At 40.3% G+C, this 245334-nt stretch overlaps 7 protein-coding genes across 17 annotated transcripts; 5 read left to right on the top strand and 2 right to left on the bottom strand.

Annotated features, from left to right (window-relative positions):
- Positions 1-17259: 17259 nt before the first annotated feature.
- Positions 17260-103855, top strand: epb41l4b (erythrocyte membrane protein band 4.1 like 4B). Of its 7 annotated transcripts, none has more exons than XM_061955191.1 (23): positions 17260-17985; positions 34120-34224; positions 34309-34351; positions 38778-38856; positions 39419-39463; positions 45066-45118; positions 58545-58665; positions 58980-59067; positions 59138-59226; positions 61647-61716; positions 62695-62864; positions 64025-64134; positions 69986-70022; positions 70938-70959; positions 71066-71175; positions 73461-73600; positions 86561-86682; positions 86771-86896; positions 86973-87025; positions 96162-96287; positions 96449-96569; positions 96681-96814; positions 102797-103855. In XM_061955191.1, exons 1-23 carry the CDS (start codon positions 17719-17721, stop codon positions 102858-102860), a joined length of 2295 nt encoding a protein of 764 aa, XP_061811175.1. In that variant the 5' UTR covers positions 17260-17718; the 3' UTR covers positions 102861-103855. The 7 variants fall into 7 exon arrangements, with proteins under 7 accessions (XP_061811175.1, XP_061811159.1, XP_061811168.1 ...); XM_061955175.1 differs by having other exon boundaries at positions 96449-96614; XM_061955184.1 differs by having other exon boundaries at positions 86970-87025.
- Positions 103856-111360: 7505 nt separating this feature from the next.
- Positions 111361-139218, bottom strand: esrp1 (epithelial splicing regulatory protein 1). Of its 2 annotated transcripts, none has more exons than XM_061955126.1 (15): positions 138920-139218; positions 137245-137412; positions 137052-137168; positions 136647-136758; positions 136270-136401; positions 134616-134670; positions 134421-134531; positions 132427-132559; positions 132301-132343; positions 128487-128806; positions 126824-127048; positions 126505-126757; positions 125294-125474; positions 116829-116961; positions 111361-113634 (listed from the first exon to the last, which is right to left on the bottom strand). In XM_061955126.1, the coding sequence occupies exons 1-15, from the start codon at positions 139049-139051 to the stop codon at positions 113500-113502; spliced, it is 2250 nt and encodes a 749-aa protein (XP_061811110.1). In that variant the 5' UTR covers positions 139052-139218; the 3' UTR covers positions 111361-113499. The 2 variants fall into 2 exon arrangements, with proteins under 2 accessions (XP_061811110.1, XP_061811117.1); XM_061955133.1 differs by having other exon boundaries at positions 126517-126757.
- Positions 139219-139624: 406 nt separating this feature from the next.
- Positions 139625-173444, top strand: virma (vir like m6A methyltransferase associated). Of its 2 annotated transcripts, none has more exons than XM_061955113.1 (27): positions 139625-139725; positions 140094-140206; positions 140645-140731; positions 145255-145303; positions 148288-148453; positions 148533-148661; positions 151112-151315; positions 151761-152476; positions 152574-152711; positions 152780-153006; positions 154316-154843; positions 154946-155100; positions 155280-155362; positions 157403-157496; positions 158093-158481; positions 158562-158717; positions 158789-159024; positions 159104-159353; positions 159421-159638; positions 159719-159851; positions 159921-160064; positions 166577-166731; positions 166808-166904; positions 169682-169848; positions 169924-170273; positions 172847-172996; positions 173064-173444. In XM_061955113.1, exons 1-27 carry the CDS (start codon positions 139663-139665, stop codon positions 173276-173278), a joined length of 5412 nt encoding a protein of 1803 aa, XP_061811097.1. In that variant the 5' UTR covers positions 139625-139662; the 3' UTR covers positions 173279-173444. The 2 variants fall into 2 exon arrangements, with proteins under 2 accessions (XP_061811097.1, XP_061811089.1); XM_061955105.1 differs by having other exon boundaries at positions 151112-151339.
- A 676-nt stretch (positions 173445-174120) lies between these two features.
- On the bottom strand, positions 174121-201308 carry rnf41l (ring finger protein 41, like). 2 transcript variants are annotated; one of them, XM_061955083.1, is made up of 7 exons: positions 201219-201308; positions 185465-185649; positions 185187-185393; positions 184970-185109; positions 180500-180662; positions 180306-180426; positions 174121-176118 (listed from the first exon to the last, which is right to left on the bottom strand). In XM_061955083.1, exons 3-7 carry the CDS (start codon positions 185390-185392, stop codon positions 175717-175719), a joined length of 1032 nt encoding a protein of 343 aa, XP_061811067.1. In that variant the 5' UTR covers position 185393; positions 185465-185649; positions 201219-201308; the 3' UTR covers positions 174121-175716. The 2 variants fall into 2 exon arrangements, with proteins under 2 accessions (XP_061811067.1, XP_072769120.1); XM_072913019.1 differs by lacking the exon at positions 201219-201308 and adding an exon at positions 185734-185748.
- Positions 190782-212535, top strand: rad54b (RAD54 homolog B). Of its 2 annotated transcripts, none has more exons than XM_061955071.1 (16): positions 190782-190921; positions 191101-191263; positions 192550-192736; positions 204955-205152; positions 205754-206053; positions 206923-207085; positions 207171-207396; positions 208752-208838; positions 208925-209045; positions 209118-209257; positions 209374-209664; positions 209748-209911; positions 209985-210246; positions 210328-210394; positions 211706-211903; positions 211972-212535. In XM_061955071.1, exons 2-16 carry the CDS (start codon positions 191114-191116, stop codon positions 212184-212186), a joined length of 2769 nt encoding a protein of 922 aa, XP_061811055.1. In that variant the 5' UTR covers positions 190782-190921; positions 191101-191113; the 3' UTR covers positions 212187-212535. The 2 variants fall into 2 exon arrangements, with proteins under 2 accessions (XP_061811055.1, XP_061811049.1); XM_061955065.1 differs by having other exon boundaries at positions 211706-211909.
- On the top strand, positions 201546-204853 carry LOC133601992 (fibrinogen silencer-binding protein). Its single transcript, XM_061955094.1, has 2 exons — positions 201546-202354; positions 203383-204853. The coding sequence occupies exons 1-2, from the start codon at positions 201948-201950 to the stop codon at positions 203930-203932; spliced, it is 957 nt and encodes a 318-aa protein (XP_061811078.1). The 5' UTR covers positions 201546-201947; the 3' UTR covers positions 203933-204853.
- A 22027-nt stretch (positions 212536-234562) lies between the features above and the next one.
- gem (GTP binding protein overexpressed in skeletal muscle) lies at positions 234563-238080 on the top strand. The gene is made up of 4 exons (XM_061945725.1): positions 234563-235113; positions 235517-235593; positions 236017-236221; positions 237536-238080. The coding sequence occupies exons 1-4, from the start codon at positions 234774-234776 to the stop codon at positions 237820-237822; spliced, it is 909 nt and encodes a 302-aa protein (XP_061801709.1). The 5' UTR covers positions 234563-234773; the 3' UTR covers positions 237823-238080.
- Positions 238081-245334: the final 7254 nt, after the last annotated feature.

Genomic DNA, 245334 nt, shown 5'->3' with positions numbered 1-245334 from the left:
AACTTTACAGCACAGATAAGAACAAAATTTCGTTACATAAGCTCATGGTAGTGCAGGATAAAAAAGCAATAAGGTGCATATATAAATAAATAAATATATATAAATTATATACATAATATATATATAAAATAAATAAATATATATATATATATATATATATATATAAATAAATAGATTACTGTACAGATAAATATATTGCACTTTTTCACATGCGTCCACGTTTATGGATGTATGTTATATTGTCTTTTTTTATTCCAGCGAGTTAATCCGTTTTGGGGGGAGTTGAGAGGATAATTTAATTATGATGCGTTCAAGAGTCTTACGGCCTGAGGGAAGAAGCTGTTACGGAACCTGGAGGTTCTGCTTCGGAGGCTGCGGAACCTCTTTCTAGAGTCCAGCAGTGAAAACAGTCCTTGGTGGGGGTGGGAGGAGTCTTTGCAGATTTTCTGAGCCCTGGTCAGGCAGCGGCTTTTTGCTGGCAAAAGTGGTCGAGCCTTTAAGACCCAAAGGGATTATTTCTATAAAAAAGGGTTTGTTCTTCAGGCGTGCTCAAAAAAAAATTGCTTTGCATCCAAATTGATATTTTAGTTTATTCAGACTCCAAATGTATTCATAATTTTCGTGAATCGGTTTTATTAAATAAATAAAATATTTTTTTTGCAAATTATATATATTTTTTAAGATTCAATTTCTGGATTAAAATTGTTAAATACTTATTCTTAATATTGATATTGTTGCTTTGATTTTTCTATGACTTTTCAATTCTTTGTCAATTTTCTATCTGAGTATTGTAAAGCTGAGATGGGTTTAGAGTTGAGGTTGACCTTTGTTTTTTTTTATCAGATTGATTAATATTCTGTAATTTTTGTCAAAGTTTTTGTAAATACATTTCTAAAAATTCGTTTTTTAGGCAACACTGCACATCTAATTCGTACGCCAGAAGCCAAGAGGAGCTTTGTAATGTTTTGAAATGTTTTTTGTTATAATTTACTGTATATACCAAATATGTTACGAGAATCAGGTTGAATAGATTTAAATCGTCACCCCAAGAATCAATATTGAATCGTGAGGTGCCCAAAAATACCCACTTCTATTGTTTATGTTGGCATGCGTTGCATTGTTTACTTATATCACGGTTTGGTGAGCGTTGCTTGCAGCATGACTGCAAGGATGCAGAGAATAGCAGGCGGAATGCAGGTAAAACTAATTTAGCTGTCACAGGATGCAGGGAACAATTAATACAGCACACAAAACAACAGCCTACAAACTAAAATGATCCAGCCCTGAAGGAGGGACCCAGGTGGAGCTAAATAAGAAGTAATTAATGAGAATCAGGTGTGCTGGCAGGACATGAAACAGAAAGTAAATGTGCTTACAAAACACAACGACCAAACAGGAAATATTGAGAATCCAAGAGCACTACGACGAGCAGTCATTCTAAACACATACAAACTAGAAATAAGCGCGCTGCACAGGAATTAAAATACCAAACACAGGAAAACACAAACATAACTAAACTGTCAGTAACAGGCCTGACAGTAGCCCCCTTTCCTATAACGGATGCCAAACGTTTTAAGTTCAACAGAAAGTCCAAAACCGAAGGAGGGTGGAGGGAAGAATGGTGGAGAGTCGCCAAACTGCGCCCCCGCCTCAAAGGGCGGTGGGTGGAACACTACTGCAGCTGGCCTAGGACCCAGGTGCTGCTGCTGTTGGCGCAGAGGATGTCCATGGACTGGCCACTGTTGCGTCCGACGAGGAGGAGGAAGACAAATGCCAGACATGCGCTTTTGTAGCAGAAGATGAGCGTCAGAAAGGGGGCTTCTGGGGAAGGCGAGGCCAGCGAGCGCCAGACGTGCGCTTCTGCAGCAGACCCGCTGGAGTAGCAGGTGGTGGCGACGGCAGACCCGCTGGAGTTGCGGGTGGCGGTGGCAGACCCGCTGGAGTTGCGGGTGGCGATGGCAGACCCGCTGGAGACGAGGCTGGTGGCAGCGGCAGAGCTGAAGCATCAGTCGTCTGGACTGGTGGCGTTTGCAGACTCACTGGTGACAAGGATGGCTGTGTCTGCAGACCCACTGGAGAGGACGGCGGCGTCTGCACACCCACTGTAGAAGATGGCGGCATCTCCAGGACAGGATGGAACGGGGTCGACATTGTGAATGAACTCACAAGGGAGCAGAAGGGAGTACTGGTCGTGCAGTCATTGAGGTCAGCCCAGCAGGAAGACATGGTAGGATCGTGGATGACCTTACCGAAGCGGAAAGGCTTGCTGTGCCTCCCCAGCTGCACAGCTACTCATAGCCTCTCCACCCCCCTCAAGGGACGGATCCCAGGCGACAGGGATGGGAGCTTCAGGAAAAGCTGGAGAACGCTTCAATGTGGCCATCAGGGCCAAAACCTTGTCAAGCCGCTGTGCCATAGAAATCTCTGCGGGATCTCTCACTGGCTGGATCATTTCTGTCACGGTTTGGTGAACGTTGCTTGCAGCGTGACCCCAAGGATGCAGAGAATAGCAGGCGTAAATGCTGGTAGAACTAATTTAATTGTCAGAGGAAGCAGGGAAGAAACAATCTAAAGTCTACAAAGTAAAATGATCCAGCCCTGAAGGAGGGACCCAGGTGGAAGTAAATAGAACTGCAAACCCCGTTTCCATATGAGTTGGGAAATTGTGTTAGATGTAAATATAAACGGAATACAATGATTTGCAAGTCCTTAACAACCCATATTCAATTGAATGCACTACAAAGACAAGATTTTTGATGTTCAAACTCATAAACTTTTTTTTTTTTTTTGCAAATAATAATTAACTTAGAATTTCATGGCTGCAACACGTGCCAAAGTAGTTGGGAAATGGCATGTTCACCACTGTGTTACATCACCTTTTCTTTTAACAACACTCAATAAACGATTGGGAACTGAGGAAACTAATTGTTGAAGCTTTGAAAGTGGAATTCTTTCCCATTCTTGTTTTATGTAGAGCTTCAGTCGTTCAACAGTCCGGGGTCTCCGCTGTCGTATTTTACGCTTCATAATGCGCCACACATTTTCGATGGGAGACAGGTCTGGACTGCAGGCGGACCACGAAAGTACCCACACTCTTTTTTTACAAAGCCACGCTGTTGTAACACATGCTGAATGTGGCTTGGCATTGTCTTGCTGAAATAAGCAGGGGCGTCCATGAAAAAGACGGCGCTTAGATGGCAGCATATGTTGTTCCAAAACCTGTATGTACCTTTCAGCATTAATGGTGCCTTCACAGATGTGTAAGTTACCCATGCCCTGGGCACTAATGCACCCCCATACCATCACAGATGCTGGCTTTTGAACTTTACGTCGATAACAGTCTGGATGGTTCGCGTCCCCTTTTGGTCCGGATGACACGATGTCGAATATTTCCCAAAACAATTTGAAATGTGGACTCGTCAGACCACAGAACACTTTTCCACTTTGCATGAGTCCATCTTCGATGATCTCGGGCCCAGAGAAGCCGGCGGCGTTTCTGGATGTTGTTGATAAATGGCTTTTGCTTTGCATAGTAGAGCTTTAACTTGCACTTACAGATGTAGCGACGAACTGTATTTAGTGACAGTGGTTTTCTGAAGTGTTCCTGAGCCCATGTGGTGATATCCTTTAGAGATTGATGTCGGTTTTTGATACAGTGCCGTCTGAGGGATCGAAGGTCACGGTCATTCAATGTTGGTTTCCGGCCATGCCGCTTTCGTGGAGTGATTTCTCCAGGTTCTCTGAACCATTTGCTGATATTATGGACCGTAGATGTTGAAATCCCTAAATTTCTTGCAATTGCACTTTGAGAAACGTTGTTCTTAAACTGTTTGACTATTTGCTCACGCAGTTGTGGACAAAGGGGTGTACCTCGCCCCATCCTTTCTTGTAAAAGACTGAGCATTTTTTTGGAAGCTGTTTTTATACCCAATCATGGCACCCACCTGTTCCCAATTAGCCTGCACACCTGTGGGACGTTCCAAATAAGTGTTTGATGAGCGTTCCTCAACTTTATCAGTATTTATTGCCACCTTTCCCAACTTCTTTGTGACGTGTTGCTGGCATCAAATTCTAATGTAGTTGATGATTATTTGCAAAAAAAAAAAAAGTTTATCAGTTTGAACATCAAATATGTTGTCTTTGTAGCATATTCAACTGAATATGGGTTGAAAATGATTAGCAAATCATTGTATTCCGTTTATATTTACATCTAACACAATTTCCCAACTCATATGGAAACGGGGTTTGTAATTAATAAGAATCAGGTTTGCTGGCAGGACATGGAACAGAAAGTAAAGGTGCTTCAAAACACAGAGACCAAACAGGAAACACTGACAAAACAAGAGCACCAGGAGGGGAAGTGATTCTAGACACAAGTAGAAACTAGAAATAAGACTATGACTAAACTGTCAGTAGCAGGCCTGACAACTTAAGTTAACCATTATTGCCATAGCGTAAAAACACACAGTAGCATAAGCGCCATAAAATGTGCACACAGTGACTTCCTGTTTGGTGCAAAGTAAGCTTCAAAATAAAGCATACAGTATTGACCCTGATTCTACTACAGCAACTAATAATTTGTATTTATTTATGTTTACATTATTAACCACTAGAAAAAACTAATGCACATAATTCACCGACAAGGCCAAATGTTCTAAAACTGGACATTAAACAATGAGAGAAGGATTTCAAGCTGTGGTTCCTTCTTGGCACGATTGCTGGCCGTGATTCCTGCTGACCAAAGACTGGACTGCGAGGTATTTGGTATATTTAATTTCTGTCCCTCACATAATACTGTATCTACCCTGTGGGAAATCAGTACGTATGTATGCCGGAAAATCTGATAACGAATACAACTTACACCCCTTGTGCAAAATACCTGTTTCAATACCAGGGGTCTCGTCTGAAACATGGGATTGTTCATCGTTACCACTAAGCAACGTGAATACAGCATTAAAACGTGCACACCGAGACTTTCTGTTGAGTGCAAAACAAGCTTCTGTTGACACCACTCAGCCAGTCGGAGAGGTGTTGACATAAGCGTGTTCCACTGCATGTATGTTAGGTACATTGTGGTGATTTACTGTACAATCAGTGCAATGTTTCTACTTCCCGTGTAGGATGACAGTGCACACTGAAGGGAGGATATTGCACTTTTGTGACCTTCGGTTGAGTTCCTTGGATGTTGGCATTGGATCAACTGAATATAAATTAACCACATCAGGCTGCTTTGACAAAGTGTTAGGAAGAGGCCATGATAATGCGTCATACAACACATTAAATGCAGTTGTGTGGATTTTGCGTTTACACTAAACACAACCAGGCCTACAGCAATATTTCATATTCAATTTGACAACAATAAAGTAGTATTTGATGCCATTGTGGATAGTTCCTTTGTAACTTTAATTCCAAATAACCTACTAAGTGGCCTAGTGGTTAGAGTGTCCGCCCTGAGATCGGTAGGTTGTGAGTTAAAACCCCGGCCGAGTCATACCAAAGACTATAAAAATGGGACCCATGACCTCCCTGCTTGGCACTCGGCATCAAGGGTTGGAATTGGGGGTTAAATCACCAAAAATGATTCCCGGGCGTGGCCACCGCTGCTGCTCACTGCTCCCCTCCCCTCCCAGGGGGTGATCAAGGGTGATGGGTCAAATGCAGAGAATAATTTCGCCACACCTAGTGTGTGTGTGACAATCATTGGTACTTTTTTTTTTTTTTTAAATAGCAGAACAACGAACTTCTCCCCGTACACAGAGACACAAATGGTTTGGTAGATAAAACATATTTTAAGAATCTGCTGCTTCCTTAAGAACTGTCAAACTTTCTTCGCCATTATCCTCATTGGCTTGTCAGTGAGAATGTCTCATCAAGTAAATTGTTATCAAATAAAAGCACATTATTTTCCAAATGGATATACGTTTACATTTGATTTGACGTAGTTATTTAACGAAACAAATTGTTTTTCTGTTCCGGCCCAAGAAATATCAGATCAGTCATACTGGAATTACGCAAAAATTAGAGAGAGATGTGCTGTCTATTCTTCACAATCCCTACGTAAGACATGAACACATGTTTTTCTTTTTTATGCATTCTAAGTCGTAAATGAATAAATACATAAAAAGTCTGCTAACAAGGGTGCTCTCTGATTCGCCCTCAAAACCCTCTATATCAGTGTTTTTCAACCACTGTGCCGCGGCACTAGTGTGCCGTGAGATACAGTCTGGTGTGCCGTGGGAGATTATGTAATTTCACCTATTTGGGGTTAAAAAAATATTTTTTGCAAACCAGTAACTATAGCCTGCAAATAATTTGCCGTTGTTGAGTGTCGGTGCTGTCTAGAGCTCGGCAGAGTAACCGTGTAATTCTCTTCCATATCAGTAGGTGGCAGCCGGTAACTAATTGCTTTGTAGATGTCAGGAACACGTCTTGTGAGACATTGAGGGTTTGTTGTCGTATCTAATGCTTAAACCAAAAATAAACAAAAGGTGAGTGCCCCTAAGAAAAGGCATTGAAGCTTAAGGATGGCTATGCAGAACAAAACTAAAACGTAACTAGCTACAAAGTAAACAAAAACAGAATGCTGGACGACAGCAAAGACTTACTGTGGAGCAAAGACGGCGTCCACAAAGTACATCCTAACATGACATGACAATCAACAATGTCCCCACAAAGAAGGATGAAAACAACTGAAATATTCTTGATTGCTAAAACAAAGTAGATGCGGGGAAATATCGCTCAAAAGGAAGACATGCAACTGCTACAGGAAAATACCAAAAAAAAGAGAAAAGCCACCAAAATAGGAGCACAAGACAAGAACTAAAACATTACACACAGGAAAACCCCAAAACACTCAAAAGAAGTCAGGGTGTGATGTGACAGGTGGTGACAGTACACCTACTTTGAGACAAGAGCTATAGTGATGCATGCTTGGTTATGGTTTAAAGTCATATCCATCAATTGCGACAACGACTTTTTATTGTCAACTGAGTTTAGTTTTTTAGTGATTTCTGCGGTGGTGTGCCTCCGGATTTTTTCAACGCAAAAAATGTGCCTTGGCTCAAAAAAGGTTGAAAAACACTGCTCTAAATAACCATCCAAAACCCGCTAACAATACTTTATGTACATATAGTGACCTGAATTTTAACCAAATATTAGCAATGTTATTATAAGCGCTAACACAGACAAACTATTTTTTAGCGGTGGATTGATAACACACAGCTCAGTAGCGCTCTGCTGCTTTACTGTGAGCCGGCAGCGAGGTCCTGCTGCTCCCGCATCATCACGTCTCGGCTCATCTAAAATATTCCAGGTTGTAAATCATGTCTCTCATCTGGGTATTAGGAGAATTTGGCCATAGATCTAGAAGTTGTTTAGTTCATTTTAATTTATTTCATTCATAAAAAAAATCAAACAAAGGAATAACATAAAAATAAAACAATCAACTTAACATTAAAATAAATTATGAATAAAAAGGAGCAGAAATAAGTTAAAAATGTTTAATATATGCCCCCTATTTTCAACAATTGACTTTCAATATTGGCGACTACAAAGTCATATTTTTTTGTTCACGAGTGAGGGAAGAGTGGATCGTGAGATCGACAGGCGGATCGGTGCGGCGTCTTCAGTAATGCGGACACTGTATCGATCCGTTGTGGTGAAGAAGGAGCTGAGCCGGAAGGCAAAGCTCTCGATTTACTGGTCGATCTGCGTTCCCATCCTCACCTATGGTCATGAGCTTTGGGTCATGACCGAAAGGACAAGATCACGGGTACAAGCGGCCGAAATGAGTTTCCTCCGCCGGGTGGTGGGGCTCTCCCTTAGAGATAGGGTGAGAAGCTCTGTCATTCGGGGGGAGCTCAAAGTAAAGCCGCTGCTCCTCCACATCGAGAGGAGCCAGATGAGGTGGTTCGGGCATCTGGTCAGGATGCCACCCGAACGCCTCCCTCGGGAGGTGTTTCGGGCACGTCCGACCGGTAGGAGGCCACGGGGAAGACCCAGGACACGTTGGGAAGACTATGTCTCCCGGCTGGCCTGGGAACGCCTCGGGATCCCCCGGGAGGAGCTGGACGAAGTGGCTGGGGAGAGGGAAGTCTGGGCTTCCCTGCTTAAGCTGCTGCCCCCGCGACCCGACCTCGGATAAGCGGAAGAAGATGGATGGATGGATGGATGGAAGTCATATTTTCATTTTACAATAAATAAAACAATGAAGAAAAATAATTTTACTCAGTCATATCTTTTCTTTATCATGTTTTTAAAAAAGAAATTAATACAGAAAGAGATTTATTTTATTTCACTGTCAAGATTGTTCCATAAACTAACACAGTGGTTCTTAACCTTGTTGGAGGTACCGAACCCCACCAGTTTCATATGCGCATGCACCGAACCCTTCTTTAGTGAAATTAAAAAAAAAGTTACGTTTTTTTATTGGTGCACAAAATTAACTGTGCATGAACATCACCGTGTTCAAAGAACAAAACCAACACAGTGCATGAACTCACAACAAATTACACACTTTACACACATTACCATGAATTGATTAAAGTGGACCCCGACTTAAACAAGTTGAAACACTTATTTGGGTGTTACCATTTAGTGGTCAATTGTACAGAATATGTACTGTACTGTGTAAACTGTACTGTTTCATATAATGTATTATCTTCCTTTGCAATCTGCTAGTAAAAGTTTCAATCGATCAATCAAACAACCTGTAAATCAGAGGGAACATTGTTTTGGGGTATCAATAATACGCTGATAGGGAGAAGTTTTTATTTACACGATAAGTCGGATGTGTCTTTACCTCCGTGGCGGAGGCTCCACCGAACCCCTGAGGCCGACTCACCGAACCCCTAGGGTTCGATCAAACCCAGGTTAAGAACCACTGAACTAACACCTCTGATTGAGATGCTTCTTTCCATTGTTATTGTTGTAAAACCAAATTTATTTAAGAACTCTATTCCTTTCAGATTATAATTACTTTCTCTTTTTACAAATCTGTTTTGAATGTTGTTAGGTAGAATTGTTGCATGTGCTTTGTACATGATTTTTAGGATATTATACTCTACCAGTTCATGACATTTTTATAAATGTAACTCTTTGAATATTGGGTTTGTAGGTTCCCTGTATGCATTTCCAGTCATGATTCTTACGGCTCTTTTCTGCAGATGGAAGATTGGATTTAAATATGTTTTACAAGCACTTCAATACAATATGTTAGATTTGGAACAATCAATGAGTGACACAAAATATATAATGCTTTTTGATTTAAAAATCCCTTCCCTTTGTGTAGAATAGCAATAGTTTTAGATACTTTAGTCTTTGTATCATTTATATGTGATTTCCATGACAAATGTTCAATCTTAACACCCAAAAACATGATTTCATTTGTTCTTTGAATCTCAACTCCTTCGACATATAATGAGCCCTCCCTACTTTTCCTACTACTGCAAAAAATAATACACTTAGTTTTTTCTAGTATTCAATGATTATCTATATACATCAAACCATCTTTTAATGTTGATGAATACATTTTCAACCACCTCTAACACATCTGTAATATTTTGTCCTGAATAAAATAAGGTTGTGTCGTCTGCAAATAAAATACACTTAAAAAATTTGGAAACCAACATTGACATACATGAAAACAGTATTGGTCCACGGACCAATCTTTGTGGAACTCCACAATTAATATTATGTAAGGCAAATTCCTATTGTTAACTTCTATTAACAGTTTTCTGTCCTTCAGGTAACTTTTGACGCCCTCCTGGGCCACTCCTCTTATTGCATATTTATACAATTTGTCCATTAACTTATTATCAAGCGTATCATATGCTTTTTGAAGGTCTACCAAGATACTTACTAAATATTGTTTTCTATCTATTGCAGTTGAAATTTCTTCCACCAAATCAATTATTGCTGTTTCAGTTGAGTGGTTAGGACGGAACCCAAAGTGACTATTGCTTAAAATATTGTATTTATTAATAAATGTATTTTACCTAACAGCTAACAATGTATCTAAGATATTTGAGGACTGTGGCAGCAGTGATATTATTCTGTAGTTCGAGTACTCGTGTTTGTTTCCTCCTTAGTAAAATAGTCTTACTTTAACCATTTTCCCATGATCTGGAACTATCCCTTTCACGCATGATAAATTACAAATGAGCAATGGTTCAATAACTAAATATATGATGCTCTTTATAAATGTCATATTTATGTCTACATAATCGTTTGAGGTCTTTTTTGGACACTGCTTCACAGTTTCTAATATTTCAATCTTGTCTATATTATAGTTTCTTTAATTTTATTATCAACTTTAATTTTTGGTATTTGTTTAGCCTAAGTAGGGCCGATGTTTACAAATAAACTATTAAAATCATCTATTACATCATCTTTGTCGTAAACATCTTTATTATCTTTCTTGAAATGATTTGGAATTTTAAGTTGAGCTTCTTTTTTTTTGGAAACTTGCTAATTATTCCCCATGTACCTTTTATGTTTTTTTTGTCTAGCAATTGATTGTAGTTGTCACGACCTATTGGTCAGGCCATTCTTTGTTTAGTGTTTGGCTTCACTTCATGGGGTTTGCACTTCCTGTTCTGTTTGTATTGTTCCTACAGTACTTTGACATTACTCCTACCTTCATAAGCCTGATGTTTGTTGGGTTGTTGGTTGTTCCGCTGCCATACCTCTGCCATACCTGTTCAAGTTGCTGTTTTCTTTGCCTGCTCTGGTTCCTTAGCCTGTGTAGATTTGTTTGCCTGACTTGTCAAGTGAGTTTTTGATTTTGCCCTTATACCAGTTTTTGTTCAGTGACTTAGCTCCCTTTTTTGTATCTTGTTTTTCACGTCGCTTTTTGTTAATCATTTGAACTTTGAGGTTTTTTTTAGTCTCCGCCTTGGGGTCCAAATACACGGCAATTATTTTTTATGTTTTGTCAAAAAAATCTATTTGGTTTTATATTTGTTTGTACATCTCTTCTGAGTCTTTTGTCTTTAATTTTAAAAATGTTTTATACAAATGATTTTTTCTCTTTTCAAGCATTTTGTATCCCATTTATCATCCAAGGTTCGTTAATTTTTTCTTCTTCTGCCATTGCCTCCAATATTGATTTTTTTACAGTTCTTGTCATACAGATTAATCAATATTTTCATGAATGAGTTGTATTCATAATTCACATCATCTTTGTACACTTAGTCCCATTTTTGTTTCTTTGGGTCTTCTCTCAAAGCGTTCAAGGCTTCTATTGATCTATTTCTTATAAATGTCTCTGGTGAGTCTTGCACTACAGTAACACATTGGTTCTCGTAAACACAAAATACAGGAAGATGATCACTCATATCAACTCAGTTGTTCATCTATGACATTCAATTTATACACGGAGAAGAAGACAAACACAAACGACCAAAGACAGTGTCTGCAGGGAGACTTTTCCTTGTTAACCTTTTGTGTGCATCATGATGAATTCTTCATATAAACGGGAAGTTATGGACAGCCTATCAGTCGTCATCAAAGTAAGAGCAGACATTGTACAGTAAGCTATCGTTTTATTATGTTTGTAGTTTGTATTTTTTTTGTTTAGCACTTAGCAATACTGAATTCATGAAGGAACTCTCCTGAAGGAATCAATAAAGTACTATCTATCTATCTATGATGCTTAGTGTTTCACTAAAGCTAGGTCTGTTTAGACTTAGACTTCGACTTCAACTTCCTTTTTATTGTCATTCAAATTTGAACTTTACAGCACAGATAAGAACAACATTTTGTTACATAAGCTCATGGTAGTGCAGGATAAAAAAGCAATAAGGTGCATATATAAATAAATAAATATACATAAATAATATATAAATATATATATAAAATAAATAAATATATATATAAATAAATAAATAGATTACTGTACAGATAAATATATTGCACTTTTTCACATGCGTCCACGTTTATGGATGTATGTTATATTGTCTTTTTTATTTCAGCAAGTTAATCCATTTTGGGGGGAGTTGAGGGGATTATTTAATTATGATGCGTTCAAGAGTCTTACGGCCTGAGGGAAGAAGCTGTTACAGAACCTGGAGGTTCTGCTTCGGAGGCTGTGGAACCTCTTTCTAGAGTCCAGCAGTGAAAACAGTCCTTGGTGGGGGTGGGAGGAGTCTTTGCAGATTTTCTGAGCCCTGGTCAGGCAGCGGCTTTTTGCGATCTCCTGGATAGGAGGAAGAAGAGTCCTGATGATCTTTTCCGTTGTCCTCACCACTCTCTGGAGAGACTTCCAGTCTGAGGCATTGCAGGCTCCAGTCCAGACAGAGATGCTGTTGGTCAGCAGGCTCTCTATAGTGCCTCTGTAGAATGTGGTGAGAACGGGGGGAGGGAGCTGTGCTCTTTTCATCCGACGCAAAAAGTGCATGCGCTACTGAGCTCTTTTTAGCATAGCTTCTAAAACGTGTAGCTCATTCTCCTTTTATTCAGGATCAACAATGAAAGTTTAGGGATCATCATTCTTCCCAAAGTGATCGTTGTTGGCTCTCACAAAGTCTGCATGATTTGCATTTTGTTGGTGATGAAGGGACCTGTGGTTCCTACCTCTATGTCATGCGATGATGTGTCTGGCTAGCTCATTATTTGTCAAAATGGCGTGAGATTGATACTATTTGGATCATATCTATTTACTCGAAAACTTTGTAAGTCTTTCAGTGTCATACATCCAATATATATGATAATAGCTTCAATATAGAGGCAACTTGTTTTTACACTCTACTGGTATTCTAAATTCTTTCAAGTTGTATTTTTGAGTGAAATTTGCCAGCTAGCACACCAGTCAGAGTCCCCTCGCTTATGTTTGTACTGACCTATGCATCGATCTGATCACTGACCATATAGCGGTTAAGGTAAGAGAGCTTGTACGGCTAAATAAATAGAATGATTATTTTAAGTGTGCACATGATTAATACCATAATTTTTGGTGATTTATCACATGAGTTACTGTAACTAGCTAATTTTGACATCTATAATGTATACATATAAAATACATATATATATAGTGAAGTGAAGTGATATTATATTTATAAAGCGCTTTTCTCTAGTGACACAAAGCGCTTTACATAGTGACACCCAATATCTATTTAAACCAGTGTGGGTGGCACTGGGAGCAGGTGGGTAAAGCGTCTTGCCCAAGGACACAACGGCAGTGACTAGGATGGCTGAAGCGGGGATCGAACCTGGAACCCTCAAGTTGCTGGCACGGCCACTCTACCAACCGAGCTATACCGCCCCTTAAATAATGTTTATTATTATTATAATATATACATATTAATATTACTATTATTTAACGTACGTATACAATATTTTATATATTTGCAATCATATATATTTAAAATACAGTATTGATAATATACAGGGTAATTCAAAATGAATACGCCAAAATTATCACTTGATATTTCAAAAATGAAAAACAATAGAAAACCTAAGTTGAATACAGGTGTTGTACATAACTGAGTATTTATTTTATGCTTTACAAGTGCTCAATATGGCTACCACCGGCAGCATGAACAACATATAATACATAAATATAATAATACAATTATGAATGAATAATTGTTACAAGTTCTGATCTTTTAAGCAAGAGGTTCCCACAGGATACTATGGTCAGAGTGCAGAAGGGCTACTGCAGTGATGTCAATACGTCAAGACATTCGTAGCGGAATATTCCAAATGGCTAACTGAATTTTGTGGCATTTTGTGATGTTTAGACAGTATTTTCACATACAGTACTTTGCAAATAGTAAATACAATTGGATATGTTTTAATGCAGTGTTTTTTCATTGAAAAAATCTGGAGGCACACCACCAGCAGAAAACATAAAAAAATGAAACTCAGCAGCATTGACAGTAAAAAGTTGTTCTTGCAATTGTTGTATATGAATTTAAACCATAACACACCATGCATCACTATAAGTCTTGTCTCAAAGTAGGTGTACTGTCACGACCTGTAACATCACGTTGTGACTTATTTGGAGTTTTTTGGTGTTTTCTTGTGTGTATTGTTTTGGTTCTTGTCTTGCGCTCCTTTTTTGGTGGCTTTTCCTGTAGCAGTTTCATGCCTTCCTTTAAGCGCTATTCCTCGCACCTGCTTTGTTTTAGCAATCAAGACCATTTAAGTTGTTGCTATCCTTCTTTGTTGACTGTCATGTCATGTACGGATGTACACACGCTGTAAGTTTTTGCTGTCGCCCAGCATTCTGATTTTATTTACTTTGGAGCCAGTTCAGTTCTAGTTTCATTTTGCATAGCCTTCCCTAAGCTTAAATGCATTTTCTTAGTGGCATTCCCCTTTTGTTTACTTTTGGTTTCAGCATTAGATACCTTTTTACCTGCACGCTGCCTCCCGCTGTCGTCTATATTGTGATCATGACAACAAACCATGTTCCCGACATCTACAAAGCAATAAGCTACCTGCTGCCACCTACAGAAATGGAAGAGTATAACATGGTTACTCTGCTGCACTCGAGACAGCACCGACACTCAACAACGGCACAATATTAGCGGATTATGATTACTGGTTTGCAAAAAATATTTTTAACCCAATTAGGTGAAATTACATAATCTCAAACGGCACACCAGACTGTATCTCACGGCACACTCGTGTGCCGCAGCACAGTGGTTGAAAAACACTGGTTTAATGGATACAATGAAACACAATTATGCATATAAAGTCAACTTGTTTTTCCACTCTACTGGTACTTCAGATAAAACTGTTTCTAAGTCGTGTGCTAATAAATTACATGAATTCACGTAAAACGTTTAAAAACGTTCCTGGGTGGCATTCTGATCAAAAAAAATTGCATTTGTGTACAAATATTTGGTTCTTTTTTAAAGCATGTGATTAATCATGAGTCATGACTAGTGTTGCCCCGATACCAATATCTTGGTACCGGTACCGATACCAACATTTATTTGATACTTTTCGGTACTTTTCTATACTTTTCTAAGTAAAGGGGATCACAGAAAAATTGCATTATTGGCTTTATTTTAACAAATAATCTTACGGTATATTAAACATATGTTTCTTATTGCAAGTTTGTCCTTAAATAAAATAGTGAACATACAACACAACTTGTCTTTTAGTAGTAAGTAAGCAAACAAAGGCTCCTAATTTAGTCTGCTAACATATGCAGTAACATATTGTGTCATTTTCCATTGCATTATTTTGTCAAAATTATTAAAGACAAGGGGTAGAAAATGAATTATTAATCTACTTGTTCATTTACTATTGATATCTGCTTACTTTCTCTTTTAACATGTTCTATCTACACTTCTGTTAAAATGTACAAACCCCGTTTCCATATGAGTTGGGAAATTGTGTTAGATGTAAATATAAACGGAATACAATGATTTGCAAATCATTTTTTTGCAAATAATCATTAACTTTAGAATTTGATGCCAGCAACACGTAACAAAGAAGTTGGGAAAGGTGGCAATAAATACTGATATAGTTGAGGAAGGCTCATCAAACACTTATTTGGAACATCCCACAGATGAACAGGCAAATTGGGAACAGGTGGGTGCCATGATTGGGTATAAAAGTAGATTCCATGAAATGCTCAATCATTCACAAACAAGGATGGGGCGAGGGTCACCACTTTGTCAACAAATGTGTGAGCAAATTGTTGAACAGTTTAAGAAAAACCTTTCTCAACCAGCTATTGCAAGGAATTTAGGGATTTCACCGTCTACGGTCCGTAATATCATCAAAGTGTTCAGAGAATCTGGAGAAATCACTGCACGTAAGCAGCTAAGCCTGTGACCTTTGATCCCTCAGGCTGTACTGCATCAACAAGCGACATCAGTGTGTAAAGGATATCACCACATGGGCTCAGGAACACTTCAGAAACCCACTGTCAGTAACTACAGTTGGTCGCTACATCTGTAAGTGCAAGTTAAAACTCTCCTATGCAAGGCGAAAACCATTTATCAACAACACCCAGAAACGCCGTCGGCTTCGCTGGGCCTGAGCTCATCTAAGATGGACTGATACAAAGTGGAAAAGTGTTCTGTGGTCTGACGAGTCCACATTTCAAATTGTTTTTGGAAACTGTGGACGTCGTGTCCTCCGGACCAAAGAGGAAAAGAACCATCTGGATTGTTATAGGCGCAAAGTTGAAACGCCAGCATCTGTGATGGTATGGGGGTGTATTAGTGCCCAATACATGGGTAACTTACACATCTGTGAAGGCGCCATTAATGCTGAAAGGTACATACAGGTTTTGGAGCAACATATGTTGCCATCCAAGCAACGTTACCATGGACGCCCCTGCTTATTTCAGCAAGACAATGCCAAGCCACGTGTTATCTCAACGTGGCTTCATAGTAAAAGAGTGCGGGTACTAGACTGGCCTGCCTGTAGTCCAGACCTGTCTCCCATTGAAAATGTGTGGCGCATTATGAAGCCTAAAATACCACAACGGAGACCCCCGGACTGTTGAACAACTTAAGCTGTACATCAAGCAAGAATGGGAAAGAATTCCACCTGAGAAGCTTAAAAATGTGTCTCCTCAGTTCCCAAACGTTTACTGAGTGTTGTTAAAAGGAAAGGCCATGTAAAACAGTGGTGAACATGCCCTTTCCCAACTACTTTGACACGTGTTGCAGCCATGAAATTCTAAGTTAATTATTATTTGCTAAAAAAATTTAAGTTTATGAGTTTGAACATCAAATATCTTGTCTTTGTAGTGCATTCAATTGAATATGGGTTGAAAAGGATTTGCAAATCATTGTATTCCGTTTATATTTACATCTAACACAATTTCCCAACTCATATGGAAACGGGGTTTGTAATAATCACTTTTTCTTCTGTTGTTTGGATGCTTTACATTAGTTTTGGATGACTTTTCAGAGGCGGTATAATACCGAATATGATTCATTAGTATCGCGGTACTATACTAATACCGGTATACTGTACAACCCTAGTCATGACTAATCCAAATTCAAAATTGTGATTAATCTGATTTAAAAAACAATATTAATTTGACAGGCCTAATAAAAATGTGTAATGATTTTAAACAAGTTTAAAGAAATACAGTACCTCAATCTTTTTAGGGCCCATTGTCATACATTGACCCCAATGTCCTCCCAGGTGTGCAGCAGGCGTCCTGTAGGGGGCGTTGCGCCTCCTACACACAAGACTCTGTAAACACGCGCACAAACACACGCACACGCACACGCATCCAGCAGCCAGCAGGAACAGAAGTTTGAAGTGTTGTGACGCATGCGCAGATCAGGCTGTTTGTCCTGTTTCGCTGGTTGACTTTTACCTGTCAGCTCGGAGCCGACTTTCTCTTTCCCATGTGGGGCTTTTAAAGCGTGTCGACCCGCTGCTTGGGGTTCCGATACCGGCCCAGATGCCGTGTGAGACTTTCCTCCACCCTCCCCGGAGCGTGTGACTCAGGGGTCCCCACTGCGGAGCGTCCAAGGCGGGATTGTACTCATTGGAGTATCGGTGCGGCAGGCAGGCAAGCAGGCAGCAGGTGCACCCGTGCGGAAGGAGAAGGAGGGCGGGCCACGGAGAGGAAATCAATTGGTTGGCTTCTTCCATTAGCATGCGTGTCGAGTCCGAGCGACCAGCCTGACAAGTCTCTCCTCGCCTGCCGACACACTCGCTCCTCGCTACGGGGAGAGGAGCTGGCGGGAGTCGGGACCACCCCCCTCTCCAGCTTCCAACGAAGAGAAAAAAATGATGGGCTTTTTGCGCCGGACGTTCAGCCGCCGCTCAAGAAGCCGTTTCCAGGTGAGAGAGGGGGACGAGCGGGACGGTAAAGGAGGCGGAGGGGCGGCCGGTGGGAACCCCCTGCTCATGGCCCACCAGCAGCAGGTAGTCCACGCACCGGCCGTGGTCACCGGGGGAGCGGCGGTTCATATCCCGGCTGGTGGGACGGCCAGGACGACTATCACCTGCCGGGTTTTGCTGCTGGACGGATCGGATGTCAGCGTGGATTTGCCCGTAAGTAGCTCCTGTGGGCCGGCTATGGTTGTGTGTGTGCGTGTGACATTATGGAGGTTTTACTGATGACAACTTCTTTACAATGTTTCTGTCTTTTTGGTTACTTTTAATCACTTTACAGTTACGTCAATACCAGGGGTGTCAAACTCATTTTATATCGGGGGTCACATGGAGAAAAATCTACTCCCAAGTGTGCCGGGCTGGTAAAATCACGGCACGATAACTTAAAAATAAAGACAACTTCAGATTGTTTTCTTTGTTTAAAAATACAACAAGCACATTCTGAAATTGTACAAATCATAATGTTGTCGGTGTGTGTTAACAATTAGCCGTCGTGGTTAATAGTATAAATACTTTATTTGTCGTTATTTATATTTTTGGAATAAATTATGTGACAATGTTCGTCAGTCAACTCATTAGTGTTAATTTTCAATCTATCAAGATAGAAAAATTATCCATCCATCCATCCATTTTCTACCGCTTATTCCCTTTGGGGTCGCGGGGGGCGCTGGAGCCTATCTCAGCTACAATCGGGCGGAAGGCGGGGTACACCCTGGACAAGTCGCCACCTCATCGCAGGGCCAACACAGATAGACAGACAACATTCACACTCACATCCACACACTAGGGCCAATTTAGTGTTGCCAATCAACTTATCCCCAGGTGCATGTCTTTGGAAGTGGGAGGAAGCCGGAGTACCCGGAGGGAACCCTATATCAAAATCAAATTACAGTATGTTATTTATGTAGTTTGATCATTTTCATCGACTGATGTACTAACATCATGTGGTTTATTTTGTACATATGTAGCATTATCTACAAAGATGCATATAATTGCTATTGCAACATCCAGTGGACGCATTTAGAACAGCTGTTTCTTTCATAAAAAAATGTCAGGTTCATTTTTATACTTAGCAATGTCATCCCGCAGGCCGGATAAAACCTTTTCCCAGGCCTGATCCGGCCCCCGGGCCGTACGTTTGACACCCCTGGTCTATACCATACCATACAGTAACAATAACATCTAGCTAAAATTACTATAGTTTTCAAAAATAAAATAAAAACATGCAAATGAAAATGATTTCCTTATTACTTTGCAGTTTAGTTCCAACATGAGGCTATTACTCCCAGGTGCTTGTGGTGTATAAGTTGACGTAAACATGAGTATTTCAGCAAAGGAAAACTCAATTTACATTCAATATCAACAAAATGTTGGTTAACTTTTTAAATTCCAGACCATGTTTTAAAAATGGCATAAGTTAAATAAATAATATTTCTCTTCACAGGGCTAAACTTGGTGTCAAAATATTGGGGAGACATAAATGTTACTATAAAATGTGTTCATGCACATACTGTATTTGTTCCACTGTGTAAATAGAAATGAAGATGGGGCATGCATTAAAACCTGAATGCTAGGGGTGTGACATGTATCGGTAATTAGATTATTTGGCCCGATTGTGGCTGAGATAGGCTCCAGCGCACCCCGCGACCCCGAAGCGGATAAGCGGTAGAAAATGGATTGATGGATGGGTTTGCAACATTTGGTACTTTACAGAGATGTACTTTTTTCCTTTTTATGTTATACATTAGGTCAGGGACAGGAACAAACACAGTGCAGTCTAGGCTTGGGTTAGCGTAGTGCTTCTCAAATATTTTCTGTTACGCACCCCCTAGGAAAAAGAAAATATTTTGCGCCCCTTCCACTCTTCACTGTGACTATAAATAGTATAATTTCTCTATAAAATTGTTACAACTTTACCTATGCGTAACATTGTAACCTTAATAACATTAAAGGAAATAACACACCGGTTTTTCCTCCTCTCCCACCGTAGTCACAGTGCGACAAAAAAACATGTTACCCGAGGTCACACGCTATTTGAGAAGGACTGGGTTAGCTGGAGTCATGGTTAGCAATAGTGCCAAGGAGAAGCCAGAGCTTGAAAATCATTTTCAGCCGCTAAACTTTATGGACTTTTGTACATTTACAAATCTCTCTTCCGGTGACTAACAATCCTAAAAAAAGAAATTGTTTAATTTTGTTGATTGCTGCGGTTGAATCCAGGTTTTCTTTGACTAATATTTTGCACTGAACAGGAAGTTACTGTGTGCTCATTTTATGTTGTGTTATAGTAGCTATGTTCTTGTTGTTTCGCGCTCCTTGAAGTTAACAATACTGCAGCACAACATCAACATACTCAATTTTCAAACAAATGACCCCTTTGGGGCTCTCATTTTATGTCAACAAAAGCGGTCAACCATGTATGTCGTAGTCGACATAAGCGGGCACTTTTTAGTAATAAGAAGAACATAGTGGCCCGGGACTTGATGAGTTGGTCAGAATAGACAATAGATATTGATTCTAGAAATAGCCGCTGTCAAGGTAATTTTTCCTGTTTTATCCACAATTGATTTGCTATCTGCAGCACTCATTTTTGTTTGTCTTCTCACTCCTTGCAAAGAATGACCATCAAGACGTTGATGCTGTTAACTGATTGGCTGTTAGTCACTCCCACTGATCAATGATCACTTCCTTTGTTGCTGGGTTACCAGAAAGCAAGTGCTTTTGTTCATGCTAGCATGTGGCTTTTGTTCGCAACTTCCAGCTTCTTCCCACCAAGAAGAAAAAATGATTAAACGTTTTGTCGAACACATTTTTTACTGATATTGATAACATGTCTATTGCAATATATATTGATATCGTTTTATCTTCTAGCCCTAATTGAAATAGATGGGCTGTTGACAAAAGCGGGGCCAATTTAAGCAGGATCCACTGCATTTTAGCTCAATAACTAATGTTAAAGGTGAAATTATAAACACTGAAGTGCCGCTCTGCGACAACAAGTGCTTTAAAACATGGCTAGCTAGCTAGCGACTAGCGTCCATCCGCAGTCTGCAGGGTTTTAGCTACTTCTAAATCACTAATCCTCGCCTCCATGGCGACAAATAAACTTTGTTTCCTAGAAGTATCAACCCTGTAAGATGAAGAACAGCTAAACATGCTTCACTACACACTGTAGGAAGATACAATAGCTAACAGCTAACAGCAAGGCAGTAACCTGATTGTAAACAAATGCTATGCGTCGATCCACACAGACATCGACTGGAACAAAACTAAGTACAAGAGCCGTATATAGTCGATACTACAATAATGACATCAATATTTTTTTTTTTCCACAACATTTTGTGTCATTTTTTATTGTTTATAAACCCAGCAAAAACGTCCTTGGACACAGGAGAACTTTTAAGTATGTCCAGAGTATTGCCCTGTAACTACTTGGTATTGGATTGATACCATAAATTGGAGTATCACCCAAAACTGATGTAAAGTATCAAACAAGAGAATAATAAGTGCTTAGTACATTTTAACATAAGTGTAGATATAAATGTTAAAACTAGGGCTGCCATGTGATTAATTTTTTTAAATCAGATTAATCACACTCTAAACCTGTGATTAATCATGATTAATCATAAGTTATTTGTTTGCCCATATAACATTTGCTACAGTTACTAATCGATAATGTAGTAAACACACTCATAAACAACTCAACATAGTGCACCATTTACTCGTCTTAAGTTTAAACAGTTATTGAAACAAACAAGTTTGTTTACCTTTTTCAGATGACAATGCTGATCTCTTTTTTTGGTACAATGCGATCCCAGCTTGTTGTGATTGCTTACAGATGTCCAACGTTCTCCAGGAAGCAAAATAATTTCACATTCAGTGTGTAGTTGCAAATTGATGCTTTTGTTTGTGTAGTACTGGCACAGTTGGTTTATCCTTGATGTAATTGTGCCTCTTCAAGGTACGACAGATCAGCTGTGGTAATATGAATGCCATCTTCTTGCAGGACTTGGTCTTCACAGATGTTAGCTGTCCTTTTAGCAAAGGTATATGTTTAACTTAACTGTAAATAGAACAAGCACATTCTGAAAATGTACACGTTACAAATAATCCTCTTGACACAATGGCGTTGCACAGGCAATCGTTAATTGATAGAGCCCACATAATTTGAGAATTGTGCCATTACCTTGGGCGGTAGGCCAGAAAGAGTCGTAGTTGTGACAGCAATAATGTTGCGGCTGCTAAAGCATTGGTTATTAGTAGCTTGTTGACAATGAGTCAGAACTTTATTACTTTATTGTACAGCAGTACCATAACTTTAAAGGTGGTGACACCCCGGACAAGGACCATTTATATACAGTAGCTCTAGTATATTTTTAATCTGTCATTCTATTATGTGCCATACACCACAATCACTTTATTATCTAATATCTGCCTACTTACACATAGCTTGTATGTATGCAGTGTTGGCGCTTGGAATTTTCAAAATAGGGTCCCAGGGACCCCATCAAGTCATAAAAATGGGGTCCCACAGTACATTTTTGGGGTCTCACTGTTTTGTAACCGTTTGGAAAACAAATGATAAATGTATGCATTATCCTGTTATATCTCACATTCTATATTGTGTTTTGAAAAAAGGTTGTCATAAACGTTACTTAATTCATTAAAAAAATAAAACACATTTTTATGCATATGTAAATGTATTCATGTAAGCATTCATTCACTTTCTTCTTTCCTTCATGGATCTAAACTCTACCGCTGCCGGTATTGTTTTCTATATTTTCATTTAATAAGTTGCAGGTGCATTTATTTCAGTATAAAAGTGTAAAACGTTTTTTGCTTCGGTCATGAAATTATGATAATGGTGTGCCAGGGCATACATACATATGACAAATTGAATTGATTATTCTAGATCATCAGTCGTTTAAAACCCGCCACATCTATACTTTCATGGCAAATAATTCCAACAAAGTTAGAAATTTGCAAGTTAGTTTCAATGTCATTTAATACAGTAACTCTCAATGCCTCTAGCATTTCATCTCTGGCTTCGTGATGGCCATAAACTGTGTGTTGCCCTTTAAGAATGGCAATATGTGGGGTGAGTGACGTGTGTAAGTGAGTGGGCAAGTTAGGAGAGGTAGCACTAGCATGTTCAGGAGTGTTAATAGCATGGTGCATGTCCAGTTGGCTTTGTGGAAAACATAAATAAAGAGTCGTAACAAATTGACGGCCTCGTCATTCCGACCAAAGAGCGTAACTGTAGAGACCCACTCCACTAAAGTGGAGGTTGCTACCCCCAACAATACATCGGCCTTGGAGGGAACGTCTCCCCTGCGCTCCTCGACCACGGTTCTGGGAGCAGACAAGCAGGATGTAACATGATGTTTCTTAGTGCCTGGTGAGGCTGGATCTTTGAAAATCAGTGCACCCGGTCGTCAAAGTGATGTTTTTCTTAGCCCGTTTACATGGCGTGCAAAACATCTTTCCATCTTCATAAGTGAGCCATTTGCTGAAAGCTTCGCTTTTTGGGTTTATTGCTCGCTATGACGAAAACAGTAACACGCGGGAGTCCTAATACCGAAAATGCAGTATTTGTGATGGATAAAACTTTCGGCGAATCAAAATTTAAGACATTGTACCGGAAAGTTAATTACTTTGAAGTCGACCAATAAAAACGCAATAAATGGGGACGGAAATTTGACTCTGCAAATATAAACAAAACACAACACCGCCGGAAAGCGATATTCGATAAAAGAAACAAGTAAACCGGAGTTTTGACCCGGAGAAGGCAGGGTCGGTAAAATAAATAAAATAAATCCGCGTCCCGGGGACACGCGGACTTCTGGAAATGCGCGTCCTTTCTGATTTCAATGCGTAAAAAGACACAAAAAGTGCGTTACCGCCAACAGTGTGTATGTACATGTATTTATTTAAATATCATTTTGTGTTTAACTTTAAATTGCCACTCATTTACTGCTCTGTGTGCCTCTTAATTGCCCCCAGGGACAATTAAAGTTGTTTGAATTGAATGTTAACTTAAGTCTTTGCATCTTGCCGTTTCGTTTTTTTAATATGTTGAGTAGATAATTTACATTAAAAGAAGGTATTGTGCGTCGCTACTGCATTAGCTTGTCGCAGCCACAACACGAACATCTGATTGCTTGCACCTAAGCTGATTGGAGTAGCCGCAGCCAATCCAGAGGGCGCTTAAAGTCGGCTGACACATCATATTTAAACAGTTAGATGTATGACGTGGGTTACACTTAAATTGACACATTTAGAACAGCAGTATCTTTTATTTAAAAAAAATTGCAACTCATTTTTGTACTTAGCAAACCCATTTTGCTGGATTAAACCTGTTTGCGGGTCCGATACCGCCCACGGGCCTTACGTTTGACACCCGGATCTAGACTGAGGAAAGAAAACTCTCCTGAAGGAATCAATAAAGTACAAACCCCGTTTCCATATGAGTTGGGAAATCGTGTTAGATGTAAATATAAACGGAATACAATGATTTGCAAATCCTTTTCAACCCATATTCAATTGAATACACTACAAAGACAAGATATTTGATGTTCAAACTCATAAACTTTATTTTTTTTTTTTTCAAATAATAATTAACTTAGAATTTCATGGCTGCAACACGTGCCAAAGTAGTTGGGAAAGGGCATGTTCACCACTGTGTTACATCGCCTTTTTTTTTAACAACACTCAATAAACGATTGGGAACTGAGGAAACTAATCGTTGCAGCTTTGAAAATGGAATTCTTTCCCATTCTTGTTTTATGTAGAGCTTCAGTCGTTCAACAGTCCGGGGTCTCCGCTGTCGTAATTTACGCTTCATAATGCGCCACACATTTTCGATGGGAGACAGGTCTGGACTGCAGACGGACCAGGAAAGTACCCGCACTCTTTTTTTTTTACGAAGCCAAGCTGTTGTAACACATGCTGAATGTGGCTGGGCATTGTATTGCTGAAATAAGCAGGGGCGTCCATGAAAAAGATGGCGCTTAGATGGCAGCATATGTTGTTCCAAAACCTGTATGTACCTTTCAGCATTAATGGTGCCTTCACAGATGTCTAAGTTACCCATGCCTTGGGCACTAATGCACCCCCATACCATCACAGATGCTGGCTTTTGAACTTTGCGTCAATAACAGTCTGGATGGTTCGCTTCCCCTTTGGTCCGGATGACACGATGTCGAATATTTCCAAAAACAATATGTGGACTCGTCAGACCACAGAACACTTTTCCATTTTGCATGAGTCCATCTTAGATGATCTCGGGCCCAGAGAAGCCGTCGGCGTTTCTGGATGTTGTTGATAAATGGCTTTCGCTTTGCATAGTAGAGCTTTAACTTGCACTTACAGATGTATTTAGTGACAGTGTTTTTCTGAAGTGTTCCTGAGCCCATGTGGTGATATCCTTTAGAGATTGATGTCGGTTTTTGATACAGGGAGGATGAGGGGTTCAAAGGTCACAGTCATTCAATGTTGGTTTACGGCCATGCCGCTTACGTGGAGTGATTTCTCCAGATTCTCTGAACCTTTTGATGATATTATGGACCGTAGATGTTGAAATCACTAAATTTCTTGCAATTGCACTTTGAGAAACGTTGTTCTTAAACTGTTTGACTATTTGCTCACGCAGTTGTGGACAAAGGGGTGTACCTCGCCCCATCCTTTCTTGTGAAAGACTGAGCATTTTTTGGGAAGCTGTTTTTATACCCCATCCTGGCACCCACCTGTTCCCAATTAGCCTGCACCCCTGTGAGATGTTCCAAATAAGTGTTTGATGAGCATTCCTCAACTTTATCAGTATGTATTGCCACCTTTCCCAACTTCTTTGTCGCGTGTTGCTCTGCATCAAATTCTAAAGTTGATGATTATTTGCAAAAAAAAAAAGTTTATCAGTTTGAACATCAAATATGTTGTCTTTGTAGCATATTCAACTGAATATGGGTTAAAAATTATTTGCAAATCGTATTCCGTTTACATTTACATCTAACACAATTTCCCAACTCATATGGAAACAGGGTTTGTACTATCTATATCTATCTATCTATCTATCTATCTATCTATCTATCTATCTATCTATCTATCTATCTATCTATCTATCTATCTATCTATCTATCTATCTATCTATCTATCCATCTATCCATCTATCCATCTATCTATCTAAATGTAAAGATCTTTGCATTTAATGCTCTGACTTTGTATTTATTACCCAAAAGGCACACACTCTATGGTGGTAAAATAAGTGAATAAGGTAAAAAAACAGAATTCTAAGAAACTGAATTTGGTAAAAAATAAAACGGAATTTAGAAAAAAATAAAACAGATTTCCTAGGATGTTAGAACAGGAGGTTTAAAAATGGTTGACTATTTTAAGACACTCCTATATTACACAAAGCTATGTTTTGATAATTATAATGATAATGGATTAGATTTATATAATGCTTTTCTATTAGATATTCAAAGCTCAAAGCTGCATTTGTTTCCCTTTTTAAACTGAAATTAAGGTACGCACAGAGCGGTGCGTACCGTTACTCCCCTTGTTTGTACAATTACTTCATGCATATTTCACAAAAACGGGTGAATCTCAAATTATTTTAATATTGTGCAAAGGTTCGTTCATTCCAGCAATTAGATTTACAAGGTGACACTAAACACTAAATTGGCCCTTGTGTGTGAATGTGAGTGTGAATGTTGTCTGTCTATCTGTGTTGGCCCTGTGACGAGGTGGCGACTTGTCTAGGGTGTACCCCTCCTTCCAAGCGGTAGAAAATGGATATATGGATTGATGGCTTACAGCTTAACCATGACCTGAAAATCACAGAAAATTTAACAAACAAATAAAGACTTGACATATCTCAATTTGAATGCAATGTGTTTATATCACTTATTAGTTTCACATTTGAAGTTGAATTGCTGACATCAATGTACTTTTGCAAGATATTCTATTTTTTTTAAGTTTCACCTGTATATTTCCCATATACAGTAGTATCTCAATTTACAAGCTTCACTGGTCCTGGTACATAACCTCAACTTTTGTATCGCAAATCAACGTCCATCCATTCATTTTCTACCGCTTGTCCAGGGTGTACCCCGCCTTCCGCCCGTGTGCAGCTGAGATAGGCTGCAGCACCCCCCGCAAATCAACATCTCCTTTTGAAATGATAGAAATCAATTTAATTGATGCTTGGTCCCTCCAAAACAACACAATATTAACATGTAACATGCCTTTTTTTTTAAATAAAAAACAACTTTTAGATAAGAAATATTGTATGAAAATCAAAACAATAGAATGTACTACAAACAACTAAGGTAGATTTAAGTAATGTAATGATAGTGTAAAGCCTGATCATTATATCTTGTATATCTTGGAGATAGGACTTCTACGCAGATGCTTCTCAATCAAACACACCATCAGCAGCTTGTCCATTTTTTCATGGAGAATGTCCGCTGCTTAGATATTATTTTAACCAAGTTAGCTACACGTCATGTTTTTGGTGATTTATTTTATTCAATCAATGAATATCATCTACTTCTTCTCAGTACTGTCCTTCACACTCACTTTTCTTCCTACCTATGGTTGGAAAAACAAAGTTATGTTTATGTTTTATTTATTTTATTTTTTTATTTTTTTATCGTGCTCTGTTTGTGTTGTGTTGTGTTTGCTCGGTTCTCTTATTATCTGTTAACCTGCCCATTGTACAGCACTTTGGCTACCCCTGTGGTAAATTTTAAATGTGCTTTATAAATAAAGTTGATTTGATTTGATTTGATTTGATTTGATCTACAGCAATAAGCTAATGTTAGCAAATAAGACCAGATGTTTTGGCGGATCTAACAGGGTTCACTGTGACATTTGCTACACCAACTAATGCCGGAGGTGCTTGTTACAACTTAAAGCATAACAGTTAGCCAAGATACCACTCTTATCTCAAATTACTGTTAAGTTGGGGCACTCTTAATGTGATGTACCATTGTGATTAACACATCTCTGGTGCAGATGAGCCTGTGTACCACCAGTGGTACTCTCCTATTAGTGGTTATAAGAGTTGCTTTGATAGAGCCAAACAAAAGTGCACTGACAGTGTGGTTATATCGACTATGCCATGCCAGATCACTTCCCTGTTTTGACTATGGGGAAATTCACCCTTACAACTTCAATCCAACTAATCTCCTCACCTACTTTCCCCTCAGAATTACCCTTGTCTTCCCTCCTAGTGCCATCTTAATCTTGTTGTACACTCTCTCGCCTCCTCCATTCTTTCTCAATTCCCCGACTCCCTGATCTGATTTGATGTGTCTCTCACGCGCGCACACGCACACACACACACACGAGTGGAGTGGATGATGAGCGAGTGTGTGGGTATGCATGCGTAAGTGGCTTTTTGTAAGATGTTTTTTGAAGGTTAAGTCTGCGTCACCTCACGCTTCTCCAGCATCATTTTGTGTGTGTATGTGTGTATGTTCAGGTAAGACTCAACAACAGTGGCTAGAACAACAACCATAACAGTGCGAGGGTTCTGCAGAGGTATCGCAGCGGCAACAAATAACGCAAAGTGACACAAGGCTCATCAGAGCGGCACGGATTAGTCACAGATGTGTGTTGCAACAAGTTTGCTCATGTCTTCATATTTCCCTGGTGGCCCAGACACAGGTGACTGCCCAGCCAGTAAAAGCTTATTAGTCGTTCACCATGTGGGACTGGGTCATTTTTGTCCTACTGTCGCCGCTTCATGGTCCCAAATAGGATCCAGGTCATGACTTCAATCAGAATACGCGCTTGCAGAATGAGCAAGGGTATTTCTACTTATGGCTGATTTTTTTTCTCTCTTTCTCCCTGCCCTCCCCTCTTGTCCCCAATCCTTTAATACTTCTCGATTTCCTCTCACACTCACCAGGAAGTTTGGACTTGTTATCAGGATCCAAAGTACAGAGCTGTCATCTTTTTTTATTTTATGCACACCCACTCTTTACTGTGTAAGTGAAACTGTTCAGTTCTGTTTTTCAAACGTACAGGCTCACATGAAGACTGGGCCATCGTGTGCTTTGTCATGGGGTTTTGACCTCCCGCTTATGTCGGTAACTCATCTATGACTACCAACTCATTAGATTTTACTAAAAAATAGCGCTGCGCCGATCGATCGGCCACTGATCGGTGTTAGCCGTTTTTTAAGAAAAAATATGTGATCACCAATGTCTTTTTTAGTCCCCGGCTGACCAGTGGCTAGCAGCTAATTGAGGGTTTTCATACACAGTGTGGAGCCGCTCGCCTAAGTTAATAATAATCACCTCCGTTATGGCAAATAAACTGCATTTCTTAGTGTCTTAAGTATCATTACCAGGTATTAGTATGACTGGAGGACGAGGCTAAACATGTTATATACTGAGAGAAAGCCAGGAGCAGGCATGCTAATCTAAGCTAACCTAGCATGAAACAGCAGAAGAAATACGTTCTCACTCAAGTTTAAAAAGTGTAGATTCAAAGTAACAGGAAATTATTAAGTAGATTAATAAGAGTTTAGACAGAGGATAATATAAGTCACTATGTTTCCATGCACTAAATTCATCTGATTTCTCAAATAATTACTTTTTTTGTAGTTTCACACCTACATGTGAAGTCCCACTATCCATGCACACTCTCTATTGCGACTATTGGTCATACGCCATGTGCCTCCCGTACACTGGGGGGGTGCTTATTTACTTTTAGTGTTAATTAATGTATTGCTTTTCCGGTTCAACTACAAACTCTGTTTCCATATCAGTTGGGAAATTGTGTTAGATGTAAATATAAACGGAATACAATGATTTGCAAATCATTTTCAACCCATATTCAGTTGAATATGCTACAAAGACAACATATTTGATGTTCAAACTGGTAAACGTTTTTTTTTTTTTGCAAATAATCATTAACTTTAGAATTTGTTGCCAGCAACACGTGACAAAGAAGTTGGGAAAGGTGGCAATAAATACTGATAAAGTTGAGGAATGCTCATCAAACACTTATTTGGAACACACCCCACAGGTGAACAGGCAAATTGGGAACAGGTAGGTGCCATGATTGGGTATAAAAGTAGATTCCATGAAATGCTCAGTCATTCACAAACAAGGATGGGGCGAGGGTCACCACTTTGTCAACAAATGCGTGAGCAAATTGTTGAACAGTTTAAGAAAAACCTTTCTCAAGCAGCTATTGCAAGGAATTTAGGGATTTCACCATCTACGGTCCGTAATATCATCAAAGGGTTCAGAGAATCTGGAGAAATCACTGCACGTAAGCAGCTAAGCCTGTGACCTTCCATCCCTCAGGCTGTACTGCATCAACAAGCGACATTAGTGTGTAAAGGATATCACCACATGGGCTCAGGAACACTTCAGAAACCCACTGTCAGTAACTACAGTTGGTCGCTACATCTGTAAGTGCAAGTTAAAACTCTCCTATGCAAGACGAAAACTGTTTATCAACAACACCCAAAAACGCCGTCGGCTTCGCTGGGCCTGAGCTCATTTAAGATGGACTGATACAAAGTGGAAAAGTGTTCTGTGGTCTGACGAGTCCACATTTCAAATTGTTTTTGGAAACTGTGGACGTCGTGTCCTCCGGACCAAAGAGGAAAAGAACCATCCGGATTGTCATAGGTGCAAAGTTGAAAAGCCAGCATCTGTGATGGTATGGGGGTGTATTAGTGCCCAAGACATGGGTAACTTACACATCTGTGAAGGCGCCATTAATGCTGAAAGGTACATACAGGTTTTGGAGCAACATAAGTTGCCATCCAAACAACGTTACCATGGACGCCCCTGCTTATTTCAGCAAGACAATGCCAAGCCACGTGTTCCATCAACGTGGCTTCATAGTAAAAGAGTGCGGGTACTAGACTGGCCTGCCTGTAGTCCAGACCTGTCTCCCATTGAAAATGTGTGGCGCATTATGAAGCCTAAAATACCACAATGGAGACACCCGGACTGTTGAACAACTTAAGCTGTACATCAAGCAAGAATGGGAAAGAATTCCACCTGAGAAGCTTAAAAAATGTGTCTTCTCAGTTCCCAAACGTTCACTGAGTGTTGTTAAAAGGAAAGGCCATGTAACACAGTGGTGAACATGCCCTTTCCCAACTACTTTGGCACGTGTTGCAGCCATGAAATTCTAAGTTAACTATTATTTGCAAAAAAAAAAAAAAGTTTATGAGTTTGAACATCAAATATCTTGTCTTTGTAGCATATTCAATTGAATATGAGTTGAAAAGGATTTGCAAATCATTGTATTCCGTTTATATTTACATCTAACACAATTTCCCAACTTATATGGAAACAGGGTTTGTATGATGTCACACCAGGCATCTCCGGTGTCAGCAGCCTAGCTCTGTTGTACCTGATATCTGCTGTAATATTGGCACAGATTACATCTCTAATTGCAATGCTGATGTTAAATAGCAAACCGCATCAATAAATGATTTTAGGTTGTACTACAAACATGATTACAAGAATGTCTTGGATCCGATGCAGATCCGAAATAAAGAAAGACAGATAATTCTTACAAAGTCATTTCGAACGGCTAATCGTGTAAACAAAACCTTCGAATGTCTCGGAGTTCATTTATAAGGCTCTGTAAATTGATGGAAGACATTTTAAATCCGAAGGAAAAGACAGTTTGTGCCATGGTCGATACTCTTCGATAAGTGAAAAGTTGCTATTGTCCTGGATTATATTGCAATTTGTGTGGAATACAGAGTTATTGCTAAGCAGTTTGGAGTGCAAAAATGCAGCATGAAGAGGTTTGTGTACGCTTTATTATTTACCTTAATATATTTGTTTCATTCTCTTCCATATCATTCGTATTTCAATTGTGAGTCTGAATTAAACTGGCTTTCTCCATTTCCTTAGCTACCTTCTTAAATAAATCTCAGGTTTTTTTTTTCTCCCATCGATGCACTTCATAATGTTCCGCTCTTTTAATTTGTGAATCAATTAAACAGTCTTCTCTTCATTACAAATGTTGCTATGTTTTTATTGAATGATATTTATTTCCGGGTTATATCCCGTGCGTTGAGCCAGGCGCACACGCGATGCAAAGAATCCCCTCCGGTGGCACACACCCACTCCAGGGATCAGATTTTAATTGTATAATCTAAGTGTGTTTTCAAAACCGAACACGATTGGATTAAAGTGTTTGCCTGGGTTGTAAGATGCTTTTTAGAGCCAAACTATTGGAGAAATCGGACTAATGTAGTGCATGGACACAAACTAATTGTCACAGTCAATACTTAATTTGCAAGAGGAGGGTGAATCCATAAATTGGTGGTGTCGATACCAAGGGTAGTATCAGTATATGCTTTATGCTAGAATGATCAGGTCAATATTTTTATTTTCACAATCTTTTTTTGTGAATCACGGTCAAAATGATGTCGTCCCCTCCTCCTCTCCCTGACTGAGGTTGCCAGATACGCAGCCGAATCCAGCTCGATCGACTGGGCTACTCCAAGGAACTTCAAACTTCCACTGACTCTTACTAGGGGTTGAGGTGCTGGGACCATAATAACTGAATATACAAGTGTTTTGTCAATAACAAATCTCTAACCAACACATTTTACACAGATATTAGGCTATTTTCAGGAAGAAGTACGTCATGCGTGCGTACAATATCACAACAAATGGCAATTAAATGGAACTTGCTATTGAAAATTGTATGAAATAAAAAAGAATAAGGAGCTAGTTCAAATACTGTGTTGATATTGTTTAACTGTCAATAGCACTCCCCTTAAATAAATAGAAAACTTTACAGTCCATACATTTGATCGATATCGATATCAGCCGATCTTACGCTTGGATAATAGTTATCAGAATCAGCAGCATAAAACCCTGATAGGAACACCCATCTAAAAAGTGCCTGTTTAAGTCAACATTTAACACACATTGTTGGCCGCTTTTGTCGACATAATATTTGAGAGCCAAAGAGGTCATTTATGTCAACAAGTATCGTCAATTTCATCGTTATCACTAAGCAGCATTAAACGAAAACAACATTTCTACCACCGACTAGTTACAGAGCATTAAAATGTAGTTACTTCTTTTTTCGTTCAAGAAAACCTGCATTCTACCACAGCAACTACCAAAATTGCCCCGTTGGGGGCAGTGTGGTGGGTTGAGCGGCCGTGCCAAGAAATTGATGGTTGCAGGTTCGCTCCCTGCCTCTTGCCATCCAAATCACTGCCGTTGTGTCCTGGGCCAGGACACTTCACCCAGTGCCTCTCACACTGGTGAATGAATGATGGGTGGTGGTCGGAGGGGCTGTAGTCGCAAATTGGCAGCCACGCTTCCGTCAGTCTACCCCAGGGCAGCTGTGGCTACAAATGTAGCTTACCACCACCTGGTGTGAATGTGGAGTGAATGAATGATGGGTTCTCACTTCTCTGTGAAGCGCATTGAGTGTCTAGAAAAGCGCTATATAAATCTAATCCATTATTATTATTATTGATTAGTATTGGATTTGTTTATGCACAACATTTTTATTGTAATTGACGCGCGACAAAATAAATGTAGCCGTGTACTCTTTCTCGGCGGCGTTTAGTTTTTTCCGCTAGCTCAAACCCAGGTCACCGCCGTTAGAGGTGAGCATTCCGACTGCCGACCTAAAAGCCTGGGCTATTAATTCGATAGCCAGCAGTACTCTTGTAGTTGTCAGGGAGTGAGCCAACATACACTTGGCCCAGCCATACTGGTTGGCCTCAACAAGTGCTCAAAAAAAACATTCACATACAAATCGCGATTCTTATTTAATCTTATTTTCAAAAATATTTTTTTTAATTAAATTTTTTTTAAAGAATACATTTTTAAGGCCATCTCTCTGCTTACTCGCTGCATGTATACGTCATACATCAGTAACCAAAGAGGAGGTTTTATAACATGTGACCTGTTTTGTTATATTAATATATTACTATACAAATTAATACATTAAGAGAATTGGTTTGAATCGCGAATTGTGTTGAATCGAGAATCAATTCTGAATTAAATTGTCACCCCAAAAATTAGAATCGGATCGAATGGTGCAGTACCCAAAGATTCACACCCCTAGTACACACCCATGTTAGAACACGACCTCCACATTTACGATATAAACACCACTGTCAAGTGATTGTGCTACAAAAATGTTGTAATTGTGCTGTTTTAGCCCTACCACCCAAAATAATCTCAGTGAAAGCGTGAAAGAAAAGACCAGGTTATTCAAAACTCAAAAAGCCCCTTTTTGGAAACAATTCACTTTTGTGTTTTTCTGTTGTAGAGCAAATGCAAAGGCCAGGACCTTTTTGACCAAATCATGTATCACATAGATCTGGTGGAGGCGGACTACTTTGGCCTACAATATATGGACACAGACCAAGTTTCGGTGAGTCCTTTATGGAAAACACACAATCTTATTTTGATCCACAATGTCAGGACACTCATTCTTCCCTTTCTGCTCTCCTAAAAGCACTGGCTGGATATGTCCAAGCAGATCAAGAAACAGATCAAGGGTAAGGTATTTTTTATGTTCTTTCCTGAGATGGCACATGTGCATTGCGGTAACAGGTGGCGCATTATCAAATGTTGACGTGGTGATTAGCATTAGGAGCCGTACCCTTGTTTGCTCTGCTGTGTGAACATGGAGAGGCTGGTGTAATACGAGGGAAACAGGACATGGTCACAGGCTGCACAATGGTGACGTGCAACAGCACAAACTACAACAGGGGTCCCCAACCTTTTTTTCTTGTGAGAGCTACTTTTACAAAATGAAAAATGGTCAAGACCTACTTATTTTTTGTAACCGTTACTTTCATAGCTTAACTCAACCCAAACAAACATGAACAAATTGTTGCTCCCCACAACTCAAATTTTGTATTAAAACTAGGGTTGTCAAAATGAACGAGTTAACTCACAAAAAAATATCACATTAATCATGTGCATTTATATTAACAATGCAATTTATTTTGACCGTACAAGCTCTTTTACCTTGACCGCTATACAGTCATTGGACAAATCAATGAAATGAGTGAGGAGACTCTGATTGGTGTGCTCGCTGGTTATGTTACCATTAATGGTTTAACATTGCACGTTTGTTTTATGATTGTTTTATTTTTTACATTTACTAAGTTAATGTAATGGTTATGGTTATGATTATGGATAAATGTATTTTGAATATGTAACAGATACAATATGATACATCATATAATAATTACATACACTATATTGCCAAAAGTATTTGGCCACCTGCCTTGACTCACATATGAACTTGAAGTGCCATCCCATTCCTAACCCATAGGGTTCAATTTGATGTCGGCCCACCTTATGCAGCTGTTACAGCTTCAACTCTTCTGGGAAGGCTGTCCACAAGGTTGCGGAGTGTGTTTATAGGAATTTTGACCATTCTTCCAAAAGCACATTGGTGAGGTCACACACTGATGTTGGTCAAGAAGGCCTGGCTCTCAATCTCTGATCAAATTCATCCCAAAGGTGTTCTATCGGGTTCAGTTCAGGACTCTCCAGGCCAGTCAAGTTCATCCACACCAGACTCTGTCATCCATGTCATTATGGACCTTGCTTTGTGCACTGGAAACAGGCATGTTTTGCCCCGCTGCCTTGTGGGTTAGTCTGGGAAGACAAAAGGCTAGGGGAGCACACCCTGAGAGAAAAGCAAGTGCTGGTAGACGCACCATAGGCGGTCCTCCGACAGACCGGAGCTCCGGCAGCCTCCTGCAGCTGTGAGGAGGTGCCGGTCGTCCTGGGTTTCCCTTGCCACTGGATACAGCTCCCCACAGCGAAGAAGTGACGTTGGAGTCTGCGCTTCTCCCTCGTCGAAAAAACCTCAACGGCAGAGTGGGCGGATGATGGTTGCATAGAAGCTCCACAACGATCACCAAGGCGGAAGAAGGTTGCAGCAAAGATGGGCCCCCAATCGTCTTGGTCTCCATGCCGTTGGACCCTGGCCTTCTCTTTGCCAAGGACAGTGTGGTGGCTGTCTGTGCACCAGTTTCCCCACTTTAAAAGATTTCACGCACAGGCGTTCTCCTGAAGGCAGTCCCACCAACAGGAGGACAATCATACTCGTTTCGAGTGATCGCCGCCGACGACAGTCATGTTGGAAGAGGAAGGGGCCCACTCCAAACTGTTACCACAAGGTTGGGAGCATGGAATTGTCCAACATGTTTTGGTATCCTGGAGCATTCAAAGTTCCTTTCACTGGAATTAAGGGGCCACGCCCAACTCCTGAAAAACAACCCCACACCATAATTCCTCCTCTTTCCTCCGCTTCAGCATCCGCTGACCCCTTTCTGTCAGTTTACGTGGCCTACCACTTCGTGGCTGAGTTGCTGTTGTTCCCATGTTCTTCCATTTTCTTATGATAAAGCCGACAGTTGACTTTGGAATATTTAGGAGCGAGGAATTTTCACGACTGGATTTGTTGCAGAGGTGGCATCTTACGACAGTTTCACGCTGGAAATCACTCAGCTCCTGAGAGCGGCACATTCCTTCACAAATGTTTGTAGAAACAGTCTCCATGCCTAAGTGCTTGATTGTATACACCTGTGGCCGGGCAAGGTGATTAGGACACCTGATTCAGATCATTTGGATGGGTGGCCAAATACTTTTGGTAATATAGTGTATGTTCATTTCTCTTTATGTGTTCAAAAAGGAGTAGGAAGAAGCAAATTTATTTAATACTACAACTTTTCCAATTCATAGCAATTACTAACACTTACTAACTCCTTCTTGTTCTGATTTTGTAATTGTAACACATTTTACACCAATTAATACAACAGTTAAGCCAATAGTTAAACACTTGTAGTTCGACCAGCCTCTTAAATTGGATCATATTTGTACATTGTTTGACATCTTTGCATAATCCATTCCATAGTGTAATTCAGTGTTTTTCAACCTTTTTTTGAGCCAAGGCACATTCTTTGCATTGAAAAAATCCTGAGGCACACCACCAGCAGAAACCATTAAAAAACGAAACTCAGTTGACAGTAAAAAGGCGTTGTCGCAATTGTTGGATATGACTTTAAACCATTACCAACCATGCATCACTATAGCTCTTGTCTCAAAAGTAGGTGTACTGTCGTGACTTATTTTGAGTTTTTTGCTCTTTTCCTGTGTGTAGTGCTTTAGTTCTTGTCTTGTGCTCCTATTTTGGTGGCTTTTTCTCTTTTTTTGGTATTTTCCTGTAGCAGTTACATGTCTTCCTTTGAGCGATATTTCCCGCATCTACTTTGTTTTAGCAATCAAGAATATTTCAGTTGTTTTTATCCTTCTTTGTGGGGACATTGTTGATTGTAATGTCATGTTCGGATGTACATTGTGGACGCCGTCTTTGCTCCACAGCATTCTGTTTTTGTTTACTTTGTAGCCAGTTCAGTTTTAGTTTCGTTCTGCATAGCCTTCCCTAAGCTTCAATGCCTTTTCTTAGGGGCACTCGCCTTTTGTCTATTTTTGGTTTAACACATAATTTGCAGACTATAATTACTGGTTTACAAAACATATTTTTAACCCAAATAGGTGAAATTAGATAATCTCCCACGGCACACCAGACTTTATCTCACGGCACACTAGTGTGCCGTGGCACAGTGGTTGAAAAACACTGGTGTAATTCCACATACTGATATGCTAAAGGCCTTAATAAAAATCTTTGCCCTTTACCTTCTGTTATTGTTATTAATGCCACAAGTGATGAAAAAGTGAGTACCACTACGGCCTATACGGACCACAGCTAAGAAACATATTTTTTGTCGGCCCAACAATGGTTGAGAAACACTGGTATAAAGGACGTTACGATAACTTTTGTTATGGTGTCATTCTACATTGTTTTCCAAAATCTGCAAAACTCTATCTCTATTATTTTGTATCCCGGTTCAATGACACCTCCAGAGTTTAACATATGTAAAGTGTTTTTTTATTCTTAATCGACTTGAAATACATTTTATTTACCATAATTAATGTAGTCTACTCATACAGATCAATACAGAACACACACAGATGGTCCTTTAATGTGGCAAACATGTCACCAGATGACAATAATCAGAATCAGAATCAGAAATACTTTATTAATCCCCAAGAGGAAATTAAAATTCCAGGTCAAAAATGGTATTTTGCATGCTCATATTTTGTTTAAATATCACATAAGCACTGATGAATAGATACTACTTAGCTTTATCCTTGTCGAATGTTGCGATACTTCTGTTTGAATTTGAGCTTCACTTCTTCCTATCACTAGGATTGAAGTTTGTACATAAGTTTGGGGAAAGTTTAACAAACATAACCAGTTTTTTAAAATACAAAATACATACAAGCAGCAATAAAACCTATTTTTTTCTACAGAAGCCCCTTCCAGAATGAGCTCACATAACAACACACAAACATACAGATCATAAAAAAATTCATCAATTGGGATTGCAACATACTGTTCACTTCTCATGCACAGTATATTTGTTTTTTTACATCGATTATGTTGAATAAGGCTCTGTGTAAGTACTTACTCTACATTCTGGAAAACACCAGATGTAACCCCAAATATCGCTCCCGCTGGCCAATGTTGCTTAGAGTTCATATGACCTGAAGTTCACAAAAGAACAACGTTTTGAACGGCTATGAAGTGAACCTTGAGAATAAAAATATTTGATCATTCAGCCAGCAATAGCAGCTGTGTTAAGCAGCTGTGTTAGATAGATGGGCATAATAACGCGTCATATTTCGAAAAACCTCTCGGAAAAATGTGGTGAGCTACTAGTAGCTCGCGAGCAATGTGTTGGAGATCCCTGAACGACATGTTTTTTCTGATGTTTTGGTTACTGTACATGAGAATGCAGCAGTGCATATTAATGTTTAATATTAATATCTGAATATAAGGAATCCTATATAAATAAAGGTAGTTTGTTTTGAATTCCACTCTAGTTTTCCTTCTTTTAGATGGTCCGCCATTCCGACTGTTCTTCCGAGTGAAATTTTACTCCTCCGAGCCAAATAACCTACGTGAGGAATTCACAAGGTAAGAACATTTTTTTTTCTATTGAACATGATGAGGAGGAGGTCCAGAGGGGATGTAAAGGCTAAATATGTTCCAGCAATGGGCAGACTGTTAAAAATAACAAATAGTCAAATGGATTTTATGGAACAAAGTGTGAGTCACATAGGAGATTATAATAAATCACCAAAAATATAAGTTATTTTGTTTTGTTGTTGGGCGATCCAATAAGTGCTGTCAAACCAATCATTTATGCCACCAAAGAACAACTACCAGATCTATTGGGAAGGTTAATAGGAAGTCTACAATTTTCAGCACCACATATTTAAATATTTTAGTTTTTAATCATTTCTCAATTTGTCAGGGACCATGCAAAATAAATATTTAAATAACACCACAGGATTTCTGGCTTAGCTAATTTGCACTACCTGTCCTTGGTTAGTCTTTTGTCAAATGATCTATTCTAATTAACAGTCTTGTTTAAAAAAATTTATGGAATGTATATTTTTGAGTGATTATAAATGATTTTTTGTGTGTGAAGTAGATTCAACTTGTGTTACATTTCATCTTCTATTTGTCACTGCAGGTATCTGTTTGTGCTGCAGCTTCGACAAGACATTCTGTCCGGCAAGTAAGTCTTGAATGGGTGCATAAAAGACACATTTTCATGTAAACCATGTTGTATAATGTTGACAAATACGAGGACAAATGTGTATGTATAGTTTATCCCTAGACAATGAATGAATTAATCTGTAGGCAAATGCTATTCATGTTCCATCTGGACATGTCAGAGGTCAAATAGGTGCGTTGTACTGTACATAGTACAGTATGTCATAAAAAAATCCCATCCCATTTGTACCCTGCATAGTACCTGCTCAGCTTTTCCATTGACAAAACACAGGTACTATATTTAGTAGGGGTGTGCCAATTGATCAGCCACCGATCCGCTTAAGTATGTGACTGGCAATTGTGGATTAATGTTTTTTAATCACATAAATCACAAGCGCCAATCCCGTCTTGACTACTTATTTTAGGTGCCCCGTATATGTCTTCATAACAGTGTGGAGCCGCTCCCCCAAATTAATAGTAATGACCTCCATTACGGCAAATAAAGTGCATTTTCTATTTTCACATGTAACATTATCACTGGAGGATGAGGCTAAACACAATACACACCAAGAGCAAGCCAGGAGCAGGTATGCTAATAGCTAAGCTAAACACTAAGATAGCTTGAAACAACAGAAGAAATAAGTGCTTAGTAAGTATCAATCAATCAATCAATCAATCAATGTTTATTTATATAGCCCTAAATCACAAGTGTCTCAAAGGGCTGCACAAGCCACAACGACATCCTCGGTTCAGAGCCCACATAAGGGCAAGGAAAAACTCACAACCCAGTGGGATGACAATGTGAATGACTATGAGAAACCTTGGAGAGGACCGCAGATGTGGGTGACCCCCCCCCCCCCCTCCCTCTAGGGAAGACCGGATGCAATGGACGTCGAGTGGGTCTAGCATAATGTTGTGAAAGTCCAGTCCATAGTAGATCTAACATAATAGTGAGAGTCCTGTCCATAGTGGGGCCAGCAGGAGACCATCCCGAGCGGAGACAGGTCAGCAGCGCAGAGATGTGCCCAACCGATGCACAGGCGAGCGATCCACAGGGTCCCGACTCTGGACAGCCAGCACTTCATCCATGGCCACCGTACCTGTGTCCCCCCTCCACAAGGGAGAGGGGGGCAGAGGAGAAAAGAAAAGAAACGGCAGATCAACTGGTCTAAAAAGAGGGTCTATTTAAAGGCTAGAGTATACAAATGAGTTTTAAGATGGGACTTAAATGCTTCTACTGAGGTAGCATCTCTAACTGTTACCAGGAGGACATTCCATAGTACTGGAGCCCGAATAGAAAACGCTTTATAGCACGCAGACTTTTTTGGGGCTCTGGGAATCACTAATAAGCCGGAGTTCTTTGAACGCAGATTTCTTGCCGGGACATATGGTACAATACAATCGGCAAGATAGGATGGAGCTAGACTGTGTAGTATTTTATACGTAAGTAGTAAAACCTTAAAGTCACATCTTCGGTGCACAGGAAGCCAGTGCAGGTGAGCCAGTTTAGGCGTAATATGATCAAACTTTCTTGTTCTTGTCAAAAGTCTAGCAGCCGCATTTTGTACAAGTAAGTTTAGAAGTGTAGATGGAAGCACGTTACAGCAGAAAGTAATTACATATTAACAGGAAATTAACAAATAGATTAGTAGGAGTTAGATAGCAGATAATATAACAGCTGTTGGTGTGTCAGCATTGTCACAGTTGGTACACGACACGGGAGCTACAGGCCACCTGCTCATCAACTGTCAGTCACCCTCTCACTCATATGAGTTCACTGTCTTTCGGTCACCGCCTGGCGGTTGGCTTACTGTTGGTTGTGAAAGTACTTGAATTGATATGCAGCGGAGCCTGCTTTTTAAATGTTAATATCGCCGGCGATCACCCTCCTTCAATCGTAGCAGCCAAAATCGTGATCATGATTAAAATTAGATGATTGGGTCCGGCACCGCGCCGCAACACAGAGAGGGACAAGGGGTAAAAAATGGATGGATGGATAATTGTGCAGCCCTAATTCTGTCAACAGTTAGCACTTGAAGTAGCTGTAATAGGGACGGCGTGGCGCAGTGGAAGAGTGGCCGTGTGCGACCCGAGGGTCCCTGGTTCAATCCCCACCTAGTACCAACCTCGTCATGTCCGTTGTGTCCTGAGCAAGACACTTCACCCTTGCTCCTGATGGGTGCTGGTAGCGCCTTGCATGGCAGCTCCCTCCATCAGTGTGTGAATGTGTGTGTGAATGGGTAAATGTGGAAGTAGTGTCAAAGCGCTTTGAGTACCTTGAAGGTAGAAAAGCGCTATACAAGTACAACCCATTTATCATTATTTTATTTAATGTCGTGAATAAAAGCTTGTTAAGACAACAATTGGATCCCTTCTTTTATTGTTAAATCGACACATGACACTCCAGACCAGACCTGGGCAAATTAAGGCCCGTGAGCCGCATGCAGCCCGTTAAGCTTTTCAATCTGGCCCGGCGGTCATTCCCAAATAGTTTTTTTAGATCTTTAAGATCGAAACTCTAGCTGCCATTATGATGTGCAGTGATGTTTTCAAATTACCGTAAGCCTTGAGCTACACAAAGCATTTCAATGGTTGGAGTCTGTGCTTTTGCATGATATACTAGTTACTATGGTAATCTAAATCACAGCAGCTCAGACGAGGCACCAAACAGAGTGGGTGGGGAGCTTTTCCAGAGCGGCCAGCCTGAAATGCGGGTGTCAGGGACAGACACCGAAGGAGATTGTTACAACAGAGTTCTAAAGCTTAGTGATATATCAGATCGTAGGTGGGGTTTTTTGTTTTATCGTTCATAGTTAATATTGTAAATCCCATATTTTATTTTCATGTACCGCAGTACCGTATTTTTCGGAGTATAAATCGCTCCGGAGTATAAGTCGCACTGGCCAAAAAAACATAATAAAGATGGTAAAAAACATATATAAGTCGCACTGGAGTATAAGTCGCATTTTTTGGGGAAATTTATTTGATAAAACCCAACACCAAGAACGGACATTTGAAAGGCAATTTAAAATAAATTCAAGAATAGTGAACAACAGGCTGAATAAGTGTACGTTATATGAAACATAAATAACCAACAGAGAACGTGCCTGGTATGTTAACGTAACATACCATTCAAATAACTATAACAAATAGAACATGCTATACGTTTACCAAACAATCTGTCACTCCTAATCGCTAAATCCAATGAAATCTTATACGTCTAGTCTCTTACGTGAATGAGCTAAATAATATTATTTGATATTTTACGGTAATGTGTTAATAATTTCACACATAAGTCGCTCCTGAGTATAAGTCGCACCCCCGGCCAAACTATGAAAAAAACACACAGCAGCAAGACAATCGCTTCATTCCGAGACAATTACATTTAGTCCCCCCTCGACCACCAAAGTATAGCTGACATCAAAGAGATCCACAGTAAGGATAATTCTAACCCGAATTTCGGAAGATGTGGTTTATTATTGCAGCAACATTTTAACTTAAACACCCATGCTAATGTTAGCTTACCGTACTAGGGATGTGATGATATCAAAATCTCACGGTACGGTATTATCACGGTATGATATTATTGTGGTATATGTCCACAAAAAAAAGACTTAAAAATGCCATAATGTATAAAATGAAGTGGCAGGAATGTTTAGGATAAACACATTAGCTGTAATTCATCAAAAACATAATGCTAAAATATTCTAATCATATTTATTAATACAAATAAGTAGTTTTACATGTGGGAACAACCACTGTCTAACTTTTCCTTTCAGAGAAGCAGTGTCCTTTACAGTGGACATTTTTCTATCACTTTTGAAAATGCAGGTTCTCAGAAAAATTAACTCAGATTTTAACTTTTGATAATGTAAATACCTCACAAATTGACGTTTAGCTTGGCTGACTTCATATTTTCTGGGTGATGGTAGCTTATCAAGTAACTTCTGTGTGTAGCAGTTGCTTTCCCTCAGCACCATGCGAGGGAAAGCATGGGGCTTTGGCTTGGAACACTCGAGACGAACGTGACACACTTTTTTTACCTTCGCCACAGAGTTATTGTTTTTGCCAGGGTGTGTTTGTCCGTTTGTTAGCAACATAACTTAAAAATATATTAACGGATTTTGGAAAAATAAAATTCCTCTTTCTATTACGAAGTGGAACAACTTCTTGCTTTCACTTTTTGCTCCACGCCCCCACATTGCAGACCCGTGCTGCTCAGAGGACTCTGGGATATGTCGTTTATTTTCAGACTCGCAAAATGCTAAAGAGCCAGCAAAAAACTACACACCAAGTTTTTGTTTGACACCGTCAGGCATCACAGCTTTATTGAGAAGATTTTGAAACTGTAATACCGCAGTATCTACAAAACCCTTACATCCCTATAGCTTACCCTATTGCCTTAGATTTGGACACTGAAGTATTTCACTCCACTTGGCTGCAGCTGCCCTCAGGCCCCTTGATTAAAATTAGTATAGACTATAAGAAGGGACAACAGAAGACTCTTTTGTGGTTGTTCGCAGTTTCTGCTGTCTTGTGCCGACTGTTGCGTTCTCTGGAGCATGGTTCTGTTGTAACGGGGGTCAAAGGTCAGATGGGACAGCACTCTGCTTGGCCTAATCTATTGTCGTTTATCCAAATAAAGAAATGACTAATAAAGGAGATATTTGGGTTTACAAACTAGTTCTGTTCCTACGACTTGTTGTAAGTCAAAAGGATGAAGGACATAAACGGTATTAAAAATGATAGCTACAAGAATTAAATTAAAGTCTAATGATAATAATTGCAAGTTATATAATATTTGTCCTTAATGATGGTCACAGCATTCGAGCGGCTGAGACCGAGCCATGCAGCCAATGTTGATTGGCGTTTTTTTTCTACTTTCTGAACATTTTTGCGATCTCTAATTTCCCTTCCATGTTGGTGTTTTTCCTTTTGTCCTAATCTCTTAATTCCGCCTCATGCTAGGGAAACATATGAAGGGTGAGACGTTGGCAAGGAAGCTCAGGGGCGATGTTGTTCTTCCCCATTATAGCTTTACGCAACGAGGTATTCCCCCATCGCTTGCACGGAACTCATTTTTGTTTTTTACACTTATGTATGGCAACTACATTTTTAAGTTGTTTATGGGACATAATGCTGTGAAAGGTGAGGTGAAAGGTCACATTTTCCCACCTATCAGAGGAATGATAACCAACCCCAGCTAGTAGCTGGGGATCAAAGGTTTTGCAGCCTGTGATGCACACCTGTGTGAGTGTACACAAGGGTGGACAGCAGACACACACATTCATTTCACCTAAACACACACAAGCAAGCCGTCTATTGCCCATCTCTATGTTCCGGCTCTATCTGGGCCACAGATCCCCTGAGTGTGGCTCTATTAAAACACTCAAGATCAGGAGCTGAAGAGAGGAAGAGGTTTGCTCCTCTCTTCCAACACACACACACACACACACACACACACACACACACACACACACACACACACACACACACACACACAGACACAGAGTGATGTGTAGATGATTGTATTTGACTTGGCCAGTGTGTTTGTATGCAGTAGTCCCATTGATAGCAGAGATCATCTCAACAGCTCATCTTGCCCCTTTTTCCTCTGTTCCCAGACTAAAATGTCCGTATGATGTCTCAGTAGAGCTGTCTGCATACTGTTTGCAAAGTAAGTGGATTTTTTTTGTTTGACCTATAACAGGACTTCTTTAAATGGGAACTGCACATTTTGGGGAATTTTACCAATTCGTAATAACGTGATGTTTTAGTATTTTGCTCATTTTAAGCAAACGGTGGCAATATAGTTTCATAGACATATCACAACGTTCACATTGACAAGAACTCATGTCAGACTTTGTGAGAGACAACGAACATAATACAACACACACTTACTGTACAATGTCTGCTCTCACTGGGATGGCATTCCTATTTAGATGAAGAATTAATCATAATTCTTGCAAAGAGTTTAAAAAAAGCTGGGTGCAAAGGTGTGTATTTTCTTGTCTTTCTCACTGGCTGTCATTGTTGACCAACTTCTCGGTTTATGTCCACATCATTCTACTATCCAGGTGAGAGGCAAGATTTATAATCTTGAATTAACTTTCACCAACTCAGAGGCGATGCAGAAGCTCACCTGCTTACAATGTCAGTAAAGCAGCATTAGTGGGATCTGATGTCGTTGTTGCTTTTGCAGCACTTTGAGACATTTGTGATTTATGGCTATATAAGTAAACTTTTATTCAATGATTGATTGATTAGCCACAGTAGATACCTCTCTGTGATCAAAGCCCTGCTAAAAGTAGGTCCTTAATGTTAGCGCTTATAATAACAATATTACTAATACTTGGTTGATTTTCAGGTCACGTGATGTAAATAGAGTATTGTTGGCGATTTTCTGATGTTTTTTTAGTAGGTTTTATGGGATAGACGCAATGACGTCATGACTCCCATTAGCTCAGTTGTTAGCTGACCTTGCTAACGTTTATTTATGATTTATAATGTATTTGAAAAAATAAAAACAAATGTGTTCTTGTCTTCCATAAGGATTGTGTTGATAGGCCATATTGCAAAAACGTGCAGTTCCCCTTTAAAACAACACGTAGAAATGATAGGAAAATATCAGTGATATGTAGCAGTCAAAGCTTTCCCAGATGTCAAATCATCATACAATAGTTTAATAACATTCTCTAGACAAGTAAATATTCACTGCCTACACACTCAAAGATCAAATACTTTACCTTTATTAAGTATGCCTAGAATATTAAGTCTTGTGAAAGGTTCACAATGCTTAATTTGCCTGGTAAGTAAAGAACTATAAAACATCTCTCAGCTTGTTACACTGCACTTATATGTAAGTACAACGAGAGGTGAGAATCTTTGGGCACCTCACGATTCCATTACGATTACAATTCAGGGTCTACAATGTGATTATGTATCAATTGTTAATGCATCATTAAATAATATATTTTATATTGTTAATATGTTGTCTACTGTTATTATATATTATAAATGTATTATATTGAATTATTAATCATATGTGTAAAAGGCCCCTCCTTTGACTAATGGCTACTGCGAAATTTACGGATTTTGGATGTTAGTATACACATCATTTATAGATATACATACAGTGCATCCAGAAAGTTTTCACAGTGCTTCCCTTTTTATGCATTTTATGTTACAGCCTTATTCCAAAATATAATGATTTTTATCCTCAAAATCCTACAAACAATACCTCATAAAGATAATGCAAAAAAAAATATATATATATTTTTTTCACATTTATTAAGAATAAAAGACAAAAAAAAAAAACATCTACGTATAAGTATTCACAGCATTTGCTCAATACTTTGTTGATGTTGGTAGCAATTACAGTAAGTCTTTTTGAATATGATGCCACAAGCTTGGCACACCTATCATTCCTCTTTGCAGAACCTCTCAAGCTCCATCAGGTTTCATGAAAAGTGTTGTTTTTTTTAATCCAGGATGTCTCTGTACATTGCTGCAATCATCTTTCCGCCTATCCTGACTAGTCTCACAGTTCCTGCCGCTGAAAAAAAAATCCCCACACAGGACTGTACGCTTAGCTTTTTCACTAGTAGCACCAGTGCTACTCAATCAATCAATCAATGTTTATTTATATAGCCCTAAATCACAAGTGTCTCAAAGGGCTACTAGTGAAAAAAACTAGTAGCACAGAAAAGTTTTTGTAGCACAGAAAAACATGTGTAGCAATGTGAAATGTCTTAAATATCACATTTTCATTATTGACCTTTAAATAACATACACATATGCACTCATACATATTAGCGCAATGCCATCATAAGGCCTACTACAACGCTCAATTAAACATAGAGAACATCCCTAAACTGTAGTAGCACTGTCGCTAACACGAGTGTAGGGCTGGGTGATATGGATCAAAATTCTATTCATCCATCCATTTTCTACCGCTTGTCCCTTTCGGGTTCGCGGGGGGTGCTGGAGCCCAGCACAGCTGCATTCAGGCGGTAGGCGGGGTACACCCTGGACCTCATCGCAGGGGCAACACAGATAGACAGACAAACATTCACACTCACATTCACACACTAGGACCAATTTAGTGTTCCCAATCAATCAACCTGTCCCCTGGTGCATGTCTTTGGAGGTGGTAGGAAGCCGGAGTACCCAGAGGGAATCCACACAGACGCGAGGAGAACATGCAAACTCCACACAGAAAGACCCCGAGCCTAGAGATCGGATCCAGGACGCTCGTATTGTGCTGCCCGGATCAAAACTCATATCCTGATATAGTTTGGACCATAAATTAACCCTCAAATGGTAATTACCGTTGACGTTACTAAATATCTTCACCATGCCTTGATTTTAAATTTTAGAGACTGATGAAGATCCCAAATACACAAAAATAAGTACCAACAAGTATGCAAGTAGGTTTTGCGTAATAGGACCCCAATTTAAGAGGTGTTTTGAGATATGGAAAAAGAAAAAGCCTTGAAAATAATATAAGAAAAGTCTAATATAATCTTCAATCTTCTTTAAAAAAAATACATTTAGCTATGTTCAATTCTTCCAGCTAACAAAAACATAAAAGAACAAAATGCGAAATAAAGTTCCTTGTTTTAAGAGGACATGTTTAAACGTTAAGCAGCAACATGAACATAATTTACCTTTAACAATGGAGTTTTTATGGGTAAACTAAATTAAACTAACTCAATTATTATAGTACATATACACAAATATTTTAGCCAAGAACACCAACCTGCCAACTGCTTCATGATGCTGTGTGACAGGCTGTGTTCTAAAAATTACTTTTAAAAAATCGTTCATTATAGTTATAATTAATTACTAAGGAAAGTAATTAATGCGTTCAAATATCTGGCATAATGCAGCAGATAAGTTTCATATAAAGTATATATATAAGAGCAGTGTGTGCGTCTGTGTGTGTACCTTTAAAAGACGGTGCCAGTTGCCTACAGATGCTCAGTCTGAGTCTCACAGGCATTTTAGCTTGAGATGTTTTGTTAGCTTATAGGGCCAGCGATGGCAGTTTGTCAGCTCTGATGGCAGCTGTTTTGAATCTTTCACTGGTTTGTGTTACCTCTGCTTAATAAATAGATTGAATGTGCTTCCATGGCTGTATGTTTTTGGCAACAAACGGGGTATTGTTTGGATGGCAAGTTTGTCACTTCAACCAGTGATTCATCCGACCCTTGTAGTTACTGGTGCGCAGTGCAGTTTGTGTCAAGTTTTAAGACGGTGAAAAAAACGTTGTCTTTTACTGACCAGTTCCTTCAACTAAGATGTTGTTTCTTTTGTGTTGGAAGACTGAGTGTGTGAGCTAGGAGGAGTGGTGCTGCAGCCCCGCTTCCCTCTATGCATGGTACAGGAGGGAGGGACAAACACAGAGTGTTCAGTAACACTTCGGCGTCTATTACTTGTCCATTTGGTTATGGTTATGGTTTAAGTTTATTTCAAACACGCTATACAAATGGGCGAAAATGTTACTCCAGAATGATTACATTTGGATGGATATATTTTTAAAATGCAATGAAAGAGTTTAAATCGAATTCTGGTTTGGGCAAGACGGAGTAGACACGTGTCGAGTCTCTCGCCCTCAATTGTTTACATTTCCATTCTTTAAAGGGGAACATTATCACAATTTCAGAAGAGTTAAAACCATTAAAAATCAGTTCCCAGTGGCTTATTTTATTTTTCGAAGTTTTTTTCAAAATTTTACCCATCACGCAATATCCCTAAAAAAAGTTTCAAAGTGCCTGATTTTAACCATCGTTATATACACTCGTCCATTTTCCTGTGACGTCACATAGTGATGCCGATACAAACAAACATGGCGGATAGAACAGCAAGTTTATAGCGATATTAGCTCGGATTCAGACTCAGATTTCAGCGGCTTAAGCAATTCAACAGAATACACATGTATTAAAACGGATGGTTGTAGTGTGGAGGCAGGTAGCGAAAACGAAATTGAAGAAGAAACTGAAGCTATTGAGCCATATCATTTTGAACCGTATGCAAGCGAAACCGACGAAAACGACACGACAGCCAGCGACACGGGAGAAAGCGAGGACGAATTCGGCGATCGCCTTCTAACCAACGATTGGTATGTGTTTGTTTGGCAACTAACAACTATGAACTAGGTTTACAGCATATGAAATACATTTGGCAACAACATGCACTTTGAGAGTGCAGACAGCCCAGTTTTCATCAATTAATATATTCTGTAGACATACCCTCATCCGCTCTCTTTTCCTGGGGGTCTGGCGGCAGATTTCTTTGACTTTATCGTTGGAAATGCATCTGCTTTGAGTGTCGCAGGATATCCACACATTCTTGTCATCTCTGTCGTAGCATAGCTTTCATCGGTAAAGTGTGCGGAACAAACGTCCAATTTCTTGCCACTTTTGCATCTTTGGGCCACTAGTGCAACTTGAATCCGTCCCTGTTCGTGTTGTTACACCCTCCGACAACACACCGGCGAGGCATGATGTCTCCAAGGTACGGAAAACAGTCGAAAAAAAACGGAAAATAACAGAGCTGATTTGACTGTGTGTTTGTAATGTGTTTGAAAAAATGGCGGATTGCTTCCCGATGTGACGTCACGTTGTGACATCATCGCTCCGAGAGCGAATAATAGAAAGGCGTTTAATTCGCCAAAATTCGCCCATTTAGAGTTCGGAAATCGGTTAAAAAAATATATGGTCTTTTTTCTGCAACATCAAGGTATATATTGACGCTTACATAGGTCTGGTGATAATGTTCCCCTTTAATACTCCATAAGTTACGCCAGTGAGCCGGCAAGCGGGTGATTATAGTGCTCCAAAGTTGCAACCAACAGGAAATGCCAATTTACTCGACAAAACGGAGCGCCAGGGACACAAGTGCCAGGCCTAACTCCTCCGATAGAGCTGACGGCGAGTTTAGCATGTCGGCTGTAGCTAGCCTCCTGGAAGAACACCGCAAGGCCCTCTCCGGCAACTATTTCTACACTCGAGACAAAGATTGATTGTGTGCACACTAAGGTTTCTGAACATTCTGGAATGTTCTCCTCTGTCCACAGAGGAATGGTGTAGCTCTGACAGTGACCATCGGGTTCTTAGTCACCTCCTTGACTAGACTAAGATGAATGCAGCAATGTACAGACATCCTGGATGAAAAACAACGCTTCCCATCGAACCTGATGGAGCTTGAAAGGTTCTGCAAAGAGGAAAGGGCGAAACTGCTCACAGATAGGTGTGCCAAGCTTGTGGCATCGTATTTAAAAAGACTTAAGGCTGTAATTGCCGCCAAAGGTGCATCGACAAAGTATTGAGCGAAGCCTGTGAATACTTTTTTTTATTTTTTTTATTTTCACATTGTCATTATGGAATATTGTGTGTAGAATTTGAAGGACATAAATGGATTCATTCCATTTTGGAATAAGGCTGTAACATAACAAAATGTAGAAAAAGTGAAGCGCTGTGAATACATTTCGGATGCACTTTACATGGAAGACTAGATCGTATAGTATAGTATCTGCTAAGTAAAAATAAAAATAAAAATCCCAACTTTGTGACCAGGTATCTTTGATTTAATATTCTTGCCTTCTAAAACTACAGAATGTTCAGACACTTTGCCCCCAGTCGCCATAAACTTGCGGCTCAAAGATGTGTGTCGTATTCATATCTATGGCTGACAGACATGTTGCTGGACTCTGTAGATATTATATCATCTCTCTTGACATATTAATCTACTTACTAATATCTTCTTCTTAGCTGGTTATTCTGCTATAACGCGGTTCCTATTTGTCTTCTGTTGAAATGTACAAAGCATTCCTTCTTTTCTTCTTTCATTACTACACATTTAAGCTAGCTTTGTATTACTTTATTTAACACACATAAATAACCGATGTTTGGAAATGTGTCCCTCGATCCAGCATCGTCCACATTCTAATCGTGATGCATCAGAGAATCTATAATTTTTTCCACCTCTAAGCACAACCATAATAGTAATCAATGTATTTTTACATTCATTATCAAGCACTGTCAATTACATTACCATTATTATCTATTCTAAAGGCGAAAAATAGATGCATTGATTAACTGATCATAAAGAATATTATCCATTGTGTAAAATAGATTATTGAGGCAATTTAGGCAAAATGGTGTGCACTGCTTGACTTAAACCAGCAGAGGCGCTGTGGCTTCAATCTCAACTTGTTTGCTTACAAAAAAGAACAACCTGACAACAGCTGCGCTATTTGATATTAGAGTTTATCTGGTAACACTATAGTTAAAAAAGACTCTCACCTTTTCACACAAAACGAATTTAAGAATAATTTTTAGAGCGAGGTTGTTAAAACTTATTCCGCCAATGGCCACATAGAGACAAATATCAGATGATGCGGGGGTCACTTTGACATTCCTCCCCATTTGTTGATTAAACACACTAAAACAAGTAATTGTAAGTCCAGATATGCAAAAAAATATATGAAAAAACATCTCAGCTAATTGTTATTGGTGAAATTGGTTTTGTGTAACACGTATGTTCTTATCTCCATCCATCCATTTTCTACCGCTTATCCCGTTCGGGGTCGCTGGGGTACTGGAGCCTATCTCAGTTGCATTCGGGTGGAAGGCGGGGTACACCCTGGACAAGTCGCCACCTCATCGCAGTAACTGTTAATTAGTTTAGAACATTCCTTTATGTTCTAACGCAAGCTGTGTTTAATTTTATTTTCGGACTGGAACTTGGACATCGCACATACTGTATTTGATCAGTGAATTTTAAAACAGATCTTGTACTGATGTCCATTAACATGTGCTGGGGTACCTCAGTAAGTGCACAGTAAGTGTAGTTATTGTAAAACAGTGGCGGTGTCATGACTGTTTATTAAAAAAAAAAGAAATTATCTATAATTTTGCTAAAAATATGATGCAATCGTCAAACTAGAAAAGCACTCAGAGAGCGCAGAGGGCCCTATCACTTTTTTCTTATCCCATTTCTGACATTTCCTTAAAGGTTAAATAAAATGTGCCCATACCCGTCTCGGTGGAACTGAGATTGGTTCAGCATCTTCTAGGACCTCGCACAGGACCACCGTGCGTGGACCGCCATGGTTTGGGATGTTCGTCAGTGTCAGAGAGGAAGCCGGCTCAACCCGCCCAGGGTGAATGCCGCCCCAAGACAAAAAGACATACCTCTTTTGAGCTATCTACAGCGGATGAAATGAACAGAGAAAAGCCTCTTGTCAGTGGCAGGAGGCGGGGCCACTCACATACACACCCACACACACACGAAAGTAGAGGCTCGTAAAGTAAACATAAGGTTGGTAGAAATGCTCCGGACCAACCCCAAAATGTAATCACGTGTTCCTTATCCCATTACTGACTTTTCCTGAAAGTTTAATCAAAATGTGCCCATAAATAAATGATAAATGGGTTGTACTTGTATAGCGCTTTTCTACCTTCAAGGTACTCAAAGCGCTTTGACACTACTTCCACATTTACCCATTCACACACACATTCACACACTGATGGAGGGAGCTGCCATGCAAGGCGCTAACCAGCACCCATCAGGAGCAAGGGTGAAGTGTCTTGCTCAGGACATGACGAGGACATGGGATTGAACCAGGGACCCTCGGGTCGCGCACGGCCATTCTTCCACTGCGCCACGCCGTCCCTGAAATCTTTTATCTATCTAAAAAAATAAATGAAATGTACCCTCTTGTCAGTCATTTCCGAGGGTCCGCTTGCACACACACACACACGCGCACGCACACGCACACACACACACACACACACACACACACACACACACACACACACACACACACACACACACACACACACACACACACACACACACACACACACACACACACACACACAGAAACTGAAGCTCGTAACATAAACGTAAGGGAGTAGAAATCATCCGAATAACCTCAAATTATAATCAATTGTTCTTTATCCGGGCTTCACGGTGGCAGAGGGGTTAGTGCATCTGCCTCACAATACGAAGGTCCTGAGTAGTCTTGGGTTCAATCCCGGGCTCGGGATCTTTCTGTGTGGAGTTTGCATGTTCTCCCCGTGACTGCGTGGGTTCCCTCCGGGTACTCTGGCTTCCTCCCACTTCCAAAGACATGCACCTGGGGATAAGTTGATTGGCAACACTAAATTGGCCCTAGTGTGTGAATGTGAGTGTGAATGTTGTCTGTCTATCTGTGTTGGCCCTGCGATGAGGTGGCGACTTGTCCAGGGTGTACCCCGCCTTCCGCCCGATTGTAGCTGAGATAGGCTCCAGCGCCCCCCGCGACCCCAAAGGGAATAAGCGGTAGAAAATGGATGGATGGATGGATGTTCTTTATCCTGAAAGTTTTACCTGGCGGAGGTAAAACACATTGATATGTATTATGAGCATTTGTTATTTCCAAATGTGTCAAACAAGACAATGCTGATTAGCAATGTTGTGGACCTTAATACATGGGGCAACCAAAAATGCTTCACTAAAGGTTGAGAGCCAGTACTCTTGAGCAGAGGTCTTTCAGCAGGGGGTCATGAAGTGTTTGCTTTATTAGACTTGAAAAAAAAAAAAAAAAATTACAAATTCAAATGTCTTTAAATGCACATTAATATTGATCCAATACATTGTTGTGTAGTTTATTAATAACAGTAAAAACATGAATGAATACATTATTGTATTCACGTTGGCATTTAAGATGGCCAGGGATCAGTTGTCTAGTTGCCAACTAACAATTAGGATGCAAGTTGTCAGCGAGCAGTTAGCGCGACAGTTGCTAGCCGGCGATTTGTGTGCTAGTTGCCAGCTAATGATTAAGGCGCTAATTGCCAGTTAGCAGTTAGCCTGCCAGTTGCCAGCTATCAGAGGTGTGTAGAGTAGCCAGAAATTGTACTCAAGTAAGAGTACTGTTACTTTAGAGTTTTATTACTCAAGTAAAAGTAAGGAGTAGTCACCCAAATATTTACTTGAGTAAAAGTAAAAAGTATGTTGTGAAAAAACTACTCAAGTACTGAGTAACTAGATGGTACTTTATTGATTCCTTCAGGAGAGTTCCCTCAGGAAAAACTGATGAGTAACCTGTTCGTTTAATGACGGCAACAAATAATGCACAAAAACATAAAAGTACCAATGAACAAATTCAAAGCCAGGAATATCTCTTAAGCAACTAAAACAATACCATATTCAGTAATAATACATTAAAATAAATAAAAAATTAAGGCAAATTGAGCCACAATAACTTAACGGCACAATAGGCTCAGTCGGCAAAGGAAAATAACAACTTCGCCTTTACGCAAACCATAAACTCTGATAGGTGTGGGCTGCACCTGAGAACACACTGTGCACTTCTGATTGGTGTTTGTATGCATTCCTGTGTGTGTGCGTGTGTGTGTGTGTGTGTGTGTGTGTGTGTGTGTGTGTGTGTGTGTCTGTCTGTCTGTCTGTCTGTCTGTCTGTCTGTCTGTCTGTCTGTCTGTCTGTCTGTCTGTCTGTGAGGCTGCAGTGCGTTAACAAATGTCCCCACACAATGTACTTTTGACAGTGATTCATAGCAGGGAAGCTAACATCAGCCTACGGTGACAGCCAAAATATCTACTAACGTTACTTACCGCGATGTGCTTCCTCAAATTTGACGTTGAGTTCATGTAAGCTGAAATGTCCACTTGTTTGGGGAGACACATATGACAACGCATTACATAACAGTTTTTTTGGTTGTCTGAAGCGTGAACATCGATTTTATGTGAGGCCAGGAGTGTTTGCGTTCGCTGTTGTCTCTGCCATTGTTGTTGTTTGCCGATGAAACTTTATGTGCAGTTAATCATGTGTTATGAGCAGTGTTGGGTTAGTTACTGAAAACCAGTAACTAGTTACAGTTACTAGTTACTTTATTTCAAAAGTAACTCAGTTACTAACTCAGTTACTTACACCAAAAAGTAATGCGTTACTGTGAAAAGTAACTATTTAGTTACTTATTTTTTTCTTCTTTTTTTTTTAAAGCTCCCATTAATGCCCTTTTTGCCTTCATTTCAGTACTGTTATTGCACTGGAGAATAATACAATCTGTTGATCAACTTGACATACATTTTTATTTTCCTTTTAACATAATTAATGAAAAACAGTGCAACATAAAAAGGCATTCCTCCTTTCTTTAAACTTGGACCAATGACCATGAATAAAAAACAAGTTAAAGTGCAACATAAGAAGGCACATCATCTTCCTTGAAACATAAAGCCTGACATCTGGAGTGATGCTGCTGTCTTCCACACTTGGAGCCATGGATTGTAGAATACTTGTTTTCAGTGGCAGGATCATTGACACAGATGGTGAAGTTTCAGTGCTCAGTAGAGATGGAACACTTTTGAGGGGTTTAAGCACCTGGAGGACCTCACCTGCCACTCTCACATCATCATCAGACAGGGTGACATTTGTCTTCAGGGTGTTGTGGGTCAATGCAGAGTATATAGCTGCCTGCTGCTCCAACATATCATAAGTGGAGTTCCACCTCGTTGGGACATCGTGTATGAGCAGGCAGCTTTAGCATTTCTTGCTTTGTCTTAAGCACATGAGCAGCTGTTGTGCTTGGGTGGAAGTAAGAAACCTTCCTGATCCTCCCAAAGAGGCGCTCCATCCTATTGACTGAGATTCCCTTCTGTGATGCCAAATTCACTACATGTGCAAAGCACCTATCTGTGGTCCCAGTCCTGCCTCATTCTCTGTAATTATTTGATTTTTGGCATTATAACGTGTGACTGGGATATCTTTATCTTCCAGTCCTTCACTGCTTGTGTCAGTACCTGCGCAAGGTGACTCTCGTAGAGGGGGCGTGTCTTCTCATCTCCCAGTCTGCTGTGATGAAGTGAGCGCTTATAGTTCCGCTGGACGTCCACCCGTCTGTCATGAGCGCAACAGATGATGCTCGGGATAGTTCATCCACAACTTTTTTCTTCTCCTGCTCATAAAGATCTGGCACAATCTTATTGCTGAAGTGGGTGCGCGACGGGATGTCGTAACGTGGTTCAAGCACGTTCAGCATGTGTTTAAAACCCTCGTTTTGCACAACCGAGTCTGCACTTATAAACACACCGATTCAATGGCGGGGGCGTTCAAGCTCCTCCGTTACTCCGCTCGCCATGACCACGCTGTGTGTGGACTGAACGTGCCAACAACTTTTTTTCCCCACACCCACACCCACACACACATAGACCGCGCCTCTTTTCTTCTCTCCGGCTTGTGACAGAGGAAGATTCAGAAGAACGACACCGCAGCGCTTCTGTTTCTAGCCGATACTACATCAAAAGTAACGTAAAATAACGCAGTAACGCATCATGTAGTAACGGTAACTAAATTACTGAATAAAAAAAAATAACGCATTAGATTACTAGTTACCGCCGAAACTAACGGCGTTACAGTAACGCGTTACTTTGTAACGCGTTAGTCCCAACACTGGTTTTGAGAGTAGCGTATGTGTGTGTGTGGCTCTTTAATATGTGACAGCATGTGAGGTGAGTGACGTCAGTGACGTCAGTGAGTGTGTGGGCGAGCGAGGTGAGGGAGCGGTAGCGTGAGTGCGGGGAGTGGCAACTGTTTTGTTGGACTGGCTGTGTGCAGACATCAATAAAGTTACGATTTGCAACTAATCGCCGGACTCCTCATTTAACCTGGAATCTTGAGCTGTGGAGACCCACTGCCGGGTAGAGTGAAGGGTGTTGCCCCCGAGATACATCGGTCTTGGAGGAGTGTCTCCCCTGCGCTACTCAACTACGGTCTGGGAACCGGAAGCAGGAAAGCTGCAACACATGTGACCGCCTGGCTCTGTTTGATTGGTGAAACAGAGTCCAACGTCACCACTGACTGCATTTGATTGGTGAAACAGAGTGAAACGTCACCAGTGACTGCATTTGATTGGTGAAACGCTGGCATGCAATAGATCCTACTTTGAAGGTCTGTCTGACAAACCAAAACAAACGAAGCGTTGCTTTAACAGATCGATAAAAATCAGTAGCGAGTAGGGAGCTGAATGTAGATAAATGGAGCAGAGTAAAAGTAGCGTTTCTTCTCTATAAATATACTCAAGTAAAAGTAAAAGTATGTTGCATTAAAATTACTCTTAGAAGTACAATTTATCCCAAAAGTTACTCAAGTAGATGTAACGGAGTAAATGTAGCGCGTTACTACTAGGGCCGTGAATCTTTGGGTGTCCCACGATTCGATTCAATATCGATTCTTGGGGTCACGATTCGATTCAAAATCGATTTTTTTTTTTTCAATTCAACACGATTCTCGATTCAAAAACGATTTCTTTCCAGATTCAAAAGGATTCTCTATTCATTCAATACATAGGATTTCAGCAGGATCTACCCCAGTCTGCTGACATGCAAGCAGAGTAGTAGATTTTTATTGTAAAGGACAATGTTTTATCAACTGATTGCAATAATGTAAATTTGTTTTAACTATTAAATGAACCAAAAATATGACTTATTTTATCTTTGTGAAAATATTGGACACAGTGTGTTGTCAAGCTTATGAGATGCGATGTAAGTGTAAGCCACTGTGATACTATTGTTCTTTTCTTCTTTTTTTTTTAAATGTCTAATGATAATGACAATGAGGGATTTTTAATCACTGCTATGTTGAAATTGTAACTAATATTGATACTGTTGTTGATAATATAAATTTTTGTTTCACTACTTTTAGTTTGTTCTGTGTCGTGTTTGTGTCTCCTCTCAATTGCTCTGTTTATTGCACTTCTGAGTGTTGCTTGGTCGGGTTTGGTTTTGGAATTGGGTTGCATTGTTATGGTATTGCTGTGTATTGTTTTGTTGGATTGATTAATTTAAAAAAATAAATAAATAAATAAATCTATTTTTTCAAAATGAGAATCGATTCTGAATCGCACAACGTGAGAATCGCGATTCAAATTTGAATCGATTTTCTCCCCACACTCCTAGTTACTACCCACTTCTGACAGCTAGCAATTAGCCAGCAGTTAGCGCATCCGTTGCCAGCTCGTGATTAGCTTGCTATATGCCAGCGTATTTTGCAATATTCCTCCAGGTTTTCCTAGTTTTTTTCTTTTGTGCTTGCAGGCGAGCTAGGAGACTGCGATGCCTTGGACCATTCTCCCGAGCTGGTGTCGGAATTCCGCTTCACTCCGAAACAAAGCGAGGCCATGGAGGCGGACATCTTCAGCAGGTGGTTGGATCTCAGGTGAGACTTTGGCGCCTCCATGTCAACGCACCGTTGTCTTAATGTCAGGGACGTTAAGCTAGAAGTCGTCATCTCCTCAACCAACCATTCTGGTTGGTCTGTGTAAAGGATTAAGGGATTAATCCCCGGCGGGTCTGGATTGATTCAGGGCAGTATTTAACCCAACAGCGGTCTGATCGCCCCCATCTGGGATTAGATTACATATGCTGTTCTTCAATGAGTCCGACTGGGCCACACAAGGACAAATTGAGCTGATACAGCACACAATAAGTAAATGCTAGTAACGTTGTTTTCTGTTTGCTGTCTCCTCGCAGGGGAAAAAGTCCCTCCCAAGCTGAAATCTCATTCCTCAACAAATGCAAGTGGCTGGAGCTTTATGGCGTAGATATGCACTTTGTAAAGGTGTGCATCCTTTATTTATTGAACCAAGGTGTGCATTCTTAAGTGCTTAATGTGCAAGTGTTGTCTTCAGGGTAGAGACGGCGGTGATTACGCACTTGGTCTCACTCCCACCGGCATCCTGGTGTTTGAAGGCTCCAACAAAATTGGCCTCTTCTTCTGGTGAGACATCTGTCCTGTGCTGCAAAAGTGGTTATGAGTCCTAAGTAAAAGGCCAAACGTTGTTTATGTTGTGTATACCCCTGCTGACGTTAATGATAACCCTTCCACTTTTCATAAAGTGGTACTTTGGTTTTTGTTAGTAGCTCATTCCAAAAGGTCAGACGAAAACTTAATTTTGTCTGAAAAATGTATTTCCCCATAAGAAATAATGTAAATCCAATTAATTTGTTTCAGACACCCAAAAAATATTAGCACAGAAAATATATTTGTATATGAATGCAGAAAACATTTAAAAAAAAAAAGTGAATTACGAATAAATTATGAATGAAATGGAAATGTGACTGTTTGACATCACTTGTACCTTCACTGAAGACTCTTTGGCGAAAACGACAATGAGCGCGGATGGAGGTGGGAAGGAAAGAGCCACCGTCATACTTTCTTGAATTCATTAGTGTTGCTCACTTTCTTGATGAAAATGTTGGCACGTGAAACTTTTTTTGTGCCCCAAGGTGGCTTATTTTGCAGTCATACTCAAAAAAAAACATAGACCGAATTATACGTTGATAAGTGGACTAGTTTGTTACACGCAGTGTTTGGCCGTGTAGATGGCATATAAAAAGCGCAGCCACATTTGGACAAATTTACAACGAAAATGTGTGGCGTGCGAAAACCGAGGTAGCACTGTACTACTACTCCCAATAATATTTGCTTCAACACTTATTTTCTTTCCTTCATCACTCTATAAGATATCATTCTATTGCTACACAATCTTGATGCCTTTCTCTATCTACAGTATAATGTCAACATTACATTTGTGTAATTGATTAAAATGTTGTACTATTGTTCTACTTAATATGGAAGTGCCGTATATGAGGTCGCTGTCATCATAATGCCCCTCCTCCTACAGTAAATCTCGGGTACAAGATTTCCATGAAGCCTTTCTCACATTACAACTTTAGGAAGTCCATGTATGACAACTACTGCTGCTCTGTACCGGTTGTTGCCTATTCTTGAAAATGGCTGCCAGAAAGTGTTTTTTGGGAAGTAAGAAATGTGTATTTAAACCCGAGTAAGGCAACAATGGGAAGATTATTTTAGTTTTTTTGGGGTGCTAAAGACCTACCTCACGGTCACTGCTCTCTGCTCTCAGCACTTCACAAAGCACAGTTTGATGCCAGATTCTCCAATTATCATCCAATCAAAACCAATATCCAAGTCTTCTTTACTCTTTGCTGATAACCATTGGCATGTAACTGATGTCTCTGTGCAGCTCAGAGCCGAGCCTCGCCCCCTGACCAGCCCCAACATAGTAGGCGCAGTTTGGCAGCAGGCTGCGAAATGCGAGCAGTCAATAATTAATTGTCTTTTGTCAGAGGAAATCATTGTCACTTTTTTCTTTTTGATTCACAACTCTACCGTTTCCCCATCCTAAATGTCTAAAATAGTACAAAAATGGTTATCTCGAGCCATTACCCAGGAAGTAGCCTGCGAGCTAACAACCAGATGAACGAACATACACAACAATTTATTTGTTGTAATTAGAGATGTCCGATAATATCGGCCTGCCGATATTATCGGCCGATAAATGCTTTAAAATGTAATATCGGAAATTATCTGTATCGTTTTTTTTATTATCGGTATCGTTTTTGTTTTGTTTTGTTTTTTTTACTAAATCAACATAAAAAACACAAGATACACTTACAATTAGTGCACCAACCCAAAAAACCTCCCTCCCCCATTCACACTCATTCACACAAAAGGGTTGTTTCTTTCTGTTATTAATATTCTGGTTCCTACATTATATATCAATATAGATCAATACAGTCTGCAAGAGATACAGTCCGTAAGCACACATGATTGTGCGTGCTGCTGGTCTACTAATAGTACTAACCTTTAACAGTTAATTTTACTCATTTTCAATAATTACTAGTTTCTATGTAACTGTTTTTATACTGTTTTACTTTATTTTTTATTCAAGAAAATGTTTTTAATTTATTTATCTTATTTTATTGTATTATTATTTTTAAAAAGGACCTAATCTTCACCATACCGGGTTGTCCAAATTAGGCATAATAATGTGTTAATTCCACGACTGTATATATTGGTATCGGTTGATATCGGTATCGGTTGATATCGGTATCGGTAATTAAAGAGTTGGACAATATCGGAATATCGGATATCAGCAAAAAGCCATTATCGGACATCCCTAGTTGTAATTCATTTTTTTTAATTAGCTGGGCCTTGGCAGAGGTCTTCGCTTTACTGATAGTGACATTGTAGTCATATTGTGTGTGCTCATTATAACTAATGATGGCTTGTTGTTGTTGATGTCCCTCTATATTTATTTTGCATCATAACTTTACCGTAAATATGTCTCTAACTAAAACATAAACTTTGTTTTGTTTACATTTCATATCCAGGCCCAAGATTACTCGTCTGGATTTCAAAAAGAGTCGACTCACATTGGTGGTGGTGGAGGATGACGATCAGGTTTGTGTCTACAAACAAACACTATAAGGTCACTGCGGGTTTTGGCTGTACTTGTGCTGGGCGATATGGCTGTTAAATGTATCACGATATAAGGGTTTTGTATCGGTGGATATCAACAATTCTTGATGTTTTCTATGACTTATGGAAACTAAGGACCAGGAGAAAATATATGAAATGTACACATTTTTATTTAAAATATAACGTTCCACTAATTATAATCTCCTCAACTATCAAGGGAAAAAAGGAAAGGAAATGTCAACACAGCCATGGAAAACAGTCAAACAATCAATGTAAACAAAATACTAAAATCCCGTAGTACACTTAACAAAGACCTCTTAATTGAAGGTGCAAAAATAAGGAATACGTAAGAAATGTCTAATAAAGTGTAGCACAATAGTGAAAATGTAAACATAGAGAAACCTGATTTTCTGCAGGTTTAGTGCCAGGAAGTTACGGCTGTGCTCTCAATGGTGAGCACAGCTAAGGTGGTGTGGTATTACCAGTCTTGGTGGGGACGAGCACCTTAAATCATTTGCAGGACAAATTGGTCTGACTACAGTCTGTTTGAAAAAAATCACTAAATAATTGTCATATTAGTTATTTTCCCTGTTTTATCCACAATTTCTTTGTTCTCTTTTCACTCCATGCAAAGAATCAATGGCAAAAAACAAGATAGCACAACCAAACATGATAATTTATACCAGGATCTGATTGGCTGTTAGCGTGACACTCCCACTGATCAGTGATCACTTCCTGCGTTGCTTGGTTACCAGAGAGGGGTGCTTTTGTTTATGCAACCAACCTTACTTCGCAGCTTACGGTTTCTTCCAACAAGGAAGAAAAACAATTATCGAACATTTTATTGAACACAGTTTTTATTTATGTGGATTACATGTCTGTGGCGATATCTATTGATATTGTTTTATCGCCCAGTCGTAGGCTGTACTGTATTATTGTTGTATTTTTTCCTCTCTGAAGGGCCGCGAGCAGGAGCACACCTTCGTGTTCCAGCTGGCCAGCGCCAAGAGTTGCAAACACGTGTGGAAGTGCGCCGTGGAGAGCCACGCCTTCTTCCGGCTACGCCAACCAGCCACAGGCAAGACCAGCCACAGTGACTTCACGCGACTTGGCTCCCGCTTTAGATTCAGGTAGAGCTCAATCACTCATTGACTATGTAGTAGGGAATGCTACAAAAAAATGTATGCGCAAAAACACAGATCATACATTCTGTCCTTCAAACTGGTGTTTGCCATTATCGCCTTTATTCTAAATGAAATAAGATAAAGCAAGTAACATTAAAATTCATGCATTACTCTTTCTATAAAATCCTACTTATTCCTTAATGACAACAGCCTCATCAAAGTATCTGAAGGCCCGGCAGCAACATGGAGCAATGATGTGTGCTTTGTATCTATGGTTACATGGATGTGTTCCTATGGCGACTGAGATATGCTCTTCATATTGTTTTCTTTCACACTTGATGGGCACTTTCTGTCGTCTACCAGAATGTGCTACACATGGTGCACTACTTGCTGCAAGACTTATATACCCACACAAATACATAAAGTGTGGCATAATTCAGTAACATTGTAAATATTTAAGGGGCCACATACTGCAAAATGCAGGGGACATTTAGATATTTTTAATTTTGTAAAAAATATGTTAAAAGTGTTACAATGGTAGGGTTGAAAAATTACCAAATAATTGATGAAGGTAATTGTTTAATTAATGCCACTGGCCAATTAAAAAAAGCTGCAGGCTAAACATTTAAAATAATAAAAGGTGGATACGCAAAAAAATTATATATGTTCAAATAAAAAATCAGACAGGTCAGCTTTGTTTTGTAAATAACACAGTATATTATCATGATCAATATTATTACTATTATTATCAATGTCATTATTTTGGGTAGTAGTATCAAGTTTTCTGCGCCACATAATCTTTCTGCTCATTTCTTTTTTTAATGGGCCGCAGGCCAACAAAAACAGGTTGCAAGCGGCAAATTTTTTTTTTTTTAATTGTTCAAGGTAGATATGCTAAGAAAACAGCCTGCATGTCAGCTAATGTTATAGGTAACCAACTGTATGATTATCAGTTTAAAATAATATTATTATCTTTGTTTTCTTTAACTTTAATTTTGACAATTTCTGGGAACTTTTTGTCAAAACAACACAATATGAACAGATGTTATTCAAGCTGTAGTCCACAATGTAATTTTATTGTGTAGAAATAATACTTTCGCTGCATCTGCTACATGATAGCAAAAACAAGAAGATAAGTCATGATTATTTTTGTTTTTGCTTCTTAGTGGGAAAACCGAGTACCAGGCCACTCACGGCAGCCGACTGAGGCGAGCCAGCACATTTGAAAGAAGGCCGAGCAAACGCTACCCCTCCCGCACGCAGTCACTGGGCAAAGGTGAGCCTTATCTGCACACACGCTGAGGACTGTAACTATATGTCTCATTCTTGACAATTAGCCTCTATACAGCAGTGACATGCAGTGAGGCTACTTTGATGTCACATAACACATACTCTTCCTTGGGGAGCGGCAAAGTACTGTTTGAATCACTATTACGACTTTTCTCTGCAGTATATTGTTCCATCAGCAAGATAACGATGTGACACACTTACAGTCAAGACATCAGACAGGCTGTAGGTCTTCTACAGGGGGTCTGTGGAGGTACTGCAGAGGGTGGTTGTAAAATATTTAGTTAATTGGATTTTTCATAGATATTATTTTTTCACAAATGGTTTAGAAATGATCTAACACACTAAAATGGTTTGCGCGCCATTTGTTAGCTAAAAATGAGTGCACCAGTTGCCAGCTTGTGATTAGCATTCTAGTTGCCAGCTAACGAATAACACTCTAGTTGCCAGCTAGCGATTAGCGCTCTAGTTGAACACTATTTTTGCGCACTAGCTGCCAGTTAAAAAATTGCGCTCTAGTTGCACGCTAGCGATTTGCACACTAGCTGCCAGCTAGCAATTAGCACACTAGTTGTCAGCTAGCGATTAGCATGCCATTTGACAGCTAGCCATTAGCGGCACTACTGCTATAATGTGAATATTTCAGTATTGCACAATAAAAAGGTACCAACATGACCAGTTTAATATAAAACACATTTTTATACAAGATATAAGTGCATGCGCCATCGGTATTTGGGTCCTTGGCCTGGACAACATTGAAGACCCCTGCTATAGTGTCACCCATTTATCCATCTATCTTCTTCCGCTTATCCGAAGTCGAGTTGCGGGGGCAGCAGCCTAAGCAGAGAAGCCCAGACTTTCCTCTCCCCAGCTATTTCGTCCACCTCTTCCCAGGGATCCCAAGGCGTTCTCAGGCCAAATGGGAGACATAGTCTCCCCACCGTGTCTTGGGTCTTCCCCGTGGGCTCCTACCGGTTGGACACGCCCTAAACACCTCTCCAAGGAGACGTCAGGGGGGCATTCTGACCAGATGCCCGAACCACCTTATCTGAATTCTCTCCATGTGGAGGAGCAGCGTCTTTATTCTGAGTTCCTACCGACTGACAGAGCTTCTCACCCTATCTCTAAAGGAGAGCCCCGCCACCCGTTGAAGGAAACTCACTTCAGCCGCTTGTACCTGTGATCTTATCCTTTCGGTCATAACCCCAAGTTCATGACCATAGGTGAGGAGAGTAACACAGTTTGACCGGTAAATTGAGAGCTTTGCCTTCCGGCTGAGCTCTTTTTTCACTACAACAGAACGATACAGGGTCCGCATCACTGCAAACGATGCACCGATCCGCCTGTCGATCTCACGACCCACTCATCCCTCACTCGTGAACAAGACCAAGTGTGAGGTACAGAGATGGCACTCCACCCAACCATGAACTCGGACTTGGAAGTGCTGATTTTTATCCCAGTTGCTTCACACTAAGCTGCAAACTGATCCAGAGAGAGCAGAAGATCCTGGCCAAATGAAGCCAGCAGGACCACATCATCTGCTAAAAGCAGTGACCTAATCTTGCAGCCACCACACCGAATGCCCTCAGTACCCTGACTGTGCCGAGAATTTTTGTCCATGAAAGTTGAAAACAGAATCGGTGACAAAGGGCAGCCCTGGCGGAGTCCAACCCTCACTGGAAACAGGTCCGACTTACTGCTGGCAATGCAACCTCTGCAACCGCCAAAGCCGAACTGCTTGGCCTGTTGGTACCTGTCAGCTGCCTCCGGAATCCCATGAGCCAAAAGGAACCCATAGGACTCCTTCTTTAGCTTGACGGCATCCCTAATCGCTGGTGGACACCAGCAGGTTCTGGGATTAGCACCGACCACCTTATAGCCACAGCTCCAATCGGCTGCCTCGACAATAGAGGCACGGAACATGGTTCACTCGGGCTCAATGTCCATCGCCTCCTTCCTAACATGTTTGAATTTCTTCTGGAGGTGGTATTTTAAATTCTCTCTGACAGGAGACTGTGTCAGACGTTCCCAGAAGACACTCACTTCGGCATCCTCCCCCACCATCGGACCTGACTTACCACCAGGTAATGATCGGTTGAAAGCTCTGCCCCTCTCTTGACCCGAGTGTCCAAAACATGAGATTGCAAATCCGATGATGTTACCACAAAGTCGACCATCAAACTGCGGCTTTGTGTGTCCTCGTGTCAAGTGCACATATGAACACCCTTATGTTTGAACATGGTGTTTGTTATGGACAATCTGTAACAAGCACAAAAGTCCAATCACAAAACACCATTCTGGTTCAGATCAGGGCGACCGTTTCTCCCAATCACGCCTCTCCAGGTCTCACTGTCAATGCCAATGTGAGCGTTGAAGTCCCCCAGTAAAACAAGGGAATCACCTGAGGGAGTACTCTCCAGTACTCCCTCTAGGGACCCCAAAAAGGGTGGGTACTGTTTCGTGCGTCAGCACAAACGACAGTCAGGACCCGCTTCCAGGCGAGGGAAACCTCGGTCCTTGATATTGTCTATTCATGGAAGTCTTTGAGCTGCTCTTTGTCTGGTCCCTCTCTCGCTGTAGAGTCAGAGACTTGGCTCAGCTGGTTGCTGCCTCATGTCTGTTTTTTTACTCTGAATGGGTTTGAGACACGCAAATTTAGAAGTTTTTACATAGGAAAATGTCATGCTAATGGGTTAATTTGTTTTTTACATGCTTCACAAGTTATGTTAAGGAACCTCATGTTCTACACACTTGTAAAATGCATTATAGCTGAAAAAGAGTTGGAATAAGTACATCATTTGTTCTCACCATGTGTTTAACGTGTTGACAATATTTCACATGTTTTACCTTTCATCTTTCAAAATGTGTTCACTTCCTGTGTTTATGTGTGGAGGAAAAGGAATGGAGAATGTGTTGGAATAGATATATAACATAGTGAGAAAATTATGCAATTATGAATAGAAAAAAAAGTAAAGAAGTCTCGAACACATTGGGTCCCAAAAAGGTCAATTTTGTAAGGTCATTAAAGCACTCAATTTAATGGCAAAATACATTTTTATTCATGTTTTGTTGCAATAGGTTCAGATCAGATCAGATCAGAAATACTTTATTAATGTCGGTTGTGCTGTTTTTCAGTCCTTCTGGGAATTAGCCATGTAGCGTTTACTCCAATTCATGCAAATGCAACCAATCCCCGCAAATTATGAGCGGCCTTGCAACTTTGTCCAATATCTGCAATTTCCATGCGTACTTGGCAAATCAGCACCATTTTTGCTAAAACGCCCACGTCAACTGTCTAATCCAGGGGTGTCAAACTAATTTTAGCTCAGGGGCTGTATGGCGGAAACATGTATTCCCACGTGGGCCGGACGGGCAAAATCATCGTTTAATAACTTAAAAATACAACAACGACTTCAGATTGTTTTCCTTGTTTTACTTCGGCCCAAAATAGAACACGCACATTCTGAAAATGTACATATTACAATTAATCCTCTTGACAAAACACTTCAAATTAGTTGAAAATTCTGAGGAAAAAATTGGTGCTGTTTTAAAAACACCATGAAGAACGTAATGAACATAGTCTTAGCTTCAGTGTATCTGCGAAGCAATTAAAATAAGTCACAACCCATCTAGGATTGAACAAAAAACTAAATAAAGCACAAATAAAAACTCATCTATGTATCAATTACCTCATTTGTCATTTCCGCGTATTAATCCTGTGCTAACTCAACAAACCATACAAACTGAGGTAGAAACTATTCAAGAGGGTTGAGTTACTCCCTGCCTTCTAGGCATCACTGTGTATTGATATAAAAATAAAAGCTGTCCAATGTGTAAACAATGTCAACAAACCAAAAATAAAAACTTAAAAGACTGACAGTATTGCAGTAAATCACACACTTTCCACTTTCTTTAAATTTGCACAGAAGTCAATCATTTTCCCAAAACTATGTCAATGTGCAGTGTCTCAAGCAGCATTTTAAGTGAGGTTAACCAATTGTTTATTTTACTCCTGTTTGTTTTACATTGGGTCGAGGGTGTGCCTCGTCAATCAATCAATCAATCAATCAATGTTTATTTATATAGCCCTAACTCACAAGTGTCTCAAAGGGCTGCACAAGCCACAACGACATCCTCGGTACAGAGCACACATAAGGGCAAGGGAAACTTACCCCAGTGGGACGTCGATGTGAATGACTATGAGAAACCCCCCCCTAGGGGAGACCGAAAGCAATGGATGTCGAGTGGGTCTGACATAGAACTGTGAAAGTCCAGTCCATAGTGGATCTAACATAATAGTGAGAGTCCAGTCCATAGTGGGGCTAGCAGGAAACCATTCCGAGCGGAGACGTGTCAGCAGCGTAGAGATGTCCCCAACCGATGCACAGGCGAGCGGTCCACCCCGGGTCCCGACTCTGGACAGCCGCACTTCATCCATGGCCACCGGACCTGTGTGTTCCCCCTCCTCCACAAGAGAGAGGGGGGCAGAGGAGAAAAGAAAAGAAACGGCAGATCAACTAGTCTAAAAAGGGGGTCTATTTAAAGACTAAAGTATACAAATGAGTTTTAAGATGGTACTTAAATGCTTCTAAGTCGTGCTTGGTATACTTGCTAAACTATTTGCTTGCCTAAGAGAATTACTAGTGCGACATCCAGTGGACACATTTAGAACAGCAGTTTCTTTAATTTGAAAAAATGTAGCTCAATTCTACACTTAGCAAACTCGTCTCGCAAGCCGCATTGAACGTGTTTGCGTCCCTGATCCGGCCCGCGGTCCACATGTTTGACACCCCTAGTCTAATCAAAGCTTATGTTATGTTTGTTTCTTGTGTATTCAAAGCAGAAGCAACGTGTAGAAATATATATTAACTCTTGCTCAAACAACACAATCGTTGTCCTTTTGCATACTTTAGCACTATATACGATTCCTATCTGCAGCCCTAAGCCTTCTGGGTAATGTAATGCATAAACATTTAGCAACACACTTATCTAGGGTAAGGGTATTAAGAGCTTATTTTAATTTGTAATGCTGACGTAGCAAAAAGGCAGCATTACACGACTGAGATGTTGAAGTCTGTTAATAATTACTAATTGTCTCTCATTTACCAACAAAAATGTGTGCTATACATCGCTTTCAACAGTTCACAATTGCTCTTACAATTCGAGGATAAATGTGTTGGAACAAAAGGAATGTTCAAGAAAGAAACGGTTTTGAAGCGTAAAATAAACATGGAGAATTTCTGCAACGTGTGAACAACAGGGCAGTAAGTATGTCCTTTTAATGCCATTTAATGTTTTGCTTTTAAGTCTACGCGATACAAAATAAGTAAAACATCAATACAGTATTTGTTTTTCATGTAATTTTTTAGGTTAAGGTTACAAGTAACGCTTAAAACGTTGATAGCAAATTCATAACATCAGAAACTGATTAAATGTTAGTGAAAGAAAATGCTTAACTTTTTCCGCAACTTTAGAAAAAACTGCCACAAATTTAGGCAGAAGGACTGATTAGTAAACTGTATGTACAGCATATGTTACTGTATGTACAGTTCATGATGTATTTGAATAATTTATATGTTTTGGCTCAAGAAATCATTCTCATGTCTCACAGTAACTAGTAATTGACTTTGTTTGCGTCAAGAAAGTGTTTTACATTCCCAAGTGAAGTGTTACTTTTCTATGCTGTCAAAAACACCTGCTGTCACTCTTCTTTTAATCCCTGCATGAACCTTTGAGTGAGCGCCGCGTCAGCTTCGTCAAACAAGCGTTTAGCACAGGACCTGCTTTGAGACGCATGAAAAAAGATGCATGAAACAATGTTGTGTTTGTTTCCTTTTTAGTTGCTGCAATCTCCCCTGCCAAGCCTCCTCACATCAGGTGAAATAGCCACACACACCGACATACTGTTACATTTAGAGATCGACCGATTATTGCCCAGGCCGATTATCGCCGTTGTTGCTTAGCATTTTGACGTAATTAGTGAAGTAAATAGTAATAACCACTGCTCCAGCACCAGCTTATTTGCACTGCTTAAGAAAAATCCCCTTCATTTTCAAGTCATTTATGAATAAAAAATACTCTTATTACTCTCATCACTCTCTTTTCTGCAAAGTTCTTCGGGTAAATTTCTACCATATATGTACCGGTATACATCCGCTGACGTTAAACTTGGGAAAAACGTCACAAATTGGGAAAATTCCACACGGCTCGTTCTAGTTTTTTTTTATATAAATATCTCCGCCATGCCTCCACGGTTTGATTTCACATTTTCGGGACTTATGCAGATCCCAAATACAAAAAAAACACATATCAATAAGTAAGAAAAGTTGTTTTTTTGGTAAAGGGCACTTTTTGTAGAAGTAAGAAAAACACGGTGGACCAGCACTTGATGAGTTGGTCAACCAAGACTCTTTGAAGGATTGTCAACATAAGCGGGACCGACTTATGTACGTTTTTGTAAATGGCCTCTAAGGTTATGTTGGAGCCTGATGAACTCTGCCTAGCAACAAATGGCTGGAAGGGAAAAATTGATCAATTATGTCATCTACTTTGCTACGTCTTCAAGGAAGTTAAGATTTGTATCATAAACTTTGTAGTTAATTAGTTAAATACTATTAAATACTAATAATTGATAAGTCAATATAATGGTTTACTTAGTCTTGGTGAGTGTTAATCTCTCAGCAGGCACTAAAATATGAATCTTTATGATTTGAGTGTAACTGTACTGTGTGTGCTGCTCTAAAGTATTAAAGTTCCCTGATTGTTGTCATTCATTCTCTGCCCTCACGCCAGCCCTGATCCCAGCCTACATGCAGTGAGTGACCTCTAAAGACCTTCTAACAAACACAAACACAGTCACGGCACGCACAGCTCTGGCTTGGTCTCAGTGACAACATTTCATTTTCTCCAACCCTCTCCAGTGCCAGCACAAAATCCCGATGGTGGGTCACGAGGCGTGGCACCCGACTGCCCACCCCTCCTTCGCACCCTCCGTTTACCTGCACCCCTCTGGGCACACAACGCCGTACAGGTAGGACGGTGAGACCTGTGTAGCAACAAGGGCGTGGCCTTTGTAGGGGGATGGCGTGACTAAATGTTTAGTTGCTTAATCACACGACAGGGCAGGTTTCTATTATTAGTGTTATCTTTTTCTTTCATCTCACTTTCACCTCACTCATACGCCTCATATGTACATGTATCCTGTTCTACCATTGTGCGTGTGTGTATATGTGTGTTCAGGGTTTCTGTTGGGGCCTCCTCCAGCCCCGTGTCCAGTCACCCTCCCATCCCGGAGAGAAGCACCAGCATCCTCACTGGACCTATAAGTGTGGTTCACAGGGACAAGGTCATGACTGCACTTTGACCCCTCATTTGACTTTTCAATCCAGACTCTTTGTCCCCAACATCCTCCTTTTCCTCCTCCATTCATCGCATCCCCACATTGTTAGTCTAATAAGACGAGCGGAATGAAACATGAGCCACAATAGCAGCTTGGTTTGCTTGTGCAAGGTTAGAAGCTTTAAATCAAGAACCTGCTCCACTTGTTGTTTGTCTCCTTTGTGCTGAAAATAGACGCACTAATGAAGTGATAAAAGTGCTAAAAAAATGTATTTTAAAAAAGATTAGATGGGCCCAATCCTTCATGCTGCTTAGGGATGCTGCTGCTTTATTAATTTGATATCTTGGATCAGGCATTTGTTTACATTTAATGTAATGTGGTTTTGCTTTGATACATTAGTGGGTTCAGATCTATTTGGAATCACATTGTGCCTTCATTCATTCATTCATTTATGGGTTTTGCTGTATTACTTGATAAAAATAAACAAATGCGAATTAATATAATTTAAGCATCTCTACTGTAATGTACTGTATAGTATGTATACTGTATTTTTACCTTTTTTTCACTGTACATTCATTGGGAATGTACAGTAATTACTGTGAATAAACAGGATCCAAATTTGGTCAAACTTAACAGTACTTGGCTACTGACGTATGTGCCGTAGTTGCTTGGGAAATTATTCAACCCTTGTTGTAAAGTGTCTTTATATTTAATGTACAATAAATGTTTAATATATGCCTAGTTAAAAAATAGTGATAGTTTAGTTTGTAAACTTTAAAATAACTCTGATACCTTAGTAATCTGTTCCAAAATGTCTGACGAAAACTGAATCATATGAAAGCTGAGTAAATGTTTTCTCATAAGTTATTGTGCAAATCCAAATAATCCATTTCAGGCACCCAAAATTGTTATTAAATATGGTGTATTTTCATTACATTTTTAAAGACATTAAGTATAGTTTCACATGCAGTAAGCAATATGAAATATAAATTACGAATGAAATGGATAAATTATTTTAAACTTTATTATTACTCATTTTTAGTTTTTCAGTGTGTTTTACATGTATGTAAAAATGGCGCTGCTGAAGTGGCAGGTGGTTGCAGCAACTAAGGGTTCTTTAATGTCCTCCTGTTGTGTTCTCTAATGTTTCTCTCCCGTTCATGTGTTTTTGATTTAAACCCCTTTGGGACTGCGCAACTGAGAATGGCACTTTTGTGACTTTTGCGCTACTTGTAATACTTTTTTGTGGATTTTTTTTAATCTGCTCTGCAACCACATAATTTTCCCATTGTGGGAAATAATACAAGTCTATCCTATCATATACTGTTTAACATCACTTTTACCTTTATTGAAGACTTGCTGACGAAGACGGCAAAAAGGGAGGATGGGATTCTCTGTTTGGACACTCGATTCCACACAATGACTCCACTAGTTTGTTAGGTACAATGTTTGGCCGTACAATAACTTAAATGGTATACTAAAAGTTTTAATATATCTTTGTGTAAACAGAATTTACAAGGGGGTTTGATTCATTTGAGTGCAACTGAATCTATGCAAAAGTTTTAGATTTTTAGTGATTTTATTTTATTTTTTTAAATCAATTTGAATGCATTGTTTTACTTATTAAAAATGTCCATTATGTAAAACAGTTTCTACAAATGATCCTACATTTTCCAGTTAATTCCCATTCCTGCTCCTGAGTTCGCTTGAAGAATGTCCATCTAAATGTTTTCAAAATACCTTAGCTAAGTTTAATTTTTGTGAGGCTGGCATATCAAAGAAAAACACATTTTTCACACTTGCTATGCTAAACTAGCTAGCGTGGGTTTTTTCGCCACACTTTGAAAACTCCTATCCAAGCTAAACTTTAATTGTTACACCTATTTTTGTTGTTGCTATAAAAGTATAAATTCAGTAGTGTTTTCAGTACTCAGGCAGTAGGGTTTGTATTTTGTTATGTCTTGTGTCCTCTTCAGCTTCCCTCTGAGTGGCCCCCACTCTGACCATCAACTAAACATGGAACAGAAAGAGACGTTGTATTCTGGAAAGGTCCATCACCGCCACCGTCGCCACACGCACAGCCAGGACACACTTTACCACACACACAACAAAATCAGTGAGTATTACTCTCATCCACAAATACTGTCTGATATATTTGACGCATTCAGAAACAGCAACCACTCTCATAATATGAGGTTGCAGCACAAGCTCTCTGGAGTATTCAAAGATACAGTACAGCATATTGCCAATATACTCTTTAAGCTCTTTCCCCAGTGTTGTATTGACAAGGCGTCAGCCAGAGTACATGTTTCTCTTCCCCTGTGACAATTTTCATTGTTCCTTGTAAATGAAACCATGCATGACAAGCCACAAGCCTTATTTTTTTGCCTTTTATAGACCCTCTATTCTGTGTTTTATTACTTACTTTCATAGAGTGTTTCCAGAAAGTATTCACAGCGCTTCACTTTTTCCACATAATGACAATGTAAAGTTTTTTTGTTTTTTTTAATTTTGCAAATTTAAATAAAATTAAAAAACACATGTACATAAGTATTCACAGCATTTACTCAATACTTTGTTGATGTACCTTTGAAGTGAAGTGAATTATATTTATATAGCGCTTTTCTCTCGTGACTCAAAGTGCTTTACATAGTGAAACCCAATATCTAAGTTACAATTAAACCAGTGTGGGTGGCACTGGGAGCATCTGGGTAAAGTGTCTTGCCCAAAGACAAAACGGCAGTGACTAGGACGGCAGAAGCGGGGATCGAACCTGGAACCCTCAAGTTGCTGGCAGGGCCGCTCTACCAACCGAGCTATACCGCCCTTTGGCAGCCTTTACAGCCTCAATTCTTTTTGAATACGATGCCATAAGCTTGGCACACCTATCTTTGGGCAGTTTCGCCCATTCCTCTTTTCCCATTCCTCTTTGCAGCACCTCTCGAGGGCCATCAGATTGGACGGTAAGCGTTGGTTTTAATCCAGGATGTCTCTGTACATTGCTGCATTCATTGTAGTCTAGTCAGGAAGTTGACTAGGAACCCGATGGTCACTCTGTCAGAGCTAAAGCATTCTTCTGTGGAGAGAAGAGAACCTTCCAGAAGGACAACCATCCCTGCAGCAATCCAAAAATCAGGCCTGTATGGTATAGTGGCCAGACGAAAGCCATTTCTTGGTAAAAAAAAAAAGTTTGCCAACATGCACCTGAAAGACTCAGAACATGAGAAACAAAATACTCTGGCCTGATGAGACAAAGATTGAACTCTTTGGTGTGAATACCGGGCATCATGTTTAAAAGAAACCAGGCACTGCTCATCACCAGGCCAATACCATCCCTAATGTGTAGCATGGTGGTGGCAGCATCATGCTAATGGGGATGTTTTTTTTTGTTTGTTTTTTTTTTTACTTTTGTTTTGGGGATTTTTGACAAATAGAGTCCAGCAATACAATTAAACAAATGTTCTTTTTTCTCCCCTAAACAAGTAACCCACAATAATTATATATGTATATAAAAAAACAAAAAACTAGAAAAATAAAAAACATGCGTCAGTCAAATAAGTACATGTAAATATTGACATGAACCCACAGACAACTGCACTCCTGAATGCTCCCAACACAGTGCAGCAATACCCAAAAACAGTCTTTCAATTTAGCACAATGAGTCTTTTAGCCACCAAAGTAGTAAATGCTACCACATTATTTTTAGATTTGCTAAGAGAAGATGAAAATGGGGCTACCCCAAATAGTCCGCTTAGGAGGGTTCAGTTCGATCTTTTCGCCAATTACCAAAAAATAAGTAATACAAATCTCAGTCCAATAACTGCCTAGGGATCTGCAAAACCAAAACATACGTATTAGGTTAACTGGAGACTGTTGGCACCGTTTAAATAAAAGATATTCCGTCATACATCTTAGCCAGCCGTACCTTGGTGTAATAGATATGATGTATTAGTTTGTATTGAATAAGGCTGTGTCCAGCACAAATAAAAGACTTATAAACTCTACTTAAAATCTCTGTCCAGCTCTCCTCAGACAGGGTCACTCCTATGTCACCCTCCTAAAGTGACTTAATTGAGTTTAGTTGTTTTTTTATTGTAAATTCATGTAATTGATCCTTTTATAGTCGGAAATGGTGTCAAAAAAGCATTTAAAATTGTCAGTTGGTAAGTTTGGAAACCTAGGAAAATTATTACAAACAAAACTGCGGATCTGCAGATATCTAAAAAATTGTTGATTAAGCAGTGAACATAAGTTGCTGGAAAAAGGCAAAAGTGTTGTCAATGTATACATCTTTAATGTTGTTGATCCTCAGACTTGACCATCTTAAAAAGGCACTATCGACAAAGTGTGAGAGAATGCATGATTAGCAGTGATGGTTGTTAGGTATGCAGATAGTCTGTAAACCAAAATAACGCTTGAACTGAACCTTTATTCTGAATTTGGTTTTTACGATTACATTTTTCGTAAAAGCGGATATAGAAGAGTGGATGAGAGCGTGAACCAGAGCCCTAAGAGATACTGGTGTCATAATGGCAGGGGATCAAATCTTTCATATTGCAGCCAATATTTAAGAATTCTAATGTTAGTGACCCAGTAGTAAAATCAAAAGTTTGGTTTTGCTAATACTCCTGAAGATTTGCGTCTCTGTAAATATTGTTTGCGTAACCTGTGAGTCATTTTATTCTAAATTAAGTCTAAAATCTAATTTAGAAAAGAAGGGCTGAGGGAGAAAAAGTGGTATACACTGGAACAAATAGATACATTGCACAAGTACATTCATTTTAACAGAGTTGACACAAGCCACTGTAGATTAATTAGTTAGACCAGCGATCAAAATTTCCCTGATTCTGAACAACAATGGAACAAAGTTGGCTTTATAAAGCTCTGCAAGCGTATGTGTGACCCAGACACCCAAGTATGTGAAACTTTGCGAGGCAATTTTAAAAGGAAAATTGTGCAAATTATATTTCTCAGCAGTATAATTTATAGGAAATATTTCACTTTTACCCAAGTACAATTATGTCCAAAAGCTTAGAGACTACTCTAGGCACCTGGGACCGAGACGGAGATGCCAGAGACATAAGGAGGTCATCTGCATAAAGAGACTTTCACCTGCATATTGTGTCGACATATGCCCGTAATAAGCGGGTTGGTAGGAAGCGCTATTGACCAAGGCTCAATGGCAAGAGTGAAAAGCAATGGGCTCAGGGGGCAGCCCTGCCACGTGGAACGGTAAAAGCAAAAATATTTAGAATAAATACAATTTTTCCGGACCTAGCCCCCAGGAGATTAATTTTGGAGCTTATCCATGAAATACAATTGTTACCAAAGCCGAATCTATATAGGACATAAAATATATTTTTTCCACTCCACTCGGTCAACTGCCTTCTCAGCATCCATAGATATCACTGCCTCTTCAGTGTTAAGAGCAGGCACATAATACAATATATTGAAAAGACGTCGAAGATCAGAAAAGGAGTGCCATTCCGAAAAAACACGATTTGATTTGCAATAATAATAGAATGGAGAATACTATCCAGACGTAAAGGCAGCAGTTTGGATAATAATTTAAAATACACATTTAATAGGCTAATAGGACGATATGAAGTGCACGACAGAGGGTCTTTTGTCTTTCTTCAAGAGGAGAGAAATTTAGCGTTTGTGGGAGGTGGCTAGATTCAATCGATTCATTGTACATGTCCAATAATAGTTTATTTCAAAACTTTTTGAAAAATTGGCGAGCATAGCCATTTGGTCCCAGGGATTTCCGTTTTGTGGTGATAACACTGCAACATTTATTTCTGCAACAGTAATTGGTCTCTCTAACTACCACAGCGGACTGATAAACCGAGAGGATGTCCAGATTGGCAAAAAAAATGATCAAACTCAAGAGTAGGACAATGAGAGGATGAGTAGAGGGACGCATAGAAATTCTTAAATAAATTATTAGTCTCAAGATCATTCGTAACTATACCTAAATCGCATTGAATCTGCGGAATATAATGGGATGCTGATATCTGGCGTAGTTGATGACTAGCTTAATCGGCATGTTCATAAAACAGATCTTGAACAGAATATTTGTTCAGTAGCACGGTCTGTCGCAAGGACATCAAGTTCAGCCTGTAGTGAAAGGCTTTCCTTATTAGTATCTGGGTTTTGACAGGTAGAGTACAAGTTATCTAACAGAGATATGCGCTGTGTCAAACAAGTCAATTTATTCTTTCTGAGTTTTTTCTCATAACTTATATAGGGTATTATATGCCTAATGTATGCCTTCAGCACCTCCAGCGTACAAAGGCCGACAACCCCGGGAGTCTTGTTCAAGAGTACAAAAAACCTATTTGACGTGAAACAAAATCCAAAAAGTTCTCATTTAAAAGTAATCATATATTTAGACACCATAGCGCACGTGTGGTTGTCAGGTTTCTAAAGAGTAAATCCATTGAAATTGGAGCATGATTGGAGATAACAATTGCATCATAATTGCACATAGACATAGAATAAAGTAATTTATTATCAGCTGGAATGTAGTAAATGTGGGTAAAAGTTTCAAGAACGTTAAAGAAAAAGGAGTATTTCCTTCTAGAGGGATTAAAAAACCCATAAAAGACTGAAATCATTTAGCTGACCTTGATGGTGGGCAAGTTTGGGTGATGAGCGATTGAGCTGGAGATCGAGCCAACAGTTAAAGTCTCCTAGTACATTGACAAGTCAGGGAAATTCAGAAATAGACGTTTGAAAAAGGTGTCATCGTCATAGTTGGGAGTTGGAGTTCGGGTGTTGGAAATCTGGCCAGTGACGGTAACATACCTCCAATTGGAATCGGAAATACTTTTCGAGTGTACAAAAGGTCTAGATGTATGTAGCAAAATAGCAACGGCGTTCGATTTGCCCGAACATGAAGAGTGGTAAGTCTGTCCTCTCCTCAGCCTCAAGCGATCAGAAGGTTTAAAATGAGGTTAGCTGGGCGCCCAGATGACGGAGATTATTTATTTACTTACCTAGTTTTCATAGGATAATTAAACCTGCTCTCGAATGGCTACATAACAGCCGCTATCTCACCTCTGACAACAAATTTAGGATTGTCAGGGATGTCGGCTCACACTTACGTTTATTTTGTGACTCATACTCTTAAAAAAGGCCGAGTCGACGACCGACTCCTCCATCATACCTTGGATCCGGAGACGCACAAGGCTTGGAGTGACCTGGCTATTCGGATTTCCCTTGACCAAACATCGCAGAACTCAGAGGCGCAATCTATAAAAAAGAAGCTGCGCAAGACAGGCCAGTAAAAAGTAGAGTAGCTGGAGGTCACATTTCCACAGAGCCCCCGCTAAGCACACCTTGCACCGACCATGCTCAGCCGGAAGTCTGTGTGGATTTTTTTTAGTGCAGGAACTGGTGTAACCCGCCTTCCGCCTGAATGCAGCTGGGATAGGCTCTACAGCCACCCCCACCTCCCTCACCTACCCCCCACCTCCCCCACCCCACCCCCGCCGCCCCCACCCCCGTCCCCCAGCTGTGCAAAACTGCCAAAGATATGTATGCCAAGCTTGTAGCATCATATTCAAAAAGACTAGAGGCTTTAAATGATGCCAAAGGTGCATCAACAAAGTAAAGCAAATGCTATCAATACTTATGTACATGTTATTTTTATTTTTTTCATTAGCAAAATGTTAAAGTATTGAGCAAAGGCTGTGAACACTTATATAAATTAGCAACATTTTCTAAAAAAAAAAAAAAAAAAAAAGGTCACATTATTATTATGGTGTATTGTCTGTAGAATTTGTGGCAGCTCCTCTCTGAGCTGCCACCTTACCGTGGTAGAGGAGTTTGCGTGTCCCAATGATCCTAGGAGCTATGTTGTCCGGGGGCTTTATGCCCCCTGGTAGGGTCTCCCAAGACAAACTGGTCCTAGGTGAGGGATCAGACAAAGAGCAGCTCGAAGACCTCCATGACGAATAAAAACAAAGGACCCAGATTTCCCTCGCCCGGACGCGGGTCACCGGGGCCCCCCTCTGGAGCCAGGCCCGGAGGTGGGGCACGATGGCGAGCGTCTGGTGGCCGGGCCTGTCCCCATGGGGCCCGGCCGGGCACAGCCCGAAGAGGCAACGTGGGTCCCCCCTCCAATGGGCTCACCACCCATAGCAGGGGCCATAGAGGTCGGGTGCATTGTGAGCTGGGCGGCAGGCGACGGCAGGGCACTTGGCGGTCCGATCCTCGGCTACAGAAGCTAGCTCTTGGGACGTGGAACGTCACCTCGCTGGGGGGGAAGGAGCCTGAGCTAGTGCGCGAGGTTGAGAAGTTCCGGCTAGATATAGTCGGACTCACTTCGACGCACAGCAAGGGCTCTGGAACCAGTTCTCTCGAGAGGGGCTGGACTCTCTTCCACTCTGGCGTTGCCGGCAATGAGAGGCGACGGGCTGGGGTGGCAATTCTTGTTGCCCCCCGGCTCAGAGCCTGCACGTTGGAGTTCAACCCGGTGGACGAGAGGGTAGTTTCCCTCCGCCTTCGGGTGGGGGGACGGGTCCTGACTGTGGTTTGCGCTTACGCGCCAAACCGCAGCTCAGAGTACCCACCCTTTTTGGATTCGCTCGAGGGAGTACTTGAGAGTGCTCCCCCGGGTGATTCCCTCGTTCTACTGGGGGACTTCAATGCTCATGTTGGCAGCGACAGTGAAACCTGGAGAGGCGTGATTGGGAAGAATGGCCGCCCGGATCTGAACCCGAGTGGTGTTCTGTTATTGGACTTTTGTGCCCGTCACAGATTGTCCATAATGAACACCATGTTCGAACATAAGGGTGTCCATATGTGCACTTGGCACCAGGACGCCCTAGGCCGCAGTTCCATGATCGACTTTGTAGTTGTGTCATCGGATTTGCGGCCTCATGTTTTGGACACTCGGGTGAAGAGAGGGGCGGAGCTTTCAACCGATTACCACCTGGTGGTGAGTTGGCTGCGATGGTGGGGGAGGATGCCGGACAGACCTGGCAGGCCCAAACGCATTGTGAGGGTTTGCTGGGAACGTCTGGCAGAGTCTCCTGTCAGAGAGAGTTTCAATTCCCACCTCCGGAAGAACTTTGAACATGTCACGAGGGAGGTGCTAGACATTGAGTCCGAGTGGACCATGTTCCGCACCTCTATTGTCGAGGCAGCTGATTGGAGCTGTGGCCGCAAGGTAGTTGGTGCCTGTCGTGGCGGTAATCCTAGAACCCGTTGGTGGACACCGGCGGTGAGGGATGCCGTCAAGCTGAAGAAGGAGTCCTATCGGGTTCTTTTGGCTCATAGGACTCCTGAGGCAGCGGACAGGTACCGACAGGCCAAGCGGTGTGCGGCTTCAGCGGTTGCGGAGGCAAAAACTCGGACATGGGAGGAGTTCGGGGAGGCCATGGAAAACGACTTCCGGCCGGCTTCGAAGCGATTCTGGACCACCATCCGCCGCCTCAGGAAGGGGAAGCAGTGCACTATCAACACCGTGTATGGTGAGGATGGTGTTCTGCTGACCTCGACTGCGGATGTTGTGGATCGGTGGAGGGAATACTTCGAAGACCTCCTCAATCCCACCAACACGTCTTCCTATGAGGAAGCAGTGCCTGGGGAATCTGTGGTGGGCTCTTCTATTTCTGGGGCTGAGGTTGCTGAGGTAGTTAAAAAGCTCCTCGGTGGCAAGGCCCCGGGGGTGGATGAGAGCCGCCCGGAGTTCCTTAAGGCTCTGGATGCTGTGGGGCTGTCTTGGTTGACAAGACTCTGCAGCATCGCGTGGACATCGGGGGCGGTACCTCTGGATTGGCAGACCGGGGTGGTGGTTCCTCTCTTTAAGAAGGGGAACCGGAGGGTGTGTTCTAACTATCGTGGGATCACACTCCTCAGCCTTCCCGGTAAGGTCTATTCAGGTGTACTGGAGAGGAGGCTACGCCGGATAGTCGAACCTCGGATTCAGGAGGAACAGTGTGGTTTTCGTCCTGGTCGTGGAACTGTGGACCAGCTCTTTACTCTCGGCAGGGTCCTTGAGGGTGCATGGGAGTTTGCCCAACCAGTCTACATGTGTTTTGTGGACTTGGAGAAGGCATTCGACCGTGTCCCTCGGGAAGTCCTGTGGGGAGTGCTCAGAGAGTATAGGGTATCGGACTGTCTGATTTTGGCGGTCCGCTCCCTGTATGATCAGTGTCAGAGCTTGGTCCGCATTTCCGGCAGTAAGTCGGACACGTTTCCAGTGAGGGTTGGACTCCGCCAAGGCTGCCCTTTGTCACCGATTCTGTTCATAACTTTTATGGACAGAATTTCTAGGCGCAGTCAAGGCGTTGAGGGGATCTGGTTTGGTGGCTGCAGGATTAGGTCTCTGCTTTTTGCAGATGATGTGGTCCTGATGGCTTCATCTGGCCAGGATCTTCAGCTCTCCCTGGATCGGTTCGCAGCCGAGTGTGAAGCGACTGGGATGAGAATCAGCACCTCCAAGTCCGAGTCCATGGTTCTCGCCCGGAAAAGGGTGGAATGCCATCTTCGGGTTGGGGAGGAGATCTTGCCCCAAGTGGAGGAGTTCAAGTACCTCGGGGTCTTGTTCACGAGTGAGGGAAGAGTGGATCGTGAGATCGACAGGCGGATCGGTGCGGCATCTTCAGTAATGCGGACGCTGTATCGATCCGTTGTGGTGAAGAAGGAGCTGAGCCGGAAGGCAAAGCTCTCAATTTACCGGTCGATCTACGTTCCCATCCTCACCTATGGTCATGAGCTTTGGGTTATGACCGAAAGGACAAGATCACGGGTACAAGCGGCCGAAATGAGTTTCCTCCGCCGGGTGGCAGGGCTCTCCCTTAGAGATAGGGTGAGAAGCTCTGTCATCCGGGGGGAGCTCAAAGTAAAGCCGCTGCTCCTCCACATTGAGAGGAGCCAGATGAGGTGGTTCGGGCATCTGGTCAGGATGCCACCCGATCGCCTCCCTCGGGAGGTGTTTGGGGCACGTCCGACCGGTAGGAGGCCACGGGGAAGACCCAGGACACGCTGGGAAGACTATGTCTCCCGGCTGGCCTGGGAACGCCTCGGGATCCCCCGGGAAGAGCTGGACGAAGTGGCTGGGGAGAGGGAAGTCTGGGCTTCCCTGCTTAGGCTGCTGCCCCCCCGACCCGACCTCGGATAAGCGGAAGAAGATGGATGGATGGATGTCTGTAGAATTTTAAGGACAAAAATTCATCTATTCCATTTTGGAATGAGGCTGTAACATAACAAAATATGGAAAAAGTGAAGGACTGTGAATACTTTCCGTTTGCACTGTAACTTTACTTCCCAGGCTTTGGCATCCTAGTGACGCAAAACATGAGAACCATATGATTTATAAAGTGTGATAACAACCATAAATTCTTCTGTGACTTAGAAAAGGGTTTGGCTGCTCAGTATTACAGTATATGAAGAACACAATAATTACTATCAATTGTACACAAATCCAGTTTTTGTAGATACTCCCTGTAAAACTGGTATTTTACAGAAGCAAACCAGAATAATGTTACGTTGTCATTACAGACAGTAATCAGGATTTGTTTAACAAATGCCAACTTGCATTTTTCCATGAATATCCAATGTAATATGCCATTAGTTGACCCGCAGAAGGCCGTTCAATGTTTCCAACAGGACTGCAGTCTATCTGTGGCACAGGGGTTTTGACGTAATCATCGACGCCGCATAATTGGCCCAAAAATTAGTAATTAGAAAAACATTTCTGTCATTTCTTTTTGCCGTTTTTGTAAATGTCACATAGACGGACGGAGTGAGTGAGGGAGAGGCACACAGCTGCACTCCCCAGGGGCGGAGCTGCAAGAGTGGCTGGGAGGGCAGTGCACAGGGGGACTAGGTCGCCGTGGGGACCTACCCGAGGACATGAGCTGGGCCCCTAACTCGGCTTTGGGCTGGGGACGATGGAAGGAGCTCAGATTATGAAAACAGTTGAACTCTGATCACCACTATTAAAAGTGCAGGACCTGTGTGGGCTTATAGTTTGCTTCATCCAGGATTAGTCATGGTTGCTAACAATTTAACAAGACTAACTTTAGTGATTTATTAGGTGTAAAAAATGTAATAAAATGTTGAGCTTTATCATTGGCTCTATTTTCACTCTCACATTTCACTTTGCAACATGCAAATTTACAAGTGGATCGAGCGCAAAAAAAGAAAAAAAAAAAGACCAATTGTGACAGTGGTGTACTATCTGTCTATCGACTGTGTTGAGTTCTTTCGACTGTCCGAAGGGGTTGCTAACCCAGGTTGCCGGCATGCGAGGCAAGCATGCTGACTACTGAGCTAAAAGGCCATACTTTATTGCTTGACACCGCAGGGTTTAAAGGGCATGTGCAAATCCCCACTGCTCGGCTCTAATTTGTTCCGCCACTGGCACTTGCTTTCATTTCTGTCTCCGAAAAACGTTGCTTGTTGCTTGTTTAAAAAAGATTGTCTCAAGGCAACAGTGCACTAACTTTTAGTAGGTGCGTTGCAGGTGACCTACTGAGACTGTTTGCACAATTGATAATAAGTGCAAAAGTGGTGCAGGCCGCCATATTTAAATTAGGTTTTTGCAACTACAAGAAAATTTAGTATTCCAAGAAGTTTTCCATTGGAGATGGAAATGGTTCCTTTTGGTGTCTAGCTCCAAATCAGACTTGGAAGGGGTCATTATTTAGATTTTTTTTTCTACATTTAAAACACTTGTGGTCTACATTAAATGTAATGGTGGTTCTGTGGTCCAAATGTTGCATAGATTTTGTTTTCCAAGCTGCTTTCTGACCGTGTCTTCAGGATGCGCCGTTTTGTGGGTGGTCTTATTTACGTGCCTCCACTTTGACTGCCTTTTTTCCCCACCCACTTCATTGTAGTTTGTAGGTAACAATAGGTAACAAAAGGTTGTTTTACATAATAGGTTCCATTTAAGCCATCGGGTAGATCAAAAAGGGAATTGCTGGATAGACGATATGTCTTTACTTCTGACAGTCCAAATATGTTGTCTGTCTCCTTCACGCCACAATGACTGCAGCCATTTGTGCTGTGCCAGTTTGCACGTACCTTCCAAACGTGCTAAAAAAAGACGCCAAAAAAAACAGCAGCCACAATGTGAAAAACTATTTGCGGCCGCTAAATGATTACAATTGGATCTCCTCATCCCGTATTTTGTGTCTTCTGGTATTATGCTTATATTCTGCATATACTGTTCATGCAACATGCTAAAAGCACACACTATTTTGCTCATTTGACAGATGCTCGTTGTCGCTTAGTCTACAACACTGATCTTTCCTGCTACGTCTTCTTTTTCTCTGGCAGACCAGTTCTAATGCATTGTTGAGAGAGGGGTGAACGGATTTTATTTGTGGCGATCCAAATAAATGTGTGGGAAACACTACAGTAGTGCTTATTTAAAGGGCAGGACTAGAGGCAGAGTTTCACAAACACAACTCAATCCAATCCAATCCACTTTATTTATATAGCACATTTAAACAACAAAATGTTTCCAAAGTGCTGCACAACAATATTAAAAACAATATAAAATAAATATGATTAAAAACGATTTTAAAGGGTAAAACCAATTAAAACAGTAAATAGAAATCAAAATTTTAAAAACACAGAGGACAACAGAGGACCACACAACTCACGTAGTGTTAAAAGCCAGAGAATAAAAGTGGGTCTTAAGACGAGACTTAAAACACTCTACTGTGGGAGCAGTTCGAACATGGAGGGGCAGAGTGTTCCAGAGCTTAGGGCCGACCACAGAGAAGGCCCTGTCTCCCCTAGTTTTCAGTCTCGTCTTGGGCACCACGAGCTGGAGCTGGCTCTCGGACCTCAGAGCGCGCGCAGGATTGTAAGTTTGGATGAGGTCCGAGATATAATGAGGTGCCAGTCCATGTAAAGCTTTAAAAACAAACAGCAAGGTTTTAAAAGCAATTCTAAAATGAACAGGGAGCCAGTGCAAACTCTCAAGGATTGGGGTTATATGCGGGCGTCTCCTGGCCCCTGTTAAAAGTCGTGCTGCCGCGTTCTGGACTAACTGCAACCGGGAGAGAGCTTTTTGGCTAATGCTAGCATAAAGTGCATTGCAGTAGTCTAGGCGACTTGAAATAAAAGCATGCACGACTTGTTCAAAAAGGTTAAAAGATAAAAACGGTTTTACCTTTGCTAAAAGACGAAGATGATAAAAACACGATTTTAAAACGCCATTGACTTGTTTGTCAAGTTTAAAATCGCTGTCTATAGTGACGCCAAGGCTGGTGACTTTGGGACGCACATCATTTTGCAATGGTCCCAAGTCAGTGAGGGCCGGACCAAAAACCAAAATTTCCGTTTTTCCCTCATTCATTATTTAAAAAATCTGGGCTAACCAAGCCTTGACGTCGCATAGACAGTTGAGAAGGGGTGTCAGGGGGTCGTGGCCTTTTGAAATCGGCATATAAATTTGGCAGTCGTCTGCATAAAAGTGATAAGACACTCCATGCCTCTTAAAAATCTCTCCAATCGGGAGGAGATATAAAGCGAACAGGATGGGGCCTAGAATAGATCCCTGGGGGACAACACAACCACAACTCAACCTCACATTTACCGTCCTGACTAACTCCACAAGACGGCAATAGTTGCATTACATCTAAAATTATAGCCATCATCCAGCATTCATGTTACACTTACTCCTACTGTTTACCATTAACTCATCAGTGCTTTTACTGCTGACTTGGTGGTTTGCTCCTTACAACATTAGTTGTGCTGTGCAATATACTTGTTCATGTGGTTAAAGTGAGATACCTTTTCCTTTACACTCATGCACTCCAAATCATTATTCATGTTTAAAAACAGAACTTGTTACCTAAAATATAAGGTGCTTCAATTGCCTGCTATATATATATGTATATATATATATATATATATGCTTATATATATATGCTTCAAATGCCTGCTATAATTAGAGCATTTACACTTACTAGACTATCAGTACTATAATAAGGATACAGTTAAATGAATACGTATTACAAATAGTACATACCTTGGTCAGGTTTTCATTTGTAGTTATCCTATTTTTTGTTAGTTTTTTAATTTAATTGTTTTTTAATTTTAGAGTGTCAAGTTTCGCCCTGCCCAGGAGAAGACTTGGACGTGTCTCCATGTCATCGCAAGGCTGTGGAGTCGGACAGCGAATGTCCTCCGTGGCCTTCACTGCGCATCAACATGGACGACAAAGTCAAACACGCTTCCTCGTATTGATTTTTACACTCCTTCTGCATCTAAGATGATCTTTTTGCTCTCTTCTTTCACTCTCCTTCGGCAGGGAGAAGAGAAGCGCCTCTCGGAAAAGTCTCTCCATCCTCCCGCCTCCTCCTCTTCCTCCCCGGCTTTGCTTCCTGACCAGCTGAAATGTAACATTCTCAAGGCTCAGATGGAGGCAGCGTTCAGGGTGGGTACCAGAGAAGATGTCCTTGTCAGACCGTTTGTCAAAATGCTTTCATGTGCATTCTTTTTGCACATAGAAGGAAGCTTCATCAAGTCTGAGAGGGAAGAACGCTAACCTGCCTCTCAAGGACAGGCGAGTTCTATTAATCTTTTCTTCTCTTTGTATGCCTACAAAAGTTCATTAAAACTGTATTGTCAACAATAAGTTTACTTAACTACAAACCCCGTTTCCATATGAGTTGGGAAATTGTGTTAGATGTAAATATAAACGGAATACAATGATTTGCAAATCCTTTTCAACCCATATTTAATTGAATGCACTACAAAGACAAGATATTTGATGTTCAAACTCATAAACTTTATTTATTTTTTTGCAAATAATAATTAACTTAGAATTTCATGGCTGCAACACGTGCCAAAGTAGTTGGGAAAGGGCATGTTCACCACTGTATTACATGGCCTTTCCTTTTAACAACACTCAGTAAATGTTTGGGAACTGAGGAGACACATTTTTTAAGCTTCTCAGGTGGAATTCTTTCCCATTCTTGCTTGATGTACGGTTTAAGTTGTTCAACAGTCTGGGGGTCTCCGTTGTGCTATTTTAGGCTACATAATGCGCCACACATTTTCAATGGGAGACAGGTCTGGACTACAGGCAGGCCAGTCTAGTACCCGCACTCTTTTACTATGAAGCCACGTTGATGTAACATGTGGCTTGGCATTGTCTTGCTGAAATAAGCAGGGGTATCCATGGTAACGTTGCTTGGATGGCAACATATGTTGCTCCAAAACCTGTATGTACCTTTCAGCATTAATGGTGCTTTAACAGATGTGAAAGTTACCCATGTCTTGGGCACTAATACACCTCCATACCATCACAGATGCTGGCTTTTCAACTTTGCGCTTATAACAATCCGGATGGTTCTTTTCCTCTTTGGTCCGAAGGACACGACGTCCACAGTTTCCAAAAACAATTTGAAATGTGGACTCGTCAGACCACAGAACACTTTTCCACTTTGTATCAGTCCATCTTAGATGAGCTCAAGCCCGACTGCATTTCTGGGTGTTGTTGATAAACGGTTTTCGCCTTGCATAGAAGAGTTTTAACTTGCATTAACAGATGTAGCGACCAACTGTAGTTACTGACAGTGGGTTTCTGAAGTGTTCCTGAGCCCACGTGGTGATATCCTTTACGCACTGATGTCGCTTGTTGATGCAGTACAGCCTGAGGGATCGAAGGTCACGGGCTTAGCTGCTTACGTGCAGTGATTTCTCTAGATTCTCTGAACCCTTTGATGATATTACGGACCGTAGATGGTGAAATCCCTAAATTCCTTGCAATAGCTGGTTGAGAAAGGTTTTTCTTAAACTGTTCAACAATTTGCTCACGCATTTGTTGACAAAGTGGTGACCCTCGCCCCATCCTTGTTTGTGAATGACTGAGCATTTCATGGAATCTACTTTTATACCCAATCATGGCACCCACCTGTTCCCAATTTGCCTGTTCACCTGTGGGATGTTCCAAATAAGTGTTTGATAAGCATTCCTCAACTTTATCAGTATTTATTGCCACCTTTCCCAACTTCTTTGTCACGTGTTGCTGGCATCAAATTCTAAAGTTAATAATTATTTGCAAAAAAATAAAAGGTTTATCAGTTTGAACATCAAATATCTTGTCTTTGTAGCATTTTCAACTGGATATGGGTTGGAAATTATTTGCAAATCATTGTATTCCGTTTATATTTACATCTAACACAATTTCCCAACTCATATGGAAACGGGGTTTGTACATGGGAATCTTTGGGCACCGCACGGTTTGATTTGTTTCCGATTGTTGGGGTAAGGATTCAATTCAGAATCGATTCTTGATTCAAAACGACTCTCAGTTCAAAACAATTCTCAAAATATATTATTTGGTTTGTAAATTATAATAAATGCCTTTTCAAAACATGTTGCAGGTTTCACAAGCTCGTCTTGGCGGCGGACGTACGATTTAAAAACGCAGTGTTGGCTTAAAAAAACTTATTTTTGAAAATTGTACTTTTACAATTTAATTTACAAAAATCACAGAATGTTAATCAATCTGGTAAAATAAAATGAAATAGAGCAACCCCAACTTCAACCCAATATCAGCTTAACAATACTTAGGATATGAATTTACAAAGCAACTGAGAAGACACACAAATACAATAATTGTTAAATACAATACTAGAAGAAGGAAAACCAAAGATTTATAAAAGCAACAGTATCAATAATATTTTTTAAAGTTTTAATTCAAAATTAGATTCTTAAAAAATAGCATATATATATATATATATATATATATATATATACACTGAACAAAAATATAAATGCAACACGTGTGTTTTTGCTCCCATTTTTAATGAGTTGAACTTAAATATCTAAAACTTTTACTAAATACACAAAAGACCCATACCTCTCAAATATTGTTCACAAATCTGTCTAAATCTGTGTTTGTGAGCACTTCTTCTTTGCCAAGATAATCCATTTCACAACATGATTATTGCACAGGTGTGTTTTAGGCTGCCCACAATAAAAGGCCACTCGAAAATGTGAAATTTTATCACACAGTATTGGGCCCCGTATTGTTTAAATTAAAACGTTGGTTTGATTTAAAAAAATTAATTGTTCCTAAACAAAACCAAATTAATGTTGTTCAGAAACTGTAAAGTACAAATAAATAGAACATTGGAAAAAGATAACACAGAAATTGAAAGAAAATATGGAACTAGAAGAGACAATTCCTGAAGGAATTGCGTGTGGATGCTCCAATGCTGAAGTTGAAGTGAAATGATGACAGAATGTAGTATGAATGTAAGAATAGTTTGAATGTTGGAATGGTTTGAATGTTGAAGAGCTGACGCTGAACTGGCCACTTTTGTGTTTTGTGGCCCAGCCAATTCAAAATAATCGTGAGCATGAAATATTTAACATCATCATATATAATGCAATTCCCTATAAAAAATATGTCAGGCAAAGAACTTCACTATTTGGAGTGTATTATCGGCCAGGAATAAAAAGCAAGGAGTAGAGAATGATGCAACGACTCCTACTTATGGAACTACAAAACCCCAAACCACGTTTGGCACGTTGTGTAATTCGTAAATAAAAACAGAATACAATGATTTGCAAATCCTTATACTCAATGGAATAGACTGCAAAGACAAGATATTTAATGTTTGAACTGAGAAACTTTTTTTTTTTGCAAATCATTAACTTACAATGTAATGGCAGCAACACATTGCAAAAAAGTTGGCACAAGGGCATTTTTACCACTGTGTTACATGGCCTTTCCTTTTAACAACACTCAGTAAACGTTTGAGAACTGAGGAGACCAATTTTTTAGGCTTTTCAGGTGGAATTCTTTCCCATTCTTGCTTGATGTACAGCTTAAGTTGTTCAACAGTCTGGGGTCTGCGTTGTCGTATTTTAGGCTTCATAATGCGCCACACATTTTCAATGGGAGACAGGTCTGGACTAAAGGCAGGCCAGTCTAGTACTTGCACTCTTTTACTATGAAGCCACGCTGTTGTAACACGTGGCTTGGCATAGTCTTGCTGAAATAAGCAGGGGCGTCCATGATAACGTTGCTTGGATGGCAACATATGTTGCTCCAAAACCTGTATGTACCTTTCAGCATGAATGATGCCTTCACAGATGTGTAAGTTACCCACGCCTTGGGCACTAATGCACCCCCATACCATCACAGATGCTGACTTTTTAACTTTGTGCCTAGAACAATCCGGATGGTTCTTTTCCTCTTTGGTCCGGAGGACACAACCTGCACAGTTTCCAAAAACAATTTGAAATGTGGACTCATCAGACCACAAAACACTTTTCCACTTTGCACCAGTCCATCTTAGATGAGCTTGGGCCAGCGAAGCCACTTACAGATGTAGCGACCAACTGTAGTTACTGACAGTGGTTTTCTGAAGTGTTCCTGAGCCCATGTGGTGATATCCTTTATACACTGATGTCGGTTTTTGATGTAGTACTGCCTGAGGGATCGAAGGTCACGGGCATGCAATGTTACGTGCAGTGATTTCTCCAGATTCTCTGAACCCTTTGATGATATTACGGACCTTAGATGGTGAAATCCCTAAATTCGTTGCAATAGATAAATAGATAGATAGTACTTTATTGATTCCTTCAGGAGAGTTCCCTCAGGAAAATTAAAATTGCAGCAGCAGTGTACAGAATTGAAATCGAATTTAAAAAGTAAAAAGTAAATAATGGGGGTATAAATGGTAACAAAATACAAAAATATTGCAATAAGAATAAAAATAAAAAGCAACAATGAAAATAAAAATATAACAGTAAAATAAGAATATAACAAGAGAAACTAGGCAGTAGTGACCATGTTATGAAAAAGTATTGCACTGTTATTGTTTTGCATCCCCTGTCATCCTAGTACCCCCCTACCCCCCAGAGAGGAGATGTTCAGTCTAATGGCGTGTGGGACAAATGAGTTTTTTAGTCGATTAGTCCTGCACTTGGGATGAAGCAGTCTAGCACTGAACAGGCTCCTCTGGCTACTGATAAAGGTATGCAGAGGGTGACTGGCATCATCCAGGATGCTCACTAGTTTTTCCACAGTCCTCTTCTCTGCCACCGTCACCAGTGAGTCCAGTTTTATTCCGATCGTAGAACCGGCCCGCCTGATCAGTTTCTCCAGTCTGGAGCAGTCCTTCTCAGATGTACTGCCCCCCCCCCCCCAGGCACACTACGATGTAGTACAGAACACTGGCAACCACAGACTGGTAGTTAGCTCGTTGAGAAATGCTGTTCTTAAACTGTTCGACAATTTGCTTACGCATTTGTTCACAAAGTGGTGACCCTCGCCCCATCCTTGTTTGTGAATGACTGAGCATTTCATGGAAGCTGCTTTTATACCCAATCATGGCACCCACCTGTTCCCAATTAGCCTGTTCACCTGTGGGAGTTTCCAAATAAGTGTTTGATGAGCATTCCTCAACTTACTCAGTCTGTTTTGCCACTTGTGCCAGCTTTTTTGAAACATGTTGCAGGCATCAAATTCCAAATGAGCTGATATTTGTAAAAAATAACAACATTTTCCAGTTCAAACGTTAAGTATCTTGCCTGTGAAGACTCAATTGAATATAGGTTGAAAAGGATTTGCAAATCATTGTATTCTGTTTTTATTTCCCATTTACCGTACACAACGTGCCAACTTCACTGGTTTTAGGGTTTGTAGTTCATCATTTTACAATTGTGATTTAGAGGTGTGTTGAGAGTATGGTGTCATTTCCTATAATGCTCAAAATGACTACACAAAGCACACATGTGGGTTATACTACATGTACTTAGTAAAATACACTTAAACAAGAATAGATTAAGGAAAAGAGACTTTTATATTTTGGTGTGTCTTTGGGCTTTCCCAACCATCAAGTGTGAAACTACACAACCAAGTAATTTTATTGTTTGATGCCCAACGTTCTATACCTACGACTTAGAAGCTCCCTGGGAGAAGATACAGTAAGTAACTAATTTAAAGGGGCGGGGTCAGCAGTGCCTCATTTGCATGAGACAGGACAGCCCCAAAACGGGCTGCTCTAAACCGGACTGGTAATAGAGGGATTTAGGTGTATTGTTATTATGGCCACAGATATCGGTTAGTTTGTTAAATTATTCCAGTATTCTGATAAACCCCACTTTAAAGCCTCAATGCGCATTTTAGGACAAATAGTGGAAATATAGAAATCTTTTTCTGCTTGCCATTACCTTTTTATAACACTGTCTGGGCACTCCATGCAGTCTGGATTTTAGCAATTTTTGTTAGTTGCACTCATTAAACGATTACTCAAAGCACGGGAATATAAAATAAAGTTTTTTTCTAATCGATTTAACCGAATAACCGTTGCAGCCCAAGTGGTTATTATCGATCTTTGGGATATTTACACTTAAGTATGTCACAGATAAGTTAGGACACGTAGAAACTATTTTTAGTCTGTGAACATATGTTATAATATGTGTCTTTATCCCACAGTTTGGATTTAGTTCTTTACTTTTCTGTGTTTAGTATAATTTCCTGTCCTGGTGCTCTTGTTTTAGTAGTACTTCCTGCTGGACTCCTTGTTGTGTTGCACCTTCACTTTCTGCTTAGTTTTTTTTGCCAGCGCACCTGTTTTCTATCGGTGATTAAGTGTATTTAGGTTCACATGTTTGCTCCTTGCCACCGCTGTGATTTAGATGACCATAGTAACTAGTATATCATGCAAAAGCGCAGATTCCAACCATTAAAATACTTTGTATAGTTTAAGACTTACGGTTATTTGAAAGCATCACTGCACATCATAATTGCAGCTAGATTATAAATAAATATTTATGAATGAAGTAATCATCTTTGTTGTTAGTAAGCACGTGCCTAAAATAACTTAAGCTGAATTTAGAAGTCGATGTAAGTACTAGTAATTAAATATGTGTACGCTTTATTATGTGATTAGTCGACTAATCGTTAAGATAATCGTTGAATAATTGACTATCAAAATAATTGTTAATTGCAGCCCTATTGTACATTGTGTTCATGACTAGTGATGAGTAGCTAATTCTGTATTTTTAGAGGTGCAAGCTTAATTCAAAGCAAGCATGTCTGATAGAAAGCCCTTGAAAGTAAGTCTCTAATTTTCAAAACGCGCTAGCTCGATGCTAATTTACATTTACATTGGATATGCCATAGACATGCTACTGATTAGCATCAGTGATTTTACATGGCGATTTCAACATCTCCAAATGTAATTTAATACTGTATAACTATAACTAAGAAGCATGTTACACTTAAACAGTTAGTGGGAGTAAGTACAATACTTACAGTACAAACACATTTGTAAGACTCAGCAAAAGACAATAATGGCACATTCAACCTAATGGCAAAGACTACTTCCTGACTACGACAACACACCGAGGACAAAATAAAGGGAATATAATTCTTGCAAATGACACTCAGAAATGTAAGAAAACAAGATTGTGTGTTAAACATACTTTAAAAAAGCTGATTCTGCAACTGTTCAGCACATTTATCATCCTCAGCTCACTGTATATGTTAAATGAAAAATGTTAGATTTGATTATTAAACAAATGAGCATTTACTTACACATGAACACACACAAAAGTGCCGAAAATCTGTACCGTATCGATTCAAATACAAAATGCACTCACTTAAACAGTTAGTGGAAGTAAGTACAATACTTTCAGTACAAACACTTTTGTAAGACTCAGCAAAAGACAATAATGGCGCATTCAACCTAATGGCAAAGACTACTTCCTGACTACGGCAACACACCGAGGAAAAAATGAAAGGAATATAATTCTTGCAAATGAGACTCAGAAATGTAAGAAAACAAGATTGTGTGTTAAACATTCTTTAAAAAAGCTGATTCTGCAACTGTTCAGCACATTTATCATCCTCAGCTCACTGTATATGTTAAATGAAAAATGTTAGATTTGATTATTAAACAAATGAGCATTTACTTACACATGAACTGACACAAAAGTGCCGAAAATCTGTACCGTATCGATTCAAATACAAAATGCACTCACTGCAAAAAGTCAGTGTTCAAAAACAAGAAAAAAGAAATACAAAAATTAAGGGTATTTTATTTGAACTAAGCAAAATTATCTGCCAATAGAACAAGAAAATGTGGCTTGTCAAGACTTTCCAAAACAAGTAAAATTAGCTAACCTCAATGAACCCAAAAATACCTTAAAATAAGTATATTCTCATTAATAACAAGTGCACTTTTCTTGGTAGAAAAAAAAAGAGAACTTTTTGCTCAATATGTTGAAAAATATTCTTAAATTAAGTAAATGCTAGTGCCATTATCTTGACATAATGATATGCGCTCGGCATTACATTTCTTGAAACCAGCAAACTTATACTAAAAACTAATTTATTGTTCCTGATGGAAAGGCAACAAGGCAACCGCTTGTTATTCTCGGGGTCTACTAGCCGCTCAGGCAAATCATAAGGTCTAAAAATGCATTTTCCCATCGATAACATGACATCATCGCGCCAAGTGCGTGCTCTTTCAGTCAATTAGTGCACATATATACAGTCCAGCCCCCGGCCAAAAAATGTTTTATTGTAATTTTGAAGAATTCATTGGAATGTGCATGAACTATTTCTGTTCAAAATTGTTTGAAATGTTAACTGTCAGTTTACTGTACTGTGCCAACTGTACTACTACATGAGTACGTATTTTCTATTGTTTCATTGAAAATAAAACAGCAAAGTCCATTTGGCTGTCATCCGTTTTAATTTTGAGACAAAATTGTGTCAAAGACATGATTTGTTTTTGCATGCTTGAAATAAGACATTATTACTTTAAAAAAGTAGTTTTATACTTGTGAGTGTTGATGACACAGCTTTGCATCAGTTGATATTCTAGTTTCAAGCATGTTTTACTCAATATAGGTCATAAAATCTCAGCTACAAGCTGTAATATCTTACTGAGATAATTTAGGACCAAATCTAAGGATATACGATAATATCGGCCGATAAATGCGTTAAAATGTAATATCGGAAATTAACGGTATGTTTTTTTTTATTATCGGTATCGTTTTTTTTTTGGTGTTTTTATTAAATCAACATAAAAAACACAAGATACACTTACAATTAGTGCACCAACCCAAAAAACCTCCCTCCCCCATTTACACTCCTTCACACAAAAGGGTTTTTTCTTTCTGTTATTAACATTCTGGTTCCTGCATTATGTATCAATATATATCAATACAGTCTGCAAGGGATACAGTCCGTAAGCACACATGATTGTGCGTGCTGCTGGTCCACTAATAGTACTAACCTTTAACAGTTAATTTTACTCATTTTCATTAATTACTAGTTTATATGTAACTGTTTTTATATTGTTCTACTTAATTTTTTATTCAAGAAAATGTTTTTAATTTATTTATCTTATTTTATTAGTTTAAAAAAAAATTAGGCATAATAATGTGTTAATTCCACGACTGCATGTATCTGTTGATATCGGTATCGGTTGATATCGGTAATTAAGGAGTTGGACAATATCGGAATATCGGATATCGGCAAAAAGCCATTATCGGACATCCCTGACCAAAACACTCTAACATAAATCTGCTTAGTGAGAAGAATTATCTTATCAGACAGAAAATAAGCAAATATCACCCTTATTTGAGATATTTAATCTTACTTAGATTTCAGTTTTTGCAGTGCTCTTCCCTTTTCATGGCTAAAGCGTCTCTTTGGTTTCCAGGTATCAGAATTCCTCTCAAGACTCGCTGGTATCCACTTTGCCTGCAGAGAAACTGTCCCTCAGACCAGATGCCCAATCCAGCACGGGCACCAACCGCAGGAAACGTCTAGTCAGACAGTTCAGCTTGTGAGTTTGCTGCCGCAGTGTCCTCAGTGTGCACTTTATGCCTTTTACTCACTGGAAGACTTCACTCCTCTAAAACAAGCGTGTCCCTCTTTCTCTCTCTCTCTCTCTCTCACTCTCTCTCTCTCTCTCTCTCTCTCTCTCTCTCTCTCCCTCTGGATTAGTAACCATGAAGATGAAGACGACCTTCCTGAAGCTCTTGCAGCCATGTCCTGTGAGAGCACAGCCAAGTCAGGCTCCAGCAGCTCGCTGGACAAACAAATACAGCCATCTATTTACCCACAGGTAATCACGGACGTCGCCTGGCAACAGCCGTCTATTTACCCACAGGTAATCACGGACGTCGCCTGGCAACAGTCATGACGACAAAGAATTCATCCTGTTTGTGTGCATCAGGTGGACACTGTGCCAACTGTGAAGGGTGGTAGTCCATGCTGTGTGTCCCCTTTGCCATCTCCCCACCTCTCTCCTTCCTGCTACTGTAGTCCCCTCCCTCACCTGGTCCCTTACCTTGCAGCCCATCACGCCAGGTAACACACACCTCCTCCACATCGCCATCATTCAGTCTACAACAATATACAATCTCCAATGTGTCTAAAATAACCTAACAATGAATAAAATATCATTCAAAAATATATTTTTTTAAATACATATGTTTTGAATGTCAAATTGACATAAAATATTATTAAATATATTTTATAATATATTAACAAAAGAGATTGTGAAAACTATGAAAAAATACTTCAATAAAATAAAGGTTGCCTTAATAGAATGAGGTTGAAGGTTCAAATCTATGTGTCGAGGCCATCTTTGTTGTAGTTTTTAGTACTTCCATGTGGAGTCTACTGACAGATATAAGTTAAAGCTGTACACTTAATTTGTATTCGAAATAGCAACAGCGAAGAATCCATGTGCATGTACGAGACAATCTGCCCCACAACAAGAGGATAGAGAAAAAGAAGGAACTTACTAACTACAAATGTGGACACCACCAAAGCTCTCCGGATAAAATTGTACTGTATTTGGAGATATCCGCTAATGTAACTTAGGCAAAATACATCACTAAAGCCTCAAATTCCAAACAGCTCGTTCGTTGTGTCCCTCGAATCATATATGCATCTACATGTAGATACATATACATGCACACGTATAATGTATACATGTACTATGTATACTTATACATATACATGCACATGTACAATGTATACATGTACATACATATACATGCACATATACAATGTATTTAAATACATACATATACATGCACACGTACAATGTATTTAAATACATACATATACATGCACACGTACAATGTATACATGTACAATGTATACATATACATGCACATGTACAATGTATACATGTACAATGTATACATATACATGCACATGTACAATGTATACATGTACATTCATACACATGCACACATACAATGTATATAAATACATACATATACATGCACATGTACAAAGTATATACATGTACATATATACATTGTGCATGCACATGTACAATGTATACATATACATACACACATACAATGTATATAAGTTAAAGTTAAAGTTAAAGTACCAATGATTGTCACACACACACACTCTAGGTGTGGCGAGATTATTCTCTGCATTTGACCCATCACCCTTGATCACCCCCTGGGAGGTGAGGGGAGCAGTGGGCAGCAGCGGTTGCCGCGCCCGGGAATCATTTTTGGTGATTTAACCCCCAATTCCAACCCTTGATGCTGAGTGCCAAGCAGGGAGGTAATGGGTCCCATTTTTATAGTCTTTGGTATGACTCGGCCGGGGTTTGAACTCACAACCTACCGATCTCAGGGCGGACACTCTAACCACTAGGCCACTGAGTAGGTTAATATGTATGTACATGTACAATATATACAAAACCAGTGAAGTTGGCACATTGTGTAAATGGTAAATGGAAACAATACAATGATTTGCAAATCCTTTTCAACCTATATTCAATTAAATACACTGCGAAGACAAGATATTTAATGTTTGAACTGGAAAACGTTATTTTTTGCAAATATTCGCTCATTTGGAATTTGATGCCTTCAACATGTTTCAAAAAAGCTGGCACAAGTGGCAAAAAAGACTGAGAAAGTTAAGGAATGCTCATCAAACATTATTTGGAACATCCCACGGATGAACAGGCTCATTGGGAACAGGTGGGTGCCATAATTGGGTATAAAAGTAGCTTCCATGAAATGCTCAGTCACTTTGTGAACAAATGTGTAAGCACATTGTTGAACAGTTTAAGAACAACATTTCTCAATGAGCTATTGCCAGAAATTTAGGGATTTCACCATCTACGGTCTGTAATATCATGAAAGGTTTCAGAGAGAATCTGGAGAAATTATTGCACGTAAGTGGCAAGGCTGAAACCAACATTGATTGCCTGTGACCTTCGTTTCCTGAGGCGGTACCGCATCAAAAACAGACATCAGTGTGTAAAGGATATCACCACATGGGCTCAGGAACACTTCAGAAAACAACTGTCAGTAACTAGTGTGTCGCTACGTCTGTAAGTGCAAGTTAAAACTCTACTATGCAAAGCAAAAGCCATTCATCAACAACACCCACAAATGTAACCGGCTTCGCTGGAGACCCCGGACTGTTGAACAACTTAAGCTGTACATCAAGCAAGAATGGGAAATACTTCCACCTGAAAAGCTTAAAAAATTGGTCTCTTCAGTTCCCAAACGTTTACTGAGTGTTGTTAAAAGGAAAGGCCATGTAACACAGTGGTAAAAATGCCCCTGTGCCAACTTTTTTGCCATATGTTGCTGCTATTAAATTCTAAGTTATTGATTATTTGCAAAAAAAAAAAAAGTTTCTCAGTTCGATCTTGTCTTTGCATCTATTCAATTGAATATGAATTGAAAAGGATTAGAAAATCATTGTATTCTGTTTTTATTTACGTGCCAACTTCACTGGTTTTGGGTTTTGTACATGTACATACATACTGTATACATGCACATGTACAATAAATACATATACATTCAGGGGCTTGCACCAAATTCTGCACTCCTAAAGGACCCCCCATGCAACTCTAAACCCAACGTCACACACTTGCTATGTGTACGTGCACTAAAATAATAATTAGTTCATGGATTTGGTGTAAACCATCTTTTTAAAACATATGTAAAAATCTTATTTAGATTTTTTACTTTTTAAAGATCGGATTAACATATTTAGATATACCTTCTAAATTATTGGGTTTTGTTTAAAAAAAAGTTTTCTCTTTTAACAAATTCTATACAAAATGGCCAAAATAAGAATTTAGATAATCATATAAAATGTCATTATTCATTTAAATATGAAAAATGTAATCTGTCAAGTTTCCCTTTACTTTACAGTGTAGAGATTACACACAGGATCATCATCAGTGGATAATATGAATCATAATAAGACATCATAATTATGATTATAATATACATATATGTTATACATATATATATTATATTATATTATCATTAGTACTGGGAGCTAAGTCTCTCTGTCTTTACAAACCAGTGACACATCTGTTTATAACTGTAAGCGAGGGCCCTTGAACGCACCACAAATATATGCAAAGCCATACAAAAGTGAAACATGTGCATAACTTTCTCCTATGCTGCTGATAGATATATTATATTTTGATCATTTATATTTATCTTCTATCGCCTCATCTTGCTGTGCTGTGTGGGAATTCTTCATGGTAAGATTTGATGGCTTTGATTGACTCTGGGTTGAGTCAAGTGGTCAAAGTTAGGTGTGCTGCTATACAGGTGGATCAAACCATTTTGTACTTTTGATAAGTTATATTGTGTGAGACATTCTTCATTTGATTCAAGCAACATTTAACTTTCATAGCTACATATTTTTTTAATTACATAAAAAAAAAACTTTCCACTTACCCACCTTTTAGATGCCCCTGCATACATATACATACATACATATACATACATACATACATATATATACTTACATACATACACATATATACATGCATACATACATACATATATTCATGCATACATACATACTGTACATATATACATACATACACATATTTACATACATACACATATATACATACATATATATATACATACATACATACATACACATATATATATATACATACATACATACATACACATATATACATGCATACATACATACAGTATATACATACATACATACACATATATACATACAAACCCCGTTTCTATGAGTTGGGAAATTGTGTTAGATGCAAATATAAACGGAATACAATGATTTGCAAATCATTTTCAACCCATATTCAGTTGAATATGCTACAAAGACAACATATTTGATGTTTTTTTTTTGTTGCAAATAATCATTAACTTTAGAATTTAATGCCAGCAACACGTGACAAAGAAGTTGGGAAAGGTGGCAATAAATACTGATAAAGTTGAGGAATGCTCATCAAACACTTATTTGGAACATCCCACAGGTGAACAGGCAAATTGGGAACAGGTGGGTGCCATGACTGGGTATAAAAGTAGATTCCATGAAATGCTCAGTCATTCACAAACAAGGATGGGGCGAGGGTCACCACTTTGTCAACAAATGCGTAAGCAAATTGTTGAACAGTTTAAGAAAAACCTTTCTCAACCAGCTATTGCAAGGAATTTAGGGATTTCACCATCTACGGTCCGTAATATCATCAAAGGGTTCAGAGAATCTGGAGAAATCACTGCACGTAAGCAGCTAAGCTTCGATCCCTCAGGCTGTACTGCATCAACAAGCGACATCAGTGTGTAAAGGATATCACCACATGGGCTCAGGAACACTTCAGAAACCCACTGTCAGTAACTACAGTTGGTCGCTACATCTGTAAGTGCAAGTTAAAACTCTCCTATGCAAGGCAAAAACCGTTTATCAACAACACCCAGATACGCCGTCGGCTTCGCTGGGCCTAAGCTCATCTAAGATGGACTGATACAAAGTGGAAAAGTGTTCTGTGGTCTGACGAGTCCACATTTCAAATTTTTTTGGGAAACTGTGGACGTCGTGTCCTCCGGACCAAAGAGGAAAAGAACCATCCGGATTGTTATAGGCGCAAAGTTGAAAAGCCAGCATCTGTGATGGTATGGGGGTGTATTAGTGCCCAAGACATAGGTAACTTACACATCTGTGAAGGTGCCATTAATGCTGAAAGGTACATACAGATTTTGGAGCAACATATGTTGCCATCCAAGCAACGTTACAATGGGTGCCCCTGCTTATTTCAGCAAGACAATGCCAAGTCACGTGTTACATCAACGTGGCTTCATAGTAAAAGAGTGCGGGTTCTAGACTGGCCTGCCTGTAGTCCAGACCTGTCTCCCATTGAAAATACCACAACGGAGACCCCCGGACTGTTGAACAACTTAAGCTGTACATCAAGCAAGAATGGGAAAGAATTCCACCTGAGAAGCTTAAAAAATGTGTCTCCTCAGTTCCCAAACATTTACTGAGTGTGAGTGTTGTTAAAAGGAAAGGCCATGTAACACAGTGGTGAACATGCCCTTTCCCAACTACTTTGGTACGTGTTGCAGCCATGAAATTCTAAGTTAATTATTATTTGCAAAAAAAAAAAAAGTTTATGAGTTTGAACATCAAATATCTTGTCTTTGTAGTGCATTCAATTGAATATGGGTTGAAAAGGATTTGCAAATCAGTGTATTCCTTTTATATTTACATCTAACACAATTTCCCAACTCATATGGAAACGGGGTTTGTACATACACGTACATACATATATACATACATACATCCACTTGTACAAGGTATACATACTCTCATGTACAGTGGAACCTCCAACAATAAAAGCCTCTAAGCTTGTACAATTTGTAGTTTGTGGAAAAAAAATATGCACCAAAAGTTGTTATTGAAGAACTTAGCAGGGATTTTTGTCCAGACTTATTGCAAAAGAGCAATCAGATGTGGATGAGTCGTGGAATTGATTGAAGTTATTCATTCTGATCTCAGACTGCTTGCTTTTCTACATTTGTTCATTGGAGTTCTTTCAAGTTATGTTTTTCTTTGCTTGAACTTTTGCAATTAAAATAACAAAACGTTCGTCCAATTACTTGCACACACATGTGTGTACTGGTACAAGCATTGTGCAGTTCTTGTCGCCATAGTAACAGTAAAGCCACCACACTGGTGCCAATAAAAAAAGGAGCAAATGGCCGCCGTGCTGCACTTCAGATCCTTTTGATGACGCATAGACTACTTTTATATTTGTCATAATTTCCTCGAGGAACAATTTATTTTTTTCAACTGATGGGCCACTTTATTAGGTTCACAGGTAGAATAATCTACACACCTGAAGATGACAATGCACACAACATGGATAGTGCTGCTTCTAGAAGGGTCAGAACATTAGGAACAGTTTAGTTGTTAATTCCAACCAGTATAGTGTCATTAATATTCATAATAACACACAAATTATGTCTACTGTGCTCTACGTTTGTGTACTAAATCTAACCGTGTGTGTGTGTGTAGTGGAGAAGAACTGCGTGTGGACAGAGAGAAGATACTGAGAGCCCTCCTGATCACCAAGCTCTGAGACCATGACCTTTGACCCCCGCCGGGAACGACCCCAAAAGCGTTGGCGGAGCTCAACATTTGTGAATATTTCTTTGCACAAATGATATTTGCTTCAAAGTGTTCCTTCTTCTCGGCGCTTTCTGTCCAAACTCACTGCAGGCGTGTCTAAAGTGTGGCCCCTGCCGCCATTCTCAGCCCGCAGCTGGTTTTCTATTGGCCTTAGGCATATTGTAATAATCAGATGACTTGGTTATTAATAAAGCGTTACAAATGACAGTATTTAGCTGTAAGAAAAAGTTCAGATGTTAGCATCGACGGATTGCTTTAAACATCTTTAATGTACAAAATGTATCAAAATGTTTTAACGTGTTAAAGGTTTGGACACTAATAAAATGGACTTCAAGCTGCAGATGCTGCATGCTTAATATTATTATATAATATAAATATATGTATTTATTCTTTATACTGCTGTATGCTGGTTGATTGTTGACTTATTTTCAGCTCTTCAGGAGTTACGACTTGAATGTATCAAACTTAAAAGATATTTTAAAAGAGACTGATCCACTTCTAACTAATGCAGTGTTTGTCCAAACATTGGGACGGCAGTACAATACAGGAAGTGAAAATGAAATAAAAACCAGGCGCTTTCTTTCACAGCTATAACAGCAAAATGTGAGCTTTCTGTCTTCACTTCAACTCATGGCTGGTGTTCCTCCGCACCGCACTCATCTGAGCATGCTTTTATGCACATTGCTTTGTGCACTGCTGCACCAAAACAATCATTTATAACTCTTTTCCAAATATACAATTCAGGGATTTAATGGTTGCTATTGTTGTTGTTGTTTGTACTCGTATGTGCATGCTTCTTTAGTCTTTCATTCATTTCACTGTCAAGTTTCTTTTTCTATTGGGGACATTTTATTCTGCCCTTAAATATATTGTAAACACATTATCGCCACTTTTTTTATTTTATTAAATGTTTATTGTTTTTATTGTATTGTTCAAGATTGTACAACCTGCAAAATAATACATTTACAATTGATTATACATGAAATATACTGGTATTCATTGATTGTATTCATTTAATATCATTACAGAAAAGGAAAAGTCACAATGTAAATAAAGACAGGTGGTTTTTAATAAGAACAAGTAAATATTGTTCTCTTAGTATTCCAATAAGTAAAAGTTTAAAAACAGAAATGCTTATTCAGATTCATTATAGGGGACTTGAAATATAAAGAATTATATGTTTTATTATACACACCCCGTTTCCATATGAGTTGGGAAATTGTGTTAGATGTAAATACAAACGGAATACAATGATTTGCAAATCCTTTTCAACCCATATTCAGTTGAATGCACTACAAAGACAAGATATTTGATGTTCAAACTCATAAACTTTATTTTATTTTTGCAAATAATAATTAACTTAGAATTTCATGGCTGCAACACGTGCCAAAGTAGTTGGGAAAGGTTATGTTCACCGTTGTGTTACATGGCCTTTCCTTTTAACAACACTCAGTAAACGTTTGGGAACTGAGGAGACACATTTTTTAAGCTTTTCAGGTGGAATTATTTCCCATTCTTGCTTGATGTACAGCTTAAGTTGTTAAGTTGTGGTATTTTAGGCTTCATAATGCGCCACACATTTTCAATGGGAGACAGGTCTGGACTACAGGCAGGCCAGTCTAGAACCCGCACTCTTTTACTATGAAACCACGTTGATGTAACACGTGGCTTGGCATTGTCTTGCTGAAATAAGCAGGGGCGTCCATGGTAACGTTGCTTGGATGGCAACATATGTTGCTCCAAAACCTGTATGTACCTTTCAGCATTAATGGCGCCTTCACAGATGTGTAAGTTACCCATGTCTTGGGCACTAATACACCCCCATACCATCACAGATGCTGGCTTTTCAACTTTGTGCCTATAACAATCCGGATGGTTCTTTTCCTCTTTGGTCCGGAGGACACGACGTCCACAGTTTCCAAAAACAATTTGAAATGTGGACTCGTCAGACCACAGAACACTTTTCCACTTTGTATCAGTCCATCTTAGATGAGCTCAGGCCCAGCGAAGCCGACGGCGTTTCTGGGTGTTGTTGATAAACGGTTTTCGCCTTGCATAGGAGAGTTTTAACTTGCACTTACAGATGTAGCGACCAACTGTAGTTACTGACAGTGGGTTTCTGAAGTGTTCCTGAGCCCATGTGGTGATATCCTTTACACACTGATGTCGCTTGTTGATGCAGTACAGCCTGAGGGATCGAAGGTCACGGGCTTAGCTTTCTACGTGCAGTGATTTCTCCAGATTCTCTGAACCCTTTGATGATATGCGTTTCTGGGTGTTGTTGATAAACGGTTTTCGCCTTGCGTAGAAGAGTTTTAACTTGCACTTATAGATGTAGCGACCAACTGTAGTTACTGACAGTGGGTTTCTGAAGTGTTCCTGAGCCCATGTGGTGATATCCTTTACACACTGATGTCGCTTGTTGATGCAGTACAGCCTGAGGGATCGAAGGTCACGGGCTTAGCTGCTTACGTGGAGTGATTTCTCCAGATTCTCTGAACCCTTTGATGATATTACGGACCGTAGATGCTGAAATCCCTAAATTCCTTGCAATAGCTGGTTGAGAAAAGTTTTTCTGAAACTGTTCAACAATTTGCTCAAGCATTTGTTGACAAAGTGGTGACCCTCGCCCCATCCTTGTTTGTGAATGACTGAGCATTTCATGGAATCTACTTTTATACCCAATCATGGCACCCACCTGTTCCCAATTTGCCTGTTCATCTGTGGGATGTTCCAAATAACTTCATCAGTATTTATTGCCACCTTTCCCAACTTCTTTGTCACGTGTTGCTGGCATAAAATTCTAAAGTTAATGATTATTTGCTAAAAAAAAAAAAAATGTTTATCAGTTTTAACATCAAATATGTTGTCTTTGTAGCATATTCAACTGAATATGGGTTGAAAATTATTTGCAAATGATTGTATTTCGTTTATATTTACATCTAACACAATTTCCCAACTCATATGGAAACGAGGGTTTGTAATATAAATGATTTGTTAAATTGTAATAAATGTTTTAGTTCAAAAAAGTATAAAAAACTGATATTTGATAGATTGCATTGAATTGATTGAATTATAAATATATTAATAGCATTATGGGTTTTTATGTACTACTAGAGCAAAAAGACTAAGCAAATAAAGCTTTTTTATAAATATATTACAATAAATTATAAATATATTAATTGTAAAATTATTGTTGTTGTAATTTTAATAAAAATAAAGCTTGTTTTATTGATACATTTCCAATAAATTATGAATAAATTGATTGTAAAATTGTTGTATTTTTATTTTATTGTAATGCATATATTAGCTCAAATGAGAAAATAAAGCATGTTTTATTGATATATTACAGTTAAATATGATTCTATAAATTGTACTGCTTTAATATTGTAGTTTGTTTTAAAAAATGTATTAGAGCAAAATAAGAAGTACATGAAATTTATGTTCCAAATACAGTATTTTCCAATATATTATAAATATATTAATTGTAGTTTTTATTTGAACAAATGTATAGAGCAAAAATAATAGGCAAATAATGCTTGTTTTATTCATATATTTCAAGAAGATAACAGTTATATAAATTGTACTGATTGTAATGATTTATTTTAATACATGTATTATAATTGCAGCAAAATTAAAAAGTTTATAAAACCTTAATAAATTCAAATACATTCTAAATACCGGTACATAGATCGTAAAATCCTTGTATTATTTTTTAAATTTGAATAAATGTATTATTAGAGCAAAATTCAAACTAAATAAAGCGTGTTTTCTTAATACATGCCAATAAATTATACATGTTATTGCATTAATTGTAGTTTTTAAATTATTCATTTCAATAAATATATTATTAGAGCAAATTAAAGTGTAAATAAAACTACCTCTCGGGGTGGTGGGGGTGCTGGAGCCTATCCCAGCTGCACTCGGGCAGAAGGCGGAGTACACCCTGGACAAGCCGCCAACACAGATAGACAACACGACTTCTTAATATATTCCAATGAATTAGAAATGTATTAATTGTACTGTTTTTATATCCATTTAATTTTAATAAATGTATTATAACAAAATAAAAAATAAATAAGGGTTATTTTCTTCATGTATTTCAAAACATATAATAAATATTGTTATATTAATTGTACTGTTTCCTGTTAGTGGTCATCCAATGTCTTACTGTCGATTCCATTTAATACATTATTTTAATTATCATGTTTTTAAGCTGCTGTCTAAAAGTGTCCACCAGATAGCGACAAATTGTGTGAATTGTGGCAGCAGACGATATTACATCACACAACACCTGCAAGTGAAGTCACGCTTATTGCACGTCCATCCATCCATTTCTACCGCTTGTCCCTTTTGGAGTCGCGGGGGGTGCTGGTGCCTATCTGTAGAGTTTAAAGCTGACTTTTGATTGATTGATTGAAACATTTATCAGTAGATTGCACAGTTCAGTACATATTTCGTACAATTGACCACTAAATGGTAACACTCGAATAAGTTTTCCAACTTGTTTAAGTCCGGGTCCACGTTAATCAATTCATGGTAGTGACATTTAATGTAAGTAAGAATGTGTTTGTTACCTTTAAATGTTGTCAGCGTGTCATTGAATTTTTAAGGTGTGTGAATGTGAGTGTGAATGTTGTCTGTCTATCTGTGTTGGCCCTGCGATGAGGTGGCGACTTGTCCAGGGTGTACCCCGCCTTCCGCCCGAGCTGAGATAGGCTCCAGCGCCCCCCGCGACCCCGAAGGGAATAAGCGGTAGAAAATGGATGGATGGATGGATGGATGTTTTGTACACTTGGCAACACCTTCGTCTGTTTCCCTCACATACACGATATCAGAAATAAAACATTATATCCCCGAACGGGACAAGCGGTAGAAAATGGATGTGATGGATCAAAAAACATTTGATAAAAAATAACCCAGTGTGAATGTTGTCTGTCTATCTGTGTTGGCCTTGTGATGAGGTGGCGACTTGTCCAGGGTGTACACCGCCTTCCGCCCGAATGCAGCTGACATAGGCTCCAGCACTCCCCCGCAACCCCGAAAGGGACAAGCGGTAGGAAAATGGATGGATGGAACCCAGTATTTAAATGTTGCCTTTCCCTTTCTCCACCTACTCAGTGGCCTAGTGGTTAGAGTGTCCGCCCTGAGATGGGTAGGTTGTGATTTTAGTCATACCAAAGACTATAAAAATGGGACCCATTACCTCCCTGTTTGGCACTCAGCATCAAGGCTTGGAATTGGGGGTTAAATCACCACCGCTGCTGCTCACTGCTCCCCTCACCTCCCAGGGGGTGATCAAGGGTGATGGGTCAAATGCAGAGAATAATTTCGCCACACCTAGTGTGTGTGTGTGTGTGTGAGACAATCATTGGTACTTTAACTTTAACTTTTAACTTTGTGGTCAATGTGTCAAGGCCACATCGTCAGTGTTGGAGCATCTTGTGTGTGTGTGTGTGTGTGCGTCTGCACTGACTGACGTGGGAATGTGGATGAGCCTCGCCCAGCTTGCTTGTGAGTGTGTGTGTGTGTGTGTGTGTGTTCCCCTCCCTGTGAGGGAATGTGGCCTTTCTAAAGAAGAATACAGGTGATGTGTCATCATCAGCCTGTACTGGCCTATCAGGTCCAGCCCGCAATGAGTCAGTTTCTTAATTGCTGTGTTGTTATACTTACTTAACTTGACTTCCGTACTGACAAGCACGGTACAGTACCACGTGACCTCACCCAGCCAATCACAGAAGGCAGGTAAAGACGAGAAAGACATTCAAAGTCAAATGCAATTATATATTTGTTTTATAAATGAATGGTTTGTATTCAAACAAAAAAAAATAGTGATGTTATTTAGTATAACAGCAAAAAGGGAAAACGTGAGGATTTTATTTGGAAGAAAATGTCACAATTTTATGCATTCATTGAAATTATTTTTTTGTAAGGATGAGGATGATGAACCAAGTTTATGATTAGGATTTTTAAAACATGGTAGCTGCATTAAAAAAAAAAATGAAAATCATAAAATAGAAAATTATTTTCAAAAGCATACTTTTCTACCTTTAATTATGAAGCAGTACCTCTAAAGCAGTGGTTCTTAACCTGGGTTCGATCGAACCCTAGGGGTTCGGTGAGTCGGCCTCAGGGGTTCGGCGGAGGTCAAAACACACCCGACTCATCGTGTAAATACAAACTTCTCCCTATCGGCGTATTAAGGATACGGAAACAGCTGACTGGTTTGCAGGTGTGTAATTTGTTGTGAGTTTTTGCACTGTGTTGGTTTTGTTCTTTGAACAAGGTGATGTTCATGCACGGTTCATTTTGTGCACCAGTAAAAAAACATGGTAACACTTTAGTATGGGGAACATATTCACCATTAATTAGTTGCTTATTAACATACAAATTAGTAACATATTGGGTCTTAACTAGTCATTATTAAGTACTTATTAATGCCTCATTCCGCATGGCCTTATTATAACCCTAACCCTCTAACCCTGACCCTGGCCCTAACCCTAACCAAATAACTCTAAATTAAGTCTTTATTACTTAGAATATGTTCCCCTAGTGTCCAAATAACTCTAAATTAAGTCTTTGTTACTTAGAATATGTTCCCCATACATATAAATGGGGAACATATTCTAAGTAACAAACATGATGAGTGTTACCAAAAACATATAACTTTGTCTTGAATATGAAAAAAAAAAAAACTTTATTTTTCACTAAAGAAGGTTTCGGTGAATGCGCATATGAAACTGGTGGGGTTCGCTACCTCCAACAAGGTTAAAAACCACTGCTCTAAAGGCTTAGTGGCCACATGCGTGGACAGCACCTTTTAGCTCTTATTTTCAAAATTGTGTACACTACTGAATTGGGGTCTTATGGCCCTTATGTGGACACTTATACTGCTATCTGGTGGTGTCAGAAGAGTATAACACAGTGGTTCTCAAGTGGGGGTACTTGAAGGTATGCCAAGGGGTACGTGAGATTTTTTTTTTAAATGTCTGTCAAAAAGAACTCTGAAAAGAAATGCAACAATGCAATATTCAGTGTTGACAGCTAGATTTTTTTTGTGGACATGTTCCATAAATATTGATGTTAAAGATTTATTTTTTTGTGAAGAAATGTTTAGGATTAAGTTCATGAATCCAGATGGATCTCTATTACAATCCCCAAAGAGGGCACTCTAAGTTGACGATTACTTCTACGTGTAGAAATCTTTATTTATAATTGAATCACTTGTTTATTTTTCAGAAAGTTTTTAGTTATTTTTATATCTTTTTTTCCAAACACTTCAAGAAAGACCACAACAAATGAGCAATATTTTGCACTGTTATACAATTTAATAAATCAGAAACTGATGACATAGTGCTGTATTTTACTTTTTTATCTCTTTTTTTTCAACCAAAAATGCTGTGCTCTGATTAGGGGGTACTTAAATTTAAAAAAATGTTCATAGGGGGTACATCAGGGGAAAAAAGTGTAAAAAATAAGAATTAGCATGTCACTAAACATGAAGTACACGTTTGTTACTTATGGACTAAGTACATCATATAAAAAGATGATTCTTAGTTTTTATTCTAATTAGGGTCCAATAAGCCCAAATAGCAAAGAGAAATAAAAAAATCATGTAAACAAACAGCTTGGGCCTTAAGAGGTTTTAATATACTGTAGTGTTTCTAATTGTTATTATTATTACTACAGACACAGTCCAGAAGTAAAACGTGGCTGCTTTACAATTTTAATATGAACAATTGAACTTTTTTGGGGGGGGAATTCTATTTTTTTTCAAATAAAATAATAACATTTTTATTTTTAATATACGTTAAACTATAGTGAAGATTATCAACCTTATTGTTTTTTGTTTGTTTTAAAGACAAATGTAAAAGTTGACTGCAGTCATGTGGAGTGCTGTTTGGAATATGTCACAGGGAATGAAATAAATCAAAAAAATAATCAAAAGTATTATTGACTGTTAATATCAAAGTTGTTAAAACAATAAAGAACTTCAGTGTTTGAAAGTGCTTTTTTAAATCATTTTATTAAAAGAAAATTTGTTTTTATTGTAGTGGTGTTAAGGAATGGTCTTTTTTCTCCTCCTGCATATTTGATGACGTGTTGTAGTGGTGTGTTTTAGCGAGTGTTTTAGTCGGGTGGGAGGACCAAGATTGAATTACACAATGTTAATTCTGCCCTGGGGGGGTCTGACATGTTTTTTGTGTGTGTCTGCTTTTCTTCTTTCTTCTGTTCTAGCTATTCTGCTCTCACATAATGTGTGTGCCTTTGCGTGTGCGTGTGTATGTGTGTGCGTGCGTGCGCGTGTGTGTGTGCGTGCGTGCGTGTGTGTGTAATCACTGTGGACAGTAAGGGACTTCCCACTTGAGCCTGCGGCCACTAAGTAGTCTTTGCTTGAGTGTTTGCACACACACACACATTCCATAATTGTTCTTCAATGCAGCAAAAAGTGATGCAATTGTCATGAAGGTTTATTTGGCTTGTAGTCATGATACTGATTATTACAAAAGGGTTCACTTTGTTTCTTAGCCTATTGCGGCATCACTTTCAATTGAAAGGAAAAAAACAAACTTTGTTGAACAATTCAGTGTAACATAAACTAGCATATAGTTATTTATATACAGTATATATGTATATGGTATATTGAGATGTATTGATAGCAGTGCATTGGTATTTGGCATTATGTAAACATTTGTAATATACATACTTCTTCATGCGCTAAAGCTTCCAATATAATAGGTGGATGTGGAAGAAAACACATGAAATGTGCTCCACAACACCTTGCTACTTAAGGGCCACACTCAAAAGATACGTTATGTTGAAATATTATGAGAACAAAGCAAATATTTTGTTTAATGCACGCTAATAAAGTTGTGACATTACTCAATATGTATATATTTTGTAAGAAGTAAGTACTATTAGGAGAAACAACTTTTCATTTTGTGGTATTTGTGACAATAAAAAACATGTATTAAAAACATATGTGTGTGTGTATGTGTATGTATATATATACGTATATATACTGTATATATATATATGAATATACACACACACACACTCACACACACACACACACGCTCACGCACACACACATGCAGAACTATATACTTTATTAGTGTATGTTATTATAAGGAAAAGTTTCATCGACCTAGACAAAATTGTAATATTCCATAAGAAAGTAGTTATTTTCTTATGTACATAAAGTTGTAACTCTAAAGAAATTAAGTTATAATCTTACCAGGATGAGAATTATCGTGAAATATTTTAGGAACATTTTCTGATTTTACAAGAATGGTCATATTACCAAAAAAAATGTATTTCAAGAGAAAAAAGTTGAAATTAATGTCTCTCAATAATATTGTAAAATATGAGAAAAACGTTTCACCCAAAAAATGTATACTGTGAGAATTTTTTTTTTTTTTTTTTTTTAACATAAGTTAAGATGTGATATTTTAAATGGATGAAATGGTAATAATAAAAGGTGGGAGGTCGTCATTTTAAGAGAAGAACATTGTTATATTAAAGTTAATATATTAAAATATGTCATTTCAAGAGAATAGAGTTGTCATATTAAAGGGAAATAGTTATAATTTTTTTTTATCTTAGGTGGATAACATTTTTGTTAATGGAAAAAAGCTGTTTCACCAGAAAAATATTGTACTATGAGAAAACAATATTTTGTGTGATGTGGTATTTTCATTAAAACATTTGACAAAATGGTTATATTAAGAAGGGGACAATTTGTATGTTCAAGAAAATAACATTGAAATTTTACAAAAATAATACTGGAAAATTATGAAAAAAATGTGTTTTAAAAGAATAAACAAAGCTGTAATTTCACGACAAAGTGGTAATAATTACTGTTCGTGATACCAGGACAAAAGGGTCATTATAAGAGAATATTTTTTGTTGTTTATGTTAAGAAAAAAGTACACCTTTGTGGTAATTAGGTAACATTGTATGTAAACATATTTTACCAGACAAACAACATACTGTTGGATAGGATTTGACAAAAATAAATACAAAATATTAAATTACTTGAATAAACATGAAATCTGCTTGTTGAAATGACAACTTTTCTTCATAATATTACAACTTTGTTCCCCAGGTCAATGAATTTTATTTTCTTCTTTTCAGTGTGGCCCTAAAAGTCTAATAAGTCCTATGTCGACGCACGCACGCACGCACGCACGCACGCACGCACGCACGCACGCACGCACGCACGCACGCACGCACGCACGCACGCACGCACGCACGCACGCACGCACACACGCACGCACACACACACACACACACACACACACACACACACACACACACACAAAAACAGGCACGCACACACACTTTCTCTCTTCACGGAGAAGCTTGAACAGTGTTTACTACAAGAACATTCGTGACTACTTTGGCTATCAAATATATAATAGTGATTATTATAATATTAATGTAACATGAAAAACATCTATAAAGCTTTTTGTGCAATAAAAGACAAATAATTGGTACAAAATATAGTAGTGTCTGTTTTTGCGAACATAAATAGGACTACTTTGAAAAGGCTAACGATACACAATATTTGGACCAGGTGTGAGTCTTTAGAGCAGACTCAGGTCCAGGTACTGTCCTGCAGGTTTGCTCACCAGGGCGGGGAGGGACACCACAGGTGGGTCGCCTCCGCCCGATTGGCCAATCAGGCTGCTACTCAGGAGGGAGACCGGCTCCACAGCAGTCTGGAAAAAAGGAAAGAGGATTAAGTTGGCGTAGAATTGAATAGTAATAATGTTTGGTTGAAGTACGCCTGCACGCATCTTCGCCATCTATCAGCGGCCAAAACTACACTCGGGACCTTTACGTTGCATTCAAGTCCTTAGTTTGACTCAAGACCCAACAAAGTTCTGTACTATTTGGAATTCAAGGGTAGTAGTAAAGAAAGTGCAAATTCCAAAATGTCACCACACAACTTTCTAACCAGACTTCAGCTCAATCAGCACCTAAAGCACAAGTGTCAAACCTAAGGCGGGGGCCACATCTGTCATTTTTTTCAATATAAAGTACTTGATCTTTTCTTACTAAAAGCATTCTTTAAGTACTGCCTGCATTTGCATATAGAGTACCGGGAGAGAGAAAACCCACGCAGAACATGCAAACTCCACACAGAAACACCCAAAGCCTGGGAACCCAACCCAGGACCTTCTCATTGTAAGGCACGAGCACTAAACACTGAACCACCGTGCTGGCCCCGTAAAAAACGTGGTACCATTTTCCTATTTACAGTAATATGCTGTAAAAAAAATTATACGAAGAAATTCTGGTGACTGAGCTGCCAGTCTACAGTTTGTTTTTAACAGGGTACGTAAGAAAATATATAATGATCAAATGCATAGGCAATTGTGTAATAAATGACATGAGGTCAATCCTTATGTATTTGTGGCAAAGTTGGGGTTACTGGTTCAATCCCCACCTTCTACCATCCTAGTCACGTCCGTTGTGTCCTTGAGCAAGACACTTCACCCTTGCTCCTGATGGGCCTGGTTAGTGCCGTGCATGGCAGCTCCCACCATCAGTGTGTGAATGTGTGTGTGTGAATGGGTGAATGTGGAAATAGTGTCAAAGCGCTTTGAGTTCCTTTAAAAAAAAAGGTAGAAAAGCGCTATACAAGTACAACCCATTTACCATTTACCATTTTATATTCATATATTAGTCACACTTACGAATAGCCCTCCGGGGGCATCCATAACTGCGATGTGGCCCTCAATGAAAACGAGTTTGTGTGTCTCTTGTCATGTTACAACAAAAATGTTGCATTTTTCAAAGCGGTGCACACGCGTTTGTCCTGGCTCTTGTACATTTTTGTCAAAAATCATTAAATGAGCCACATTCCCAGTTTGGATCATCATAATCCTCACTCTTCAAGTAAAACAAAAAAGGTGGAAGCAAATGACCATCTTGCTGAGAATTGAATTTCAAGTTGACCAAATTCTCGGCTTATGGCCACAATCTTTTACTGCACAAGTGAGATGCATGATTTGTAATTTAGCACAAACTTTTACCAACTCAGAGTTGACGCAGCAGCTCAGCAAGTCAGTAGCTACATAAGCTATATACCTCTCGGTGATCAAGGTGCCGTGTTACTAAAAGTAGTTCCGCGCTGTTAGCTCTTATAATAACAAATACTTGGTGAATATGCAGGTCACGACATGCAAATGAATAATTAGACGTTTTTGGATGTATTTAGAGGGCTTTTTAGGCAACATTAAGGACTACCATTAGCTGCATTGTTCGCCACCTCTTGCTAGCGTGTATTTACAATTTAGAATACATTAAAAAAATGAAAGATATAAGTGTTCTTGTCTCACATAAGGATTGTGAATGATGTGCAAAGTTCCCCTTCAAAGTCCTTATTACTACAACATGCCTGCTTAAGTCGACATCAACAAACATGGTGGATTGCTTGTGTCGAATTTAGTGAAGTAAATGAGCAAGCAAGGCTTGGGGATTATACCAATGAGACCCGCATGTGTCGACAACAGTCAGTCTGAGGGGCGTCGACATAAATGGTCGACTGTCCACTAAAAAGTAATTTAACTGAAACACTGGTTTTCATGGGAATTTATATGAATTTTCCAGTTCCAATTCCAGTTTCGATTTTGCCTAACGATTCAGTTCCTTATCGGTTCTCTTATCCTTCTCTGGATTAACATCAATTGTGTTTAGTTTAGAGGTAACATGACCTCACAAAGCGGCACAAACATAGAAAAAAAAAACTTTTGAAAATAATTCTGTAGAATGAGTTTCACCCACATAATGGAAATGACTCAGTGAAAATGTGGTTGCAGGAAAAGACGCAACTTTTCTTCCGCTACATCTGAACAATCACCTCTTGAAAATCAGGAGCACTGTGGCAAACGGGTTTAAGCTTTTGACCACAAACTTATTCACTGCTTGTCTATATGTACGTGTACTCGCCTGCCGCAGTGAAATGGAAGCCAGCGGCAGACATGAACTGGAGCGAACACTGCCCGCCTCTGAGCCAGAATCTGTCTCCCCTTTCGCTTATCTAAATGAGAAAGCATTCATTTCCATTTAAAAAATAACAGCGCGAACATGATGGGCGGTGAGTTAGTACCTGTTGTAGATGACATGCTAGCATTCCTGCTGCTAGGATGAGATCGGCGAAGTTCAAAAACGGCACATTCATTTATAGTTATTGTATACTGTATGCTCAAATGTTTCAGCATATTGTTTCTATGTCCTCCTCTTGATGAAATCACAATCTTGCAATTATTTCAAGTAGCACTGTTGCAATTTTTTCTTGTAAAATGTAGTCAACAGTGTCATTTTGCTGTCTGATATCACTACCGGTACACATGTTGTTAAATGACATAAAACCCATCTACTGGTATCGCTGAGGGAATTGTTTAAAAATAGGCAAGCGATTCCAAGGAACTGATACACTGGGAACCGGTTCTGAACAAGAACCGATTTTCGATTCCCATCTCTATCCCTATGGTGACCAATAGAAGCAGTCCCAGACGGTGACTAAACCCACCCCAACTCCAATCCTTAACCACACCTGCCTCAGAATTCTTTAGAGCACGGCCAAAATAAAGTTTTAGTCGAGTCAAGAACATGCCCATATGGCTGTGCAAGAGAGGGTGGTTAAAATAAACACAGGTACTACCCTAAAAGGACATATAGACTGCAACAAAGTTAGATGTGTTCTCATTGTGGGTGTCAACTTGGGCCCCTTCAACACAAGTTGAAGCAAGCAGAAGAGAGCGAGAGTCTCGCAGCAAGGGAGACTAGACAGGACCAACTAGTTTGAGAGCCTCCAAGGCAAACGCTGACAATACACGCCCTCAACACCAAAATACTTCTTTTGGCACACTTCTTGTGTGAAAACTGCACACATCCACAATCTCACCTGATATCCCTGCATTGCGTTAATGAGGTCCTTGCTGCTGTAGGTCAGACCCGGCATGCGCACCAACCCCCCAGGGGCTGGGAGGGCAGAGGGGGAGGGGAAGAAACCTACAGTTGTGGGAGAGCCAGGTGGGCTGGAGGAACAAAAACCAAACAAATCAAGACAGGTAGTTATGATGGAAATCTACAGTAGACTTAAAAGCGTACATGTTAATCAGCTCGTTAGCACACAAGGAATATTCTCAGTGAGAACATGGAAGTCAGCCAGGTGTGTGTGCTTCTAATACCATAAAGTTCTGTTATTAACAACCTTTGTCCCAGAGACTCACCTTGCAAAGACAAGTCAAGTCAGGCGACACCCCCTCTCTTTTGCTACACTATCTGGTTTCCACAGAGGTCATCTATAAAGCGAGAGCTAACTGAGTTGGCAGGACTTAAAGACTGGCTCAATTCTATCAAACTTGCAAGTGTACTCGTGCAATGACAATAAAGATCCATCCATCCACCGATCAATCCAAATGAGAAAGCGAATGCACTCAATCATGAAAATGATTAATAAATCCGTTCAAGTGTCGCTTAGCGGAGGAATGGCGCAATTCTTCAAATCGTGTCCAACTGCTTTTATGTACTCAATTGCAGAGAGGAAGCCTCCGTACAAATTATGGCAGTCAAAATAGCGAGTTAACTCATGTGATCAATCACAAAAAATGGTCACATTATGCATGATACAGGCAGATTAAAACACATTTTATTTTGCACCTTCACCTTAACCGTGGGTGGTTATCTGAAAGGCAGGGCAGGTTTTCATAATACATCTGACTTGTGTAATTTTGGCCTTCAAAATACATGCTCACTATGTTTCCATGCACTAAATTAGTCTGATTTCTCAAATTGTTTTTATTTTTTTTATCTACACACTTACGTGTCCAAATGCATGCACACTCTCAAATGCGACTATTGGTGATACGCCATGTGCCTCTCGTACACTGTGGGGGGGTTCGCTTATTTCATTTTAGTGCGGATAACTGAATTACTTTTCCAGTTGACCCATGACGAAACACTAGGATTTGCGGATCCTTACAACTTGTTTTAACTGATGGCCGTTGTAATATTGGCACAGATTTCAAATATTACAATAATAATACCTAATTAGAGATGTCCGATAATGACTTTTTTGCCGATATCCGATATTCCGATATTGTCCAACTCTTAATTACCGATTCCGATATCAACCGATACCGATATATACGGTCGTGGAATTAACACATTATTATGCCTAATTTTGTTGTGATGCCCCGCTGGATGTGCCAACATGGCACTGCCATATTTATTATTGAAGTCACAAAGTGCATTATTTTTTTTAAACATGCCTCAAAACAGCAGCTTGGAATTTAGGACATGCTCTCCCTGAGATAATCCTGATACCCACTACAACTATGGGAAATACTATACTTTGACTTTCACAAAGTGCATTATTTTTTATTTGGGACTGACTGGGAGACGCAACTGCTCTGTACTTCCCCCTACGTCCGTGTTTTGCTGGATATGTACCGCTCCGTACAGCGGCGTTTTAAAAAGTAATTAATTTTACTTTTTGAAACCGATACCGATAATTTCCGATATTACATTTTAAAGCATTTATCGGCCGATATTATCGGACATCTCTAATAATAATGAATTAGATTAGTCTCTAATGGCTATGCTGATGTTAAATAGCAGACAGCATCAAGAAATTATCTTTGATTGTGCAGCGGACGTGACACTTCTACCAAGAATGTATCGGGTCAGATGCAAAGAAAGGCAACGGAAGAGTTTTTTCGAAGGAATTTTCAGGAAAAAATCATGGAAACAAAACTTTTGAATGCCTCAAAGTTAATTCAAAAAGCTCTGTGGATTGATGGAAGGAGTTTTAAATCCGAAGGAAAAGACAGTTTGTGCCCCGACTGATAATGTTCCAGAGGAAGGTTGCTATTGTTCTGGACTATCTTGCCCGTTGTCCATCCATCCATCCATCCATCTTCTACCGCTTGTCACTCTCGGGGTTGCAGGGGTGGCTGGAGCCTATCCTAACTGCATTCAGGCGAAGGGCGGGGTACACCCTGGACAAGTCGCCACCTCCTCGCAGGGCCAACACAAATAGACAACATTCACACTCACATTCACTTTTCGCCTTTAATATACCTGCTTCATTTACTTTGATCTCATTCGTATTTTATCCGGGAGTCCGAATTAAGCTGGCATTTCACATTTCCTTAACTACCTTCTTGAATAAATCTCTGTTTCTTTTTTTCTACCATCGATGCACTTCAAAATGTTCTGTTCTTTTAATTTGTGAAGCAACCAAACAGTCTCCTCTTAATTACAATTGTTGCTGTTTTTATTGAATGGTATCTGCGTCCGGGTTGTATCCCGTGCGTTGATACTGGCGCATGCACAATACAAAGGGTCCTCTCCTGCCGCAAACCCCGCCTCGAGACATCTGTTTGTCCGACTTTTCAAAAACCGAACACGATCGAATTAAGGTGTTTCCATGGGCTGTAGGAGGCCAAACTGACACAATTTAGTGCATGGACACGTACTGAATCTTGAAACTTTAGATACACATGTTTAACACATTTAAAATAAATGAAGTGCATTCAATTAAAACATTTTAAACAAGTTCTTCTACGACAATCTTGACAATAAAATCGCATTTGTGTCCAAATAATAAATTGATTTAAAGGTAATTTAAATTATCCAAGCCGAATAACCTGAACAATCAAATTTAAAAGTATGATTAATCAGACTAAACATGTAATCTCCTGACAATTACTTGTGTTTGGGCGTAGCTCATCATTGTTAGGTGTATTCTTTCTGTGAATTTGCACTTGCCCCGCGTCTGTGAGACAATGCTGCTGTGCTTACTTCAATAAATGTTTTTCATACAGGAGATATGTTATTATGGTTATATGGTGTTACTTTATTTTAAACAATTACAATATCACACATCACATTTGTTCTGTTTCTCATTACAGCATGTCCAAAATGAATAGAAGGAAGCAAAGCTTATTTATTCCTACCCCTTTTTGTATCATAGCAATTACTAACACATTTGTTTGTATTCAATCAGTAACACATCATTGAATAAATAAATAAATAGACAAATAAGTAAGTCATTATTAAATACATAAATAACAATACTCAAAGTTCTCATATATAAATAGTTAAGTAATTTATTGTTCACTGTATGAGTTGAATAAGATTTTTTTTAATAAGGTTTAAGATGTTTATCAGGATTCTTCTTCTTTGTATTTGAGTTTGAACAGTTACTTAAATTGGATCAAATTAGAACATTGTTTGTAAATCCATTCCATAATTTAATCCCACACACTGATATGCTAAAGGTTTTAAGTGTTGCACGTGCATACAAATGTTTAAAATTACATTTTTCTCTAAGACTATATTTCTCTTCTTTTGTTGAGAAGAATTGTTGTACATTTTTGGGTAGCAGGTTATAGTTTGCTTTGTGCATAATTTTAGCTGTTTGTAAATGCACCAAATCATTGAATTTTAATATTTTTAATTCAATAGAGGGTTTGAATGTTCTCTATATCCAACTTTATGTATTAATTGAACTGATCTTTTTTGTAACACGGTTAGTGAATGAAGTGTATTTTTGTAATTATTTGTAATATTTCGACACAATAACTAAAATATGGTAACACAATATAGATTTCATAATATATATTCTACAGTATGTAAAAAAACAAACACCATTAAAAAAAAACGCCAACAGACATTAAAATGCATCAATTACATTTGTTTTAATCAACCCCTTAGGTCAACCAGCATGCAACTATAAAATTATAAAAGAGAATTGCTGAATAGACAAAATGTCTAATATTTTAATTTTTGACAGTCCAAATATGTTGATGCACACGGACAACGGAGGATTCTCTGTCCATTGTGTGTCTTTGCAGCACGAGCACCTACTTTTTCACAGCCGTGTGCGTAACTGTCATTTAGCACATACTTTTCAGACGTGCTAAATAAATCGCAAAATAGTGCTCGCAGTATTTATAAATCACATTGTGCGTGCTGTATAATACATTTGCATCTTCTCTTCCCACTATTTTGGGCGTTTTAATAAATAGCACATATTATGCATATTCATAAAGACAGAAACGCAAAACGGATTGCGCTCCTAGTCCTAAATCTGCTTAATTACCAGACGCAATCTGTTGCTCACATCTTCAGTAGATCAGCTTTGTAGGTACCATTAAATTTGCACGTGACCGACGGCGGGTCCTTGGGGCCCAACGGGGTTCGAACGCAGAAGTCTCAGGGCCTCGGGGCGGGCCGCGCGCGGCACAGGCGGGTCCCAACGGTGTCGCGCGGTGTGGGGGTTAACGCAGAAGTCTCAGGGCCTCGGTGCGGGTTTCGACCCACCCCATGGCGCTCGCCTTTCGGAACCATAACCGGCATCCGCTTCCGAGCGGTGGGTTTCTGGCACCCAACTCGCCTCCCTCCCATGGAGAGAGGTGGGGGGTTTAATGTAACCCAGATGCAACCCTTTAATAAATCAGGCCCTCTTTTCTTACTAAATGTATGCATTATTTCCATTTTGACAATAAAAATACAAGTAGTGTATGCAGTTGCATAACTTTTAAACTTTATTATCTAATAATGTAACAAATATCATATTATGATATTTTGCAAAAAATGTTTGTTAAAATAAAAATAAATACTTTATATCTGCTTGAATTTGTATTTCAAAGCAAGTTATCCATCAAATTGTACACAGCTCAGTTGCCAGAAGTTTGCTGTCAAAATACAAACAAACAGTGGTACCATTTTTTCATTTCAGTAATACAGCTTAAAAATAACCACTGATTTTACGGTGAAAGAACTGGCAGCTCAATTAACAAAAATTTACCACTAAAAACAGTGGTGCCATTTTCCGTTTAAAGCAGAGATGTCAAACTAATTTTCATTGGAGGGCCACATCGCAGGTATGGCTGCCCTCAGAGGTCCCCTTGTAACAGTAAATATATACGGTATATATATATAAATAAAATAGTATAATTGCCTCATGATATTACTACACAATTGTCCTATGCATTTATGGTATGTATTTATGTCATGACAGGTCAGACTTTGTACAGTGGTTTACCTGTGATAAGGGTCATTTTTGTTTCAGTGATCCTTCCTTGCTTTTTTTTGTTTTACCACTTCCTGCTGTGAGCACTAATTGAACAACCCGGGGTCACCATTTAAAGATGTTTTAGTGTTTAAAAAATTGAAAAATTATCAACAGAGTTTATATAAATACATACCCCATTCATCCAAATGAATCACTATGTCTGTTTCAGTCACTATGTTATTTAGTCACTACAGTAATTACACCTTGTGTTCACATCCACAGGAACCACATGGGTTAGCCTACTCTATACAATATTTACAACCTTACTAGTGTTCACTTCACAGCCACAGATGATTCATCGAGTTATTTACATTTACACATTACTTTGGTTTATTCACACTTTGGCATTTTTGCTTTTATGGCTCTGACATATAGCCTTCCTGGCAAATTTCTGAGCAGCTTGCATTTTCCTTTTTGTTTCTGCTTTCGTGGATTCTGCCTTGGATTTTACAGCCAATTTCTGTCTCTTTGACTCCCTCTCCATTTCTAACTTCTCCAAATTCAAAAATCATAAAGAGTACAAACAATGTTTATTCTATTATAGGGTTGTACGGTATACCGGTACTAATAATGCATCGCAGTACTAATCAATTGAAATCGGTACTATACCACCTTTGAAAAGTACCGGTACCGCTCTTTCATCTGAGTGCCGCTTTGCGGCGGGGACTACAGAGTTGAGGCGCATGATGTTGAGTGTGTCAAAACGCACACACAAAGTGCATACAAGTAATAACATCATGGAGAGGAAAAATGGCAAAAAACTACAATTCTACTGGTTAATAAAGAGGGTGCGTGAAGCGCAATAGGGAGGTTTTTCTGCTTCAAAACTAGCAATAAAGGTGACGCTTTAAACAGGGAGGCACCGTGTTGCAAGTACCGGTACTGTTTTACACCTTTCCTGCTTGTCGGCTCCCAGACTGTGGTCGAGGAGAGCAGGGGAGACCTTTCACTTCACAATGGGTCCGTAATTCTCCGCTCTTTGGTTGGAATGACGAGGCCGTCGATTAGTTACAAATTGGTGACTTTATTTATAATTTCAACAGGGCACAACCAGACACCCACCATGCTATTGACACTCCTGCACATGCTAGCGCTACCTCTCCTAACTTGCCCACTCACTTACTGAAGTCACTCACCCCTAATACTACCATTCTTAAAGGAGATCACACACACATACGCTACTCTCACAACAACTGCTTTAAAACACGCCTCGCCAAATGTGGCGATTAGTATTACCACTTTTGCTTCAAACTTAGGTAAACATTTAAATAATGAATATTCCGATCTGCACAAGGAGTTATAAAAAGCGACAGGTAATAATGTAGTTGTTACACCTGTCCTGCCGGACTCCAGACTGTAGTCGAGGAGCATAGGGAAGGCGTTCCCTTCAGGGACGATGCCATTTTGATGCCTTTTAATTTATATTTTGACCTTGTGAAATTGTTCTTTGACTGTGAGTGTTTAATGTAGTGTAAGATATTCTGTTAAAATAAAGCAAATATTGAAATTTTTCGTAGTTCCCTTTATTTGGAAAATTATCAAAAAGTATCGGTATACATTATGGTACCGGTACTAAATTATTGGTATCGGGACAACCCTATTCTATTAGCTAACTTCCTTTATCTGAATAGCCATTTGTGATTTATAACATGAAATAACAAATATTTTGCAGTCATGTTGTTTATGTTTCAAAATGATTCAACTATTCAATGTCTAAATATAAACAGTAGCAATAATGAACTAAATGTCAGCTACTGTCCTGTTCTAAAACAGCAATGATAATGAAATGTAGCATTTACACAGGCTATCCTGTAGCAAAAGTCATCACATGTCTGCCACAATCATGTGTGTTGTTAAATGTGTATTCCAAGTCTTCCATGTCGAGAGCAGTTTTGATTTGGGCTTACATGGTAAACAACTAAAATGAATGTTTTGGCCATAGTTTTACCCAGACGCATACATTTGCCCAAATGTGACCAAGTAGACGCATTGTGGGCTTCCTGGACGTCGTCTACATCGCTAAAAGAAAAATCTAAAGAAGAGAATCCCTTTTTTTTATATATATATATATATATAAATCGCCCGCTTGAATATTCCCTCTTCTCTTCTCCGACTCTCTCGTCGTCATTTAGGATGTGCGTGTCTGTTGTGATTTCCCTTCCTGGTTCGATGACCCGCCCCATCTTGCCTCTGATTGGCCAATCCGGAATGTTTTGCCCTAATCTTAACCAATCGTGACTCATCATAGTAAACCAACCAAGAAATCATGGATTTTCTTATACGTAAACCAACCAATAATCATTGATTTTTCCCGTATATGTTGTCCCCTGCCCGTGGAGTTGCGCTTATCTTTTTTCTCTTTCTCTTCTCCCTCTCTCTTCTTTTGTAGCATGTAGCTTAGCTAATCGTTACATGGGTCTAAAAAATAGCTAAACTCCGGAACTCGATACTTGTTTAAAAAGTAGCGAAGCTACTGGGAAATGTAGTTGAGCTACGTATTTAATAATTTTTAGTGGAAAACCGTAGTTTTTACCACTGCAGCCGTAAACCAGAATGGATTATCAAAAACCATACTCATCACGGGAAAACCGAAGTTGTTGGCAGGTATGGCAAAGAGACAGATTAAGATTTTCACACACATTGTCGGTCGGAAAAAACTAAGAAAAACAGAAAATATTTATTAATATCCTTGTTTCTGTAAAAAAAAAAAAATACATCTTTACCTGCACACCATCTCCTGTCTCAGCATCTCTAGGTACTAATACCACAACGATATGAGATTGTAACAATATGCAATTGCATCCAATATAATTGCATATTGTTGGGCGGCGTGGCTCGATTGGTAGGGCAGCCGTGCCAGCAACTTGAGGGTTCCAGGTTTGATCCCTGCTTTCGCCATCTTAGTCACTGCCATTGTGTCCTTGGGCAAGATATTTTACCCACCTGCTCCTAGTGCCACACTCACTGGTTTAAATGTAACTTAGATAATGGGTTTCACTATGTAAAAACCACTGTACATTTTATGGTAAAATTCTGGCAACGAAGCTGACAGTTTTTTTACTCGCATATTCTACAGATTTGGGTTTTTTTTTACAGTGTGTGAAAAGAAAAAAATCAAATGCGTGGGCAATTGTGTATTTATATTCATATATTATTTACTGTTACAAGGGGCAGCCATAACTGCAAAGTGGTCCTCAATGAAAAGGATTTTGACATCCCCATTATAGACGACGCACCCGGCAGTTCATGAATACACCTAATAGAGACACTTTGCGAGTGTTTACCTTGGATAATAGGCGGTGTAGTTCATGTAAAGCTGCGCTGACGAGGGGTAGTAGGCATGCCCTGGGTGTAGGGGGCGAGGGGCGAGCAACACCTGACCAAGGGGAGGGTAGAGGGCTGCAGCAGCTTCAGTAGGCAGCACAGGTGGCGTGGGGGTGAAGGAGTAGGACGGTGGAGATAGACCTGAAAACAAGGGAGAAAGAGACAAAAGACTTCAATGAACAGAGAGGCATGATTGTGCTCATAGATTAGAGAGGAGGCACTCGTGCATGTTTGCAAACAATGAGCACCATTTCTTTGCACCTGATGTACAATAAGTGCTGAATGCTTACAGAATGGGTAGCACATTGTGATGGTGATGATGATGATAAAGCCAGCTTGGTCTTTTCTCTACTTAGTGCAGTAGGTGATCATTGTTTGCATGTATGGACACCTGCTTTATTTGTGAGAGTTTTTTGTTGTTGATGTCAATGTCTTTCACAAATAAGGAATATGATTTTGTGTGATTATATAGAACAGCAACTCCCTACAGTATTTGGGATTTATTGCCTGTTATAAAAGTGAGGACTTGTCCCATCATGACCCCATTTTTCCTGCTCACTAGTGTAATAATTAACACACATTGTCATGTATATGATCAACTGTATATTTGGGCCAGTTGAGAATGAGTGTAAAAAAACAGCTCATTGTGTATGACACTAAGCTCCGCCCACCTTCCCTGAATTGATTAGACTCAGACAATAGGCACACGCCTAAGATGTGCCGCTCCACCAAAGCTGAACCCAAGACCAAGATTAACTGGTCAGACTGGAGCCAGTTTGCCACATTTTTAACTCCTACTCATTTCGATGGACACTTTAAACATAACTGTAAAAAGTGACAGTGAGTGTTAAAAACATGCTTCCTAACTGACAGATTAACATGAGAAAGACTGTGTCATGCATGCAAGACTAGCCAATGAATCACACTCATTTATCAAGAGGCACCACACAAAGACAAACGTACGGTTCTCTCACACACACACACACACACACACACACACACACACACACACACACACACACACACACACACACACACACACACACAGTTCTGAATTTCCTGGTTAGACCAGTGTGTCTAGATTGGTGAAAACCCAGCAACCCTGCCTCCAATGACAGGAGCCCACATACCCTGCAGGCCCGAAGCACCCCCAGCTCCCAGCAGCACTTACGTCTGGACTTACATGGCGGCGGGCTGAGCCCTGTCCCACTCCTGTTCCTGGTGTGTGTGTGTGTGTGCGTGTGTGAGAGCGAGCCTCCCATCAGCACTAGGCCCATCTCCTCGACGCTGCAGGGAAACACCTCCACATAGCGGCTGTTGGGCCCGCGTTGGCAGGACATGACGTGCTTGTGGAGATGATGAGAGGCCAAAAGTGCTCTTTCTGGGGATATCATCTGGATGAAGCAGTCACCTGATGGACGCCCCTGAAAACACGCACTCTTTTAAAAAACAACCAATCACACATTGGGCTGTGCAGTTTGTGCACATACCTGCTGATTAAGGACCATGTGCACGCCTTGCGGCCTGATGTCCTGGGTGAACTCGCCCAGGAAAGTGAGGATGTCCTCGATGCTCGCCGTGTAGGGCAACCCTCGCAGCCTCAGGCAGTCCCTCACGCTGACAGGAGGGGGCAGGAGAGACACGGGGGGCAACACTGATAGCAAGGGGGCAGGGGCTACGGGGATTAGGGGGGCAGACAAGTACCGGTTCAACACCTACAAAACAAAATGTTACAATTATGCCACTGTATGTCTCCCTTAAACTACAATGACATCTGCCAAGTACCCATTGGACTTACTGAGAAACTCCTTTTTATGACACTTTGCCAATGATATTGATCGCATAGCAATAAAATGACAATAACTATTAAAAAGATTTGGCGCAACATGTTTGTTCTTGCTCAATAAACATGTTAGAACACACCTAGTCTACCAGAGAATAAGAAGACACAACACAGCAATTCCTCATTATGCAGCAATCATGTTCACAATGTGAAACGTGCATTCACGAACCCCAGAATTGTGAGTATCAACATGACAACACAAGCAAGTTGTTGTTGTTTTTTTTACACATTCTGTGTTCTGTTGATAGTTGCCGGTTTTGTTGTAATAATTTGTTGTGGATTTGATTTCTTAGTCATTGTCACACAATTCCATAATAATAAAACTGCATTGTTTTAACAAAAAATTGTATACCTTCCATTTTTAAAATACCCTTTCGGGCACTGTTTAAGCATCGGCCCCATTTCAAAAGGTACATATTTAGTACAAGTATCGGTAAAATGTAAACAATACCCATTCCTAATTACATATGCGTTTGTCTGTATTTTAGCACTTCCTAGCTCACATAGGACGACGTTTGACAACTACGCCGTACCATTTTTTTTAATTTTTGGGGCAAGAGGGGTACAGTTTGATCATGACTCAACTGACTAAAAATGAAAACCACGTTAGTTAGCGAGCTACTTCTTTGTTCATGGAGAGTAAATATTAGTTTTAGACACACAGGACTCTACCATTTGCATATTGTGACTTAAAGAGCAAAAAGAGAAAATCCATTACTCTGATAAAAGTGGAAACTATTCCAACAATATAAAACACATTTATCTAGCTGCATTTTATCAAGATATGCACCAAGATGGGTAATTTCTTCATAAAATGTCAAGAAATTTGAGTAGTTTTTGCCTACACAAAACTTTTTTACTCTTATTGTAAGGGCTCAGGCGAGCATTGTGGTTCAAGAAAGTAGCTGGCTTGTGGCCAACAGGACATCAGTTTGTTTGCATTTGTAGAGGCCAGCAATTAAAGTGTACAGCCACAGAAGAAGGTGCCTACATACAATATATATGTACAGGTTGTAAGCTTATCAGTTTTTGGAAGTTGAATATCCTTGTTATCATTATGCAAGCAGGGAAGGTGCAAGAAATCCACAAAGAATGAAGAGAGTACAAAGGTGTAGCTACTACAATTACAGGGTGGCGGCACACTAAAGGTAAACCATCTCCACCCTTAATCTTACTTTCCAGCAAATGACTGAGGAGGAAAAAAATATCACACAATCGGCTGTGCACCCATGCAGTTCTCACTTGTCCCATCATTTATCCGTCTTTTGAATAAGAGAAAAAACTTAAGACTATAAGAAATAGTATTGTACCTGTTGGACCTCTGCTGCTGTACTCTTAAACAGCTCAATATATCTTCTCCCAAGGATCTCCTTGTGTTTCCTGAGTCCACACAGTGCATGTTCCTCACAGGCGAACAAGACAAAGGCGTCACCTGTGGGACGACCGTCTGGGTAGCGTACAAATAGGATGCCTTCCTTCCCTCCGCTGACAGGACACGTGTCTTTGAGTGCGTCTGGCGGCGAAAAGAAGGCGAGCACCTGCTCGTGCGTGGCCGTAAAAGGAAGCCCTCGCATCCTCACTATGATCTGGTCCTCCCGGGACAGGAACATGGCTACTTCGTTGGACGTACCTGGCACAGCAGACACAACATTTTTAATTTGACAATGATGTTATTCTGATCTAACATAGAGAAACGACACCCAAAAGCCATTTGGCTGAAAAACATTGTTAGCAATAATTATAAAAGAAAAGAAGAGTGGACTACATGGCTGCTACCATCAAAGACGCTCTTGATTTAGTCCAAGCTTATTTTCGGTAGAAAGATGAAAATGCAACCGCTATTGGAAATTAAGATACATCCTCGAGGGCAGGGATGTCCAAAGTGCTACTCAGGTACATTTTTGGACTGCAGCTCGGCATGGAACATTGTAAAAATCTAATTCATTCATTATTAATTAGATACATTATTAGATATCATACACAAATCTGCTTTGTCGCCTCAACACTAAACAAATATATGATTTTTTCTTTATATAGCTTAGCATATACAGGCAGTCCTCGTATTCCAACATTTCGTAATAATGTACGATCTCACATAAATGATTAATACTGGACAAAAAGAAAAACAAATAGTTACAGTGCATCTGGAAAGTAAAATGGTAAATTGATTATACTTGTGTAGCGCTTTTCTACCTGCAAAGTGCTCAAAGCGCTTTGACACTATTTTCACATTCACCCATTCATAGACAAAGTCACACATTGATGGCGGGAGCTGCCATGCAAGGCCCTAACCATGGCCCTCGGGAGCAAGGTTGAAGCCCAAGAACACAACAGACGTGACTAGAATGGCAGAAACTGGGATCAAACCAGGAACCCTGAAGTTGCTGGCACAGTTTTCACAGCTTTTTTTCCACATTTTGTTATGTTACAGCCTTAATCCAATATGGAATACTTTCATTGTTGTCCTCAAATCCACAATTTTGTCCACAGTACCCATAATGATAATGTGAAAAGTTATTATTTTTTATTTTGCAAATGTATTAAAATAAAAAATAAAAAGTCACATGTGCATACTGGTTAGTATTCAAAGTATTTGCTCAATACTTTGATGCACATTTGGCAGCATCTACAGTCTCAAGGCTTTTTGAATACAATACCACAAGCTTGGCACACCTATATTTGGGCAGTTTCGCTCATTCCTCTTTGCAGCCCCTCTAAAACTCCAGAAATTTTGGTCCATGATGTATCTGTGCATTGCTGAATTCATCTTTCATTCTATCCTGACCAGTCTACCAGTCTGCTGCTGAAAAACATCCCCACAGCATGATGCTGCCACCACAATGCTTCACTGTAGGCATGGTATTGGTCTGGAGATGAGCGGTCCCTGGTTTCATCCATACACGACACCTGGCATCAGACCAGAGAATGTTGTTTCTCACGGTCTCAGATTCTTTCAGGTGCATTTTGGCAAGCTTTTTTTTATTAAGAAATGGCTTTTGTCTGGCCACTATACTGATTGGTTGTCCTTCTGGAAGATTTTCCTCTCTCCACAGAGGAATGCTATAGCTTTGACTGAGTGATCATCGAGTTCTTGGTTACATTCCTGACTTGACTAAGATGAATGCAGCAATGTACAGAGATATCCTGGATGAAAACCAATGCTCCCCATCCAATCTGATGGATCTTGAGAGGGGCTGCAAAGAGGAATGGGCAAAATTGCCCATACATAGGTGTGCCAAGCTTGTGGCATCATATTTAAAAATACGTAAGGTTGTAATTGCTACCATAAGTACATCAACAAATTAGTGAGCAAAGGCTGTGAATAGTTATGGACATATATAATTAATTTGCAAATTAAAAAAACAACCCTTTTCACATTGTCATTATAGTGCATTGTGTGTAGAATATTGAGGACATAAATGAATGTATTACATTTTGGAATAAGGCTGTAACATAAAATGTGGAAAAAGTGAAGCACTGAATACTTTCAAGGTGCACTGTATGTGCACATGGCAGAAGAACACAGTCACTGGAGCGTTGCTACACTCAGGACGGACAAAACCACTGTTCTTTTAAATGCACTTTTTTACCATTAGTATGTCTCCTAAGCAAAAGGCAGACTCTTCTGGTTGCAGTGCATCAAAAAAAAGGAAAGTAAAATGAAATTAGACAACAAAAAGGCTCAGTAGGAGAAACAGACACAGGGCTGCAAATGTCGCAACCATCATCAAGGATAAAGGTGGTATCTTTGAATATGTGAAATTATCTGCCTTTTATGAAATGAACAGCGACAACTGAGCAGTGTAGCGATGTCATTGTTGGGACTCCATCCTCCAAATAAGCCTGTCGCTCACTCCCTTGCAACGACCCAACCATTGTGAAGGAGAATCACATGGGTAAAAGGAATTATATTATTTTTTATTATTTTATTTCATTTTTGTGTTCAATATCTTTATTACAATATTTGATGTCCTTTATGTATTCTGCATTGTGTAAGTGACTTAGGTGTTGATTCATGTATAAGTTACGACTTACACACCATCAGTTTTTCCTTGCCCTTATGTGGGCTCTGTACCTGATGCAAATGAAGTTTTTGCATGTACTTTCACCATGAAGGCACTAATTTACCCCACATTCATGTCATCATGAATGGCCTTTCTTCTGGGCATTTTAAAAGATGCTAGTAATAACTGCGAGTGTGCACTGGAATATTCCAGACGCAAGAAAATGCATATTGCAAGAAGCTTTGTATATAGGGGATAAAGCGTGTTAACAATATTTCTACTAAGTTTGGACACCCCTGGTCTATGGTAGAAGCAGCAGTTTTCTGCTTATTATGACACTGGCAGTTCAGAATAAGAACTGGTCAAAAAGTGTCCAGAATATGTACATTCCAAATTAACAAATCATAAAAAGGGTTGTCCTGATACCAATATGTTAGTACCGGTACCAAAATGTTTATCAATACTTTTTGATACTTTTCAAATTAAAGGGGACCACAAAAAATGTCATTATTGGCTTTATTTTAACAGAAAATCTTACAATACATTAAACACATGTTTTCTTATTGCACTCAAAGTCACCGCCGTAAGGCAGCATGTGGATGAAAAAAATGTACCAGTATTTTTGAAAGGCAGTTTAGTATCGTTGTTGATTCATTAGTACCGCGGAACTTTAATAGTACCGGTATACCGTACAACCCTATTCATCCATCCATCCATTTTCTACCGCTTATTCCCTTTGGGGTCACGGGGGGCGCTGGAGCCTATCTCAGCTACAATCGGGCGGAAGGCGGGGTACACCCTGGACAAGTCGCCACCTCATCGCAGGGCCAACACAGATAGACAGACAACATTCACACTCACATCCACACACTAGGGCCAATTTAGTGTTGCCAGTCAACCTATCCCCAGGTGCATGTCTTTGGAGGTGGGAGGAAGCCGGAGTACCCGGAGGGAACCCACGCAGTCACGGGGAGAACATGCAAACTATTCATGAATGATTTAATTCTTGACTTTCCTCACAAACAAATAAAAAAACAGTAAATTCAAACAGTGATAGGTCTTGGCATGCAAGTGCACACACAGAAAGACTTGTTCATCAGATTACGTAGCTAGTTCTTACCTCCGGCTATCTTCAGGAAGTCCTCTCCTGTTGCCTTGTAAACCTGCAATCAAAAGGCCGTGTTTTAGAATGACACTCAGCGGCATGGTTTTCTTGGGGTGTGTGGATCAAGTGACATATTGCTACCTCTATGTATCTGTTGCCCATATGATGCTTGTGTCTTTGCAGTGCCAGGTCTCGATGTTCTTCGCTGATGAAACGAACAAGAGCCTCGCCATTTCTCCTCCCCTGAGCGTTAAGACACAATGCCGCTCCTCCTCTATGACACACAAGTAAATACACAGTCAATACGCATTTTGACTAGCGGTGTCACGTCGATTGCCATCAACTAATTACAGACATATTTAGCATGTGATATTTTTTTATTTATTTAATCTAATGTTTAATCTCTAACATAGGCCTAGCGATAAATACTTTTTTTACTCCAGGAGCTTCTGTAGCTTCCGGCCTCCCCCTTAAAGTATTTTCCTTTGGGAAATTCACACAAACAGCACAACATGGCTAATGCTAGCGCCAACGAGAGCGAGACGTTTGTTCCAAAGAAAAGAAAAGTGTCGTCAGGGGTGTTGTTTTGTGGCAACAGGCGTGAAACAAATGACTGCACGCTGCAAAGTATTTTTTTTAAAGGAAGCAGCACAACAAACCTATTTGAATAGCATTAGAAACCAAAGCATCCAGCTGAGTGGGGGAAATGAAACTTTTTACAAGGCAAACAAAACTTAACAACAAACAGTTGTGTTAGTATGTGTTACATACTAAGCCAATAAAAAAGAAAAAGAAAAGAAAAAGAATATAGCTGATTTTGATTCTACAGGTCGCTAAAGATGTGGTGCCCAAACAGTGAAAAAGCCTGTTTTATCTACCAGTACTCATTAAAACTATAGAGACATCTCAATGCTACATTTTTATTTACAGAAATATTTTGTTCAAGACAGAAGTTTTGCCTCCGATAGGAAGCTCTAAATTAAATAACTGTCTTTGAATGTGAGTGTGAATGTTGTCTGTCTATCTGTGTTGGCCCTGCGATGAGGTGGCGACTTGTCCAGGGTGTACCCTGCCTTTCGCCCGAATGCACCCCCCGCGACCCCGAACGGGACAAGCGGTAGAAAATGGATGGATGGATGATTAGGACAATGCATATTAATCAACATATGAGCAAAAGCATCACAGTAAATATGCCAAAAATAGCTACAACAGCTAAATTTCATTAGTTTTTGTTTTTTTAAACAATTTCATACAAAGTTTAATTATACCTGTTCTAAAAAGAACTCTCTTTTAAAAAAATAATTTTGCTAACAGTAAATACTAGTTTAAAAAGTGAAGCTTGTTTTGTATTATCTCTACCATTTGTATTCATTGGTTTCTTTAAAAAATTGGGAAAATAAAAATCGGAGATTTTATTTTCAGGCCAACATTAATATTTCTGTATGCGAGTTGCCTTGCCATCATCTTGTGTTTGACGAGCAGTAGCAACACTGCTGCCATGCAGCACGCTGGATGAAATGAAAGCAAAACTCCTAAGTACATAATGAACAATAGGCTTTAAAACATGATTAATGTTGCACTTTGGTGTCCGTGTACGAGACAGCTGTGATTGACAGTCAATATCCGATCAAAGCCAACAATCCCTCCGATCCGTAGGAACATGTTTTACAAAGTTTACCTTGTAAATGTGACAAATATAGACCATTATTTGTTAAATGTTTTCTCTTAAACCACCATTGGTAAGATATGCTAACATTGAGGTTAATGTGTCTGCTTTATTTATTTTATGTTATTTGAAGCAGAGGAAAAGCAACAAGTTTAACATACAATCCACATCGCTCAGAAAAGAGTTCTTACTGTTTTTTGATGTGTTAACTTTAGGACTTCATATGGACATGTTTTATTTTAGTAAATGGCTAAGACAGCACATGTTCAAGTCTGTTAATAAAATTACTTTTTAATGTTACTTTTTTTGGTTATGTATTTATCTTTATAATGATGTAATATATGAAACACCTCAAGGGGAGAGCTTTTCTCCGCATATTTAAGTGACATTAAAAAAGACAGGACAGGACTTGACAGGACTAATTTTGACATGTAAAATGAACTCTTTGTGTTTATGGTCATGCACTAACTTGGCAATATTTAGTCCGCTGAAGAAGCGGGCGATGTCTTGGTCTGATGACTGCCACGGCAACCCTCTGGCTCTGATGACTGTGTTGTCGTTTACTTTCTCCATCTTACTGCTGCACACAAACAATAAAGTTCAGCTCTATGGGTGAATTTAGGGAGACAATAAAGAATATTGGACTGTACCAAACATGACTTACCAAGTACCTGTCTCAAACTTCTCATGAACTCTTTCCGGGTTAGAGAATGTATGACCTGCAATTACAAACTGCTTTTATAAATCTTACAATTACCAAAAACCAAGTACACCTACATTGAACACCTAATTAGCTAAACCAGCACAATATTATGACATCCAAACATTCTACTTTTATGAAGTTTTGAATGACACTGTCAGAAGGGTATTCAAGTAACAATATGTTTATCGATGTGCTTGCAGTTGAAGAACGTCACTGCGGGATTCTTAGAGGTCCTTCTTGGTTATTTATTGACATGAGCCAGACAAAATATTTAATTATATTAACGGCCATGCACTACACATTACCGACGGTAACAAATACATAGTTAAATAAATACTGATCTGACAGTGCTTATGAAATCCAAGCATTATCCTTTTTGTCAAGGCAACATTTTTATCATATACATAGTGTATTGTTTTTAAACAGACTGTACCTCATGTTGTAACCAGTCAGTGTCATTTAGATATGTGGACAGTGGACACAGACAATCCATATTTATTATCGTGATTAATTGGTTCTGAGCATGATTGTGGTAAATTAATATCCGTGAAGTAGGAATATTTATTGTACATTTTCATAGCTCGTGCATAGGAACACCTGTTAACGATCTTTTAACTATTTTTTTAACAATATGAAAGCCCTCTAGACATGAAGCAACACCCACATAGTCACCTTTGAACTTATTAGAGCCATTATAGGAGACATATATTGTAGTAACTTTAGGAGCCATTGTGCACATACAGCATTAGAGAGGCAACAGACTGAGTGCTTTCTGAGGCTGAGCCAATCAGTGGCCAAAATACTGAACAGCATACTCTGATTGGTTTGGGCTCATCTAGTGGCCAACACTGAAATTGATACCTAGTATCTCAAAAACATTTAGACCAGAGATACGCAAAATGCAGGCCACAAAAAGATGCAGAGAACTGAAAAACAGAGCAAAAAAACACAAAGTAAAGAGGAAAGGCTGAATGTTGATTCTAACAAGTTATAACAAAATGTTTTTGACTTGAAATGTTTATTTTCCCTTTTTACAAAAAACAACAACACAATTTATAATTATCATAGTGGCTCCACAGATGGTGATCAATCGCAGTAAATTACTTGCTTGCATAATTTACATTAACTTTAAAAAAATACCCAAATATTAGGACACAATAGCAACATCACTGTCAAAATGTCATACACAAACATTATTTTAAAATGTTTTACATCTATTTATTCATTTATATGCTCAAAACCAGGTAAGAGTATTATGACAGGGTCCTATCTCGGTGTATTTTGAAGCGAAATTTGCCAGCTAGCCCACCAGTTGGAGTTTCTTCACTCATCATTGCCTTTAATATGCATTGACCTGATCACTGATCGTACAGTAACTTGCACCGCCTTTCTGGTAACCATCCGCCGTTAAGGTAAAGGTGCGTTAAAAAAAATGGTGTGATTAATCGGCATTTATAATAATGCAATGATTTTCTTCATTTTTTTGTGAAAATGTCTATTGTGTCAATTGTTTAAAATACGTTGGCTCTAAATTTGACTGACAAATCCATTGTTCTCATAAAAGCTTGCAACTAGTTTGGTCTCATTGTGCACAATGAGGTGCAGCAATACTCACATAATGGCTCAGAAAGCAGAGTAAGTACGATGTTGCCCATAATCTGGACCTGTTGCACTCCTATTTCTGGAGGCAATGTGGCTGATGGCTCCATTGTAGCCGTTGGAGGTACTTCCACTGGTATACTTAAGGCTGAAGAGGATGCTCGGTCAAGGAAACGTAAGGATTAGGAAAAAATAAAAGTAAATAAACTGAAAAGGATAAGACAAAAGTGACGAAATGGTTTCCTTGTTCGAGTGGGTGTGTGCCATGTTAGTCAAACACTTTTACTGCTCAGCAAGGTGCTGATCCTTTGCATTTCAAAACTTTTAATTCATGACGCTCATTTTTAGCATGATGACAAGCGGTAGTGTCAGATCACAACATGTCAAGGATACACTCTGCCATGGTGTATACATCCAAAGCCTTCAGGTTGGATGAGGGAAAGTGCGTCTTGAATGCTTTCCGAAGGTCGAAGAAGGAGTAAAAGCATTCTGGGATCAGGACGTTCTAGAAGGGGGAAACATATTTTGAGACTGTGAACAAGCGTCTCATAAACTGCTTCTTTTATTTATGGCACATCGAAGCTGTGTTTTTTTCAAGACGTGGGAAAATGGCAGCGGTGTGTGCTCAGAATTTGGTATGTGCATGGGTGTGTTCTGCTCTGATCATCAAGTGTGCATGAGCAAATTCAACCAGGAACACACACGTGTAAGCAAGCAAGACGTTACTGCAGCAGTTAAAGTGAGCGAGTGCACATCCTGCCTAGCTGTGAGGGGCGTGCACACAACCAGCCTGCTCACCTTGCTTGCGGCCTCGGGGTGAATGACTTGACGGATGTGAAGCTGCCCGTCTGTACATAAACACACTGACGTGCCTGCACCTGCGCTGTTCACTTCGTTTGTCAGCTGGAGATGGAACTGCAAAGATGCACGTTTTAAAACGAAACAAGAAGACAGTTCAGATGCAAATAATATTGACTGCACTCATTATTACCATGTTTAGGGCAGTTTCCAGGCTCTTTGCGTTAGAGAGGCAATCCGCTCCGGAGTCATTTTCTTCTACTTCTTCCTCTGCGATTTCCGTCACCCCATCCTCGGGTTCTTTTGGCTCAGTCGAGTCTGACGCTTCAGGCTTAATCACCAGCTCATTCACCTTGCCCAACTTTAGAAAAAAAATAAAAATAAACACGTGTAGCTACAGATTTATTGCTAATTAGCTGTAACAAGGCCATTTATGGTGATGGTGTTAGTGTATTCCGGATATGCATACAATTACAAAATGACACATTACATATTTACAGTTTCTCATTAAAGCATGTCCAAAAAGGAGTAAGAAGAAGCATAGCTTATTTAATCCTACCCCTTTTCATATCATAGCAATTACTAACACATTTGATACAATTTATTATGCGACACAACAATGAATAAACAAATAAACCAGTAAATAAAGAAATAGATAAATGAGTAAGTAAATAATAAATAATAAACAGTTTCTTAAAGTGGATCATATAAATACTTTGTTTGACTTTTTGCATAATCCATTGAATGATGTAATTACACACACTGCTATGCTAAAGATCTTAAGTGTGGTACGTGTGTACAAATGTTTTAAATCTGCTTTTTCTCTAGGGTTATACATCTCCTCTATTGTTGGGAAGAAGTGTTGGACATTTTTGGGTAGCAGGATATAATTTGTTTTGTGCAAATGCACCAGATAATTAAATTTCAATATTTTTGATTCAATAAAAATAGGGATTTAATGTTCTTGAAAGCCAACGTTATGCATTATACTAACTGATCTTTTTTGCAACAAAGTTAGAGAATGAAGTGTAGTTTTGTAGCTATTTTCCCGTATTACTACACAATAACTCAGGTATGGTAACACTAGCGAGCAATAGAAAATATGCAATATTTATCATCAGGCAAATACGTACAGAAACTACAATTTGTGTAGCTGATCTGTGATAATTAATCTACTTAGTCTAATCTGAATCCTAATGGTTTTATTCATGGCAAATAACTGCAATATATACATGTGTTATAACATAGAAAAGGAAAATATTATACATTTTTCTCACTATAAAGCCCAAGTATACTGTATGTATACAGTAATATACTTGATACATCACCATTTGGAATATTTTTACAAGAGTTTATTAGTAGACTTTAAAAGGTTTTGACACATCATCTCATTCAAAGACATGAGAGAGTGGGTCATAACTTTTATCTGTGTATATTCATATAGACACAGTGTTCACAATTGTGGGCATCTCTTAACATAACATGCACAAAATGTAATGCTAGGACCTAAATACGTATTATCCCACAGAATTGATTGATTGATTGAAACGTGTATTAGTAGAGTGCACAGTAGTACATATTCCGTACAACTGACCACTAAATGGTAACACCCGAATAAGTTTTTCAACTTGTTTAAGTCGGGGTCCACGTTAATCAATTCATGGTAAGCGATTAAAACATGTATTTGAATAGAAAACAAAGCACATTTGGCATATTATCTCATGCTAATATATTACTTCGTCCACAAAACGAAGCCAAATTACTAGCTTAGTTACGAAGGCAATTTGAAAAGTTGACTTGTAATCATTAATTTACATTAACGTTGAATATTAATGTAAAAAGACGTGAATTGTTAAAAAATGCTCTACCTTTTTGTTATTTACATCCACCTGCTGCCACACCAAGCGCACCAGTTCCTTCTCGTCGGAGCCCAGCAGCTCTCCACTGGCGCCAGATGTGGCGACGCACAGCACCACCAGGTAGTCTACCTGCGCCGTCATTTGAGGAACACAGAAAGGTCTAAAATACTACACCAAACTCGACGGGAGCAGCTACGTCCGCACTTTAATGCTCGAGGAAACGAACACCTGTGGCACCTGGGCGCATAGGTGAGCTCCGTGGGCCCAGAAGTTGTCAACGTGGCGCTGTGTTTTATTTAGGTGAAGACTCGCGCAGCCACCATCGCGTAGTAATAATGGCTGAAGGTTGGTCGTTTTTGTTACCTGTGGGGTCACGTGACTCCCTACCTGCCGCCTCCTTGCCCTTTGTCAGGTGGCCTCATGTGCATGTTAGGACTAGGAAAAATACTTTTTAGAATATTATAATTCATGTATGACTTCATCTAATTTTAAATCAGCTAAAATGGGTTTTCTAATGGGCTTTTATTTGCGTAAACTTAAACAAGTTGACAGGATTATTTGAACCATTAAGTAAATTAATAATGAAAAATTAACGAGTAATGTATACTTATGCTTCATGAAACATACAAAATGCTAAAAGTACTGTAGTACAATTTGTTTTTGTTTGTTATTATCCCGTTGACGGTTGTGCCCCGGAAGTAGTTAGTCGCCGAAGGCGGAAGTTGACAATCGGCCGCTGATAGCTGAAAGCAATGGCGGGTGATTCTTCAACGGAGCTTCTCTTTCTAGATACGTTTAAACACCAAAGCGCAGAGGTAAAATATAGACGATTTAGCATCGAATAGAGAACGGTTCTCTTTTAACACTCGTATCGTTTCTAATATGGAGTTTTGGGACAACAAGCCGTTAGCCCGAAGCTAACAAGTTAGCATTGTCTCCATGGGAATCGTTGTCATTAACATAATGGGTCACATTGATTAATGAGACATTTATTGTGATTATTCTTGCATGGCATATATTATAGCTCATTGTATTCTATTATTTATCAGTTATACTGAAATGCTTAAGGGGAGTTTTGGATTTGATACTTCCCGAAATCAGCGCAAGTGACCGCGCCGGCCTGTGTTTTGATGGTGGGCGTACTTACACACCTTTACCGTAAAGTTTATTTATCCGATTACAGTTTACCAATGTGGATGTGGTGCGCTTCCCCGGCGCGGCAGTCGTCACAGAAATCCGTGTCATTCCTCCAGGAATCAAAGCCCATAGCAGCTTACCTGACGGCAGAGCATTCGGGTAAGACCTGTGGCTAGCCCATGATCCCTAACACATATAAGTGCTTTCTTGAATAAACATTACCTTTCCTGCATGATAATACAAACACTTTTTAGACACACATGCAATGTTTTAGATAACATAGTCACGCCTCTGGAAAAAACAAACAAGTCTTCAACTACCTAATTGTATAGTAATGCTCCAGAAGCAGAAGATAATCAGAAATACTTTATTTCTCCCAGAGGGGAAATTCTGATTTCTACAGTGGCATCACAAAAAATGCAAACAAGCCAAAGATTAGGCAAATATAATATAAGAGTTTAGATGCACATGTCAGTAGTGCAACTAAGGAATGTAAGAAAGTCACAAAATGAACATATAACATTATTTTTGAAGAGTGATGCCATGCCAAAGGTATTCATTCGTCTGTTCATCAAGTGTGTGTTTGTGTCTTTCTAGAAAGACCTCCCCTCATGCATTCCAGCTGGAGCTGTTCTTCAACAACCTCCCCAAACAGAACAGCTCCGCCTTCCACAGACTTGGCAGGTGAGGATAACATTCTCTCTGCTCCACCCTCTGTCCACCTTGTTTTGTTTCTGTGTCCTTATAGATACAGATATATAGACTCCTATTTATCCCACAATGGGGAAATTATATGGTTGCAGTGCAGGTTTTTACATAGAGTAACAGAAGTAAAATATAATTAAACAAAAATAAAACATTTTAATAAATAATACATATTGCACAGTAAAGATCGCACTATGCATAGATAAAAATAAAACAAAAACGCTATCCTAACATTGCACATCAACGGGAAAAAAGACCACAGTAATCACATAAGTGCGTTGTAACATCTTACGGTTGGGGATGGAAAGGACCTGTGGTAGCGCTCTTTTTTTGCACTGTGGACATCACAATTTAATGCTGGAGGAGCTACTCGGGGCCTCCACAGTGTCGTGCATGGGGTGAGAGGGATTGAACATTATGGATGTCAACTTCATCAACATCTTTCTGTCGGTCACCTCCTCAATGCTGTCTCGTCGACAAACGAGGACGTAGGGCTGGGCGGTATACCGGAAATATAGTTAATACATGTATATTTTAGAAAGCAGTATATATTTGAGACAATACCGCCATTACCCGTAGGACAGCGACTGCATTCTGCGATTGGTGAGTGACTACAGCTTTATTTACACATACAGACATTTGCTTGTAGCGACTTTACCACCATTCTCAATTTCTGTTAGCGACTTCGCACAGAAGCTACCAAAAGCTCCTCTCTGCTACTCACTCGGTGTGTCAAATGTTTAGCTACAACCCCGGTTTAATATAGCCCGTGCCGACTAACCCACCGTAGTAGCGGCTCGGGGGTTGAAAAATTGCTTTAACCTAACCGCAGTGAGAAAGTCATCGCTCCATCTATCTCACGCACACGCGTGAGGCTAAAAGCCTAACATTAATGAACAAAATGAACGAAAACTGCTTAGACATATTAATGGCCAATTAATTACTTTATTATAATGTTACGTTAATATTTACAACAAAAATAATCGGAGTATTCTCAATACTGGTTATCTACCCGTAAAACACTGAGGCAGATACCGGTATTTACCGCACACCGGTCGGTATTCGGACTAAAAATACTGCGGTATCCGTTTTGGTCCTTATCGCCTAGCACTACTGGACGGAGTAAGCTCCCTTAATCAGTTTATTCAGTGTAATATTTGACTCTTTCCCTTTTCCATATCTGTATGTCCTGGGCTGAAAAGTGCTGTCTGTCTGACCTGTAGAACCAGTCACGGTAGAATTTAAAGTTGGTTCTCAGAGGCTAGTGGGGTGTGTGTTTGTGTGCTCCTACCCATATTCTAGCTTCATTGTTCCTACTTTGGTTAACTGGTCTCACCAGAAACTCAACCCCACCCTTGCTGTAGCTGAAAGTGACATTGCTCATCAGTGGTCCCACTTTAAGTAATTAAAGTAATAAGAAGTTTTGGATTGTTTGAGTGAGCCATTACAATTTCAGCCTTATAATATATATTTACGTATATAGTAGCACTAGAGCATCAATAATATTTCTTGTTGATGACGTCTGGTCTTTCACCACTTTCAGTCTTTTCTTACAACTAAAAGGCAAGCAATGTGATATGAAACAAAATGTTATTGGATGAAAATTACATAGAAAACAGTTTTGTTTGCATTAAAATGGGAACTGCACTTTTTACATTTTGCCTATCAATCACAATTTCCAGGAAAGACAAAAACACCTATTTCTTTTTTATGCATTCTAACTTGTAAATAAACACTAGCAAAAGTTAGCTAACAAGGGAGGTAATAGGATTCATGTCTATTACGCCCATAAAGCCCTCTTAAAAAACATCAAAAAACCGCCAGTAATACTACATTTACATGTAGTGACTTGAATATTAACCAGGTATTTGGAATATTGTTATCATAACAATAAGGGATTACTTTTAGCGCTGCCGGGATCACACATAGCTAACTAGCTTGTGCAGCTACAGTATTGACATACTGAGCTGATGAGCTGTTGCATCGCCTCTGAGTTGGTGAATGCTTTTGCTAAATAATAAATCATGCCTCTCACAAATATTGTAGAAGTTTGTGGCCATAAACTGAGTTGTTGGTCAACTTCAACATCCAACTTATACCCGAAGATGGCGGGAAAGACACAAAAAGATACTCTTGTGGCACTTTTTTTTTTTAACTTGCATGAGGATTATGATTCATTCTTCATCAAATGGGGAATATACAGTCGTGGTCAAAAGTGTACATACACTTGTAAAGAACATAATGTCATGGCTGTCTTTTCAATAATTTCTACAGCTCTTATTTTTTGTGATAGAGTGATGGGAGCACATACTTCTTGGTCACAAAAAACTTTCATGAAGTTTGGTTCTTTTATAAATTTATTATGGGTCTACTGAAAATGTGACCAAATATGCTTTGTCAAAAGTATACATACAGCAATATTACCGTAATATTTGGTTACATTTCCCTTGGCAAGTTTTACTGCAATAGGGCGCCTTTGGTAGCCATCCACAAGCTTCTGGCAAGCTTCTTATGGAATTTTTGAGCACTCCTCTTGACAAAATGGTGCAGTTAAGCTGAATATGTTGGTTTTCTGACATGGACTTGTTTCTTCAGCATTGTCCACACGTTTAAGTCAGGACTTTGGGAAGGCCATTCTAAAACCTTAATTCTAGCCTGATTTAGCCATTCCTTTACCACTTTTTACGTGTGTTTGGGGTCATTGTCCTGTTGGAACACCCAACTACGTCCAAGACCCAACCTCCGGGCTGATGATTTTAGGTTGTCCTGAAGAATTTGGAGGTAATCCCCCTTTTTCATTGTCCCATTTCCTCTGTAAAGCACCAGTTCCATTGGCAGCAAAACAGCCCCGTAGCATAATACTACCATCCCCTTACTTGATGGTAGGAATGGTGTTCCTGTGATTAAAGGCCTCACCTTTTCTCCTCCAAACATATTGCTGGGTATTGTGGCCAAACAGCTCAATTTTTGTTTCATCTGACCACAGAACTTTCCTCCAGAAGGTCTTATCTTTGTCCATGTGATGTCAGATAAAACAAAAATTGAGCTGTTTGGCCACAATACCTAGCAATGTGTTTGGAGGAGAAAAGGTGAGGCCTTTAATCACAGGAACACAATGCCTACCATCAAGCATGGTGGTGGTAGTATTATGCTCTGGGCCTGTTTTGCTGCCAATGGAACTGGTGCTTTACAGAGAGTAAATGGACAATGAAAAAGGAGAATTACCTCCAAATTCTTCAGGACAACCTAAAATCATCAGCCCGGAGGTTGGGTCTTGGGCGCAGTTGGGTGTTCCAACAGGACAATGACCCCAAACACACGTCAAAAGTGGTAAAGGAATGGCTAAATCAGTCTAGAATTAATGTTTTAGAATGGCCTTCCCAAAGTCCTGACTTAAACATGTGGACAATGCTGAAGAAACAAGTCCATGTCAGAAAACCAACACCAATTTTGTCAAAAGGAGTGGTCAAAAATTCAACCAGAAGCTTGCCTGAAGCTTGTGGATAGCTACAAAAAGCGCCTTATTGCAGTGAAACTTGCCAAGGGACATATAACCAAATATTAACATTGCTGTATGTATACTTTTGACCCAGCAGATTTGGTCACATTTTCAGTAGACCCATAATAAATTCTTAAAAGAACCAAACTTCATGAATGTTTTTTGTGACCAACAAGTAAATAAGAGTTGTAGAAATTATTGGAAACTCAAGACAGCCATGACATTATGTTATTTACAAGTGTATGTAAACTTTTGACCACGACTGTATAAACATCCCATCAGTCGGCATCCTACTGATAGCAGACCCTGTACAGTATGTTATTTAAAGCTTGATCTGTTTAGCACACAGCTACTAAAACTTGCAGATGATCCTCCTTATACTCAGGATCAACAACAATATAAAGTCGTTGTTGGCTCTCATGAAGTGTGTCTTGAGTAGTAGTACTGTTGTTATCATTGTTGAAGAAGAAAATATTGAATATTGTGATGCGTCTGTTAAATTAATATGCCGCTCTATGCTTAAAATGAGCAGAATAAGTGAATATTACGTGTTTTGTCTGTTACTACATTACATACTGTATATACTTATAGTGTGGGTATATAAAACATTGATTGAGGCTTTTGGATTTTTTTAGAGCGCTTTATAAGCGAAATAAAGCGAATCCCATTAACTCCATTGTTAGCTGACTTTTGCTAGCGATTATTTACAAGTTAGAATACATCAAAAATAGAAAAACATGTGTTCTTGTCTTAAATAAGAATTGTGAATGATGGGCAAAATTCCAAAAGAATTGCAGTCCGCATTTAAAACAACTATTTTTTTAAATACATACATTACCGTATATATAAACCATTCTGGGAGCATTTATTTGTATCTTGTATATGTAATTAACTAAAATAAATGTGATTTAAATGACCCAACAAACTTTAGTCCAAACAAATATCCAAGTGTATAAACTATTGTGGATTGATGCATTTAGATTTATTCTCTTACTTTCTACAGTCTGGAGTATGATGAGAACAAGTCTATCGTTTTCAGACCCAATGGAAAGGTAAGCTGATATAATATCAGTAAACACACCCTGTTGAAATACTGTTTTTCTATGTCAAATAAATGAGTGTGACCTACAGTATATCCTGTACAATTCTATTGAAAATATGGGTTAACAAACGCATAATACGCTGGTACTTTGGACACTCTAAAACTACGACAGCTGGTGCTCATTTTGCGGAATTTTGTGTTGCTACTTTTTGTGATTACGACAACCCACCATATATTAATAGTACTGTACAATAAGAAGATGAGAACAAGTGACGTTTGCGTGGCGGAGGAGTAAGTAGTCACTCGTCACTACAACGAGGAACTCCCGACGTTGTTATTGTTCTATTTTGTTAACTTTTTGCCCTTCATTATGGCCCTGTTTCCACTGCACACCAAATCAGACTTTTTTTCCCCTCGAGTGACACAGATCTGGATTTTTTTGCCAGTCCAAACGTTCCAAAGTGCTTCAAATCTAATTTTTTGGCATTAGATTCAGGCCACATCAGATGTTAGTCCTGAATCCGAATGGAATCTGATCTTTTCAAATGTAACTTAAGTCTAAAAGCAATGCGACCCGTATGTGACTTCTTTGTCAGCTTTGGGCGAGCTACATCACTCGTGTGCGCCCGGAAAGACACAGTTGCCAGCAGAAGTGACTATTTCATCACAACTAGGGATGTCCGATAATGGCTTTTTGCTGATATCCGATATTACGATATTGTCCAACTCTTTAATTACCAATTCCGATATCAACCGATAAATACAGTCGTGGAATTAACACATTATTATGCCTAATTTGGACAACCAAGTAAGGTGAAGATAAGGTACTCTAAAAAAAATTAATAAAATAAGATAAATAAATTCAAAACATTTTCTTGAATAAAAAAGAAAGTAAAACAATATAAAAACAGTTACATAGAAACTAGTAATTAATGAAAATTAGGAAAATTAACTGTTAAAGGTTAGTACTATTAGTGGACCAGCAGCACGCACAATCATGTGTGCTTACGGACTGTATCCCTTGCAGACTGTATTGATATATATTGATATATAATGTAGGAACCAGAATATTAATAACAGAAAGAAACAACCCTTTTGTGTGAACGAGTGTAAATGGGGGAGGGAGGTTTTTTGGGTTGGTGCACTAATTGTAAGTGTACCTTGTGTTTTTTATGTTGATTTAATTAAAAAAAAAAAAAAAACGATACCGATAATTAAAAAAAACGATACCGATAATTTCCGATATTACATTTTAATGCATTTATCGTCCGATAATATCGGCAGGCCGATATTATCGGACATCTCTAATCACAACATTCGGTTTCGGTGAGCAAAGTCTATTTAAGACGCCCACATTTTCGGTGCATCACTTGTCAATAGTGCGCAAATAATAGGTTGTATGTATTATATGAATATATATTTTTATTCCGAATAAATAGCTATTGTTGAAGGACTGGAATTGACACTGTGGCGTATTTGCTTACATGTGAGTTGAAAAATAAAGCTCACGTAGATCCACGCTGATGTCCGTGTCTCCTCTACTTAACAGCAATTAAAAGATTAGAACCCTCCCAAATATATTACCGTATTTTTCGGAGTATAAGTCGCTCCGGAGTATAAGTCGCTCCGGCCGAAAATGCATAATGAAGAAGGGAAAAAACATATAAGTCGCACTGGAGTATAAGTCGCATTTTTTGGGGAAATTTATTTGATAAAACCCAACACCAAGAATAGACATTTGAAAGGCAATTTTAAATAAATAAAGAATAGTGAACAACAGGCTGAATAAGTGTACGTTATACGACGCATAAATAACCAACTGAGAACGTGCCTGGTATGTTAACGTAACATATTATGGTAAGAGTCATTCAAATAACTATAACATATAGAACATGCTGTACGTTTACCAAACAATCTGTCACTCCTAATTGCTAAATCCGATGAAATCTTATACGTCTAGTCTCTTACGTGAATGAGCTAAATAATATTATTTGATATTTTACGGTAATGTGTTAATAATTTCACACATAAGTTGCTCCTGAGTATAAGTCGCACCCCCGGCCAAACTATGAAAAAAAAACTGCGACTTATAGTCCGAAAAATACGGGTACACTATTTACATCCATTCATACATTATATTACTCTTAATTTATTTTCACGGAAAAAACAAACAACAAACGCTCATTTTTAAGGTGTGGTGACTTTTATTGTATTTTTGTAGCAGTAGCGACTTCCTCTCGATCAACTTCCTTTGTTTTCACTTTATCGCACTGCGAATGCAAGTGACGTCGAGGCAACATTGGGGCCACATTTGCGTTTGCACTGGAGTCTGATAAAAATTTAATTTTACTTGCAGTGTAAACAGTCAGCTGGAAAAAAAATCTGATTAAAACAAATCAGATTTCGGTCACTTAGACCTGCAGTGTAAACGTAGTCTGTCTCCCAAACATAAGGCACGCTCTTCTGCTGGCAGTGGTCAAATAAAAGGCAATGTGAAAGTCAAATTAAATTAGACATATCTGCGTTGGCCTGCGATGAGGTGGCGACTTATTCCAGTGGCATAAAATTTGTTTAATTTTATTCTTGTATTCAATCTTTTTATTACTGTATTCTGTATGTCCGTTGTGTGGTCTGTGTACAGTGTGAGTGAACTAAATCTTGATTTCGGTGTCATTTACTAAAACTCGACTTTCTACGCTGTCATGGGAATGAAACTTGTACGTAGACCAAGAACCTCCTAAGCAGCCTTTGCTTTAATTGCAGCCTCCATCTTAATTGAGCAATATTTGTCTGCACTTTCTTGCAAAGGTGCTCCAATTGTGTCAGACAGTGAGATAATGTCTTGTGCATAGCATAGACCCCCTTTGGATCACACCTTATATTTTTAGTTAAGTTTAAGTCTAGGTCCTGGCCAAGCTTTTCCAAAAAGCAATGTTTAAAAAAAAAAATACTTTTCTCACATGATTGTTAAAAACAATTTGTGTATATGTGAAGATCAACACTGATGGTTTGGTGCTACGTGGCTGGTACACCAATCTGACCTTGGCTGTGTATGGGACAGCGGAGCATTCGCATGGACATGACCAAGTCTCCTCCTCGCCTCCACCTCCCCCACCCCCGCAGCAACTTTGCGGCCCCAAAAGACTCATTAATAAACAAGGTGGGCATCATTCAAAGGATAATTAATAGAATGAAGTAGGACATCTCTTCTTACTTTTGCGCCTTGTTTTTGTTTGAAGAGTGGGAAAAAGACGACCAATACAATGGCAGTCCACCCAGACCAGCACCCAGAGGGCCTCGAACTCCGCCAGGTCCTCCACCCCCTGATGATGACGACGAGGAGCAGGTCCAAATGCCGGGATTGAACAGTTAGTAACATAACTTGCTTCTTTACCTGTAGAACTATTTTGAAGGTCTTACCATCAATTAGGGTTGTAAATTATTTAATGTTAATTAATAATTTAGCAATTATTGCCACATTTCATAAAGCAATATCTAAATACATTACACAATTATGGCCACATTTCATACAGCAATATCAAAAAATAGACTTACATTCAATATACTGGTACACAGTGTTGGGTTAGTTACTGAAAACCAGTAACTAGTTACAGTTACTAGTTACTTTATTTCAAAAGTAACTCAGTTACTAACTCAGTTACTTACACCAAAAAGTAATGCGTTACTGTAAAAAGTAACTATTTAGTTACATATTTTGTTCTTCTTTTTTTTTTTTAAGGCTCACATTAATGCCCTTTTAGCCTTCATTTCAGTACTGTTATTGCACTGGAGAATAATACAATCTGTTGATCAACTTGACATGCATTTGCATCACTGAACTTTGCTAAGCAATGTGGTCTACATACAACACACAAAGACAGATATGTTTCAAAGGGCCAATTTATTTCAGGCCAGAACAAATTGACAAAACAATTTTAAATAGCTGCAGCATAACATACATAAGTAACAAACAGCATAATAAGCTGTAAACCTGGCTTCACCCAATGAAGGCACACATGACATACACAAAGCCTAACCAGGCATTTTTCTCTCTCAAGGAATTCGGAAATAAAGTCATGTCTTTAGGAGATCAACACTGTACTGAAGCCCAGAACACTACGCATTTCCCCAGTTTTAGTTTAGAGATAAGGAAAGATTGGCCTGTCCCACTAGGATACCTCTTTATTTTTGTGAACTTTTTAGTCTATACATTTAGAGTGATGTGTACCTTCAGTGATGAATGATGAGCAGAGGCAGAGTTTGAAGTGTTTTCTTTAGCTCGTTTTCCATGTTTATGTACTCACTGTCCACTGTGTCCAGCTGCCTGAAAGCGGGTGACTCCACTGTAGAAATAGCCTGCATGTCTTCTAGCACATACGCTGCAATGGCACTGTCAATGTTGTCCTGGCTAGCAGTCCTTCCGTTAAAATCCAGCTGCTGTTGGAGGTAGAGGTGAAGTGTGTCTCTCTTTACTAGCTTCGTTGAAGCATGTTGCTTTTGTAGGTGTTTCAGCAGATTTGAATTGCTGTTTTGGGCAGTAGATAGGATCTTTGATCCAAGACACAGCTTACATTTAACTAAAATGTTCTTTACTTTGTGCTCGACAAAAGAAAAGTGGTGAGAATATCTCCATGTTAAGAAACTCGGCTTCTGGCTCCGCCATGATGTTTTGTTAGTAAACACAGACACGCCCCCGCCCCCACCCACACAGAGCGCGCCTCTTCTTTTCCTTGTGACACAGAAGGACGACACCGCTCCAATAAAACACACTCAGATCTTCTGTTTCTAACCGATACTACATAAAAAATACTTTGTAACGCGTTAGTCCCAACACTGCTGGTACACCACTTGACACAATTACATCTCATTAGATATTCAATGTAAATTCAACATTCTTAAACCAGAAATCAGGAGTCAGAAGTACACTTTATTCATCTATAAATTCAATTCAATTGGCATCAAAGCCATGGTTTAATCAAGTCAATTAATATCACTTTCATGTATAAGCAAGGGGTTTGTGTTTTAATTTGTTTAAAGACAATTCCAAACTACAATGCCAAATGGGCGTCATTTGCAGGGGACTATAACAATAAAATGGAAAAACTAAAAAGAGAACTTGGAGGTCCATTCAAAATTATATCTCCGGGTATAATGTTTGGCTACAACATAAACTGAAATCAGGCTGTCATTTAAGCTTTACAGATGAATTAAGTTATATTGTAAAACTTACAAATGTTGCTGGTAGTGGTGAATGAAGAATCCATGCGAGTAGAAACGCTATGGATGACTATTTGACAGAACGGCACTTCCGGTTGAAAGCACTAAACAGATGAAAATACTGTGACGTTCACACCGCAGCACCTAAAGTGAGCAAACTTGTCCAAAAGATGGCGCTATAGCACAAACAATAAAACACGCTTTTAATGTCGCTGCTTGTGTTTTATGAAAAATATTTGCATTTTGGCCCCTACAATAGGCAAAATTCAAATACAAATGTATTTCCCCTTTAATTCAACCCAGAGTGTTGGTTGCACTTTATTTATATAGGATGTGAATGCACTGCACATTAATTGTTGTTTATTTGCTTGTTTGTATCCATTATTAATTTATATCTAATTCCCATTACAAGAAATAAGAATATAGGAAACTTCACCTGTGTTATCTAATATCCAGTATATATTTTACAGTCACACTAATGAATTTAGTGAATTTTTTTTTTACAACAGAACTGTGAGATTCCGTTCCTGTCAATTATGCACCTTAGTTCAATAAAGTTTTATCGTGTCGCTAAATCTCATCTTGACCCTGACATCAACAGTGGGCGGGGTCAAAGAAGAGCCTTGCGAGGGCCGCGATGACTCCCTGGAGGCTGTATCACCAGAAAGATCCCTGGCTGCCGATGAAGCGTACTCCGATGCTGAGCGAGAAGAAGAAGGGGAAGAGGAGGAGCAAGAGGAGGAAGACGACGTGCGGACCGAGGGGAGTGCTCCGGAGGACGAGGATGAAGAAGAGGACGATGAGGGTGAGGACGAGGAAATGGAGGAAGGTAGGGGAGTTTGGTGAGGAGAAAAAATAGTCTCCAATCCCAAATGGAACCACAGCATCACGTTTCCCAGAGAGCAGGGTTCATTTGCGATTGGGTGAAAGTAACAGATTGTTTGCTCTGGCATGCTGCCCCATCTATAATGACTGGATGCTATCCTGACTTTTAGGCTTCTGATCATTAGAAGCTTATAAGTAAATGTGGACACCATGTCGTCACAGCCATACTTATGCTGTCATCGTGTCCTGCATGGTAAACTGACCCTGCATGCTTGGGAGTGAGGCTGTCATGTGTATGTATTCATAAACAAAGGAAATGTATATTGATCACCAGCGCTTGCTCTCTTCTTGTTTCTCAATTAATTGAGATGCTATCATTTACATTGCAGTAAATAAACTTTGTTTTATCCCTTCCACCCCCCTAGGTGATGACGGCTATGAGCAGATTTCCAGTGACGAAGACGATCTGGATAATGGCACCTTTAAGTTGCCCTCCTTTGACATGGACTACACTCCTGAGGACCTTGCATCTGTTCCCCCGGTCCAGTATGACCCTTATGAACGAGAACTCCGACCACTGGTCTTTTTTACCCCTCCGTACAAAACACTGTTTGATACCCAGCTTGAGAAGCCCAGTATGGAAGACCCTACCAATTCAGAAGGGGTAGCAGTTGGTGAGGAGACAGACCCAGTTGCACAGCTTAAAGAGCTGCTAGGAAGCATCAGAGAAGACAGAGACGTCCGTTGGGTCACTGCGCTCGAAGAAGCGTCGGGACTACTCCCCAAGGGCTTGGCGTGTCTCATTAAAGAGGGTGGGGGGGAAGACCATGTCAACCTTTTAGCACAGTGGGCTCTCCAAGCGTTAAGTATGGAGATTGCCCTCACGCAACCAATTGCTCTGAACCTCAGACAACTGAAAGCCGGTGCCAAGCTAGCGTCATACCTAGCAGAGAGTTCACAGGGCCTCACGGCGCTGCTGCATGGTGGGGCTCTGGACGTGCTGCTGGATCTGCTTCACAGGGACCATGTCTCTTCTACATTAAAACTGAGCCTAATCAGGGCACTTGATGCCCTGATTAGCTCACCTGTTGGGGTAGAGGCTTTTCTAAATGCCGGCAAGTCAGAGAAAAGTGGCTATCAGGTTAGCATCCCTGAAGTTACTGTTTTATCTTCTTGTTTTTAGCTTTTTATGAAGTCCTGAAATTGAAATTTTTGCATCATTGTCATATCCTTTACAGCGTTTAGTCCAGCTATTCCTGCGTGATGAGACAGTGAGAGTTATTACTGCTGGCAATGCCATTCTTCAGAAAAGCCACACATTTGAGGTACTGTTTGACCTCCAGCGTACAGCAGCGGCATGGAATGAACCACAGCAGGTGCACACTCATTGAGATACACACACATACGCGCACGCCTGCAACTTTCAACAGCAATCACTTTTCAGGAGGAAATGGAGGATGCTGACAATGCAATGGAAGAAGAGCCGGCCCTAACCGCCGCGCCTTTGAGCGAGGCAGAGCTCAATCGGTTGGTGGGTGTTTTGGAGGAATTGTACCAGCTGCTGGAGATGGCCCCTCACTGCATGGTGCAGCCCCCAGGGAAAGCGTTCCCAACTTCTGCAAGAATTACGGGACCACAGGAGAGGGACGATCCATACCCCACTCTGTACAGGTACACATTTACTAGGGATGTAACAATATTGTAGATACTGCGCACAGTATTGCATTTTCAAAATCATCACATGATGCCATGACGTGTGACGATAACAAATGAAAACTTGGTATGTATAGTTTCTTTCTTGCGCTTTTGCTTTGGCCATTCGGAAAACAAATTAGATCTCCCAAATCCTCTGTGTGGCGCGGGAGTAGCAAGGTGGGGGCCCGGTTAGCAATAAAGAGGAGACAAAGAGGAAGCATCCAGGTGTGTTCATAGTAGTAAAAGAGAAATTGGGTTTTTTGGACATTTCCTGCAAATGTCATCAAAACCCGTTGATGATTTTTTAAGTTATGTTGCTAACAGACAGACAAACAAACCTTGCCAAAAACATAACCTCTTTGGCGGCGGTAATAAAGTCTGCGTACGGCAAAGTAAAGAGTGACCTTCATCTCAAACATTTCCAAGCCGACACAGGCGGTCAGGGTGCACCACGTGGAGGGAAAACACCCACTGGGAGCGCGGATACTGCACACCCCGGGGAATACGAGTAATATGAGAAGATGGATGAGAAGCTACATGCTAAACCATCACCTGAAAATGATATTTGAACGAGGCCAAACATCAATTTGTGACTGTATCAAAAAGTAAATGGAACTTTTAATTGTCAACTAACTTTTTTTGAGAAACAACATTTTCCAAACTGATATAAAAATGTCCACTGCATAGGGCACTGCTTCTCAGAAAGTAAAAGTTGAAAGATACTAAACTGAGCATTATTATTTCACACTTGTTACACTGAGTGTTTACATTGTCAGTTTGTTCAATTACCGGTACAGTAAATGTCTTTATCCTAAAAATTCCTGCCACTGCATTTTACACACTATCACACTAAGGCAGTGGTCCCCAACCTTTTTGTAACTGTGGACCGGTCAACGCATGCGTGCTTACGAACTGTATCCCTGCAGACTGTATTGATCTATATTGATATATAATGTAGGAACCAGAAATATTAATAACAGAAAGAAACAACCCTTTTGTGCGAAGGGAGGTTTTATGGGTTAGTGTACTAATTGTAAGTGTATCTTGTGTTTTTTATGTTTATTTAATAAAATAAAAAATAAAATAAATGGTTATTTATTTTTTTTTAGTTGTTTTTTTATTTCTTGTGCGGCCCGGTACCAATCGATCCACGGACCGGTGGTTGGGGACCACTGCACTAAAGCATTTTTACCAAGTCTTTTTTTTCTGAAAATATTATCCCGCCGTGGCCTTAATATCGTGACTATATTGTACAGTGATATTTTGATATCTTTGATATCTGCAGGTACATGCATGTGTGCCATTTCCTGGAGAGCACATCCGTGGTGCTATCTGCAGCAGCAGCGGCCGGACACTTAGGCGTCACTCAAGCTGTGAGAGAAATCCTTCGCTTCCTGTCGCTCACACAGTCGGGTTTGCTCTTCCTTCTTGCCCAACCCTCTCCCGCCAACTTACTTTTGAGGCTTCTTGCATCCGTGGGTGAGACGGATGGGGAAGAGGCAACCTTTACGGGAGGAGAAGGAGGTCTCCATGGGCCTAGCTTTGGTGAAGAGGGCTTTGGCGTGTGGCTCATGCAGGCTCTACATGCTCTCCAGGGGGTCTCAGAGCTTATGAGCCATGTGACCTCAGGAGTAGACGGAGGAGTGGGCTTGGAAGAAGGCGACAACCCGGAGGTCCTGGCCACGCTCCATTCACTCTATCTGATAACCTTCACTGTGACTGGCCGCAGTGCCGTGGCTCATGTTTTCAGTTTGGACAACAACTTGTTCTGCCTGGTCGCTCTTCTGCAACACTACAGCAAGGAAGGACAAAGGTGAGGACATATCCTGCTTCTGTCTGTCTTCTGTCTGTTTTGGCAAAACCAAAAAAAGCTAGTTTACTTCATGTCTGAGTGTGTCTCACTTTTGTCTTTTAGTGAAGCCAAGACTCGCAAAGCAGTGACATATAACTATGCGTGTATGCTGTTGTTGTTGGTGGTGCAAAGCTCCAATGAGCTGCGGATGATGGAGCAACATGCTGCTCCATTGCTTACTATAGCGAAGGCTGATGAAACCAATGCTAAGCTACAAGGTAAACATGCGCAACGAAATTCATGGAAATTACTTTGTCATGCCGCCCGAAATGCAGCTGAGATAGGCACCAGCACCCCCCGTTACCCCGAAAGGGACAAAGCGGTAGAAAATGGATGGATGGATATTTCTTTTTGTAGTGCTCTTACATGATAATGCTGACTTTCTGTTGTTCCTCAGAGCTTAGTAAATGGCTGGAGCCTTTGGAGAAACTGCGTTTTGAGATCGGCAGCATCCCAACTGTATTAGAATACATCAAACAGGTATACATAAATTTACTCTTTGAGTATGTCAATTGTTTGTGAATAAATTCAGTACTATAATCTTTCAATCATGTTACTTAACAAAGGAAAGCATTCAACTAAACGATGTCATCTAATGACCAGGAACGTGCCAATCGACCGGCCGCCAATCGGTATCGGACGTTTTTTCTGAAAAGTATGTGATTGGCCATTACCAATATATGTTTTTTAATGCCGATCCCATCCTACTGACACTATTTATTTTTGGTCTCACAGCTAGTTATGTGTCTCCATACACAGTGTGGAGACAATCCACTAGATTAAAATTTAGTGGATTCTATTATGTCAAATAAACAGCTTTTTTTTTAGTTTAAGTATCTTTATCACTGAAGGATGGGGCTAAGAATGTTGCACACCGAGAGCAAGCCAGAAGCAAGGATGCTAATAGCTAAACTAACTGCTAGTCTAGCTTAAAACCACACCAAGAAATAAATGCTTATTGAAGTTTTAAGAAGTCCAGAGGGAAGCACATTACAGCAGAAAGTAAGCAGCGATTAATAGGAAATTAACGCAGGGTTTCCCCTTAATGTAATTGAATGTGGGGCGCCGCCACAACATTTTTATTACCGCCACACCTTGAAAATAAGGGTTGTTTTTTTAACTTGAAAACAAATTAAAGTAATTTAATATATTGTAGCACTCAGAAGAAATCACACAAAGTCTGATGCTAATTTTAAATTGTATTACCAATCTTATGATAACAGGTTTTACCTCCCGTGCAAACACTTTTGTCTCGTGAGTCCGCGCTTCCACAGACACACAACAACACTTCTGCATTTTTTGTCAATCACCTTTCAGACACGGACGGTGTGTTTGCAAACATGGGGAAAACTGACATCAAATCCAAACCACACGAACATAAAACATTAACATTAGCTGGTCGAATGAATGAATATATAGCCTATTATTTGCGCACTATTGACAAGTAATGTACCGAAAACTTGACCATCGAAAAAAGACTTTGATTACCGCAATCGGATGTAAACAAAACGCACACATTTGTCTGCATGTGGATGTGATTTTTATATATATTGCAGATATAGCCACGGACAGACAATATATATATATATATAATATATATTGACAATAATATCCACACAATGTGCAAATATTAAGAGGACAGTGGCGGCTTTTAAGAAGAGAAAGTCTAACTAGAACAACGGCGCCAAGCAAGTGTGACGTCATGCTTGCTGTAGCTCTCTTCTTTTGTCACGGACATCAAGGGACAGAAGTAGAGTCTCTAAACACGAGTAGATTTTATAATAACACCAGAAGAAGATGCTAGATTTGTTGCTAATTGTTTTTAATTAAAAAAAAGCTATTAAAAGTCTGTAAACACTTGAAAAAGATTGTACAAAAAGCAGCAACAATTAATATTATGGCAAAACGATAAAAAAATATGTTAATACTAATTAATAATGACTGATTTGTTTGAAATGTAAGTATGCATTTTTTGAGCATTAATTATCTTATCAAATTACTCTATGATGTCATGGTGACCACGCCCATAAACCCGCCCCCGCTGCCACTGGTATCTTGGCAGTTTAGAGGAAACCCTGTAACAAGTAGAGTGATAAGGGTTAAAGGAGAATATAACAACTGTTGGTGTGTCAGCAATGTCACAGTCAGTAGACAACCTGTAAGAGAAGGACAGATCCATCCATGAATTGGTGGTGTCGATACCAAAGGTAGTATCAGTATATGATCGATACTAGAGTAATTAAATTAATTTAATTAAATAAAGTTAATAAATGTGATCGGTATTGGTATCGACCGATCTCACTCATGGATAATCGGTAACAAAATCGACAGTTTAAAACCCTGATGGGAACATTCCTACTAATAATTAACCTTAGTGGCCACCTGATAGATGTCACTGTCGTATGCTGGGTTCTGCTGACATACCTGAACCGCTCAAACTACACTGTTGCATGTTTATGTCAAGGCTGCATAATAGGAATAACACTGTATATCATTATGTGTTTTTTCTTATAACTTCAGAATGTGGAAAATGTGTTGACTCCTGAGGGAACTGGATTGGTCACTGCTCTCAGGGTGCTCTGCCACATCGCCTGCCCCCCGCCTGCCGTTGAGGGTAAATGCTAGTAACTTGTGCGAAACAAAATTCTGCAACATTACGGTCACTGTATCATATAACTGGTGGCATTACACCTTTGTTTCAATGTTTATTTTCATATACTAGCTGTACAATGACACGTACATTATCTGAAAAAACAGCCTGCACTTACATAGAGCTCAGGGAACATTCAGATTTTTTTTTTAAACGCCTGAAGCGCGCATACGCGCCTGTGCTGCTGAAACCCAACACTCATGGAATTATAACATGCATACGCTCGAGCAAGAGTTTTGGAACTCTTTACCTTGGCCAACGTTTGCAAAAGTGTGTGTTTTAAGGACAAAATGATGCGTTTGCGTGTGGACAAGAGGCTTAAACGCAGAGAAACGTATGCGTTTATAAAGTTTTTGTGTTCACGTGGACATGGCCTCTCAAAATAATTGCTGGGTGCAGCCGTCTACAAAGTACATGTTATTATTAGAATTAAGTATACAATATACTCTTCTGATACAATTGAGTAGGTATAATTGAGTAAATAAATGACCACTATATGAGGAAATATTGTTAAATATATGTGGTGTACAGGGCTCACCTTGTCTGCCATGTTTCCCCAGGTCAGCAAAAGGACCTGAAGTGGAGTCTCGCCGGCGTCCAACTGTTCTCTGGGGAGGGTCTAGATACATGTGTGCGTGTCTTGCAGAAGCTTTGCGGCGTCCTGCTGCAGCCGTGGCGCTTGCACGGAAACATGGGCCCCACGCCGCAGCGCTGCACAATCCTCAGTATTTGCGTCAGCACGCTGCGGTTGTTGTGCACGATGCTGATGGAGCTGCTTCGCGGTGGGGCGTTCCAGTTCAGGGACACGCGTGTGGCCAGCGTGTTGGTGTCGCTACACATGATAGTTTGTTCCATCCCTGCGTCTGGACGACTGGATGGAGAGGAAGCCAAAGTGCAGGCTCTCATTGTTGATGTGCTGCTCACTTTTACGCAAGGTGTAAACGAGGAGGTGTGCGGAACTCAAAGAATAAGTCAGACAAATATATTATTTTTTATCAATAAAGTGAACCAGGTTCCTGTCTCACACAGGTGACGCATACAGAGGAAACTCTGGCCAGTAACACATGGTCTTTGATGTTGAAGGAGGTCTTGGTGTCTTTACTCAAGTCTCCTGAAGGGCTTTTCTCTGGTCTGACATTATTGTCAGAGCTCCTGCCTTTACCACTTCCGATGCAAAGCACTCAGGTATGTGACTCTTTATTTTCCTTCTGCTCCTTCCTTCTTTTGTTATTTTATCCATGTCACCCGTTCCTCAGGTGTTATCAGTACAAGACGTGGCAATAGCCTTAAACACAAGAAAGCTTTGGAGCATGCACATCCGGGCACAGTGGATAGTGTTCTATGAGACCTTGAGATGTGTGTGCACCACCAGCTGCCCTCCGCTCCTGGCTATTCTCAGGAGGGTGTGTGTTCAGCTAGCTGACCTCTCTTCACCTACCGCGACACTCATCATGAAGACCTTGCTGGAGCTGCTGCTGGAGGAGGTGCAGCCGTGAGTGAAATACACTCATACACACTCTGGTCACTTGTATCGCTATGAATTGACTGTGGACAAATTGTCCGAGCTGCAGGGTGGAGGGGAAAGTCCTGTGCTGGGGCCAAATCCTGCGCCTGCTTTCTATGACTGATGCACTAGTGTCACAGAGAGCGTGCAAGAGCGCCGTCTTGCACTTGCTGTCTGGATCAGTGTCTGGAGACGAACAGCTGGTGGATGTCTTCCCCTTGCTGCTGTCTCTAGTGGTGCCTCCCTCCGACCACTCTTTACAGCAGCAGCAGTGCAGTGAACTGATGGGAACAATATTACAGTCACTATGTGACCAGGTAGGACAAAAATCATGTATTCACAAGGAAAGCAAAGTATCTAAAGATGAAACGCTCTCTTCACTAGGATATTTCTCTGGTGACGTCTCAAGCTGGAGAAAGCTGCATGTCGGAGGTGGAGCTGCTGGCCAATGCGCTCCCAGGGCGAGAGATGATTTCATCAATTTGTATCGCCTTGATGGAGATTTTGGGAAACGCAGACAGCAGTGTCCCTCTTCTCCTCACCTGTATCAGGACTCTGACATTCCTCACAGAGCATGAATATGGACTTTACCATCTCAAATTGTAAATATTTAGTTTTAAAGACGCTTGTCTTCCAGCATTATTGTCACTTGTCTAAACCTTTGTTTAATATATTGTTTCAGAGCTTTAAAGAAACACAGTGCAGGGTTATTCTCACTTTTGAAGAGGTTAGTTTTTCCATTCAACAAGGACTGTGCAGACCTGCTCTCAGCTTTGATAGACTTCCTCCGACAGATTGTCAACACTGACCCAGTGGTAAGTTGAGCTAAAATGTCGTAATTTTCTCTTCTAAATTTACATTTGAGTTTTTGATTGCCATTCCAGTGTAATGAGGAGGGCCAAATATCTGCTGAGGAGCCGTCCTTCGTTCCTCCTCCTCGGTTGCTGAGCGGCTCTGAGATGAAATCTCTCCTGCGATGGGAAAAGTCTGAGTCACATCCGCTGCTTACTTTGGAGAGGCAGATTACGGTACAAATGACTCATTCTTATCTTGATCGAATTCCCACAACCCCAAAAACAACAAATGTTGCTTTTGTACTGTACAGAGGACCTTTAGTGATTTTACTCTACATTTAAAACACTTTATTGAGGTCTCGATCAGGTGTTCTTAACATTTTTGACTTTGGAGCCCAACTTTTCCACTACAGAGGGGCCCAGGACCTACTCAAATATTAACACTGAATTTGTAATCTTTAATCGTATTCAGTAGTTATATCTAACCTGCTTACAGTTTACAACCTTGTCAAATTATATGAAACCATATGTTAATCACAAAGATTATTTTTCATTTAACACATAAACTTTAGGTTAGGCTGATTAGAAAAATAGGTACTAACCAAATATACTGCATAAGAAGGGACTCATAAATAACTGACAAAAAAATAATTTTACATAAATTACATGCTAAAATAAATAAACTAAATTAATAATGAATATGTTTCCTATACAACCTGTCAATAAAATTATAGGTACAAATGACAATACAGCATCACCACTTTAGTCATATTTGTTGTGCTTAAGAAACTTCTCTATGACTTAAGTTCCAGACTTCTTCTGTTTGTTTGAGATTGTCATTACTGCCACAAGTTCTGGAAAAGTGTACTACAACTGACTACCGCTGCAGCCCATCGTACTACAGCTGAGAAACTAGAGCTGCACCAGCAATCGATTTTTATTGAAATCCAATTATTTAATTCAATTCAAACAACTTTATTAATCCCTCAAGGGGCAATTCAATTTGAGCAGCAGGTTGTCGTGGTTTGCAAAGCCTACATGGCTCACAATAAATAAATAAAAATAATAAAAAAGTCAATAAATACATGAACAATACAACACTCTGAAAAACGTAAAAGTTTAAGAGTCAAAGTGCAGAGGGGACAAACGATTTGGAAAAGCGATTTGTTTTACATAATGGAAGGGCATAGTGTCCCCCTGAAGGCAACAGAGAGAATTTCACCGCAAGGACATGGCTCGGAGAGGCTAAAATGCTCTTTGGATTTCGGAGGATTTGCTGGTTGCAGAAGAAGTTTAAGTCTCTTAGTTTTACTCCGGTAATCTTAGAGCAAGACTTAACAATACTAGTCAGGCTGTTTCGGTCTTTAACTGAAAGACAGTGAAACCAACAAATAAAATAAAAACACATAAGACTCTCAATAAATGTTTGATAAAGACATCTAAAATCTAAAAACAGAGAAATAATTTAATTTCCTGAGAAGATGAATTCTCTGTTGTGCTCGCTTCACTATAAAATCAGCGTTTATATCAAACTTGAACTGGTCGTCAAAAAAGATCCACAAATATTTATATGATGAAACAATGTCAACTTTTTTGTTATGTATGATGCACTCTGTAGAAATTTCCTTCTTACGTCTAAAATCAATAATTAATTATTTGGTTTTGGATACATTTAAATCCAAAAAGTTAACAGTCACACCAGGAGATCAATTATGATGAAGTTATTAACAAAAAGAACATCGTAAAATCTCTCTCTATCATGTCTTGAGCCTCCAAGGGTCCTACTTAATGTGAGAGCGCTCTGCATTCCAATCTCAGGCATGTGATTTTTCCGTTTATAGTCGGAAATCCGTCTTTTTTTATCACTAAAAATATAAAAAAATATTTTAAATTTTTTCCGACCTACAAGTGTGTTAAAATCTTAATGCGTCTCTTTGCCATATCTGCCAACAACTACGGTTTTACCGTTTTGAGTAAGTTTTTTGATAATCCATTCCGGTTTACAGCTGCAGTGGTAAAACTACGGTTTTCCATTAAAAATTATTAACTTAAAAATCGAAGCTACATAGTTTAACTACATTTCCCAGTAGCTTGGCAGTAGCTTTGCTACTTTTTAAACAAGTAGCGATTACCGTAGTTTAGCTATTTTTAGACCCATGTAGCGGTTAACTATACTACAAACCCCGTTTCCATATGAGTTGGGAAATTTTGTTAGATGTAAATATAAACGGAGTACAATGATTTGCAAATCATTTTCAACCCATATTCAGTTGAATATGCTACAAAGACAACATATTTGATGTTCAAACTGATAAACATTTTTTTTGCAAATAATCATTAACTTTAGAATTTGATGCCAGCAACACGTGACAAAGAAGTTGGGAAAGGTGGCAATAAATACTGATAAAGTTGAGGAATGTTCATCAAACACTTATTTGGAACATCCCACAGGTGAACGGGCAAATTGGGAACAGGTGGGTGCCATGATTGGGTATAAAAGTAGATTCCATGAAATGCTCAGTCATTCACAAACAAGGATGGGGCGAGGGTCACCACTTTGTCAACAAATGCGTGAGAAAATTGTTGAACAGTTTAAGAAAAACCTTTCTTAACCAGCTATTGCCAGGAATTTAGGGATTTCACCATCTACGGTTCGTAATATCATCAAAGGGTTCAGAATCTGGAAAAATCACTGCACGTAAGCAGCTAAGCCCGTGACCTTCGATCCCTCAGGCTGTACTGCATCAACAAGCAACATCAGTGTGTAAAGGATATCACCACATGGGCTCAGGAACACTTCAGAAACCCACTGTCAGTAACTACAGTTGGTCGCTACATCTGTAAGTGCAAGTTAAAACTCCTATGCAAGGCGAAAATCGTTTATCAACAACACCCAGAAACGCCGTCGACTTCGCTGGGCCTGAGCTCATCTAAGATGGACTGATACAAAGTGGAAAAGTGTTCTGTGGTCTGACGAGTCCACATTTCAAATGGTTTTTGGAAACTGTGGACGTTGTGTCCTCCGGACCAAAGAGGAAAAGAACCATCCGGATTGTTATAGGCGCAAAGTTGAAAAGCCAGCATCTGTAATGGTATGGGGGTGTACTAGTGCCCAAGACATGGGTAACTTACACATCTGTGAAGGCGCCATTAATGCTGAAAGGTACATACAGGTTTTGGAGCAACATATGTTGCCATCCAAGCAACGTTACCATGGACGCCCCTTCTTATTTCAGCAAGACAATGCCAAGCCACGTGTTACATCAACGTGGCTTCATAGTAATAGAGTGCGGGTACTAGACTGGCCTGCCTGTAGTCCAGACCTGTCTCCCATTGAAAATGTGTGGCGCATTATGAAGCCTAAAATACCACAACGGAGACCCCCGGACTGTTAAACAACTTAAGCTGTACATCAAGCAAGAATGGGAAAGAATTCTACCTTAGAAGCTTAAAAAATGTGTCTCCTCAGTTCCCAAACGTTTACTGAGTGTTTTTTTAAAAGGAAAGGCCATGTAACACAGTGGTGAACATGCCCTTTCCCAACTACTTTGGCACGTGTTGCAGCTATGAAATTCTAAGTTAATTATTATTTGCAAAAAAAAATTAAATTTATGAGTTTGAACATCAAATATCTTGTCTTTGTAGTGCATTCAATTGAATATGGGTTGAAAAGGATTTGCAAATAATTGTATTCCATTTATATTTACATCTAACACAGTTTCCCAACTCATATGGAAACGGGGTTTGTACATGCTGCAAAAGAAGAGAGAGGGAAAAGCGAAAGAGAGGAATGGACTAGTGCAACTCCACGGGCAGGGGACAACATATATGGGAAAAATCCAAAATGATTGGTTGGTTTACGTGTAAGAAAATCCATAATTGGTTGGTTGGTTTACTATGATGAGTCACGATTAGTTAAGATTAGGGCAAAACATTACGGACAGGCCAATCAAAGGCAAGATAGGGCAGGTCGTGGAACCAGGAAGGGAAATCACAACAGACACGTACATCCCAAATGACGACGAGAGAGTCGGAGAAGAGAAGAGGGAATATTCAAGCGGGCGATTTTTATATTTAAAAAAACTAGTGGAAGATGGAAGAGGGATTCTTCTTCTTTTTCTTTTAGTGATGGAGACAACGTCCAGGAAACCCACAATGTGTCTACTTGTCCACATTTGGACAAATGTATGGTCTGGATAAAACAATGCCCAAAACATTCATTTTAGTTGTTTACCATGTACCGGTAAGCTCAAATCAAAACTGCTCCCGACATGGAAGACGTGAAATACACATTTAAGAACACACATGGTTGTGGCAGACATGTGATGACTTTTGCTACAGTATAGTCTGTCTAAATGCTAAATTAAATCTAAATCAAACTAAATAATTTTTATTGGTGTTTTAAACAAGACATTAGCTGACATTTTGTTCATTATTTCTACTGTTTATATTTTGACATTGAATAGTTGAATCATTTTGAAACATAAACAACATACTGCAACGGTAACTGCAAGATATTTGTTATTTCATGATGTAAATCACAAATGGCTATTCAGATAAAGGAAGTTAGCTAATAGAATAAACATTGTTTGTACTCTTTATGATTTTTGCATTTGGAGCAGTTAGAAGTGGAGAGGGAGTCGAAAAGACAAAAATTGGCTATAAAATCCAAGACAGAATCCACTAAAGCAGAAACAAAAAGGAAAATGCAAGCTGCTCAGAAATTTGACAGGAAGCCTCATGTTAGAGCCATCAAAGCAAAAATGTCAAAGTAATGTGTGAATGAACCAAAGTAATGTGTAAATGATATAAATAACCAATTGGACCATCTGTGGCTGTGAAGTGAACACTAGTAAGGTTGTAAATACTGTATAGAGTAGGCTAACCCATGTGGTTCTTGTGGATTATTTATTTATTTACAGACAATTTTATATGACAATATTGTTTCTTTTGTTAATATCAGAGTTCGTTCCGCAATCTTACTTTCCGTCTTTTTCATTAAGTTCAAATTACATGCCTGAATCTGCACGGACATACTGCATGGCGCTCCTCACACACGCACGTACACACGTGAGTGTTTCCCATTTATTCGTGGGCACAAATAAATAAATAAATGCAGATTTGGTGATGCAGGTTCGCCCTTTTTAATGAACAAATTATCATGGAAGTGTGGCGGATGTTCACAAAACACCTACCGGTACTTTGTCAGAGAACAAGATGCAGCAGAAGGGTTTCATGGTGCTAATTAATGACTTTGATGCTGTGTTTAGCAAGCAGAGGGGTTAGTGCATCTGCCCCACAATACGAAGGTCCTGAGTAGTCTTGGGTTCAATCCCGGGCTCGGGATCTTTCTGTGTGGAGTTTGCATGTTCTCCCCGTGACTGCGTGGGTTCCCTCCGGGTACTCCGGCTTCCTCCCACCTCCAAAGACATGCACCTGGGGATAGGTTGATTGGCAACACTAAATTGGCCCTAGTGTGTGGATGTGAGTGTGAATGTTGTCTGTCTATCTGTGTTGGCCCTGCGATGAGGTGGCGACTTGTCCAGGGTGTACCCCGCCTTCCGCCCGATTGTAGCTGAGATAGGCTCCAGCGCCCCCCGCGACCCCAAAAGGGAATAAGCGGTAGAAAATGGATGGATGGATGGTATGCATTAATGTTAAATAGAGGAGTGTGTCTTTGTGCCGTGCATTTATTTAGTAATCAATTACAAACGGTCATGAAAGGTAAAGTATTTGCCGTGCGAAACGCCTGCAAAACATGCTGAATGTTTAATTTTTGCTTGTTTGAATACTGCAGGAACAGCAACATGGAAACTTATGTACAACTCTGCAGGATATTTGTAACTCGCTCCTGCAAATTTTTAGAACACCGCTTGAATGCCTTTAACATGCATTATAACAATCGTTGGCCAAATTGACATCATGTCATATTGTTTATATTGCGCAACCCTACTTAACGTGAGTTCACACATTGCCGAGGTGGTTCATAGCGGTTCTGCAATTTGCCGTGCTCCGCCAAAGACCGTGTTAACACTGAACAAAAATATCTTACCACCTGTCGCTCATAACCCATTAAGCCTGAGAACCACAGGGACCCGCCAAAAAAATGTTACATTTTAAATTTCTTGTGCCGGTCTTGGCAAGTCAAAATGGACCATGTTCAAAATGCTTTTCGCTGTTTAGAGAACAGCAGTCTCCATATTTGCACTGCAAGAAAAATATAATACTGTTGACAGCGCCATACTCCCCTAGTCACATTTTCCTCCCGGACCTTCACAATGTGGACAGGGAAACGACACAAAGATGGTGGGCTTAAACACAAAAACAATATGGGTTCATTAAGGCACTGCAGTTGATGGCGAGTACACAGTGGAGGACTCCGCTGCCTTTCGGGGAGATCCGTGGTACTACTACGCCAACCAGCGTTGGCACTGCGTTCAAAACAGAGGCTTCCCGCCATCGTTGAGACGTGTTTTACGGCGGTTTAAGAAACGGCACTCAAACTGGCAATGTGTGAACGCCCTTTTAATGTCCAAATAAATATGTCCCCTTCACTGTTATCTTTTAAAAAGACCACAAAACACCGCAACACAGGCATCCAAAAATGCATACAAGCTCATGCCCAAATGCATGAAGCTTTTAACTTGATGCTCTGCTAATGTTTAATATGACTATCCAACATTGTAACATTTAAGTCAGAAAAGAGGAAAATCATCATACATCATATGGACTTGTTTCCTTTGCAGAAACTGTGTAAGGAAGATGATGCATTGGAGACCATGTTGGAGAGTGTGACTGTCCTGAGGAAAACACTGGAGACGGCAGCAGATGAGCTGCCTTCAGTGGATACGGAGCCTATTTTGCCGGTGCCAGAGACTCTTGGAGCGCAGTTTAATCACCGGTAAAACCGCTGATGATACTCAGTAAAGGAGATTGGAACTAAAACAAATCTAACATGTTTATCTCATTTTCTTTAGGACAGTGTTTATTCTTTCAGAAGCCCTTGATGAACAACTCAAAGCAATGTGGTTCTCTCCATTCCAAACGGATGACATCGAAACTGAACTTGACATGGTGAGGGTCATTGCTAATTATTTATGTTCACATAATCAGTTAAGAGCTTTTTTTGCCTTTCAAGACATAATTGTAATTGATTTGCATTAACATTTGCTGAATTAAATAATCAAAAACACAATTTAATATTGTCTTTTATAATATGAAACATGTGGAATGAAACGAAAACCCAGGTCTCGCCAACAGAAAACCATTATACAAATATAAATACCTCTTTTTTTTGTCAATAATCCGTTCCAAAACGTCAGACTAAAACCAAATTATACAAAAACTGAAGCAATTTTTCCCATAACAAATAATATAAATCTAATTAATCTGTTCCAAACACCCAAAAATATTCACACAAAACACATTTGATAGAAAATAATTATAGTTGTATAGTTAATGAAGTGCTGGCATATTTTGCACTTGTACCGGTACTCAATAAAAAAACCTACTGAGTCACTAAGTGTTGGAATTATTTGTTAGTTTGGGCACTCGATTCAGAGGAAAGATACACGGGCAAAGCAATTGGTCTAGTTTTTTTTGTGCAATGTTTGGCCGCACGATAACAGGGGTGTACAAACTTTTCCCAACAGAAAAAATTAAGGATATGGGGGCTACTTTGATAACGTAATACCTCAATTTACCAGCCTAATTGGTTTTATGACATAGCTCTTGACTCAAAACACTTGTATCCCAAATCAACATCTCCCATTGAAATTAATTTAGTATGTGCTTCACGGTCTTAGATTGAGGTACCATAAACCATTTTTTTTTTACATTAAAGAAGCTTAAAAACAATCCTATGTAAGTCAATATATGCTAAGCTTTATGAACAGTCACATCTTAGATTTGGGTTATAAGCTGTTGTAATATTAAATCTAATTTATAATCAATTAGTTTTTATCTTTCTATAATGCCAAAGGCCACTAAAAAACGAGATGCAGGCCAAAAATGGCCCCTACACAACATACGAGAGTGTTAGCGAATATTTTCATTAAAAACTGATCATATAAAAAATGAAATATGAAAACCGAGGTACTAGTTTTGTGCGATATGGACTATATAAATGATACAAATTTGGCCGACAGTTTTTATTACTATGGTTGATGACACATTCTAGCTGTGTCTTGCAAATTTAACAGCGACACGCGAACGAACGCGTCCAACGCAATGTAGCATTCTAGCCATCGGGTAATGTCCTTCCACAGTACAAAGCCACTTCTAAGGCCATGTCCACACAAACATGGAGAGTTTCACAAACGCACATTTGGGGTTAAAACAATCCCCATCCACACAAATGTAGTTTCTGTCTTTGTCTACACACCAACACATACACCTGCTGTCATGCACATTTTGTCCAATCAGAAGCCTGGAAAAAGCAGCAACAGCTGACTTGGGGGCATTACACCCCGAATATGTTTATTTTGATATACTTTAGACGTACAATGACATGTACATTACCGTATTTTTCTGACTATAAGTCGCAGTTTTTTTCATAGTTTGGCCGGGGGTGCGACTTGTACTCAGGAGCAACTTATGTGTGAAATTATTAACACATTACCGTAAAATATCAAATAATATTATTTAGCTCATTCACGTAAGAGACTAGACGTATAAGGTTTCATGGGATTTAGCGATTAGGAGTGACAGATTGTTTGGTAAACGTATAGCATGTTCTATATGTTATAGTTATTTGAATGACTCTTACCATAATATGTTACGTTAACATACCAGGCACGTTCTCAGTTGGTTACTTATGCGTCATACAACGTACACTTATTCAGCCTGTTGTTCACTATTCTTTATTTATTTTAAATTGCCTTTCAAATGTCTATTCTTGGTGTTGGGTTTTATCAAAGAAATTTCCCCAAAAAATGCGACTTATACTCCAGTGCGACTTATATATGTTTTTTTTCCTTCTTTATTATGCATTTTCGGCCGGTGCGACTTATACTCCAAAAAATACGGTATCTTTAAAACCAACCTACATGGAGACAGAGCCCTGGGAACATTATGAATCTTTTTTGGGGGGTTTAAAGCGCGCATGCACGCCTGTGCTGCTAAAACCCAACACACATAGAATTATAACATGTTCAGCAACATGGTGATGGTAAACATGATGGTGATGATCTTGCGAGCCTTTGCAAATGTGCGGCTAGTCTATGGATTTGTATTCGCTAATAGCTAAATTATGGAATGGATTAAAGCAAAGCACTCAAAACAATGTACCAAAACGGTCCACTGTAAAAAAAAAAACTGTTTAAACTCAGTGTTTACAAAGTACAAGGAAGAAGAAGTTTCAGAAACATCTTGAACCTTATTTAAAAAAGGAGAAAATCAAATTAATCTCATAAAGGATGAATGAAGACGTTTCTGTTTTGTTAGATCAGCCGTTTTACTGCCGTGTTAACAGGCACTCTTTGGAAACAATTATGGTACGTAAATAAACATTTACAAAATATTTCTATGTAACTATCTAATTTCACAATGTACAGGTAAATATCCGATTTATAATCCGGTGCGGCTAATATATAAACCAAATAAAAAAATTCTCCCAAAATTTAGTGGTTGCGGCTTATAGTCCGAAAAATACGGTAATAGTAAATGGACAAGTTGATTAAAAATAATTTTGAGAAAATAATACAGCAGGAAATGATGCAATATGTTACTGCATACGAGGTACTACTGTATTAAAACCGACAAAAACAAAAAAACATTCAGTTCCACATCAACAACACTAACATTGCGCAGAAACAGTATTTTATCTTAATAGCTCTGTATCCTTGTCATAGGTAAAGGTTGACCTGGTGGGTTTAGCCCAAGAATGTTGTCCAGAACTGGACCTGAGGGCCGAGCTGGAGCGCTCTTACCTGTCAGAGCCCACCTCCCCTGGTCACACCAAGACTCCAAAGGGCTTGCGACTGGGGAAACACAAGCATGAGACCTTCATTACATCAAGGTAGCACATTTAGTCCTACAAGGGCTGAATACTTGTCAACAACAACTGATCCATTATTGTGCATCATTCATGCAGTGGAAAATCCGACTACATGGAACCTGCTAAAAGAGCACACATCATGGCTGCTCCGCGTGGCAGAGGAGGTCGCGGGGGCTTTGGACAGAATCTGTGCAGGCCCCATGACATCTTCCGCCAGCGTAAACAGAACACTTCCCGTCCTCCCAGCATGCACGTGGACGACTTTGTGGCAGCGGAGTTCAAAGACATTACCACCCCAATCGGACTTTTGCCTCTTAAGCGGCCTATTAAAAGCTCCCCCAAGCTCCCGACCAGAGGACTCTTTACTGGAAACCGGGGCAGGGCCACCTTCCACAACCAAACTCGCTTTTTCACGCCACCACAACCTAAAAGTGTACTACTGTCTGGTAAGTACGCACGTTGGTTCTCAATTACATGGTAGTTGTCATTTTTCACAGTTTCAAGTGTGTTATAGTTTGTGCACCATCCCAGGAAGTACCGGTAGCTTGACTTTTGTCCTGATACATTACTATAATAATACAGACTTAAATATGATTTAAATATGACCTACTCAGTGGCCTAGTGGTTAGAGTGTCTGCCCTGAGAACGGTAGGTTGTGAGTTTAAACCCCGGCCGAGTCATATCAAAGACAATAAGAATGGGACCCATTACCTCCCTGCTTGGCACTCAGCATCAAGGGTTGGAATTGGGGGTTAAATCACCAAAAATGTTTCCCGGGCGCGGCCACCGCTGCTGCCCACTGCTCCCCTCACCTCCCAGGGGGTGATCAAGGGTGATGGGTCAAATGCAGAGAATAATTTCGCCACACCTAGTGTGTGTGTGACAATCATTGGTACTTTAACTTTAACTTTAAAGTAATCTATTTTTAATGAAGATATCATCTAAATCTACAGTGCATTTGGAAAGTATTCACAAGAGCTTCACTTGTTCCACATTTTGTTATGTTAGAGCCTTATTCCACAATGGAATAAATTAATTTGTGTCCTTAAACTTCGACACGCAATATCCCATAATGACAATGTGAAAAGGTTTATTAGAATTTTTTGCAAATGTATTAAAAATAAAAAACTAAGCTCTGATGAAGTGACCATCAAGTTCTCGCTCACCTCTCTGACCATGGCCCTTCTCCCCCGATCGCTCAGTTTAGACGGCCGGCCAGCTCTCGGAAGAGTCCTGGTGGTTCCAAACTTTTCCATTTACGGATGATGGAGGCCCTGTCCTCATTGGGACCTTTAAGGCAGCAGACATTTTTTTGTACCCTTCCCCAGCCTGTCTCTGAGGTCTACAGACAATTCCTTAGACTTCATTGTTGGTTTGGTTTGCTTCATTGTTGGTTTGGTTTGCCATACACTGTAAAGTGTGGGGCCTTATACTGTATATAGACTGGTGTGTGCCTTTCCAACTAAATTTGCCACGCGTGGATTACAATCAAGCTGTAGGAACATCTCACAGATGATCAGTTGAAACAGGATGCCCCTGAGCTCATTTTTGAGCTTCATGGCAAAGGCTGTGAATACTTATTATGTACATGTGATTTTTAGTGTTTTATTTTTAATATATTTGCAAACAAAATCTTTAAAAAAAAAAAAGCATTGTCGTTATGGGGTATTGTGCGTAGAATATTGAGGACAAAAATTAATTAATTTAAACTTGGAATGAGGCTGTAAAATAACAAATTGTGGAAATAGTTAAGCGCTGTGAATGTTTTCCAGATGCACAGTATGCCCTGCAGCTCAAGAGAAGTTATTTAAACACCATGTCTGATTTGGAAGTGGGAAAAGGCACATTTCAAGTTATTTGGAGCCGCCAGAAATATTATGTCTCAGGTTGTAAAGTAAAGATCACATCAAGACTGGTCAAGATTTGACAAACAAAGCTAAGATACTTTTAAATCAAGGGTGGATGGGATGTAGAGTAAACCGTTGAGGGCAAGGTGAATTCAGTTGAAAAAAACAGCATGTCACAGAGATGATTTTTGACTATTTTGCAGTAGGTCATTAAAAACAGCAAAGCGATGGTAAAAAAACTGGCTGTAAATTTTAATGAAAAATGACAGTGATACCTTTTTTTCAATTTACAGTAATGGACTGTAAAAAGGACAACTAGATTTTAAGGGGGGAAAACTGGCATCTCAGTCGCCAGAATATTACCGTAAAAATACCATCGGTATCGTTTTTTATTTTACCCAGTGTAGAAACTTAAAACTTTAATATTTTATGGTGAAATTCTGCCGACTGAGCTGCCAGGTTTTTAGGGGCCATCAAATCTCCAGTTTTTTACATTGTAGACTATTTTCCCCATTATTTGTAACACTGACAACATGTATAGACCAAAAATCTAATTTTTACTGTAGAGGACATTGGTTGTCAGGAATATACCAAGTAAAACTAATAAGTAAGGAAGAAGTACGGCCTCCCTGTCTTTAGCTTTGTCAAACAACTCTTCTTACTACAAATTGCCCGCCTAAGTCGACGTTGACTTATATTGTCGACTACTTTTGTTGACATCAAATTTAAGACTCAAATGTTAAATTTTTATGAATAATGACTGTAACACTTAATTATCACAAAGCTTTACTACTATCCAGTTGCACAACATAAAATATGTGTACACGGGGATTTCTTGTAAGCTTCAAAATAAAAGTATGGCATTGTTAACATGGATTTTACTACCAAAATACACCAATTTCATTTTCTTTTTTTTTTAGTAGAAAATCTTTTTAATTGTAGTCAAGACATACAAGGACATTACTGCAGCAGTTCTATTCGATAGATAACGACATCAACAAAACAAAGCTGCAAACAAAGCATAAAGATCAAAACTGCTGAATGCCTGATTTGTTACTTTTATGAGTAGATTAAAAAACATCTTAAACTATTTCTGATGCAGGGTTCCAGTTATATCAATTCTGCACTTTTCAGTAGCACCAGCAGAGGGCGCTAAAATCTTTGTTCCACAGGTAACTACCCCCGCAGGGAGGGAGGCCGAGGAGGCTCATCATGGAGCGGCCAAGTCCCGGCAGTCACTCACAGAGGAACCTACAGTGAACCTCGCGGAGGCCAAGGCAACTTCACACGAGGACCTTTGCCCTCCAGACAACTTCCTGCTAGTAAGGAACGACACACACTCTTCTACTGGAAAAGCATTTCGGAACTTATTTTCTCTTCCTCCACCAGATGCATATCGCCTGGCTCCACGTGATCGCGCACCACGCGGCAGAGGAGGCACAGGGCTGTCGTGGCTTGGTGGAGGAGGAGGAGGAGGCGGGGGCAACCCGGGCGGAGGAGGAGGAGGAGGCGGAGGAGGCAGAGGATCCCAGATGAGCAAATTTAGCGGTGGGGGAGGAAGCGGAGGCGGCAGGGGCCGACACGTCCGCTCCTTCACCAGGTAAATCCACCTGGGCATTGACTCAAGCCTCTTAGGGCTCCAAATGGACCAATCAGGATCTTGTATGTGCCGTCTTCATGGAAACGCGTCCGTGGTGATCATAATGTCATTTATTTTGTGTTGTTTGATTTTATGTTGTCTTATTCAGAATTAAAGTTCATAGTAATTGACTTTCTCTTCCATTTGTTGTTTTTTTAACGTAAGAGAAAAGCAATTTAGTGTTGCCAATCAACCTATCCCCAGGTGCATGTCTTTGGAGGTGGGAGGAAGGCGGAGTACCCGGAAGGAACCCACGCAGTCACGTGGAGAACATGCAAACTCCACACAGAAAGACCCTCAACCCGAGGATCAAACCTTTACAAGATTTTTTTTTTTTACATTTAAACATTTGTTTAGAACAAATATTTAACAATCATATTTTGAATTTGATATATATTTCATCTTTATTTTAGTTAGGCACTCATTGTTTGAAGTACTTGAAAATTCAATATTGTAACAACAGAAAATGATTATGCTATGTTGTGTTTTAAATTCAAGCATTTTGGGGAAAAAATATTCAACAATCATTTTGATTTTGTTTTATATTTTCTATCCATTTTAATTTACTCAGTTTGAAATATTTGAAAATTCAATATTTTAACCACAAAAATTATTATGCTATGTTACATGATTTTCTTTTTAAATTTAAGCATTTGCTTATAAGAAAATATTTGACAATCATATTTTGATTTTATTTGATATTTTTTTCATCTTAATATAACCGTTTGTTAGGAACTCATTGCTTAAAATACTTGAAAATTCAACATTTTAAGTTAACCTTAGAAAATGATTATAGTTCCTTACAAGATTTATTTTTAATTGAAGCATTTGTTTGGAAAAACAAAACATTTTGGATTGTATTTAATATTGTTTTATCCATCCTAATTTACTTTTGTTGGGCACTCATTACTTGAATTATATTTAACAATCATTTTGATTTGATTTTATAGTTTTTCGAATTAAATTTTAACCTTTTGTCAGGCAATCTGAACTACTGGATGCTAATTAAAGTATAGAAAATGATGGTGCTCTTTCCAAGATATATGAAAATTGACCCTGGAGAGCATACAACATAATTGTATTTTAATGTGTATTATTTTTGCTATTAGTAAATATATACAAATGTTATCTGTATAATTATGATTTTTCTCCTCAACCCTTACAAGCTACAACTGACATATTTCTGCTGCTTTATGAATAGTTACTTGTTAACTACAAGAAGCATTACTTTACATTTTGTGACACTAATCAATAAAAATGAGCCTATAAGTTTATTCATATTCATCTCCAGTCAAATGATTCCTTTACAGTGGATTGACGCAAAATCTTTCAAACACAAAAACAAGTTTTGCTCCAAGTATCGACTCCCAACACACCAGAGCACTTCACCCATGACTTTTATGCAAAACCCAAAACCAGTGAAGTTGGCACGTGTAAATCGTAAATAAAAACAATACAATGATTTACACATCCTTTTCAACTTATATTCAACTGAATGGACTGCCAAGACAAGATATTCAACGTTCGAACTGGAAAACTTAATTTTTTATAAATATTACTTCAGTTGGAATTTGATGCCTGCAACATGTTTCAAAAAAGCTGGCACAAGTGGCAAAAAATACTGAGGAAGTTGAGGAATGCTCATCAAACACTTATTTGGAACATCACACAGGTGAACAGGCTAATTGGGAACAGGTGGATGCCATGAGTGGGTATAAAAGCAGCGTCTATGAAATGCTCAGTCATTCACAAACAAGGATGGGGCGAGGGTCACCACTTTGTTCCCCATACAGGTTTTGGAGCAACATATGTTGCCATCCAAGCAATGTCTTTTTTATAGACGCCCCTGCTTATTTCAGCAAGCCAAGCCACGTGTTACAACAGTGTGGCTTAATAGTAAAAGAGTGCGGGTACAAGACTGGCCTGCCTGTAGTTCAGACCTGTCTCCCATTGAAAATGTGTGCCGCAATATGAAGCCTAAAATACCACAACGGAGACCCAGTACTGTTGAACAACTTAAGCTGTACATCAAGCAAGAATGGGAAAGAATTCCACCTGAAAAGCTTCAAAAATTGGTCTCCTCAGTTCCCAAACGTTTACAGAGGGTTGTTAAAAGGAAAGGCCATGTAACACAGTGGTAAAAATGCCCCTGTGCCAATTTTTGTGTTGCTGCCATTAAATTCTAAGTTACCGATTATTAGCCAAAAAAAATTAAGTTTCTCAGTTCGAACATTAAATATCTTGTCTTTGCAGTCAATTCAATTGAATATAAGTTGAAAAGTATTTGCAAGTCATTGTATTCTGTTTTTATTTATGAATTACACAACGTGCAAACTTCACTGGTTTTGGGTTTTGTCGTTCATATGTGTCCTTATTATTTGGCTGATCTTCATTGCAGTCTTGTCAGATGACTGTGACCTCCCGACTCTTCCTCTTGATGCAGTCCAGCGTCACACTCCTGGTTCCACTCCTGCGCGCTCCATCGCTCAGCTGAGGCGAGGCAGGATAAGTTGAATCATCCAACGGTGATTGAAGTGATGGACTGGAAAGATTGAAGGAAATCTCCCTCTTCTGGTGCCTCAATGACTTGTAGGTGGCTTCCCATGCAGGGCTCTGATAAGGACTCTCCTGAAGGTGCTCTCTGCCCACCTGGTTCACAGACTGCTGACTCTTGGCAGGGTGTAGGCCCCTGAGAAGCTCCAACAATTCCTGCTTCTCCAGCTCCACCTCTGCCAACTCCTGTCTCCTTAGGCGCTCTGCTCCAAGAAGCGCACGCATGTCCGCCATCACACGGGACAACTGGTCCTGAATAGCAAAAATTGGGAGTTGTTAAAACCTTTTCTCAAATCAAATCAAAATGTAGGTTTATACATACAGTATAGAAACCACATCTCTCTTCACTTCTAGCCTTGTTTTGTATACTGGAGAACCAGAGTCCTCTACAGCAGACTTTTGATTTTAGTCTTATTTTGTCAGAGTTACTTCTGTTTTTAGAGACCTTCTGCAAAACACCTAGTCAAAGGATCATCCTTATGACAGCACTCTTAAGGCTTTTAGGAATCTGCTGCAAAAATGTGAGTCTCTCACACGTTTTATGGATTGAAGTCGTTGGCCACCTGCAGTTGAATAGCCAAAGTCATGAAAAAGAGAGGACCGACAATGGAACCTTGAGGAACACCACTAGTATACCTGGATATACTGACTGCATCTAGAGCAGTGTTTTTCAACCTTTTTTGAGCCAAGGCATATTTTTTTGCGATGAAAAAATCCGGAGGCACACCACGAGCAGAAATCATTAAAAAACGAAACTCAGTTGACGGTAAAAAGTCGTTGTCGCAATTGTTGAATATGACTTTAAACCACTCCTCTCTGAGCTGCCACCTTATCGTGGTAGAGGAGTTTGCGTGTCCCAATGTTTCTAGGAGCTATGTTGTCCGGGGGCTTTCATGCCCCCTGGTAGGGTCTCCCAAGACAAACAGGTCCGAGGTGAGGGATAAGACAAAGAGCAGCTCGAAGACCTCTATGAAAATGCAACAACCGAGACTCCGATTTCCCTCGCCCGGACGCGAGTCACCGGGGCCCCCCTCTGGAGCCAGGCCCGGAGTTGGGGCACGATGGCGAGCGCCTGGTGGCCGGGCCTGTCCCCATGGGGCCCGGCCGGGCACAGCCCGAAGAGGCAACGTGGGTCCCCCCTCCAATGGGCTCACCACTCATGGGAGGGGCCATAGAGGTCGAGTATGGTACGTTGTGAGCTGGGTGGCAGCCGAAGGCAGGGCACTTGGCGGTCCGATCCTCGGCTACATAAGCTAGCTCTTGGGACGTGGAATGTCACCTCGCTGGGGGGGAAGGAGCCTGAGCTAGTGCGCAAGGTGGAGAAGTTCCGGGTGGATATAGTGGACTTGGACGGCGTGGCGAAGTTGGTAGAGTGGCCGTGCCAGCAATCGGAGGGTTGCTGATTACTGGGGTTCAATCCCCACCTTCTACCATCCTAGTCACGTCCGTTGTGTCCTTGGGCAAGACACTTCACCCCTTGCTCCTGATGGCTGCTGGTTAGCGCCTTGCATGGCAGCTCCCGCCATCAGTGTGTGAATGTGTGTGTGAATGGATGAATGTGGAAATACTGTCAAAGCGCTTTGAGTACCTTGAAGGTAGAAAAGCGCTATACAAGTATAACCCATTTATCATTTATTTACTTCGACACAGCAAGGGCTCTGGAACCAGTTCTCTCGAGAGGGGCTGGACTCTCTTCCACACTGGCGTTGCACGCTTTGAGAGGCGACAGGCTGGGGTAGCAATTCTTGTTTACCCCCGGCTCAAAGCCTGCACGTTGGAGTTCAACCCAGTGGACGAGACGGTAGCTTCCCTCCGCCTTCGGGTCGGGGGACGGGTCTTGACTGTTGTTTGTGCTTACGCACCAAACAGCAGTTCAGAGTACCCACCCTTTTTGGATATACTCGAGGGAGTACTGGAAAGTGCTCCCCCGGGTGATTCCCTTGTCCTACTGGGGCTTCAACGCTCATGTTGGCAACGACGGTGAAACCTGGAGAGGCATGATTGGGAAGAATGACTGACTGGATCTGAACCCGAGTGGTGTTTTGTTATTGGACTTTTGTGCTCGTCACAGATTGTCCATAACAAACACCATGTTCAAACATAAGGGTGTCCATATGTGCCCTTGGCACCAGGACACCCTAGGCCGCAGTTCCATGATCGACTTTGTAGTTGTGTCATCGGATTTGCGGCCTCATGTTTTGGATACTCGGGTGAAGAGTATTGACATTGAGTCCGAGTGGACCATGTTCCGCACCTCTATTGTCGAGGCGGCTGATTGGAGCTGTGGCCGCAAGGCAGTTGGTGCCTGTTGTGGCGGTAATCGTTGAACCCGTTGGTGGACACCGGCGGTGAGGGATGCCGTCAAGCTGAAGAAGGAGTCCTATCGGGTTCTTTTGGCTCATAGGACTCCTGAGGCAGCAGACAGGTACCGACAGGCCAAGCGGTGTGCGGCTTCAGCAGTCGCAGAGGCATAAACTCAGACATGGGAGGAGTTTGGGAATGCCATGGAAAACGACTTCCGGACGGCTTCAAAGCGATTCTGGACCACCATCCGCTGCCTCAGGAAGGGGAAGCAGTGCACTGTCAACACTGTGTATGGTGAGAATGGTGTTCTTCTGACCTCGACTGTGGATGTTGTGGATCAGTGGAGGGAACACTTCGAAGAACTCCTCAATCCCACCAACACGTCTTTCTATGAGGAAGCAGTGCCTGGGGGATCTTTGGTGGGCTCTCCTATTTCTGGGGCTGAGGTTGCTGAGGTAGTTAAAAAGCTCCTCGGTGGCAAAGCCCCGGAGATGGATGAGATCCGCCCGGAGTTCCTTAAGGCTCTGGATGCTGTGGGGCTGTCTTGGTTGACAAGACTCTGCAGCATCGCATGTACATCGTGGGTGGTACCTCTGGATTGGCAAACCGGGGTGGTGGTTCCTCTCTTTAAGAAGGTGAACCGGAGGGTGTGTTCCAACTATCGTGGGATCACACTCCTCAGCCGTCCCGGTAAGGAGGAGGCTACGCCGGATAGTCGAACCTCGGATTCAGGAGGAACAGTGTGGTTTTCGTCCTGGTCGTGGAACTGTGGACCAGCTCTATACTCTTGGCAGGGTCCTTGAGGGTGCATGGGAGTTTGCCCAACCAGTCTACATGTGCTTTGTGGACTTGGAGAAGGCATTCGACCATGTCCCTCGGGAAGTCCTGTGGGGAGTGCTCAGAGAGTATGGGCTATCGGACCGTCTGATTGTGGCGGTCCGTTCCCTGTACGATTAGTGTCAGAGGTTGGTCCGCATTGCTGGCAGTAAATCGGACACATTTCCAGTGAGGGTTGGACTCCGCCAAAGCTGCCCTTTGTCACCGATTCTGTTCATAACTTTTATGGACAGAATTTCTAGGCGCAGTCAAGGCGTTGAGGGGATCCGGTTTGGTGGCTGCAGGATTAGGTCTCTGCTTTTTGCAGATGATGTGGTTCTGATGGCTTCATCTGGCCAGGATCTTCAGCTCTCACTGGATCGGTTCGCAGCCGAGTGTGAAGCGACTGGGATGAGAATCAGCACCTCCAAGTCCGAGTCCATGGTTCTCGCCCGGAAAAGGGTGGGGTGCCATCTACGGGTTGGGGAGCAGACCCTGCCCCAAGTGGAGGAGTTCAAGTAACTCGGAGTCTTGTTCACGAGTGAGGGAAGAGTGGATCGTGAGATCCACAGGCGGATCGGTGCGGTGTCTTCAGTAATGCGGACGCTGTATCGATCTGTTGTTGTGAAGAAGGAGCTGAGCCGGAAGGCAAGGCTCTCAATTTACCGGTCGATCTATGTTCCCATCCTCACCTACGGTCATGAGCTTTGGGTTATGACTGAAAGGACAGGGTCACAGGTACAACCGGCCGAAATGAGTTTCCTCCGACGGGTGGCGGGGCTCTCCCTTAGAGATAGGGTGAGAAGCTCTGCCATCCGGGGGACGATCAAAGTAAAGCCGCTGCTCCTCCACATCGAGAGGAGCCAGGTGGTTCGGGCATCTGGTCAGGATACCACCCAAACGCCTCCCTAGGGAGGTGTTTAGGGCACGTGCGACCGGTAGGAGGCTACGGGGAAGTCCCAGGACACATTGGGTAGACTATGTCTCCCGGCTGGCCTGGGAACTCCTCGGGATCCCCAGGGAAGAGCTGGACGAAGTGGCTGTGGAGAGGAAAGTCTGGGCTTCCCTGCTTAGGCTGCTGCCCCCACGACCCGACCTCGGATAAGCGGAAGAAGATGGATGGATGGATGGTAGGTATCAGAGTTGCAACATGTAATGATGACCAAATAACTGAATCATAATGGGACCATCATCCATATTATGCAGCTTCTTTGTATACTTGTATGGCAACTTAGAAGGTTAATGATACAGTTTTGACCCTGGAACAGATGGAAGTACTCTGCAGTGAATACCTGTTGGGAAGATTGTCAGCACGTTACCTTCACCTCCTCCACTTCGTTCTTCAGCTGCGACTCTTTCTGCACCATGTGTCTCCTCTGCGAGTCCAACCGAGACTCCATCTCCCGTCTCACCTCCTCCACCTTGCACAGCATCTCCACCCTAACATGTGGGAAATGCAAAGCTCAGCACACACAGAAGGTCTGACAGGTAACGCGGCGTTAGCCATACACACCGCAGCATCTCCACTTCAGTGCGCAACTCTGCCACACAGTTATGATGCGGCTGCTCGGTGGAGAGAAGGGTGTGGCCGCAGCCGTATGGACACTCTCTGCTGCAGAAGCTACATTCAGACAGGTGCTCCTCCAAGCCACGCCTCTCTACCTGTGCGGGACAACCTTGCAAGAAACAGGCCTTTTCAGCTACATTCACACAAAATACTATCTGCATACTGCAGCACTGCAAAAAACAAGCCACTCTGCATGCGGTAATTACTATACTGTACCTACCACAGAGGTAGTAACACATGTACTCGCCACCTGTCAACAACAACAACCATGTTGAGACAACAGGCACATTGTACTCAAAGTCATTAATGAATGATGGGAAGTTGACCCCGGCTGCCCTCCGAACAAATCCCATTACGAACCATGGTTGCCATGTTGACTAAGGGGCCACCTGTTGCGCTCGAACAGATCAAATTACTTTTATGATACAATACCGTTAGATACTACAGTAATCAAGTCACATTTAAATGAGATGCAGTGTCTATACCTTTAATCGTGTATGTATACCTTTTTTAATTGCACAATGGAACTTGGATGGACTTTAGAGCAGTCAGTATGTATATATATATATCTATATATATATATATATATATATATATATATATATATATATATATATATATATATATATATATATATATAGATATATATATATATATGTATATATATATATATATACATATGTATATATATGTATGTATATATACACACATACAGTATACATATATATATATATATATATATGTATATATATATATATATATATATATATATATATATATATATATATATATATATATATATATATATATATATATATATATGTATATTAGGGATGTCCGATAATGGCTTTTTTGCCGATATCCGATATTCCGATATTGTCCAACTCCTAATTACCGATACCGATATCAACCGATACCGATATATACAGTCGTGGAATTAACACATTATTATGCCTAATTTGGACAACCAGGTATGGTGAAGATAAGGTCATTTTTAAAATAAAAAATAAAATAAAAAAAGATAAATAAATTAAAAACATTTTCTTGAATAAAAAAGAAAGTAAAACAATATAAAAACAGTTACATAGAAACTAGTAATTAATGAAAATGAGTCAAATTAACTGTTAAAGGTTAGTACTATTAGTGGACCAGCAGCACGCACAATCATGTGTGCTTACGGACTGTATCCCTTGCAGACTGTATTGATATATATTGATATATAATGTAGGAACCAGAATATTAATAACAGGAAGAAACAACCTTTTTGTGTGAATGAGTGTAAATGGGGGAGGGAGGTTTTTTGGGTTGGTGCACTAATTGTAAGTGTATCTTGTGTTTTTTATGTTGATTTAATTTTTTTTAAAAACGATACCGATAATTCCCGATATTACATTTTAAAGCATTTATCGGCCGATAATATCGGCAGGCCGATATTATCGGACATCTTTAATATACATATATATAAAACTGCACCTTATTTTGCCTAACATTCACAATCACTATGCAAGACAAGGACACATATGTTTTTCTTTTTTGTATGCATTCTAAATAGTAAATAAATGCGATCAAAAGTCCGCTTATAATGGAGCCTATGAGAGCCACTCTATTCTGCTCTATAAAGCTCTTAAAAACATCCAAACACCTCCATTAGGATTTAACATGCATGATGTAAGTATATAAGTAATGTAGTAACGGGCACATTTATAATAACATTTAATATTTACAGATTCTGATCGTTTTAAACATACGCAGCACATTCATTTAAAAAACGCATCGCAACAACAACATTACAGATTAAAACTCACTGCAGACTTTATGAGAGCCAACAAACACAATAATATATCACTTACTGTACAATGTTTGCTGTCATTAGGATGCCGACTGCTAGGAGCTTCCTATATTCCCATTTAGATGAAGAATGACTTACAATACTCGCGAGGAAAAGGGGAGTGGAACCAAGCGTCCTTTTGTCTCGTTCTCGCCATTCCCGGGTCTAAATTGGCTGTCAAAGTGTACCAACTTGTCTCGTTTTTGTACTATTCAGGTGAGAGGCATGATTTATGATCTACAATAAACTTCCATGAACAGGGAAGCAAGGAAACAGCTGACCACTCGATGATGTGTAGACATTATCCAACATAATAAAGGAGCCCAAACATGCCTACAAGATGACAAGTGAGGAAGATGAAAGTGATGGAGTGGTCAAGTATGTCTCTGAGGTAAGCGCCTGTGGGACATCTTTAAAGGGGACCTATGATGATTATAATCTACATTTTAAACACTTTCTTCTGTTCTAGATCAGTGATTCTCTAGTGGTACGCGGGTTCTATCTTGTGGTAGACCAAGGAATCACCTGAAAAAAGTACAGTGTTTTATTTTCCTATATTTAAACACAGTGTTGCTTTTCAAACTGTGTGTAATGTTACAGTGGCCAAAAATATGAAATATACTTGTTTAATAAAACTTCTGCATTGTTTAAAAAAAAATACTTAGGCCTACTACACTACTGTATTTTATTGTTGGTCATTATGGGGGTACTTGGTGAGCCAAGTTTTTTCTGAGGTGGTACTTGGTGAAAAATGTTTGAGAACCACTGATCTAGAAAATATGCATTGGATATGCTTTGGTGTCATTTTTGTGTAAATTTTGCACCACACTCGGGTGGCGTGACTTTGATGGTACAGCAGCTGGCCAGAAACTTGAGGGTTTCTGGTTCAAATCCAGCTTCCGCCATCCTTGTCATGGCTGTTGTGTCCTTGGGCAAGACACTTCACCACCTAGTTCCCAGTGCCACCCACACACACGATAAAGCGCTCTGAGCTTTGAGTCTTACAGACGGACGTCACCGCTACTTTTTCCCCTAGATATGGTCGGAAATCAAATATTGTATAGATTAACTCGGTCCCAACATTAAGCAGACCTGCACATGCTCCGATCAATTTAGACTATATATTTATGTCACTGCATGTCGTACATCTGTGTTATTATGCGCATGCCAAGATCAAATTAAAATAACACTTTATCCTAACTTTTTTTGTGTTTCCTCATAACCTAAAGCTTGACTGAGTGTAAATAAGTGCTTTCACCTCGCTGTGACATCACAACTTGGCCAGACTGCAAAAACCCGCGTAAAGAGGCAACCAAAACTGCATGCAAGGTCACACCAAAATGCATGAACCTTATGAGTTGACGCGTTGACATTGTTAAACACAAGTATCCAACTTTGTAACTACATTTGTAAGTCAGAAAAGACAAAATGTATCATAGGTCCCCTCTCGGCAGAAGGAAGGAAGGTGGAGGAGCGCCAAGTGTCCACATGTGATGTTGTCATGGAGGAGCGGAAGAGGATTCTAGTAACAACCTGTGCATGTCCAAGAGGAATAAGGCGGTGCTAGATATCAATGGTGCTCACTAGGGCTGCGAATCTTTGGGTGTCCCACGATTCGATTCAATATCGATTCTTGGGGTCACGATTCGATTCAAAATCGATTTTTTTTCGATTCAACACGATTCTCGATTCAAAAAACGATATTTTCCCGATTCAAAACGATTCTCTATTCATTCAATACATAGGATTTCAGCAGGATCTACCCCAGTCTGCTGAAATTCAAGCAGAGTAGTAGATTTTTGTAAAAAGCTTTTATAATTGTAAAGGACAATGTTTTATCAACTGATTGCAATAATGTACATTTGTTTTAACTATTAAATGAACCAAAAATATGACTTATTTTATCTTTGTGAAAATATTGGACACAGTGTGTTGTCAAGCTTATGAGATGCGATGCAAGTGTAAGCCACTGTGACACTATTGTTCTTTTTTTAATTTTTTTTTATAAATGTCTAATGATATTGTTAATGAGGGATTTTTAATCACTGCTATGTTGAAATTGTAACTAATATTGATACTGTTGTTGATAATATTCATTTTTGTTTCACTACTTTTGGTTTGTTCTGTGTCGTGTTTGTTTCTCCTCTCAATTGCTCTGTTTATTGCAGTTCTGAGTGTTGCTGGGTCGGGTTTGGTTTTGGAATTGGATTGCATTGTTATGGTATTGCTGTGTATTGTTTTGTTGGATTGATTAATTAAAAAAATAAAACATTTAAAAAAATAAAAGATTTTTAAAAAATGAGAACCGATTCTGAATCGCACAACGTGAGAATCGCGATTCGAATTTGAATCTATTTTTTCCCACACCCCTAGTGCTCACACTAAAACGTGTACTGACTTATTTTCAGAGAATAGTACATCTGACTACTTTAAAGTATACCCAAGCTTCACCTCTGTAGACGGTATTATAAAGCGATTTGTGGGAGTACTGCAGCTGAGATAGGCTCAGCACCCCCCGTGACCCCGAGAGGGACAAGCGGTTGAAAATGGATGGAAGGATGCAGTAGTAAAAAAAAAAAGTTCCATACCGGGGTTAGAGCATGACACAAAAGCGTAGTCGCACTCATCCTCGTGGGCATGCAGACTCTCCAGCGAGCACACGGCGTCACACCCTTGTCCTGCATTCACACAACGGATCTGCAGACGGTTCAGCTCGTTACGCATGTACCTGCCAAAACACACACACACACACATGCAATGATTTGACGAAGTGAGACTATGACAACAATGGAAGGTATGCTTCACCTGTACAGAGGTTTGAGACCGCCCACATCCAGTGGCTGTCTATCCTCTGGACAGGTGTGGTGATGGAGCAGCCAGCTGCTGATGCAGGCGCTGCAGAAGGCGTGTTCACAGGGCGCCTGGAGGGGCCGCTCCAGCACGTCTCGACACACACAGCACAGCAGCCCCTCGTTCACGTAGCCCACAAACCTCTCCAAGTCATACCCCATCCTACACCAACAAAAAAGCACACATGAGAATGCAGAACTTTTGCACGTCACTTTCCCTCATGTCTTAATTACCTTTTCTCTGCTGACTTTTATCTCCGAGCTAGGCGTTGCCCGTCTTTAGTCCTTGCTGCTCCATACACCTGAGGGTCTCCTCTCTCTGAATGCCCGCCCCTACATGTGGGAGTGCATCTCCATGGAGAAGTATCCCTGGCAACAAAGGCTTGAAGAAGCAGCTGTCAGATGAGGATGGACCAGAGCTGAGGGACAAATGAGACTGAGTTATATGTCAAATGTCAAATCATGTCGCTGCATGGTCAGCTGTTTTGTGCTGCTGCCCTCACATCGCTGCTGCCTTTTCCTGTACGTTACTATGCTCTCTCCCTAGATGTAGGATGAACTCGGATTAAACTCTGATTGGATTAAAGGCTGCACAACATGGATGACGTCAAAAATCAACAGGCAACCTCAACTCCTGCATGCCTTATATTCATGGCTACACACACTAGCAGAAGAATTTACCACATCGTGATAAAGTCCATTATCTGTACCATTATATTGAACTACTGCACTGTATTGGCACATCTCATGAAACTTTATTTAAGTACCGGTAACCCTTTTCAGCATTGAATTAGCAAATACAGTAATACCTCAATTTGCCATCCTAATTGGTTCTGCGACAGAGCTCTTAACAAAGAACACTTGCATCTCAAATCGACATCGCCCATTCAAATGAAAAGTTGTGACTTGGCCCCCCCGCTCCTCAAAACAGCACAGTTTTACAAACCCTGTTTCCATATGAGTTGGGAAATTGTGTTAGATGTAAATATAAACGGAATACAATGATTTGCAAATCCTTTTCAACCCATATTCAATTGAATGCACTACAAAGACAACATATTTGATGTTCAAACTCATAAACTTTATGTTTTTTTTGCAAATAATAATTAACTTAGAATTTCATGGCTGCAACACGTGCCAAAGTAGTTGGGAAAGGGCATGTTCACCACTGTGTTACATGGCCTTTCCTTTTAACAACACTCAGTAAACGTTTGGGAACTGAGGAGACACATTTTTTAAGCTTCTCAGGTGGAATTCTTTCCCATTCTTGCTTGATGTACAGCTTAAGTTGTTCAACAGTTCGGGGGTCTCCGTTGTGGTATTTTAGGCTTCATAATGCGCCACACATTTTCAATGGGAGACAGGTCTGGACTACAGGCAGGCCAGTCTAGTACCCGCACTCTTTTACTATGAAGCCACATTGATGTAACACGTGGCTTGGCATTGTCTTGCTGAAATAAGCAAAGGCGTCCATGGTAACGTTGCTTGGATGGCAACATATGTTGCTCCAAAACCTGTATGTACCATTCAGCATTAATGGCGCCTTCACAGATGTGTAAGTTACTCATGTCTTGGGCACTAATACACCCCCATACCATCACAGATGCTGGCTTTTCCACTTTGCGACTGGAACAGTCCGGGTGGTTCTTTTCCTCTTTGGTCCGGAGGACACAACGTCCACAGTTTCCAAAAACAATTTGAAATGTGGACTCGTCAGACCACAGAACACTTTTCCACTTTGTATCAGTCCATCTTAGATGAGCTCAGGCCCAGCGAAGCCGACGGTGTTTCTGGGTGTTGTTGATAAACGGTTTTCGCCTTGCATAGGAGAGTTTTAACTTGCACTTACAGATGTAGCGACCAACTGTAGTTACTGACAGTGGGTTTCCGAAGTGTTCCTGAGCCCATGTGGTGATATCCTTTACACACTGATGTCGCTTGTTGATGCAGTACAGCCTGAGGGATTGAAGGTCACGGGCTTAGCTGCTTACGTGCAGTGATTTCTCCAGATTCTCTGAACCCTTTGATGATATTACGGACCCTATATAGTGAAATCCCTAAATCCCTTGCAATAGCTGGTTGAGAAATGTTTTTCTTAAACTGTTCAACAATTTGCTCACACATTTGTTGACAAAGTGGTGACCCTCGCCCCATCTTTGTTTGTGAATGACTGGAATCTACTTTTATACCCAATCATGGAACCCACCTGTTCCCAATTTGCCTGTTCACCTATGGGATGTTCCAAATAAGTGTTTGATGAGCATTCCTCAACTTTATCAGTATTTATTGCCACCTTTCCCAACTTCTTTGTCACGTGTTGCTGGCATCAAATTCTAGAGTTAATGATTATTTGCAAAAAAAAAATGTTTATCAGTTTGAACATCTAATATGTTGTCTTTGTAGCATATTCAACTGAATATGGACTGAAAATGATTTGCAAATCATTGTATTCCATTTATATTTACATCTAACAAATATTTCCCAACTCATATGGAAACGGGGTTTGTAACATGTTACATGCCTTTTAAAAAACAAGAACAAACTTTCAGATAAGAAACATTGTGTAACAACAATTAAAAAAAATATCCTAAGAATAACTACTGTAGTTTTTAAAGTAATGTAATAGTAATGTACAGTATTAACTTTTAGAGTGGATATTTACGGCAGAGGTGTCCAAACTTTTTGACTTGGGACCCGCATTGGGCTAAAAAATTTGGTCAAGGGCTGAATGCCGACTGCATGTACCGGTAAAGTAACTACATATACAGTACAGGCCAAAAGTTTGGACACACCTTCTCCTCATTCAATGCGTTTTCTTTATATTCATGACTATTTATATTGTAGATTGTCACTGAAGGCATCAAAACTATGAATGAACACATGTGGAGTTATGCACTTAACAAATAGGTGAAATAACTGAAAACATGTTTTATTTTCTAGTTTCTTCAAAATAGCCACCATTTGCTCTGATTACTGCTTTGCACACTCTTAGCATTCTCTCGATGAGCTTCAAGCCCACCTGTGACGTGAAAACCATTAAAGGTGAGTACCTCTTGAAGCTTATCAAGAGAATGCCAAGAGTGTGCGAAAAAGTAATCAGAGCAAAGGGTGTGTTATATGACCTAATCCAAACAACATTTCTCACTCATGGTCGCTCGGTTTTCAAATTATTTAGAAAACAGGACCCAGTGTATTAAATACAATGGCCTTTGTTCAGAATTTGTCACTGTTCATAAAGGGGTGCCTCAGGGATCTGTATTGGGGCCCCTTTTATTTATCCTTTACATCAATGATCTCAAACAACATTTCTCTGATGCGTTTATGCATTTTTATGCTGACGATACAACGATTTATTGCTCTGGATCATCTGTTGAACAGGCTGTTATTTCCCTGCAGAAAGCTTTTGTCGGTGTGCAGAATTCACTTATTGACTTAAAACTGGTTTTCAATGCTGACAAGACAAAACTTATGCAGTTTTCCAAACATAGGAGGGTGCCTCAAACTCCCCCGCTAGTCCACTCTTCAAGGGAATGTCATAGAAGTGGTGCAGGAATATAAATATCTCGGTGTTTTAATTGAGGACTCTCTCACTTTTAAACCTTTCATTGATCAACTGATGAAGAAACTAAAACTTAAATTGGGTTTTTTCTTCTGTAAGAAGAGATGTTTTTCTTTTGGTGTAAAAAAGCGCCTTGCCTCTGCCACATTTTTATCTCTGCTAGATTATGGTGATCTTTTGTATATGAATGCGACTCGTTCCTGTCTTCAGATGGTCGACTCTGTTTACCATGCTTCTTTGAGGTTCATCACAAACTGTAGAGCCATGACACACCACTGTGACTTGTACTCTCAGGTGGGATGGCCTTCTCTGTTCACTAGGAGACAGTGTCATTGGTACACTTTTATTTACAAGGCTCTTCTGGGACTATTGCCCCATTACATTTGTACATTAAATTCACAGAGAAGTACGAACTCTTATGCACTGAGATCCAACAATCAGCTGTTACTCTCTGTCCCTTTTGCTCGCACTGAGCTGGGGAAAAACACTTTTGTCTATGAGCTTGGAACATGTTACAAAGAGACTGGAAGCTGACTGAATGTTTATCCTTAAATGCTTTTAAATCTAAACTGAGAGCATTTGAAGGAACCCTTAGTTATCTGTAACTGTTCTACTTGATGTCAATCCTGTCATTGCCATGTGTAATGTGAATGTGATTTTATGTGTATCATTGCTGCCCCTTGGCCAGGACTCCCTTGAAAAAGAGGTTCTTAATCTCAGTGGGATTTTTTCATGGTTAAAGAAAGGTTAAATAAAAGAAAAAAAAAGAAAAAAAAGAAACTGCAACCAACAAGAAAGTCAACACACGTGGTCACACATAACACAACATGCTCACTGAACGTTGTGGATTTTATAAAAACGATCCATTCACCAAACATACATTAAAATGACACCCATTTAACTCCACTACAATGTAAGATGGGAAAAATGCAACACACGTGTAATGGCAATTACCATAAAAAATAGGGCTTTGTTGCAGGTTGTACTTCATTATTACATATTTGGCAAACTTCCCTCTTCAACTTGGTATAAAATCAAAATGCAGACATGAATTATTGCGATCGGCGATTACATGTAAAAACAACTGTGTAAACTAGGGATGTCCGATAATATCGGCAGGCCGATATTATCGGCCGATAAATGCTTCAAAATGTAATATCGGAAATTATCGGTATCGTTTTTTGTAATTATCGTTATCTTTTTTTTTTTAATTTTTTAATTAAATCAACATAAAAAACACAAGATACACTTACAATTAGTGCACCAACCCAAAAAACCTCCCTCCCCCATTTACACTCATTCACACTCATTCACACAAAAGGGTTGTTTCTTTCTGTTATTAATATTTTGGTTCCTACATTATATATATCAATATACAGTATATCAATACAGTCTGCAAGGGATACAGTCCGTAAGCACACATGATTGTGCGTGCTGCTCGTCCACTAATAGTACTAACCTTTAACAGTTAATTTTACTCATTTTCATTAATTACTAGTTTCTATGTAACTGTTTTTATATTGTTTTACTTTCTTTTTTATTCAAGAAAATGTTTTTAATTTATTCATCTTATTTTATTTTATTAATTTTTTTAAAAGGACCTTATCTTCACCATATCTGGTTGTCCAAATTAGGCATAATAATGTGTTAATTCCACGACTGTATATATCGGTATCAGTTGATATTGGTATCGGTAATTAAGAGTTGGGCAATATCGGAATATCGGATATCGGCAAAAAAGACATTATCGGACATCCCTAGTGTAAACCTAAACCTGACCACACTGGCACTCGTTCTGAATGAGACAGCACACATAGTTGGAATAAATCAATTATAATACCTAAAAAAGAAATTAAGTAAGTGCAGTGATTTTGATAATACATTTAATTTATATGCTTTATTTAATTCGATTACACTTTTGTTTTGACCAATGCGGCCCCACGGTCAAAAAGTTTGGACCCCTCTGCCTTAAGAAGAATGTACCAGCCTCTTCCGGGATTTCGACCAATCACACAGCTCACAGCTGACGCAGCGGGAAAACGGAGCGGAAACAAAACAACACTGCGTCAGGACACGCACAAGAAGTGTTGTTCAAAATTTAATCAATAATCATGGCTTGTAATTAGCTTCTAGTAAGTAATTCCTCTTGTCAACGTTATTTATTAGTGAGGTCATGTAACGTTATTGTGTAGCTGTCGCTACCTAGTGACTAAGATTGCTAGCGTATTGCAGCGAGTTGTAGTTCTTAGTGTGTTTCCATTTGCAGTAGCTCACTTGTGAATATTTGTATAATTATATTTTCTCTCTGTAGGTCGCGAGTTTTTATGATGAGGCGCTCAGGAGCCCCCAGTCAGCTCCTGGGCAATGCTGCCAAAAAGCCTCGTTTTATACCTCCTGCTGGAGCCTCTTCATATTTTGGAGTTGAACCCAAGACCCAGAACCCCGAATCAAGCCTAAACAATGCCTTGAACAAGGTGAACTATTTTCATGTTCAATCTGTAAGATAAAGGTCGCCGTGGGCCCATTTTCAAAATTGTGGGGGGAAAAAACAACAAAAAGAGAGAAGCTATACACGTTGATGCAATAACCCTTATAATAATACAACTTTAAATGTTGTTTTTTTAAGCAAAGAGCTGCAAGTTTCTGCAAAAAAAAGTGAATCTACATTTTCTTGCTTAGAATTGATATCGGAAAAATGTATTCACTAGTAAATGTTTTTAATGCAGGTGTACACATGTCGAAAAGCGTTTGGTGCCAATAAAAAAAAAAAATACACTGCCTTTATTATTGTTCTCATTGTTTTGTTCTTTAAAAGAGCTACTTCCAATGGTTTTCTGCTGTTCTGTTGTTTTTAATAGGAGGTCCTGAAAGGACAGTGGCATGGTGACATTTTAAAATGAATTAAAAAAAATCGAATAATCCATCTAGTCAAAACATGTCATGCTCGCTCACGCCACGTAACAACATTGACTAAAAAAATGATCAATTAAGAGGCTGTTTGCAACGTTAACGCACAAGGCTTGGACGCCAGATCTGGCCCATCACATCATTTAATGTGGCTCTCAAAAGCCTGGAAATAATGTGCTCAATAAAGCACTTCCTCTTTTTGCTAAATGCATATTTTCTTTTAAATTTTGACAGAAAAACTGTACTGGATGCATTTAATATCTTCTAAACTTGAAAATTATCTTATCATGCAACAAGATATACCAAACAATTTTTTGTTATAAAAAAATCCCAAAATTATGTTTGTCAACTTGATTTATGATTTAAAGTAAATTATCAATCAATGTGTTAGAAATAAAGCATTGTAAATATTATATCCTGACCTTTTTTGGGTTTTAGCATGTAAACTACACGATACGTAACACGCATTAGCTATCTGTGTTGTCAGCTAGTATAGCGATTATTAACTAATGTTAGTAATTAGTAATTGTGAAAAATATAGACATTTGAAAATATATATGTTTTGTTAAACCACTGATGGTAAGCTAAGCTAGTTCTTGATATGTTTTTGGCTTGGACAATGTAACAATAAGCAAGTTGTAAACAGCCCAATTAATGTGATTTGTTCTACAGCGAGCATATTAATGATATCCAGGGCATTTAAACAGCCCTAAAATGATCAACACGGCACTCAGTGGGGAAAAAAAAGTTTGGACAAGTTTGGCCTGATCTACAAAATTCACAACACATTGTTATTGTGTATCATCTGGCATCAGCAACTGGCTCCTGCTCACACTACTATTTTGATTTTAAGGTGCAGAGAAGTGTGGTAGCTACACCTCCAAGTCAAAGTGAATGCACTGCCAGGGCAGCACCAGCCTTGTCCAAGGCTCTGGCCCGAGTGCTCAGTGCAACAGAAAGTAAGGAGAATATTGCTGAGACAAAACATACAAGTCCTTCTTCACAGAAGCTCATAACATCACCAGACATCAGAGGAGCAGGTAAGGAAAGCAACAATTTTTAAAATACACTAGCTTGATGCTAATTTACATTGGATTTTTCATATATATGTTACTCGGGATCTTTCTGTGTAAAGTTTGCATGTTCTCCCCGTGATTGCGTGGGTTCCCTCCGGGTACTCCAGCTTCCTCCCACCTCCAAAGACATGCACCTGGGGATAGGTTGATTGACAACACTAAATTGGCCCTAGTGTGTGAATGTGAGTGTGAATGTTGTCTGTCTACCTGTGTTGGCCCTGCGATGAGGTGGCGACTTGTCCAGGGTGTACCATGCCTTCCGCCGGAATGCAGCTGAGATAGGCTCCAGCACCCCCCGCGGCCCCGAAAGGGACAAGCGGTAGAAAATGGATGGATGGATGGATGGATGGATGGATGAATGGATGGATGTATGTATGTTACTGATAATCATTATCAATTTTACATGGCGATTTCAACACCTCCAAATTTGGTAATGAAAACTACAACTAAGATGCCTGATACAATCAAACATTAGGGCTGCACGATTTTGAGAAAAAACTTAATTGCCATTTTTCTCTCCAAAATTATGATTATCATTGCATAAAAATGCGAAAAATAACGAGTGAAGGAAGACATGTTACTTTTAGACTGTAAATCAACATATTCTTCTTTCAAGGTGCCACACATTACAACAATATGCAATAATTTCCGTTTAACAGACATGTGATTTTTCCGTCTATCGTCAGAAATCCGTCTTTTTTTATCTCTGTAAAAATATAAAAAAATATTTTCCGTTTTTCTTCGTTTTTTCTGACCTTCAATTCGTGTTAAAATCTTGAACCGTCTCTTTGCCATACCTGCCAACAACTACGGTTACCGCGTAATGAGTATAGCTGCAGTGGTAAAATTACGGTTTTCCCATTAAAAAATATTAATTAAAAAATCGAAGCTACGTAACTTAACTGTATTTCCCAGTAGCTTGGCAGTAGCTTTGCTACTTTTTAAACAAGTAGCGATTTCCGTAGCTTAGTTATTTTTAGACCCATGTAGCGGTTAGCTAAGCTACATGCTACAAAAGATGAGAGAGGGAGAAGAGAAAGAGCGAAGTGGACTAGTGAAACGCCACGGGCAAGGAGCAACATCCATCCATTTTCTACCGCTTGTCCCTTTTGGAGTACGGGGGTGCTGGAGCCTATCTCAGCTGCATTCGGGCGGAAGGCGGGGTACACCCTGGACAAGTCGCCACCTCATCGCAGGGCCAACACAGATAGACAACATTCACACTCACATTCACACACTATCAAATCAAATCAACTTTATTTATAAAGCACATTTAAAATTTACCACAGGGGTAGCCAAAGTGCTGTACAATGAACAGGTTAAAAGATAAAACGAGTACCGAGCAAACACAACACAACACAAACAGAACACGATAAAAAATAAATAATTAAAATAGAATAAATAAAAACATAAAAACATAAAAACAGGTTCACAGCAGGTGTATTATGGGGCGCCATTGCAGGATGGATATCACTCAGTGTTAAAAGCCATGGAATAAAAGTATGTTTTTAAGAGAGATTTAAAAACAGGAAGAGAGGAGGCTTGTCTAACACTCAGGGGTAGGTCGTTCCAGAGCTTGGGAGCAGCCACGGCGAAAGCTCTGTCACCTCTAAGCTTCAGCCTTGTGTCAGGGACCGTCAACAGCAGCTGATCGGCTGATCTTAAGGATCGGGTGGGGCAGTAAGGCTGAAGGAGGTCGGAGAGATAGGTTGGCGCGAGGTTGTTTAGACATTTAAAAACAAATAAAAGGAGTTTAAAATTGATTCGGTAACGCACAGGGAGCCAGTGAAGGGACGCTAAAATAGGGGTGATGTGCTCACGTCTGCGGGTCTGTGTTAGCAGACGAGCAGCAGAGTTCTGCACGAGCTGCAGGCGGGCGAGGGAGGCCTGGCTAATGCCTACATACAGGGCATTACAGTAATCAAGACGAGTCGAGATAAAGGCGTGGATTAATTTCTCAAGATCATGACTTGATAGAAGCGGTTTCACTTTCGCTATTTGGCGTAATTGATAAAAGCTTTTTGAACGACGCTGCTGATTTGTTTTTCGAATTTAAAATCTGAGTCAAACTTTACCCCCAGGTTTGTGACACAGTCACACTAGGGCCAATTTTAGTGTTGCCAATCAACCTATCCCCAGGTGCATGTCTTTGGAGGTGGGAGGAAGCCGGAGTACCCGGAAGGAACCCACACAGTCACGGGGAGAACATGCAAACTCCACACAGAAAGATCCCGAGCCCGGGATTGAACTCAGGACTACTCGGGACCTTCGTATTGTGAGGCACATGCACTAACCCCTGTACTACCGTGCTGCCTGGGCAGGGAACAACATATACGGGAAAAATCAATGATGATTGGTTGGTTTACGTATAAGAAAATCCATGATTGGTTGGTTAGTTTACTATGATGAGTTACGATTAATTAATATTCGGGCAAAACATTACGAACAGGCCAATCAAGATAGGGTGCCTTTTTCCCAAGTTAAAAAAACTAAGTCGAGTTGGTTTTTTTTGTTTTCATCACGTGATCACGGCTTTCCTGCTTGTTCGTCCGTGTTGATGGGCTCCTATCGACCATCCTGGTTGAAGCTGAAATATTCCCACAACGGGACATTGGCTTTGTAATCATATGTTTTTCCTCCTGATTTTTGTTACTTTACAGAATTTTTCACTAGTGAGTCACAAAGTCTGTCTGTCGTGCTTACTGTGTGTGCAAGCCAGCAGTCTTGCTCTCCGCCCACCAAGACAAAGATTGTGTATTACTGAAAAGAGGGCTCACTCTGTTCAGTTAATTGTACTGTTGAATAAACGCACTCAGGTGCTGAGAGCGATGCACAGAGACTAAGAAAACAAAAACACACGGACTTAGCAATTTAGACTTCTTGTCATTTATTGTTCGATTGATTGCCTTATTGACTATCGACCCAGGCCTAGTCACCATTAAAACTTTTTTCAAGGAGCAAGTGGTGTTTGTTATTAGCGTACTGTCTGCCTTCACTGTGGCGCACACAAACTTGCTGTTTCCTTCAACACTTTTGATTAGCCAGGAGGCAAAGGACGCAAGGCTCAACAATTCTGACAGGCGAACAAGTCTGTCACTCAAATGTCGGTGACGGCAGAGAAAAACAAAGTTTTGCCTATTGCGGTTATTTATCGCACTAATTAAAACCTCAATGTCGAGTCGATGTCGATTAATCGTCCAGCCCTAACTTACAGTTTAGACTGCTAACAGCTGCACACACACTCCAAACCCCTATCCCTACACCACACCAGGAGGTGAACTTGACTTTTTTTTTGTTGTACAGTTACTTAGGGAAATCATATTGTTGATGTAGATGCCCATATTTGTTATACATATTTACTCTACAAAAGAGAAGTGTCTCTTGTTGCCTTATTTGTATTTGACTTTATTAAATGGATTTATATTAATGTTTGGCGCAGACAGATTTTTGAACAATATTTGAGAGGAATAGGTATTTTGTGTAAATAGTAAAAGTTTTAGATCTTTGAGTTCAACTCATTAAAAATGGGAGCAAAAACAAAAGTGTAGCGTTTATATTTATGTCCAGTATAGTTGTTATGTGATGGTGTCCAGTCTGTTATAGCTTGCTTTAATCAATGCAAACTGAGGTGTTATATTTTGGTACAAAAGATTGTTGTTACGTCACAATTAACACTTTGCTGTGTGGCAAAAAAGTCTCGTAATGTGTGTATTTGTGTATAATATGGTATTGTGTGTGTTTGCGCAAGCGCATCCATATAACAGCTTATTTTCGATTACCCTCGAAAAAATTGTGGAAAATGTGTGGAGCTCAGCGAACTACAAGGATCTGGCGAGAGTCAGATTACGAAAATATGGCTGTAATGCAGTTTGTATTGCATTCTTACATGTTTGGGAAACTTCCCGCTTCAAATTGGTATGAAATTAACATGCAGACTTGAAGCATTGTGATCGCAGATTTCGTGTGAAAAACAGCTGTGTAAACTGCGTAAACAGATCACTCTGAGACAGCATTCAGTTTGGCAAATAACAATAAAAAAAACCTAAAGTTAGGGTATTGTTTTTATATAAATTGTATTTAGATTAAATTAAACATATATTAAATATCTATATAAGTGCACATACTTCAGCGCTGAATAAAGGTATATTGACCCCGTAAGGCAGTGGTCCCCAACCACCGGTCCGTGAATAGATTGGTACCGGGCCGCACAAGAAATAAAAAAATATATTTTTAATTTTTTTTAATTAAATCAACATAAAAAACACAAGATACACTTACAATTAGTACACAAACCCAAAAAAACTCCCTCCCCCATTTACACTCATTCGCACAAAAGCGTTGTTTCTTTCTGTTATTAATATTTCTGGTTCCTACATTATATATCAATATAGATCAATACAGTCAGCAGGGATACAGTCCGTAAGCACACATGATTGTGGGACACATTTTCAAGCGTTGACCGGTCCGCAGCTACAAAAAGGTTAAGGACCACTGCCGTAAGGGACAAGCGGTAGAAAATGGATGGATGGATGTATATACATTAAGGCACTTGTGATTAAGGGCTATATAAATAATATGTATGTGGGTTAGGGATGTCCCGATCCGATATTTGGATCGGATCGGCCGCCGATATTTGCAAAAAAATGCGTATCGGCAAGGCATGGGAAAATGCCGATTCAGATCCAGTTTAAAAAAAAACTCCGGTCTGTGTTTTCCAACGCACCGATTTAAATAATACATTCCACTTTTCTGCTGCTCCCTGATTTCCGTTCCGCATTTTCCAGCACACCTTCAACACATCCACAAGTCTGTGAATTCTCACGCAGTTGCTTTTAGCTGCTGGCATTACACGACAGGCTCTTCTCACTCTTTACTGTGTCTCCCTCTCACAGACAGCGAGCGCGGCTTCTTACACACGTCACATACTGTCACGACATACGTTACATACGTATACGTCCTCCCCGAGCAGAGAGGTAGCAGCATGGCTAACGTTAGCTGTGATGCTAGCGCAGCCGCTAAGGTGCGCGCCTGCTCAAGTGTCCTCTGCGCACGGCAAATATGTGCCACGCACAAAATCAAATAAAAAAATAAGCGCATAACAATTTTCGACACACGGACACGACAGAGAAAACAGTTTTCGTCATCATTGTTCAAATATTGTAACGTCTGTCGAGACGCTTATCTCCATTCGGTGCCACACGTCCACACCATCAAAAATGCAGAGGCAAACATTTCCAGATCAACACCGTATGAAAAAAAATAGTGATTTTTTTAGTTGTGATTTCCTTCTCTGCATGAAAGTTTAAAAGTAGCATATATTAATGCAGTATGAAGAAGAATGTTTTAATGTAGACACATAGAATCATCATACTGCTGTGATTATATGCATCAAGTGTTCATTCAAGGCTAAGGCAAAATATCGAGATATATATCGTCTATCGGGATATAGCCTTAAAATATCGCAATATTAAAAAAAGGCCATATCGCCCAGCCCTAGTTCAATGATGCCATTTCTGTTTGTCATGTATAATTTGGTCTATTTTGTGTTTATCCTTGAATAAACAGGTCAGTTTCTTGTTACCAACCATTGTGTATTATTCAAACTCCCCTAATTCAGCTGGCTAGTTGTTATCAAGAGTACTAAAACCCTTTTCAAGATGATTCTGACAACTAAGTAGGCTAAATAACTTTAATACATGCTCGGATAGGCCAGTATCGGATCGGAAGTGCAAAAACAATATCGGTATCGGATCGGAAGTGCAAAAACCTGGATCGGGACATCCCTAATGTGGGTGTATATATTGTTACTTTACATGCAGTTGGCTTTCAGCCCCCGTCCAAATGTTTTAGCCCAAAGCTCCCCCGATTCAAAACATTTGGACACTCCTGGTACGCCAAAATATCACTTGATTAAAGTACAGTATTTTCCATCCATCCATTTTCTACCGCTTGTTCTTCTCGCAGGGCTAACACAGATAGACAACATTCACACTCACATTCAGGCCAATTTAGTTATTTTCCTATATTTAAACACAGTGTTACTGTTCAAACTGTGTAATGTTACAGTGGCCAGAAATATTAAATATATTCTTGTTAAATAAAAATGTCAGCCTTGTTTTTAATAAATACTTAGGCCTACAACACTACCGTATTATAATGTTGGTCATTATAGTGGTATTTGGAGAGCCAAGTGTTTCCTGAGGTGGTACTTGGTGAAACAAGTTCGAGAAACACTGCTGTAGATGGATAAGACTTTTATTTCTCCCACAATGGGGAATTATGTTGTTCCAGTGCAGTGTTTTTCATACAGTAACAGAAGTAAAATGTAATGAAAAACTAAAAACTAAACACAACTGTACATCAGATACTCAATTCATTGCTTAATCACTTCTGGTTAGATGCTAACTATATTTAGTTGCTATGTACTTGTGAGATATGCAATGACAATAACGTTGAACAGAACCTAATCTAATAAACAGCTCATTTATTAATTGTGTCTTTCTACCTCAAAACAGACTGCTCATTTACAATTACAGAATGGAACTTCTCACCTTAAAGTAACTCAAAAAGTAAATTTCTGCACTAACGATAACATTTCGGATTGTCACAGATCAATCATGACAATAATAATAATTGAATATATAATATATATCTGGAATCTCAAAGTGCTACTGAGAGACGTGACAAACAAAAGACAATTAAAATGTGATAAAAAATCAAAGGGCTCAATGGTATATGTGCCGATGTTTGCTGTATAATTGTGGTGGTGAAGTAGTTAGTGTGTCCGACAGAGGGCTCATAATCAGTGACATGCCTCTTTTATTGATCATATAATTTACACATGCACAAAAAGCTGTTAAATATAGAAAATGCCAACTCAAATTAATTCCCTGCCCATGGTTCGATTACTGGGCTGGGGATCTTTCTGTGTGAATTAAGCATTTTCTCCCCGTGACTGCGTGGCTTCCCTCCGGGTACTCTGGCTTCCTCCCACCTCCAAAGACATGCACCTGGGGATAGGTTGATTGGCAACACTAAATTGGCCCTAGTGTGTGAATGTGAGTGTGAACGTTGTCTATCTGTGTTGGCCCTGCGATGAGGTGGAGACTTGTCCAGGGTGTACCCCGCTTTCCGCCCGAATGCAGCTGAGATCGGCTCCAGCACCCCCAGTGACCCTGAAAGGGACAAGCGGTAGAAAATGGATGGATAGGGCTGCAACAACTAATCGATTAAAATTGATTATAAAAATAGTTGGCGATGAATTTAGTCAACTAAATTAATCGGCAACACTCTATGCAATGATCATTGCATAGATCATTGCAATGATCTATGCAATGGCATAGATCATTGGATCTATGCCATGCGCATGCGCAGAGAACTTTTTTTTTTATATAAACCTTTATTTATAAACTGCAACATTTACAAACAGCTGACAAACAATAATCAAAATAAGTATGGTGCCAGTATGCCGTTTTTTTCCAATAAAATACTGGAAAGGATATAAATGTAGTTTGTCTCTTTTATCCGATTATTAATCGATTAATAGAAGTAATAATCGACAAATTAATCGATGATCAAATTAGTTGTTAGTTGCGGCTCTAGATGGATGGAGGTTTTGGTACCCGCTCAAGTGCGGAGCCACAGAGGGACGCTTAAACTGCATACCCATTTTTTGCGCCATTGATTCTAATAATCCTGTACTATACTGAATGTTGTAATTGTACAATAATGCAAAACCACAACACATATATTTTAATTTGTGTAAAATTTTACAATAATGTACAACATTTTTTATGTTAAATACAATTTATAGACTGGAAATGTAGGTAGGGAGTGCATAGTGTACTGAGGTGAAGGTACACCTTCATTGCATCATACTGACATGTGGTTAAATGTTTCAATGGCCTGTAAATATATCAGAAACACCTTTCAGTATGATGCAATGCACTTGTGTGATCACAATAGTTAATAGTCAACCATACCCAAATGCAGCTGGGATAACCTCCAGCACCCCTACCACCCCGAGAGGGACACGCGGTAGAAATTAGATTGATGGATGTCTAGCTTTGTAACTGCATCCTTTATTATAAATAAAGGATTTCTTGTCTTTGTAGTTAAACTTGGTGCTGTACCTAATGAAGTGTCCCGTCAATATGCAGCTACTGCAAACACCCCCTGCTGCCCATTCTGAAGAATGCAGCCCCAAACTCCTCGAACACGTAGTCAACTCGTTTTATTACATTTTAAAATGTAAACACACTTTAGCCCAATTCTCATTTCTGTGACGTGTTTGTTTAATATTTAATACAGAACGCCTAAATGCTAACGTGTGTTTCGCGTATTTCTCCTTTGTGGCTAGTCTTAGACTGGTGTGGGAGCGGCAGTCGCGGGCAGATTTAGCACTCCTGCTCGGCACTTGCTCAACGCATACGCCGCTCCGTCCTACCGTTTTTATCCGGTGTCTCTGCATTACACCCGAAACACATCCGACTCACACGCAGATTTGCATGTTCCAGCCGTGTCCGCGTCATTAGCTTGTCGCATCAAAGAGCGCGCCCCTTGCTTAGACGCGCCCCCTCACACGCATGCGCAGCGGGCTCGCTTAAACCCCTCCCCCATTTGAGTCAGTTAAGCCTGTGCTGCTCTGCACTCGCCGTCGTGCAAGCAAAACAGTGTCCAGAAAAACCCAAATAAACTATGCACTGAACCCCTACTAAGTGTGTCCCCATCTGTTGTTATATGCTGGGGCTGCATGGCCCTGCTGTGCCTGGTTTGGGGTTTAGAGAGGCCGAGCTGTAAGTAGGTCGGGCTGGGTTTAAGCGGCTTAGCTACGTCAGTCTAAGCTGAGAGGAATTCATCCAAAACCCTGCGCGATAGGCGGGGGCCTAAACGAGGCTGGCCTAGTTAAGCCTGATTCTTATTGTGCGCAGAAGCAGCCTGATTTTGTCGTGCAAGGACACAAGAGGAGCAACCAAGGAGTGGTTGGATTCCACGCTCATGACAGAACATAGCCTATGTTTGATTTGAAGTGGGAAGAGGAGGAAAATGAGTGATATCAAAGAGTTAAAGCTGTGTTAAGTTTTAATCTTGGTGGACTAAGAGAATCCTGCATCAGAACAAGAAAAGACAGGTGTTGGGGTGACAGCCGAAGGCCCGAATTGGTCTGTGCTTTAAGATGGCATCTGGCTCGGCATTTCTCTCCAGCATGGTGGGTAAAGCTCGCTCCTCCAACTTCACCCTCTCTGAGAAGCTGGACCTGTTGAAGCTGGTCCGCCCTCACATCCGCATCCTGGAGGAACACACCAACAAACACGCGGTCATTGTGGACAAGAACAAGTGCTGGGAAACCGTGGCAGAGCAGTACAACGCCTTGGGGGGCGACAGGCCTCACCGCACAGCGCAGGGTCTCAGGACCCTCTACAAGAGGCTGAAGGAGTCAGCCAAACAGGAAGTGATGCAACGGAGACACGCCCAGCCGGAGTACAGAGCGAGCATCTCAGAGCCTACCAGGAAAATCATGGAGATAATCCCTCACCTGTTTCAGCATGTGCCCATCCACGAAAAGGACCTGGCGCTGCGCAGGTACATGCACGAGCACGGACAAACTATGTACTAGACAACAAGATTACTTCTAGAAACCAACACACACACACAACTGATATAGAAGCGGCAAATATTTTGGTTTATTTTTAGGATTTTAGGAAGAAGAAATAAAGAAAGCACACTAAATTTCATAGAAAAAAACCTTCATCTATTAGATACATGTATTTATAGTAGACTGATGTCCCAAATGGTTTCAAAGTTATTTGTGTACTGATAAAAAATCTCGGTTTTAAAGAGACTTATTGATGCATTGAGGAATGCTACGCAGGAAACCTTGCAGCGTGTTTGGCAGGAGTTAGTCTATTGGCTTGACGTGTCATGTCACAGGCGGTGTACATATTGAACATTTGTAAAGCTGTGAAAAAGCAAATACAATATATGTCCAGAATATGTTACTGGAATTTTGATAGATAAATATTATTCTTTTTTTCAACATGAAGACTATTTAATTTTGTTCGCCTTGGACATGTAATTACTAATTCGACAACTGTTCAAATGTTTGGGGACACGCTGCTTACACATTAACAAACAATCATTTGAAATTATATATATTTTTAAAATTGGTTTATGAACAACGTGCACTACACATTGTTCTAAAATTAGAAATGGGTGCACTAGATTCAGCATTCCGCTAATTTCCGTCTGTAGTCATCTTAGAAAGCCGTATACTGTCAACTGAAAATGGGTCAACACAAAGCTATTATTATTGTTGGCTAAATAGCTGGCAACACGAGTAGCAATTTAAGGTGTTTTGCCACAGTCAAGCATGGTTGTGTTTTGATTGTTTTTTTTCAGTCAATTCTAAATCTATTCAGCTCTACCAGTTGTACACTGACTACTCTTAAGGTATATCCAAGTTTCATTTCTATAGTGTTGTCCCTTGAGAATACATAATGAATATAGGTCCTAAAATGTGTGAGGTGTATTAATTTTCGTGAGATACTGTATGTCATTTGTCAATAAGTGTGATTGTTCTCACTCATGTTGATTCTTCTGTCCCTCCACAGATTAATATATAGTAAGCACACGTCTACCATCGAGCCTCCTGGCAGCAGCTCCTCTCTTGCTGGCCTTCAGGAATACTCGGCAGCCGTCCCAACTATTCCCCATGAGGTGGTCCATCTGGACATTGAAGATGATGTAAAACCGCCTCCAGATCTCCCTTTTCCCTCTACGCACTCAGAGCCCGAGGCAGGCCATGAGTTGGAGGAGGAGCAGGACGCCGACAGCATCCACGATTACGAAGCATCCTTGTCACCTGCCCCTTCGTCTGGCAACATGGCCCTCTCCTCTTCGCCTTTGCCTTTTGGCCAAGACCTCTACCCCAACAACGTGTACCCGCAACATGAGCCCGAGCGGTTTCGCCCACTGTACTTGGCCAAGGAGGAGCATGAGTTGGTGCTCGCCAATCACAGGAAAGTGGCGATGTACCTTAAGGAGAAGAGGGAAGGACTCAAGAGGAAGCAGGAGCTGGAAGAGGAACTTTTGAGAGCCAAGATCAAAGTGGAGAAGCTGAAGGCGGCCCGACTTCGACATGGATTGCCCATCCCTCTTTAGCATGCAGGAACATGCTGATAGAAAAGGGAGACTCTGGACCAACTTCCCGCAGTTCAGCTCAGAATGGATTGCCCAATACTGTAGTGATACAGTACTAAAAGGCTAGCAATGGACACAGTTCAAGCATTAGTCATCAAAGTGTTGTCATTTTTGGTCCAAAACTGGGAATGGAATAGAATAAGAGGAAAGAACACAACATGTCTGAGCTTCTGTCTTGAATTCAGTGCCGTATTACAGTGTTGCCCTGTCAATACTACACCATTTACAGCTCCTGCTGCTTAACTACACACCAGGTTCAAAGGGTCATCATAAGTGTTGAGATAAATCAACTGGTGCCCGTTCCACATTTGTGAGATCAGTATTTATTAATGCATAGTGCCTAATGCAGCCACTGATGGTTGTACCTACTATCCGTGTTCTGTCTCACTGTTTGTTGACAAATGATGCAATGACACTGTGATTACACAAAATATGTAAATTATGAAGAATTCACAAGGGAATGATATTTATAATAATGTGCATCTTAAGGATGTCATTTCTGCCTCAATCCGCCATGGGTATATGTAGCTGTTGTTGGAAGTTGTTCCAGTAATTGAATAATTTTTGTCTTCACATTTTCAGGCATGAGAGAATCAAGGCTGGTCAATTTGTAATTATGTTTCATTGTTTAAAAACATCCCACTCTGAGCCTTAACGCACAATGCTAATGTCGCACCGTTAATGCTCTTTTGATGGCCAGTTAAGAGATATTTACAAAAAAAGATGAAGGTGTTTGTCTTTAACTTTTATTTCTTATGCTACAAGTGACTGGAATGTTGTTGTATTTTTCGGTAAATGACCGGTGGGTGTTGTTTTTGTCTTTTTCTATTAAAAAAAGAGTCACTAGCCGAAGGATTATGTTGGAGTCATTAAAATCCCACACAGTGTGTAAATTTGCGCAGGTGTTGCAGCAGTGACCTCTGCTGGTGGAGCCTGTATGTACAGGATCCTCTTCATAACTGTTTTTGCATTTGTTCCCACAGGCTCCCCTCAAAAAGCTACTGGGTCAAATCAGGTCTTTGGTGCAACAGACTGCAGCGGGGATGCTGTGCGCTACTTCAGCGTCATGTGGTGTAAGGCCAGCAAAAAGAAACACAAGCGCTGGGAGGGGGATGCCGTGCTGGTGACCAAGGGGCGCTCGGCCACCCTGAAAGACATGGAGGGCAAGAACATTGGACAGGGTAAGGCCCCTCATTTACTAGAACGTTAACAGCACTGTCAAATTCTGTCAAACACAGTGATTCACAATTCATATTTGTGCGTTTTATATAGCACATAAAAATTAAGCTTGTGTCCATTGTATTTTTAAAATATTTAGACACTGGCTGGTAAAATAACTTAAGTCTAAATTGAGAGGACTTAAGTTAAACATGAATTGTTGTTAATATAGTGATTTAAAGACAATGTAATAACAAACAAAATGCCCACCCACATCCTTAGGTTTGGACACCCTGTATACTGTATATTAGTGTTTCCCAACCTTTAATGAGCCAAGACACATTTTTTACATTAGAAAAATCTCATGGCACATCACTAAGCATACCATGACCTATTTGCAATTGATGAATACACAGGTTAACTATGTACTTTCTACCATCTATTAGAACAGCATGTAATTGTTATGGCTGTCACTGACATATTTATAGGTAAATGAACAAAGATACAGTATATGTAAGAAAAATATTTATAATTAGGTGATCCTTTCGGCATACTAATGTGACTTGGCACAGTGGTTGGAAATCACTGCTGTACAACCAAATATTGTGACACTTGTCTATTTAGGTAGCGGCTACAAGGTGTCTTTGTTGGCTTCTCTGTCTGAGGGGGACACCCTGATGATTGGAGCGAAAGAGGTGGAGGTGATGGGTGTCATATCTGCAGAGAATTTTGCTACTGGACGTTGTTTTCAAGAAGCCCAAGTATACCAAGAAGAGACGATCCTGAAGACAGCACCCGCTCCTTCACAATGCTTAGCAGCCAAAGCTTTCATCCCCCCTACAATGTTGGGGAGAGCAAGCCTTCCTGCATTAAAATTAGCAGAAGAGCATGCCTGCAAACCTCGCTATGATCCACAAGCTCCAGGTATGTAGACATCTAGTAACCATAGACAGTATAATGTCAGAATCAGAATAAGCTTTGCTGGAAATGTACCTTGGGCCAAAATGATGCAGCTGCAAAACATTAAAATAATAAATATGAACGATGTAGGACACATACAGTAAAACATATACGCAACAGTGTTAGAAATGCAGTGAGTACTGTTCAACAAAAATCATACAACCAGGGCTGTGTTCAGGTAAAGATTTTCATAATCTCATTTGTTAAATAATGCTTATTGTCAACAATCAGTTGAATCAATGCCGTTTGTTATTTTTATGGAAAATAAACAAATGGTGATGTGTAATAGTGTATACTAACTGGTCACTATGTGTCAGTTATATCACATGAATGTGCTATTGCACTGATACGAGAATATTCCAAAGTTAAAGCTAATTAAGAAATGAACACATGCAGTATTTTTTTAAAGTGAACAAAAAAAATCTAATTTGCAACCTTCCCACCTTAAAATAAGGCTAAACCACATTTTGTGGTTCTCAGCTCTGGTTCGCACTGCCAACAATATAGTACATCAAACTTGACTAAATGGATGAAGTAAAAGTCGCTGCAAAGTTTTTGTTTGTGAACCTACTGAAGGATCATTACCTTTGCAAGAGGGCAACTACGCCTCCGGGGCAAGGGAGCGTGTAAGAAATGTCATTAATATTTCTATCGGCCAAAACATGTTGCAGACACTCAAAATTGTACTGTAAGGATGGGATATGGTCATTTATGGCAGCTTTCGCCAAGTTCATCAGTTTTTATGTTAAATCGCCGGATTACTGTAGCAGACCAAAATACTACATCTGATTATGGCATCTACAGAAAATTGATCTTTGTAATCTTTCGCTCAGGTGCTCTGGTGATGCCTCGACCCTCTCCAAACCATCAGTGGTCTAATAACAAATCAGGGCTCCCTGTGGTCGATGTTGTGGTTGACCCGCACCTGACAGCTCACCTGCGCCCCCATCAGAGAGACGGCCTGCTCTTTCTCTATGAATGTGTTATGGGCATGAGGTTGTATTTTTGGACAAATGTGTTTAATCTCTTTTTTAAGTCTGTTGCCAATCATTGAATTTGTGTTTGTGTGTGTGGACATCAGGGCCGAAGGTCGCTACGGGGCAATCTTGGCTGATGAGATGGGTCTTGGAAAGACCCTGCAAAGCGTGGCTCTCTGCTGGACGCTGCTCAAGCAGGGTCCGTACGGCGGAAAAGCGGTCACCAAGCGTGTGCTCGTGGTTACCCCTGGCAGCCTTGTGCAGAACTGGGGCGCTGAGTTCAACAAGTGGCTCGGGCGTGAGAGGATCAGTGTTTTCACTGTGGATCAGGTTAGGGAATGTAGACTTAGTGGACTATTGTTGTCATTATACAGAGCAATAGGCTACTAAACAAGGTACACCTGCACAGTCTAATATTGATCCGTTTTGATTGAGATTAAATAGCGGTGGTTGTTTTCATTGCTATTTCGCTACACAAAAATTAACACAAGTGTGATCTCAAATCACATGCAATCTGATGTATGGTAATAAGTTACTAAGATTATTGTAACGCGCTGCATCACAAACTAATTCCCTCATTTTACTTAAGGTCCCATGAGTTTCCCCCCTGAGATCAGTAGGTTGTGAGTTCAAACCCCGGCCGAGTCATACCAAAGACTATAAAAATGGGACCCACTACCTCCCTGCTTGGCACTCAGCATCAAGGGTTGGAATTGGGGGTTAAATCACCAAAAATGACTCCCGGGCGCGGCCACCGCTGCTGCCCACTGCTCCCCTCACCTCCCAGGGGGTGATCAGGGGTGATGGGTCAAATGCAGAGAATAATTTTGCCACACCTAGTGTGTGTGTGACAATCATTGGTACTTTAACTTTTTATGTTGCACTATCGTTGGCATGTCTGCCAAAACGTTGTCCTCGCTCTCCCTGTGCCATTGCAACTCACGCCAGCCATGGTGAGTTAAATCCATTGCCAGGCAGAAAGAGCGATCACTTGTCTTCATTGTATGCATGAATATACTGTCAAGTGAGTGAGTGTTGACTTGACAGTCTTTCTTTTCTTTTCACAATGTTTCTTTAAAGCGGAAAGGAATTGAGTCTAATAATAGTGTTAGGGAAAAAGAGTGATTTATTTCAAACATAAGCACATTGTCCTGAAGTTAGTGTGAGTGTGGTGTGTCAAAATAATCATCTTAGAGAATAACAATCTCAATTCTAAGCAAAACAATCGTGCAGCCCTACTGTTTGTTTAACACACAAACTACACAGCACTTTCCAATAGGGTGGCATTTGGTCCAAGAAAGGTTTACATTGTTATAAAGGTGTGATTTATTTGTTATAAAAGTGTGATTTATTTTCCACAAAATTGCAGTCAGAGCACTTTGTTTTGCTTGCTGAAGACATTTAACCTATTATTCAAAAGGTATCTTCAGATAAATAAACATGAATAAACCTTTCCACCAACGAATACATCTAGTTTTCTTTTAATAAACACAACTTCTTTAACTAGTAGCGTGACTGATTAAACAAATAAAAAAGAGGTGCTTTTTCCACTAAAGGAAATGTGTTAATCATTTACTTGATTGTGTAGGTGTACCTAATTATTTGTCCTGTGTGCTTAATACAGTCTATTTGTTACATTAGTTTGTCTAATAACTTGTTGCTATGCTGTTTGTTGCCATGCGAAGGACCACAGGATCGAGCAGTTTGTGTTGTCTCCTCTGCACAATGTCCTAGTGATAAGCTATGAAATGCTTCTGCGCTGCTTTGAACAGGTATGCCTGTCTTACAGTATGTCCCTCATTTTTGTGTACAATTGTATGGGAAGACATCTGCTGAATTCAACTTTTTTTTTGCACAGGTCCAAAAAGTGGAGTTTGGTCTCATTATCTGTGATGAAGGTCACAGACTAAAGAACAGCAGCATCAAAACGTCCTCAGCCCTCAGCAGCTTGAGCTGCACTCGCAGGGTTATACTAACAGGTATGAGAACATACTTAATATTTAATGGGAGGAAAAGCAACAAGCTATGATGTTATTAAATGTGTTTCCAAGGCACCCCTGTGCAAAATGATCTGCAGGAGTTCTACGCTATAATAGACTTTGTTAATCCCGGCGTTCTTGGCTCAACCACAGCGTATAGGAAGGTCTATGAGGAGGCCATTCTTCGCTGCAGGCAGCCTTCCTGCTCTGAGGTCATATTCCTCCACATTTGATCTCCTTAGATTTATTCAGTGGACCTATTGTGTCCAATGAATGTAGAAATACTACAGACTGGACATAACCAGACCACATCTGTTTACGCCAATAGGAGGAGAGATCTTTGGGCGCCGAGCGAGCCGCTGAGCTCTCTCGACTTACTGGCATGTTCATCCTGAGGAGGACGCAAGAGATCATCAACCGCTACCTTCCGCCCCGCCTTGACTGGACCCTGTTCTGCAGGCCGTCTCCGCTGCAACAAGAGGTCTACAGGCATCTCCTCAGCCACAGAGTGTTCAGAGCCTGTCTGCAAGGCTCCATGCAATCACACACCCACTTGGCCTGCATCACTTTCTTGAAAAAGCTGTGCAATCACCCGACACTGCTGCACTGCACAGTCAAGGTGTGTAAGGAGTCCTAATTTCAGCCATCCCAATCAAAGCGCAAATTGAGGGTTTTTGAGGGTTTCTGTTTTTTGTGTTTCAGGAAAAAGCTGAGTGTGCTTCTGATGAGAGTTCTTTCCATGAAGGTCTAGCACAGTTTTTCCCTAAATTGTACTCTTCAGATAGCTTGAACCTTGCTGACTCAGGGAAACTCTTGGTTCTGTTGGACCTGCTGGAAACCATCAGACAGCTCAGCCCATCTGACAGGTGTGTGATTGTCACATGTTTGTAGTAATTTGGATGTGCTTTTGAATTGTGGGTAATGCCATGTCTCTTCTAGGGTTGTTGTAGTGTCCAACTATACTCAGACGCTGGACATGCTGCAGAAAATTTGTGTGCACATGACCTACACATTCTGTCGGCTAGACGGACAAACGCCTACCAACCAGAGGCAGCGTCTTGTCGACAGCTTCAACAGCCCTTATTCACCTAATTTCCTTTTTCTGCTGAGCTCCAAAGCTGGTGGGGTGGGGCTTAATCTGGTGGGGGCTTCCCATTTGGTGCTTTATGATCTCGACTGGAATCCTGCAAATGACATTCAGGTAAAACACCTTCAAAAATATTTAGTATACCTGATGAACTGCTACTGTACTTTGCCACATTCTTTTATCTGCTGTGTGCAGGCCATGGCTCGCGTGTGGCGAGATGGACAGAAAAAGACCGTGCATACTTACCGCCTCCTCACTGCAGGTTGGAAGAATAACCATACGTAATTCACCAGATAGACTGGAAATTACATTTATGGTCACATGCTAGAGTAAATGTTGTACAGATATAAGAGGCCCTCGGTTTATTTCCTGCAAGGACAATGAAAAGTTCAGTTAAGTGTAAGTCAGAACCTTTACCTAAATTATACATAAATGAAGACCTAAGCAACTCGCACTAAACACATGAAAGATTTATAAAATGCAGTAATTAAAAGGATGAAATTCAAGAATGTCATTGAACCGTAATTTAAAAATAACAAAAATGTATTCCTTACTTTTACCCGTGGAGTTGTCTTGCATACCCTAAGGGTCGTTGCAAGAGAGGGAGAGACAGGTTTATTGTGAGGAGGAAGTCTCAATAATAAGACCACTACACTGCTTCGTTATCACTGTCCGTTTCATCAGAGCTGATCTTTGAACACCGTTAGATATAATATCATTATCCTTGATGATGGTTGCAGCATTTGAACAGCTTGGGCTGGGCGTTTTACAATGACACACTGCCATTAGAAGAGTCTGCAACAACTACCGACTAAAGGAGCAAAAGTGCACGACAATACATTATTTCGCAGGATGTAACAAACTATAGTTATTTTCTTAAACACAAAACGCCATACGAGTACTGCCTGTATTCACAATGTTGTATAATCATTGGACAAATGTTCAATGACTTGGGCCAAAATGTATTCAGCTATACACACAAAGGCACAATGGGAGTTTTGTTGTTTTTGATTACGCTTTGTTTATAAAGTTTGTCTCAAAACATCAAAGCCACAGCATGATAGCCATTTTTCTTTAATAATGAAATTGGTTTTGATGCCTTTTATTTATCTGAGCCTCGGAAGAAGTCAAATTAGAATAGGAGAAATTATGGCGGCCTTGTATTTCTTGTGTATCTGTGTCTTTGCTTACATGCTTAATCAGTCTAGTGTACAGGACACTGTACACTACTCAGTGGCCTAGTGGTTAGAGTGTCCGCCCTGAGATCGGTAGGTTGTGAGTTCAAACCCCGGCCGAGTCATACCAAAGACTATAAAAATGGGACCCATTACCTCCCTGCTTGGCACTCAGCATCAAGGGTTGGAATTGGGGGTTAAATCACCAAAAATGATTCCCGGGCGCGGCATCGCTGCTGCCCACTGCTCCCCTCACCTCCCAGGGGGTGAACAAGGGGATGGGTCAAATGCAGAGGACAAATTTCACCACACCTAGTGTGTGTGTGACAATCATTGGTACTTTAACTTTAACTTTAACTTAACACTCGACTGATTAGAAGTGTAATGTCTCTATTAAGGTACCATTGAGGAGCGCATATTCCAGCGCCAGGTGTCCAAGCAGGGCCTCTCCGGGACAGTGGTAGACCTCGGCAAAGGCTCCGAACACGCCAACTTCTCCAGCAGCGAGCTGAGAGACCTTTTCAGCCTTACCGAAACATGCTCTCTAACTCACGACCTGTTGAACTGCAGCTGCAACATGGACGGATCCGTCAACGGTAAAGGTATGTTAATAATTTGAATTTAAACGTCCTGGAATTCATTTGCTTCCTTTTTTCCCGCCCAGTTGTTGGAGAGGTAGACGAGCAGGATGCAAATCGGCCATGTCAGCTTGGGCGGGACTGCGACGGGTCAGCGCAGAAACATCTGAGCATGTCCGAGCTAATGCAATGGAGACATTTCTCTGGAGATGCCCACACCTTCTCAGACCCTTACCTTGATCGTGCCAGAGACCATGTCACCTTTGCCTTTCAGACCACCATTTCTCACATGGATCAGTAACCGCAACTATGGACTCAACTGTTAGTGACCAAAAATACATGATTTGAAAATATGATATACACACTTCACAATCTAACAAAATTCTATGCAAAAACTATCAGAAATAAATAGCTAAGAAAATAAAGTTTGAAATAGAGCACTGGTTCGCCAACTTTTTTCACCAAGTACCACCTTAGAAAACACTTGACACAGTTTGAGAATCACTTAAAATTAATTCAACAATGTTATCATGTTTGTAGTTTTGTAGTGTAGAACTGCACAGCATCATACTGAGAAGAATGTATTGCTCTTGTGTGTGGGATTAAATTAGATTGTCTAATAAAGTGAGGATACGTCGAGAGAAGTTCCTCAATGGTCAATGGTGATGATGTGAGTATCACTTGTCCATCCATCCATCCATCTTCTTCCGCTTATCCGAGGTCGGGTCGCGGGGGCAGCAGCCTAAGCAGGGAAGCCCAGACTTCCCTCTCCCCAGCCACTTCGTCCAGCTCTTCCCGGGGGATCCCGAGGCGTTCCCAGGCCAGCCGGGAGACATAGTCTTCCCAACGTGTCCTGGGTCTTCCCTGTGGCCTCCTACTGGTCGGACGTGCCCTAAACACCTTCCGAGGGAGGCGATCGGGTGGCATCCTGACCAGATGCCCGAACCACCTCATCTGGCTCCTCTCGATGTGGAGGAGCAGCGGCTTTACTTTGAGCTCCCCGCGGATGACAGTGCTTCTCACCCTATCTCTAAGGGAGAGCCCCGCCACCCGGTGGAGGAAACTCATTTCGGCCGCTTGTACCCGTGATCTTGTCCTTTCGCTCATAACCCAAAGCTCATGACCATAGGTGAGGATGGGAACGTAGATCGACCGGTAAATTGAGAGCTTTGCCTTCCGGCTCAGCTCCTTCTTCACCTAAACGGATCGATACAGCGTCCGCATTACTGAAGATGCCGCACCGATCCGCCTGTCGATCTCACGATCCACTCTTCCCTCACTCGTGAACAAGACTCCAAGGTACTTGAACTCCTCCACTTGGGGCAGGGTCTCCTCCCCAACCCGGAGATGGCACTCCACCCTTTTCCGGGCGAGAACCATGGACTCGGACTTGGAGGTGCTGATTCTCATCCCAGTCGCTTCACACTCGGCTGCGAACCGATCCAGCGAGAGCTGAAGATCCTGGCCAGATGAAGCCATCAGGACCACATCATCTGCAAAAAGCAGAGACCTAATCCTGCAGCCACCAAACCGGATCCCATCAACGCCTTGACTGCGCCTAGAAATTATGTCCATAAAAGTTATGAACAGAATCGGTGACAAAGGGCAGCCTTGGCGGAGTCCAACCCTCACTGGAAACGTGTCCGACTTACTGCCGGCAATGCGGACCCAGCTCTGACACTGATCATACAGGGAGCGGACCACCAAAATCAGACAGTTCGATACCCCATACTCTCTGAGCACTCCCCACAGGACTTCCCGAGGGACACGGTCGAATGCCTTCTCCAAGTCCACAAAGCACATGTAGACTGGTTGGGCAAACTCCCATGCACCCTCAAGGACCCTGCCGAGAGTATAGAGCTGGTCCACAGTTCCACGACCAGGACGAAAACCACACTGTTCCTCCTGAATCCGAGGTTCGACTATCCGGCGTAGCCTCCTCTCCAGCACACCTGAATAGACCTTACTGGGAAGGCTGAGGAGTGTGATCCCAACACACCCTCCGGTTCCCCTTCTTAAAGAGAGGAACCACCACCCCGGTCTGCCAATCCAGAGGTACCGCCCCCGATGTCCACGCGATGCTTCAGAGTCTTTTTAACCAAGACAGCCCCACAGCATCCAGAGCCTTAAGGAACTCCGGGCGGATCTCATTCATCCCCGGGGCCTTGCCACCGAGGAGCTTTTTAACTACCTCTGCAACCTCAGCCCCAGAAATAGAAGAGCCCACCACAGATTCCCCAGGCACTGCTTCCTCATAGGAAGACGTGTTGGTGGGATTGAGGAGGTCTTCGAAGTATTCTCTCCACCGATCCACAACATCCGCAGTCGAGGTCAGCAGAACACCATCCTCACCATACACGGTGTTGATAGTGCACTGCTTCCCCTTCCTGAGGCGGCGGATGGTGGTCCAGAATCGCTTCGAAGCCGTCCGGAAGTCGTTTTCCATGGCTTCCCCGAACTCCTCCCATGTCCGAGTTTTTGCCTCCGCAACCGCTGAAGCCGCACACCGCTTGGCCTGTCGGTACCTGTCCGCTGCCTCAGGAGTCCTATGAGCCAAAATAACCCGATAGGACTCCTTCTTCAGCTTGACGGCATCCCTCACCGCCGGTGTCCACCAACGGGTTCTAGGATTACCGCCACGACAGGCACCAACTACCTTGCGGCCACAGCTCCAATCAGCTGCCTCGACAATAGAGGCGCGGAACATGGTCCACTCGGACTCAATGTCCAGCACCTCCCTCGTGACATGTTCAAAGTTCTTCCGGAGGTGGGAATTGAAACTCTCTCTGACAGGAGACTCTGCCAGACGTTCCCAGCAAACCCTCACAATGCGTTTGGGCCTGCCAGGTCTGTCCGGCATCCTCCCCCACCATCGCAGCCAACTCACCACCAGGTGGTGATCGGTTGAAAGCTCCGCCCCTCTCTTCACCCGAGTGTCCAAAACATGAGGCCGCAAATCCGATGACACAACTACAAAGTCGATCATGGAACTGCGGCCTAGGGTGTCCTGGTGCCAAGTGCACATATGGACACCCTTATGTTTGAACATGGTGTTCATTATGGACAATCTGTGACGGGCACAAAAGTCCAATAACAAAACACCACTCGGGTTCAGATCCGGGCGGCCATTCTTCCCAATCACGCCTCTCCAGGTTTCACTGTCGCTGCCAACATGAGCATTGAAGTCCCCCAGTAGAACGAGGGAATCACCCGGGGGAGCACTCTCAAGTACTCCTTCGAGCGAATCCAAAAAGGGTGGGTACTCTGAGCTGCCGTTTGGCGCCTAAGCGCAAACCACAGTCAGGACCCGTCCCCCCACCCGAAGGCGGAGGGAAGCTACCCTTTCGTCCACCGGGTTGAACTCCAACGTGCAGGCTCTGAGCCGGGGGGCAACAAGAATTGCCACCCCAGCCCGTCGCCTCTCATTGCCGGTAACGCCAGAGTGGAAGAGAGTCCAGCCCCTCTCGAGAGAACTGGTTCCAGAGCCCTTGCTGTGCGTCGAAGTGAGTCCGACTATATCTAGCCGGAACTTCTCGACCTCGCGCACTAGCTCAGGCTCCTTCCCCCCCAGCGAGGTGACGTTCCACGTCCCAAGAGCTAGCTTCTGTAGCCGAGGACCGGACCGCCAAGTGCCCTGCCTTCGGCTGCCGCCCAGCTCACACTGCACCCGACCTCTATGGCCCCTGCTATGGGTGGTGAGCCCATTGGAGGGGACAAGTATCACTTGTCACTACATCTAAAACATTGTAGTGGTAATAAAATTTGAATCTATTGTTGCAGGGCAAGGCTACACGATGCTGCATATGCAGAGACTTCCTGCTGCGTCCATCTAAGGTAATCATTATGTTGATGAGTCATGCCTAAGTGCTGCGTGGGGAATGTTTATGCTGTCCATCAACTGGGAACAATCTAGTTTACACTCTCTTTAGTGTGCACAGTTTTTATTTAAAATTGTGTTGTTGAGTAGGTCTGGGATACTTTCTCCCTGTGACTTCCTACAGAGCTGTGCCTCGTGAGTCGGAGTGGTTTGGTCAATGTGGGCCGCTCTCGTCATGCTCTTTGTCGGAGCGTCTGCGTGGTAGTCGCGTGTCTGTGTGTATCGCTGCATGTGCTGTGTATGGTTTGTATTCTGCTCTGGCAGAGCGGCCCAGTTACACAACATTTTGTTGTTACTTAAAAGGGGTGATCATTGCAAATTTAAACATTATCACGCATGATAAGGCAATTTTCTTGCATAATAACTGGGTTTCTAAGATGTTAGCCTTTGCTCATTATATGGTTTTCCTTGTGAACGGAATTTATGAAACTAAATCCCTTTCTGATGACTTGTATACTAATGACTATAACACTTATCAACAGTACTTTGAGTCTGATTAGGGAAGGTGATTATAGTACCTCAGTAACCCCCCTCACATTTCTCTAATTATGTTATTATATTTTTACAATGTAAAACATGGGTGTCAAACTCTGGCCCGCGGGCCAAATTTGGCCCGCCATGTAATTTCACTTGGCCCGTGAGGCGATATCAAATTAACACTAGAGCTGGCCCGCCGATCATATACAGCGGCGGTGCTGCGGTACACCGCTAATTATCATACTTGCCAAACCTCCCAACAAGTGCTGGTCCAGATACATAATATGTGCGGCTTTAGCACGCACACAGAAGTGAATGCAACGCATACTTGATCTTCAGCGATACAGGTTACACTGAGGGTGCCAGTACAAAAAAACTTTAACATTGTTAGAAATATACGCCACACTGTGAATCCACACCAAATAAGAATGACAAACACATTTTGGGAGAACATCCGCACAGTAACACAACATAAACACAACAGAACAAATACCCAGAACTCTTTGCAGCACTGACTCTTCCGGGACGCTACAAGGTGTGTGTGTGTGTGGGGGGGGGGGGTGTATATTGTAGCGTCCAGGTGTTGTGCCGGATAATGCACCCCCGGCGTAGAATGCACCCCCTGATGGGAGTGTTATATCAACTAAAGCCCACACTTAAAGTTTCCACGTGCAAGATTGAATCTATTTGAAAAAGTTATTTATTAAGAAGCCAAAAGTGCAATAACAATAATGTTCGTGTTGGAGGAGTTGTGAATGAATGAAATATGAAATCTGTGCTGCAGTCTGCAGGTGTACCTAATGTTGTGGCCCAGCAGCGACTGCAGCACGGATTTCATATTTCATTCATTCACAACTTCTCCAACATGAACATTATTGTTTTTGCACTTTTGGCTTCTTATTAAATAACTTTTTCAAATAGATTCAATCTTGCACGTGGAAACTTTAAGTGTGGGCTTTAGTTGATATAACACTCCCGTCAGGGGGTGCATTGTACGCTGGGGGTGCATTATCCGGCACAACACCTGAAGAGTCAGTGTTGCAAAGGGTTCTGGGTATTTGTCCTGTTGTGTTTATGTTGTGTTACTGTGCGGATGTTCTCCCAAAATGTGTTTGTCATTCTTGTTTGGTGTGGGTTCACAGTGTGGCGTATATTTCTAACAATGTTAAAGTTGCTTATACGGGCACTCTCAGTGTAAACTGTATCGCTGTTGCTGAAGTATACGTTGCATACGTCAGTTCGTAGAGGACGTTAAAAGCAGTGCCTGTAAGGCAAGACTGTGGAATACGAGAAATAATGACTGATGAACACCTTCGTTCGATAATGAGGGTTGCTTCAGCTCAAAGCCTGAGCCCAGACATTAATGAACTAGCATCCAAGAAAAGATGTCAGGTATCTGGCTTGGGCACATCAGATTAGATCAGTGTGTTGCAAACTGAGCCGTTTAAAGTCCTGAATGGTTGGTTTTTTCATTATTTTATTTTCAAATTTATTAGCCTGTGGAAAAAGTTAGTGTTGATATTTACCTCAGAAGGCTGTAAATTGAAAAGAGACATTCAATTTTTATTTAAATTGTATTTGATATGCCATTGATATTTAAAATTTTTATTATTGTTATTTGAAACTCGATTTTGCATGTCACTATAAAGTTATATAAGCCTTGCTTGTTCAATATTTAATGCAAAACTTGTTTGGGTCCCTACTAAAAGGTTAATTTGTTCAACCTTGGCGCGGCTTTGTTCAGTTTTAAATTTTGGCCCACTCTGTATTTGAGTTTGACCCCTGCTGTAAAAAGTATACAATGTAGACTTGTCCAGGGTGTACCCTGCCTTCTGCCCGAAAGCAGCTGAGATAGGCTACATCGACCCCGAAAGGGACAAGCGGTAGAAAATGGATGGATGGATGGAGTAATCAGTAGTGCAGTAGTACAGTATTGTACAGTAGTACAGTGTGAATATACTTCCCCCTCAAGTTAACTCAGCGCACAGCCATTGTAGCACAGCCATATGTATACCTTTTAAAACAATAGTGACCACACAAGGGGTGTCCATTTGTGGCCTGGACCTCATTTTAAAAGCATTTGTAAAAAAAACTTAAAAAAGAAAACACAAAAAGTGCAACAAAATAGTAAACAGGTGTAATGTATCGAGAAAAAGTTGAAATGTTTACTTTTTCTGGGAAACTCTTGTTTCTGTTGGACCTGCTGGAAACCATCAGACAGCTCAGCCCATCTGACAGGTGTGTGATTATCACATGTTTATAGTAGTTTGGATGTGTTATTGAATTGTGGGTAATGCCATTCAATAGTGTCTCAGAAGAAGACGTTTGGATGGACTACACCCTTATGTGAAAATGTCCAAATTGGGACCAAATAGCCATTATTCCCCATTAGGCCAGTAATATTTGACCCAAAAAGGAAGCTAATGTGGTTCGAAAAGGGAACAAGCCTATAAATTTAGTAAGCAGAGACTGAACAAAGCAACTGTCGCCAAGCAACAACCGCAACTAATATAGTAGGATTTCGTACAAAAAGAACTCCATTATAACGGGGGTTCTCAACATTTTCAAGGACCTGTACGCCTACATATTATATGTTCATGGACTCATTCGAATAAGATAAAGACAATTTTTCAATGCAGTTTAGAAAGTTTAAAATTGTACAAATACTGTTGTAGCTCAGGATACGAGGTACGTTGGTTCTGTGACGCAGCTGGAAAAACTTGTATTGCGAAACAGCGTTACCCATTAAAATCAATGGAAATATAAATCAGTGCTTCGCTCCCCATCCCCGAAAACAGAACTGTAAAAAGAAAAGACGTTTAAATAAAGAATATTGTTTGAAAAACAATACAATGAAATATGTACAAACCCCGTTTCCATGAGTTGGGAAATTGTGTTAGATGTAAATATAAACGGAATACAATGATTTGCAAATCATTTTCAACCCATATTCAGTTGAATATGCTACAAAGACAACATATTGGATGTTCAAACTGATAAAACATTTTTTTTTTTTGCAAATAATCATTAACTTTAGAATTTGATGCCAGCAACACGTGACAAAGAAGTTGGGAAAGGTGGCAATACATAATGATAATGTTGAAGAATGCTCATCAAACACTTATTTGGAACATCCCACAGGTGAACAGGCAAATTGGGAACAGGTGGGTGCCATGATTGGGTATAAAAGTAGATTCCATGAAATGCTCAGTCATTCACAAACAAGGATGGGGCGAGGGTCACCACTTTGTCACTTTGTGCGTGACCAAATTGTTGAACAGTTTAAGAAAAACCTTTCTCAACCAGCTATTGCAAGGAATTTAGGGATTTCACCATCTACGGTCCGTAATATCATCAAAGGGTTCAGAGAATCTGGAGAAATCACTGCACGTAAGCAGCTAAGCCCGTGACCTTTGATCCCTCAGGCTGTACTGCATCAACAAACGACATCAGTGTGTAAAGGATATCATCACATGGGCTCAGGAACACTTCAGAAACCCACTGTCAGTAACTACAGTTGGTCGCTACATCTGTAAGTGCAAGTTAAAACTCTCCTATGCAAGGCGAAAACCTTTTATCAACAACACCCAGAAACGCCGTCTGCTTCGCTGGGCCTGAGCTCATCTAAGATGGACTGATACAAAGTGGAAAAGTGTTCTGTGGTCTGACGAGTCCACATTTCAAATTGTTTTTGGAAACTGTGGTAGTCGTGTCCTCCGGACCAAAGAAGAAAAAAACCATCCGGATTGTTATAGGCGCAAAGTTGAAAAGCCAGCATCTGTGATGGTATGAGGGTGTATTAGTGCCCAAGACATGGGTAACTTACACATCTGTGAAGGCGCCATTAATGCTGAAAGGTACATACAGGTTTTGGAGCAACATATGTTGCCATCCAAGCAACGTTACCATTGACGCCCCTGCTTATTTCAGCAAGACAATGCCAAGCCACGTGTTACATCAACGTGGCTTCATAGTAAAAGAGTGCGGGTACTAGACTGGCCTGCCTGTAGTCCAGACCTGTCACCCATTGAAAATGTGTGGCGCATTATGGAGCCTAAAATACCACAACGGAGACCCCCGGACTGTTGAACAACTTAAGCTGTACATCAAGCAAGAATGGGAAAGAATTTCACCAGAGAAGCTTAAAAAATGTGTCTCCTCAGTTCCCAAACGTTTACTGAGTGTTGTTAAAAGGAAAGGCCATGTAACACAGTGGGGAACATGCCCTTTCCCAACTACTTTGGCACGTGTTGCAGCCATGAAATTCTAAGTTAATTATTATTTGCAAAAAAAATTAAAGTTTATGAGTTTGAACATCAAAAGTGCAAAAACAATAATGTTCGTGTTGGAGGAGTTGTGAATGACTGCAGGGCCACAACATTAGGTACACCTGCAGACTGCAGGTGTACCTAATTCACAACTCCTCCAACACGAACATTATTGTTTTTGCACTTTTTGGCTTCTTATCAAATAACTTTTGTAACCTATTTTTATGGGCTTTCCTCTTTGCGATGTTAAGTTCCTGTTATGCGCTGTTATACAGTATATGCCTTGAGCTCTTATTTTGAAAGCGCTAAGAGCGGAATTTTGACACGTTGGAGTGGACCGGAAGTTTTTGAAAGAAGGTAAATAAAGTGGTCCTCGTGTAAACTGGAGCCTCCGTGTTTGTTATTTTGTAGTTTCATACAGTATAGGCGACATTTACAAACCCTCGGTTACACTTTTTTAAATAGATTCAATCTTGCACGTGGAAAGTTGAAGTGAGGGCTTTAGTTGATATAACACTCCCATCAGGGGGTTCATTAATCCAGCACAACAGCGGCGCATTTATAAGTAAAGGTAAGACTATAATAACGTTTTTTTATTAAATGTGCTTTTTTGTGTGCTACAGTTTGTATGTGTAAAGTTAAAGTTAAGTTAAAGTACCAATGATTGTCACACACACATTAGGTGTGGTGAAATTTGTCCTCTGCATTTGACCCATCCCCTTGTTCACCCCCTGGGAGGTGAGGAGAGCAGTGGGCAGCAGCGGCGCCGCGCATCAAATATCTTGTCTTTGTAGTGCATTCAACTGAATATGGGTTGAAAAGGATTTGCAAATCATTGTATTCCGTTTATATTTACATCTAACACAAATTCCCAACTCATATGGAAACGGGGTTTGTACTACAAACAACTACAGTAGTTTTATTAAGTAATGTAATAATAATGTACAACATTTACTTTGGAGAGCGGACTTCTACGCATACTTGTCAACCCTCCCGAATTTCCCGGGAGACTCCCGAATTTCAGTGCCTCTCCCGAAAATCTCCAGGGACAACCATTCTCCCGAATTTCTCCCGATTTCCAGCCGGACTTAAGGCACGCCCCCTCCAGGTCCGTGTGGACCTGAGTGAGGACAGCCTGTCGTCACGTCCGCTTGGCCAACCAAAAAGTAACCACAGAACACTATACCGTATAGTGTTCTGTGGTTACTTTTTGGTTGGCCAATGGTTTACGTTGTATTGCGCACCCTGACGACAAGTGTGGGAGTCGGTTCTGAAGTATGAAGTAAAGAGACGTAACTTCGTCACCTCGCCTGGTTATTGACTAAAACCCAGAATATTACACTGCCCATACCTACGCTCCTTCAAAAGCTGTGCTACTGGCTGCAAAGCATTGCACTTTCAAATACAACAATAAGTAGAGAGGAGTGTTTTGTGTGTAAATGTGTAAATAAATGAACACTGAAATTCAAGTAATTATTTTATTTATATTTATATATATGATAAAATACATATATATATATATATATATATAAAGCTAGAAATCACTGAAAGTCAAGTATTTATTTTATTTATATATACAGTATATATATATATATATATATATATATATATATATATATATATATATATATATATATATATATATATAAAAGAAATACTTGAATTTCAGTCAATTCTAGCTATAAATATACTCCCCCCCCCACCCCGCCGACCCTGCCCAACTCAACCACCCCCCCGCCCCAATCTCCCGAATTTGGAGGTCTCAAGGTTGGCAAGTATGTTTCTAATACGGTACCTTCTTCCAGCCGCTTTTCTGTCAAACACACCATCTGCGGCTTCTCCATACTTTTATTGATACATGTCTGCCATTAGTTATTGGATATTTTAACGTGCTTGGCTGGCGTTATCAACTCCTCCTGCTTCAGTATGATGCGGACTATGCTCATATTGCTTCGCCATGTCAGGTCATGTTTTTTTTATGATTTCTTTCTTTAATTAATTGAATAGCATCCGCTTCTTCTAAGCACTCTGCGTCACACTCACTTTCTTCATAACTTCTGCACTGCAATTAGTAAAGTTGTACCTTGTTTTTGTGTAAGTATGTTTTGTACTGCTTTTTCAAATTAGTTTTTGATTGATTGATTGAGATTGATGTTATTGATTTGATGTTAATAAATGTTGACTGTTGAAAATCTAGCATTTTTACTTGCGGAATAGCTGATAAATATGATGGAAAAAGTCCTGTAATGCAATGTTGTGTTTGTGTGATTTCCACAAGGACTGGGCATTTGACTACATTTTCATAATCAACTAATTTAAAAAAAGCAATGAATGAATCAGTCTAATCATTTTTTAATAATTGTTCCAAACTCTTGCTGAGTGTTCTTAACTACCATTTCAATATTAAGCACAATGTTGCTGCCTGCGGGTAATATTCCTGCCTGTATGCGTGTCATTTTGCCTCATTTACAACATAATTTCCTCACAATTCTTAATGATCAAGCCCATCCCTATTTCCTATTAACTTCCCACGACAATGCAGACTGTTCCAGAGCAAGCTGCATTTCTGTCATAGTGTTTCAGTGTTTGCCACTGGACACGTGTCAGACACACACCCATCCGATCTCCATCCAATTTATCCAAATGGTGTCTCGGGGCCATGTGTCTGGTGGGTGCACGGGATGCACTCCTCTATAAAGCTCTTACCATCCGCTGCCAATCCCCCTGTTAAGCCTGCCAGCTCAAAGGCCAGCCTTATGGATTTGAATGACTGACTCTATGGCTGGGCAGAGTAGGGAGGGGTTAGGATGAGAAACAAAATCACAGATTGGATGTTGATTCTCTATGATCCCAGGACCTCTGAATGAAGAGGCAGTCGGGCCAAGCCTCTGGCATTAACCTTTGCCAAGGTCACATGTCTTATATTTCATTCATTATCACTTAGAGAATCATTGACATTTAAGCTGCATTAGCCCTTAGCCACGTGCGTGGTGTCTGCTGCACAAAGTGTTCGGACCGCCACATATTTTATCATCTGACGCTTCAATGGCACTTGCTCAGACACAGCAGAAGTCATCTAGCTAGCTCATTAAGTAACAACGAGTCATTCAGAGAGCGGCGGCCTTGATGGCTGTAACATCCTCCGGTAGTAGATAGGCTGTACTTTGCCCTTCACCATATTTATGACCTCTCATACAGTAGATGGACTCATACGGACAACCTGTGTGCCAACTGCATAGTCACTTTATGTCTCATGTTTGATTTAAATTCAGAGGTTTTCATGCTGGCAGCTATGGAAAACTGAGCTTCCCCTCAAGTGCTTCTGGTGTCAAGGTAAAACAGTTGGCCTTGCACCTGAATGCAAGTATGCCCCAAGAGTCTATTTTACACATAACGCCATTCTTTCTAAACCAGAAAGTAGCCTGCCAACAAACAAATGGACTGAATTGAAAACCCTGAAGTATTTTGGGAAACTATGCCGCTCCATGTGTTTGGCTTTTGACTTTATATTGTTGTTGTTTTGGGACACTTCCATCTCCAAAACTAACCCTATCCTCAACAGTATCCTCAGTGTTTTGTTGTTTTATAGTGCTTCACTTCTTTTTACACTTGTGTGATGATTGTGAATGCTAAAAATGACACGCACGGCGCACATCTGCAACCAAAATCTTGTTCACATTAAATGCCTTTGTCATCAAGGTAAGACAATATATTGTTTTTACCTAACATGAACAGTAGTTTACTTATTTTCACACATTGAATGGTGAGGAGCATCACATAGTTGCATTTGCACAATGTAACATGTCCGAAAAGGAGTATCCTCTTTCTCTGTTTCTTCATGGATAAATAATTGATACCATATTTTTTACATGTAGACACTTAAAAAATAAAATTTTAATAATCAAAGAGGGAAATAAGTTGATTGGCAACACCAAATTGGCTCTAGTGTGTGAATGTTGTCTATCTGTGTTGGACCTGCCCCCCAATATGAATACAACAGTAGTATTGACCACTAGAATAGACCAAACCAATCAAACTGCACTGTTCATTGGCTCATTGGCTCAACCTCAATCAGCATTACTATAATGGTTTAATTAAGTGTAAAGGTTAAAATGCAAGATTTATTTAATGTCTAGAGGTGCTTTTCCAATGTAATTTTTTTTTAAAGATTCTACTTTGTTCCATACAAATACTTTTGTGTTATTCGAGTAGTTTTACCCGTGTTGACTTTCTGAGCATGTGGGACAGAACACTGTGGTGCGATCGGTATCCATCATGTCTAAACTGACCATGGTGACCCTGCCAATGTGCAGCATTAAATCCTCCATCACTCTCCCGAACCCTGGTTGCGCTCCAGCACTTAACAAGGATTTGAGGTCGCCCCCGTCGTCTGTCAGTCAGATCAGATCACAGTTGATGAAAGCACAAGCACTGCGAAAACAACAGCGGAGAATGCATTGTGGTGATCCCACAATTATAGTAATGGCTCTTTATGGCTTGGAAACAAAACTAATGTGCCAAGTTAAAATCTGATTTCACGTTTGCAATATGAAGACAACATTAAATATTTCAGTAGAACTATATGAATGTAGGTTTTAGAGTAATACACTGATTGTGGTCCACTACACAAAAATGTATGGGAAATGGAAATAATCAGTCCCACTATTAAAAATCTTTATTACCGTAACATCAATGTTTTTAGTAACATTTTAACATCCGTCTTTTATTTATATATATATATATATATATATATATATATATATATATATATATATATATATATATATCAGTGACGTGCAGTCACTAGAGGCAGGTGAGGCAGGGCCTCACCTGCCATCATGGAAAGAAAAAAAATGTAAAAAGAAAAAAATATATATTAAATTGTTAAATGTATCCAGTGATTATACTATAAAGTTATTTTCCATTTAACTTCACCAGTTTTAGATTATTTTTATTCAAAATCGCTGAATTTTCACATTTGCCATTCAAATACTGAGAAGAGACGGTGCGGTGAACAGCAGCCAGTCGAGGCACGTCACTCAGTGCCTCAACATGGACGGACTCGGCTAACTGCTGATCTGCTGTGCAGTGAGACCGTATTGCTATATGAACTATATTATACATTTCCATAGTTTAGTTAGCTGAGGTATATAATGTACGGTACAGTGTATTTTGTCAACAACTGTATGTGTGTAACGTATTTCTTGTGCTGAGCGATCATAAAACGGCTGCAAAAGACGCACTGGCTGAGGCTCGCCTCCTGCACCCCAGCCGTAGAATGCCCGGCAACCCCTGATGGGAGTGTTATATCAACTAAAGCCCACACTTAAACTTTCCATGTGCAAGATTGAATCTATTTAAAAAAGTTATTTCATAAGAAGCCAAAAAGTGCAAAAACAATAATGTTCGTGTTGGAGGAGTTGTGAATGACTGCAGGGCCACAACATTAGGTACACCTGCAGACTGCAGGTGTACCTAATTCACAACTCCTCCAACACGAACATTATTGTTTTTGCACTTTTTGGCTTCTTATCAAATAACTTTTGTAACCTATTTTTATGGGCTTTCCTCTTTGTGATGTTAAGTTCCTGTTATGCGCTGTTATACAGTATATGCCTTGAGCTCTTATTTTGAAAGCGCTAAGAGCGGAATTTTGACACGTTGGAGTGGACCGGAAGTTTTTGAAAGAAGGTAAATAAAGTGGTCCTCGTGTAAACTGGAGCCTCCGTGTTTGTTATTTTGTAGTTTCATACAGTATAGGCGACATTTACAAACCCTCGGTTACACTTTTTTAAATAGATTCAATCTTGCACGTGGAAAGTTGAAGTGAGGGCTTTAGTTGATATAACACTCCCATCAGGGGGTTCATTAATCCAGCACAACAGCGGCGCATTTATAAGTAAAGGTAAGACCATAATAACGTTTTTTTATTAAATGTGCTTTTTTGTGTGCTACAGTTTGTATGTGTAAAGTTAAAGTTAAGTTAAAGTACCAATGATTGTCACACACACATTAGGTGTGGTGAAATTTGTCCTCTGCATTTGACCCATCCCCTTGTTCACCCCCTGGGAGGTGAGGAGAGCAGTGGGCAGCAGCGGCGCCGCGCCCGGGAATCATTTTTGGTGATTGAACCCCCAATTCCAACCCTTGATGCTGAGTGCCAAGCAGGGAAGAATGCTGGTATGAGCTTTTAAACATAACCCGTTAACTGCTGCCAATCAAATGGTGAATAAGATACTCTTTAGGGTTCATATGTTTGTAAATCTGACTGTGATGAAGTCAGTGCCTCACCAGCCATCAACCTCGCCGCACGTCACTGATATATATTGGTATACACACACACACATATATATATATATATATATATATTTACTTATATACATATACTACATATATGTATACACACATACAATATATATATATATATATATATATATATATTTACAAAAAACATTTTAAAGCGTAAAAACTACCTAAAGCTCAAAAAGTGTTGCTAAAGGTCTTGTGACTTTAGAGGCATGTTTATCCATTGTATATCCTCCTGAGAGCCAGAATTCTCTGCAATAGAGATTTGTGTTATGCATAACAGAAGAAGGAAGAAATAGACTAAAAAAGTGTTATGTTAGCTACTTGCAACAACTGAGTCCTGCCACTCCCCCTTTCAATAAGGAGCGCTTCCGTCACCTTCATGAGAGCGGCCCAGTGGTTTATCTTAGGGAGTGGGTCATTCATAAACTAGTTGCAAGTTTAGTTTAGTTTTCCAAGCCATTAATGACATGCCTCATGATGGCTGAGCTGCTAGATCTCTTAGAGCTCTTTTGCTAGCTCCTGACTGGAGATAGAAACCATATTTGGAGATTTGTTTACATTGACTTGATCTGGTGCGAGCTCACTTTAACGATCTTTGCACTAAATATGAATGTCTTCAGCATGGTGGCATAACAACATAACCAATGTTTTTTTTGTTTGTCTGTTAGTTAGCAACATAACTCAAAGTTATGTGTCGATGTTCATGAAATGTTCAGTAAATGTTAAAAAAAAATGGGATAAGGAACACGTGATTAGATATTAGGGATGATTATAATTTCTCCTACGTTACAAGAGAAATGCTTTATTGCACTTTAAAAGTACAGCAAGATTTATTTACAGTCAACCTGTTCAAGAAACACAAATACAATTTGACAGGACAATCCCGGGCTCGGGATCTTTCTGTGTGGAGTTTGCATGTTCTCCCTGTGACTGCGTGGGTTCCCTCCGGGTACTCCGGCTTCCTCCCACCTCCAAAGACATGCACCTGGGGATAGGTTGATTGGCAACACTAAATTGGCCCTAGTGTGTGAATGTGAGTGTGAATGTTGTCTGTCTATCTAATTGGCCCTGCGATGAGGTGGCGACTTGTCCAGGGTGTACACCGCCTTCCGCCCGATTGTAGCTGAGATAGGCTCCAGCGCCCCGCGACCCCGAAGGGAATAAGCGGTGGAAAATGGATGGATGGATGGATGGAAAGACGCAAAGCTGATGGGTCGCCACATGGGCGGCACCCTGTAAAAGATGGGCAAAAAAGAAAAACAGGAGGAGGGAGAAAAAAGCCACAACCAAACTGTGCTCCTGTACGGAGCGCAGTGTGGGACTAGGAAAAAATACTTCAGCAATCGTAAGCACAGTAAGCAAAGATTACAACAAACAACTTGGGACTTGCAATAGGGGTTTGGTGTAGTTACAGCTCAGGCAGCCGACCTCTCCTGCAGCAGGAAACTGCACAGCTCTGTCGGTGTGCCACAGATTAGGATGTTTGTGTTAGGGCGAGTAGATACATTCCAATGCTTGTCTACTCTGTGTCTGTTCCTGTCCCTCAAATGTATCATAATTTTGCCTCACAGAGCTTAAAGCTTCTTCGAGATTTTATCCAGTTTGCGATTTAGTTCAGAAATGGCCACAGACATAGCACATATAGCCCTGCCTATCCCATCAATCATGACGGGCAGTTTCTAGATACTTTGAACAGCTGCCGTCGTCTTCCGACTTTGTTGCTAATCTCAATAGCTGATACCATGTTATCATAGTTCCGAATAGGTAGATAGTTTTGATGTCTTCAACAGAAAGAATCGCCAGGCACATGACAGTACTCTTCTCCCAAACGTCCATCTTGTATTCAGCAGCAAACGTTCCATCAAGACAGACAGGTTACCTCGAACCTGAACTTCTCGTGAAGAAAAATTTGGTCAATTGTGTTAGAGACTAGTTCATCAATTCCATGTTTAAGATTTAGAAAACAGTTCGGGGAGAGACTCAGAAAAAGTTTAAGACAAGACAAAGAAGAAAAAACTGGGGGAAGGGAAGCATCCACCTTTGTTGAGAGCAAGCAAGAAATACCTTACGTTTATGTTATGAGTCTCAACTTCTCAGTGTGTGTGTATGCTAGCTGCACCCATTCCACCCACAAAGGCAAAGAGAGTGGCAGACTGACAAGAGGGTTCACTTTGTTTCTTTAATTCTGTTGTAGATACTGTAATTAAAAATGTTACGGGCAGATTCTGCTTAAGCTTTCAGGAAATGTCAGAAGTGGGATAAGGAACGGGCAGCACGGTGAAAGAGGGGTTAGTGCGTCTGCCTCACAATACGAAGGTCCTGAGTAGTCTTGGGTTCGATCCCAGACTCGGGATCTTTCTGTGTGGAGTTTGCATGTCCTCCCCGTGACTGCGTGGGTTCCCTCTGGGTACTCCAGCTTCCTCCCACTTCCAAAAGACATGCACCTGGGGATAGGTTGATTGGCAACACTAAAATTGGCCCTAGTGTGTGAATGTGAGTGTGAATGTTGTCTGTCTATCTGTGTTGGCCCTGTGATGACATTGCGACTTGTCCAGGGTGTACCCCGCCTTCCGCCCGATTGTAGCTGAGATAGGCTCCAGCGCCCCCCGCGACCCCAAATGGAATAAGCGGTAGAAAATGGATGGATGGATGGGACAAGGAACAAGATTAGATTTGTGGGTGATCTTTCAGAATCTTTAAAAAATATTTTTTACTATTGAGAGATGGGGCACTCTCAGTGCTTTTTTTAGTTTGATATAAAATGCTGTTATCAGCTTTGCAGCCACACCTCGTGTCTGTTTCCTCAAACACTCTGCCTGCTTGGTTATAATGGCAGCATGTCTAGATCACACAGATATGAATTATATATGATGTAATAGTATAAAATATTTTATTGGGAGGCTTTAAATTTGAATGGGTGTGGAAGGAAATGTAGATTGCAAGCCTTTTCAACCTACAGCATTTCTACATTTTTAAATTTGTCTTTATACAAACTAAATTTTTATACTCTTGTCTAACAAAGGTGCTGCGCTAATTTTGTTTTTTATTGTTCATTATTATGACTTGACTACAATGGCAATAAAGTGTTCAAAGAGGCACAATTATTTATTCTTTCTAACAATCTTGACTAAAAGTACATTTTGTGAGTTGTTGTGGAAAAACCCATGCTTTTATTTTGAAGCTTACTTTGCACTAAACAGGAAGTGACTTCATGTTTTACTTTCTGCTGCTGTGATAATGAAAAGGTTAACAATACTACATACACATACCAACATCTTTCATAAAAAGTACCTCTTTAGCACTTATATTTTAAGTGACAAAAACGGTTGGCCGTGGATGTTGACATCATCCCAATCGTTTACTTTGCTGTACTAAGAAACCAGGACTTGGGTTGTTCAACAGAGACTGGATATCAACAAAATGTACATCAGCATGGTCTTACAGTTCACTTGAGAAAACTTAAATAGATGCAACATAAGCGGCCTGATGCCATTGTGTCTATTGTTGCGGCTTTCTCTTCCTGCTATTCGCTAGCAGGGTAGGAACAGGAACAGAGACGCCGACCTCTAGAATATGTTTTGTGTTGGATTTAATAAAACTCTCAACTAATTGGAATCATTAGACCACAATGGAATCTATAAATTATAATAGGCATAATATGACGTAGTGTAGCGACCAATTGTGTTGTGGTAAACAAAAGTATGGCTAACCAGCCCTCTCTCTCTTTTCCTTCCCCACTGACACAGGTGAATGCACGCCCCTTATACTGTAATCACTTCCGTCCATGCATGCACACACACACACACACACACACACACACACACACACACACACACACACACACACACACACACACACACAGTCTTCCTGACCATCCTGACAGTCTTCCTGACCATCCTGTAGACCTGTCTCCAATATTCTATGTTCTTTATCTATCAGTGTCGGGCCGTGCTTTTCTCACCTTGGTCTTCAGTGATTTCCTACTTAGTCCGACTTCACCTCTCAAAATACCGTAATTGATGTCACCACATGGACACGGCTGGAGATACTATACAGAAACACATTTGCACACTACTGAGGATTGAATCCCCTCTACAGTGTACAAAACGGTCTATTTTTCAGCGCATTTAACATTCAATAAACGCTCTTCAACAATTAAAACATATCTTACGTGGTACTGTCAAAATTAAAAGAATTGTATAAAACAAATGAAACATGAAAACTCACAATTTGTAGCACCCATCCGACGCCGTATAAGCCAGTGGTACCGTCGTAGTCGGTTGATTCGTGTGAAAGTGGCGAGCAAACCATTTCGCCGCCGGTGTTGTGCCAAAATGTGATTGCCTGCCAAAAATGTATTTCCTTCGTGGGAGCGCGCACCGCCCGCTAAACGTGCATTGCCTGGCTTTGTCTGTCCACTGCAGTGTAAGACAAAGACTTTATCTTTGTGGTTATTGTACCGGTGAGTTTTATGTGACTTTCTATGGCTCGTATGGTTCCAGTGCCACTTCATGTTTTCCCAACTTGTGATTGGATACTCACTTGGGACTCTCAAGTGAGTATTTATTCACAGCATTAGGCCAGCTCGAAAGCCTTACTGACAACAACTTGTGATCTGATTAGCTATCGCAATTGTCTATCAGCTTTATGTGTCCATTCACTGACAGCACAAACGCCTGCATTGTTGATTCTGAACGCTCCGGCCAGATTTCGTACAGCATGTCAACATAAAAGCTAGCTGAATTTTGATTGGATACAAACTAAACTAAAAACAACAGCATTGGAAGGAGCATAATATGACATGAAGAGACCATGAATACTTTTAGATATTGAGGGAAAGTAAATTTAAAAAATACATATATCTTTAGTTATGATCATGATTTCTGGTTATGTTAGGCCAGCAGAGAAGGTCTTGCTAGCCCTGACGGCACACCACTGATATCTATAACAGGCGACGTGTGACTACTTTAGCTGGGTGCAATTACACAAATGACCTCCACTCAAATTGAAACCTTACTTTGATAAAAATCTATGTTTTGTATTTCCTGTGGTTGAGTAAATACAGTACACATCACTGTTTGAAACACTCTTTACCTTGAAGGAAATTTACATAAAGGGAGCTCTCAGGAGTGGGATTTGCCTCCATCTAGAGACCAGAATTTCCATATTACTTAAGGATACGTTCCTAGAGTCTGGCGCCTGACTTATAGGTGAAGAGTTTACACTAATTTCAGTGATTTACAACAACAACACTCTGTACTATTCAACTATTCGATGACATATAGTCGTTAATAGTTAAACATTTAAGGACATTGCTATATATATCTGTTAATCTATGACATGAACATGAAGCTGGAAACTTTATTGACATTAGACTTTTGGTAGTAAATAAATGAGTGACCGGTTTTAAATGATCAAACTATTTTTTTTTTAAGTGGAGAAAAGTCACTTCCTCTGAATCGATTCATTTTCATTCAGCTTTTTATTAGGCTTTTTTGCAGTTGCAACAATTTCAAAAGATTAAACTCCATCAAGAATGATTTCACGCAGTAATTCAGCTACCAAGTTCTCGATTTGTCGCAATTTGTTGTCTAAGTTAAGTTCTTTGTTTTTATGATTTGTGTTGGTTAACTTTTCTTTTACACTTGTGTGACAGTTAATAGAAGAAATAATGATAATTTTTCACTTGTACAAAAATTTAAAGTGTGACTTAGAATAATGTTTTATTAGTAAAGGTAGCATAGTTTATTTGTAACATGCGTAACTAAGTTACATTGAAGTGCATCAAGAAGAAGCACGTTTTTTAAATACTATCCCTAATGTAACCAGCGTGGTTCAGTCCGGGACTTGAACCTAGGTCGGCGGTAAAAGGAGACAAGCATGCTAGCTACTGAGCTAAAATCCCAGGCTATCAATGGTTTACCAATGTACATTGGCTGGCCTCCGTTACACTTATCCATGTTTCAGTATTTTGACCCTGGAACACGGTGCGGCGTCTTCAGTAATGCGGACGCTGTATCGATCCGTTGTGGTGAAGAAGTAGCTGAGCCGGAAGGCAAAGCTCTCAATTTACTGTATATAGCTCGGTTGGTAGAGTGGCCGTGCCAGCAACTTGAGGGTTCCAGGTTCAATCCCCGCTTCCACCATCCTAGTCACTGCCGTTGTGTCCTTGGGCAAGACACTTTACCCACCTGCTCCCAGTGCCACCCACACTGGTTTAAATGTAATTTAGATATTGTGTTTCACTATGTAAAAGTGCTTTGAGTCACCAGAGAAAAGCGCTATATACCGTATTTTTTTACTATAAGTCGCAGTTTTTTTCATAGTTTGGCCGAGGGTGCGACTTATACTCAGAAGAGACTTATGTGTGAAATTATTAACACATTATCAAAAAATATCAAATAATATTATTTAGCTCATTCACGTATGAGACTAGATGTATAAGATTTCATGGGATTTAGCGATTAGGAGTGACAGATTGTTTGGTAAACGTATAGGATGTTCTATATGTTATAGTTATTTGAATGACTCTTACCATAATATGTTACGTTAACATACCAGGCACGTTCTCAGTTGGTTATTTATGCCTCATAAAACGTACACTTATTCAGCCTGTTGTTCACTATTCTTTATTTATTTTAAATTGCCTTTCAAATGTCTATTTTTGGTGTTGGGTTTTATCAAATACATTTCCCCCAAAAAAGCGACTTATACGTACTCCAGTGCGACTTATATATGTTTTTTTCCTTCTTTATTACGCATTTTCAGCAAGTGCGACTTGTACTCCGAAAAATACGGTAAATTTAATTCACTTCACTTCACTACTGGTCGATCTACGTTCCCATCCTCACCTATGGTCATGAGCTTTGGGTTATAACCGAAAGGACAAGATCTCGGGTACAACCGGCCGAAATGTGTTTCCTCCGTCGGGTGGCGGTGTTCTCCCTTAGCGATAGGGTGAGGAGCTCTGCCATCCGGGGTGAGCTCAAAGTAAAGCCGCTGCTCCTCCATATCGAGAGGACCCAGATGAGGTGGTTCGGGCATCTGGTCAGGATGCCACCTGAACGTCTCCCTAGGGAGGTGTTTAAGGCACGTCCGACCGGTAGGAAGCTACGGGGAAGACCCAGGATACGTTGGGAAGACTATGTCTTTCGGCTGGCCTGTGAACGCTTCGGGATCCCCCGGGAGGAGCTGGTCTAAGTGGCTGGGGAGAGGGGTGGCTGGAGAGAGGGAAGTCTGGGCTTATATGGTTAGGCTGCTGCCCCCGCGACCCGACCTCGGATAAGCGGAAGAAAATGGATTGATGGATGGACCCTGGAACACTTTGTGTGGGAAAATGTATTTCCAAATCCAATCTGACCAACATCTCTGCTTTGGTTCTCTCAGCTCCCTTGTTTGATGAAGGTGAGTAAAACCAACATTGAGCAAAAATAAATAAGTTTGCATTTTTAAAGTGAGCTAAAATGTCTAACAGAGTTTTATTCATGACCTTGCGTGCATGAATCTGAATAAAATTGTCAATATTCATCCTGTTGGCGGACAAATGGGAAAATAGCATTCAGTGTGAAACGTTGACACATTTTGAAGTGTCATGTCTTGCTTTTGTGAGCCATTAGGCCCTTGCATATATTTCTATTTCAATGCATTTTTCATATTGTGTAATCACATCTCTGCTGCACTAAGCGTGACGTGTGTGCGACATTAGTGTGACGTGTGGGAGTCTATGTCAAGCTCTGCCTCCCTCCCCTGCAGAGAGAGAGAGAGGGTCCTCATATAAACATGCAGGGAGCCCCCAGCAGGATGAAGTGACTGAGAGGACACAAGGGATGCTCCATTTGACTTTAAACAGCAGAAGAGATTTGACATTTATTTGACATTTCTCAAGTTTCAATTCGACAATGAGAAAAGAAGAAGCACATTCTCCCTAATTGAGCCCAAACTTTGCCGAACCGGCACCATGATGTCCAGTGTCCGCCGGCACAGCCTGCGCCTCCAGACCGAGTTCCTGCACCGCTGGAGCGTCTGCGACCCGGGCTCACACTTGCTCCCCGACGGTCTCCTGGCCCGCGACCCCGCCTGCATCTCCCACTCCAAGTCGTGCTCCAGCTCAGCCGGAGAGTCCGACGGAGGCAGCCGCGGCAGTTGGTCCTCCTTCGACTCGGTCATCTCTGCCGACTCCGGTAGCCCGTACCGGGTGGTGCTCCTTGGGGCCAGCGGGGTCGGCAAGTCCGCCTTCGCCTGCATCTTCTCCGGGGCCGCGGACAGCATGGACAGTGATGACTGCGAGCTTTGTGAAGGTCAGAACCGAGCATTCAGTTATAATTATGTCCTGTTTTCCTAGCTAACACAGCACTTCCATAGCTCCTCATTTTCAAAATAATTTGGTCTGTTAAGTGCTAAAAGTTAAGATATGTTATTAATAGACTGTACTCAAATAACTATTTTTATTTTAACACTTTTTTGATGTTTTGTTTATTTTGATCATCCGTCCATCCATCCATTTTCTACTGCTTGTCCCTTTTGATTTTCTACAGAGGAAAATATTTTATGTAATGCAATGGACTACAAACTTAAAATCCACAGTATTAAACATATTGTTATTTCATGGTATTAATATGAGCATTATTAGCATTGAAGATGTGTGAATTCTGCACGTGAACCTAAAAAGGTATATAAAATAAAATAACTTTTTTCCCCCAGATGAACTGCAAGAAAAGGAGGTTGAAGTTGATGGAGAACATGCAACTATAACTCTTGTAGACACATGGGATGCAGAGGTGAGTCAGGGTCAATGATACATACCACCCAGCAGGCACAAGACATTGAAACAACATTGACAACTTGTTGAAGTATGTCCTGACATTGAGTAAATCAAACTTAATGTTGGAACAACATGCTTTTTGACGACTCTTAATCAATCTTGGGTCCTGACGTGGATCTGACCGTTGAAATTTGGTCATTTTCTTCACCAACAAAGTGGATCCAACGTTGGACATCAACGTTGTTTCAGTTTACAAATACAACTATTTTGCAACGTTGTTTCGAAGTCAATTTTAAAGGACATGTATGCATGATCAACATTGTGTCAATTCTTGTGCCTGCTGGGCAGCAGTTCAGGTGCTAACTTTGTGGTAAGACCCCCATCAAGTTGCTCCCCTCAAACTGATTTGTGTGTGTGTGTGTGTGTGTGTGTTTTACAGACTGACAGCGAATGGTCCCAGGAGCTCTTCATGCAATCTGGCGACGCCTTCCTGTTGTTGTACTCCATAACTGACCGGGCGTCGTTCCTTCGTGCGTCAGAGCTGCGCATCGTTCTACGCCGCCTTCGCCCTGCCCAACACACGCCCATCATCCTGGTGGGCAACAAGTGTGACCTGGTGCGACGGAGAGAAGTTTCCACCAACGGTAAGTTCATTTGTGAGGTACAGTAGAAGTGAAAATACATGTCAGATATCGCCGATTTACCGATTTTAGCCTTTAATTGTTAATCGTGAATTTAATCAAACTAAAACACAGGATGAGGATTTTAGGCACACAAAAAAATTATTAACAAACTTATCTGTGAACAATTTAACAATATAAAAATATAAGACCATATAACAATATCAGCGTTAGATACATTTGGGCCACAACTAAAGAGTTATACACATAATAGTAGATCTGTCTGTGATTTGTTAGAACAACTCCGTACAGTAGATCAGTGGTCTCCAACCACCGGGCCGCGGCCCAGTACCGGTCCTTGGATCAATTGTTTTTTTTTTTTTTTTTTTTTTTGTTTTTTTTTTTTTAATTAAATCAACATAAAAAACACAAGATACACTTACAATTAGTGCACCAACCCAAAAAACCTCCCTCCCTCATTTACACTCATTCTCACTCATTCACACAAAAGGGTTGTTTCTTTCTGTTATTAATATTTCTGGTTCCTACATTATATATCAATATAGATCAATACAGTCTGCAGGGATACAGTCCGTAAACACACATGATTGTATTTTTTTATGACAAAAAATAAAAATAACATTACCATTACAGTATTTAATACCGAAGAAAGACATTTCAATACATGCACAATAAACTGAGTGCAATCATATTTGTAGCATTTCCAAATTAATTTTTTTTTTTTTTAACAAAATTAGAAAACTGGTTTATTTTCTTTATGGTGTTTTTATCCATTTGTTTTTATCGTAACTTGAAAATTACATTATATTAAAATTATGAATCTAAATTTCTGTTGCTATATTTAGCGAGTAACCAGACCATATACATTTTTTTAAAAAGCAACTAGCCACAAATGTATTCAAAATGTTCTTTCTTATTGGATATTTTTGGAGAACTTTGACATAAGTGTGCTGTAACTAAATCTAAAAATACTCACAGGCGTCTCAGTCTTGCTTGTGTGTTACAAAAATTTACAAAAAGAAGCGATAAAGTTAATTTCCACAGTATTTCTAAACATCTTTTTTTTTTAATGTTTTTTGCTCCTATCCAGTGAGAAAGATTGCTAATACTTTTGTTTTATTACATAACTTGTGGAAAAATTAGTTGGCAAAAGCTACTATTTTGTCCTAAATTCAAATTGGTCCAAATCCAAAGCCCTCTCGTGTACAATAACTTATTCTCTGAATACCCTGATAATGATAATATCAACATCTGCATCCATTTGCTCACCTGCACAGTATCCTAACCAGTGTTTGAAATTCTACTTCCTGGTTCTAGAGGGCCGTGTCTGCGCCGCCGTCTTTGACTGCAAATTCATCGAAACGTCGGCCGCCATGCAGCACAACGTGTGGGAGGCCTTCCGCGGCATCGTGCGGCAGCTACGTCTGCGGAGAAACTCCAAGGACGCCGACGCCGCAGCCGCCGCTGCTGCCAAATGCCGCGGCCGCCGGGAGAGCCTTCCCATAAAGGCCAAGCGTTTCCTGGACAAGATGGTGGCAAGGAACAATCCCAGCAGGGCGTTCTGGCTCAAATCCAAGTCCTGCCATGACCTGTCTGTCCTGTAGGTCGGTGATTGACACATCTAGGCGAGGGTGGCAGCTTTTGGGAAAACAGATGAGGAGCGTTCAAGAGATCACTTTTGACCGTGATGATGACATGAACTGTTCAAATGTACCTGCCGCACAAAAATAATGTTTCTACTTCTCTCCTCACTGTGTGTGCATTCTGACTGCTAAGATGATTTATTTTTTTATAACTGCACTTTCCTGTCAATGCTACCTTAAACGTAACTGCAGTGTTGCTTTAATAAAGTCTCTTCACTGCTGAACTTACACAAGCCTCTTTTGTATGTCGCCTCCGAGCTACACAATGTTTAACAGGCAGAAAAACACAACATGCTCCTGACCCAAAATAACATAATGACAAACGATGAGTCATGATAACGATGTCAAGATGAATTTTGAAAAGATCATTTGAGCTCTTCTTTTGTGTGCAAGCGTGTCTCGTTCATTCACTGATGGGAGATGTAGGTCACAGTGTGACAGCGAGCAACGTGCTCATATCAGCCCCACAAACACTGCAAATAATTACAGAAAATGTTTCTAGGGTAACATTTACGTGATGTGAGTTATTGTTTTCGTGTCATGACAGCCAACCTTTTGGAGAATTTTGTTTTTGAGAGGACTTTTTGGTTAGTCCACACAAGAAAAATGTGTTTGCGTTCTTGTCTTTCTAGCTTTGTGTGGCATACTTCTTGACTGTTGGGTGCGACCAGTCTTCCTCTCAGGGAATAAAACACTCTGGTCAATCCCAAGTTTCTTTGGGTGACATATATGTTGAATAAGAAGGACCACCGAGACAGAATAGTACTTGGCCAAGTTTTACTAAAGCTTTAGGAAACCAGCCCTTACAATGCGACAACAGCGTCCGCAAGAAGAGGTCTAAATCCAAACACAAAGTGTCAGCTTATGTAGAGCGAAAACAGCCCCTCTCGCCCTGAAAGGAGCAAAGCTAAGGCCTTCGAAACAGATAAGAACTTGCCAAAACAGCTCTGTGAGCCGACCAACAGGAGCCCTTAAAACAAAACAAAGAGTTTAGAAGCATTTAAGTCCCATCTTAAAACTCATTTGTATACTCTAGCCTTTAAATAGACCCCCCTTTTAGACCAGTTGATCTGCCGTTTCTTTTCTTTTCTCCTCTGCTCCCCTCTTCCTTGTGGAGGGGGGGGCACAGGTCCGGTGGCCATGGATGAAGTGCTGGCTGTCCAGAGTCGGGACTCGGGGTGGACCGCTCGCCTGTGCATCGGCTGGGAACATCTCTGTGCTGCTGACCCGTCCCCGCTCGGGATGGTGTTCTGCTGGCCCCACTATGGACTGGACTCTTACTATTATGTTGGATCCACTATGGACTGGACTCTCACAATATTATGTCAGACCCACTCGACATCCATTGCATTCGGTCTCCCCTAGAGGGACGGGGGGTTACCCACATATGCGGTCCTCTCCAAGGTTTCTCATAGTCATTCACATCGACGTCCCACTGGGGTGAGTTTTTCCTTGCCCTTATGTGGGCTTTGTACCGAGGATGTCGTTGTGGCTTGTGCAGCCCTTTGAGACACTTGTGATTTAGGGCTATATAAATAAACATTGATTGATTGATTGAGTTTACCGTATTTTCCGCACTATAAGGCGCACCTAAAAACCACAAATTTTCTCAAAAGCTGACAGTGCGCCTTATAATCCGGTGCGCCTTATATATGGGTCAATATTAATATTAATTTTCATAAAATTTCGGTCTCGCAACTACGGTAAACAGCCGCCATCTTTTTTCCCCGTAGAAGAAGAAGAAGCGCGCGGTGCATGCTGGGATATGTGACGTTTCATTTCCATTTGTGTGTTTATGTAAAGACCCCAAAATGGCTCCTATTAAGTGTGTTGTCTGTCTAATTATAAATAATGCAGACGAGGCGTGTTAACTGAGTTCTCAACGTTTACTCACAGCGTGCTCATAACCACATTCTAACTGCCAGCATACAACAACGCTTCTCAGGGCTACCGCGCATGCTCGTCACTATCGTTGCATGCTGGGTAGTGTAGTTGTTATATTTGCTAGCTCATAACATCACATTAAGAGACACGCTTACGCGCTTAATTCAATACTCGCCGTCATTCCGGGTGGATTGACAAAAGACCTCCAGCCGCTAGATATTGGTGTCAACAGGGCATTTGAAGCTAGACTGCTAACTGTGTGGGAACAGTGGATGACAGAAGGCGAACACACGTGACGTTCACCAAGACAGGGAGACAGCGCCAGACGACATACGCCACTATCTGCCAGTGGATCGTAAATGCCTGGGCTGATTCAGTCTCATCTGTGGTCCGAGCTTTCAGGAAGGCAGGAATTGTCACTGAACTAATAAACGGCAACGACACTGACTCCATTAATGACGACTTCGACGAGACAGAGCCGGCCATGTTGGATGCCGTATTCGCTCAACTGTTTAATTCGGACACTGAAGAAGAAGAATTCGAGGGATTTGTGAATGAGCTATAACTTCATAAAGTGAGCTTTACATTTTTATTTAGTGTGTTGTGTTGTGTGACATTAACGTTTGAGCAACGTTGAGTTATTGATATATTGTTATTGCTCTGCACTATTTCACGTGTTACTATATTGTGATTGCACGTTTGATTTACGTAACACGAGTAAATCAGCTGTTTATTCATTTTGGGAGTGAACGGAGTTGTCAGAACGCTGGTTTGTTATCTATTAATAAAGTTTGACTGACCTATCTGACTGTTTTGTTGACATAGGTGCGCCTTATAATCCGGTGCGCCTTATATATGAACAAAGTTTTGAAATATGCCATTCATTGAAGGTGCGCCTTATAATCCGATGCGCCTTATAGTGCGGAAAATACGGTACTCGCGGACATAAGATAAAAGCACGGAGATCACGAGAAGACACACTACATAGGAAAATACTAGCTGATTTAAACATGACTATGGATTAAAAAGAACACTTAAAAAGATCTCATTATCACAGGACCTTTGTCTTTTCATGGACTTTTTAGTTGCTCCACTCCAAAAATATTTTAGGATGAGATCATTTCATCCTAATAGTGTGTGTAAGTGTTCTTGTCATCCTATCTTTGTGTGGCTCACGCTTGAAACCCCACCCTTATAATGGGCACCTTTTGTCTTTTATAGACTTTTTTGCTGCTCCAGTCCAAAAAATGGTAGGATGAGATCCTTTCACACCAAGAATGTGTGTGTGAGTATTCTTCTCATCCTATCTTTGTTTGGCTCACCTCTTGACATCCCACCTTTATATAGGGCACCTTTGTATTTTCATGGACGTTACTACACTCCAAAAAAAAAAAGGATCGAATGAGAACCGTTCACCCTAATAGTGTGTGTGAGCATTCTTGTCAGCCTATTGTTGTGTGGCTCCCCTCTTCACACCACACCCTCAATATTGAAACCTTTGTCTTTTCATATACTTTTTAGCTGCTCCTCTCCAAAAATGATAGGATGATCAGCTTTCACCCTAATAGTGTGTGTGTAAGTTCACTTGTCAACCTATCTTGTGTGGCTCACCTCTTGACACCACACCCTCAATTGCTTGTACTCTGACAGGTGACTTCTTCCCACAAGTAAAAAACTGTGGAGGTCAACCAGGCCAAGATGTCTGTTGTGCAGCAAACAGAGAGTCAACTATCTGAGGACGCAATGGGCCTAGATCTTCATGCAAAAAGCAGATATGAAATAGAAATACATCCTCATTCTTTATCAAAAAAAGATTTATCGAGTGATATCAAGGATTATCTTCCGGTGCAGTTCCCAGACATATCGAACTATCTTGTGCTCCAGACATCATTCTACACGACAAAACAGATGAAAACTTGGAAAAGCATAGAGGTCTACAACTTCTTTGTGTGCGGCTAGGTCAAGGAAATTGGTATCAAGACTCTTTCGGATGAATATGCATCGTTTCTGCACGGGTAAGCGTGCATTTCTTTATTTTGTGTCTAGAGCCATGTTTGCTTGTTGTTGCACGCGTCGTTTACGAGTGCACATGTTTTTTCCCGTCTTTAGCAATAGATGTCAACATTATGTATAAAGATTCGTTCATGATTGCTGCTAGGGATGTCCTATAATGGCTTTTTTGCCGATATTCCGATATTGTCCAACTCTTAATTACGGATTCCGATATCAACCGATATCGATATATACAGTCGTGGAATTAACACATTATTATGCTTAATTTTGTTGTGATGCCCCGCTGCATGCATTAAACAATGTAACAAGGTTTTCCAAAATAAATCAACTCAGGTTATGGAAAAAAATGCCAACATGGCACTGTCATATTTATTAGTGAAGTCACAAAGTGCATTTTTTTTTAACATGCCTCAAAACAGCAGCTTGGAATTTGGGACATGCTCTCCCTGAGAGAGCATGAGGAGGTTGAGATTGGGGGGGGGGTTTGGAGGTAGCGGGGGGTGTATATTGTAGCATCCCGGAAGAGTTAGTGCTGCAAGGGGTTTTGGGTATTTGTTCTGTTGTGTTTATGTTGTGTTACGGTGCGGATGTTCTCCCGAAATGTGCTTGTCATTCTTGTTTAATGTGGGTTCACTGTGTGGCGCATAATTGTAACAGTGTTAAAGTTGTTTATAGGGCCACCCTCAGTGTGACCTGTATGGCTGTTGATCAAGTATGCCTTGCATTCACTTGTGTGTGTGAAAAGTCGTAGATATCATGTGCCTGGGCCGGCACGCAAAGGCAGTGCCTTTAAAGTTTATTGGCGCTCTGTACTTGTCCCTACGTCCGTGTACACAGCGACATCTCTAATTGCTGCCTTTGGTAAAAGCTGAACTCTTTGATGTTTTGCTCACATTTGCTTTCTTTTATTTAGACTTGCCGAGTTGGTGCTTCACAAAACACTCATAGCAAAAATGCGTTTTGAGAAATACACAATATCAAGATAGTAATTCCATCCATCCTTCTTCTTCCGCTTATCCGAGGTCGGGTCGCGGGGGCAGCAGCCTAAGCAGGGAAGCCCAGACTTCCCTCTCCCCAGCCACTTGGTCCAGCTCCTCCCGGGGGATCCCGAGGCGTTCCCAGGCCAGCCGGGAGAGATAGTCTTCCCAACGTGTCCTGGGTCTTCCCCGTGGCTTCCTACGGGTCGGACGTGCCCGAAACGCCTCCCTAGGGAGGTGTTCGGGTGGCATTCTGACCCGATGCCCCAACCACCTCATCTGGCTCCTCTCAATGTGGAGGAGCAGCGGCTTTACTTTGAGCTCACCCCGGATGACAGAGCTTCTCACCCTATCTCTAAGGGAGAGCCCCACCACCCGGCGGAGGAAACTCATTTCGGCCGCTTGTATCCGTGATCTTGTCCTTTCGGTCATGACCCAAAGCTCATGACCATAGGTGAGGATGGGAACGTAGATCGACCGGTAAATTGAGAGCTTTGCCTTCCGGCTCAGCTCCTTCTTCACCACAACGGATCGACACAGCGTCCGCATTACTGAAGACGCTGCACCGATCCGCCTGTCGATCTCACGATCCACTCTTCCCTCACTCGTGAACAAGACTCCGAGGTACTTGAACTTCTGCACTTGGGGCAGGGTCTCCTCCCCAACCCGGAGATGGCACTCCACCCTTTTCCGGGCGAGAACCATGGACTCAAGGATAGTAATTAAATGGGAAATACTAAACGTTAAAAAAAAATCAAACAAAGTGATCGCAACTCGTGCATTCTTCGGCTCATAATCCATTGGACTGGAGTGTGTGCTTGTTGTTTTTCATAAAATACCGTACTCTCCCACCCTTCGTGATTACCTTTTGAGGAACTCTGAAGAAACATTCATCCTTTTCATGATTTGAACGGTTAGTACAGCCGAAAACAACGCAGACCTGGGGCATTTTTTTCCGGTTCGAGTACACATTGGCTTGACCACCTCACATACTTAATGAGCCGGACGTGACGTCATTTGAATCCAAGAAATATGAGGACCTTTGTCTTTTCATGGACTTTCTAGCTGCTCCTCTCCAAATAAATGGGAGATCCTTTACGCTATGATCCTTTGTGTGTGTACGTGCTTGCATTTGTATGTTACTACATCCGGGTCCCTTACAAAACCCTGCAAGGTGTCGGAGCATGTTGTTTGTGACCATGCATGTATAATTATAATGGTGAATGTGAATTCTCTTCATGCTGCTAAGTCACAGGTTGTGTTAAACGTCCTCGCTGCTGTGAAGCGGTGACTCATTCACAGGCTGTTCACTCTTCGCGGTTAAGGATTCACACACATTGTCGCCTTTTTTTTTTCTCTCTCCTTCTTCCTCCTCCTCCTCCTTCCCAGCTTGTCACAGGATGTTTGGATGGATAAGGACTCTGGCATCTTCTCCTTGAAGACATGTAAATATGCATGAATATCCACTAATGAGGCATTTTAGCGGCAGCCAACGTCAGCTGTTTAACATTCACCGTGGTGGACCTGCCAGGTGACCCCTGTGACCTCATATCAATGCTTTCTTGTTGCAGAGGGTGTGATCCATCAGTGCTATTGACGACATGAAGCTCCTTATCAGCCGTTACCACTAATGGACAATCTGACAGAAAGCAGTCCCTCAGTGTGCAGGTCAAAGTCTGAAAAGAGAAACTAAGCGCTGAGTAGTAGAATTTGTTGTCTTTTAACATTTATGTACTTGTGTACAGTTTAAAAATGGCTCTTTACACATTGAAAGTGTATTATAAGCATGTCCAATCTCTAGTTATCTATTGTGGTCAATATGTGATCCAATGGTAAGATACTACTTACTTGTGCTTTAGAGTGCAAGGAACCTTATTTGGTAACACGACACACGCCTACTACAATGTTGTACCATGTGACTACATCCAGCCAAGAAGAAGTCACTGTTATGCTACAATATTTTATTACGTTTGTATTATATGACAATGAATACACATTTCCAAAAGTTACTGAAGTAAAAATGAATTAAATACTGACAAAAAGAAAGGTATTTTCATACATATTTGTATTCTTAGTTAATATCAGTGATGGGCAATCTACTTGGAAAATGTAGTCAGTAATGCAACAAGTTACTCTTGATTAAAGGTAGCTAAGCTACAGGGGAAGCTATCCCCAGATAATTGTAGCACGCTACACGGCAAAAGTAGCTTGCTACATCAAAGCTACATTTAACAGCATTTATATTTATGGGCCCTCATGTCTAATGTCAATGTCAATGTAACTGAGAGTGTACAAATGGACCCAATAAGGGTCTGTTACAACTAACTATCTGTCATTTACCTGGGGACGCCCTACAACTACCTCTAGGGGTCCCTGCATATCACTGTATGTATTTATTATAGTTTTTTGGCCCACATTTTCTCTATCTACAGTAAAAAAAAAAAATAGCATCTATCTATATCTTGACAAAATAAATACTTATGTGTTGTTGACAGTTATTAATAGTTATGTGCAGTAAAAACTTTTCATGAACTCAACTCACCTTGATAAGTGTTCCTAAATTTGTGTTGACGTCTTCGATGGAGAGAGCAGTTCTGAT

This window comes from Nerophis lumbriciformis, linkage group LG04 (assembly GCF_033978685.3).
Source record: "Nerophis lumbriciformis linkage group LG04, RoL_Nlum_v2.1, whole genome shotgun sequence".
NCBI classification, from domain to species: Eukaryota; Metazoa; Chordata; class Actinopteri; order Syngnathiformes; family Syngnathidae; genus Nerophis; species Nerophis lumbriciformis.
This window is presented reverse-complemented; position numbering and strand designations above follow the sequence as displayed.

Excerpts from the sequence above, each read along its gene's own strand:
- epb41l4b (XM_061955167.1), top strand. The coding sequence starts at position 17,719 with ATGATGGGCTTTTTGCGCCGGACGTTCAGCCGCCGCTCAAGAAGCCGT. Across the intron at positions 45,119-58,544 it reads GTCTGCATACTGTTTGCAAA|GCGAGCTAGGAGACTGCGAT; the intron begins GTAAGTGGATTT and ends TTGTGCTTGCAG. Across the intron at positions 70,023-70,937 it reads GCCAAGCCTCCTCACATCAG|CCCTGATCCCAGCCTACATG; the intron begins GTGAAATAGCCA and ends CCCTCACGCCAG.
- esrp1 (XM_061955126.1), bottom strand. The coding sequence starts at position 139,051 with ATGACGGCGCAGGTAGACTACCTGGTGGTGCTGTGCGTCGCCACATCT. Across the intron at positions 132,560-134,420 it reads AGCGGACTAAATATTGCCAA|AGGAGGAGCGGCATTGTGTC; the intron begins GTTAGTGCATGA and ends TGTGTGTCATAG. Across the intron at positions 127,049-128,486 it reads CAGCAGCAGAGGTCCAACAG|GTGTTGAACCGGTACTTGTC; the intron begins GTACAATACTAT and ends TTTGTTTTGTAG.
- virma (XM_061955105.1), top strand. The coding sequence starts at position 139,663 with ATGGCGGGTGATTCTTCAACGGAGCTTCTCTTTCTAGATACGTTTAAA. Across the intron at positions 157,497-158,092 it reads CCCCCCGCCTGCCGTTGAGG|GTCAGCAAAAGGACCTGAAG; the intron begins GTAAATGCTAGT and ends ATGTTTCCCCAG. Across the intron at positions 159,852-159,920 it reads TTGTCAACACTGACCCAGTG|TGTAATGAGGAGGGCCAAAT; the intron begins GTAAGTTGAGCT and ends TTGCCATTCCAG.
- rnf41l (XM_061955083.1), bottom strand. The coding sequence starts at position 185,392 with ATGGGGTATGACTTGGAGAGGTTTGTGGGCTACGTGAACGAGGGGCTG. Across the intron at positions 185,110-185,186 it reads GGTCTCAAACCTCTGTACAG|GTACATGCGTAACGAGCTGA; the intron begins GTGAAGCATACC and ends GTGTTTTGGCAG. Across the intron at positions 180,663-184,969 it reads TGTGTCATGCTCTAACCCCG|GTTGTCCCGCACAGGTAGAG; the intron begins GTATGGAACTTT and ends GTTTCTTGCAAG.
- rad54b (XM_061955065.1), top strand. The coding sequence starts at position 191,114 with ATGATGAGGCGCTCAGGAGCCCCCAGTCAGCTCCTGGGCAATGCTGCC. Across the intron at positions 206,054-206,922 it reads CTATGATCCACAAGCTCCAG|GTGCTCTGGTGATGCCTCGA; the intron begins GTATGTAGACAT and ends TCTTTCGCTCAG. Across the intron at positions 207,397-208,751 it reads GTGTTTTCACTGTGGATCAG|GACCACAGGATCGAGCAGTT; the intron begins GTTAGGGAATGT and ends TGCCATGCGAAG.
- LOC133601992 (XM_061955094.1), top strand. The coding sequence starts at position 201,948 with ATGGCATCTGGCTCGGCATTTCTCTCCAGCATGGTGGGTAAAGCTCGC. Across the intron at positions 202,355-203,382 it reads AAGGACCTGGCGCTGCGCAG|ATTAATATATAGTAAGCACA; the intron begins GTACATGCACGA and ends GTCCCTCCACAG.
- gem (XM_061945725.1), top strand. The coding sequence starts at position 234,774 with ATGATGTCCAGTGTCCGCCGGCACAGCCTGCGCCTCCAGACCGAGTTC. Across the intron at positions 235,114-235,516 it reads TGACTGCGAGCTTTGTGAAG|ATGAACTGCAAGAAAAGGAG; the intron begins GTCAGAACCGAG and ends TTTTTCCCCCAG. Across the intron at positions 236,222-237,535 it reads GAGAGAAGTTTCCACCAACG|AGGGCCGTGTCTGCGCCGCC; the intron begins GTAAGTTCATTT and ends TCCTGGTTCTAG.